This window comes from Miniopterus schreibersii (genome assembly GCF_964146895.1).
Source record: "Miniopterus schreibersii genome assembly, chromosome: 11".
NCBI classification, from domain to species: domain Eukaryota; kingdom Metazoa; phylum Chordata; class Mammalia; order Chiroptera; family Miniopteridae; genus Miniopterus; species Miniopterus schreibersii.
This window is the reverse complement of record NC_138111.1, coordinates 20,320,058-20,608,415: the sequence shown is the minus strand read 5'-3', so window position 1 is coordinate 20,608,415 and position 288,358 is coordinate 20,320,058. Positions and strand designations below refer to the sequence as shown.

At 42.6% G+C, this 288,358-nt stretch overlaps 1 protein-coding gene across 3 annotated transcripts; it reads left to right on the top strand.

Annotated features, from left to right (window-relative positions):
• The first annotated feature begins 138,629 nt into the window (after nucleotides 1-138,629).
• SLC44A1 (solute carrier family 44 member 1) lies at nucleotides 138,630-284,036 on the top strand. 3 transcript variants are annotated; one of them, XM_081150682.1, is made up of 16 exons: nucleotides 138,630-138,926; nucleotides 173,910-173,999; nucleotides 183,888-184,030; nucleotides 205,511-205,647; nucleotides 217,156-217,246; nucleotides 224,630-224,799; nucleotides 226,709-226,798; nucleotides 230,977-231,116; nucleotides 232,298-232,484; nucleotides 233,443-233,608; nucleotides 234,373-234,529; nucleotides 235,243-235,326; nucleotides 240,421-240,558; nucleotides 243,886-244,122; nucleotides 246,225-246,305; nucleotides 282,205-284,036. In XM_081150682.1, the coding sequence occupies exons 1-16, from the start codon at nucleotides 138,891-138,893 to the stop codon at nucleotides 282,217-282,219; spliced, it is 1,962 nt and encodes a 653-aa protein (XP_081006808.1). In that variant the 5' UTR covers nucleotides 138,630-138,890; the 3' UTR covers nucleotides 282,220-284,036. The 3 variants fall into 3 exon arrangements, with proteins under 3 accessions (XP_081006808.1, XP_081006807.1, XP_081006806.1); XM_081150681.1 differs by lacking the exon at nucleotides 282,205-284,036 and adding an exon at nucleotides 249,265-251,639; XM_081150680.1 differs by lacking the exon at nucleotides 282,205-284,036 and having other exon boundaries at nucleotides 246,225-246,582.
• Nucleotides 284,037-288,358: the final 4,322 nt, after the last annotated feature.

Genomic DNA, 288,358 nt, shown 5'->3' with positions numbered 1-288,358 from the left:
GAGATCCAAGCTCTATGAGATGAGAGGCCTAGGCCATGAAGAAAACAAAAAGAAGTTCTCATCTTGGGGTTTCCTTTGATTGCAGGTTTCCCTTACAGGGCTATACAGTGACCACCCCTCCTAGGAGATGGGTTGTTAGCTCATTGACAGCACAGACAGAGTGCACTGCTCATGGGTTGTTGAACTTGGTGCTTACTGGGTGAGATTATAACCGAATGAACACTATCAACCCCAGACTGCCCCAGAGGGAAGCTGCAATTGTGTATGGCAGTGGGTGAAATGACAGCTTGTGTGTGTGTGTGTGACTTTTCCTGGATTAGGGCTTTTGCATTCATTCAGCAAACATAATTAGCATCAACTGTGCTGTGCACACAGCTGGAGAACAGAGGGGGAGCTGGAAGGGCAGGAATTCCCTGCTTCTCCTGACTCTGGGAGTTTGCCCTTCTCCATGCATGTGGAAGTCATAGATTTTTCCTAAGAGGCAAGAAGTGCATCACCCAAGGAGGTGCATAGGACCAAATCCCACCCCTGCCACCTCCGAGTGTCCCTCAGTGCCCCTGCTATTTCTCAGAATCACAAAAACAAAAGCAGCTCTGCTCCTCTCCTGAGGAGGCCTTGGAAACAGGGAAGCAAAAAAAGCTGCAGAGTAACTGGTCAGCCCCTCTCACTCTCATCTCTTAAAAAAAAAGCCCCTCCCTTGAGTGTCCAGTCAGGGGAATTGGAATTTCATTGCCTTGTGACCTAAAACGGTGTTCTGCTCAGGCTGAAAAAGACAAAGGCTCCAATTGGACTGTTTTTGCCCTAATGTAACCTTGCCTTGCAGCCTCTCTGATGTGACTAGAGGAGATCATGTGCTGGCCAACGCTCTCAAGATGCCACTGTGAGCTGCTTGCCTGGTGGAATTGGCAGAAAGAAAGCTGCTTGGAGACTTACATCATCACCCTACTGAGAGTCTTGTGTACTGAGAACTTTGGTCACACTGGGCCCTTTGCTAGACACTTACACTTGAATTCCCATCCCTCCTTCACAGCTCTATGCAGTAAGTGGGTGATCCCCATGTTGCAAAGGATAAAACTGAGGCTCTGAGGGGATAAGTGATTTCCCCACATCACACAGCCAGTAAGAGGCATGGCTGAAACTCACTCTTTTCACTGCCCTATACATTTGGATCTAACTCCCACAAAGGGGCAGGTACTTGAGCTGGTTGGGAAATGTCGTTGGTTGCTCTCTTTCTACCCTGATTATCCTAGAGTTATTTCAATAAAAATGTAGAGCAAGTGAAATTCTATGCCTTACACACAGTTAAACCATGAGTGACTTCATAGAGGAATGAATGAATGGATGGATGAATGAAGGCAGAGAAGATGGGATGAAGTGCCTAGAATTGTGCCTGGCATGTGCTAGACAATACATTAATAAAGGGGGAAGAGAGAGTCCAAGTGTAAAGTGTGGAAGAATTCCAATGGGAGGTGCCAATATTAAGGGAAACAATTTCCCAGACTTAAGCTCTCAAATGAAGTTTATAGTCCTGCTGGAATTTGAAATTCTTTTTTTTTGAATCATTGGTGAAAGGTTTACTGGTGCCAGGAGGTTATCAGTAGAGATACAGAAAGTAAATATGGTCAAGCCCTGGTCCACACTCCCCTTCCTATTGAATTGCCTTTCATGGTGCTTCTTGGGGATGACTTGTGAAAGGCCTCTCATTCCATTCAGCAAGAGGTAGTACTCTTTATGAAGCACTGCATAGTTTATAAAGTGCATAAGGTGTGGTCCTTGCTCCCAAGTGGGGAGAGCATCAGATTTGGAGTCAAATGCCTCAGGTTTGAGTCCCTGCTCTTGGGCACACTATTTAACCTCAGCAACCCTTGATTTTCCCATATGTAAAATGGGTACAAAAGTACCTCACAGGGTACTTTTAATAATTTAATAACATAAAAGTTTAATAATATAAATATGTAAAAAAGGGAGCAGTTGATAAGTGATAAATGCTATTAATTTTATTCAGGGCAAATATGGGGAGTGTTGCCCCAGGCCCCAAGCCTAGCCACTCTCCAGGGAAGGGGAATGGATAGCTGTACACTTGAGACCTAAGGATTCTGGGCTGGAGGGTTTCCAGGCAGCATGGAGCATGGAGGAGCAGAGTTGGACTGCCCGGGAATAGTGTAGGAGCTAAGCAAGTACCTCTGGGGCCTGTGTCTGAGCCTTGGGCTGTGTACCTCTTCCCTACTGAGATATGGATGTGTCACTTGAATCCAGAGGCTGGAAGAGGAAAGAGCACCCGGGAGCAGCTGAATCCGTGAGAACTCTGCTGTCTCAATGAGGCCACCCTGCCACTGCCCTGCTCGGTTCATCTTGAATTCACAGCAGCCGGCATTTACTGAGCCTTTCCTGGATGCCAGACCCTGAACTCCCAGGGCAAGTCTGATGCAAATACAGACTGTCTGTAAACATAGAATTACCTGAAGGTTTAAGAGGGGAGAAACTGAGCCCAGAGGGGAATGAGAAATTACCACGGAGGTGGCCTTTGGCTGAGATGTGAAATGGAGCGTATTTTCCCTGAGATAGAAAGCAAAATGGGTTTACATCTTTTGGCAAAAATACAAACAAACAAATAACAAGTCGAATTCCAGTTTGGCCATCCCAAATTCTTTCTTTGATTCACCCAAAGATTTTAGAGGGTTGGAAAGAAAGCAAACACTACCAATACATCTTGGTCATCTTGGAATGAAAGTGAGCAGCGAAGGCTTTACAACCAAGGTTTGACTTCTTCCCCAGCTCCGTGGCCTTGGCCTGTCACCTTCCCTCCCTATCGCCAGTCTCCTTGTCTATAAGATGAGGGCTCTCATTCCTAACTGGCGGTGTTGCTGGGGCGGGGGGGGGACTGGATGAGATGATGAAGGTGAATATCTGCCACAGTATCGGGGGGGGGGGTGGCGATAAATTCTGAATAAATGGCAGCTTCTTTCTCCTTCCCCACCAGACGGAAGGTCAGAGCTCAACAGCGCTGAGCTCATTCGTTTGCATTACCTCGCAGCCTCTTTTTAAATGATAGGCCCAAGGAAGGTATTAGAAGATCCTCCCTCCTAGACTCAGAAATGTCTGCTTTCTTCCTTCTCAGCTGTAGAAAACCGGGTACAAGTGTGGACCCCTTGGGAAAGGAGCGACTCTGTTAATTAAGCATAACCCTTTTCTGTCTGAAGGCTGTAATTACCTTCTCTGTAGGTGTCTTGCCTTGAGACTTCCCTGCTCCCCAGGGTAACTTTCAGAGCACAGCCTCCTGAGGGTGAAGATGCAGAAGGGCTGGGATCTTCCAATCCCTCCGCAGAGCACGACCTCTGATCCCTACGGGAAACCATTGTAAATAATTTCTTTGCCTGGCCTCACTGCAATTCCAAGGACAACACAGAAGAAAGCCAACTCTCTGAGGCATTTCCTGAAGAATCCAAAATGCTCAAGTGTCAAGGAATTTCCCCACACAGCATCCAAGTCCAGCTCATCCTGCTCTCTGTCCCATCTCATACTGGAATACACTGTAATGAGTACAGAAAATTTTAATTCCCATCGGTGTTTTTCCCCAGAATTAATTGTCACTGGGAAAAACTGTCAAGGCTGTAAAACAGAAACAAGAAGCTTGAATTCATGCTAACTCCATCTCAATGTTCCTTTGGGGAATCCAGCAGGTGGGCATTTTGAAAAACCAGAAGGGAAACCAGATGAGTGAGGTCCTACCTCGGTTTCTATCTCTAACACAACATACAGCCTAAATAAATCATTTCCCTTTTCTGAGCCTCAGTTTCCACACTTGTAAACTCAGAGATTTGGATAAGTAGATCCTTAGGTTTCTTCCTAATTACCAATCACCTCTGGCGTGTATTTGGGGTTTTGCTACCTGCCCCTAATGCAAGGAGAGTTTTGAAACTAGAAGCCAATATTTCAGAAACCTCAGGACAGAAAGGCCTGTAAAATGCTGACATTTACAGGAAAAAAAGACCTATAAAACACTGACATTTATTGAAATCCAAGCAAAAGCACCAATCATAACCCAGTAACAAAGTCCAATTCAGGAAAGTATGTACTTGAGAACAATGAAACTCTGATTCAGTTCTTTGCCAAAAGTTAAACTAAATTTAACTTTTTTTTCTGCTAAATTTATTTCTTTTACTATGTATTGAGTATATTTTTCAAGGAAGCAAGCACATTTTATTAAAAGATAATACTGTGTTAACTCTTATTAGGGGAAACACTGAATTCATTTGCTTACCTTTCCTGCACATATTTGTATGTCAGATAAGCAACGAGGACCTTTAGGGTCAATGGTTAGGAACAATGAGTATGTTTATGAATTGAGTTTTCTTAACGAATAAAACTAGGAAACGGCTGAGTTGGCATAGTGGACACCGTGGGCACCCTCTGGTACCTGTCTATCCATCAGTTGCTCTGAGCGCTCACTGCTGCTGGCTCATGGAAACTGCCCTCCAAAGAATGGGAGCTCACTCTCCCAGGAGGTTATCCTCTCCTCAATAATTGAATGATATGGGATTAAAATATCTGGCCCCTCACCTCAGGGTGGGACCTCCTCTGTGGTGTGATTTATGCTACAGAGCTCCCCTTGGCTTAGGCCAAGCTCGACTTTACCTAAAGCGACATCTTTACCTGACTCCTTGCCCTCCCCATCCTGCTTCCTCACGCCCTTGCACATTTCTGTGGTGAGCGCTCTCTCAGTCAATCACATGCCCAAATCCCTGCCTCAGGCCCTGCTTCTAAGACACTTGACTTAAGATAATGTGCTGGTTATTATGAGTGGCCGGTAATGAAAACTGCATTTGAATTTCTCATCCATTTATTCTACCCATACTTAATGAATTACCTGGTGTGAGTCAGACACTGTTTCAGATACTGGTGATAAATATAATGGGCAAGATAGACATTGCCTCTGCCATAACCAACAATAAATGCTGTTTGATAGTGGGGAGACACATCATGATAAATAAAACAGACAAAATAATCAGATTAAACAAAAAGTGAACAAGATATTTAGGATTAATATATTTAGGGGTTTTTTTTAAACTGTGTTTCTGAATTGTGTGCGATGATCTTTAAATAAATGTTTAACATTCGAGTATGTATTTTTTCTGTTGTATAAGTCTTGGACTCAATGACTGTATACATGGAATTCACTGTACAGATATACCTGTGCCTGTTCTCAAAGACATGTATACAAGGCAGTCAGTGTAGACGCTCTGCAGCAGGGCCTTGCTGACTTCATCCTGCAGTGTGACCACTTCTCATCACTGCCTTCATCCGTCATCACATTACTGGGCAGCAGTGGTCATTGGCACCCGTCATCATAACTGAATTTCTGCACATCAGGCAAGCTGATGGTTTGCTTTGTCTTAATAATGATGCAGTATCCTAATAGAGTATCGAGTTTATTTCTGTGGCAGTTCTATTTTAAAAGCCTTATCAGTTACATTAGTCTAATATTTATAGACTTTGTTAGGGGTCTTAGGAGGTTACTTCAGTTTCTCAGTTCTTCTTTAATGAAGGAAGTTATGTGCTTCAGTAATATTTGACAATTTAGAATCTCTGAATTCTGGAGATGACAAGGGGCTTCTCCAAATGAAATGGAATTTTAATACTTGATTGCTTTCAGTGTCTACAGAACCCCCCACAGTAGAGCTTCTAATGGCCTCACCCTGGTTCTGCTTCACAGCACATGACCTGGGCGCATCTGTGACCTTTATGAACAAGGTTCCACTTAGCCTGATGAATGCACAGTCCTACAGTCTGGAAGTTCCAGGCTCTGGTGCTGGTTCTGGCCACAAGCAGCTGAGGGTCCTTAGGCAACTCACTTCTCTGGGTTTCAAGCTCCTCATTGTAAAGAGAGAAACTTATTCTCAAATAGCAATTCCCAGCCTGGTTCTTAGACCCTTATTTGAAGTCTTGAAAGGTAGTAGTGAGTATGCACAAGTTAAGTATTTCTAATATTTTATGAGAAACCTAATATTGTATAGAAACCTGTTAGGTTTGACAGGATAACAAAGGGGGCCCTTTTCTTTATTGGGTTGTGATACTGCAGGAATCCTCACAACTCTATGAGGTATGTACTATCGTTGCCATTAACCTACAGATGGGAAAAGGGAGACACAGAGGGCTAAGGAGTTTGCTCCAGGTTGCATGGCTAGTTGGTAGTGGAGGGAAGAGTAGAATCCAGGTCATTTGATTCCAGAGTCAGTGGCCACGCTGCCTCCTGCTACTTCTAATTACCTCATACTAGTTGGAAGTTCTGATTGGCAGTAATATGTCTTTAATGGAAATGAGAAAATGAAATATTAGGAATTAATAATTAAATACAGCTTGGTATGCAAAAATTTTCCAGAACCTCAGGTCTTCAGAAAAGAAGGTGCTTTCAAATGTTATGAAAAAAATGGAAATGTTTGACCAGCATTAAGCTAGATGAGACCCAAATCCTCTTCTAGGTCTAGTGTTCTGGGAGATTGAGGAGGAAATATGGATATTAAAGAAAAACACAATAGCGTATACAGGTATCAAATTATAATGTTACACACCTGGAATTTACATCATGTTATTGACCAGTGTTACCTCGATAAAAAGAAAAAAGAAAAACAACTCCATGAAACATTATTCAGAGTCGTGCATTTATATTCCAAGAGTAATCAAAACACCATTTCTTTGTTAAGTGGTGCAAACAAATTTAATTTTAAATATTGATCATCAAATGAGAGTCAGTGAACTTGACTATGAAAAAATCTTAAAGTCTGCCCGGCCAGGGTGGCTCAGTGGTTGAGCATCAACCTATGATCCAGGAGATCGAGGTCCAATTTCTAGTCAGGGCACATGGTCGAGTTGCGGGCTTGATCCTCAACAGGAGGCGTGCAGGGGGCATGCGGGAGGCAACCGATCAATGACTCTCTCTCATCATTGATGTTTCTCTCTCTCTCCCTCTCCCTTCCTCTCTCTGAAATCAATAAAGACATATTTTAAAAATAAAAATAAATTTAAAATGTTAAAGTCAGATGCAAAAGGGCCTTAGAAATGCAATTTCATGTTTGATTTTTAACACATTAATATTGTGCTGGAGAATAGTCACATAGAGAGCCCTCACACAGTGCCTATCACAATATCCGAGCTGCTTTATGAACATTCTCTTTATTTCCCGTAGCAATGCTGCAAGTTTGGTGACCAGGAGAAACATAGTCAACTTGCATTATTTAATAGCAAGAAAGAAAAAAAAATGAGAGCAAGGACAGGGTTTATCTTATTTACCTACCAGTCATTGCTAGCATAGAGCTGGTGCATGATAAAAGCTCAGTAAACATTTGTTCAATGGATGAAAAATTCACCAACATGCTGCTGGACCCTGGCAAAATCTCTCTTCAGCTGCCCTATATCCATAATGTAAGTTAAATATAACGTAATGCTGACCAATGCAATTAACTCTACATAATTAATATGTAGAAGCACAAAGTAATTGCTGCTCTGGTCAGACAACTTTTCTGAACAGCTGTGACCACAGGAGCTGTAACCCCGTCATTGCACGTCTGTTTTACTTTACCTTCTCATGGGTTCTAACGATCCTTGTCCCACTCGGAGCTTTCATTAGAGTTTGCACCATATGTAATGATTCAGATTTTTATCCTGATGTTCTAGATTAAATAGAGAAGCCTGGACTTGAAGTCAAGTCGTGAACTCATGTTTTATTCAGAGGTAGGTCAATGACTCCTGGTAACCCTGACTGATTTTAACATTGGGAGCAGCCACACCCGCCCATTCATTGTGAAACGGGGAAGTGGTTTGCTGAGCAGGCCTGCAAAAAAAAAGGCAAAAACTGTATTGTATATGAAATGTGTGAGTCATATCCCTGTCTCCTTGCTCAGGAAGAATTGGATCTTAAACAAATGATGGAATGCACGGGCCAGACGCTGCTGGGCTTTCAGAGGGCAGTGAGGCGCAGTTCCAGCCATCATATGACTGGGGCATTGCCAGGGGAGTGGGAGGGTCCATTAAAAAACACACGCACGCAAATCACTGTGATTCAACATAATGTGACCAGAGCACTCAATTCCCACCAGGGGGGAAAATATTTCTAGTTAGAGTATCAAAAGGTTTTATGAGAGAACTGTTGTTACATTTAGAACTCCCCACTTTCAATAATCACTTACTGAGCTCTGCTGTTTGCCAGACTCTGTGCCAGGCACCGGGGATTCGGAGATAAAGGTGGTACATTTGTGCTCACGGAAAAACTCTCAGCCTAGCCAGGGAAGAGAAACATTAAAATATATACATATATATATATCTCTCACCCATCCTGGAAAATGTTAAGAAAAAGAAGAAAAGGCCTCCGGAGCACAGAGGAATTAGCAGCTTGTTTTGTGCCTGTGTGGAGTGTCACACAAAAAGTGGTAAATGAGAGTTTGTAAGAGAACCAACGTTTGACCTTTGAGGCACTTGCTGTTTTCCCCACTTTACAGATGGAAAAACAATAGCTTAGAGTTTCAGTGACTAGAAAGTTGCCCTAAAGCTGTACAGCTGGTAAGCAAAGCGGCAGTGAGGATTGGAATCGGGGTCCTGCTGGCTATCTCTAATTGCCCGAAAGGAAAGGGGAGAAAGCTGGAAGAAAAAAAGAAATTTGTTCTAACAGCTTGATCGCAAGCTAAAAAACAGGGAGCCAAGCTCTTCTAGGGAATTAGCACGCATACAGATTTTCCAGAGCATAGACCACCTAGCGGTTGAGAATATAGCAGTATCATAGTATATCTGATCACTCCCTGAGATTGGATGTCTGATTGTTTCCATTCAAGTTGTGCCATTAAAAGGAGCTAACATCACTAACACAGAAAAAGGGGATAGGAAAGAAGAGGGTGGCTATTTCGATGTAGTGATAAACAAGACCTCCTTCTAGAGAAGTCGATGGGTGTTTCAAGTCATTGGGTTTTATTCTGAGCATGGTAGCAGGCCAGAATGTTTTGAAAATATAAATAAGAAAATATATAATAAACCCTAACACTTACATGGGGGCATAACCTCTGATCATATTTTGTTGTATTTCCTTCCAGCTTTCTCCTGTGTATATGGGTCAGGTAAATAAATATATTTTTAATGTTTTACTCTTTCAAATTTATTATCATACTGTACAGGGATTTGTAACCAATTTTTATAACTTTTTATTTTCATATAATTTCAAATGTTTCCTACAGAAAAGTTGCAAGACTAGTACAAGAACTCACAGCTTTACCCAGATTCACCAATACATTTTGCCTCCTCTATTTTATCATTCTGTGTATATATATTTATATTTATGCACATTATTTGGTATGGACCATTTAAGAGTAAGTCAAAGACATCAATGTGTATTTTCTAAGAATAAGGACATTTATTCTCTTAGAGAACCATAGGGCAATTATCAAAATCAGGAAATTTAACATTGATGCAATTCACAGTCTACAGTCTATATTCAAATGTCCCATAAATGTCCTTTATATATTGTCTTTTCTTGATCTAAGATAAAATCTTAGGTGCATTTAATTCTCACAGGTTTTAATCTCCTTTAATTCGGAACAGTTCCTCATCTTTCATGTGGTGTGTTTTTTACCTTGACATTTTTAAAGAGCACAAGCTAGTTATTTTGTACAATGTGTTTTGAATTGTCTGATCACATTCAGGTTCTGCCTTTTTGCAGTAATAGCACCAAGGTAATGCTGTATCCTTCTCAGTGCATCTCACCACGAGAGGGATGATGTTGGTTTGTTAACTTTGATTGCTGTTAAAGTGGAGTCTGCCAGTTTTCTCCACTCTCACATCACCATTTTCCCCCTTAAAAAAAGAAGTGATTTAGGAGGTAATACTTTGAGACTATGTAAATATTCCATTCCTCATTAAACCTTCGCCCACTATTTTTAGCATCCATTAATGATCTTTCTACTTCCATCATTCCTTCTATATTTGTCAGGCATCCTACTTAAGGAAGAACTCTCTTCCTTTCTCATTTTTTATTTACTCATTTATTGATATAAATATGACCTCATAGATTTTAATTTTATTTAATGGTTTATAACCCATTACGGTCATTACTATTTATTTTGATGCATACATTGTGCCATATTTGGCCAGTGGGAGCTCTTCAAGTTGGTTTCTCTGTTCTTTTATGTGCCCACTGTTGCTTAAGAAATTTCTTACTCTCTGGTACAAGATGATTCATCTTGTGTGTCCCTGATTCAATCATAGAATCTACTATTTCTCCAAGGAGCCTTAGTTCCCTTTTTTGAGTACACTCTCAGCTTCTACAGTTATGTTTTTAGCTCCCCTCTCAATGCTGAGGAAAACTGGCTTCCATTATCCTCAGATACCTACTCACTTGCTTAAGCCTAGAATAGATAGAAAATCATTTCAGAATTACTAACTCGCACCACTACAAAAGGGAAATCACTGACTGGAGTTTAATATTTGTCTATACTGTAGTACAATTTTTATACACTAAAGCATTACAGTGGATATTATTGGGTGAGTGGAATTGTATGTTTTGTTCTTCTTTGTAGCTTCTTATTTTCTGTTAATCATCATTGTTTCGAGAGAAAAATAATAAAAGAACATTTTTTAAAAATAAAAAGAAGAAAAAAATGTCCCTTTAGACTCTGTAAGTCCAATAATTCATTCAAAGCATTTAGAGTTTCCTTCCCCTTTTGCCACCTACTTTTTTGTAATTTGAAATAATGGACCATTATCAGTCTTTGCCTCAGAAAGTCACCCCTTTCCGTCACTGTGAGCCACAAGCAGCAGGAAGTCACATTCCCTGAGCTGTGCATTTGCAAAACGCATGAAGTCAGGAGGCAGTGTGAGCAATGCCCCTGGCCTGCAGAAATGTTTTACCAGTGCACCATAAATGTGGGTGTTGTAACTGAGGACAAAGACATTTTCAAGTCTCTTAAAAAAGCAGAGTATTCAACTTTCAGGAGCCAACATAGAAGACTTAAAGGTTTCCAGAAATAAGAATCTTCCATAAGATTCCTCCCATTCCCAGCCAATGAGTTTCTGTGACACAGGAAAGGGCGGACGCTGGGGTGGCACAATCCTGCCATTTACACCACTAAGAAACAGATAGACATTCGTCCTTCCTGCCCCTCAGGACGGCCACCTTAGCCTGAGCCCTGGGGGTCTTGCACCTGGGTCATTGCCATGTCCTCCTAACTTGTCTCAACACTTCCACTGTTTCCTCTCTCCAACCTCTTTCTTACAGAAAAGCCAAAGTGATTATTTAAAAACATGAACAAGAGCATTTCACCTCCAGCTTAATTAAGCCTTTGATGACTGCTCTATTCTATGGCAGATAAAATGCATATTCCGTGCATGGTCTAGGGAACCTGCAGGGTCAGAGCTGCCCCCTTTCTGTCCCCGTGCCGGGCTCCCCGACCTTGCAGCCACACCGGAGGCCTTCCATGCCTCAAGCATGCCAAGCTTCTCCCCACTCCAGAGCCTTCAAGCCAGCTGTGGCCTCTGCTGGAAGGACTCTCCCTTCTCTTTGCACGGTTTCAACTAAATCTGAGCTCCTCTGAAAGGCCCTTCTGATCATCCAGTGGAAGCAGCAGCCCTCCTCCTGCCCTGACAGGCTACGCCCTGAGAAGCGCGCTGTTCGGCACTCCGTCGTGCAAGCCTCGCAGAGCGCACGCCAACGCGCCCCGGCCGGGCGGCGTGGCCACTGCCCTCCGGCTGCGAGCCTGTGCAGCGCGTCGCTGCCCAAAGCAGCGCGGGAGCCAGTCGGGCACAGAGAGAACGACGCGACGGAAGACGCAGCAAACGGGACGCGTGAGGCTGCCGCCGGCACGACGCGCGCGCTGGTCCGCAGTCCGCCTTTTTTATGATCAGAAAGAGCTCATTCTAAGGTAACAGTAAAGCGCAGTTCAGCGCGGGCGTAAACCGGGAGCACGGTGGTTGATTTTCATTACCAAGCGTTACTTGCTGTGCACGATTGTACGTGCTGCGCTCTTATGTGACCGGCGGCGCAGTGGGTTTGTTTGCACCAGCAGCGCCACAAACACGTGAGTAATGCATTGTGCGAGGACCTTACGATGACAGCCGTGTCACTGGGTGAGAGGAATTCTTCAGCTCCATTAGAATTTTATGGGACCACCGTCACGTATGTGGTCCACTGTTGACCAAAACCTGGTTTTGCAGCACGTGACTGTGCATTTCTGCCTTTGCTTACTTGCTTACTGTCTGCCACCCGGAGTGAGAGCCCCAAACCTGGTCTACTTACCACTGGATTGCTTCCCAGTGTGACGCTAGAAGAATGCCTGGCGCTCAGGAGCTTCACCTGGAAAACAAACAGACAAACAAAACCTTGGGGAAGAAAGTAGCTCAGCTGCATTGCTGATTCATTATCTGTCCTTGCTCAGTTTGCTTAGTCTCTCTGGGACTCAGTTTCTTCATCTGTGCAATGAGAACTCTAGTTAACTCGGGGTAAATGCTTGTAAAATGTCTGACACGGCAGCTGAGCAGAGCAGGCTCTCCTGAAATCAGAGCTCCATGATGAAGGTTATGAGGGGCTGGGCAGCTTATAGAGAGAAAGCCGTTTTCATCTTGGGAACTGACAGGCAGAGTTTGTTCCTCTAATTGGCGATGTCATAAAAAAAAAAAAATTAAAAAATAAAAAGCACAGTGCCAGGCACAGAGTGGATGCTTGATAAACGTCTGATCAATAAATTGATTGCAAGCTGAAAACTTTAAAATTCTAACCTTTAAAAAGTTCACTGTATGCATTGTTTACCATTTTAAAAATTGAATACAATTTAAATGTCAATCAATAGGAGAGTAGGTAAGTAAGTCTGGTATATCCATACTGTGTAATTGTGTCCCTACATACATTGGGGTACAAAAACCATTACTTTTTGACATCTACCGATGAAATCACCAAGGCATAAGGAAAAGAAGAACCTTGATGATAAACATGTTAATTTACTTAAGAAAACAACAGGTGCACTTTTATACTGATATGTCCAGAATGGCTGTGAACTACCTACCTTCAGATTTACGAAGGGATCTCAGGTAAAAGAAACATTATTCTAAGAATCAAGGGCTGGCTTCTCTCATGCTGGCTCTGGCATAAAGTAGCTACTTGACCTTGGGTGGGTCCCTGCCTAATTTTGTAAAATGAAAGGCTTGGACTAGACAATCACTAAGGTTCTGCTGATTCTAGCACCTGAGAGGCTGACATTTCCTTTGCTGTTCACAGGCCTTATTGTCAACCATCATTTCCTAATTATAATCCTCCCATTTACCTTTCATGGTTTCAGTTACCTGCAGTCAACAGCAGTCCAAAAATATTAAGTGTAAAACTGCAGAAATAAACAATTCATAAGTTTTAAATTGCATGATTCTGAGTAGCGTGATGAAATCTCACCATGTCCCACTCAGTCCCACCCAGGACATGGTCCCTTTGTCCAGCACATCCATGTGTATATACCCCCAACCGTTAGTCATTTAGGAGCCTCAATCGTTAAGTCAACTGTCTCCATATCACAGTGCTTGTGTTCAAGTCACCTTTATTTTACTTAATAGCGGCCCCAAAGCACAAGATTCGTGACGCTAGCAATTCTGATGTGCCAAAGAGAAGCTGTAAAGTGCTTCCTTCAAGTGCAAAGGTGAGCACAGTTTAATAAAATATTCTGAGAGGGAGAGAAAGAGACCACATTCACATAACTTTAATTACAGTATATTATTATAGCTGTTCTATTTTATTATTGTTGTTGTTAATCTCTTAGTGTGCCTAATGTATAAGTTAAACTTTATCATAAGTATGTAGATATAGGAAAAACATAGTATCTATAGGGTTCGGTACTATCCATGGTTTCAGACAGCCACTGGGGTCTTGGAATGTATCCTCAGTGGGTAAGGGGGGACTGCTGTAATAATAATGGCCTACCTATATTGCTTAACTTCATGAAATAATCACCGATACTCTATCTGAGGGTGGAAGAGCCCAATTGGGGCCTATAAATGTGGCAAAGAGGCATTACTCCACCCCCTCAATTCTCTATCATCCAAAATTTATGTTTGCAATCAGAGCATGAGCTGGAATAACTGTCTGTGTAATTCAGAAATCTTAAGTCTTCCAGGTGCATACTCTGCAGATAGTAATTCACCAAATAACTACCAGTTCTTACCAGTGACATTACATGATGATTTTATTACCCCTAATGTAGTAGCAATTACCAAGGACTCAACCCATGACCTGTAGGTTGTAGCGGAACAGGATGGTGCAAAGAATGCGGTTCCAGTGTCCACCAGGCTTGGGTTCAAAACCCAGCTCAACCCATAGCTGCTGTAAGATCTTGGGAAAGCCCCTTAATTTCATGAACTTCTGTTTCTTATTGAACCCAAAGGGCTGTTGGGATTATTTATACTAACTGACGTTTATAAGGCACCAGCTTTATTGCCTGGTATGTGGTTTCCTTTTCCTATTGAAAATTGGGTTCTGCTATAGTTTCCATTTGTGGGAGAAGAGAGAGAAGTTCAGAGTAATGGTGGCCCCACCCCTGCCACAGGCCAACTCCTGAGGAGTCAGCATTTTCTGGTTCTAAATCTTAGTGTAGAACCACAGTTGGCTCACACCCAGGCTTCATGAAGAGCCATTCATTTTCTCTAACATTTCTGAGCACTTACTCTGTTCCAATCACTAATCTGGTTTCTGGGGATTAAAACAGGACTAAGATACATTCTTTTAATGAAGTTATAAGCCAGTGAGGAAACACTAAGAAGCAACAACAAGAAATAAAAAAATATATATATAAAAAAATAGCACGACCCCCACCCCAAATGCAGCAGGATAGGTAGTATAAATGGGGTATTAAGAGTACTCTGAAAGCATTAAATCCCGCCTGAGTATTTGACAAAGGCCTCAAAAAGGAAGGGACATTAAACTGCCTCTTGAAGGATAAATAGGAGATCACTACATAGAGAAGGAAATTCTAGGGAGAGAAATAGTATTGCCAAGGCCACAGAAGCTCTAGTGACTAAAATTGGGTGTGGCGTAGTATAGAGAGTGACATGTGCAATTCTGGGAGGTAAAACTGGAAAGCATGTGTGTTGAGGCAGATTGTCTTTAAAATAATTACTCTGGGATTAGGGTATTTCCACAACAGAAGCAGAAAGAAGGAACTACACACATCAACGATTGCAGTAATCCAGGCTAATTAAAAGGTCTGAATTTAAGCCTTGGCAATGGGAATGGAGAGGGGGAAATGGATTCAAGAACCATTTAAGGAACAAAACAAGAAGGATTTGTGTCTGACTAAACTGTGGTTGCTTTTTTTTTTTTTTTTTTTTAATGTTTTTTTAAATTGATTTCAGAGAGAGGAAGGGAGAGGGAGGGAGAGAGAAACATCAATGATGAGAGTCCTTGATTGGCTGCCTCCTGCACACCCCCTGCTGGGGATCGAGCCACAAACCGGGCATGTGCCCTGACAGGGAATCGAACCAGAATCTCCTGGATCCTAGGTCAATGCTCAACTGCTGAACCACATCAGCCAGGCTGTGTTTGCTTTTTTTGTTGAACTAAACTCATTATAGTTAGGGCCATGTCTTGATCATCTTAGTCTCTCCTGTTACTGTACAGTGTCTCGCAGTGGGGCACAGTAAAGGGTGAGTAAATGTCTTCTGAATAAATGATGCAGGGTGAAGGAGAAGGAACTGCTGAGGATGGCTGCAGATATTTTAGCTTGCATATGTGGATGACTGTTCGAACGAAGAGAGTAAAATACAAGAGGAAGAACAGCTTGGGGTAGCGGAAGGACTTGAGTCCAGTTAGAAATGTGCATGAGGTAACTATGGGGCAACCCACAGTTGAATATCTATGGTTGGGGCTCTTGAAAGAGCTATGAGCTAGAAAATGGGTCTGAGAAGTATGACAGAGGGAGATGCTCAGAGGAATGGGGCAGAGAGATCAGACCTCCCATGCATGGATGGAAATTTGAGTCTGTCTTAATACACTTTCTAAGCTCTCCTCTTTTTTTACTACCTACCTGTGCTTTCCCACCTCCTCTCATCTGGGTAACAGCTCAGTCCTCCTTGGATGTCAGCAGATTAAAATTCCTCATGTGATCTTAGGGAAAACATCCAAGTTAGTTCTGCAAGGCTTCTATAACTCCCTCTTCTTGCTCATGATGCAGTCATTATAAAGTTTAGATTATTAGAAGACTTACACCCACCCCCTCCACAGTCTCTCCATCCTTAGCACTCCCAGAGTTTTCCAGCTTGATTAAGAAACTCACAAGGGGCCCTGGCCGCGTGGCTCAGTTGGTTGGGCCTCGTCCTGTGCACCGAAAGATTGCCGGCTCCATTCTCAGTCAAGGCACATGCCCAGGTTGTGGGCTCAATCCCCAGTGAGGGTCTTGCAGGAGGCAGGTGATCGATGTTTCTCTCTCTCTAAAATCAATAAAAGCATATTTGAAAAAATAGAAACTCGCAACGAGTAACATAATAAAGAGACCTGGGAAGCCCAATTTCATGGGAGTAGAAATCACAAATTGTCCAGAAAAGCAAAATATAACTCTAAAAATTCCTATACAGAGGCAGGAAAACTGATGTTTAATGGCAACAACAATAAAAGGACTAGTACTCCACTATCCTGGATAAATAAAAAATTAGCGTCCCACTTCAAGCTCTCTCAGAGATGGCAACTTGGAAATGAAAAGTAAGACAATTTTTTCCTGCCAATTACAGGTTCCCATATAATTCTCTAGCTCATAAAAATAATATAACCTTACATTTAGCAAAAGCCATTTTATTTCAGCAAAAATCAAGTTGCTTTAATAAATCTATTTCACTGCACCTCAGACCACCCCTCGCTGGCAAAGAGAAGGCACCGGTGGTCATCTCTAATTTTGTTGGAAAAACCTAGCCGCAGAGTTATCAAACAGTGGTCTAAGGTCACATATCATTAGCATAAAATTAATATCTCAAAACTTTAATGAGAGGCTGAGCACCTGGTTCAGCACTTTGCTCAGTAGGCCAGGCCACCTTTCATTCTTCCAGGGTTCCTAAGCAACTGTCACCCCATAAAAATCATCTTAAAACTGTCTTTTGATTAGAATAAAGAGAGAGAGAGAGAGAGAGAGAGAGAGAGAGAGAGGGAGGGAGGGAGGGAGGGAGGGAGGGAGGGAGGGAGAGAGAGAGAGAGAGAGAGAGAGAGAGAGAAAGAAAGAAAGAAAGAAAGAAAGAAAGAAAGAAAGAAAGAAAGAAAGAAAGAAAGAAAGAAAGAAAGAAAGAAGAAAGAAAGAAAAAGAGAGAAAGGCTCTTAAAGAAAGGGCATCTAAACACATCTGTGATTAAGAAATGAAGGTCCACACAGGCTGTGATTTGCACAAAAGTGATTCTGATGTTAAGAAGCGGAGCTATGAATATGCCCAGAAATCTAATTCATTTTGCAAAACTGTGACTTAATATTTTTATAAAACTCATAATACCTAACACTTACTAAGGATATATGAAATGGCCAAACATTTATTCCAAGCATTTCCATGCATTAATTTATTTAACCCTATGATTATACTCATTTTACTGATGAAGATAACTGAGTGTTAGAATAGGTTAAATAATTTGCTTAAAACTACAGAGCTAGTTAAGAAAAGGAGCCAAAATTTGATTCCAGATCTGTGTGATTAAGCCCAAGCTCTTTGCCACAGTGCAGTGCTGCCTACAATGTCACAGAATTTCAGCATCTGAAGGAACCTTATTGACTATCCTTCTCGGTCCCCTACTGCGGCCATGGACGACCCTCTACGTCTCTGATACCTGATGACCCAACCTTTGCTTGAACATCCAGTGGTAAAAAACTTACTGTCTAAGAGGGTACCTCGTTATTTTAGGGCAAGTGAGACTCACTTCCCTGAGCCTTCCTCTACTCACTGGTGCCCAAAGGACTTTAGAACGAACACGGGAAGGAAAAAGACGGCAGCTCCAAGGACAGCAAGTTTCATTTAGGTGGTCAACATGCAAACGGATGCAACCTCTCCACTGGTTTTATTTCTCCCTGATCTCATGAAGATAGGATTCCAGCAACAATTCAAAGAAGGCGCCCAGTGCGTAAGGATATCTGGAATGCTCAGGACCACACAGCAAAAGGCCGGTTCCCGGGCCACGAACAATTCACAAAGCCTGAAGGGACGCCCAGGGGCGGTGGGGCTCTTCTCAGTGGGTGCCCGAAACAGCTTCCCCATCGCTTCCTGGGAGAATCGGAGGCCACGGCCTCCAGAAGCTCCCAAATTCACCAGTAGGTACTGACTATTTTTTGAAAGCCATCTGGTCTAATTTGAAAGTTAACTAAAACCTGCTGGTGGGAATATGAAGACTCTCTGATAGCTCGTAATGATAAGATCCAACTAAAACCCCACATTTCATTTACCCCTTTGGCTCTGACTTTCTTTAGAGCCATTAAGACGCCCACAGTGGGGCTCAGAACAATGCGCAGAGTGTGTATAAACGTGTAATAGCACATAACAGACCTAATAACCCTGGGGTTGGGAATTAAAATCAGTCCTTTTACAGTCCTGGTTTGAGGGTCTTTGAAGAGTTTTATCTAAAATAGAATAACCCCTAATATGTTAAAGCTAAATAATTTGCTTGATGGTTACAGAGTTTCTGTTTGGGGATAATAAAAAATTTGGGGGAATAGTTGTGATGGTTGCACAGCACGGTCGATGTGCTACAGCATTCTAAAAGCTGGGAAAATTCCAGGACACGCGGAGTAGGGAAGCTGAGACACATAGTTCAACAGCAGCGTGCAGCCACCTAGTAAATCCTACCTTCCCTGCACCAAGGTCACTGAAGAGTAAGCGGTTTGCATGTCTCCTCCCCAGCCAGAAAGTAGATAGCCTAAATCACCTACTCAGGGAGGCAGATAAGAGAAATCCAATTAGTGCCATTTGCCAGCCACACCCAAGGACAGATGAAGTTTAGAGAATAAACCGCATTTTGGTACATCAGCATAAAGCTGATGAATATTCTATATTGATCCACCCCTAAGACCTCCCCTAAACACCTAGCCTTTAAAACCCCTGAAAATGAAGATCCCAGAGTGCCCCCCCCATCCCCAGGGGAGCATGCCAGTGCCATTTCCCTCTCCCCTCTGAGGGGACCCCACAAGACTGGCAACCAGGGGAGCAATGGGCAGCGGCAGCTCGTCCCGGGCTTACCCCCGACCCTGTCTCCAAGGCCCCTTCTCTCTCTGACTCCCCAGTGAGCCAGAGCAGCCGGCCTAGGCTCTCCTGTTACATTTTTTATGCCCTTTTTAGTTTCATTGTCCTAAGTATATTTTTGCTGCGGCCAATAAATTCTTGCTTGCTTTTCTACACTTTGTCTCTTGATTGAAATCTTTCCCTCAAGAAGATAAGACCGAGGTCTCCTCATCTCCCTGGTAACAAATGAAATTAATGTCACTGAATTTTATGCTTAAATGGTTAAAAATGATAAAATTACAAATTTTGTTATATATATACATATATATACCACAACTAAAAAAATTAACAATGTAATATACAAAAACAAGTGAATACTCTTTAAGGGGTGATAACATGTGAATTCTTCATTTTCTACAGAGAGATTCACAGAAATCCACTACTCCTTAATAAATCTTAGTGAATGAAATTGTAAAATATGACTGACTTATTAAAATTGTCTTGATCCCCAGACTGCTGGAAGATGTCTTAAAAGGAAAATCTCAGAATAATTTCTCTTTAATAATAAGCAGTAAAACCACTTGAATTTCAGAACAAAAGAGAGAAATCACAGTTCCCGGAGAGAGGACAACATGCCCACTTCCATGGTAAACGATACTCTCCTTCTGGGGCTTTCACAAAAGAATTCTGAGGTCTTTGGTCTTCAAGCCTTTGTCAGATGAGTGTCACTGGTCCCTAAATGGTGTTGACCAAAAAGAGGCCAGTCACACCCCACGAACAACATACACATCAATGTGTTAGTCAGAAAATAAAGAGCTTATGAGCCAAGTGAAGAGCTGAAGAAACTTCCTCAATAATTTAAGATGAAAAAAGGAATAGTCACATAGGAAAATAAAATGGAAAGTTTGGCAAAACTCCTTGAGCTGTTTGATTAGCCCAATAAATAATTCTCAACAGCACAGTGTCGCAGTATACTTAGGTGTAGAGGTTTTTAGAGATGCCTCATTGTTATTAAAAATTTAAATACCAATGTTTGAAAACCATTTCTTTTTTAAAAAATAATTATATGTAACCTTCATAAAGCTAAGTCACCTCATGGCCCTAATAAAGTTGCATCCAGTGATCTAGTATAAACATGACAGGATAAAGACAGTGGGAAAGTTAAGGATGAATTTTGGAAAACAAAAAGTAAATAGAGATGCTTTTTGCTGGGTGACTTAGCAAATCAGAAGTTGCAAACAAAGTTGCTGAAGAGGAGGATATTGATAATATGTGGATTGATTTTTCTAATACCTCCCCCCCACGCCCCACCCTGCACCCAGAAAAACCTCAGGGGGTTGGAAACACCAGACATTGCAGTCAGGATGGGCTCTAACTCAGTATGCAACTTCTACTTCCTCTTAAAATGTAGAAAGCTGCTAAAAACGACTTTCCCACCCCCTTTTTTTAAAAGCCAGATAATCTTCAAAAAAAGATAAGATTTTTTTCTTAGTACATCAAAGAACTCAGTTTACAAAGCAACTGAGTAACATGAAAGGCAAACAAATTCCTCCAAGAAGAAATGAGACACAAACCATTTGCTTTGGGCAAAGAATGGAAAAAAGTGGTGGTGGCCACGTAATCAGGTAAAAAGAAATAAACTAAAATGTCAATTAATTGTGAAAGGACAAGCAGGGGGTAACATGTCAGGTTGGAATAGCTGGAGGTCCCAGACACAAAGGGAGTGAGGACTCACTCGCAGTCTCTTCATGGGCCTCTATCAGGTTGTGTTGTCAATGGGCTCTTGAGATCTGGAAAGTCTTGTTCTTTACTTCTGGACACGTTTCTTCTATTACATCTTTTACATTTTCCTTCCATCCATTTTTTTTTTTTTTTTCTGTTTGTTCTGGATATCAGACTTCCTGGACTGATTTCCTAATTTTATCATTTTTCGATTTTCCATTTCTTTACCTTCTTTTCCATACTATAGTCAAAAGATTTTTTTTTTTTTAATTTTGTCTTTCATATTTTCCATTTATTGAATTTTTTTATTTCATTCTGCAGGAAAGAGTTCTAAGATAGCAGACCAGATGTTGCTATCCCTAAGAGGTCTTGAAGACAGTTCCTGGGATTTGGCCTCTGGTGTGTACCCAGTGCTACTAAATGATAAGGTGGCTGTGTGTGCCTGGGGCACTGAATCCTGTTCTAACAGCCTGCCTAGATTGTTTGTGTGAATAATATAATTTAGGATGAGCACTTGCTTTCCTTCTGAGAGTCTAGAATTTCAGTAATTGTAGCTGGTTGCACAGTCAGGCAGTGGTTGAGTGACCAGCAATAAAAACACTGAACTCTGAGTCTTAAAAGGGCTTCTCTGGGCAAAAACACTACACATGTTCCTGCATTTCACTCCTGAAGGCCAAAGCATGTTCTGTGCAACAACCCCAGGCTGCCAGAAGGAAAACTGGAGGCCTGCACGGGGCTCCCCCAGACTGCCCCACGTGCCTTTCCGTTGCTGACCCTGCCGTGCATGCTTTTGCTGTAATAAGCAACAGCTATGATTACAACTCCCTCTGAGCCTAAGTCCTTCTAGAGAATCACCGAATCTGTGGGTAGTCATGGGAACCACCAAAACTTTTAGCTACCATATATTTTTTATTTCTCTGTGTTCTATTTTATTTTCTTTTTGAAAACATAGCACTCTGCTCTTGTTTAAGGAATATAGTATCTTCTCTTCCCTCTTGGAGAATTTTAATCCCAAATTTTGTAGTTATTGCTCCATATGTTGTCCTTTCTCCCCTCTACTTGCTTTGAGTTCCCTTTTTGTTGTTGTTTTAATCTTTACCCGAAGATAGGTTTTCGCTGATTCTAAAGAGAGAGGAAAGGACAGGGAGAATGACAAACATCAATGTGAGAGAAGCATCGATCAGTTGCCTCCCATACACACCCTGACTGGGAATCGAACCCGCAACCTAGGCATGTGCCCTGACCAGGAATCAAACCCTGGACCCTTCCGTGCACAGGAGAACGATGCTCCAACCAACTGAGCCACGCCGCCGGTACTGATTTCTCTTTTTATTGTTGGAGGCTTTCCTTAAATAGTTCACGACACTTCACTGTCCATTCCTAGCTAACGATGGGAACTCAAACACCGAGGGAAGCTGCTTGCATGGCAAAGCCTTGTTCATGGTGGGCTTGCCTGGTGGCGAGCTGGCAGCTGGCTTCCCCACAGGGCGCGGGTGTCAGTGTGTACAGGCCTTGCACCAGGAAACGGTTTCTCCAGAGAGGAGTCCTTTCATTTTCCCCTTGCCAAGTGCATGCAGGGCTGCTGGCTTTTTGTGAATAGATTAACTGTGGTTTTCAAACTTCAGTGCACATCTGGAGCTATGCATATGGGTGCCAGGCTCTGGGCCAGCAAGTGTTTGGGGTGGGCCTAGCCCAAAGGTATCTGCCCTCACACCCCAGCTTCAATGGGCAGGCCTCTCCTGCTTCCTCCAGGGAGGCCATTCTACCCCAGTGTGGCACAGACCCTCATCTCCTTCCATGGCCCCCGGGGCTGCCTGCTTTAGACTCTTTAAAGGCTGTATGTCCCCCGCGCTAGGGCTGCCTCCCATCGCCCCATCAGACAGGTCATGGAACAGGACGCCATCTCCTTTGCTCCCCCCATTTCCTTCTTCCCAAAGTAAGCATTATTTTTCATAAGCAGACTGCTAATCAAGTCAGGGAAACAGAAGAATGGCAAATGTGAGACCAGGTCAGAGGTCTCTGAGCTCTTACAAAGTTCTAGAAATTGTTGCCTCTCATTTTTGGTTCCTAATTTACTGGCCCACCCCCACCTTGCCACCTCCTCCACCTCATACAAACTGTACTGTAAAAATAAGTAAATAAAAATAAGAACAACTATTTTTCTTATTACACAAGTAACACAATGTTGTAGTAGAAACATTACAGATAACAGTCCCCATTCCCCACCACACATCCACACTCAGATGGAAATTTAAGTCATGCATAATCTTTCCACCACTACTGTCAACAGGTTCATGTAGTTCTTTCCATGTTTTCTCCTATTCCAGAATATTGACTTACAGCTGGAATTGTACTGTGCATATTTTTTGTAACTGCCTTTTTTATTGAGTATATAATTGGCATCTGCCTAGGCAAATAAATATGATTCACAAGTCCATCTTAATTAATTAATTATATGGACATACCATCATTTATCTAACTATTACCATATTGATGGACATTTAGGTTGTTTTCAGTTGTATGCTGTTATAAATATTGCAGGGGTTGGCATGCTTCCATAAATGTCTGCACATCTGTCTGACAGTAATCTTAAGCATGGAAATGTAGGGATGTCTAAGACAAGGTTTACTAGTTTATACCCATTAACAGTGGCCTCTTTGGCTACATCATTGCTAACACTAAATATGAGCATCCTTTTAAATGTTTGATGACCCGATCGGCAAAAATTACATTTTATTTGTCTTTGCATTTCTTTGATATTGAACATGTGTCCACATATTTGTCGCTTGTTTTTCTTTTGTGATTGCTTATCCCAGTCCATTTTTCTATTGGTCTGGTCAGTTTGTTTTGCTCCTTTGTAACAGTGCTTAATATATTAACTTTCAGTCTGATACATATATTGCTAATTTTCCCCAGTTTGTCATTTGCCTTTTTTATATACTTATGGTACAGCTAGACATTTAGAAGATATAATCTCCCTAGTCCTAGCTTTCTGTCTTTCCCTTTATGGTTTCTGCCTGTGGTGTGCATTTTTTTAAAAGACCTTCACTTCCTCCTAGGCCTGCGAGAATATTTAGCAATATTTCCTTCTAGTACTTTTATTCTTTTGTTTACATTTAAATCTTTAATCCATCTGAATTTATTCTAGTATATGATATGTGTATTCGTGTTCTTCAGAGAAACAGAATCAATAGGGTGTGTTTGTGTGTGTATGTGAGAGAGAGAGAGAGAGAGAGAGAGAGGTTGATTGGAGGGTTGGTAAATCCAAAATCTGCAGAACAGGCTGGCACTTGGAAACCCAGAAAAAAGTTGAAGTTGCAGCTTGTGCCCCAAGGCTGCCTGCTGGCCCAATTCCCTGTTCCTCAGGGGCCCTCAGTCTTTTTTTTCTTTTAAGCCAGCCAACTGATTGGATGATGGCTACCCAAATTATGGAGGGTAATCTGCTTTACTCCAATTCTACCGATTTAAATGTTAATCTCATCTAAAAAATTCCTTCATGGAGACATCTAAACTGGTGGTTAACCAACTTGACCCAGCCACGCTGACACATAAAATTAGAACCATCATAGTGAGTTAGAAATCTAACTTTATCTTAGCTCTATTCTTTCTGAAAGTGGGTCCCATGAAGCCCTGATTCCTTCATATTCTCTTTTGTTATTCTGAACAGTCGTAAAGCAGGTGTTCAACAAATTTTCTTTCTTCTGAGCCCAGCCTTTCCATTTCTAGATCCTACAGATGTCTCTCAGGCCCCCTAGACCTCAAAACACAATTAGAGAAGAGGAGTGGGTATGATCCACTGTCACCTTGTCTCCAAAAGTGGGGAGCTTGGCCCATGCAGATAAAAAGCATGGCCCATCCTAATATCTGTGGGGGTCTTTGCCCGTGACACTTCCCCTTTAGAAATAGCCTGTTAAGTTTCTACTTATCACACTCTAGCAAGCCCTCAACCCAAGACCTCTAGAGTTTCTAACCAGGGCATTTTGAGGACATGGAGGCCGGAGTGAAAAGTTCTGCCTAAACATTTAACATTATTATTATTAATAAGCACTAGCCATTTAAGTACCTTGAAAACTTCAGATGAAAGTTTCACAAAAGGGCCACTTAATAAGGATTATAAGCTTATAAGTGGTCACACTTGCTTTGTGATCAAAACAGAAATGTCTTGATATATGTATACACTATTAATAAATTCAGATGCCCTTTTAAAGGTGATTAATCAGGTCTGAGTGTCCTTTCTAATGGCTTTGTGATCCCATTGAAGATTATGCTCTGTAGGTTCCAGAACCCCAGGCTTTCGACCCCTTGGCTTGGCAGGAATTTGCATGTGAGGTCGGTCCTGGCTCTGAGTGTGAAGGATCACCACTGGAGCATCATCTCTTAAACTTTGGAGGGTCCCAAACACCAAATCCCATTACATGGGGACCAGAAGGGACTCAGAGACATCACTAGCATGCCAGGCTGCCTGTGTTCCAGCCAGGCAAGTTGGTCAACCTGCAATGACTGCTGCCCAATCTAGCTATTTAGAACTGAAGCACTGGCACACATAAATGCCTGCTGACTTGCACTTGGGGCCCCCATTTGAAGTGGAATTCTTTCATTGCACCACAGAGCATCTTTCTGAGAGGCCCCTCCTCGTTAGACTCCCCCTAAAGCACCAGGAAGACCGCCTCGTTCCTCGTGCCTCCCTGATCTGGCTGTGTCTAAATAAGGTGACCTTAGGTGTTCTAAGCCAATTAGGAGAAAAGAGCTAAGTGAGGCTCAACTCCCTTCTCAAAAGCGCAAACAACAGTTCTAAAAATGCCCCCTGCCGTCTAGGTGGCAGGGCCACGGCTTCTCGGTACCACAGGCGGGGAGCCTTGGAACACTGGGCTCTGGGCGTGCTGCCCAGCGATTCGAGGCACTGCGGCCCGGGGAGGCTCCGTGTCTGTTTGCACCGTGATAAAGCGTCCTGCTGCTGCTCCAACGCAGTTAGAAGTCCTCATTGAGATGGCAGGTGTCTACAGGGGAAAGGAATCCTGTTCGGTGTATTTTTTAAAAAGTCATGGGAAAGCTGGATCTAAGGAGCCAGGCTACACAAATGTAATTGTGATTCTCAGCAGGCTGAGACTCGGTAACAGAGAGAACGGAGAGCCAGAATAATGGGTTTGATATAAGCCATTTATTCATTCATTTTTTTTATTCATTAATTCCTTTTCTGAGTGTCTCGGTGACGCACCAGGCTGTGGGTAGGAGCCAGTCCCTGTTCTCAGTGAGTTGAAAGTGCTGGTGTGGGGAGCGGCTGGTGGGGGGAGAGAACTGTGGGCAGGAAAAACAGACAAGTAAGTAGGTTATCAATACAGTGTGATAATTACTGAAACAGTGGTGGGTACAACTACCAAAAGCCAGGTGGGGGAGAATTCATGAGCAGTGGTGCCAGAGGAGGGTGGGAAGGCAAGGAAAGGCTTCCAGAGGACGGGAAGATATAGCCGAGTCTTGAGCATGAGTAGGAACGTGTCGGGCAGACAAACAGCAGGCAGAAGAAAAAAGAGGGGCGCTCAAGTCAGATATGGAAAAGGTACAAAATAAAGGGGGTGTAGAACCGCATGGTGTAACAGGGCGCTACAGATCGGTGTGGCTAAAGATTCCGAGCATGGGGAATGGGGCAGCAAAAATAAGGCTAGAGAGGTGTTCAGGGGCTAGATCTGTAAGGACCTCCGACACCATGGAATATGCATCCCTGAGGCAATGTGTCCAATAAGCTGTACCCTAGAATGTGGGGTCACTTGGCATAAACTATGGGTGCCTACATCTATCCTTTCTTCAAGGCCTACAGGGCAAGTAGACCCCAAAAGAGCCAAGCCTATGACACAGTCATTGCTCGGCCTGGTTAATATGCTAATAAGGTGTGGACAGGCACAGACCTGGGGCCAAAGCCCTCGGCAGCCACTGGGGATCTGCCTCCTTATCAGTATCCGCACACCGGACACAGTTATGCAGCCTCCGCATGATCTCTGTGTCCCGCCCACATTTCTACATCTTGCCTTCAACGGAGTCACAAGAAATATGCCTGCTGTCACCTGGATAATCTGTGTTCACTCTGTTTCTGCTCAGCCATTCTAACCGTCTTGATGAAAAAAAAAAGAAAATTAGATTGCTCTGGCATGACCTGTTTTGCTGAAATGCTACTGGCTTACTGGGACGTCTGCTTTATCTGTAAGCACTCAAAAGCCTCTAGTAGAATAACTTTTTATGGGATTTTGCCTAAGACTGGTGCCAAACTCATGAATTCATAGTTGGTAGAGGTGGGGGAGAGGGAAATATTAATTGTATTTCCTAAAAGTCAGGACATTTGCCCATCCTTAGTCCTGTAGTATGATTCCTTTTTCTGTGAGTCCCTCAGATTATCACAACTGGTACTGTGGTCTCACCAGCAAATATCCCAGTAGCTTATTCTGTGATTTGTTTAGACCATGAGACATGCACTCCTTTAGGACAGTTCCTGCCCCATGTCGCCCCTCTCTGGGGCATTAGTCCTTCTTATCAGTTAGTCTCAGTCTTTTTAGTAGGAATAGTCTTGTCCTTGACAGACAAGAGACAGTAAGATTGGAGTCAGCTATTAATCTTTCTGGTTCTTGAACAGCTGTTTTATGCTCTCAGTGAGTGTAAAAATTTTCTTTTAACTTTGGCTGGCTCCGAGCATATTCCATACATTTGGTTTCAATGTTGAACATTCCCCAACATAAAAGGTGCACAGAACAAGTGCTTCCAAAGAGATAACTGATGGTCCCTAAAACCAAACATTTGAACTCAGTCTGAGTCGCACGAGGGATTTAGTGCTTCAGGAATTCTCTCAGAGGTAATAGACACGAGGGAGCCTACAGGAGCAAGAGTCCTGCAAATCAGCCTTGAGGGGAAAGGCCCTTTGAACTCACCCACTTCTGTACAATTCCACTTCAGTATGTCTCCTTTGTATTTCTTGAGTACAAAGATAGGTTTACGGCTGAGAAAACAGAGCATCTCTATGAACCTCAGTCTCTTAATTGATAAAATGAAGAATTCTGGTGAGATGACGTCTAAGGTCCCTTCCAATTGGAAAGTTTTACAGCCCCAGGAAAATTAAGGAAAAAGGGGACAAGAATTAAAATTCATGGAAGGCCTGTTATAGACTGGGCACTGTGCTAGACTCGTAACATGTGTGACTTCATTTAATGCAGACAACAATCTTATGAGCTGGCCCTGTTGGGCAGGTAAGGAAGCTGAAGTTTACAGATACTATGTACCTTGCTCAGGGTAACACAACTATCAATCCTAAGTTACGGACAGAGTAAGGATTCAAATATTAACCCATCTACATCACTGATTCTCAGCTGGGGTGATTTTGCCCCTCCAGGGGACATTTGGCAACATCTGGAGACATTCTGGGGGGCCACACCTAGGAAATTGTTACTGGCACTTGGTAGTAGAGATGCTTCTAAATTTCCTGCAATGCACAGACAGCCCCCACAATAAGGAATTATCTGGCCCAAAATGTCAATGTGCTGAGGGTGAGAAACTCTAATCTCTATAGCAGACCCAAGTGCTATGCAAATAAACTAAGTCATTTTTATTAATTCAGGAAATATCAGTCATAGCTACACACGCAGTTTTCTTTCTAAAGACCCCAGCCACTGAGAAGAACATATTCCCCAATAGGATGTGGCTATTGTCCAAGTCTGAGAATTCTGTACCATAATCTATAATATGCTCACATGTATGTAACTTAAAACAAAAATTTCAAAGACTTTTCTCCCAAATCTTTGGTTAAAATCCTGGAAGATATACCATGCTTATCCTATGGCTTCACATATCCACTTACTCACCACTTACGTGCCAGAAACATGGGAGTCCCACCTTGAAAAGGGAATCGATTGTCTATTGACAAAACAAGGCATCTCCTTAAGGCCTCTGACAGAAATAACTACAGCTCTGTAAAAGTGCTATAAAAGAAAAAAGAGATAAGTGACTGAAATATGAGAAAAGACCTCAAAATTATAGACTTCGGCCATTTCATTTTAGAGACAAGGAAGCCAACCTGCAGAGAGAAGTCAAAAACACACAGCAGGTTCAAAGGTCACACAGAAGTCAACATTAATTAAGAAAATATTTCTTGAACAAATAAACAAATCAGCCCAGACCAGAAGCCCAGTCTCCTGATACACAGTCCACGGTGGCAGACCCTGTCCGTCGCCTACCTGGGAACCACTGCCACACACGCCTCCCTTGACACATAACCCAGATTTTGTTCAGGTATTAGGCAGGTAGCAAAGTGCTCGGGGGAAGGACGCACTCCCCCAGGTGACGAATCATCTAAGCTAGTCACGGTCATCTCACTCCTATTTGTTGGTGACTGGTTTAGGGGAGGACTCATATCATAACTATGGCCAGCGATGGATGGAAACTAGACTTTCGGTGGTGAGCACGGTATAATGTGTCCACATATCCAATTACAGGGTCGTACACCTAAAACTTTATATAATGGTAGTACCATTGTTACCTCAATTTAAAAAAATTATTTTTGAAAGTGAGTGATTTTATGCCAAGCAGGCCCATTTTTGCTGTCACACTCAACTTCCCACTTTGAAAGCAGTCTGAGAGGGCAGGATGCCTGCATCCTTTTTGTCAGCCTGAGGCCAAAAATCCTATACACTGTGGATGCAGAACAGAAAGATACGAACCCTGGCGCTGGGATAGCGAGCGTCTACTTAACCAGCCTGGGAACTGCCTACCTCCTGTCTTCTTGATGAATGACAACAAGTGCCTGTAAGATTTCAGAAACTACTAATTGGGGTTTCTTTTGTTTGCCGCCAAAACCATTCTAACCAGTACAGCCTGGTACCTGGTTTCTGGTACCTGCCGTCTGGTACTGGAGTAATTTCAAGGATGTCTTCTTTCTTCATTTAATCTTTAAATTTTCAGGTTGGAAGTTAATCCCACTTCCCCTAATGAGAGTAAATCATCCTCACTCATTGGGGGTGCAACAGAGAAAATCGAGGATGGGATACAGTTTGGGCTGGATGAACTATAAGGCTGTACACACAGTGAGTTTCTCTAATGGCAAGATAGTTCAAGGTAGTTATTAAGTGTTAGATTTGGAGTCAGACCCTCAGGGTTCAAACAGCTGCTCTAACACTGAGTTATCTTGGGGTATTTCAGCGTCCATTTCCTCACCGGTAAAATTGGGATAATTTATACAAGAAATAAATGAAGTATCTGTGTAAAGCACTTGGGAGCGTGCCTAGCACACAGTCAGGCTTACTATATATTTGCAGTAACAGCTGTGCTGCTGTTATGTAACCTTTACTTTGCAGGGAGAAGTGGTATATCAGCCAGGGGTTTCAGTTGCACAAAAAACTATTTGACCTAATTTAAGCAGAAAAGAGATTTAGTAAAGGCTGTTAGGAAACTCACAGGATGCCTGGGAGGGCTAAATGTTACACCTTCAGAAATAACCCACAGATCATGCCCCAGAGCTGCTCCAGAGAGACATAACTGCTGCACCACTGGGCAGAGACACCAGCTCACCTCATCACACAGGCCGGCCTGAAGGTAATCTCCAACACCTCTGCCTCTGACCCCTGCAGAAACTGCACCCGCCTGCACCACCATCCCCAAAGTGGATTTCGTGGCACCCTTTCTTCATGGCATCAACCTCCAAAAAAATTCTAGTATCTCTGATCAGTAAAGTTGGATTACTGTGTCTGCTGGATCCTGGCTGCAAAGGAGACTGGGAAGACAAGTTTCTGGCCTTTTCCTTGGGTTGGCATGGTCCTAAAAGGTGAAGAATTCTCCAAACCGGGTAAGTGTGGAAATTAAGGATGTCTAGACTTTTAAAGAATAAAATTAGTTTAACCATCATCCTGATGTTGTCAAGAAGAAGTAAGGGAGGGGGTGTATAATCTGGGAGCTTCACTCTTTATCCAGTTACCCAAATGAAAAAATTCATTGCCACCTGGTCTCCTTCTACCTCCCACATTAAGTCTTGCCAGTTTTACTCTTGAACTCTCTCTACTGTTTGATCTTTCTCTCCATCCCTTCTGGCCTGGTTTAGGCCCTTATCAGCTCTCACCTGGGCTGCTGAAGCAGCCACCTAACTGGTCTCCCCACCTCTCGTCTGATTCCTCACACTGCTCCAAGAAAGTCTGTAAAACATGTCTGATAGTGTCAGTCCTCGCTTAAAGCCCTTGCTTAACGGGAACCACTTAAAGGGTTTAGTAGTTCCTGCTGCTCACAGCACAGTATGGAAAGGCCTTCACTACCAGACCCATTCGAGGTGGATGACTGGCAGATCAAGAGATAGGTAAAATGATACTGCTCAGAAGAGCACAGTTTTAAGATAGAAGCTTTTAAAATTTGACTTCTCAAACTACTCCTTTCATGCAAGCACAAAATCCACAACCTTCACATTTTAGAAAAACTACTGTGTTGACTGACACTGCTTATCGTGTCAGCAGCTAAATATGTGCCCGTGACTGGGAAGCAACCTACCTGAGAAGCCCTGTAAAGTGCTTCGAGTTCTGGGAGGAAGAACTGCTGGTGTGCAGGGTTAGGGCGATGAGAACGGAGACCGTGTCTGCTTTCATGCTCAGCACTCACGGGGGCAGTGATTTCAGCCTGTTTTGTTCACATGTGTATCCCAAGTGCTTAGAATAGTGTCCGATTATAGTAGGTGCTCACTAAGTATTCGTTGAAGGAGTGGATGAATAAAGGCCTGGCATTCAAGATCGAGACTTTCTCCGAATACCCTGAACTTAACATACCTCTACATTCACTGAAATTCAGGGATAGAATTTTCAGGATTAGGAGGGACTAAAAACGGTTGCTTTAGTAATTCTGAGGGCCAGGGAAGCCCTCTCTGAGGAGGACGGTGAAAGGGAGGGAGCCACGAGTGTCTGGAAGGAGCCCAGCTCCCAACCCTGCCTCCCACCCCAACCGCTACCCTAGTGGTTAAATTATTAAGACATAAAAGTGTATCTTACTCTCACTCCACTGCTCCCCTTGGAGATTTACTCTGATTTCTAATATAATCCACATATCAGGGGGAGGTTGGTGCTCCTCCAATTAAGTTGATTTCAAAATCCCAACTCAGTGCCCTGTGGCAGTTCCAAGGCCTCCCTGAGATCCCACAGCTCCCCCAGTTGGCTCCCGACAGCCCAAGGGTCTCTGTCTCCCAGATCTTATTTCCACGCCTGTGATCCCCAGTTTGACGTAGGTGTTTACCAAAGTCCTTCCCACAGTGCCGCCCTCCCCACAGGCGCACACACGAACCCACTCCTACAATGACTCCTGACTATTGATCAACTGTACTGAAGACTGAAGGGTTGGAGGAAAGGAGCCTAAAGTGGTTTTCCTCACTTAAAAGCAAACAAACTTGACATTAAACATGTAGCCTCTCTCTTTAAAATGACTTTGGGGCACCCCGTTGTTGGGGTCTATCGGCCCGTCACCCACAAGTCCCTTATACCAGCTTCCCAGCTTCTCTCAGCTTCTCTGTCCCCCCAAGACCCCAGCCCACTTCCTACTTTCTCTGCCTCACCTTGTCATCCCCCTGCGTCTTTGCTCTTAGGAGCAAAAGGACACACTCTTCTCCTTGTCTCAGGCAGAGCAGCTTGGCCAGCATCTTTTCCTGTCTGGGTTCCTGCTCCCTGGACTTCACATTCCACCCAGGCAGATTCTGAAGGCATTTCTAGAAAAGTGTCACCCAGAAGCAAACTCATAGGACCAGCTATTTGATGCATCTTTTGACTTTGTGACACCAGGTAAACACAGCGTCAGTTCCACTGTGGGGTAAGCACGGAGGAGCCCTGAGGAGGGGCGCCCAAGCCAGTCTTGAAGGAGGTGCTGAGAGAATGGCTTTGCAGAGGCGGTGACAACTGGAGCAGGAATGGGGGTGAGAAGGCACATCCTACAGAGCTTGGCAGGTTTAGCATTTACAGAGCAGCACATGCACGTGGGGAGGTGAGCCTAGACAGGTAAGCAGGGCCAGCCCAAGATGTCTAATGCCTCAGCTACAGGGTTTTAATCGCATCCAGAAAGCAACGTGAAGCCATGAAGGATTTTGAAGGATAACACAAATAGATTAGAACTTTTTTTCTCTCTAAAAATCACTGCAAGGACCCCACTGAGGGTGGAGAGAAGGGAAAGACCCTGAAGGCAGAGTCTCCGGGCTCAGGGACTGAGGAAGGGACACACAGTGCCAGAGTGCTGGCCATAGAAGGGGTGATTGGAGAGCTAGGCAAGAGGTGTTCTGGACACAACCTGGTGACTGATGGGCAGTGGGTCAAGAGGACGCGAGGTTCATAGTGAGGACTTGAGGATCAGGGTGACAGCAGGTTTCCAGGTGGGCAGCTGGTGGAGGGTGCGGCCATCCTCTGGCGGGGCACAGAAAGAGCCACAGACAAGTCTGGGGGCAGCTGATGGGTCATGTCCCTCCAGTCCTGCTGTGCTGCCCAGGGTGGCTTGATAGGCTCCCAGCCTGCTAGACATTTGCTCTGTGCCAGCTCCAGCTGGGCGTCTTTGGAGCATTTCCTCTGCTGGCTGGTGGCCTCCCACAGAAAGGGGAGGCTGGAGCAGCCAAGCAGAGGGAAGAGGCACAGGGGCGCTGTGATGAGCTCTGAGCTGTTTATTGGCTGTGACCCCCAGGCGACTCGGCTACCCTCTCTGAGTCTTAAATTCTCTACTTGTAACTCGGAGGCTGGGAGAACACTTACGGCCAACACATGTTTTACGGATATCACGTAATGCACGTGAAGTGACTCTGTGAAGTATGATATCCTCTAAGAGGAGCAAAGGGAACTAGAATTTGTCGCTATACGAACTGAGATTCTCCACCGCCTCCGATCCCTCTCAGGGAAGATCTGGGGGTCATGGAGGTGGTTTGTGTGGAAGTTTCCATCCATCTTCACTGACTCAGAGTCCATTTGTAGTGAAAATAAGCCCTGAGAGGAGCAGAATGTACCATTGGCACGACAATGTCAAGGTTACTATTTCCCAACATTTATTTAGTTGCAAGTCACTTTAATTGGAGGAATTTCATGTCATGCCAAACTGTATGATCTTCATAAGAAAATATTTCTTGTACAGACATTGGCCTTAGATCAATCAGGCGGAAAGTGGGCTCAGTCGTTACCGTCAGAGAGAAACCAAACTGAAGCCGAGTCCTCCCCCTCGCCCCAGTCCAGCCCCAGGAAGCCTAGCCCTTCGCCCATCCCTGCGACTCCCTTCAGCAGCAGCAGAAGCCTGGGCAGAGGAAACCTGCGTTCACACTCAGCTGCACCCTGCAGTGCAGAGTCCCCAGGACTGGGGCTGTCGCGTGGAGAGGAATGGAGTGTCTGGAAGGAGGAGAGTGTGGGTGTCACACAGGGGGTGTCTTAAAAAGGAGGTTGAGGGAGGAGGTCAAGTGAAGGTTGGGGATACAAAGCTGGGGGAACAAGGGAGCGCCCAAGTGAGCCGTCCTTCAAATGCCCAAGCAGTGAAGCGCGCCCCCACTCCCTGGTACAGTCCAAGGGATGACTTCGTCAGGGCCCCAGACCTCTGTCTCCCATCCTGATGCTCTTTCCAGGGGTTTGTGTGGCCTTCAGTAGAGAGCAGCTCAAGCCTCAAGCAGAATGCAGGTGCGGTGAGGACTCTTGTAGAAAGCTGGGCCTCCCCTGTGCCCAAGCGCCTGGCAGAAGCTCCCCTGCTACCCTTGAGGATTCCAGGCTCAGCGGATTAAGGAGCAGCAAGTGCCAGTCCCAGCCAGATGCTGGACCAGGCTCTCACTCCCCTGCCTCCTTGCCCCCTGGTCCGGTGAAAGACACTCACAGTAGGACAGACAGCAAGGCCCTTGCCCTTTCTACCCAGGACAGTGGGCACACTGAGGAGACCTGCCCTCTCTCTGGAGGTGGAGAGGTTCCGAGGAAGAGTCTGCGTGGGCTCTGTCCCTCTCAGACAGTAGGAGAGGGGGCAGGAAGGCATCAGCACGTCCCTCTGTGTGCGAAGCCAAGCGCTTCCCACCACACCAGCCGTGCACATGTTTGCTGAGCAGCAGAGCCAGCCCTGGCACGCTCGCCTGTTTCCAGACTGAGTTCCCTTTCCCCTAAAACTCCCTCCCCAACCCCAAACACATACCCACCCCCACCCCCATAACACCAAGTTCCAGCCCAATAACTGGAAGTGGCCTTCCCTTAGGAAACATGACCAGGCCAGACACCCCTGGCCCTGGCTCGGTGCCGGCTCGCGGAGGGAGAGACCCTGAGCCGCAGCCCACAGGAGCTCTCGATGTGGTGAGGAGACAGTCCTAGATGCAAGTGACAGGGACCTGCTCTCAAAGAGCATCTCAGTCTGGGGGCTCTGGAACCCCTCTACAAAGGCCCGACAGTCCTCCCACTGCATCCTGGGAAGAGGGGGCCTGGGAGGAGGGAATACGCCCAGGTGGCAGAGGGGCAAATGGGGAGCGTAAGGGGGAAGACGGTGCAAAGAGTCCCCTTGCTGCCCTGATTATCTCTGCTCCACTCGGAGCCTCAAGCCCTCCTCCCCCTGCTTCGCTGCCGCAATGGAGACAGTGAGTGTGGCTGGAGGAAGCCCACAGGGTGACCGCTAGTAACCCAGCCGCATGTGATAGTGGCCTGCTGCCAGCTGGCTTCCTCCCCGAGGCCTCCAGCTGGGTAGCAGCTCTGAAGTCAGACAGGCAGTGGCTCCTGGGCTGTCTTAAAGGGATGGTAAGTGCAGGGCCTGTACACCAAACTGCCTTCCAACACGCACCCAGGCAACAGGCTAAGTCCAAGCCGGATTTCCTAAAGGGCCCGGGGCTCAGGCCAGCTGGTGGGTCCAGACTAGGGAAGACAGAGCATGTGCAGCTCACCCACCCCTGGCAGAAGCAGACAAAACAACAGGGCACACAGCAGGTTCCACTCCATTATGGCATTTTACCTGCCTAACAACCGGAGGAGGCTTCTGCCGGCTCTGACCCTGGCATGGAGCTCAGCCTCCTCACGCCTCAGCTACCATGTTTGCCGAGAGGCTAAAAACACCTATGTCCCTTCCTAACTATGTGTCCTTGGCAATGAATTTAACTGAATTGTGCTTCAATTTTTCTCATTTGTCAAATGGGGTTGAAAACAGAACCAACCTCATGGGAGAGTTGGGAAAATTAAGTAAGCTAATTTAGGCAATAAGTTAAATAAGTTCAAACAATGGCTGACAACATAGATAGTGCTCAGGAAATACTAGCAACTATTATTATTTTTGTTCTTATTAAATACAGGATTGTTATGAGGATTGATAAAATCATAGCAGCAGTCATTTGCTGCATATTAAGCATGTTTCTGGCACTGGGCTGAGTCATTTATAGAAAATATCTTCAGATACTGTTGAGTACAATACCTAACATATAGAAAGCCCTCAGTAAATGGCAGCCACTATCATAATTCACTCCCCACCCCATTCTCCAGAGAAGGACACTGCTCAGAGGTGTAATGACTCGCCCACGCTCCCAAGCCAATAGATAGAAGCACTATTCATAACTTGAATCCAGGTCCTCTGGGAACTAGATCTCACACTCCTACATTCCGCACCTCCTTCCCCTGCCTGCTCCTCAACACTTGCTCTGTAGCTAAAACTGGCTTCCCTTGGGCGCTCTCCCCCGCAGGAGCTTTTCCAACCCCCCTTCCCTTCCCCCCAGGAGCGTTACCTTTACCCTGCTCTCTCCTAAGCTCCAAGGGCCCCTTCTTTTGCCTCTTAACCTGTTTCCTGAGCCCATTTCTTCTACAGCTCACTTAAAAAAATAAACAAACTGCCTTCTCTTCAAAAAAGCTGCCAGAGGACACACCTGCTGCTCAGGTGGAAGGGACTGGGCTTCTCCTCACACAGCGGCCATCAGCACCTGCACCGGGAAGGGCGGAGCTTGCCTCTTGGTGGCTTTTTTCCTTTCGGGACCCAGGGTCCAGCGGCACAGACAGGGCCTAGGGAATGAGATGGAGTCACGGACATTCCCAGGAAGCAGACCTGACCCCAACTCCTGCTCTGCGCTTTTACCCAAATGTCCCTCTGTTTGAATCTGTGGCACAGCCCACCAGAAGAGGGCTCTGAGTCCTCCCTGAATTGAGCTAAACCAGTCCACAAGCAGCAGCAGGCAGCTGGGTGGAGACAGGCGTTTGCCTCCATGTTACACCTCAATGGTAATGTCTCACTACTGACATGACTTCTGAACTGCGGAGAGTCACTTCCCCTCTCTAAGCCGCAGTTTCCTCATCTGTAATATTGAAATGCTAAGACCCATCTTAGTGCTCAGTTTCTCTAAGGACTAAATTAGAGAATGGGTGTAAGAGCACAGAGCCTGGCACCAGTAACACAAGCAGGAGAAGAATTAACACACTGGACAAGTGCCCACTGAACAACTGAGATCTGACAGCCCCGAGCGCCGAGGGGGCACACAGTAAGGGGAGCATGAACACCGTGGGGTGGGGCATATGGGGACGTGCGACCACATGCTCCACTGAAGACTAAACGCATGTGCCTGATGCAGGCGGCACTTTCCTGAGACTTTACAAAACCCCATTTACCACCAAAGGTAGAGAAGCTATGTGGCAGAAGGCGCAAAATGGCAGCCATGGGGAGATGTGAGCAGTGAAGTGACAAGGAAACGATGAAGCTCTCTCTACATGTGACACCCAAGTCTTTGTGGCATGAGCTAGTCTTGTCAACAGGCAGCACTGAGAAGGATCCAGGAGCAGTGGTACGCTGGGGCTGCCATGTGTCTGTTTACCACAGCCAACTGTTACATTTTCAGAGCTTCTGCAAACTGGTTGTTAACCATGGTTGTTTGACATTATTAAAAATTATATAAACTTACAGTTAAGTAAAATATAGTAAAAGCAATGATAATAAATATTCAAAAATCATCACTCCCTAATTATTTTACTATATTTTCCTACCATCTATGCTCTTGAGGTTATTAACATCAATGGTGCCTGTATAAAGGACATACTATATCTTAGTGCGCTACTGCACATCTGTCTTCCCCAGTCCATGTTCAGTGATATTACATTTTAACTTGAAATCAGGCATAGAGTGTTTACACCACAGAAATGGGCAAACCTACAAATCATGATTCCCAGAGAGCTGGTTGTTAGTATTTACCAGCACATCACTGACAAAGAGCCTCCCCACTGTTCTAATGCTTCCAAGGGAATGGGATTTTATGAGATTTTGAGTTATGCTGTGCTTAATGCTTAGGTTATATTTTCTGTTAATTAAATCTCTTTCCATAACTTTGTATTAAGAGTATTTACAAAGCATTTCATGAGGCTTGTTTAATTTTTAAAAATATATTTTTATTGATTTCAGAGAGAGGAAGAGAGAGGGAGAGAGATAAAAACATCAGTGATGGGAGTTGATTGGCTGCCTCCTGCACGCCCCCTGCTGGGCATCGAGCCTAAAACCAGGGCATGTGTCCCGACCAGGAATGGAACAGCCATCTCCTGGATCGCTCAACCGCTGAGCCACAACAGCCGGGAGACCTCCATATTTTAAATTACAGCTCCCCATTGGCACTCCTAATCCCCCTTACCCCCCACCTCCATAACACTTGTCACCTTCTAACATACTATATCATTTCCTTATTTTTTCATGATTGGATTGACTGTCTTTCTTCCCCCTTCTGAATGTATGCCCACAAGGGCAGATTTTGGTTTGGTTTAATCTAGTGCCTCACACATGGGAAGCCATCAAGAAATATATATATTTTAAAATATTTATACCTAATATACCAGAAAACACACAGAGTCAAATTCTACTTTATGTCCCACCATTTACTATGTGACTCTGGGCAAGTCACTGTGTGTCCCTGAGTTTCAGATCCTTATATGTAAACCACAGGATCTGTACAAGGCTGTCTCTAAACTGGACTATGAAAACCTCAAGATTCAATGAGTCTCGCCCGGCTGGGCGTGGCTCAGTGGTTGAGCGTCAACTTAGGATCCAGGCGATCAGGGTCGACCTAGGATCCAGGCGATCAGGGTTCGATTCCCGGTCAGGGCACATGCCCAGGTTGCGGGCTGCAGCTGATCAATGACTCTCTCATCATTGATGTTTCTATCTCTCTCTCTCCCTCGCCCTTCCTCTCTCTGAAATCAATAAAAAGATACATTAAAAAAAAAAAGTTTCAATGAGTCTCTCTTAGACAGGCCAGTCAAAGCACATCTGCCACATCCACAGCCACTTCTACAAGAAAGTAGGCTTTTTTGTGGCCCCAGCTCCAGGCAGCCATGTGCTGAATTCCACCATGCAAACCCTCAGCTCCTTCCTCCTGCCATAACAGCATGAGTACCTGACCCCAAGGCAGACAGGGCCTTATTATGTGGCCCAGGAGAGGGATCTTCCCAGATAGGGAAAACCCAATCCTACTCTTAAGAATTTAAATTGGGAAATATAGATAGAATCAGGCAGGATACTTAAAGAAGCTTAAATAAAGGTCACAAGTTTGAGGGAAGCTGGAGAGGCCACAATAAGCCATAAATGAGCCAAGTTAGAAGTCAGCCAAAACCATGAGGTAGAGAAAAGGGCAAGTATACAAGGTGGAAGTCAGTTTTTAGCAAGAAGAAAAGTGGGCAGACACAGAGAAGGAAACCCAAGGGACAATGTGTGTGGCATTTCTTGGGGAGGACTTGAAGAAAGATCCCTAAAGTCTGCTGCTGAGATCCTTAGAGGTGCGAGTCCACCCTCCACGTCCAACACCATGCCCGTTGGCCCTATTTGGTTTGCTGTCCTTGGATTTCTATTAGATTGTCTCCTCATTGTGCTACAGACCTTTCTTGGGTCAGCCTGAGTCTCTGTGTGTCACAACCAAAAGAACCCAGTTCAGAGGCTGAGGGCAAGCCCCACAGGTAGAGTCTGCCTGATGGAGCGGCATGTCCTAGAAACTTGTGACAATGGCTTGTGTGATTCTGTACTTGTTGACCTCTCATTGGGATGTTGCTCAAAAATGAGGTGGTTATATTTAATACAGTTTCCTTATAAGATCTGAACAAAAACAAGATAGTTTGGGAATGTAATTGGAGGAAAGAGAATGAATGTTTATTTAACCCCCACTGCCTGCCAGGCACTATACTAAGTGTACGGCACTTAATCTTTGTTGCAACCCTATAAGGTAGATAGCATGCCCATTATAAAGTGACAAAATGGAGCTTTCAAGAAAGTAATTTTGGTAATGTTTCTTCTTTCCCTGGGGGGAAACCTTGAAATTCCACTGTGATTCTCTTTGAATTCCAGTTTTGATCCCAAGGTCCAAAATGGAACAAAAATATGGGGAACTCCTCAATGATATTCTTTCTTCTTCTAGTTTCTAGGAGTCCAGAGCAGATTAAAAGCTGTCAATGAATTTGGCTTGATGAATCTGAGCCGAGCTGAGAAGTTCCCCAGAGACTTTGGAGAGTACAGAGACCTCTCACCTAGGGTACACTTGAAGCCTAGGCATGGGAGAAATGATTAGATGCTGAGGCCACAAGACATACAGACAAGGAGACTCAATCCAACAGAATTTTCAGCGAGCTGTCACTCTTTTCTGCATCAGGTGAATAATTCTTTGACATTAAAATGCCTGTGACATCCTGATGCCTTGCCTGCCCATATACCACCAATATAAGCTAGGATAGAAGTTTGAGAAAAAAATCAAATGAATGTTCATTGTCATTCTGGAGATGAGATGACTTGATTTCCAGTGGTAATACTACCAGCTCTCAGCCCCCTCTCAGTTTTCTTCTCTTTGCCTTACTCAGTGACCTAACAGTGAATCTACTGATGTCTCTGCCTGGGGGTCAGCTTCTCAAATCAATTCCTACTTCTCACAGGAGCAGGAGGGATTACCAGTATGTGTTCTCTCCCTCAAACCTATGAGTTTAGAAATTAGTTATATTCCAAGATCTAGTGTCCTAGCCTCAAAACCATTAGGCTCTCAAGATCCCACCAACTGGAGATCTGCATGATTTAGGAATAATAATGCAGGCTTTGAAGTTAGAGAGACTTAGAGTCAAATTCCAACTCTCCCACTGTACCGTGTACAGGGCAGTGTATTAATCAGGATAGAATGGGCAACAATGGCAAGGACTCAGCAATTTAAAATTTTATTTCTCATCACAGTAGATGTTTAACAAAGGTTAGAGGATAGCAGCACATCATCTAGGCATTCAAGGACCCAGGAGGAAGGAGGTTCTACCTTGTAATGTCACCATCACAACACATGGTCTTCAGGATACTAAGATGGTGGAAAGAAGGCTCACGAGTCCAATTTCTCACTGTCTCCTTCCCATCATGGTCCACTGGCTAGAACTAACCACATGGCCCCGAGTACCTGAAGGGACGAGAAAGCATGCCCTTCCATACATACCCAGTAAGTGAAGAGGAGTGCGTATGGCTGAATAATTCTACAACAGCCAGTATCACAATATGTGGCACTACTGGGAGATCACTTTCTTCCTTCAAGGTTCCTGCAGGTCCAAAAGACCAAGTTTCCATTAAGCTAAAGGAAGACCCTGCAGCTTGTACAACAACTCATCAGAGGGCTCCCGGCTTCTCCCTCACCTTCAATGCCATCAATGAACTGGCTCAGTTCACCAGGCTGGGCTTATGTCCAGGGCCCTCCTTCCTGCTCGGTCCTGTCCTACTGTCCTGCCTGATTTTCTGGCCTCCACCTTCAAGCTTGAGCCCTGCTCTGAGAAGAAACCTGTAGGACTGGAGGCTTCATGTCTCGTAGAGTCTTGCCAGGTCTCCTTAAGACAAGTCAATCAATGTTTTTAGCAGTAGAGTCATCTTGGAACCTTCAGCTTCTTGGACAACAAAGAGTCAAACAGTCCAGTCACAATAAATTTACCGCTGAAAATAAAGTCACTCAGCTGCCCTGAGGACGTGATCAGATATGCAGAAAAGGATTGTGTACAAAGATGCTTATTGAAGCATTGTTTTATAATAGCAAAACATTGGGAATAACCTAAATGTCCAGCAAAAGGTTGTTTATAAATATGAATCATCCACTGATGGATGACATAGTCATGCTGCCTGCTGAGTTCATCAGGGTAAAAAAGAAAAGACAAACTCAGATTATTTACTGTGATAGAGTTAACTGGAAGTTTCCCTGTCACTGTGGGTCACAGTGTGACCTGCTCTCAATTTCTTTGCCCTGCAATTATACTTTTCCAAATGAAATTTATTGGCTAATTTTGAGTCCATTCTATAGGGGACACGTCTATTGGGCGGCCTATACATGGTTGGATAGCGTCTGCCAGTACATCGGTCCCTGACCCAATCAGCTGTATTTAGGGAAGCAGCCAGCTCTCCTCCCAAGTAGACTAGGGTGTTCTGGTCTTTAATTACCCCTGTGCAGTCTGTCTAACTCAGTGAAATCTTATGCAGTCTTTAAAAATGGTATTTATCAAAGGTTTTTAAAGATATGGAGAAAATATGCAGAAAATATTATGAAGTTTTAAAATATTATAAATTTGAATCTGTAGCCTGACACATGCTACAACATAGATGAATCTTGAAGACATGCTAAATGAAATAAACCAGTCACAAAAGGACAGATAATGTATGATTCTATTCATATGAGGTACCTAGACTGGTCAAAATCATAGACAAAAAGTAGAATGGTGTTTGCCAGGGGCTGGGGCAGTAGATAATGAGGAGTTATTGTTTAATGGGTCCTGGGTTTCAATTTCAAGAGATGCTAAAAGCTCAGAATGGATGGTGGTGATGCCTGCACAACAATGTAAATGTACTTAATACCCCTGAACAGCACACTTAAAAATGGTTAAAATTGTATTACATATGTTTTACCACAATTTTAAACATTGAACATATAGTATCTCAAATGTGTGACTCTGTGTGTGTGTGTGTGTGTGTGTGTGTGTGTGTGTGCCTAGTGCTTTGTCTTTGGTAATGGGGAAAGTTGCTATAGTTTCTTCCCAAATGTTCTTCCTTTATGGCCCTCCAATTAAATCCAGCCTCCCACATGTTTTTGTCAATAAAGTTTTATCACAACACAGTCCTGACCATCATTTACATATTATCCATGGCTGATTTTATACTACAATAGCAGGGCTGAATAGCTCCAACAAAGACAGTATTGTCCAGAAAGCCTGAAATACTTACTATGGGGCTCTTTACAGAAAGTCTGCTGGCTCCTGCTTTGGCGCATTGAGAGCATAAGGGGAGACCAGAAGAACCGTCAAAACTTTCGTGTGGGTTCCACAGCCTAGATTTCGAACCAAACAGAGTCCACAGGCCTGGAGTCTCCAGAATTGGCACCTCTTCTCTATTTAATGGTTTTCCACCTTCTCAACAGGCTTAGGGCCTTCATTCTAGACTCTCCGGTTGCCTCAGGAGGCTACCCCAGGCTCTGCAGGTGAAGGACACAGGAGAAGAGGCTCCCAAGGTGGACCTGATTCATTCTCTTCCCAGAGTTGTACTGCCCGAGACCATCCTGACCCCCGAAACTTGGAATACACTAGGAAGTGGGGGAAAGACATCGTCACATTTGCAAACACAGATAGAGTTTAAAAGTCTGGAAGGATATGTACCAAGAAATTCACTGTAATATCTCTGAGTCATGAGATTATGGATAATTTTTTTTTTTTTGCTATAAATTTTGATGTTTTATGATTTGTTACAATGAGCAGGCATTGCTTTCATAATCAGGAAAAATAAGTTATTGCATAAATTTTAAAAATTATTAAAAGATAGCATGAAGAGCATGGCAGGTTGAAACCCAGGAGGGATCACATGGAAGACATTATAGCAGGGTCAGAAATCTGGGTAACAATTAGCCAATCTCAGTTTGTTTTCTTGACCTAAGCTCTTCTGAGAAAGATGAAATCTGGCAAGCTAAATATCTTCAGGGCATGTTCAGCCACATGGCCCATAAATTTCATTTGTCCTGGCACTGTCTGGTCTTCTGAGGACTCCTGTGCCCTCTAGTCCTTTAAAAGCAGGCTCTAAGCTGCCACATACTTTTTTTCTCCAGTTGGCCAGAGGTTCTCTTTTCAAAGGCCACAGACACTGGTTCTGCAGTCAGACAGATCTGGGTTGGACATGGGCTCTGCTACTTAGCTGAGTTTGGACCGGTTACTAAACCTCTCATGTATAAAAGGGAGGTAACCCTACCTCTGAAGAAGAAATTACCCACCCTTCTACCCACTTACCTCCCTCCCTCCCCTCCCAAGAGGGCCAAACACCAATCTGAATTGTAGATAGTGACTGCTGGCTCTCCTCTCCTGCCCTTTCTGGGGGTAAGAACGGTCAGAGGAGCAGGGCCCTCTCCCATGTGGAGGAGGAACAGCCACCTTGCACTCATTCCTTTGATTTCCTGGGAAGGTTAGCTGGGCAGAGTGGCAACATCCTAAGATTCGGGTTTAAATTCAGAGAGAGGAAAAAAGACTTCAAAGACCCCACCTTACCTGTAGCACAGGGATTTACGCTAGGTTTTTGACACAAGCCTAGATATTTCCTTCATATTAAAGAATCAAGATGCACTTTTTACAAAATTTGAGACCATGTCGCTTTAATCCATGAAACCCACTCACCCCTACCACCCCTCTCAATACCTCCCAGGGGCACAGAGAGGGACAGAGCAGCTCGTGCAGAGCCAGGTGCGCAGCAGGCGCTTAACATTAAGGAGCATTTTCTCTCCTCTGCCCCCATTCTCCTCCTGCTGCCAATCTCGGGCCCTTCCTCTGGTCACACAGCGTCTGTCACACTGAATCATAAACACCGAGTTCACTGGGCTTCGACTGCCTAAGAAGAATGAGTTAAGGTTTTTTGAGTCACTAATTCATCCCCAGAGCCAAGCACAATGCCTGGTGTAGAGTAGTTATTCGTTTAATATTTGACAAATTGAAAGAGGGAATAAATGAAAATAAATAACAACAGGTCACACTGATTCTCTAAGCCTGTTCCTCCCAAAGTATTTCCTACCCCAATTAATAGCAACTCAATCTTCTCTGTTGCCCAGGCCAGACGCATAGCTATCCTCGTGCCGCTCTCTAATAATTCCTGTCCAATCCCTCAGCAAACGCAGTTGACTCAGGTTATATCCAGAAAGCAAGCACTCCTCACCACCCCCACGGCTATCATCACTGCCAGGGCCAGCATCTTCCCTGGCATCCATTCTCAACACAACAGCTAGAGCGAGCCTTTAAAGACACCGGTCAGGTCCGGGAACTCGCCTGCTCAGAATGTTTCAAGGGTTCCTCATTTCACGCAGAAGGTAAAACGAAGTCAGGTTCCAGGGCCCCAGCCTGAGAGCCAGCTTTCTAGGGCCGCTCCTGGCACCAGCCGCCTTAGCCCGGGCCCCTGTCCCCACCCGAAAGCAGAGCCTGAGACAAGAGCTGTGAGGGAGCGGGAGTGAGGAACCGCAGGGAAAGAAACAGGGAAAGGAAAAGCCAACGTGTTATTGAGCTCATCACCACTTTGAGCAATCAGAGCTTAATCCTACCAGAACCTTCTGAGGCGGCATAGAGAATGTAACACAAGAGAAAATTTTCCCAAGGGAGGAATGGGGCAGTATTTGTCCATCAGCTCCCACTCCCGCTGTCAAAAGTGTTAGGACTTTACACCTCCAGGGTGCTGCTGGGTGAGTGGCCAGGCAGATTCGTGTGGGTACCAGGGAGGCCGAAAGGAAGGGACACTCAGTAGAGGCCAGAGGCTGGAAGGTTACAGCTGTGCGAAGCTGGTTGCTGCAGCAATGAGGTAAAAAGTGGGCCAAGTCTGCAAATTTTTTCTCGGTAAAGGGCCAGGTAGTAAATATTTTAAGCTTTTCAGGTTCATAATGGTATCTGTCACATATTCTTCTTTTTTATTTTACAATCCTTTAAAAATGTAAAAAAACATACCAAACCTGCCATTCTTAGTTTGTGTGCCTCACGAAGACAGGCCATTGGCAGACTTGCCCAGGAGGCTGCATTTTGCCAGCCCCGGCCACAAGGAGGTGAGGCTCGTCCTGGGTGAGAGGCCTTCCCCGACCACCTGACTCATGAGCGTGCCTGCTCACTATCCCTCTCAATCGCCCTTCTTGCTTGGTTTTTCTCTTTAGGATTTATTGCTCTCTAAAATGTTATATAATTTACATATTTATTTAGTTTATTGTCTGGATGCTTCAATAGCATGTAACCTCCATGCCAGCCGGGTGCTTAATCTGGTCTGCTCCCTGCAGTATTCCAGCATGAGTGCCTGACCCACAGTAAATTCCCAGTACCTGTTTGTTAACTAAATTAAAATGACACAATAACATGCTTGTGTTTATCACTTTACAAAGAAGGGGAGTCTTTAACACACATGTTAATATCTATTTTTGTTTCATTTTCACAATCACCCTTTCAGGTAGGTGAAGCAGATACTGTTATCCTAATTTTGCAAATAAAGAAGAGAGGTTAAGCAATGAAGACAGCATTTGAATAGAGAAAAAAGTCAGGGACTTTGGGTCATAGAGAACTGGCTTTGAATTCTGGCCCTAACCCTGGGTGGCCTTGCGTAGGTTGTATAACCTCCCTACAATTGGTTCCTTATCAGTGAAGTGGAGATAATAATACTTGCCTTAGAAGGCCGTATGAAAATTAAATTAAGTAACATATTTGGCAAAATAGTCATAGAATTTAGTACAGAAGTCATAAATTCACCGTTCTTGGGCAGGATTGCGGGGAAGGGATTTGAGCCGAGTATTTACATCTTTATGTGCCATTCCACAGAAAGGTGATGAAAACCCAATCCGAGAATTCTAGCTCCATCCATGGAAAGAAAGGGCACAAATGCCCTCAACTGCGTACAGGTATCATTTACACCACCTACACTACCGCCCTTGGGCTGAGTTCTGTTGACTGGCTAATTTGTTTTTGTCTACAAGTATGTTAAAAGGCAATGTGTTTAGGCAGGTGTCCAGCTTGGTTGCGATCTGAGCTGCTTCTTGCCAGTTGTCTTGCCCTAGCTTTGATGCATTTATTGAACCTGCCTGGCCCCTGCAGACACTTTGAGTTCTACACACTCCCAGCTTAGTGTTAAAGAGTTCCTGGCAGTAGCCAGGCCAAGATGTGAATCTTGACACCACCACTTATCTAATCTCTCTGAGCTTCAATTTCTTCATTTATCTGAAACGGGTGCATTTTTGCCTCCATGACACCATGTGTCCTAATGTAGAACACTTAAACCCCGAGCCTGCAATACTCCCAGTCTAGTCCCTTTCCTGATTTTCCAAAGGGCCTCACCCTGTGATGTATGAAAGGAATGAAGGGCCAGTTCTGTTTGTCCTCAAGACTGTAGTCTTGTCTGCAACAGAAACCTCAGCATTCCAAATAATTGCCTCCAGTCCTTGCTGCTGCCACCACTGGTACCAGAATAACCACCCTGCAGCCCTAACCACAGTAGTTAGTCCCCAAAGAAGGCCACCCAGGGATCCCTCACTCTGGACAGTCACTCTCTTCCCCTAAATCTAAGCAAGCCTGGAACTAACTTTGGACCAATAGATGTGGCCAAAGTGATGCTGCATGTCTTCTAAGGCTAAGTTATAAAAAATGATGTGGTTTCTATCTGGCTCCTTAGGAAACACGTTCTAGAGGAGGAAACGTTCCAATTGCTCTGAGATAGCCATAGTGTGAGGAGGTCCAATCTACCCATGTGAATATGCCCTGTGGAGGAAAATCCAGCCCCTGGTAGACAGCTCCTGATTTGCTCCGGTTCAACAGTCAGCACCAACTTGCCAGACAGAGAACGAGAAGCCATTTGGATGTGCAACTCACTCAAGCCTTCCGATGGCTTAGCTGTGACCACCAGCTGACTGCTACTGCATGACAGAGCACAAATGAGAACTTTCCTACTGAGCCCAGGACAATGAGAGGTAATAAAATGGCTAATTTTTTTAAGCTACTCTGTTTTGAGGAGATCTGATATGCAGCAATAGATAATAAATATAGGATTATACATACTTTGTTGCCTGGAACATCTGAAGCCACATGGCTGGGGCCAAACTTCTGCTTCCCGTTGCTTCTTTCATTGCTGGTGGAAATTCCTGGCCAGAAAATACTGTTCCTCAGTGGGCAAGGGAGGATGACTTTTCTTTCTTATTATATTTGGACAAGGTTGCCCCATGACAAAATGGCCTTGGGGTTCCAAGGTTATAAATCCTTCAAACCATTCCTCCAGCCATTTCCCTAGGACATAAGCCTGCCACCAGGATGGCTGACTTGGAACAAGTTCTATAATCCACTGCCAAACTGTATCAAGCAGGGTCACAATAGAAAATATATGGTGCTTTTAAATTAGAAGAATTTGGAGTCTTATAATAAAGAACTTTTTGCAAGGAGTGTATGTAGAAGACTCATAAGGAATAGTTGATAACTCCAGACTAGTAACCCCAGAGGAATGTTACTACCTCTATGCCCATACAGATGAAAAGAAGGAGCAGTTAGTGCAATGTGAATAGAGTTACGCAGAGAAGGCCACCTCGAGAGGAACTGTGCCCTCCAGCCTAGAGGTGTAGCCAACCCTAGGTAACACTTCAGGGAATGAGCCAGAGAAATAAATATCATGACCTCTTTCCCCTCCCTTCCCTTTCATTTCCTGCTGGAGCTTTCACTGGCCAAAATCAAGCAGAAGCTAGAAGGCAGCGAAGTCCATTGATGTGGTTTTTTTTAAATTTATCTTTATTGTTGAAAGTATTACAGATGTCCCCCCTTTTCCCCATTGATCCCCTCCACCTGGCTTCCTCACCCCATTAGGCCTTCTCCACACTATTGTCTGTGTCCATGGGTTATGCATATATGCATACAAGTTCTTTGATTAATCTCCCACATGAGTGAGATCATGTGACACTTATCTTTCTCTGGCTGGTTTATTTCACATAGCATAACACTCTCCAGTTCCATGATGTATTTTATTCATCCACACAAGTCAGTGACCTGGGGGCTGATATAAGGGTGGGAAAGACAAATGGAAGATATCTGGCATGTAGACCTGGAACTATCATTAACTACCACCCTCAGGCCGAAAGGCCAACTCTTCTCCTGATGAAGATTTTATCCTAGGAGCCTCAAAGCCTCTCCCTGCTAATCAGGTGCAACACAACAGCTTTCATTAATTTTGGCTCTTAGATAAGAAGGGTTCTGAATCCTTTCTCTCACCGAAGTTCCCTGGGTTTATTATACAGTTTGTCCACCACCCTCTCCAGCAACTTGAAAGCTTCTATCATTTCTCTCTCCCTGATACCCTCTCCAAAAATCTTTAAGCACAGAACATTTCTGGAAGGCTATCCAAGAAACTAATTATTGTGATTACAATAGGTTTGGGGCAGAAAGGGACTTATAATTGTCATATCTGTTCTGTTTATAAAAATGTTTTTGCCATGACCATGAATTACTGATAATTCAAGTAAAATGAGAATAATACTACCTATCTCATAAAAGAGAATTAAATGGGATAATAAATAATTCACTGCTGGGCACATAGCAAGTGCCCAATAAAGAACATTTTTCTTCTACTCCTTCTCATTGTTGAGTGACTTGCCCCAAATCACAGTAAGTGCTCAGATTGACTGCAGGACTCTGGATTCAAGTTCAATGTGCTTGCCACTATATCACATTCTCTTTAATCATGAGAACAAATTAATTTCTTCCAGCACATACAGGAATGTGACAGCCAAAAACCTGCTACTAACCTCTGTGTACCTGTAGACAGCAAGTTCCCCAAGCCAGACAAAAAATAAATTCACTGAAATCACACTGCTTCTACAATTTACAAAATCACAAAACCTCTCTTGTAGCATTTCAAAGTCTTAGGCCTGTCACTTTATCCCTGTGAGTCTCAGTTCACCCTTCACTTCACAGGGCTACGGTGGGATCTAAAGACAGGATGTTCAGGAATGTACACTGATATAGCCACTATGGGAAACTACTATACCATCCAGCAATTCCTCTTCTTGTATAAGAAAAAGAAAAATATCTTTAAAATAAAATGAAAAAGAAAGTATGTCCAGTACTCTGGCCATTCTGAAGTCCCTTCCCCCTGGCATGCTCTTCAGGCAGATGAGGTCAGGTGCTTGAAGCATTTTGAGAAGAAGACAGGACTGGAGGGTGGGCTAGAGCTCAGAGATGCCTGAGAACTTCATAGGGTCAACTGGGTGGACACTGAATGATGTCCAGTGGGGAAGGCAGGAACAGCATCCATGTGTATGTTCACGGAGCAGCAAGGCCACAGGTATTATACTAGGGAGCAGCAGTCTAATGGGGGTGGCCAAATAACCAGGACAGAAGAAACCAAAGCTACAGGGCCATGGCTCCAGGAGTACCGTGGGAACCCAGGAAACATCATGGAAGCTTTCAGATCTAAAAGGGGTGGAACCAAGCTACTCGCCTCTTGTTCAGACTGGTCTGGACAGTCTGAGATCTTAAACACCGTGATGACTGAGCCAGCTGTCAGGAGCTGAGGCTAAAACAGAAGCACACATGCTAGGCCTCTATGCATGCTCCCCTGGAAGCCGGCCCATATGTTTCCCATGTTTACCGCCCACCTCCTATCACTTCCTAACAGAAATCCAACAGAACATGATTTACTTCTCCTCTGAACCTTTAATCATCCTGCCCTGTACCTCTTAAAGAACATATCACATTTTGCTGTTCATTTATAAACATGATTTTCCCTCTGTCTACATGATATGCATCTTAGGGACAGTGATTACTTTTTTATGGGTTCTAATCCCACCTTCGCATTGAGTTTCATAAAGTTGAACAATTCCTCTAGCCTCCCTGAGCCTGGCTCCTCATCTCAGTAAAATAATCACAACAAAACCTGCCCTGCCTGTACCTTCTGCGGTTGTTGGAAAGTGCCATCAAAGTCAAGCTTATTAATGTACTTTATAAGTGGTGATTTAGGCAAATGTGACTACAGATGGGTGCATTGAGGTTCTAAATATTTAAGAAACTTATTTAGTAGGTCCCTGAGCAAATAATGGCAGAGTTAAAATGAGGCTGCCCATCCCACTCCCATTTCCACTCCCAACAGCAAAGTTAAGAGCATGAGCTCTGGAGACAGACAGCCTGGGTTTTATGCTGACTCTAATGCTTATGAGCTTTGGGCAAGTTATTGAACCTTTCTGCAGGCACTATTTATTATTCACGTTCATATCTCCCAGGTACATAACTGACATCCAGTGTCAAGGACCAGAGCAGAGTCTAAGGAAGGATCACATGGTAGGTGCTTAATATATTTTTTATTGTTTGAATAAACTGACCATGTCATAGGCATGTCACATCATCTCTCTGGATGACAAGCTCTTGATCTATATTTTAAGGCCTTGAATTAGATGAGCTCTTTTTAAATTCTCTTATATAATACTTTCAAGTTCATCTAATAAATATTCTTTTCTTTTTTTAAATATATCTTTATTGATGTCAGAGAGAGGAAGGGAGAGGGAGAGAGAGATAGAAACATCAATGATGAGAGAGTTGTCATTGATCAGCTGCCCGCAGCCAGGGCATGTGCCCTGACCGGGAATCAAACCTCGATCTCCTGGATCCTAGGTCGATGCTCACCTGCTGAACCATGCCCAGCTGGCCATAATAAATATTCTTTTCTTTTTTTTAATATATCTTTATTGATTTCAGAGAGAGGAAGGGTGAGGGAGAGAGAGAGAAACATCAATGATGAGAGAGTTATTGATCGAGCCCACAATCCGGGCATGTGCCCTGACCAGGAATCAAACCTCGATCTCCTGGATCCTAGGTCGATGCTCAACCGCTGAGCCACACCTGGCCGGCCATAATAAATATTCTTAAAGGTAGTGGAGACAATTATTTTGGTTAAAAAGTAAAACTTTAGTGAGTACAAGTACATTTGAAGAGTAAAAATCTTTCTAGGCCTCTTGCTAGCTTAGTGGCCGTGGCAAAGCATTTAAGCTCCCTGGGGCTCAATTTCTTTCCCAGTAGCTACATCATAGAATTGCTGTGAGGATTAAATATTTAAAGCACCGAACACAATGAAGCACAACGGCAGCCACCAACGCCAAACAATAATTACAACTTAGCTTTAAAAATTAATTTTTTTGGAAAGGATTTTGAAAGCTTGAAATCAGTCTTCGTGGATCAATATGTTGAAATACCAGTCATTCACGTTTACATGATCAGCCACCAAGGTTTTCCCACCCAAAGGGAACCCACTCCTCCAGGTCGCTCTCTCTTCTGGAAAACCTCCCCTCCTTCTCCGCCTAATGAGCTCATCACCTTTTAATGGCCATATCCAATGGCACTTCCTCCAGTGTCTTCTCTGCCTCCTCTCAGCAAACAGAAGCTTCCCAGTGCCACAAACCTGGGTGACAACAGTCATTGCGTGTCACTTCAAATACCTAGTGTCTTTATGAGCGTGTCTCCCTTACCAGGTCATGAATGCCTTTTCCAGGACAGGATGAGCACAGGTCCTGGCACAGGGTAGGGCGCTCAATACCTTTTTTATTGTTTGAATAAATGAATGAAAACAAAAAATAATTCTTCTGATTTTAGCAGCTACATAGTAAATTCACTTATTATTTATGAGAAGAAGAAAGGGCAAGTTAGAGGCCTTGTGTAATTCTACAGGCTCAAGTGCAAGCTAAAAAAAAATCTAATCAAAGTTTTTTTAGAAATTCGATCTCAGATAGAAATAGGAAAGAGTTTAGTGATAGTTACTCATTGCCTTGTGACCAGAAAAAAAATCCTGAAATAGAAGAGTTCCAGATCTACATGTTGTTTTATTGAAAACATAAGAGAAGCTTCCAACCTCTTAGGAATCACATGGCTCATCTTTCCAAGTCAAGGCACACAAAAATAAGAACGAACCGAGAGCTTGAAGCACCCCCCACCCCCCAAACAGGCTTCAAGTTTCAAACAGTTCTGATAGAAAACCATGATGTAGCCTATATTTTTAAGAAAATTATAACTCTGCTGCTCAACTGTGGATGCTTGAAAACTTAAGCTGAATCACGCACGTTTATATTCTGGGATCCAGTTTCCCAAAACGTGTGAAGTTCAAATGTTTAAACAGAGCAGGTTTACAGCCATCACTGATTACCATGGGGACCCTGGGTGAGCTATTTTATCTTCCTGGATGTTAATTTTGTTCATTGCAAAATGAGAGCATTGGAACTGATGATTTTCAAAGTCCCTTGTGACTCTCAGCAAAGTCACAGAAAAGGAAAAGCACAGGGTATCATTTGGTATAAGCAGAACTGACATCCGCCAACATGATATGTTTTCAGAGTCAGGACGGAAGAGCCTCCATCCAAAAATATCTCTGTTCCAGCAGGACCAAAACCCACAAGTTAAGTGGTAGGAAAGCAGTGGAAGGCACAGAGGCACTGGAAACAGCCAGACCCGGGCTCCTGTCCCAACTCTGACACCAGCCTTCTGTCAGTGAGCATGTTACAGCCTCTCAGAGCCTCTGTTTTCCTGTCTATGAAATGGTAATATTATTACACTCTGTCGTCCAGGGTGGGTCCATGGTGGTCAGAGTGCAGCTGAGCTCTGAGAGCGGCAGGCCTCCCCAGCCTGCAGGGTTAGTAACTAGGAAGAAATAATGAGTTCAGATTATCAGCCTCGACTCCGACAAGAAGCAGGAGGAGGGGACCAGCTGCTTTCTGAGCTTCCCTAGGAGAGTGGACTTCCTCTGACGAGCCCAGCCCCACCGGAAAGAACCCCTCCCAGTCCAGCCAACAACATAATTACAGTCAATCATGTCCAGATAATGGAGAGTTCACTATAATTTTGTTTTTCTGAACCTGCCAATAACCCCACTGCATTGAGAGTTGACTATAATGATACGTTAAAAGGTGTTTTTACGGGTACTTTTCCTTTTGATCAGTGGGTGCCACAGAAACCCCCTTTAACAACTGTTCGAGCGTAAGGAACTAGGGCTCGACCAGCGCTTTTAGAGTTGAAAGCACCCGAGGGCCGAGGCGCTCACATAACTGGAGCACCCAGCCTGCCCCCGGCGTCTTGGGAAATGTGCTGGGTGGAGACAAGGAGATGCAGCCGTGTCAGCCTCCCACAGACGGCTCCGCACCGGATAAAATGAGGTGGTTTCTGCAGCACATCTAACATCATGCCTAGATCTGTGGCCAACTTACTAAAGGGTAGTTACTATTATTAATCACAGCTGACCTGTGCGGTACCAATGTCTACAAGTGTTTTGCTACACCACAACGCCTCCCTACCAACACAACAGTATCTGGACTTTTGGGACATCTCACTATGAATTTTTTTTAAAGGCTTAGCATACAGACTCCAATATATGTGCATTTCTTTTTTTATATAATCTACACTTGCTACTTTACACGTTAAAACATATACAAGATAAACATTTAAAAATCCAGAAAAGTATTTTTAACACCTTTGAATCATCTTCATGTTGTTAATTTCTAGAACAACAACAACAAAAAAACAACTATAAGCAATGTGTCTGATTGTGCTTTGTTATTTTTAGAACCTTGGTTTAATGTTTTGTGTCACAGCAGTTTGCAGGTGTGCATCTAAGTTCAGTTTATAGCAACGCTCATTGTAATGGTTGTCATAGCTGGAAAAAGAATTTCACCTGGACGTTCCAAATGGAACCAAATAGAAGTCTTTCACTGACAGCACTTACTAAATCATAATACTCATTTTTAATCCTAGCCCCCAGTTATGCAGAGGTTTTTGTTTATGTTTGGCTAACAAATTGCTATCATTCTTCATGCCAAAAAATTATTCCTGCAAACAAATTAGAAGGGATTGCATATTTATGCTCTTTACAAATAAATTCAAAACCCACTAAAACTCTTTGGGAAATATTAAACATATGAGAAAATTCTTTTTCCAAGTTCATTAAGTATGCAGGTAACAAGCATATAATTTCTACAACCAAACAATATAACAATAGAAATATTCCCTAAGAGCTGTTTTTTAAAAGTTCCCTCTGGGCTTCTTTTAAAAAGTAGTTTGTTTCTTATTATTAAATGTCATCCTAACTGTAAAGGGACAAGCCATTTATCTGGGCTTATTTTTCTTTTAATTTATCTGCTAAGTTGCACCTTAGCGACAACCCCTTGTCATCACATAAAAGGCAGACAAATTAGAGATTTGTCTAACTTCAACAACATTTTTAAGTGCTTTGACACAAGATAAACAGTGAATCTATGTTCATGGGTATTTCTCGATCATTATAAAGCAGGGGCCAGCGAACTACAGCCCTTGGATCAGATCCAGCCCACCCCTGTTCTTAAAAATAAAGTTTTATTGGAACACAGTCGCACTCATTCATTTACATATTGTCTACGGCTGCTTTCACCCCACCATGGTAGAAATGAATGGTTGTGACAGAGACCACATGGCCTGTAAAGCCTAAAACACGGGCCATCTTCCTCTTTACAGAAACGACTTGCCAAGTCCTGCTAGAGATCATTATAAAATTTTCAACATTAAAGGTTTTGTTTCACAAGGTTCACCACACCTATATTTTTGGAAGTTTCAACACTATGGCTTTGAATTCTTTGCTGTAAGAGCTGCCTATGAGCAATGCAGCGATTAACTCTTGTGGCTCTTTCCCTCTGCCTTACCTCTTCATTTATTAAAGAAGTCATTACGATATTTATAATTAATATATTCCTTCCAGAATATATTCTTCTTAGTGAAGAGAGAGAAAGAGAATAATTTTTCATCTATTTCATTATCGAAACAGAATGTGGCAAATATCATAAACTGAGACACATTAGAAACATCTGTGCTCTAAATCTAACCATGTCAGAAACCTCCCACACTGTCCGATCTATCCTAACGCTGTTTCTTCAGACCTGTAGCAGTGCTTTTTGTGCATGTTCCAATGATATCTGCTGACAAAGGAGCAGATTTTTGCTTATTGTTTCAGACAATTTTTACCACAGCAGAAGAAAAAGTGTTCCCTTAACAGTATGCAGCTTTTTACACTTCTTAAGCAAAAACCGTAGTTAGTGAAATGATGTTAAGTGAATCTGAGCACTGCCTGACTAAAACATCACTGTAAAAATCTGACCTCATGCTCTGGATACTTTGTTTCTAAATGCCACGATAATCATGACAACTTTATGGATAAAACTCAAGCACACTGTGCACTTTGGGTCAATGCCTATTGTTAACAATATTAGATTTAAACCCACAGTTCAAAGAGGATTCGTTAAAATTTCTAATTTTTTGGACTACTTTTTGTCCAGTTTGACTAGATCATCATTTTATCTCTTAACGTGGCTGACAAACGACAGGAGCAGAATTGTTTACTTGGCCATTTTTTCATTTGTTTCCTTATGTGTCCATTATAGATATTATCTTCAATTCACAGTTTCTCTACTGATATTTTTTAAGGCTTTTATTCATTTTATGAAGGTTACTTTAGGTAAAACTACAAAACATACTATTTTAGGAATCTGCGTAGGCCCATGTAAACTACATTATATCACAGTGTGCTGAAGGCCACCACCCACAAGAAAACAACTTGGTCAGGCCTCTTCCCACGAGTGCAGGCCTCACTGTTCCCTCATAGCACTTTGTAAACTATACTTGACGCCTGACCTATGTAAAACACCGATGTCAATATATGCATTATATATTAGCAACACTTAATTTTTCTTATTTTTTAGATAGGCACATACAGAGGCCATATATATTTTTTCATACCCAAGTGGATTGTCTTCAGCTCTCCACTTTGGAGACCACTGTGTTATACACTGATTCTGCCATTTAAAAAAGTACAATTCTCAGATCAAGGGAAGTGAGAGCCAGCCATTCTGTTAATACTTACTGAGCACCTACAATGTACAAACACAACAAAACAGTATATCAGGTGCTATATGAGTATCCAAAGACAAATTGAGATAAATCAGACATGGATCCCGCCTTCAACTCCAGTCATTCATTCATTTATCCATCCACTCAGCAAACACTTACTGATGTCTTCCAGGCCCAGGGATGGTGCTAGGCACTAGGGTTTGGTGGCATGGTGACTTGCACTTCAGACATGGAAAACTATTCTGCCAACTTGGATTAGCTTGAATAGATTGGTCGTTATCATGGAAATGTTTCATGTTTTGGCTGCCCAGAGTTCCTTCTTCCTTCCTAGCAGCACCCCAGTTTCCTTTTGGGTAACTATCTCTCCCCCATGGTGAGACATTGAACAAACTGAAACTATAGGATCATGGATGACACCATGGATGAGCAGTGCAAGCTCTGCAGAGAGAAGACCAGAGTAGACAGAAGCAGAAAAGAGGGACCAAAGGATCTCAGGAAAAGAACAGCCTTATTTCCTTACTCTCTATTTCCCTTTTCCAGACCCTCGAAGGCCCAGCTGTACTTCATTTCTTCTCCATAAACATCTATAACATTGCCTCACTGTCCAAGACACGGGGTGTTGCAATCATATAATAGACATACCAGTTTACATGAGCTAATTGGAGTGTTTCTCCTCTTTGTAACCAAACAGTCCCTAACTGAGAATAATTTGGTTCCAAGAAAGGAGCTGCCAAGAACAAACACTAAGAGGAAATGAAGAATGATTATTGTAGAAAAACAATGAAGCTCTCCTCCCTTCCCATCACCACTCTCTACCCTAGATAAGGGGCTAACGGTCCGAGAGACATCGTGGAGAATCAGCTCGTTAAACTTTTAACTTGAGTCTCTTGGGCCAAGTATCATCAGAAAGAGAAAGAAAAAATTCAGTTCCAGGTTGCCTGACTCAAAACAGACAGGGGAAAAGATCCATTTCTTTCTATCCCAGCTTGGGGGCTCTGGTGTGGAAACTCCTCCCCATCATTTCTCAGAGGGCCTAGGGGTCCCCTTTAGTCTAATGATTTTAGTAGAAACACTATAAGGGGTAGTTAGCCAGTGGCAGAAATAGACTTACAATGTTAGCTGGTAAGCTGGGCATTGCTTCTGCTGCAAGGGGAGCTTTTGTGGACGTGTGATGTTAAATGATCAAGGTTTCAGGACGAGCGAACCCTTGATCTTCAGAAGTCCTGAATAGGTAAAGTAAGGTTTTCAATCCTATGAAAACTTCAGTCAGCTGGCGAGGTTTCTGATCTGATAGGACTCCAGGACACAAAGACAAGGCCCATCACAAGAGTTCTCTCGACTCACTTATCCTGATTTTTCAGGTGGTGGCCTCACTCTTGAACCACATTGCTTACTCAGGATCATGTAGAAGCCAAATATTCTCACTTCTTCACCACACCCCTTTCACCCTTTCACACCTCTTCCCCCCACGTCCTTAATGACTGGATTCAGGCTCATCAGAAAGGACTTTTATGGCCAATGAAAAAACCAAAGCAGGGTGAGAAAGATAAGAAACCATAACAAATAGCACCCCATCTTCCTCAAAAACATGAAAGCACTTTTATTTCTTTAATTGATTTTAGAGAGAGAAAGAGAGAGAGAGAAACATCTCTGTGAGAGAGGAACATCGATCAGTTGCCTCCCACACACATTCCAACTGGGGATCAAACCTGCAACCAGGGTATTGCCCTGACCAGGGATCAAACCTGCCACCTTCTGGTGTAGGGGATGGTGCTCCAACCAACTGAGCCACACTGAGCTGAAAGCACTTTTAAAACAATAGTCTTCAGAATACTATTGCTTAGCCCGACCGGGCTTGGCTCAGCGGTTGAGTGTCGACCTAGAATCCAGGAGATCGGGGTTCGATTCCCCGTCAGGGCACATGCCCAAGTTGCGGGCTGCAGCCAATCAATGACTCTCTCATCATTGATGTTTCTGTCTCTCTCTCCCCCTCCTTTCCTCTCTCTGAAATCAATAAAGATATATTTTAAAAAAAAAAAAAAAGACTACTATTGCCTAAATCTCTATTTCCTGAAGAGGAAGGGATATAGATCATTTTTCCCCCCTACAATGGGGAGGGTGTCCACTGCTCAAAAATGATTGAATGATTTCTTCCAATTCAAAATAGTAAAGACAAGAAAGTCTGAGTTTCCATTTTAATACAAATTAAACATCAAACAAATAAATATATGTAACCTTATTGCAAAGCCCTTTCTACCTGAAGACAGTGCTTTAAGTTCCACTAACACAAATTCTTTTATCATAAAAGACTGGAGTTCCAGGTATTGGAATGGGGGTGTCTGAGAGGAACCAGAGGGACTGAAAAAGCTTGAGCTCTGGACCTTGCCTAAGTACTTCCCTTGGGTAAGACTTCTTCTAGGATGGAGAACCTAAAGCTGCCGTATTGTGTGTCTAAGAAACTCATTCCTTTGCCGAGGAGGTGAATCTTTGCTATCCTGTTCAGTAGGAGGTAGCATTTATCATAGAAAAATGACCACCGCATATTGTGTTCCCCTTTTGCCTTTGTTCTAACTTGGCATTTTTCGTTGTGGGTAATGTATTCCTCAGTTAGACGTGGGCTGCTGAACCAAGAGTAGCTGTGTTCAGAGCTGCCTGGGGAGGGGGAGGATTCCCCAGAGACTTGGACTTGGAGCTAAACCAGCTGGTAGACCGCACGTCGTTTTTGCTCCGGGGACGGAGAGAGCATATTTTAGGGATCTGTATGATAGCTGTGTTATTTTGGCCTGGAATACACTTGGAACACTGTTGACGGGAGGACAGTTTCTATTAGACCGGGCAGGCAGGAGCAGGTCGTAGTAGACTGTGCTGCCTCGTTTTTCCTCCCAGGAAGCTTTCACGTGTTCCTTCTGCTAAGAGATCCCACTACCCCGGCCGTGCACTGGGCAAGCGGCCCGGACCTGGCCGGTTCTCCTGGCCATTGCAGTGGCTCAAAGTGCAGCATGTGACACAAGCAAAGCTGCCGAGAATCCTTCATCGGGACTGAAACAGACTCTGGGAGAAAGGGTTTTTGGTTTTTTTCTTTTTTCTGGGGCTCCTAAGTTAAGACCATCAGCAGTGGTGTCCATGTGGAAACGCAGGAGAGACTGACACCAACATCCAGAGAGGAGCAAAGGCAAGTGGAGACCATAATAAGAGCGGGAGAAAGAGCTCCTGGCTGCCGGGGGCCTTCGTTCTATCTCCGAGGCCCCGATTCTCGCTGTTCTTCCTTCAGTTCTGGGAACTACCTCAGCCTGGCCTGTGATCCAGGAACACCCCCCCACCCCCCTTTGGCCGTGGACGCCACTTTAAACGTGGTCTCCATTGCTTTAAAGAGCCTTCGCTAATAACTGCCCAGAACTATTTGGGACTCAGAGAAATAATTAAACAAAAGTTCAGTTTTGTTGTTGTTGTTTTTAACTAAAATTGTAGTTCATGCCTAGGGTAAAAATTCAAACAGTACACAAAGGTATGTTATGGAATTACGAAATAAGTCTTCCCCCTACTATCCCCCAGAGCCCCTGTGCAGAGGCAAAACCTGTTAACAATTTCTTGTGTACATGTCTAGGAATTTTCTAGAATTAACTTTGTAGCCCTGGAAAGGGGCAAGGAGGAATGAAGGGAGTGAGATGTATGGTTCCCAGATCTAGCTCAACAAAGCAGAGATGTACCAACGTTAGGCCTGTTTTTTCCCTTTTCTGATTATAATGGGTTTAAATTTGCAGTTGTAAGGTTGCCTTACCATGAACTTCTACATTTTATATTTTTAAGTAAAATCCCAACAGGGGAATAATAGCTAATGAGGTTTGTTTGTCATCATGTAGGGTTTTTACAACATACTTTAAAACACCCAACATCTTGAAACAATTAACAAAACCACTCAACTTCATAGAAAGTCGGTTTGATTGTTTTTTAAGGCCTATAAACATAGAGGGGTTTATTTTTAACTGCATAGCTATGCTGCCTGGTTTAAGATCCTCCCCCACATTCCCCTCTACAAAATAGTCAAAAGGTCAGAAATCCTTGCTGCCACTGTGGTTTTTCATTTTTTGTCTTTAAATCTGAGAGGGTAAAAGAAATCACTGGAAGACCGTATTTAAATGGCAGTGCTGATTCAAATACATTTTGGAAGTAGCTACGCAATACGTAGGAGTAGGACCACAAATGGATGCTGCACAACATTGTTAATGTACTAAATGCCATGAACTATTCACCTTAAAATGGTTAATTTTCTATGATGTAAATCTCCCCTTAATAAATTTTTTAAAAGATGGTGTTTAAGAAAGTTCTACATTTTGCAAAGCAAACCAAACTTAAAGATTTTTAAAAACCACCCTCTCTGACAGAAATAAGAATTGACCTTCGTTGAGAACCTACTCTTGGCAAGCCCCTGTGCTTACAGCTTTCCAATAAACAGTAGGAGACATAAAAAGTAAATTATTACAGTGTGTTAGGTGATGGGCGTTATGAAGAAAGAAGTAGAGTAGGGTAAGAAGGATTAGAATAGAGAGAGGCACAGGGAACAGTGTTAAAAAGGGTGGTCCTGGTAGGCTCATTGAGGACGGTAACATTTAAGAAAAGACTCAAAGGATGAAAGGGAGTTGGTCAAGCTGATACCAGATTTCTGGGGGGAAGAACACGTCAGGAAGATGCAACAGCCAGTGCAAAGACCCTGAGGCAGAGACATGCCCGACGTGCTCAAGAAACAGCAAGGGCAGCATGGCCAGAAGGGGAGAGCCACAGGCGGTGAGATCAAGGGGACACCTGAGGGTCTGAAGCTCGTGGAGGCCACGATGAGGGCTGTGACCTTCACTCTGTTCACTGGGGAGCCATAGCCAACTTGAGGAGCCATGGACGACACAAAGACTGTGTTGAGAACCAACCGGAGGGAGGGAGGAAGGGGCAATGTCAGCATCCGGGAGATCTCGCAGGAGGCTGCTTCTGAACCCACGGGAGATACGAGGATAGTTATGGCCGGGGAAGTGACGATGAATGTGGTGGGAAACGGCCATGTTCTCCATTTAATTTTGAAATGGAGCTCGTAGAGTTTCTGACAGAGTGGATGTGAAGTGTGAGAGAGGGGTCAAGGATGAGTTGAGGGCTTGGGACTTGAACAGCTGAAAGGAGAGGGGCCACGCACTAAAAGGAAACTGGCTTTGGGTGAAGCAGGTCAGCCGGATGGGACAGGGGAGGGGAGGGGGCGGGAGTGACAATCGGCTCCGTTTCGGACACGTGGATTTGAAATGTCTACCAGAAAACCAAGGGGAGACATCTCACAGAAGCGAGGTGGCTTGTACAAGTCTTGAGCTATCCAGTCCGCCAGCCTTTTTATAAAGCAATAAATCGAATTATGGTGATATTGGTCAAACCCAATGCTTTTTTTTCCCCTAAAGAGTGAGGTCCCGACCCTGATCTATTGTCAAACTGAAACATGGTTCTTCCATACTTCCCTTCACGTTGCATCTCCTTGCCTGTATTTCTAGATGGGAACATTCATTTCTTTAAGCCAATCCGTATCACTTTCTAAAAAGATGCTACTGCAACTTACAGCTATTTTAAGAAAGTGATGACTAAATCTTCTACAACAATTATGTTAAAAGCATCCCTAGTGATTGCCAAGGTATACTTTCCCTGTGCAGACCTAGCCCAGTGAAGTGTGACACCTCCCAAGAGGAACCTGACCCTTGGGACTGGGATACATCTGACATTAGTTAGACCAATTATATTAGTTTCCTAGGAGGCAATATTTGGAATCTGGCTGAATGTGGGTAGGGAAATTAGTAATAATAGAGATTGGATAAATCAATAAAAATCACCCCCATCACTAATCCTTAGTTTACCCAATTAGTTTCAAACTCTCTCCCACACTATACCTCTTCAAGAGCACAATAAGATAAAACCTAATGGATTTCCAGCTTGGGTATGCACATGAGTGGAGCACAATCGAAAAGAACCCAAACAGCCTGTCTGCCCTCCCCACTCAGGCAGACAGACAGAGGGGAGGTTATTTGTAGACAAATTGTCCATGGGCAGCAGGAGTCTGGTACACAGACTCAGGTTCCTGTCCCAGGGAGAAGAGTTAGCAAGGACCATATAGGATGTCAGGGCCCAGTCCCAGGCTGAGTTCATGGCCAATGTCCAGCCCTTAAGGAAACAGTGCTTTTGAACAGGAGAACTAGACATCAGGAACAAGCCAGATCTGTAGCTTGGGCCCACAATGGATGGGGAAGAACACAGATGCACTTGGGAAAACATATCACTAGCCCATCAAACCCCAAGTTCAGGTGTAGGACTAGCCACCAAGTCCTACCAATGGCACTGAGGTGGTTGATCTACTTCCCATCTGAACTGGTTGGGACTCAGATGTGGGGGAGGGGAGAGAGGGAGGCAACTAGAAGTGAAACTCATGAATGGACCCAAAAGGGAGCAGCTGACCAACATAAAGACATGAAAATCGAGGCAGAAGACCAATAGGTTTAAGTTACTGTGCTTGACCATGCACCACGCCCACCCTCTGACGGAGGTCCCCACTTGGAAGACTAAGGGGGTGACGTTAAGACATCATCAGTCATTCCACCAACATTTATCGAGCACCTACTATATTTATAGCTCTTACTTTGAAACATGCAAAGATGCCAAAGACATGGTGTCTGCCCTCAAGTATGCTATAGTAGAACAGGCATGATAAGAGACCCACAAAAATAACTACTATCTGGTAAGTCCTAGCCAGCTGCTGCGGAGAAGATGAAAAGTGAGGGCCAGCCAACATACCAGAAAAGTCTCATAAGCTTGAGAGGAGACCACGGCCGTTTGGCCTGGACAGCACAATTCTAGCCACTGTTCTGTCGGAGATTTCAGCCGCCTCTGGGTGGTGCCAGCTGCATCTAACACCAGGTCTGAAGCCACAGCCATTTTCACTTTATCTACAGCCCCCTCAGCTGTCTAAGTCTTGCGCACTGTTGTCCTGTAACAGAGGGAACCTAGGATTCTGTGTCACAGGACCGCATTCCCGACTGTCGCTAAGTAAGTAGCCTTAGCCGCATCTCCTGACCTGCCTGAACTTCACTTTTACTCCCCATAAAGTATGAAGAGAGACGACACAACTTCAAAGGGCTCTTTCAAGGATTAAGTAAAATAATGTATGTGAGAGGGCTTTGCAAACGGAGAAGAACTTGGAAAAACATTTGTCATTTTAATGGGGACCCAGCTTGAGCCTAAACTGGGTTTCAGCCCTGCCGGGGTGTGTTTGCTGAACTGGTCCGTGGAGCATCTGGGAGTGGCTCCAAGCGAGGACAAGGAAGCGGTTGGGCTCACGTGCCAGGAAAAGCGACAAAGATGAGTGGGTCGCATGCGGGAAGCTTCAGAGCCCTCTGCGGGGCCCGCAGCCGGGAGCGGGGGCTCGGCGGAGAGAGGGGCCCCTGCAGCAGCTGAGGGGGCTGCTTTCAGAAGGGACCGCATTCCTGCCACTTTAGGGCCTGATGCCGAAATGGGGTAGGAGTAAGGGGGGTGGGAGGGAAGGTGGGGAGGCACGGGGGGGGGGGTGCTCTTGAGAGCACCCAGAGCATCTGATGCGCTTAGTCCCTGAAGAGTTTCCGCGCGTGGGAAAGCGTTCTCGGTGTGGACACGGGCACGCACGGCGCACACTGCAACGCACCCCAGGCTGCCAGGCGATCCCAGATATTGCCCGTGGAGTCCGAGGGAAAGAATGAGACGACGGCATGTGAGTGGCCATGAAATGCTCCTGGGGAATAAAGTCTCAGGAGCCAAAGTCAGCAAAACATAGGTCATTGCCGCTCATACGACCCTAACAGAGGCCTGGAGGAGCTCGAGCCGCATTGCTGTTAAGTCAGGCTGAGCGTTTGATGCCATGCGAGTTCAGGCACTATTAGCTGCTCTTTCCAGTTGCTTCTATTACCTCATTGTTTCAGGCAGCCCGGGAAAGGAGGTGTGTTACCCAGCCAGGCTAGAAGCGCCTTCTCTTGATGAAGACCACCCAGGAGCAAGCCAAGGCGCTGGGAAGAACCCAACTCCTGCTTTCAACAAGCGAGGCTCAGATCAGCGGCAGCATCCAGCGAGCCATCTCTCCTGGCTCTCCTCTCAGTACTCCCAAGTCTGGACAAGGAGGGGTCGGTTGGTGCAAGGATGTGTGAGATTATGACCTGGAAGCTGCACGGTGGGGTGGCAAAGGGGAGGAGACAAGCAACAACTGTACACCAGCAAGAAAACACAAAATTTCCGTCTTCAGTGGAGATGGGCTGGGAGGGCAGTGAAGAGAGCTTGGGGCAGAGGTGAGCCAAAGAGAACAGGATGCACCCCCTCTAAAGATAAGGCAAGGGGTCTGGCCAAGTGTGAGTGTGCTCGGCTTTTCCTCTCTCCCTGCGGCCCACCGCCATTAAGTCTAGAATTCTGGCCCAGGCGTCCTGAGAGGCACCTCGTGCCCAGCGTTGGACACAGACGCCTGCATTCACTCAGCAAGGAGAGGGTCAATAATTCATCCAAGACCTACCGATACAGCTCTCAGCATAATGCTCTCTGAGGTTGAAGGTTGGCTCTTGCCAGACAGGGAGGAGCCCAGCAAACAACAGGGGGTTCTTCCTGGCAATTTGGGATTTCTGTCCAAATGTCAGCGCACAGACCACCTGATCAACTGGCAGTACCTGGGCCCCTGCACGAGGCCTTGTCTCAGCTTCAGCCAGCACCGGTGGCCTCTGACAGGGCTGATGCCCATTTCCCAGCCCACCCGGGATGCCAATCATGGTTCTAAGTGAAGGAGACATGGTTCCTGACTGCCTCGGAAGAGCTTGCTCTTAGGATAGGTTGGGGTGGGAGGCAGCAGACCCATGGGTCCCACAATGGGTAGTGAGTGGATAATTGATGAGTAGACAAGTGTGGTTTTGGGGAGAGAACAGGGTTTCAGCAGAGTTTTAAATAGTAAACAGGAGCTGACCAGGCAGAAAAGGAAGTGAAAAGGAAATAACTTCTTAGGCCTTCCTAATGCCAGCCAATGTGTAGAGAGCCTTTTAGGCAGAGAGAGGAGCAGGTACAAAGTCTTAGAAATGTGAAAGTGCATAATATATCGACAGAAGGTGACCTCTGTGTAGAAAATGTTTAGTTCATCGTAGAAACTCTCAAAAGATAAGCTTAGAAAGGCAAATTGGGGCAGAAAAAAGCCTCACATTTTAAAATACACATATATTTACACATAGATCTGAAAAGATATTGCCAATATATTAACATTGGTTATGGTGGTGAAGATTCTGGTGAGTTTCATTTTTACTTTTTTAAGTATCTATATTTTCTTTTCTTTTCCTTTCTTATCTTTTTCACCAACAAGAAGAAAGGAGGCTGTGGAGGTGGGTGAGTCTGAATACCATCCTAGAAAGTATGCACTTGGTTCTGCAGGCCCTGGGAGCCACTGAAAAGTCTTAAGGGGAAGACTGAAGTAGGCAGGTGCGAGCCATCAAGGGCTGCTTAGGTGGCCACCCCCCGGTGTCTCACTTCGTTCCTCTTTCCCTGGGACCTTCTCCCCTGTGCCACCTGCAGACCCAGAAGTCAAGGCTGTAGAGTAAACCCCTCAGTCCCCGTGAGAGGGGAGGCAGCCAGCAATGAGCAGAGGCACAGTCAACGCGCGTGCATTTCTCTGCCCATACAGAGCTCCCCCAGACCTGACAGCGGGCACAAAACCACCTGGCTCTGCCCCAAGCACAAACACAAGGGGGGGAACAAGGACAGGTGGTAAAGCATTCACAAAAGCTAGACAAAAAGGCAGATTTTCTTTTTTCTACAATGTAGAAGCTTTTATTACTAGAAAATAAAATCCTGTCTGAGCAAATGCCAGGAAAACGATTAAGGGCTCAATTTAGACTAGAAGGCTTGGCTGGGCACCGCTGAGCAGAGAGCTAAACAATGTCAGCCCCACTCTCTGTGCACATCACGTTTGGGGTGAGCAGCCCAAGCCCCAGCCAGGCCTTTCTCGCCACCAGATTTGCAGAATCACAGTGAAGCTTTGGCCACTTGGTTTCAGTTAAAAGGATTGTGTGGAAGGAACAATAAAAGAAAGGCTCTGTGTGCAGACCAGTTCCCGTGTCTAAGGACTGAGAGGACACGCCGCCACGGTGGTGCCAGGCCCAGCAGAAACACCTCTTCCCTGGGGTTCTCAGGCTCCCCAGCCTGACCCAACAAGGGCATGAGACAGTGAGGAGTGTGGGCTGGGCTGGGAGTCAGACAGGCCTGGGTTCGAACCTCATTCCCATGGGGCCTTTAGGCAAGATTTTAATTTCTCCAAGCCCCAATGTCTTCATCTATAAGATGGAAATAATACTTTATAGAATCATTGTGGGGATAAAAGGACATGATATATATAAAAATGCCAATAAAGTAGGCGCTTGGTTGTTAGTAGATTCTTTCTTTCCTTTTTTTCTTTTTCTCTCCAGGGCCTCCTAAACCAAAGAATCCTGGTACAGTTGGAAAGGCGTGAGATTAGAGGTTGGAAAACTAGTTTTCTAGTTCCTGTTCAACTGCTAATGGGTTGTGTGACTTGGGCAGGTCACCTGGTCTCTCTGGGCCTCACTTTCTCCTGCTGAAGAATGTGGGTTTTGGTTTAAATCACCTCTAAGGGCCATTTCTTTTTTTTCTTTTTTAAAATTTATCTTTATTGTTGAAAGTATTATAGATGCCCCCTTTTCCTCCCCATTGATCCCCTCCACCCTGCATCCACCTCACCCCCAGGCCATCTAAGGGCCATTTCTATGTCTGACTTTATTTTATTTTATTTTTGAGGAACATATTTTATTTTATTTCGATTTTTTAAAATTTCCAATCATAGTTTATATTTAATATTATTTTGTATTAGTTTCAGATGTACAGCATAGTGGTTAGGCAATCATATACTCTACAAAGTGTTCCTCCTGTTATTTCCAGTACCCAGCTGGCACTATACATAGTTATTACAATATTGACTATATTCCCTGTGTTGTACTTTACATCCCTGTGACTGTATCTCTGACTTTAATATTAACTGTAGTAACTACTTCTATTAAGCAGTTGCCATGTGCCAGGCATGTTGCTCAGTAATGCATATCCATTTTCTCATCAAGTACTATTACCCCGATTTTACAAGAAAAGAAAGTGTGGTTTACAGGAGCTTAGGAACTTGTCCCAGATTACAGTTAGTATGGACAGGCCAGGAAATGCTTGCCTTGGCTTACTTTTCTAAAAAACTAATTAACATATCTCCAGGTTCCAAGTCCTTTTACTGAACAGGTAATAAAATCCAACCACTCTGCAGGTTCTAGGTCAGGTTTAAACAGCTGCGAGTTCTTGCAGCGATAGCTGGGGTTCAGGCCTGGGGAACACTGATCCTTGTAGCAGTATGAAACACGCCCCACAGAGAGAGAATCTCATCTCAGAAAGTGGGAAGGAGGCCATTCCTGGGGCCTTCAATCAGACCAGAGAGAGGGCATTGTGGTGGAGACCCAGGGAGCCAGGCAATTATCAGCCAAAGTGAGCAAGCAGTCGGCACCAGGGTCAGCACAGGGAGGCTGGCGGAGGCCTTTCAGCCCCCAAATGCGAGTTGAAGCAGAGATGCAGGCTATTTGGACTGTGTTGAAAGTGTACCAAAGGGAACGCTGTGACTCGGCAGCCAGCTGCTATCCCTGGGGACACAAGGCCTGAGTCTGACTGTGAGGAGACTCAGGAAAAAATATCGAAGCCCAGCACTGATGGCCAGGCAGTGGAGCCCAGGGCTGAATAAGTGAACTGTTGCTCTGTATCTGTTGTCTACTGCTCTACGACAAACTGCCTCAAAACTTAGATTTAAGGTAACAAAGATATATTATTTCTCACAATTTTGTGCGTTGGCTGGGCTCAGATGGGCAGTTCTTCAGCTCCACGCAGTGTCAGCTGGGTTCACTCATGTGGCTACATTCAGCTGCGAACTCAGCTGGGTCTAGAACACTGAAGGTGGCTTCCCTCATATATCCGGCAGTGGGTACCGGCTTTCTGCTGGGACACCTCAGTCCTTTGTTAAAAATTTGAAAGTGAAATTTTATAAAAAGAGTACCACTGATAATTCCAAAACACAAAATACTTAAGTATAAGCTAAAAAGTAGAAAACACTGATGAAAGAAATTTTAAAGGTGTTAAATACATGGAAGGCTATACCATGTTGATAGATTGGAAGACAATATTGTTAATGTCAGTTCTCCCCAAATTGATCTCTAGATTAATGGAAACGCCAACATTATCCCAGTCAAGACAGAGAGCAAGTTTCATAAACGGATATTTATAAGGAAGATATTTATAAGCTGATTCTTTAAAAAGGCAAAGGAACTAGAATAGCCAAACCAACTTTGAAAAAGAAAAGCAAGCGAATGGTTGAATAATCTCCAGTATATCCATACAGTGAAATACAACTGAACAATAAAAATGAATGAAAGATTGAAGTACACAACAACTTGGGTGAATTTCAAAGGCCTTCAGTGTTCTACGTGAACAAGATAGACTCAGATTTTATATACTGTATGGTTCCAGTTATATGTCATTCTAGAAGAGGTAAAAATATAGGAACTTGATATAATCAAGGCCATGTGGTACCGGGAGAGGACAGATAGATCAATGGAACAAAATAGAGAGCCCAGAAAAGAAAACACGTATGGTCAACTGATTTTTGACAGAGGTGCAAAGGCAATTAAATAGCAAAAGGGTAGGCTTTTTAACAAATGGATCTGAAACAATTGGACACTAATATACAGAAACATGAGTCTTGACTAACAGCTCACACCTTCATAAAATTTAATGAGATGAATTATAGATATAAATGTAAAATTAGAGAACTTTTAGAAGAAAACATAGGAGAAAATATTTGTGACCTAGGGCTAGGCAAAGAGTTCTTAGTAGGACAACAAAGCACAATATATAAAATAAAAATATTGATAAATTGGACTTAAAATGTAAAATTTTTGCTCTAATAAGACATTGTTATATCATTCTGGAAAAGGCTTGGGGAATTTGGGGGAGGAAACTGTTTACACTCTGATTATGTTAGTAGTTACATGACTTTGTATACTTGTCAAAATCATAAAAGTATATTTTACTGTGTGGGTATTTAAATAACATAAATAAAATTCAGCCAAAAAAATATCAAATCAATACTCCTCCAGACCCAACCTACAGAAGATACCAAGTATTAGCCACATAGAAAACAAACACTTTTAAATGTTCAAACTTCCTGTTAATAAAAATGGATATTTAACCAAAGACATGCCATTTACCTCTCCATTATATATATTTAAAACTTCTAATAATACCCACTACTGGCAAAGGCATGATAAAATGGACATGATCAAGGGCAATGAATGAGAATGTGGTGAATCACTACACTCTTTTTTATTAAGTTATAACTGACATATAACATTAATTTCAAGCGTACCACATAATCATTCAGTATGATCATATATTGCAAAATGATCACCATATAATGTTTAGTTAATATCCATCACTATACATAGTCACACAAAAAGTATTTTTTTCTTGTGATGGGAACTTTTAAGATCTCCTCTCTTAGCAACTTTCCAACACGCAGCACAGTATTGTTCACCGTAGTCACCATGCTATAACTGGCGCTTCCTTTTCGGAAGGCAACACAGCAATAGGCGTCAAGAGCCTTAAAAGCGTTCTCACCCCTTGAAAAAGTAAAGCTACTTATAGGAATCAATCCTCAGGAAATAATCAGAGATTCTGATGAGGATCATTATCTTTTCTGCCTTGAAATGCGGCCTCCCTCATCACAGGGACGGACGTGCAGCGGGTCCTAAACAAATGTTGCCCAACTATCTGATGACAACTGACTCCCACAGACATCTGCTGCCAGCCAGGAGCCTCGGAGGAGGAGAAGCCTCTACTGCCTGGGCCTGTTTGGTTTAGATGCTGCTTCTGTGTAACAGCATTTTTCAGTGACTGTCTACACTCACTGTGGATGACTACCGTGGTGGTTACATTCCTAAGGAGTTAGCAAGTGACATCCCTGGTTGTGCCCGGAGAGAAAGCAGGGGCCCTCATCCAGGCTGAGTGCTTCAGGAGAGACAAACCTAGGAGAGCAGGCAGGACACTGTCAAAGAGGCAAGAGAGTCAGCTCAGCAGACACTGGGGACTGCTGGGAAAGCCAGGGAACTGGGGCAGAGAGGATGCTTTAAGACCCTGGCATAGGACTCAGGGTCTAGGCCTTGCCTCCAGACCCCACCAGGGATGCCCATGCCCTAATAACAACTATTCTCCTTAATCTCAGCTAATGTTCCACTAAGCCCCTTGCTCTGTGTTATGTAACACGGCAACTCCACTTCCCAGCTCTGGCTGAGTGCCTGCAAGTTTATACAGGGACCCTTCAGGCCTCGTGCCAGGGCTCTTTCCTCTGCCCCCAGGCTCCTCCAGCCCCCACCCTACCCACCATTTACCCCATGCACGCCTCTCACACTTCCTTAGTGGATTTAACAGGCACCATGCAGGCTTGCTGGATGGGTCCAAGTTATTAAGGAGCAAGGAATCTTTCCAGAATAGTGTCTCTTAGTTGGCGAACATTAACTCTGTATGCTGACTCTAACAGCAGCAGTGACTATTCTTAACATTTACTGAGGAAGCAGCCGCTGTGTGCTAGGCGCTGTGCCAAGTGTTCTACATGCCTTATAAATTATTACAATTTAATTCATACAGCAACACTATGAGGTGAGTGCTGGTATCATCATTACTAACATCCCCACTTTACACATGAGGAATCGAGAGCTCAGAAAGGAATTTTCTCTGGACAACAGGGCTAAAAAGCAAACCAGACTAAACTTTAAATTCATTCATTTTAAAAGCATTAATAGAGTATTTACCATGTGCAGATATTACCATGCTAGGCATGGGGGCTACAGGGGGAACAAGACAGATCTGGGCCCTGACCTCAAGAAACCCATTGTCTAGGGGATTAGGTAAACCCTGTAGCTGCCCTCCCTGGCCACAGAGAAAGGATTCAAAGCCGTGTTTTCTACACCAAAGCCCAACCTTATAATCACAGCACTCTCTGCCTCTCTCTTGCTGGAAACAGTCCCTCTGTGAGAAACATGTAGTCCTGGAAGTTCTCAAGCTGAAGTCGGCGACATACCTGTACGACCAGATGTTGACGTTGAATATGCATTGTGTGTCAGGGTGCAGGAACCCTTGTCTAAGGCTTTGCTCAAATGTCGCTTTCTCAATGAGGCCACTGGCCACCTGCTTCCTATTAGCCATGTGAACCATCCTTCCCTATTCCCTTTTCCCATTATACCTATTACCTTCTTTTACCATATTTTACTTATGTATTATGCCTATTTGGTTGGTATGTGTCCCCTTACACTTTAAGCTCCCCAAGGGCAGAGAACCCTTACCTGTCTTGTTCACTGAGGTATCCCCAGAGCCTACACAGCCCGGCACGCAGAAAGCACCCAGGGAGGATTTTTTGTGTGAATCAAAGATTATTGTCAGGTTTAGCAGATAGATGGTGCCAATTAGACAGGAGCCGGGACAGGGAAAGAAGAACTGAGCTGGGAAAGAAGTCCCCAGTCGGTAGGGTGAGAGTTAACCTCCTGGCAGCCAAGAGAGGTGTGTTGCAAGAACTGGAAAGGAGTGGCCAAAGCAGATCACAGCCTGGGAACCAGAAGACCCTGCAGGAGGTAGCGAGGCTATGCTTCTCTGTACTCAGCAGCACATCAGATATCTGACAGCCAGGAAGCCAGGGTGGGTCAGGAAGCGCACGGCCATCTGTGTTCTACAAGACCCCAGGGAGTGAGGGGTCAGATGAGCAGTCAGGGGCTGGGGATCAAAGCAGAAAAAGGCTGCGATCCGGGAAGTCTGGGAGAGCCAGATACCCATCCAGCAAAACACAGAGAAGGTCCTGATCCGGGGGCATGGATGGTGGGAGCTAGGCTTCCTTTCAAGTTTTCTCCCAGGGGGTGTGTGGCCATTAGGGCTGCAGGAGTGAGCAGGGAAGACAGTGTGGTTTGAGGGAATGCCACAGCTAGAAGGAGCTGATTGTACACATCTCTTCCCAACTTCAAGTTTAGTGGCCTGCAGCATGAAATTGGCCGTGGTTGGAGTAGTCACACCACAGAAATTGACAAACGCTGTAAATTAGGCATCATTTGCCTATTTGTTGGGTGCCTGGTTGTTGAACATTTACCAGCGCACCCCTGGCATAGTTTATTATGAAACTGGGGCTGCAGGGAGGCTCTATTCTTGGCTGGAGGAAAGGGGTAGAATTGCACATAGGAACTTAGGTTAAGGCACACTCCTTGAGCCCTCGGATAACTGCAGATAGGCAAAAGGCCAACTTAATAACACCCTCCCCTGGGGTTTTCCTATTCACTGCAGAATTCACACTGAGATTCTTTCTCTTAAATTTGGAAGCCAGAGACTCATTGGAACCCATTTATTCCATTATTTGTTCATTCAACAAGTATGAACAGAGGACTACTATGTGCCAGGCTAGCACTAGACCACAGAGGCCACAAGACAGGTTGTTCCTGCCCTCGTGGAACTTACTGCCTAGCACAGGAGTGCACAGATTATGGCCTGAGGACCAAATGTGGCTTGGGACCTCTTTTCATACAACAATCCCTAATTCAAGTTAAGCTTGGATTTTACATTTTTACAGAACTGTGAAGGATGACGGTGAAGAGGCAGAGGACAGATGGACAGAGACCATGTGTGGCCAGCAAAGCCTAAAATATTTCCTCCCCGGCCCTTTACCAAAAAAAAAAGTTTGCCAGCCCTGGGTCTAGCAGCTGAGATACACCTTGTTCCTTCCCAGCTCCCCTAATCGACCATTTAAAGGGCTCAGCCTGAGGAGAAACCGAGAGCAGAGGAGGTGATGTCGACAGCTACAAGGACTGAGGCTGAGTGTCTCCTGGGCTACGGTGCAGTGTCAGCCAGTTAGAAATGTGTATTTGCAGATGTCTGGCTGGGTGGGCTGGTGGCTGGGAATGAGGCATAAAAGCTGAGAGGGCAAGGAGAGGGTAAGTTGGGGGTTAGCCCAAGAGTGCAGGAGGGGACAAGGTCAGAGACCCTTACTGGAGCGAACGGTGAGGGCAGAGGACAGTAACAGCAGCTGACGCTTCTGGAAGGCCTGCTTTCTAGCACGTGCTGTTCCAAGCACGCCACTCATATTAGCACTTTGAATCCTCTCAGCAGCCCTAGAAGGCTGATCCTGTTATTACTCCCATTGGACAGATGGAGAAACTGAGGCGCAGAAGGGTGAAGTAACTTGACAACGGTCCCACGGTTAATCAGCAAGAAAGCCAGGATTTAAAGCCAGATCATCTCATTTTAGGGTCCAAGTTCTTAGTCACTACACTACTACACTGTCTCGCAGTCAGGCTGGTGGGGGAGGGAAGGGAGGCAGGTGGAACAGAAGGTGGGAAAGAGTGTGGTGTTAAGCTGCACCCAATCCCAAAAGGTGAGCAAGGAAAAGGCGGCCCAGGCCACAGGCAGGGACGCCCGTGGGCATTTCCCTAATCCCTTGACATTCATGGCTAAGCTTTCTCTGTGCCAGGCTCTGTACCACAGGCAGAGGGCACAGAGGTGAGCCCGACTTGGCCTAGAGGGGAGGCAGTCACCAGTGAGCAGGCTGGATTAAGTCCTACGTGGCACTGTCGGGACCCAGAAGCTCCACCCCAGAGGGAGCTGCACCAGTGAGCGTGGAGCCAGGTGCCAGAGAGGGGTGTGAGCTTGAGCTGCCCATCGCCACCTGGACGAACCACCTCCAGAACAGGGCATTTAAAAAGGGGCTCAAAGGACAGGTCAAGGGACCACTGGAGAGCCCAACAAACATTGATGTGCCAGAAGAGAGGAATGAAGGCATAAATCCTGAAGAAAATGGTGGGTTGAAAGCCCAGTGGCTGATAGAAATGGGAGGGGAGGAGGGAGGCAGCTGGGAGCCCAGATCAACCAGAAGTCAGAATGGAGCAAGCAAAGATGGAACAAGGGTACTTAGGCATGTCTGGGTCTTTTTAAATTTTTTATTGAATTTATTGGGGTGACATTGGTTAATAAAATCATACAGGTTTCAAGCACCTTCATATCACGCTGCCTTTCCTACTTCACAGCTCTATCCCTAATATTATTTTCTAATGGCAGACTCTCCACCAGCCTTATGAACCGGAATTTACTGACTTGCGTGCCCCTAGTGCTGGGGAAGACGGGTCTAGAGTTAGGCATTTTATGCCAATGCTCCTCCTCCTCCCTTTTTACCATCAAGCTGACCTTCCCAGGATGAGCTAACGGCCTTCCTCTAAAAGGAATAGCGTCAGGCTCCTTTTCTCACACAGGTTTCTCTCCAGAAACATTCCATCCAGAGCTTAAGGCTGCTGGTGGCCGGCAGTGTTGGTGACCTCACCATTCTCCCCCTGGGAAATGATGTGACTCAGCAGTCATTAGGACCAAGATAACAGTCCAAGCTGTCAACAGTTCTTTGCAGGGCAGAGAAATGTCAGGACTGTTGGGTGTCTGAATGGAGCTAGAGGTCCTGGGGTTAATGTAGCAGGAAAAAAGGACAGCGTAAACAGTTGCAGGCTGGTCCAACAATTATCAAGTCACCAGGGAGCAACTGTCCATAAAGACTTGTTGACTTTGCTCTAACAATAGGAAAGGTGGTAGCTAGCCCACAGTCCTTCCTTCCTGGCTCCCAGGGTACTGAGCAACATGCCTGTATTTTGAGCATTACTGTGGACACAGTTGCTGCCATGATATTGTACTGGGCACCTGTGGGACTATGTGCCCAGAACCCTTCCTCCTGGAACCACTAACCTACTCCCTGTCTACATGGCATCTTCTTATGTGGCCTTGTCTTTCCCCAGGTTTTGTGAGTGAGGCCTGGGCACTTAACCCAAGGTGGCACTCTCCCTACTGGAATCAGAGAATCAGTCTCTCTTTGGTGGTGGAAATTACAAAATGTAAACTTTCGGAGCTTTTAGTAGCTACATGTATAACCATGTGGAGGAAGGCTGTCTGCGGGAGAGAAGATTAAAATGCAGAGATGCAGAGGTAAGCAAGATAAAAAAGAGTCTTGGCAGCACCCAAGTCTAGGCACCCAGTTTTTCCCGAAGCCAAGTTGCAACCATGCTTCCGGCAGCTTAGTTATTAAAATGATTACTGGATTCCATGAGCAAGTAAATTTGCAACTTTGCCTAAGCTACTTCCAGCCTGAGTTTCTTCTCTGAATCACCTGGACTTCTAGTGGCACCGAGAAAGCAGCGTTCTCCAAAAAGCCTGCTGAGAATGCCTTGCTTTGCTCTCTTAAAGACAGTGGGAGTGTGTGGTGGCAATCAGTCCCAGCCCAGGCAGGCCACACCAAGTCCACCGTGAGAGGACCAAGACAGCCACGACCCTCTCTACGGGTATCCACACCTCACTGCCCCTCCTCTCGTCCTGGCATCTCTCTGGCTGCTCATTTACTCAGCCAGTCCAACCAATGTCTACCCAGCCTGTTTCCTCTGGATCCCAACTCACTGCTTCATTGCTGGCTATTTCTTTGCTTTTAGCACGTCTTCCCAGTATCCAAACCCTCCAGCCAGCAACCTAAATTTACCTTTGCCACTCAGCATCAATGGCCAAGCCTAGGTAAGCACAGTCCATCAGTAAATCTTAAATTGTACATTATAGGCTAGAACTGCCAAAGGGCGGTCAGAAAATGAAAGAAAAAAATCTGTGTGGTCTTGTAAAACAAATAACTTTGAATTTGGAGAGATAGAAAGAATATTACAATCTGGGGGGAAAAATTAACAAAGATACTTGAGCCCGGCCGGGCATGGCTCAGTGGTTGAGCATCGACCTAGGATCCAGGAGATCGCGGTTTGATTCCCGGTCAGGGCACATGCCTGGGCTGCGGGCTCGATCCCCAGTTGGGGGCGTGCAGGAGGCAGCCGATCAATGACGACTTTCTCATCACTGATGTTTCTATCTCTTCTTCTCCCTCTCCTTCTTCTCTCTGAAATCAATAAAGATATATTAAAAATAAAAATTTTGAAAAAGCAACAACAAAGATACTTGAGCACAAAAGAGATACTTGAGCAGAAAAGAGACAAGAAATGAGCCTCACTAAAATAAGTGTTAACAAAAAGGGACCAGCATTAGGTAAATCTGAAAGATAAAACGGGGCCAGATTATATAGGGTCTTAACAAGAAGGCAGAGGAGGTTAGCCTTGATATGTAGACAGGTGTCATGGTAGGTTTTTTATCAGAGAAAGGAGAAAAAAGATATTTCTCCCAGAGGATGACAGAAAATCTCCCTGGTTTACAAAGAAAATGAAACGGGGGATAATGTTTATTCTCTCTACCAAAAGCATTCTTCATTTTCCTAAAGGACTCATCACTGGTCATTTTGAGACTTTTTGTTGTTAGGGTACTGTTTAATATAGAAATTTAGAAAATACAGACAAGCAAAATAAAAAAGTAAAGTTCTCCCAAAACTTCACATGTGCAAAATAAGCACTGTTAAGGTATTTATATACATCTTCCCAGAATAATTTATAGCATATATACTAATAAAAATTGATCTGTGTTATATAAATATGGCTCTTCTCACTTAGCAATATATTCTTCATTGGTTGCTTTGAGTAGTAAATTCCTCTATTATATTTTAAGTGCCATTTAATTTACAAAAGAATAAATTTACATGTACCTTTTAAAGAATTTTATTCCATAGCTCCGATCATCATTTTCCTAAACTTGTTCTACACCACAAAGATACAAGATATTCTGCCTCAAATAAGGGGGTTATGTTTAGGAGAGGCCGCATCCCTTGCAGAATTTAACAATCCTTAAGTATCCCACAATGAAATGTTCAAAGCTAAATGAAGGCTGCTCCAGGAAATACCTTCTCAATGAAAATTCATCAATAGGCGTGATTCTAATTGAAATTGATGTATTCAGAAAGAGAGTTCAAAACACAATCCTGGTCAAAATATTGTACACCCAAGGAAATCATCGACTAAAGCTCCACTTTCTGGGACAGTGGTGATCGCCCCCGTCACCAGATGAGGCCAGCAGTAGCCAGCAGTGGTCATACGGCCACTCCCAAGGACATAGAGACCAGAATTCAAGCATCTGCTTTAATGTGGATATAGAATTGCTAAGACTCCATGAACTTTAATTGAGAGCATTAAAAAACCTTCTTTCAGGTCCAATCACTCATTTGTGGGCCTCAAGCAAGCCATTTCTCCTCTCCAAGCCTCAGTTTCTTCATCCGTGATATGAAGGGTCTTTAGGACTCTGGGCCACAATCTCTGAATACCCTTGGGGTCCCTTCCAACAGAGACATACTCACATCCTCCAGGTCTCTTGGTCTCCTAACTTCCACAGCATTACTGAGGCGCCCTATGCTTTCTCTTTGTTGAGGAAGAAATTGTATAAACAAACAAAATCATCAAGAGTCGCCCATGTGTGCACACAAGGAAGGAACCAAACAGCAGGAAAACACAGAAAGTAGGTGAAAGGTGAAGTTGTTTTGCTGAATTGGTGTCAGAGGTTGGAGAACAAACCCACAGGGAAGACTAGGCTAACACTTGCTCTGGAAAATCTGTTCACAGACCTCCATCCCAGCAGCCCAGCCTCCAAGCTCCCAGCTGGTTTCTTCTGAAAGGCCTAGAGGCAAGGAAACTTGCTTTTATGCCTTTTTTCCAGGAAAACAAATAAAAGGTTTTTTAAAAATAATTTTTTTTTCTAAACTGAGGCTCATCAGAAAGAGATCCCCCTTCCTCCTTGGAAAAAAACCTTCAGCAGTTCCAAAGTAGCACCAGAGCCCCTACATGATGTGGCTTCTCTGAAGTCCAGGAGGGGGTCTCGTTGTTTTGTGTCCTTGGACTAAAGAAATTAATTCTGCCTGACTGGTGTGGCTCAGCGGTTGAACATCGACCTAGGATCCAGGGGATCGAGGTCCGAGTCCCAGTCAGGGCACATGCCCGGGTTGCAGGCTGGATCCACAGCAGGGGGCGTGCAGGAGGCAGCCGATCAATGACCCTCTTTCATCACTGATGTTTCTATCTCTCTCTCTCCCTCTCCCTTCCTCTCTCTGAAATCAATAAAGATATATTAAGAAAGAAAAAAAGAAATTAATTCTGTGCCCTTTTCTTCCTGGTGTTGAAGAGCAGGGGACGCTACAGGGGACTGTATCTGGGAAACTCTGCAATGTGGAATAAGGTATCTTTGAGTGGTGATCACTCCTTGAGGTGACCTCCCATGCATCCTCTAGGCAAAATATCACAAAGACCAATAAAAACCCGGTTAAGTCTGAGGAAGGCACAGAGCTGAGTTCCTGGCTGAACCTGAGGCCAGGTCCTCTGCTCTGAAACCCTTATGACTCCTCAGCAGCTGGCTGTAGAACCATGACCCAACCCCACTAGCACTGGGGTGAAGTAGACAAATTCAACAGCAATCTAGTACTTTTGGTGCAGCGCCTGAGGCCTAGCGTTTCCCTGGTCCTGTGTCTCTCTCCACAGAGGCTGTCACTTGAACCTACTGCAAGGTTAGCTGGTTCAGTCTCCATAGTACCCTTATGTCTACTTTAGAGAGAACCCATCACTCTAATGCCACCCGTAGTGCCCAAGGCAGAGAACGGGTCTTCCCGAAAGCCTGAAGAAGCAGTTGAAGGACTGTTCTTGTATCTGTTAGTCAACATTTGTAGCTTGAACAGAAGGTTGTCTACGACCTCACCTCACCTGGGAGGGGGCTTGTAAAGAAGAAGATAGATAGCCCCCACCCAGGTGTGACCACCAGCGGTAGGGAGACCAGCTCAGCCTGGCATGCCCAGGACTTTTCCAGTTTTAGCACTAAAAGTTCCATGTCCTAGGAAACCCCAAAGTGCCAGGCAAACCAGGACACAGGTCACCCCACATATCTATCCAAAGAATTTACCAATTGCTGAATACCAAATTAGCTTGAGAGGGTATAAAACATCGTTTCCCTTAAAACAGCTTCTACAGGCTTCAGTTTCCAGAAGGGCTAGAGGGAAAATGAGATCTAGAGCCTTATTACTCAAAGTGTGGTTCATAGATCAGCAGCACCTACGTCCTCAGGAACTTGTTATAAATGCAGAGTCTCGGGCCCTACCTCAGACATTAGAATCTGCAATTAAAATTGAATTAATTAAATTGAATTAATAAAATTGAATTAAAATCTGCAATTTAGCATGGCCTCTGAGTGAGAACTTGCACAGGGCACCATGCACCTTAAAGTCTGGGGTGCCCTAGCCTAGAGAAACATATCTCAGGGGTGACTTCTAGCTGGGTCTTAAAGTCACTAGGAGTGAGCCGGCAGTCAGGGAGCAGAGGGCACCAAGGCACAGCAGATGGTACCGTGTTCATTCGCAGGAGTCACTTGTTGTTTCTGGGTGTGAGGAAGGGAAAAAACCTGGGAGGACGGGTTGGGGAAAGACTGTGGAAGCCCTTGACCATCAGAGGGCAACACTAGCCCTGCATCTTCCCTGCTCTCTCTCTTCTCAAGGCTCAGTCGGCTACTAAACTCTATTTTCTGAAAGCTAGAGCCCTACCTTCCCTCTGCCTAGTCTGGCAACAGGTGGACTCGCACAGTGCTAGCCTACAGGGGTGCAGCAGGCCCAGGAAAACCCTCCCCCAAGGATGCCTTCAGGTTCAAGCTCTTCTCCCCAGGGACCTTTGAAGGGTCAGAGCCCTGGGTCACTGGCTTAGGGAACTGTCTCTGATGGGAAAGGCACAGTTCAAGGGGATACATTTCAAAATGAAAAGTTAGCAAAATGAAGAAAAATGAGAAGTCTGGAGCAATATCTCTTTCATTCTGAGACATAACATGGGGTACTAGTTACTTACCCATTTTGTGCCTAGGTTTCCTAAACCACACAATAGAGACAACCCTTGGACCAGCCTTACAGTTGTAAGGATTCAGTGAATGAAGGCGTGCAAAGCTCTTAGAACTGCCTAGATCCCACCAGGAGCACCTAGAAGGCACCGCCTTGAATTAAACAATTGCCTTTGTCTCAGTGCAGGAACTGGAGACATGACTTGCTGAATGGGGAGCTGGGGTGTGGCAGCCCGTCTCCAAATGGACCCAGAGGGCTGTCTTCATAGATGTTGGCATTTGTAAATACATTATTCTTTGCTACTGAACATCGTCAACACAGGTTGAACTGAGCTTACTGTGAGCATTGGTCAGGGAACAATCAGGAAAGCAGAATCATGGTGAGCAATAAAGGATTTATTATGGTGGTTAGACCTTAGGCTAAACTGGCACAGTACAAAGCCACCACACTGTGTATTTCTAGAATGGCTGGTCGGTTTTGAGAACCTTACCAAGAAAACTCTTATTGCATATGCCAAAGCCCAGGCGTCCTCTCTGGGAAGCCTTTCCTTGAGCCCTCCCTCCCGGGGTGTATCACATGCCACCCTTTGCACACACCTGTATTAGAACCCGTATAACTTGTGTTCCACCTCTTTGTGTCTGCCTCCTCCTTGGACTCTGGAAGCCTCTTGGAGCCAGAAGCTATGTTTCATCACTTTGCATCTCCAGCTCCTGGTATGGCTCCTATCATACGTTAGGTCAGATCACGTGAAATCGCTGCTATGTTAACATCTTTGATCCACACAAAAACCGTAATTTCATAAATTTCAGAGTATTAGGAGGCACTGGTCAAATGTTTGCCACAAATTCGGGTTAAGCATCAAAGGAAAGAAAATACGTGGGTTTTTGTGAGGCCTTGGGCTCCTTATCACATACCTCAATTATCCTGGCACTCTTGAAGGTGGAGGTGCCACCGAGTGATCTTCAACAGGTCACACACCCAGATTTCATCCCATTTTCCTGTGTCTGGACCCTAGCAGGGTCTCCACAGAGATGAGAGATTCTCCAAGGGGCCAAATGCAGTTTTCTGTAATGGTTTAGTGTTTGTTTTCAGAGGCTGGCGGTATCACCAAACAGCTGATAAGTGGCCGACTGTGAGATGGATGAGATGAGCTCCTTAGATGGCAAGTGTCCAGCATGGCTCAGGAAGCAGCTGCCAAGCTCCATCTGACTTTCAGTCCCGGCATCATGGGATGGCAAGGAGCCTCAGAGGTCACAGATCTCCACCATAGATCACTTGGAACTGAAAAGGAGCAGATGCAAAATAACTTTTTTTTTAAACAGTCAAGACATGTGCTTGTAAAAGGGAATTTAAAAAATAAATAAATAGAAGGACAGCAAGAGGAAGCTGGGAACTCTTTAGCACTAGGCAGGGCACCTGCCAAGCACAGCCTTTGGCTTCACTCCATGCAGCTGTAAGAGGTCTAAAGCTGAGAGGCTTGTCAGGCTCCACCACCCAAATGAACCCCAGTGGCCACCGCTTGAAGTTGAGGAGAGGCCTGAGTTGGTGAGTCAGGGAGAGGTTGTTCTGAACCTTCAAAAAGGGCAAAGCTCCAGAGAAATGCTATCCGGGCAAATGCACCCCCGCCTGGGCCCAGCCTGGGGATTCCAGGGGCGCGGGCCTTCCTTCACTTTCTTTTCCTTTCCTTTCCCCTCCCTTCTCCTTGCCCCTCAGAGTGTCTCACAGGAGGCTGAAATGGCTCAGCCTTTATGCCTCCGCTCTCTCAGTCACTGGATGCGGGTCACCCTGGGAAGGGTGTGACCTGGGGCAGGGTGGCAGCCCGCAGCTGCAGCAGACTCTGGAAGGAGCTCACAGCCGGACTCCCTGGAGCTGGGCAACAGGTTCTCCTTAGAAGGGGGTCTGGATGTAAGCGACTGGGGGTCTGTCCCATAGGGGAGGAGTGTGACAGGTGCTGCAGAAAGGAAAGAAGGGCTGACAGGAGGAGAAGGAGCCAGTGAAACAGCGAGCGAATGGCAGGTTGCCCTGCAGCCCGCAAGGGGTCCCGCTTGTAACCGCTCGCGTCTTCCCTAAGGGAGGCGCCAAGTGCAGACCCTTAACGTCCCGTCAAATGAGGGATTCGGTTCCAACCCTCTCCCATTTTTGCCCTTAGGCTCTCACTTCTCCCAGAGCCTCAGCATTTATTTAACTAAATTTTTTAAAAAGTTTTGTAGGAGAAAGGAGTATCTCTTTTTCTTTCTTTTCACAGGCTTGTTCAAAGACATTAACGTGGAGCTATAATTTATGAATTAGGGTCAACACGAAGCCTAAAATCTGTGAACAGTGCTGAGCAAAAGGAATGGCGAAAGAAAAAAAATGAGAGGAAGGCTACCACCAAACCAAGTTGGACCTGGTATCCAGTGTTCGGTCGACTAGCTTTTCATAGAAAGCACATCTCAAAAAGCTGTAGGAAAGACTGCATTTCACGCACTGTTTCTGGTTAAGAGGAGGGCAATGGAAAATGAGCGGGGACAAACATCGACCCAGACATCTCATCATAAAAACAGGCTTTTGCTAAGATGCTTTCCATGTATCATCTCCTTTAGCCCCTTCAAAAACTCCCTAAAGTAGGGAGATCAATCATCATTTCATAGCTGAGTCAACTAATGTTCAGAGCTTACGCAATTAGCTCAAGTCCACATAGCAACCAAGCAACGGTAGTAAGACTCGCACCCAGAGCCAGTGACTCCAAATGCAATGCTCTTTCCGTGACTGCGCCACACTGTAGCACAACTGTCACCGCTTCCCTACCCTGTGGCCTGAGAGGTAACCTCGAGTGATCAAAGAGAAACCTGCTTAGCAGCTCAATGCATTTCCCATGAGGGAACAGCCATTTGAGAATTAACCTCTTAGAGGAAGTTTTTCATTAATTAGCATGGCTTTCAGCCAACAGAACTACCTTCTAATATACCCCAGAGATACAAGAACTCATCTGTGTATAGTCTTGAAAAGTTAATCAGTAAAACTCCAGACAGGCAACCAGTGACCATTTTTTACTCCAGCTGTGTCAGCAAGAGGAATTTTAGGTAGAAAGATAGTGAAGAAATGAATGAATAAAGGGCTTCCATAGAAGACAGTAGCATTCAGCCCAGGAGTTTTCCTTCCCAAGAAAAGTCACTGTAACGACCCTGGGAAATCAAAGGCACTCTGGGCAGTGATGGTGAACATATTTACATAACTGGGCAAGGGGATACAGCCAGCATTGATAAGGGTTGTGCAACTAACAATAAAGAGGAGACAAGATTCCTTGGACAAAATATGTTTGAGAAACTATGTCTCAACCTGGTTAAATGGATTTCTTCACTACAAGATTTCCCAAAGGGTGACTGGCTTATCAGCAATTTAAGAAATGGTGAATTGGCGACATAAAATACAGTTGGTGTCATTTATAACAACTGCAGAGAGAATGATCATTCTGGACGACTAGTTCAGGTGTGGCGAGCACATGGCTCTTTTGCTCTCATTGCTCACTCCTGCCCCCATGGCAGGCATGAATGGTCCTGGCACTCTTTGCCACTGGTTCCAGATATAGCATCATAATCTTTTTTTCCTAAATATATCTTTATTGATTTCAGAGAGAGGAAAGGAGAGGGAGAGAGAGAGAAACATCAATGATGAGAGAGTCATTGATCGGCCGCCTCCTGCACGACCCTGACTTGAGATTGAGCCCACAACCCGGGCATGTGCCTTGACCAGGAATTGAACCCCAGTCACCTGGATCCTAGTTCGATGCTCAACCGCTGAGCCACGCCCGGCCAGGCTTATCGTAATCTTTAAAATCACACTCCAAGAAGCTGCTACGAGTTAGTGGTAAATGCATTATCAGCTTTGAAATGAAAAAGTTGAGACTAAAGCAGCACGGGATGAAGAATGGACTAGATATTCCTCAGGGTTCAACAGATGAAAAAGGTCCAGGCCAGGAAGGCCTGCTAGCAAATTCTCACAGGAGGAGTCAAGGGCTGGTGACCAGATCCCACTTGTCACTGTACCCTCAGCACCTTGCACAGTGCCTGACATGGTAGACTCTGGATATGTTTGGCGAATTAATGAGTTAACACCAAAATCACATAGCAGTGATGATTTTACACAGTCCGTATTTACTACACATATGTATGTTAGCCATTAAGAAAAATACATGTGCCCAACCGGGCGTGGCTCAGCGGTTGAGCATCGACCTAGGACCAGGAGACCACGGTTCGATTCCCGGTCAGGGCACATGCCCGGGTTGCGGGCTCGATCCCCAGTCGGGGGCGTGCAGGAGGCAGCCGATCAAGGACTCTCTCATCATTGATGTTTCTTTTTCTACCTCTCCCTTCCTTTCTCTGGAATCAGTGAAAACATTTTTTAAAGTTACCTATAATGAATAAATAAATCTAAAAGAGGTGAAATTTTCAGAACAAAGGGGAAACAAGCATAATAAAAATAGAGTAAACAAGGAGTTAGCTACAGCATCTTGCACACAGTAGTCATAAAATAGAATGGTGATGGTGCCACGTGGTGATAATAGTTTATACTCATAACATCAGTGTCATTGCTGCTGCCTCTCTGCCTAAGGAAGTCCATTCATCCTTCAGATCCCCATCCAGGGACTAGCTGTACCAGACAGCAAACACAATGTAAAACCACAAAAATTAGGACACTGTGGTAATGGTGCATGAATAGGATGTCCGTAAGAGATTTTAGTATATGATAAAGTTGCACACACATGTGCATAAAGTTTATGATAAAGTTTAGCATATGACAAAGTGGCAAGATTTTGAAAACCTCAGATACAGATGTAGAAACTAAAGCAATGAGAAGTTAAATACCTTTCCAAGCTCACACAGGTAGTAAATTCTACAACTGGGATTTTGAATGCAGACATTCCAATTCCAGAGTCCATTTTATTAAACACTAAGTGATAATATTGAGTTTAAAAAGCAAGTGCAGACCAATACGTAAAATATGCTACCTTTGGGGTAAAAAAACGGGGGGGGGGAACCCTATTTATGCTTGCTCGTGTACGCATACAGAAATTCTGGAAGGACACACAAGAAACTAATAATAGGTAACTACCTTTGGAAAACATGGGGAAGGGCAGAAGAGTAATGGGACTGGGGGAGGTATATAGTATATTTATAAAATTATTTTAAAATATATGCATATATATTTGAACTATATGAATGTATAACCTGATCCGAAATAAATACAAAAACAGAAAGAAAATTCTCTCCTTGGGCAAGCCTTTTCTGACTCTCCTCTCAAGCACAGGAAGCCCACCCCTCTCCTATGGTCCTTTATCCCCTGCGCCTACATTTTGTCTGGTACATATCACGTTTCACTGCCCTCATTTCTGTTCCCTTCCCCTGCTCATCTCTCCCCCAGCCAAGCTGTGAGCTCTTCGAAGGCAGGGTTCTGTTTCTTTCTTTCATTCTGTGACCCCAGCACATAGTGCAGTCCCTGATGCGTGGTGACAGCCAGTATGGGGAAGTGGAACTGGGAAAAGAGAGAAGTGAAGCAGGTCAGCCAAGTGCGTGGTCTGAGCACTGCGGAAAGGGGAATCAGCCGGGGCCTCCGTGTAACAGTGGGAATTTGAAGAGGAAGTGAGGAGAGAGGAAAATACAGCAATCCTTGCAGAAAAGGTGTGCCCAACGCGGCTAAGGCAAAGGGGCAAGAGGGGTCCTGGGGGCCAGTGCCGATCGGGGGAAACGAGGAACGAGAAGCCCTCGCTGGAGAAGGGGTGAGAGCCGAGACTAACCCTGGGAGATCTGGAAATGGAACACAAGACCGAGAGCACAGTAGCAAGACTGAGACTCCAGCAGGGAGGACTCCCAGCCACCAGGGATCCAGCCTAAACTCCCTGCCCCTCTGGCGACTGACAATGGGGCAGAGGTCATGGGAAAGGTTGGCACCGGAGAATCCTGACTTGTACATGTCAACCACACCTTCCGACTATTGCTTTCTGTTCATTTAAACTCTGCACACACTCATCTGAGAGCTAAAGGGAGATCCACACTGGGTCAGGGATGCATTTTCTCCAGCAGAATTAATCCCAGATTCCCCAGGCAGGGAAACTGGCCCGCCCTAGCGAGACCATGCACACCACCACCTCCCCCCTGCAAAACCGGGCTCTGTGGATGTCCATGTCCTGTGCGTGTCCTTATACTACGATCCACAGGAATATAAATTCTTTATTGGATTAATCATCAAAACTGCACAAATTCAAGAGTCCTTGTTTTAGAGATACACACACCGGAATAGGTGTAAGTGAAGTGAAACGGTATTTGGGATTTGCTTCAAAAGAGTAATGAAGTAACAGGTGAAAATAAGAAGCTTGGATTGCCCAAACAGCAGCCCTTAAGAAGAGAATGTGCTCTGTGTTAAGGGTGCTTCCCTCCACGAGGCAAGCCAGTTAAAGGAAAGCGGCAGAATCCTGGCTAAGAATAGAAAGTATTTGCAGAAGGAAATTTTATTTCATTGCCTCAGCCCTAAGTGACATTAGCAAATACTGCGAGGTAATGAAAGAGGTCATTAGGAAGGAACTAGAAACAGCTTCCCATGTTATGGAAAAAAACTCTGACATCTTAATTATATTCTGCCACCTAGTGACAAAGGAAATTTAACATACTTGCCTAGGCAGGCTCCAGGAGCGGAGAGGGCTGTCCCCACCCCTGGACACCCGAGCAGGGCCTGGCCACTCGGGGACAAGCCTGACCCCACAGCTTTGGTGCACGGTGTCATCTCTGCTTCTGTTCACAGCTCTAGGAGACACTGCAAATGGGGTCGATCCGCAGCTTCACCTGGAGCCAGAAGGCCCACCGTCTGGCACTCAGCACAGTCCACTGGCGCCTTTGAATCTCTTGGTCTTTGCTGAGGGCGTCAAGGGGGAGCAGACAGCAAGGCTGGAAGGGGGGCTGAAGCGGGGCCTTTTATCCTGAAGTTCCACCGTAAGAAGAGCCAAGGCTGCTCCTTCCTTCAGTGAGACGGGATAACATTTACTCACAAACCTCTGTGCTCACACGAGGGGGTGGACACAAAAATTCCTATTGATTCCCAAATACTGATTGAAGGAGTGGATGTTTTAAAAAGTGCTTTCAGGTGCAATCACGTGCAACCTCCGAGGCATTTCTTGCCCAGGGAGCTTCTTGGTCAGGCTGAAGGGGGGCCCATAAAGCATTGAGAGGCAGGCAGGTGGGGGGCGGAGGCAGGGCCCGAAGTGGAACTGTGGCCGCTCAGGTGCTCAGATCGCAGTGAGTCCCAGGGGTCTTCAGGGTCCGCTGGTCATTCGACAGCCTCTCAGTTCATCTGTGGAAGACCATTGGTGTTGCACCAGTGGCGTGTAAGGAGAAACTTGATCCTATGCAGAAACTCTTTACGGACAAGATTAGAGAATTTTAAACAACTGGCATCCTGAGGACCTTTTAATATTGGCCCAGCGGATCAGCAAGAGCTGGAGAAGGAGATTTTTAAGGTTGAACAGATGTACCTTAAGCCAGTCAGAAATACATTCCCTAACTTCAAATTTGAGGATCCCAAATTTGAAAGCATTGAAAAACCCATCCTAAAGAAATAACATAAAATCAACCTGGTTATTTGTTACATCTGGATTGGTTGTACAACTCGTTAGTATCAGACTAAACTTGTATTTCACAATTGTAAAAAGCACCCACACACACAAACACGTGCAAAGTTATTCCTCTTAGATTTATTTCTATCTCCCTTCTCACCACCTCCAAAGGATTTAAGAGACTTAAAATAAGAACATACATAATGAAATTTGAAATTGTAAATTAAAGCAGAAGCCAAAACCATGAAAAAGCAGAACACAAACATAACAGCTATAAGGAAAAACAGCTGAGATACAGTTCAGTGATAAGAATCATTTTGGGAGAATTTACCAAATATTGATATTTTAGGACCTTGCTACTCAAACTGCAGTTCAAAGACCAACAGTATCAACAACACCTGGGAGCTTTTCAGAAATGCAGAATTTTAGGCCCTACCCCAGACCTACTGGATCAGAATCTACCTTTTAACAAGATTCCCACATGACCTGTATACACATAAAGTTTGAGAAGCATTCATATAGCTCTCCCCACCTCCAGCCCAATGAAGACAGAGATTCAGGAGCTCTGGGGTAGAGTTAGGAGCCTGTAATTTTTAAGCACCCACAGCTGATTCTGGGGTTTTTGGTGTGTTTTTCTTTTTCTCTTTAATTTCAGAGAGAGGAAGGGAGAGGGAGAGCTAAAAATATCAATGATGAGAGAATCATTGATCAGCTGCATCCTGCACACCCCCTACTGGGGATAGAGCCCAAAACCTGGCATGTGCCCTGACCAAGATTCAAATCATGACCTCCAGGTTCATGGGTCAAAGCTCAACAACTGAGCCACACCAGCCAGGCCCACAGCTGATTCTTATTAGGCAAGTTAGGAACTACTACTACAGGTGAATATCAATTATAGTTTTGTGCCTCCTAGTATACAAAGTAAAATCAGAGAAAAGCAAGCATAATTAGTTCCTCAGTGGGAAGCCAAGCATTTTAAGAATTTTTTCCTGTGGGGCCTTACAAATGAAGCGCATAATGACCCAGTGGGAAATGTTCTGACTCTTTTATATACCGAATGTTGCAGGAAGCATAATTTGGTAAATTTCTTATATCTTTAATAAAAGCTAAAAGTTTAACATCAGAATAAAGCCTCAGAGAAGGCTGTTGTGAGATGGGGCTAAGATAACAGTCTAAGTCGGAGGTCAGCAAATTACCACCCTGCTTTGTAAATAAAGTTTTATTAGAACACAGCCATGCTCATTCATTTCCATATTGTTTATGGATGCTTTCATACTATAATGGCAGACATAAGTAGTTGCAACAGATACCATATGGTCTGCAAAGCCTAAAATATTTATATCTGTCCTTTAGAGAAAAAGTTTGCCAACCCATGCTCTATATGAGTTACCCAGGGAACAGCATGGCTGTCAGTCTTCCACATCACTCCTCCCAGTGGGCTTTTGATAGGAATTAGATTGTATGGTGATAGAGGTGTAATAATTCATTTGGGGGGGGGGGGATAGTGGTTGGTAAACTGGCACTGAAAAAAAAAAAAAGTCCTCACTTGTTTTGTTTGCCAAATCACATAGTATAAATCAGGGTTTCTCATCCTCAGCTGGTTTGGGCTGGAAAATTATTATTATTATTTTTTTAAACATATCTTTATTGATTTCAGAGAGAGGAAAGGAGGGGGAGAGAAAGAGATAGAAACATCAATGATGAGAGAGTCATTGATTGGCTGCCTAGCCTGCAACCCGGGCATGTGCCCTGACCAGGAATCGAACCCCGATCTCCTGGATCCTAGGTCGATGCTCAACTGCTGAGCCACACCCAGCCGGGCGGGAAAATTTTTTTTAATAGTTTATTATTAGAGAGAGAAAAAGAGAAAAACAAACCTAAACAACCCCAAATAACATCAATGGGCTGCCTCCTTCATGCCCCTTCCTGGGGATGGAGCCTGCAACAAGGGCATGTGCCCCAGGCGGGAATCGAACCAACAACTGAAGACCCTTCGGTGCACGGAATGATGCCCAACCAACTGAGCCACACCAGCCAGGGCTCTTTTTTTGTTTTAAACCCTCACCCAAGGATATGTTTATTGATTTAGAAAGAGAGGAAGGGAGAGAGAGAGAAACACTGATGTGAGAGAGAAACATCGATAGGCTGGCTCTCATATGCACACTATCTGGGGATCCAACCTGCAACCTAGGTGTGTGCCCCGACCGGTAATCGAACCCACAACCTTTTGGTGTATGGGGCAATGCTCCAACCAACTGAGCCACCTGGCTGTGGCTGGATAATTCTTTGTTATGGGGCGCTGGCCCTTGCTCTGTAGGATACTGAGCAGCATCTCTGGTTTCTACCCACTAGATGTCAGTAGCAAACACCCATTTGTGACAAAGTACGTCTAGAGATTGCCAAATGTCTGCTAGGGGGCAAAATCCTACGGATTTGGGTTCTGTTTTATTGTGATTGATGTTTTTATTTTGTTTTGTTATTGATTAAATCAACTGACTTTGGGGAAATTCTGCTAGTGATAGTGACATTAGTTTTGAAATTCTTTGCAACGAAAGCACTGACAATGATTAATTACTCAGCCAATTATTGAGGTCACTCTTAGGCCGTGACATTAAAACCATATTATCAGCGCCCAAGAGGACATTTACCCTCAAGATCTGGAAGGGCAGGCATCCATTTTATCAACAGTTTCAGATCATTAGGAATAAGACAATTTCTATCAATCCTGAGTTCTTGAGGAATATTAAAATGCAGATTTTATAGAATCTTCAATAACGTAATGTCTGTGTTGAGCTTGTGGTACTTAGAGCGGCAGACCAATGCAAGGTCAATAAAGGCTACAGTTCCAATAGTCTTTCCAGATTTCTGTACAAGTATCATTCTACATAATGATCGATGTTACCACTTCTGGGATTTCCTTTCCCCTTCCTAGCTGTGGCCTCCCCGGCTCCACTGGATAACCAAAGAGACCAACAGCAGTTTGGTTCACAGAATCGTAAGCATTTTATTAACTTTGCCATAGCCCCAACCTATCTCTAAATTCAAGATGCAGGCACATGCCCACATGTGCAACACACACACACACACGCACGCACACACACGCACGCACACGCGCACACACGCTGAATCATCTACAAATTTGAATTTCAGCTCCAAGATGGAGTTACTGCTTTTTAAGGGTCTCATCTGGTTATTTCTCTTTTTGTGGGATCTTGGCATCTTGTGACATATTGTTAACACCTGCTCACAAGCACTGAAAAGTATTTAGGTGGATCTAGGTGCTCCCAACATCTTGGCATCAAGGTATTACTTAAATATACTTGTCTTCTCCTATAGCAATCAATGATAAATAAGATATACAGCAAAATCTATATATCAAATCTGGGAAAACTAAGAACCCCAACTTGAATTAGATAGTAGAACTGCAAGAGAGAGAGAGAAATTCTAATTATCATAAGGTGACCTTCTACAGTGGTTTTACATGCACACAGAGGTTATAAGAGTTATAAATGCATTGTAGATTAGGATATGATTGCAACCCCTGCCCCTTAAGCTGGGTGAGTGCAACTCACCCCAAATCCATTAGAAATCACCTTTGTATAGCTTACCTCCAAGAAATAATGTAATAAATATGCCTAAAACCCATTCACTCTACATGTAAAATTCTTTCCTGGAAACCCAAACAAGCAGTTGCTTAAGAATGAGGCTGGTGCCAAGAATGAAGGAAAATACAGCAAAGCATCATAAATAAAAATATAACTTTAGGGGCTAGAAGGTTTCCCTTTATAAAAGTCAAGTGGCTTCAGTTTTGAGTGTACTCAAGTTGAATTGTACTTGGGGAGCTAATAATGAAAAATGTTTGATAAAGATCAGAAATCACCAACAATAACAGACTGAAAAAATACAGCAAAATAAAATCTTTATCTAGGGCTTTAATATGGATTTGAGAGGCGTAATTAGCAGATCCTACTAAAAAAGTAAGGTAAGGTCTACAAAATCTGAAGGAGTTGGGAGAAATGGTTCTTCTAAACATCAGATGACATCTTTACTTCCATTGTTTCCATAAGTGTTTTCATTATAGATACTCAAGCCCAAATTCAACCTCTTCTAGATTTTATAATACTCGGGGATTTTTTTAATGGTTGTATCAGTCAGGATAGGATAGGTTGTAAGGTGGTAACAAACAACCCCAAAATTTCAGCGACTTGACAAACATTTCTCACCCACGTGACTAAAGTGGGGACTAGGGGTGGGGGCTGGGGGCCAGCCATCATAATCACTCGACGATGGAAGTTCCATTTCAACAAGTGCTTTCACGGCCTCCAGAGGGGGACCATGCAAACTGCACACAACCTTTTGGAGGTTCTGTCCAGAAGTCTCCCGTGTCACTCCCACTTGCATTTTATTTGTCAAAGCAAACCACATGGTTGCATTCAATGTCCAGGAGAGTGACCCCAGGAAGGGAGCTGGACTAATGGGGAGCAGCCCTGCCAACTACCACAGTCACGGGATGTACCTCGAGGTGTAACTGTAATGGCTCACCTCCCACTCCTTCTTTGTACATATAAGACAGCCGTAGAGACTTTAGATGCCATAAATCCTTGTAAGCCTCGCCAGAAGGACAATTCAAAGGTGCTGCCAGCAGACAAAATCCGAGTCCCAGCTAAATGTTCTAAGGAAGCCAACACTGAGGGGGAGTTTATCACACAAGATTCTTCAGGCCCCAAGAGACAGGACTCCAACTCTAACCAACTAGCAGAGGCAAAAATGCTGCAACTAAACTCAGAAAGAGCTCTGACTGCCAGGCCTCAGAGTGAGACTGGGTTTCGGGGCTTGCAGACTGCTAGCCCTCCTTTCTCTCTGGTTTTCATCTCTTTCTCGATTTGGCTTCTCCAAGCAGGGGGTGGGAGAGGGGTATGACCCCGGGAACCCCTAGGCGTAGAACCAGAAAGGAACCGAGAGCTTTCCCACTGGCTGTACTTAGAAAGATCCTGGGAAAAGCACTGAAGCTGCGACACAAGCAGACTTGTGCTTTACAAAGGTTGCTCTGACTGCCGTTTGTTTGCAGAATAAATTGGGTGGAAGCAAAAACGGGAGCACAACTTGACCCTGTTGGTCAGCTCCTTAATGAAATTCTCTCTCCTTGTTCCCTGTGACACAGGAACATTATGGGTCTCTCTGATAGTGGTTAAGAGGCCCTTTAAGTTCATTTCTGTTGTTAGCACAAATCGTCTCTTGGGTTCTTCATTAACTACAAACACAGGGGACAATAACCCAAAGTGTTACTCCTCTGATCCTGAGGCTGGAACTCAGGTGGACAATTTTTGCGACTCATCCTGGGATATCTCTCCTCTCCATACTTAAATCCAAACCTTATAATTTCAACTTACTTCTCCCCTGAGCCTGCTGCTACTGCTCTGCTCAAAAATATCCACAGGTCCTTGCCCTGGCCAGGTGGAGTATTGTCCGGTGTACTGAGGGGTCTTGGGTTCGATTCCCAGTCAGGGCACATACCCAGGTTGCAGGTTCAATCCAGTCGGGGCAATTATGGGAGGTAGCCGAAACTCTCTCACATCGATGTTTCTTTCTCTCTTGCCCTTCCTCTCTCTCTAAAGTCAATAAATACATGTCCTCAGGTGAGGATTTAAAAAAAAAAGACATCCACAGCTTTTTAGATTCACTGATTTTAAACACAAACTTAGAGCCTCCACTATACTGCCTCAATATACTTTCCAAGCAGTTTTTTCATTTTTATTATCCAAATATAGGTAAGAGACTAAAACTATTCAGGAGTGTACAGAGAAACATTCAGTAGCCCCCCCTTTGTTTAGCCTTCCCACTCTCCTCTCCAGGGGTGACCATCCCACCAGCTTGGCAGGTGTCTTTCCTGTCCCCTCTCAATGCATTTATCATGCATATGTATGAAAGTGTGGAACTCTGCCTGTATAATGTAGCAGGAATCATATAATATGCATTGTTTGACCAGTCGCCAAGTACTGTAACACCTATGGTATTATTACTTAACAATATGCCTTAACTATCCATTTCCATCTGCACCGCTCTGCCTCATTCCTTTCAAGGCCAAACCAATGTTCATAAGGTGAATGCGTGATAGTACAGGTCCCTAATCCTTTACGTGCAATTCCAGATTCCAAAACATTCTGAAAATTCAAGTTTTTGGAAAGTTTGTAGTAAACTCATTTAGATGTATGACTTGATCTGAACTGAATCTAAACTGGTTTGGCCCCAGAACCTGTGCACTGAATCCACTGTGCTGTTCTACCTTAAAGCCCTCGGAGAACAATGTAGCAGATACCTAATCAGACCTTTACATTCTGTCCCATTTGCTTGACATCATTTAAAAAACACACAAAAACCTTACAAATATAATTGAAACCACTGAGTACTCCTATCCGGTCCCATTCCCTTCCTTCCCAGAGGTAAACCACTGTCTTCAACTGGGTGTTCATCAGAGTCTGCATGTTTTTTATACTTTTACGTAACAATGTGTAGGGGTGTTTTTCATGTTTTAAACTTTACATGTAGCAGGGAAGGTGACACAACTGAGCAAAAGGCTCGCAGGACTGCAACGTTTTATAAAACATTCCCATATACACTATCTCATGCAGCGTCCACAACAACCAGTGTTATGAGTGAGGAAAACGAGCCTTCGAGGGGGGACATAACTTGCTCAAAGTCACACAGCTAACGAGAACCAGAGTTGAGACACAAACCCATGTGCCCTGTCTCAGATCAAGGTCTGTCTCTGTCGTCACACCCTGGCTGCCTCGCTATTGCTATTTATTTGTTAAGCATTTTACCTCCTTGCAGAAAAGAAGGATGTTGCACATGAAGTCTGGGGCAGCAGCTGCACACCCGGCTGTCTGCCTGCCTCCACCAGGTTTGGCAACAGCTGTCTCCGCGTGACATCTCACTGGGCTCCTGTCAGAGCCCCCACCTTGGGGAATGGCAAGTTTAATGAAGAAAAATCCAACCTTCCACCTGAACTCCTAGCTCTGCAAATGCAACTGACATCTGACAGGCTTGGAGGCCCTCGCTGCAGGGAGTGAGGTGACCCCAGGCTCCCAGCTCATAGATTAGATGTTTGGCAGCTTTCTCTGACATTGGCTGGCAACATGTGTGCCCTCTCCAGATCTCACTTCCTGGTCCCAATGCTAATTTAGATGCAGTTCAAACAAACACTTTCTGAATATTTCCTATATGCCAGGCACTGGGGATATATAAAAAGATGAGTAACGCAGCATTCCTGCCTTGGGGCCACTCAGAGTCCTACAGAAGACTCAGAATCTTGACACTGCCAGCATTTCTATGGAGACAATACCCACTGCAAAAGCAAACGGGCCCCTTTTGAAAAGAAGAGCTCTAATGAGACTGCTCAAAAAATTAAATACCATGTTTATTTCCTTTGGCAGGAACAACAAATTTAAATGCCAGCAAGAAACTCAAAAGGGCAAAGGGGGTTGATTCCAGAGCTGTGGAAGGAGCTCTTTGAAGTTCGTGTTTGAGAGCCAGAACCTCATTTTCTTTCATCTTAAAAAAAATAACAGGGATCAGCCTGAGCAAAGGCCACAGGAAAGCATGTGGTGTCCTAGGGGGAAAACAAGCCGAGCCATGTATTTGGAGGACAGGGTACAGGAAGCGAGATTAGAAGGAAAGGTGGTGAGGCGGCTTCAATGTCACACCAATCATGTTTGGAATATGTGTGTATATATATATATTGTTTAAAATATGTCTTTATTGAAAGGGAGAGAGAGAGAGAGAGAGAAACATCAGTGATGAGAGAGTCATTGATCGGCTGCCTCCTGCACGCCCCCTACTGGGGATCGAGCCCGCAACCCGGGCATTGCCCTGACCTGGAATCGAACCGCTATCTCCTGGATCACAGGTCGATGCTCAACCGCTGAGCCATGCCAGCCGGACTACAATATATTTTGAATGGAGCCATAGAAGATTTGGAAGCTGATCTGTTTGGCAAGATTAGGCATATGATTTAGAAAAATGATGCCAGCACTTAGGAGAGGAACAGCCCTGGGGGACTAGTCAGAGGGGACAGAGAATGTCCCAAGAGAGAGATGATGAGAGCCTGAGCCTAGGAGGTGGACATGGAAACGGGAGCACTGAGAAGGCCATTCGGAAGTGGAATAGTCAGGTCTGGGTCAAAGAGAGGCAGAAGATACCTAGGTGTGGGACTGGGCTCAGGTCTGACCTGAGCTAAGAAACCCAGAAGACGTGGAGAAGGGGAAGCTTCAAGGAGAAGTGGCTGGGTTTGGGTTTGGGTTTGGCCAGATGTGCTCAATGTGAAGTCCATGCAACATCCAAGTGAAGACGCCCAGTGGGCAGACAGGGAGCATAGCCCAGGAGCGCGGGGCAGGCTCACAGGGGAAGCCAGGGGAGTGGGTGAGACTACCCCGGGAAGGAGAGGGAGACCAGAAGGACAAGGCCCTCGGGAACACTAAGAGCCAGGTCAGACATCGGAAACGGGAAACAGAGAGCAGTCGAGATACAAGGAGGCCCGGGGGGCGCAAGGGCAGAAGCAAAGGGTGAGCAATGCTAGCAAATGCTGCAGGGAGATCGCAGAAGGTGAGAGCTAAGATGGGACCTCTGGAGTGCCTCTGGCATTGAAAAGTCATTAAATTTACAAGACAAAACAAACAAACCAGAAAAGGAATAGAGGAAATAAGATTGGCAAATGTTGATCACTGTTAAAGCTGAGCCACGGATACGGTGGTGTTTATGATAATATCTCTACTTGTGTCTATGTTTGAAAATTTTTTCCAAATAAAAAGTTGAAAAATTAAAAACAAATTGACACATAAAAAGAATAAAATCAGATGTCATTATTGGCTTCTAAGACCAGGGTTTCGGTTGAATATGTTGTAGAAAATGGGAAAAGAAGAGGGGCAGCTGGTATTGAATGTCATACTTGGAGCTTTGCTGGCAATGGGATATAGTGTTGGGGAGGAACCGGGCCCTGTGCCTGTATCATCCATTCAGTGTCACCACAGGAAACAGATGACACTCACGTTGGGATGATTCCCCAAGGACTTAATGAAGGGAATATTTATGGTGTGAGAGCTGAGTGTAAGGAGAGCACAGGAACACTGCAGTGACCCTGGTGCCCCACCCTTTGTCCCACAGTCTTGGTGGAATGCAGCAGCGAGCATGTATTTCTCATGGGCATGTGGGCTGACGAGAGCTCATCTGGCTCCGCTTGGGGCTCTGCTTCAAGCTGGTGTCCAGCTGGGCTTGGCTCCTCGCCACAGATCGAGCTCCGGTCTACTCCAGATGGGTTCGTCCTGGGGCCTGTACGGAAGAGGCAGCAATGCCCAAGGAACGCTCTTCTCATGGAGATGGCAGATGCACCAGAAGGCGCAGCGAAACACAGGATGCTTCCAAAGGCCTGGGTTGGCAACTGGCACAAACAATTGGTTTCGCCCACATTCCACTGACCAAAGCAAGTCACAGAGCCAAGCCCAGGAGCAGGGGAAATACACCCCTCCTCTTATGGGAGCAACTACAAAGTCACATCCAGGCAAAGAGCATGGATACCGGGAGGGGCAAGAAACGGAAGCCAATAATCCAAATCCAATCAGTCACACACTCAAGGGTCAAGGGAGGGCGTGCTTAGCACTGGGAAAGAGGCCTGAGAAAAGGCCCCCGTGAGAGGAGCCCTGGCGTGCCATCAGAGAACCTGAGGAGAGCCACAGCGAGGGTGCCAGGGGACTAAATGTCCTGACCTCCCCAGGTCTCCTGCCCAGGCCTCTCACCTGCTGGACCCAGCTGGAAGCCAGAAAGCAAAGGAGCCCTCTGTGATGGGCTCCAAACAAGTCCACCTCCCAGGGCAGGTGGCCGTGTGGGGAAGAGTGACAGTGAGTCCGGAGGGACAAAAAGAGGATATGAGCACAGCGACAAAGTGGAGTTGGGCAGCGGGCAGGCTAGGAGAGGCTCAGCACGCGAACAAACTCTCATCTTCCTCCAGTGCGGCCCAGGAAAACGGGGAAGCTGGGGCTCAGCTTCTCTAAGGGGCCTGCACTGTTGTCACCCAGGGCATCTGATGCAGGGGGATGGGCAGGCACCAAGCCCTAAGAGAGGATTTTTCCCTCCCGCAAGGAACGGACGCAGCTGGAGGTGGAAACGGGCAATTAAAACTGATTGTCTGACTCAGCAATAAAATTAGGCTGCGAGAGCTAATGATTGTCAAGGGGAGGCACGTTGCTGGTGGGAGCCCAGAGCTGGCAATCAGTGTGAGAATGATGCTTGAGAGGACCAGAGAGAAGGTTCTGAGTCCACAGGCTCAGGGAGTCACCTCCCAAAAGGGCACCTTTTACTCAGACCGACCAACACTAGGCTGGAAAGAAGCTTTTAATGTTTGTGCTGGTTATGTTTCTGGAGACAAATTAATGTAGAAGGGAGCCAATGCAAAAATAACAACTGACAGCATTTTCTAAATACAATAAATGTGTTATAAGCAAAGCCTTACTCTTGGCTAATACGAGCTCCTCAAACTAAGTTCTAGGTTTTATATGTTCATAGCCCCAAATCGGGGCTCACTTGCTTTATTAGGTCACAAAAAAATTGAAGTCGTGCCCCGAGCAGGCATTAGAAAGGCAGGTGTTAGATTAAAGTCTAATCAAGAGCATGGACTCTGGAGCAAACTGCCTGATTCAAATCCCAGCTCGGTGGTTTATTCAAACCCCGAACTCCGGCAAGTCAGTTTCTCCATCTGTAAAATGGACATGACAATAATACAGCCTGGAGTTGCGACTATAATGAGTTAATAGACGTGAACACTTACTAGAGTAAGATCCAGACAGCATCCCTACCTTCTGCCACGTCACCTGGTGTCACCGGTGGGAGCCTGGGGACCGAGCGTCCCAGCCTCTCTCTGGAGCCCAGCTTTCACCCTGACTTCAGCCCAGCACGGAGCGCCTCTGAGCCAGGATTCCTCTAGCACCTGGGGCCGGAAATGGATTTTTCTCAGGAGGGCTGTCAACATCCCACCCAGCACTGACACCAGCATTTTCACGAAAACAAAACAGACTTCCTGGGATGACCTTAGTCCAAGGAAAAGGAAGGCTTTGACAGACAGAGGCAGCTAGCGCCCTGTGGCCCAGCCCTTCATCAGCTGTTCGGTCTCCCTGTCTCCCTGAAGCTTTCTCTCGCTGGGCTTTCATGGAGTGGGGACCGTCTCCTCTGTGTCTCTCTTTTTCTCACTCCTTTCTCCTTCACCTTTCCCTCTTTCCCTTCTGCCTCAGCTCCCACTCCCTCTCTCTCTCTTTTTAAAACCTGCTTCCCTAATGCAACAGGACTGGGTCCTTATGAGAAGAGAAGAGACACCTGGAGTGTGTGCGCACAGAGGAGCCGCCAAGGAGAGAGGTCTCACCAGAAACCAACCCTGACCTTGGACTTCCAGCCTCCAGAACTGTGAGCAAATCAATATCTGTTGTTTAACCCCAAACAGAAACAAAACCTGCTTTGCATTGGTTTTTACATGTGCTTTGGTCCTTGATTGTCTGTGGCTCCATAGTTCTCACCACCCACAATTTCTTTTTCCTTTCGATTACAACACCTGGGATCTATCTCTGTCACCAACACACTGTGTGATGCTCAGCAGTGATATTAATAGAAAACATGCATGCTGAACGTGTGTCACTCACTCTTCTGAGTGCATTGTGTATAAAATTAACTCATCTAGTTGTCAGGGCAACCTATGCGGTAGGGACTTTTATTACCATTATCTGTCTGTGTTAAATGAGATTACTATTCACCAAATATTTTGGTTTCCCTCCCTGCAGTGCTCCTGCCTGCAGCAGATTTAAACATCCCCCCCCTGTTGGACTAAGGAGTGACCATACGATTTTATTTAGCTGATATCATAAGGGCAGATGTGTCACGTGTCATTTCCTGGAAGCAGCTTTAAAGGCGAGTGCGTGTTCTGCCATGTCCCCTTTTCACTGCCCGGATGACCGGCAGCGGCTGCTGTCAGCCTGGGTCTGAGGGTGACGACAACTCGGAGCAGAGCCACAGCAGGCCCGTGAAGGACATGCAGGGTGAACAAGAGAGAAACATTTGTCCTTGTCTGTCACTGAGATTTTCGGAGCTGTTTGTTACTGCAGCACAACTTAGTCTCTCTTGACTGACAACATTCATTCCCGGGGAAACGGGGCACATGCAGAGCGTGTCAGGGAGTCTGGCTCCGTCTGAGCTCAACAAGCCTCAGGGCCTGGTTCGCGAGGTAGGGTGAGAGCAGTGAATGCTGTGTTTCGTTCAGGCCCATCCATCTGCCTTTCACTCACTCCATCACCTGCCTTCTTTTTAGCTTTAAACACGTTAGGCTTATTTATTTTACAGCTGATGCTGGTTAAGCTCAAGGAAACCGAGGCGTTCACAGCTGCCTGCGAATGTTTCCATCATGTTTGTAACTAGAGATCCTTATTTCCCATGTCCCCAGCTCAGGACACCCTGAAGGAAAGAATTCCCAAACCTCCACTTCTCCCCCCAAACTTCCCACCCCTGGTGTTTGGGGAAGGATGACAATAATTGCTATTCTTTATTAAGTACCTGCATGCTCCAACAACCATACAAATATGGTTTCTAATTTTTAAAGCCACGCTATAAAGCAGGAATTATTCCCATTCTTCTTGACAAGGAAATTGAGGTCCAGTAATGCTAAATAAGGTATCTAGGGTCACACACTTAGCATGTTTCGGGCTCCTGATTCTACTTCAGAGCTGCCTGGCACTAAGGCCTGTGTTCTTTGCACCGGGCTGACTGCTGTAGCAAGCACTGCTCCAACTGGTCGTCTAGTGCATTCTCTCATCATTTGTGGCCTTAGAGGCATCTGAGTCTCATTATATTCTATGCTAAATAATAGTTAAAATGCTTCTGAAGGAAGTAAAGAGGCGGTGAGCTGGATCTAGGCAAATTCCTAGGCAAGCCTTCATGTCACAGAAAAACAGAGAAGTTGAAGAGCAAGTGAAACAGCCTGAGCAGTTTGAGGTTTTGTATTTTAATAATAAGGCCGAGCACAGTGCTGAGGGGTCTTTGATTAAACCTCTCCGAGCTCTCAACTAAACCATAATGAAGCAAACCTCCAAGGGAGGCATCCTAATTAGCCCTATTTTCCAGATGATCTGACCAGGACTCCAAAGTCCGATTTCCTGTCCCTGATGTTCATCTTGGAACAAAATTACCCCTATTGAGAAGCTGTGCACCAAGTACCACATGTACAAACGACTGTCTGATTTTTACAACAGGCTTATATTGAACCACAGATCATTGCTGTGTTTCAATAAATATTTTTTCCTGATAATGAGCCAATTTATAATCTAAAGCCAGACATTGTCAGGCCTGGGCTTTTTTTAAAAAAAAGTATTATCATAATTATTATTTGGTATTGCCATCTGGGACACATTTTAAAAAATAAAAGGCTTTCTTCTTCTGAAAGCTACTACTTCTGGAATGGTGTGTCCTCAAGACACCTTCACGGCGTGGCCTCATAAGCAGCAAGTGTTACTGTGGCCTCAGAACACTTTCTCCTGCATGGCCCCATTTTTCAACAAAACCCCCAAATCATAATACATGCTCATTCACTCAGCTGCCATTTATACAGAGTGCCTGCAATGTGCCAGGCCTGACGCCAGGTGCCCTGAAGAATGCAGAGCTATACAAACCACAGTCCTGCCCTCGCCACTCAGTCTAAAGGACATTGAATAAAAATCAGGACTATTGTGTGATGTTAACCATTGAAAACCATGTAGGATCTTCTGCTTTCTAGGGAGAAATCAAGGTTCCACTCACTCTGCCAAGCCTTGTTCTATCCCTACCGTCAAGGAAATAGTGCTGATATGTATTGATCAGGTTTAATATTTCTCGGACCACAGTGCCAGGCAGTGGTATTTTTAATGTGAGAAGGAAAGAAAATAAAGTGCTCAGGCCCCCTGGGGCTCTTTCTGGCCCCTCTGCAATCTTCCCTCTCCCTAGGTAAGGAGTAAGAGAGGCCTAGGGCTGCCTCCCCCAAGGAAGGACCTTCTGTTTCTGGGAGTGGAACCACAGTGGACCCCAGGAGGAGGCCACTAGGCCCTAGCTAGGCTGGCAAAATGCTTTCTTGCAGTTCCACAGGAGATGACATTAGGGCATGAGTTGTTAAGAGAAATTATTCAAAATGTGATCAATTCATTTCAATGCCATACTGTACCATTGTTCAACAGGCCTATCCAAGGAGTCTTTGATTTCTCATGAGAAGGTACCATTCTGTGCTATTTATTTTTAATTCAGGCTCAGACTCGGTAACATTGCACGTTAACTTGTAGATTTATGAGTAGTGGAAATGCAAGTGATTTCTGGCTAGTAGATGAGATGATCCCCAGAGGTTGTGGTTTTATTGCCCTGTAGGACATCAAACCAGTGATGTTATTCTTTGTTTAATTTCCTACAAGAACCCTGTTCCTCGAATACTCTGAACCAGCTTTCCCATCTCTCTGGTTCCCTCATTAATTAATGACTTAAATACAATATTTGCCTCATGTATATTCTATATTTTTAAGAAAGTCATGTTTGCAACTTTTTAAACTTATACTTTGGCAGAAGCCAGATATCAGTATAGTGATATCGAGAATTCCTTTGCCTAGCCTTGTCCCCTGGCATCTATGTCCTTTGGGAACCTCAAAGGGGAGTGGCTGTGGCAGGAAAGGGTTCCAGTGTGTGGGATTCTAGGCTCTGGTCAAATACCACCTCCGTGTCATGGAACCAAGACTACAAGCAAAATGTTGTAAAAAGCAGAAGCTTAAAATCAAATTATGTGCAACAAAATAAAGTAGTATTGGATAATAACCCAAAATATAGAATAAATATCATGAGTATACATTGATATAAATAAATGATTGAATAAATAAATGGGGAGAAGAGGAAAATCTCCTGTGCAGAAAAATTCCCAAAAAATGTATGTAGACCCTCTGCTCTTAAGGAGGGGGAATTATCCTTCTTACATCTCTTAATTGGGACAATATACTAAACTAATGTATAATATTAAGGATAGGAAAAACTGAGTGTGGGGTATATGGAGACTCTGTATTATTTTCACATTTCTGTAAATCTAAAGTTGTAAATCTAAAATTTAAAGTTTAATTAAAATAAATCATAATACCACATACAGATTTTTTGAAAAACCAAACTGAATCCCAATTCCACAGTTTATTGTCACCTTAGATAAGTCATTTAACCTTTCTAAGTCTCATCCATAAAATGATAATAATTTTACCTACCTCAAAAGATTGTTATGAGGCTGACATGCAAAGTACCCGGTTCCCTCCACCTGGACATTCGGGCTATTAAAATGCACTTGAATGACCCTGGGGGTGTGGGGTGCTAATGTACTCTAACTTGCCTGGAAACATATCTCCATCTCTGCATCTTCTGCAAATATGCGTTAGCAGTGCCAGGCAACGGACCCACCCAGAACAAAGCTAATAAATGTAACCTCAGCAATTCCCCAAATTCAGCGTTAGCGCCCTCCCTGTCTCTGAGGTTCTTGGGCTACTAAGAGGAAAGGACGGTGTGCGAAATGTGGTTGAACTTGCCTGGGCTTACGAAGAACAAAGCCTGGGTGGGGTATGCGTGTGAGGGGGGTGTGCACTTAGGGTGCACCTGAGGTTAGACGCAGACAGCAGAACGGTGGTCACCAGAGGGAAGGGGTGAAGTACACGATAAAGGGGGTCAAATACATGGTGACGAAAGGATTCAGGACGGGGCCCCAAGGCGCTTTCTCAGAAAGGGCGTTGCACTTGCACACGCCTGTTTTATCAGAGCGCTGCACCAGAGGGCAGTGTGGCTGTTCCGATCGTTACACACCCTTTTTCCTGGGGTGTGCAGCTGAGGAATGGGTCTTCCCTGGGGCTTTCCTGAGTAAAGGGGAAGTAGGTGTATTCCTTTTCTATTGCTGTGCAACAGATGACCACAAACTTAGAAGCTGGAAACAACACCCATGTGTAAGCTGGCAGTTCTGTGGGTCAGAAGTTGATTGCTTTCGAAATCAGAGCTAGGTGGCACCAGTGGGTGTGGCTGGCTAGGAGGAGTGACCCAGGGAAGGAAGACTTTTTACATTGGAGCCCTCATCTTGGCTGATGAAAGCTCCTGCTACAGCCAGGGCGAGAAACGGCTGGGATTCGGAGTGTTTGCAAAGAGCTCCAGGGAGCAGCTGAATGGGGCTTTGGCTAGGCCTGCGCACTTTCCCGGGTGTTCCTGAAACCTGACCTTAGATCAAAGTTTCATTTCCTGTGACAGGATAGTTGGGACTGGGTTCCACTCATCAACACACTGAAATTTTTCTAAGTCTCAAAACACGTAACAGCAAACCTCCTAACCAGAACTTTTCTTCTGTGGTGAAGGTCCCCTTGAGGCTGCTCTTTAACTGTTCTCTTTTCCAAGTTTCCCTTGAAGAAAATGAACTTTTCAGGGCTTCGGAATGAAAGCCCAGCCAGCACTGGCCCCTGTGGCCCAGATGGTTGGAGCGTTGAGCTGTACACCTAAAGGCTGCAGGATCGATTCCTGGTCAGGCACATGCCTAGGTTGCAGGCTCCATCCCCAGTTCTGGTCAGGGGTGTGCAGGAGGCAGCCACTTGGTGCTTCGCTCTCACATCGATCTCTCTCTCAGCCTCCCCCTCTCTCTAAAATTCAATGAGGATTATAAAAAAGGAAGAAGCAGTCAGTCATCATCAATAAACCCACAAATGACAAGTGCCGGTGACAAGTGCCGGTGAGGGTGTGGGAAAAGGGAACCCTCGTGCGCTGTTGGCGGGAATGCAGACTGGTGCAGCCGCTGGGAAACGGTGTGGAGTTTCCACGCAAAATTAAAAATGAAACTGACTTATGACTCAGCAATTCCACTTCTGGGCATATATCCAAAGAAACTCAAAACACTAATTTGAAAGAATATATGCACCCCTACGTTCATTGCAGCATTACTTACAATAGCCAAGAAGCAACCCAGGTGCCCATCAATAGATGAGAGGGTAAAAACGCTGTGGGACATTACACAATGGAATATTGCTTGGCCATAGCACAGAATAAAATCTTACCATTTTCAACAGCATGGATGGACCTAGAGGGTACTATGCTAAGTGAAATAAGTCAGAAGAAGACAAATACCATATGGTTTCACTTATATGTGGAATCTAAGGACCAAAAATGAACAAACAAAATAGAAACAGACTCATAGACAGGACAGACTGATGGCTGCCAGAGGGGAAGGGGGTTGGGGTCTGGGTGAAAAAGATGAAGAGATTAAGAAGTACAAACTGGTGGTTTAAAAAGTCATGGGGATGTAAATGTAGCATAAGGAATATAGTCGATAATATTATAATAACTATGTATGGTGCCAGGTGGGTTCTGGAAATATCAGGTGAACACTTGTAAGTTATATACATGTCTAATCACTATGCTGTAGGCCTGAGACAATGGAATATTGTATGTCAACTGTAAGTGAAAAATTTTTTAAAAGAAAGAAAAGAAAAAGTAGCCAAAATTCTCCCTCCACTTTTGTTGCCTTTGCAATAGACCTATAGATTTTACTTAGGCTGGAAGGAGGACGGCCAAGCAGAACTGGGCTTATTTAGTTGTACGCTCCCAGCCCAGTCTCTGTCTTATAGACAGAGAACTTGAAGCCCGCCTTTACTTCCTCACATGAGCTGCATTTTCCATCTTAAAGACCCAAAGCAGCTGAAGGAGGTCTGCGTTCTGTCTGGGCTGGAAACTTTTTTTTTTTTTTACAAAACTTTGTTAACCAGTTAGGAAGCTTTACTTCTCTCTTGTTATTTAAGATTTGTGGGGGTTTGCTGTTCAAATTTGGTGACAAATCGTGTGTATTTAGGTAGTATCTTTGGTTCCAACATGTCACGAGAGCCCAAATCCCTCTCCTGACTCCTTGGGATCTAAGTTACCAACCAGTCACAGGAGAAAGAGCATGTGGATGGGCTCTTCACAGAGAAACAGCAAACGCTCCCCTTTCTGCCTCTCTCAGTAATAGTCCCACTTATAGGACACGGTTGTTAATCTACCATGAGGAGGGGATACTAAATCTGGTGGAGAGTGGAGAAGATATTGCAATGAGGGAAAAGGAATTAACCTATAAAAACTTTGTGGGAAAAGGCTTATTACTTTGAGTTGACTTTGAGACATTTCATTGCCTACTTGGGTGCCGCCAGCTGGCTTTACATGGACCATAAAGTCTCCAAAAATACTTTGTGTAGGATTGTTGTTTGTCTTCATTAATTTACCCTGGTGACTCCAGGTGGGACATCACTCCATAAGGAGAAGCAGAGTCCCAGCACAGCCATCTAGCCACTCACTGAATTGCCAACGCCCAAATTGTCACACATATCCATTTACCCACTGCTTCCTTCTTGGCAGTCTTCCCTGGGTTTGAGGCTGCACCCTACTTCCCTATCAAAACTAATTCTTTATTTCTCACTTTTATCAGTGCATTTCCATTCAGAAGCCAAGCTGTCCCGGACCAATGGCACTGTCTAGTCAATGTGCCTAGCACATAGCAGGCACTTAACATTCATTAACTGAATCCAACATTTCCTCCTGTACTTCCAAATGAACATTTTCTCTCAGCTGGATGGGACTTATTCCTTCTTTAATCTAGATGCATTTTTCTCTGACTTTATATCAGGACTTTCCATATGAGTAAAGAAGGCAAACTATCCCCACTGAGGTGTCACATACTTGCAAAGATCCCAGGGAATTGTATTTCTAAACCCACTTTGAGAATAGTTATACATTAAGCTGTTGCTCCTCTGCTCCAAATGGACAGTGGGCTTACTTAGGGCCTTGCTGACAAGTAAATTGTCAAAGTACATAACTGTTTTCCTCATTGAACCACAGCCTCTCTTCTTCAGGTGGACACCAGAGAAAACACTTTAAAAACTCTGGACACATGAGGGCCCTGAGGAGGAGAGAGAGGGGTGGAGAAGAAAAGGCCAAGGGGAGGTAGAGTATACTAGAAAAAATGAAACTATGCTGAGAAATAATCCCAAAGCAGAAAAATGCCAGGAACAAAAAAAAAACATTCTTGGCATTCTTGCTTTTCAACTAAGCTACATGTCTACTATTAGAGGAATGATTAGGTAAATTATAATCTATTCATGCAGTGGACTGTTGTGCAGCCATTAAATGTTTGTTTTGAAAAGTGTGTCATAGTAGAGGAAAAATGTTTATGTAATGAAATCACACACCAGGAAATCACATTGTGCTGAAATCTACTTATCAATTTTGAGTCTGAGGAAAGTGGAAGGGGGAGTGGGGGCGGGGGTCAGGTCAAGTACAGAACCCAGAAGAGCAATGACATCTATGGGATGCTCAAGGAAGGGGTGCTTTCAAAGAGACAGAAGAGATACAGCAAGAAACCAAGAAAAGGCGTGAACCAAGAGAGCATGAAGTCATAGAAGCTGGGAAAAGAGGGCATGTTCAAGGCATCAGCCCCTTTTTATATACATGACTATATTTAGTCTTCACCAAAAGTGGGAGGTCCTATTATAGCCATTGGCAATGAGCAGATTTTGAGCCAAGTTTCAAGAGGAAATGAGCAAATTGGACAACATCGTGGGGTAAGGGAGAGAGGGAATTTGAGCTGAAGTCTGCTTTACCCCAGGCTGTTCCCGTGCCATGTTAGAAATACCTTCCGAATGTACATGTTTTTTAAGAGGGATCAGTCAGTTGTGTTTTCTCTCTTTCTTTTGTTTATTTGTTTAATTTTTTATTGAATTTATTGGGATGACATTGGTTAATAAAATTATATAGGTTTTAGGTACTCGATTCTACAACACATCATCTATATATTGTATTGTGTGTTCACCACCCCAAGTCAAGTCTCCTTCCATTACCATCCATCTGTATTTTCTATTCAATAAGTTCACCTCTGATACAAGTGTGAGAGAATGGACCCCAGGGCGATGGATTAGTATAGAGATTGCAAACTCCATTGCTTAAAGGGCAGGAAGGGTAGAAGCGGGAACAGTGTGGCACATTAGAGCCTGCACGCAATCTAAAGAGGGCAGGAATGCAGGAATCTTACCCAATGTTGTCAGATATTCTAATTTCTTTAGAGACACCAGAAACCTGGATTTAATCTTTCTCTGTGAAATTTTCCACTTTTAAATGTTGAGGTCTAAATAAAAACATTTTAAAACAATATACAGACAAAATACATCTGTAGGGTAGATTGGGCCCAGGTTTCGACCACTGTCTTGGTATCTCTCTGAAGGTGGTTTGTCTTCAGGAACTACCCCTTCAGTTGTGCTGATTCTATGCAGAGCCAATCCTCAGACTAAGAGGAAATCCCTGAGCAGGCCTGGCTGGGCAGGGGGGGCTTCTCTTTCCATCTTCCTTTCCCAGCTGGTCTCATTGGGCCCATCACTCAATTTTCCATGATGAATGCTTTGTTGGGTTCTGTTCCATGGAGTTAAAGGAGCATGGAGTGTCTCTCATCACAGCCCTTCTTTTCTGGGAAAATAAATGGCTAGCTCCCTGGAGTTGGGGATTTTTTATGCAATGACTTTCCTCTACGAGATTTATTGCAGCAGCTTTGTGAGAGATTTGTAGTAAGTAGTGTTCCTGCTGTAGGTCTTAAATCCTCAATGCCACAGTCATAACTCTCCGGGAAGGAAATGACAGAAGATCACAGTGGCTAATATTGCATTATGGTGATATGGTCGTGGCTGAAATGATTGCCATTTTGTTGCTGCTGTCTTACTTAGGAAACGTGAGCTCTTCAAACGTGCTTGAGATATCTACAGGGTGGGGCAACAGTAGGTTTACAGTTGTGAGTTCACAAAACACAGAGTTTATGCATATTATTTATTAATTATTGCATTATTTTCCATACAAACAACTGGAAACCTGTTGCCCCACCCTGTATCCTGGGGGTGCTTTGTGAAATCCAGAAAAATCTACAGATGAGGCAAAGAGAGCAAACATTTATCGAGTGTCTTCCACTCCCCTTTTCACTGAGGCTCAAAGAAATTAAATAATGTTCCCAAGGTCTCCAGCTGCAAAGCCTCTCTGATTCCCAGGCAGATCTTGTCTACCATGACAAATGGAACATATTTTTATATATAAGAGAATGCGTAATGAATCAAAGTTGATAGGAGTGAGTGGTGAAATATTTTTATCATTTGAGGTTTAACTGAATCTATTTCACATTTAGACTTAGCGTAGAGTGTATGTCAAGCCCAGGAGATAAAGTCTAAATGACACTGTGAGGAAACAATCGGACAAACCCAGACTGTGGACTAAAGATAAGCCTCCTGGTCACTTGAAGGAGTCGTTGTAAAGGTGAAAGATGTCAGGGTCTCCTTCTAGATTAAGAGAGACTGAAAAGGCAAATTAACGAATGTAATATATAAACCTTGAATCCTGGTTCCAAATGGAACTGTGTAAGATCTTTTGGGAGCAATTGAGAGAGTGCGAATACGGACTAGATGTTAGATAATATTAGAGATTGTTATCCATTGTCTTAATTGTGATACTGGTATTGTGCTTATGCAGGAAAACCGCCTTATTCTTAGGAGATGTGTGCGGAAGCATTTAGGAGTAAAGCACCATCCCATCTGCCCTTTAATGTCAACTGATTGAGAAAAAAATTGTGTAGGTGTAAAATATTATCAATTGCTGAATCTAGATGGTGAGTGTGTAGTTATTCATGGCACTATTCTTTTACATTTTCTGTGCATTTAAATTATTTCATAGTATAAAGTGAAAATACACAAATAAAAAACTTGATTGGATTAAGCTGCCTCAGAATGATGGAGAGGGTGCTGCCCTGAGTAAGATAAAAGCAATTTGAAATTCCTTTAAAAGATCAAAACTCTGGACGAACTTACATAGCTCAGAATATGTGTTCATTATAGCAAATACAAAAAATATTTTTAAAGAATAGATGTACATAACCACAGCCACATAAAAATACATTTGCAGGTGGGCAAGAACTAGAAATGTGTCTTTTAGGTTAGTGGAACTAGAGGTGACTTTTTTTTCCAAAATTACCCTTGCTGGCCCTAGCTGGTTTGGCTCGGTGGTTAGAACATCGGCCCTTGGACTGAAGGGTCTCAGGTTCAATTCTGGTCAAGGGCCCGTACCTCAGTTGCAGGCCTCATCCCCAGCGCCAGCTGGGGCGACTGAGGGAGGCAACCAATCCCCCCCCCCCCGCCCTTCCACTCTCTCTGAAAAGCAAGGGAAAAAATATCCTCGGATGAGAATTTTTTAAAACTTACCCTTGCTGTATTATTTTTTTCATTAACATGATCTCAAAAAGTAAGCTCATAAACCAAGACTGAAAATATTCTGTATTTTTATAATCAGTAAATTTATTGAATTTATTGTATTACTAGTAACAAATCATCATGGGAACTTCAATGGGTTTCAAGGATGGCTCTTGAAAGAAAAATATTTATCTGTAACCCCAGACCAGAGCATGATTTACTTGGATAATTAGGAAAAAAATTTAAAGTAAGAATTTGTTAAAGTAACTTTTTAAAGGAAAATAGTATTATGTTTAGAGAGAGAAACATCAGTTATTGGTCGACTGCCTTCCACAGGAATCCAACCAGCAACCTTTCGGTGCGCAGGACGATGCTTAACTAGCTGGCATTTCAGTTTGCTAAACCTACAGAGCGATCACCAACTCTCCAGATCCCCTTCCAGACCCGTATACGGGAACATTTTACAGAGGATAGAAATAAAAGAGAATTCTTAGAAAAAGACAAAGGGAAGAAGCACCAGGTGAAGGGCCAGCAGCTAATCTAGGGCAGAACTGCATTTTTAAGGGACCATTTTAAGGGAGGAGACGGGGCCTCAGCCTGACTTTGATTCTGCAGATCCAGGCTGGGCTAAGGGGTGGGCTGGGCAGCGGAGAAGCAGAAGCCGCCTGCTCCTGGGACCCGGGCCTTCGGTGCTCAGATCCCGTGTTGCCATGGGCTTGACGTTTTACAGATGGCTATCTTGGGTTTCAATATTCTGCCCCTGCCCCCGCCCCACAAGTCAATTAAGGCTTCTTTGGAGAAGAGTGGGCCTGCCCTGCCCCCTAGGCTGGAAACAAAGGGCTCAGCTCCTTGAGGGGAACGTGGTCTGTCTGCTTCCTCAGTGCTCACTAAGCAACCTGTTGACAAGCTTATAATTACCAGGACTATGCGCTCCAGGATGAATGTTCTTGGGAATTTTAATGATCGAAGTGAATGAGTATGCTTCAACATTTGGAAACGTGCTTGAGAAGAATAATTGCTTTAAAGTGTTTCATAAATTGTTGCTAGGAGACCACATCAAGATAGGCCTTTTTACTTACAACTTGAAGTTCAACTGGCAGGAAATTCTTCCCATTCAAAATATAGATAAGCAAACAGGACAATTCAGAAACCTATACTGCCTGTGAGAGAGAATCTTTCACTTGAAAGAAGATGGATAACAAGAGGCAAGACAATGTTGATGGCCGTTAGGACTTGCATCTCAGTTCTTCAGTTATATGAGCTTGAGCCATTCTTCTAATACTATCTTTTACCCTCAGTTTTAGCATCTGAAAAATGGGGCTATCAACTCATAGGATTAGAGATAATGAACATATGAATGTACTCAGCACTTAAATATTTAATTTTTTAATTATTTACACTCACTTGTTCCAAAAGATTGTTCCATAGCTTACAAAATCATTTCCTCTCTTGCCCAGCTGCTGTGGCTGAGTGGTTGAGCGTCAACCCATGAACCTGGAGGTCACGGTTTGATTCCCAGGCAGGGCGCACGCCCAGGTTTCGGGCTTGATCCCCAGTAGGGGGCCTGTAGGGGGCAGCCAATTAATGATTCTATCTTATCACTGACATTTCTCTCTCCTTCTCCCTTCCTCTCAATCAAAAATCAATAAAAACTTATTTAAAAAATCATTTCCTCTCTTAGTTTCTGTTCCCTCCCCACCACCACCAAAAGCAACCCACACACAAGGAATTGGGTACAGGCGCCTTATTTGGCAGGTAATGCCAGGAAGTTCAAGCAAGACAGTGGAGGAAGTAAGACTGGGAAGGGAGAAAAGTCAATAAAAGGCGCATCAATGAGCTGGGAAGTCCGCTATGAATCAATCCTGCTAAGAACTCTCTGGAGGACCACATAGAACACATCTCAGATTCTCCCTCTGAGGGGTGGGGAAGCTCAGGTATTTATCCATTGACTCTCATCTCTCAGGATTGAGGTTGCCCCTGGGAGCCTTAAATAACCAGCATCTTCACAATGAGCTAAGCAGTCTGGTAAATTCTTGTAGAACAGGAGAAAACCCTCAGGAAGAGAAGAGGGAATTACGGGCATGTGAGGTAGGAACCTGCCAGTGTGCCCAAGGACTGTCCCGCTCTAGCTGCATGTGAACTCAGAGGGGGCCACAGAGATATGGGTGAGCCATCAACATAATCTGCTACACTTAGGATCCAACAAGGTAAAATTCGTTGATAAAGAAACGCTAGCTCATAACACCTGTGTCTGATTCCAGAATCCACACTTATTACCAATAGGCTAAATTGCCCACCACTAAAGGGATACTGGCCCGAGTAAAACCACAGGTCCGTTCTACAGCTTTATATGTTGCTGATTTCCATTGTCTAATTATCCTCCGACTCATGGCCGCCCAAGCCCTGGGCACCATGCCCATTTCTCCAAGCCCATGGGTACCCTCAGCCTGTAGTGTCACAGTGTGATAGGGTAATTCTCCTTTTCCCTGCCTCCACCCAGTGTTCCTTCTCCATCACAATGTGTGTGTGTGTGTGTGTGTGTGTGTGAGAGAGAGAGAGAGAGAGACTAGGCTGCCTTAAACCAAGAAAGAAAGGGAGGTAGTGTTTAGCTTCAGTCCAGATACCAAACCCAAACTCTTCATCAATCTCCACAAGATAATCATGCAAACTAGATGTTTCATTCACTTGGTATATTTTTCCAAAGATTTGTGCATCACCGCGAAGAGTTGCATGGCGCAGGGGACATCCGTCCGGGGTTGCCCTGTGGTCCTACTCTCTGCCCTCCCGCTTTGTACCCTCTCTTTGTCTACTCCTCTCCTCGCCTCATGCAAAGCAGTGTAGCAGACACTGTTTCTTGATGGAGAAGGCCCTTGGGACTTCACCTTCCCCTCCAAATGTCATTTCGAAGTATTTCTTCTAATCAAATAGAGAGCTCTCCCTAAGAGAGTTCTGGTGGCCAACATTTTCTCTATTTCATTGCCTGTCGGTCGTCGCAGGTCTGCCATTTGGCTGTGCAGAAAGCTGGAGTTCAGGCCTAAACCAGAAGAGTGGATGACTAATGGAGCACAGGGCTAAGGAGCCTGTCACTTCATCCCACTGAGGCACCACGCTGCCCAGAACAGTGTCTGGACCCCTTAATGGCTGTCTGATCCTGTCTGTGCCACAGAGGAGCCTGAGTGATTAGGCAGCATCTCTTATGGGGCAGGGAAAAGGTCATGCATAACATTTGGAGAAAGGCAGAGCCTGGGAGGGCCTAGGAGACCCAGGCGCCAGGCAAGAGGGGGTGAAAGGAGTCATGTCCATTTCCTCCCTCGGTGGACGGTGGTTTCCTCTACCCAGAAAATGTGTCCATATCTCTGCATTTTGTGTCTTCTAAAACTACATGTTTCCTTTAGGTTCTTGTTTTATTATTTATAACTACATATATCCTTGTTTTTCATTTCATTTGTTTTGGAAATATAAGCCTGAGCTATTTGAAGAGAAATCAAGATGTTCTGAACTGACCCATGCTAATTTGGTCGCTCGACAGCTGCCAGGCTCTTTGAGTAGATATGAGTGGCCTTTGGTGCTTCCGTGTGGGTGGCGGCCTACATCTTCTACATTACAACCTCTACACCAAGTGAGGTCTGAGACCAAATTCTGCCAAAGCTACAAATGTTTACTAGCCAGCAGGTACAAGAACAATCCTACAATTGGTTCTTGAGGCTTTGGGGATCATTCTCTGTCTTAGGTACTACAAGTAACGTAAGCACAATAGTCCTAAGGTGGGCACAAGATGGTGACAGGGCCAGCCAGCCTTTTATAGGGTCAAGTCTCAGCTTTGGTGAAGGAGAGATGCATAGGACCAAGGGAACACTAGACCCCAATCACTGTACAAAAAACTTGACCGCTAAACTTGCTGAAGCCGTATACTCACCCATGCAAGAGCAGTGGGGCTTCTATCTCTTTAACCAACCATATGTCTTGGACCATCACTTATTTTTAAAAATACATTTTATTGATTTTTTTAGAGAGAGAGGAAGGGAGAGGGAGAGAGAGAAACATCAATGTGAGAGTGAAACATGGATTGGCTGTCTTCTGCACGCCCCTTATGGGGGATCAAGCCCACAACCTGACCCTGACCAGGAATCGAACCTGCAACCTTTCGGTGCATGGGACAATGCCCAACCAACTGAGCCACACCAGCCAGGACACCATTGCTTCTTTTACCTATTCAAAAATATTTCTAACATTCCTTGTATGAATTAAAAACCTTCAAGTGAGATTTTGATAAGAATATTTGAACTATTATGTGGCCATCTTTGGGGTGTTCATTCCTGATGAGAGAACTTTAAAACTAACCGCTCTAATATATAAGCCTGAGCTTATATGTACGCATATATATTACACCATGTATAAAAGGTATTTTTAAAGTAAATGATGATGCAGACAATGTAACACTAAAAAATAGTACTGCCCTAGCCAGTGGCCCAGTGCTTGGGGCATCGGCCTGCAGAGTGAAGGGTCCTGGATTTTATTCCGGCCACAGGCATGTACCTCTGTTGCAGGCTCGATCCCCGGCCCCTCTCGGGGCATGTGTGGGGGGCAACCAATCAATGTGTCTGTCTCACATCGATATTTCTCTGTCTCTCTCCCTTCCACTCTCTGAAAAGCAATGGAAAAAATATCCTCGGGTGAGAATTAAAAAAAAAAATAGTACCTATTCCATGACGGAACAGCAGTTGTAAAGTTGTAAGGAGAAAGTAAAAGGCCCCTTCGGTAGGGGCAGTGGCAGGAATCCAAGTGCGAGAACCTCAGGGAAAAGGGGAGACGCACAGGTGGGGCTGGGCTCTGTCTGAAGGTCAGCTGACAAGCAGAACTTTCCTCTGCTTCGATATTACATGACTTGTGTTTGTTTTCATGTCGGAGGCTGTTCCATCCCCTCTGGACTTGAAAGAACTAATTTCAGCCCTCCTTTTATAACTCCCCTTTTCAGAGGGGGTGGCTTATGCTCCTGCTGTCAGCAAATCTGATTGCACCTGTAGTTACCCACTTGCAGCCACAATTAGCCATAAGCGCTCTCCAAAAATGGCAAAAGCAGTTAAGCATGCCTGCAATTAAGTAATTGTGGGCATCATTAGTTGCATCGTTAGTCACATGAGTAGCTTTTATGGTCGCCATGGCTACCTTCTGATACCAAATTACCCATCCAACGAGGGAGCACTGGGGCTGAAAACTGACCCCTCCTCCAATGTTGTGAAAATTGTGTGCTTTTTTTTTTTCCTAATTATTTCACATAAGTGAATGGGGAATGTTTGCAAATACAAACTATTTATGTCAAACCAAAAAGAAATGGTCACCCTGAGTCCTGTGTATTATCTGTTCATCTTTTTTTTTTTTTCATTTAACATACAAATCAAAGCTAGTTCCCCGCCTCCCCACCCCTTCCCCCCCCCCCAGTAACTCATTATGGTATCTAGGCGACAATGTAATCTTTTATTTGTATATTCTGTCTACTAAAGGTTTATGTTATACCATAGTTATCATTTCCCAATTTGAATATCTGCTACAAATTTTTACTTCCTGTTTGAATTGAAATGATTGGATCTCTTTTCCCAGATAATTTTAATCTGAAAGGGAAACTTGCCCAGAGCGAGGAAGATAGCTCCTGCTCGGAGAATGATGATATGTGAAAACGTCATTAAGAAATGTATTCCTAATGAATCACCAGCCCGAGAATGAAACATCAGATTCTTCAAAATCCCAAGAAATCTATATTCGTATAGTAAAGAGAGTAGGGTAGAGAGATGCATGTTGTAATCGATATTTACTTATATAATAACTTCAGGATGCTTGATATAACAACACATTAATCACCCCTCACTAAGCAGCATGTTTCAGATTTACACATCCCAGAGATAAGTAGCTAGGACCTATCCCTCCCATTTCAGTGTTTAGAAAGTATGGGATAGACGATTGAATGGCTCCTCATCCATCTACTGGCCATTCATCTACTGGCCTCATTTGCCGTTTGAAAAAAGAAAAGATTCTATCAGGCTTTCTGACCCTAGTGACTCTGGACAAAGAAGGAAATCTGTCTCTAGAGCAGCGCTGTCCATCAGAACTTGTGGTGATAATGGAAATGTTCTACATCTGCACTGTCCAATACAGCAGTCACCACCCACATGTAGCTGGTGTGTCCTTGGAATGGGACTAGAATGACTAAGAACCGATTTTAAATCTGATTTAATTTCAATTAATTTAAATTTAAGTAGTTACATGAGACTAGCAGCTACCGTATACAGTGCAGCTCTAAAGTATATGGCTACAGCCAGAAAGGGGGGTCAACAGTGGCTCCAAATCTGATCATAAATGGATAGCAAAGTATTTGAATCCAAAATCCGAGGCCATGGTTTTAGCATTAACACCTCTTAGCTATATGATCTTGGATAAAAAAACACTTGTTTCTTAACCCAAGTTATGTTTTAAAAGTATCATGCTAATGATGGTAGGGTGGAGATCGGAGAGAAATCAAGGAATTGCACAGTAAACTAGCTTGTCTTCCTGTTGCCTGGGTGTCTACTGTCTGTAGAGTAGAAGACCGTTCAGGAGAGAAAACTGAAAGAGAAGAGATGAGAAATGTTCTTACACAAAATAGGACCCCCTTGACTGCAAGTGGCAGAAAAACCCAAGTTAACCTTGCCTTAAGCAAAAAGGGATGCTATGGGTTCATATCTTAACCTTTAGACCTACTGTTGGCTTCAGGCAAGTGGATTTGTTGGCGTCACAAACAGCACCAGGTGTTAAAACTGTGGAGTCACTCCGAACCTCAGTTCAGCAACCTCGGTACTTGAGTTCTGGCTAAGAAAGAATTCAGAGCCAAGACTCAAACTATAATAGAAAGTTTATTTAGAAAGTCATAGAGGTAGCAGAAGTGAGTCGTAGAAGAAATGGGCTCAGGAAACAAGTTACAAAGGCAAAAGAAGGGGCCCTTGGAGCTTAGGAGAGAGAAATATAAAGGTAACATGCCTGGGGGGAAGGTAGGGGGATGGGAAAGGCACCAGCAGACTCCGGAGAGGGAGAGTGAGGTTGGCCCTCTGTCCTAATGGCTTTTAAGGGTGGAGATTTTAGGGGCGGTCCCAGGGAAGGATCTCAGTAGAATATTCATCAGCTTTCCAGTTATGTCCTTTTACAATCATGGTTTCCACTGATTGGTCAGCACCAGGGCAGGGGTCATTAGTCAATGCAGCTGGTCCTGATGTCAGCCATGGCATCCTTTGTCTGGTTTTGCTGCTTTTCTGGGCCTCGAGCTGAAACACAACTGAGGCCTAGACATTATCCTTGGGGGTTAATGCTTAGGGGAGTGGTTGTGCAGGGGCCTGCATGGGAGTCGAATAAGGCCACTCTTCAGCCCCATGTTCCTCCTCCAAGGGAGTCTGCTACATGATGAGGGACATGCCAGGAGAGGAAAGGTCAGGGGAGGGTCCGAACCGCATGACTAGCAATATGCTAGGGGAGGAGAGGCTATTCTGGGGCCAAGGTCCTTGTTTTCCCAGTCTTGCCCGTTGCTAGGCACCCAGGGCTTTCCACCCTGGTGACCTTCTGTACCTGGCCCATCGTCCTTGCTCTGCTCATGTCGGCCTAACTGCCCGCCACAGATTCAGGCTTCAGCTGAAGTCATCTGGATCTAGTTTCCTCCAATCTCTTGGCTCCGCCTTCTGTTAGGCTGGTTTCAGCCTTGGGGTGTATGTGGCAGCAAAATGGCAGCAACAGGCCACGTCCTATAAACTCTCAAGTCTGCCTCAGGGTAAAGAGTGAAAATTTTTGTTGCCTGTGCCTTATAAAGATGCTTCATTATGGCTCGTTGACCCTGGAACCACTAACTAGGCGTGTGTGAAGTCCAGGTCTGTTCTGTTGGCTCAGCCGTGCCCGAGCCACAGAGGTGGAGGGTGGAGGAGGTAAAGCAAGGTACTTCCAAGAGGTAAAGCAAGGTACTTCCAAGAGGAGGGGGAATTTTTGCACTGCGGCAGAAAACAACAGGTATCCTCTAGAGTCCTGCTTCTAGGACTTTGAAAGAGTGAAGCTCTGACCCCTTGAGTAATCATAGCCGCAGTGAATCCAATTCAGTTATCAGCTTTCAACAAACACACCTTAACATGACCTGGGGGCCTTCTGTTTCCAAGCAGATACATGTAGTAGCCATAAAAAAGTTACCTTATTTTGAAAATGTATCTGATTTTGCACCTGCATAGGCGATATTGCTTATAAGACAAGTCAAACTTAGTCTTTTCTACCAGCTGGATTTTGTATCCTTCAGGGATTGTGCTAAGAATGGACAGTAGTTCTTCAGAGGTCCAATTTCCACTTGATTGACTGACATGAGAGGCAGAGATCCCAAAGGTCATTCATTCATGCTGATAATACTGCCTGAGAACCCAAAACATATTGTCTGTTTGCTTTCTTTACTCTCTACTATTCTAGGGGGGAGGGGGAAAGGAAGAATTGGGCAGCAGAGTAGCTGTTATTTGTATATCCACTCGACAACAATTGTACCACTACTAACTACGTGCCAGGAATGGTGGCCGGCGCTAGAAGAGCCACCAAGACAGCCAGATGCTCTATGGGAGTGCTGTGGGTAGGAAAAGCACTGGGCCTCAAAGATGTGAGTTAAAGTTCTGACTTTTGACAGTAATTATCACCGTGCTTTGGAGACAAAGGCCTTATTTGGAAGACTTCAGAAAAAAATCCCTTGAGCTGGAAAACTCTCTGATTCCATGAAAGGTTAGATCTCCATTAGCATGACGAAAGCTTGCTGCCTGACCTTTGAGAACGGAGAGAGAAAAAACACTCCCTCACCCTCAGAATTCAACACACAAACGTCCTCTGGGATTCAAGCTGAGAAGATCAAATTAAAGTAGGAGACACAAAAGAAGCTTTTCATTAACTCTTAGACATTGTTTTCTCCTTGGGACCAGCTCATTGCAAAAGAATCCCTAGGAGCTGAGACACACTTCTACTGCAGGGTGGGGCTCAGAGATGGAAGAGCCTTGCTCCGAGCAGAAATTCACCAGCTGGGTGGGTGTGGGAAGGATACGCCAGGCCTTTGATAGACTGGGGCAAGGCAGAACTGCAACTGGGAGGCTGACAGCAACAGTGAGGATCATTTGCACCTCTGGAACCCGTCCTGAGAGTGACGAAGGGGTGGTTCCCCAGAAGTAATGTAACTGCACAGAAACCTTATTTTCTTTAATCTGGCCTTTTATTTTAATTTTTTTCCCCCCTTTGACTCAAACTGGCCTCACCCAGAGCCCTGACTCACCTGCCTCTCTCCTTAGCTTAATCATTAAGCCCTCAGGACAATGAGGTTCTGCTAAGTCTTAGGAAAAAAGATCCTGGGTCTACTGACTACAGAGACAAGAGTTTTCAATCAAACTAAAGACAATATCTTGGCCTCAGTTGTGTTTCAGCTCCAGACCCAGGAAGGTGAAATAACCCCACCAAACAAAGCCTTGAGAAATCAGACAGGACTCCATGGCTGATATCAGGACCAGATGCAGTGATCAATTATGCCCTATCCTAGCACCAATCAGTCCGTAGAGAACACAATCCTAACTCCTTTAGTCGCCATGATTAATGATTTTCCCCCCTATATAATCCATCCCCTGAAAGCCATCGGGGAGCCAGGTCTTTGAGCATTAGCTCACCTGTGACTCTGAACTTGGCACCATCTCCTTATTTAATAAGTCCTCTTACTTGGCTGCGAACTCCTGTTCATGTCTCTTTGGGCTTTGATACATGCAGGCAAATGAACCCCTTCAGTCCGCCAACAGCAACCACACTTTCCCCAGGTTGGCTTTGCTTATCTGCACCCTCAAGTCAGAGAACTTTGAGTTCCAGAATCCTAGATCCTATGTTTATCTAAATCTCTTTGAAACCACCCTGTAAGCAAACTGGAGCAAGAGTTATCTGGTCCCCAGGGCTCTTGGCCTGCCATGCTTTGGAGAGCCTCCACCTGTATGTGGGACTGGGTGGAAGAATGGAGCCCCTGGCCTCTCAGCCACAGTCACTAGAGCTAGTTGGTGAGAAATGCTGTGTGGAGGTTCAGAATGAGCCCCCCACCAAGATGTGCCTCAGTGATTGCAGATTATTTTGAGCTAAAGACAAATTTAGCTTCAGGCTCAAAAGAAACTTCTGCCCCTCCATTTAACTACCTAGAACTTGAATTAGGGGCCTTGCCCACACTAATGACCCACTTATATGGCAGGGCAAACTTCTAGTTATTAAACCATCTGCTCTGCTTATCCCACAATGACCCTTTGAAGCCCCCAAGGTGCATTACCTCATTTCTAGCCCAGAATGTCTTATATACCTCACCTCCCTTTCTAACTCTGAACCTCCCATGTATGTGGGGTCTGACTCTCTGATGTATGTGGGGTTCCCATGCCCAAGATTAAATTTAATTTTCTCTTGTCAATCTTTTTCCTGTTTATTTGATTATTTGGCCAGCCAAAAAAACAAGAGGAGGGAAAGGGGAATTATTCCCCCTCACCACAGCTGTTCCTCTATATCCCTTGACTGGGCGCTGAGAGGAGGAACTCCATTTCCTTGGTCATATCTTCCCAGATCAGAGCTTCTGTCATCAAGCTGAGATGGGAGCAGTGAGGGAGTGGGTTGTGGCACAGATTCTTGCTATTCTTATCAAGATACAATAGATTTTCTTTTTTTCTTTTTTTTAACTGATTTCAGAGAGAAAGGAAGGGAGAGGGAAAGAGAGATAGAAACATCGATGATGAAAGTCATTGATCAGCTGCCTCTTGCATGCCCCCTGCTGGGGATCAAGCCCGAAACCCTGAGCATGTGGCCCTGACCAGGAATCGAACCACTGAGCCACACTGGCCAGGCTATAATAGATTTTCTTTAATTAAGATTTCTTCATTTGCCATATGCCCTTAGGACAATTTCCATAAATTTTAATGGTTGGGATTGTTGAAAAAAAGTCCCAAAGAGGTACAATAAGAGGAAAAACTTTATTTGAGTGAACAGTTTGCAAAAGAGGAAACTGCAAAACTGAAACTGAAAATTCGATCCAAAGGTAAAGGGCGGCTCCCTTTTATAGATAAAGTTGCGGACTAAGTTCCCAATTGGCACAATTTTATGCAAATGAGGTTTCCAAATTCATACAGTTCTGATTGGTCAGTATATATGCAAATGAGGGTATATTGTGCAGTTCTGATTGGTTGGGGCAGGTCTCAGTCCATCGGTTGAAAGATGAAACAGGGCTTCCCTGCAGACAGTGTAAACAAGGGGGACAGTGAAGGAAGCCGAGAGTTCAATGTGAGGCTCAGAGTGCAGAGTGCAGGAGGAGCCCTCAGCTAATGGCTGCTAGACTCTTATTTTAAAATTTGGGCCCTCCGTTGACCATGGCAAGTCCTTCTCAGCAGATAAATTCCTTCTCCAGGTTCACATCAAATGAATCTTTCTTCACAGGGCCCTCTCTGAGGAGTGGGTCCATAGAGCTCCTATCACTGTCCTAAAAGTGAAACTCCTGAGGCTTTTAAAGAGGAATTTTAAACGTGATCAAAAGATTCTTCTGGCTATTGGGTAAGGAATGGATCAAAGAGAGATCAGAGTGTAAGTAGGAGACAAATGGAGTTAGAAGATAAATGGAGCTGCCTCCGTGAGACATAATGGTGACTAAAGTGGCGTGGAGATGGCGCAATGGACAGGGACCATATATATCTTTTGTTCCTTAGTGCAATCTCAGCACCTAGCACATTAGAAGATACTCCATAAATACTTGCTGAATGAAAGAATGAATGACAGCTGCCAACTTTCAGCTTTGGAAATAAATTTACACATTTTTAAGCTTCCCATCATTGACTTTTCTTTTACTCTGATCCTGGAAAGATTTGTTTTGTAAAAAAAGGATGAGCCTCGAAGGATAATGCTAGTAATGCTATAGACAGAGGAAAGGTGGGGGGGGGGCATGCTAGACTCCACTGACTACTTTTTTTTCCCTTAGAGGAAAGAGACATTTTAATTAACAGAAAGCCTCTGGAATATTGGCTGCATTTATTATCCTAATAAATTTTTGTCCTTTCTTCAGTGTCCTTAAATGTTTAAGGAGGTGAGTGACATGATCATGCAGATCCAGCCAGCTCTAACATTGTAAGAGCCTGTGCACCCGTGAATGGAAGCCTGCAAGAATAAATTAGGAAAGAAACAAAATGCTCTTCCAACCAGGTGTTAAACTTGAACTAGGACCAATGCATTTATTTGGACTATAAGTTTTTTTTATCTCTTACTCTTGAACTTCACACATGTAGAAGTGTAGTTTAGAAGAAAACAGAAAAAATATGATATTATTGAGCAAATAATCATTATTTTGGTCGTTGGCAGAGATTTCAAAAATTCAGCAACATCTAAATGAATAAATGCTATCAAGATCTGCTGCACTTTTCCTGTACTTATTTGATTTCTAATAATAACTTCTATTTTCAATTGCATTTTAAACATATTTTGGAAGTCAATGGATCCTATGAAAATCTTATGAAATATATGGGACATAACATAGTGAAATACACATATCCCTCAAGTAATGCATGCAACCTGAGGAGGGTCCCTAAACCTTAAAGGCCCAGGGTTCCAGAGTAAGTTTATACTGTGGTTTACAATGTACAAAGGGCATTTTAAATCTTGTTTAACACAACTCTGAGCGAAACAATATTAGCCCCATGTTACATATGAAAAAATTGAACCTTGATTACTTTTTCCAGGAAGTTAAGAGAAAGCACTAAGGCTGCTCAACCCACTTCCCAAACCTCCCCAGTGTTGTTGGTCTCCCAAGGCAGAGAAGAGGGAAATCAAAGCCCAATCCTGCCCAAGACAGTTTCCCTAAGAAGAGACCCTTTCATCCCAAATAAGTTGGGGCACCAAAGGGTTATACCTCTCCCCCCACTTCAGGGGCTGCAAGAAAATTGCCTCGTTGCTGAGCCCTAGGTCCAGGAGGGAAAGACTAAAAGTTGCAACAAGTTACACTCAGATGTGCAGTCTATATTCACATCACTGAATTTAATTGGTCCAGAAAGTTGCATCTTCTGAATTTATTTTAAAATGGTCCCAAATTGGCAATGCCTTTGAGCACCTGGCAGAATCAAATGTACGTCCTCTCTAGAGAAAAACACCTCTGTCCTAGACCCCGAAGGATCCCATGTGTAATTTTTCAATTATACGAACAGCACACAGTCAAAAAATAATCAAGCGCACAGGCAAGGAACCATGAACAAGAACCTTTAAAAATAACAGAACAAATAGATAACACCAATAGGCTTTCAGATATTTCTGATGTCAGAATTATGAGACCCAGGCTATACAACAATCGTACCCACTATGTTGTTGTTTTAACAGCTGGCAAAAGGTTTTTTTTGTTTTTTTAAATTCCTGGAGAAAGTAACCTAACAGTTTTGAAAAAGAAAGAAAAAATAAGAATGTCTACAAATAAAAATTATAACCACCAAAATTAAACACTCAGTAACAAATTAAATATAATTGTATACAGAATAAATGAACTGAAAATAGGTCAGAATGCTCTTATTTCCATGAATGTCACATGAGAGATAACTACATGGAAATAAGAGCATTCAGATACTTGGAGATCAGAATGAGAAGGTCTGATGTGTTCTCCATTGGAGACCCAGGAGAAAGAGAGAGAATGGTTGTTTCGTCTCTTATATCTTTTTATTTTTTATTATAAAATTATTTAAACATACATGAAAGAAAAAGGTAGAGAGTAGAGTACTATAAACCCCGTACACCTGTCACCCGGATTCTACGATTATTAAGATTTTGCTGCATTTTTTTCATTTTCTCTCTTTCTCTTTGTGCTTTTGTTGTATTTTTTAAGCCACTCCCAGAACTTACACCACTTTGCCCAAGAAAATATTTCAATATTGAATGGCTGAGAATTTTCCAAAACCAATGAAAGATACCATCCATGTAGATTCAAAAATGTCAACCATTCCTAAGCAGGATAAACAAAAATATATCCACATCTGGATGCTTGGCACAGAAACCACAGAACACAAAGACAAAGAGAACATCTGCAAAGCAACCAGGAGCTTACCTGACTTGCTCAAGGCCATGTAGCTACTAAATTACAGTCGAGCTCCCTTTCGGGGTCATTTAGTTCTAAATTCAACATCTTTCCTCAATACCACATTAAGCCTCTACACTGTAAGCCCCTTGCTCAGGTACCATTCAGAGAGTCTACCTACACCCTCCAGCACTAGGATCGGAGAATGAATACTCAGTCCTTTACTGTTCTGTTTTTACCGGAGCATTAATTCTAGGTAGGGGCTTTAGAGCTCCCCGACTTTGTGTCTTTATTTATAGATGAGAAAAGTGAGTCCTACGTGATGAGACATGTTGAGGATCCCACAACTAACATATCATTGCCCAGATATTCAGGAAGCTTATGCTTGGTGAGAAAAATCGCTAACCATGTCCAAAAATTTCTGGAGAGCGCTGGTTACAGGAAGGACATTTTAAAAGATGGGGGGAAAATATTCCTTCTGATTGGAAAAAGTTGGGCTGTGTAAGTATTTCTTTCTTTAATTTCCTAATGAGAAAAAGGAACTGGATGGCCTCTTTAAAAAAGCAGTCAAAGTAAATGAATGCCTTCTCCCTGGGAAGGTTAGGTACAATCAAAGAATTGGTACAATTAAAGCCACTCACAGTTGAGGATTAAAGGAGACACGAGAGAAGACAATGAAGTGACATTTAATTGCAGCCTAGTACAGACATTGTTGGAAAGTGTTAGCTGTACAGAACATTTTGTTATTATTTTTTAAAGATTTTTTTATTGATCTTCAGAGAGAGGGGAAGGGAGAAGGAGAGGGAAACATCAACGCAAGCAAAACATTGATCTGCTGCCTCCTGCACGCCCCTTACAGGGGATCGAGCCCACAACCGGGGCACGTATCCTCACTGGGAATCGAACCAGCAACCTTTTGATGCACAGAATGATGCCCAACCAACTGAGCCACTCTGGCCAGGGCTATACAGAACATTTTAATCAAACTGTGTACAAAATATCAGGATTCAATGATTGATGAGTTGAGGATTCACTAGAATTTTTGGGGGGGTTGGGATTCTTCTTCATTCAAAAAATATTTATTGAGACATATTAATTATATCTCCATATTTTTTGTAGTTTTTAAAATTGAATTTATTGAGGCACAGGTTTCAAGTATACAACTCAATAAAACATCATCTGCACACTGCATTGTGTGCCCATCACCCCACTGTCCCCATTTCCCCCCCTTTGCCCACCTCCACCCACCCCCACTCCCCTTTCCCTCTGGCTCTCGCCACACTGTTGTCTGTGTCTACGTGTTATACATATAGTTTATTTTTGCTTAATCCCTTCATTTTCTTTCACCCAGCCCCCCAACCTCCCTCCCCTCTGACAGCTGTCAGTCTGTTCCAGGCATCCTTGCCTCTGTTTCTATTATGTACATCAGCTTATTTTGTTCATTAGATTCCACATATTAAGTGAGATCACATGGTATTTGTTTTTCTCTGACCGGCTTATTTTCACTTAGCATAATCATCTGTCAAGAAAAAGAAATATATTAAAAATGTTTAGTCCTGGCCGGTGTGGCTCAGTGGTGAAGAGTGTCGGCCTGCGCACCGAAGGGTCACAGGTTTGACTCCTGGTCAATGGCATGTACCTGGGCTGGAGGGTGGCTTCCCAGCCTGGGCTGGGCACGTGCAGGAGGCAACCAGTCCATGTCTCTCTCATCTCAATGTTTCTCTCCCCCCCCCCCACTCCCTTCTACTCTCTCTGAAAAAGCAATGGAAAAAATATCCTCAGGTGAGGATTAATTTAAAAAAAAAATTAGAAGATTTCACATAGAAATTTCACATTCTTATTATAGAAATTTCAGAAAATAATGAAAATGTACACAATATAATAAAAATCAATAATTCAGTAACAAAGTGAACCACTGTAATAAGTAATGTATTATTGTTCCCTCTTCATCTTTCTTCCATGTACATAAATATGTTTTTACAACTATCACTGTGATAAATATCCTCATTCATAAATTGCTGAAAACAATTCTGTTTATTCCTTTGAATATAGTCCTAGAAGTGAGGTTGTAAAGGAATAAAATAGTAGAGTTGTTAAAGGATTGGGCTTTTAGTCAAGCAGAGCTGTATTTGGATACCAGCTTCCCACTTATGAGCTCAGGCTTAGAAACATGGGCTACTTGCTCTCTATAAAAAAAAAAAAAGTAAAAAAATAAAAATAAAAAATGAACCTATTTCATAGGATCATAATAAAAATTAAAATAATAGAATGAATGTGCAGCTCCTGAGCTGCATACAGTAAGTGATCAATAAATTATTATTATCATTATCTGAGTAACATGATTACAGAGGCTTTTTCTTTTGCATACTTTTTAATAATTTTGTATATTTTTAAATTAAAAAGCATCTATTGCTATTATTACAGAAAAGCGTTACTCTTTTTAAAAGATAATGATACTTCTTTATTGGGAAGTTAAGTCATATTTCCATGTCTTTGTTTTTCTCTCTCTCTGCAACACAAAAGATCTTAGGAATCTCTGGTTTTAAAAGACTTGTAGAGAAATAATAACCTAAAACAGTACAACAGAAAGGTGTAATTGTTTAGTAAGTGTGTATTTTAGTTCAAACTGTGCAGGAGGAAAAATATCTTTACTCTTCTAGGTTCTTAGCTGAGACACCATGTAATACAAAGACAAATTAACAGAAAAACTAACGTGTTTAAAAACATGTATACCTCCTGTGTACATGGGAGATACCCAGGAAACATGCGCAACTCCGAGATGGCCAAAGCCACCACCTTAAATACCACCTGCAGCTAAAGCAAAAGAAAGATGTTGGGGGTTGGGAAGCCACTTTGGGGGCCTTACCAGGAAGGCACAGTAAACAAGGGTATGGTTTTTATGCTGTTTTGTCAGTACCTTCGTCATTGACAAGAGTTTCTAAAAATTTAATAATCTCCTCTTCACACCCTCACAAATGGAGATTTCCCTTAGACACGTGTCTCTTACATAAGGATAACTTCTACCTGGTTTTCAGAGCTTCTCCCATGCCTGCTGTTTCTTTAAAAATAACTAGATTAAAAAATAAATTTAGCCCGGCCGGGCGTGGCTCAGCGGTTGAGCATCGACCTAGGATCCAGGAGATCGGGTTCGATTCCCGGTCAGGGCACATGCCCGGGTTGCGGGCTCGATCCCCAGTCGGGGGCGTGCAGGAGGCAGCCGATCAATGACTCTCTCATCATTGATGTTTCTATCTCCCTTTCCCTCTCCTTTCCTCCCTCTGAAATCAATAAAGATATATTTTTAAAAAATAAAAATAAAAAATAAATTTAAAAAATGACTATTACTAAAAATAATTTTATCACCTAGAGGAGTTAGTTTAAAAATGACCTGTTCCAGGTGTCAAACATACCAGGTGCACCATTTGTCACCTTGCGAAGTGCTACCCCCCATTTAATAATCATGTGAGGTCACGGGTGTTCAGAGGCTTACGCGGCTTGCACGAGGTCCCACAGCTAGTAGTTCGCTAAGCTGATTATCAAACCCACGTTGGTCTAACGCCAGAGTCCAAGGCTGCAACCAGTGTGTCAGGATGTTCGCAGGCTAACAAGAAAGACAAAGTAAGAAACAAAAGTTGTGGAGCTTCAGGCTCCTTTGTAAAAGGAGCCTTGCCTCAGGGAAACTCATTACTTTTGCCACAAACCTTGACTCCTAAGATTGTAAATGATCTCTCCCAATACTCTCCTGAACAATTCCCCAGGGGCCTGCTGCTTCCCACAGGAAACCATTTATTGTCCTTTTCCAGGGAAATAAAAAAAGCCCATTAAATTTACAAATAAGACTTGTTTTCTTATTACCTGGTCTCTTTAATAGATGTTTAATTTTTTTCCTAAATAACATTACAATAATATAGAGGACCTATTTTCAGAGTTCAGAAGAGGCTGCAATGAGAAACCAAAGAGGCTTTCTCAATAGGTTGATCCCCGAAGGCACTGGCGCCCACTCCATGTCAGTGCCCAGCGGCATTTGCTTCCTATAGAGTTTCCAACATTGACAGTGTTTTTAAATGCAAAACAGCTCTTAAAGCCACAACTTTTAATTCCACGGTGACATTATCCTTTCCTTTTACCTGAAGTCATGAATGAGTTGTGCTAAGCGACACGTGAAGAAAATTGCTGATACCAGAAAAAGGACTGGCAACCGGATGGGAACCTGAATGCTAGGCGTGCTGGGGTCAGGTTGCTGAAGCCTTTCCTCTGGCCAGGTTTCAACACGGCCTGTGAGTAAAAGGTCTCACTATGGAAGGACGTGCATCCTAGGAAGGCGCTTGTGTCAAAGAAAGAGGGGAAGGGAGAAGAAATGCTCAGAATTCAGACTTAAACACTTGTTAGGGAGGTGCTGATGTCATGAAGGTTCTCAATGTTTGTTGTTTGTGTTTTTTTAAAAAATATATCTTTACTGATTTCAGAGAGGAAGGGAGAGGGAGAGAGAAACATCAATGATGAGAGAGTCATCATTCATTGGCTGCCTCCTGCACACCCCCGACTGGGGATCGAGCCCACCACCCGGGCATGTGCCCTGACCCGGAATCAAACCATGAATTCTCTTGAATCCTAGGTTGATGCTCAACGGCTGAGCCACACGGGTCAAGCTGTTGTTTGTTTTTTGCTAATCCTCACCTGAGGACTTTTTTTCCATTATTTTTTAGAGAGCGTAAGGGAGTAGGGAGAGAGAGAAACATCAGTGTGAGAGAGACACATTAATTGGCTGCCTCCCACATGCACCCTGACCCTGGGCTGGGGATTGAGCCTGCAACCGAGGTTCAAGCCCTTGACCAGAAGAGAACCCGAGACCTTTCAGTCCCCTGGCCGATGCTCTAACTGCTGAGCCAAAGAGGAGGCTCTCATATTTTCATCTTCATAATGATTTACATGAGTTTTATTCATCCCTACTTTAAAAGATGGTAAAACTGGCCTGGCAGGGTGTGGCTCAGTGGTTGAGCATTGACCTAGGATCCAGGAGATCACAGTTTGATTCCCAGTCAGGGCACATGCCTGGGTTGCAGGCTTGGTCCCCAGTCAGGGGCGTGTAGGAGGCAGCTGATCAATGACTCTCTCATCACTGATGTTTCTATCTCTCTCTCTCTCTCTCTCTTCCTCTCTCCTCTCTCTGAAATCAATAGAGATATATTAAAAAAAAAAAAAAAGATGGTAAAGCTGTTCTTAGCAGAGAGGCTAAGGGCCTTGCCCAAGGTCTTACAACTAGTAAGTGGCAAAATAGATATGCAAACCCATCTGCCTCAAGTCCAGGGATGTTCCTACCATGCTATAGCTGCTTCCCACACCATGGCCACTTCTGTCCCCAAAATGGCATGATGAAGTTATGACAAGAAAACGCAATGGTCAAGAGCATGGGCTCTAAGTCAGACAGCTTGGGTCTAGATGCCAATCTTGCCCCTTAACAGCTATGTGATGGTGGGCAAATGATGATTTTGTAAAGCAGTGATAGTAATGCTTACCATATATCCCATTTCTCCTACAGTTCCTCCCCTTATTGCTATGTGAGGACACATGACTGGTGCTAGCTAATGAAATGCAACTGAAAGAATGTGTGTTATTTCTGGGCTGAAGCAGAGTAAAATCATGGGTAATTATACACACACACATTTTTTCTCTCTTTCTGAGAAGTTGAAAGACCTCAAGTTACACAGGATGCAGCTAAAATATCTTTGAGCCTTCACAAGCCTGGATACCTGAGTGACTATATGGAGCAGATACTACCATCCCACCTCTCCCCAACCAGATCAACTTTTGTGTCATACATACTGTGAAGGAGAAATAAACCTTGTTCTATTAAACCACTTAGAGTTGAGGGTAAATTTGTTGTAGCAGCATAATCCAGGCTATCAAGGTGATTTTGTTACACCTCATTTCCTGAATCTCTAAAATAGTGATAAAAAATTTACTTAATAGAATTATTCTGAGGATAAAGTGAGACTTTTTATAGGTGACACCTGAATATATTGTCCAACTAGCAAAAAGAGGGAGGAAAGAGCTGAATATATGGCAATCTTGGTGAATCACTGACTTTGTTTTTTCCCAAAAGTAAAGAGAAATGGAGCACATGATCAAAGGTTCCTTGCCACCAACTACGATGTTCTGTTACTTGTCACCTCTAAATTTCCCTTTGACCTCTAACTTTGGTTATTCAGTAATTTGACCCAAATTTATGTTTGACCTCAAAGGCAAGTCATAAGAAGGGATTTCTCTAAATCCAAACTGAAAATAGGTTACATATTTTCTGGGAATGGAGAGAAGGTGGTCTGGAGAACCTTGGCACAGTCTCTCTCCTGCTTTTGAAGGAGCCATAAATGCAACTCTGTAGGAGGGAGTCCGGGGAGGCTGGTGATAGCCATGAGATGGCCCTTAGGGAGGGGAACAGCATGTCATTTTTACTTTAGCACTCTTTTTAAATGTCTTTCTACATCCCTGCAACTAGCTGAGGGGGAGTAAGAGAGCAAAGCTGTCAGGCCAGCAGCATCTTAATTACGGAGATTAGAAATATTTTATGCAATTGACACAGTCTCTACTAAATTACATAGTATTAGGGAAAATGACTCTGTCTAGTGCCAATGAGAAAGGAGCTCTGAGAAAAAGAGCAGGTGGATTTTAACAGTTTGACCACTAAAATAATAATAGTTGGGGGGAGGGGGTACTTTAAAAACCAGGCTAATGCTACAATTTTCATAGCCTGACACAAATCTCTTAACAGGACTTGAGGGAAGCTGGGAATGACTGCTAGCCCAGCCGAACCTCACAGCCTCCCCCTCCCCTTCCTTCATTTTGTTCTGCAGCATCACACACACTGGGGAACAGAGTATCGAGAAGTGAGTGAGTTGGCGTCCAAGTCAAGCTTGATTCCCAGGTAATCTATGTCCTTGGCTCACATGGAGAAATATCAATTAGTAACCCCGAAGTGGTACCTCAAAGTTCCATTACCTCCTATGGCCTAGCAATTTCTGCCAAGCATGGGAGCATTTGGTCCCCTAAGAATCTAGAACCATCAAGAGCATCCTGAAGACCGAATGCTTTGGGCACAGTATGGAGGACGCTGTCAATCATACTTAGGCATCATTTTTCTGAATTCAGCAGGAAAATTAATGAGTAGGGGCAACAGCTCTAGTACTCACTGTTTTTATTATTTAATTTCTCCTTCCTCTAGACGTCCCTGTAAGATAGCATCATGGTGACCTATTTGCTCCAAAGCCTCTGCTCTTCTCGTGTGTAGGACGTGCAGACTCCAAGGCCTACGGGTGCCAGGGGTAACGCAGATGGGAGAAGGTGGCTCCCGCCAGAAGAGACTTCAGAGAGTGCTGGGAACTGTGGCAAACTGGAGAGCTCACGACGAGATCTCCCATGCCACGTGCTCTCCTTATAATGCGACATGGACATTTCTTCCATCGGGGATGGGCGCAGGTGGCATCTATGGTCCCTTCCCTTGAATCTGAATGGGGCTGTGACTACAGCAAAAGTCATGCCATCTGCTTTCTGAGGCTGGGTTAGAAGATGATGCAGTGCCTGCCTGGTCCTCTTGGAGCTGGGCCGCCATGCTGCCAGGAAGCGCAAGTCACCACGGCATCGGCCACCAGGCATGGGGGTGAGGAGGCCGTGAGATGACTCCTGCCCCGCCCGCTGCCTGACTGCAGCCACACGAGAGCCCCCAGGCGAGCAGTGCCAGCCTGCCTGAGCCTATGCAGTCCCCAGAACTGTGAGAGATGATGAAATATAATCGCTGTTTAAAGTCACCAAGTTTTAGTTTGATTTATAATATATGACAGATCACTTAGACCTTATTGTTTTCTAAGATTACACCTTTGCTTAAGCCATTTTACGCCTGTACCTCTGCCCCCTCCCCCTCCATCCTGACGGATGGAAAACCTTCCTGTGGCCCAAGGACCAGCTCACCGCCGCTTCCTCCACGAAGCCTTTCCTAACTGTCACATTTCATGGCGGCCTGTTCTTTCTGTGTACTCTGGACACTTTGCATAATTTCACCATGATTAATAAGTCATTTGGGAGGACTCCCTTCCCCCTACCGTCATTTTATAAAAGTATTTTATTTAATGTAGTTTAAAAAATAGCACATGCTTTTGTCAAAACTACAAATACAGAAGTCTGTAATTCAGAAAGTGACTCCAGTCTGTCTCACTCTATCTCACCCCAATTTACTCCATCTCCTCTCCAAAGGTAACTGCTCTAACAGAGTGGTATGTATTCCTCACAATGTCTTCTACACACACACACATACACACACACACACTTCACGTAAACAGGATTCCACAACTGTTTTGTAAAGTGCTTTTTTCAGTCACAGGTGTACTGTAGTTATCTTTCTGTCAGTTAATACTTTTTAATAGCTGTATAGTATTTCGGATTATTTAACCAACATTCTGTTTATAGAAATTTAGGTTTTCCCAATTTTTCCTTATTGAAAACAAGATTGTATCACTGTTAAATACATTCCTAGGAGAATTGCAGAGGTTAAAAAAAAATGTACCTTTTAAATTTTGGCATAAATTCTTAAATTCCTCTTCAGAAAGAGGTAATGATATCCCCATCAACAGTCTATGAGAATTCTGTGACTTTCTCTGACACTGAATATTATTAAGCTTTTAAATCTTTGCCAACGTATTAGGTGAGGAATGAAAGCTCCTGATTTTTAACTTACAGTTTTGTTATTAGCGAGCTGAGCAGCATTTCACATTTTATGAGCTCCTGTATTTCTTCCACTGTGGGCTATGTCTGCTATGTTCTCTGCCCATTTTTCTGTGGAGTTTTTGGTTTCAGTTTAAAAAAAAAAAAAGTTTTTGTTTTTTTGTTTTTTTTAATATATCTTTATTGATTTCAGAGAGAGGAAAGGAGAGGGAGAGAGAGAGATAGAAACATCAATGATGAGAGAGTCATTGATCGAGCCCGCAACCCAGGCATGTGCCCTGACCGGGAATTGAACCCCGATCGCCTGGATCCCAGGTTGACGCTCAACCACTGAGCCATGCCCGGCCGGGCAAAAAAAAAAAAAAAAAAAAGAGCTTTTTGAATATTATGGGTCATAAATGTCTTAATCTGCTCAGGTTGCCATAGACTGGGTGGGTGGCTTATAAACAACATCAATGTATTTCCCATCATTCTGGAGGCTGCAAGTCCAAGACCAGGGGGCCAGCATGCTTGAGTTCTAGTAGGGCCCTCTTCTGGTTTGCAGACTGCTGACATTTTGCTGTGTCCTCACACAGTGAAAGAGGCTAGGGGGCTCTCTGGAACCTCTTTTATAAGGCACTAAGCCCATTCATGAGGTCTCCACCCTCATGACCCAAGCACTTCCCAAAGAACCACCTCCTAACACTATCACCTTTGGGGATTAGAATTTCAATATTTGAATTTTGGGGGATGCAAACATTGAGGCCATAGAAGCAAACCTTTCCTATATTGCTTTGCAAATAGTATTTATGTGTTTACGGATGCATTTATTTATGGTACCTTTTGTATCTAGGATTTTAAAAGGTTTATGTAGTCGATCCTACCTGTCTTTTGCTAAGGCATTAGGCCATAGTGTTTTCCAAAGAAAAGCCTTCTGTATTTCCAATATTATATAAGTAAATATGTTATTCCAGATGTTTTACAGAAAAAGTCAAACATTAAAGAAAGCAATCATTAAATATTTCAGATAATCTTTTCTTTGAGACATTCTTAGGTATTAACAAATCTAAATTCCTAGGAACTCATTGATAAAATTCATTTATTTCTTGAAGAAATATTTATGACACATTCCCGAATACTCTTTTCTAGGCTTTTCGTATACAGTGGGACTTGTCTAGCGGAGGTAAGAATAAGGGTTAACAGGAAAAAAAAAATTGCCATGTAACATTTTTATAAACAAAATGAATCAATCTCTGGACCTCCTCTGAGCTTATACAGTTTGTGGACTCATTTCTATCATTTCATTTAATCTTTGCTATAATTCTTGGTTTAAATGTCTTTCCACCTTACTGAAATGTAAATGACTTAAGGGCAACGAATGTGCCTCATTTATCTTTGAGTCCCAGGTATCCAGCTAAGTATTTGGCTCATTATAACTCCTCAAGAACTATATTGTTAAGTAAACGGATGCCCCTACTTTATAAATTGCTTCTTTCCTTCTCAAATGAAAATTCACAATCCTGCCTCCCTTCCCTCCTTCCTTATGGCACCACCCCAAAATAAAAACCAACACTACTTTAATGTTTAATGTTGAAAACAGCTCAGATCCCCAAAGGCTGATGTTTGCATACATGATCAAACACACTTAGTTCATAGGAAAGATTCAATAAAAAAATATTGAATCAGATAAAAAATGTCATTCAGAAAAGTAATAGGGGAATGCTATACCCCTGTGAACACAAGTCCACAGCCAGCATTTTTAAAGAACTTACCAGTCTTCTGATCTTGTAAGGAAAAATCTAAGTGAAACCAAAAATAAAAGCCAGAGTCATTCATTAACACTGGAGAAACATCAGCTTACAAGTGTGAGCAGAAACCAAGTTGCAGAGCTAAGGATTTATGATTCTCAGCAGAGTCTTGCTGGGAACACTGCTGCCTTGTTCTGTTAGATGCCTGAGTCCAGGGAAGCTCTTTTCAGGGGTTTCTAACTTCAGGGCTTAACTGGGAGGTTGAGATCTATTTCCACCTTCTGGAATAGAGACCTGCTCTTGCCTCTCTGGAAATGAATGAACAGGTACAGCCCTCGGTTACAATTAGTTTTCGCTTTTGGAGCATTTCCCAGGGGTGATATGTGAATGCGTCAAGGAGGTTGTGAGGCAGATCTGGAAGCCGGGGCTCTGCTGAGGCAAATGTGCTCTTGTGGGATGCGGCTGTGAACACAGTATGTGCTAAAGTGTAAATAACACAGCGGCGGCACCAAATGCTGCCCCTCCCCCCCGCCTTTGACACTACAGGACTATTCGGAGCAGTTACAGACGTACACACACATAGATGCATTTATATGGTATTTGTTATGCAAAAACCCGAAATCATGTGAACAATGAGTCAGGCTTTATTACTATCGTCAGAAAGACCATTAGTGCAGTGTTTTCCCTGGTGAGTGACCAGCACCAAGCCCTCCATCAGAAGCTGGGAATCCTGGAATTCACATGGCCAATTATGCAATACTAGACCACTGGGAAGCATTTCTGGCTGGCTCAGCTGGTGATCCGCTTTTTACCCGGCAGCACCAAGATTGATAGACCTTATAATTTTATCCTGGTTAGTGCAGATCCTGTTCTTACGTAAGTTTTTATTAAAAAAAAAAACCCAAACTATTTTTCTATAAAAACCAACCAACCAATCAACCAAACAAAAAAACCCCTAAGCCCTTCCCAAGTGGCTTGCCTTGATGGCACCTCTTGGTGGGATGATCAGTACCCTGATCACGGGTTAGGAAAAAAAAAATTCTCTTTCGAGATTTCTGAATTCGCAGTTTAATTTCACTGAATGCTGTGTGTGCTTGTTTATGAGAACGAATGAAAAGAAACAGTAATTTGGCCCCCTCTAAATCACTCCTTTTATGAGGCTTCTTTGGATGTGAGGGGGATGGGAAAGAGACTAGTTCTTAGAAGGTACAGAATACAAATTCAGGAGTGTTAGTTTCTCTCATGCTAACGATGAGGTATTTTAAAACATCACATTCATATGCGTATATGGTGCATACATACATAATTAGTATATTTACAAAGTACCTGGCAGAACCTTAGAACTGGGTAGTTCCATTAACCCTTAAAAGGGAAAAGCTGGAGTTCAGATCAGTTAAGCACCATCGAATGTGCTCCCTTTCAGCTACACTCACCCATCATCCCTGTATTGGAAACAGACCTCCAAAAAAGGGAAACCCCCCCCCCCCAAGAACTGCCACGGTCTGTTCCATATTCATCTACTTCTGCAGTTTTAATTACAAAATAAGCACTAGCTACTACAAGGAATAACTACAGTAGCCAAAAAGATTTTTATCATCTGAGAGAAATGCTCCCATATTGACTCCGCAAAGAGAAACAACTCCCCTTTCCTTGATTATAAAGAGGGAGGACAGATGGCTTCTAGTTGAAGACTGTAATTTTACTTCCAGCCTCCTCCCTCAGTTCAAGACAGGATGTACTTTGAGGCTTTGAGGGAAAATCTCAAGGGATCTTATTTTTATTTTTTATCCCTCCCTACATTGAACAATTCAGCAGACATTTGAGACGGCTCAGGGAGATAGATACAAAGGAGATGTTTTCCCCTTGTTCTCAGGGAGTTTGCAACCCAATTGTGGAGAACCAGGGCTGCGGCCATTAAAGTTGTATTTATTTATTTACTTTTACTTCTATTTAATGACCTATTGTTACCGGTAACACTTAGGACTCACCGCCCCAGCAGGACAATGGACATTCTGATTCAAGTCAAAGAACACAGGAAGAATGCAGAGGAAGGATTAATGACCTGGAGCAGGCCTTGCTGAGCGCTTACTGAGGTTCTCTCATTTTTTTTTTTTTTTTTTTTTAAATCTTTATTGATTTCACAGAGAGGAAGGGAGAGGGAGAGAGAGAAATATCAATGATGAGAGTCACTGGTCGGCTGCCTCCCGCGCGCCCCCTGCTGGGGATGAGCCCGCAGCCGGGCCTGCGCCCTGACCGGGAATCGAACCTGCATCTCCCCGATCCTAGGTCGACGCTCAACTGCTGAGCCCCGCCCCGCCGGGCAGACGTGCTTCAGTCTTGACCACCTTTGGAGATAGGTCATCCCTGCTACTTGCGTTTCACAGAGGAGCTGAGGGTTAGAAAGGGATTCCCCTCGTCACAGACCTAGGGAATGACACTGGAACACACCAACTAGGAATTCTTCGGCTGTCCCGTTGGCGTCTTTGTTTGCTTACATTGCTTTTCCAAAGCACATTTACGCCAACTTATTTCTGTGCTCTGCCCCACCCACCCCTGAGACTTTGGGTAATCCTTAAAACTTGCTGCCTTTTATTTGACCAGGCCTCTAGAGTCTCATTCCCTTGCATCTTTGCAAATAAACTTTTTTTTTTTAACTGATCCTGTCTTTGCGACATTCTTTGACAGGACAAAACATGTAAAAGGCTTATAATAGCGCCTGGTGCCTGTGATTCTCTTAATATTAACCACGATCTTTAGTTTTATTTCTGCCACCTAATAGCTGTTCTCATCTCACACTATTTCCCAAGGACTCTTTCGGGGCTGCAAGTTTCTTGACGGCAGGGACCACGCCTATTCTAACTTGTTGCCACTCCACAGTGACAACAGGTACTCGTAGGAGAAGAAAGTTTTCTCTCTTGCTCACCTCTTTATTCCTAGTATAAACTTTACTTGGTATGTCCTCAGTAAATTTTTAAAATATGAATAAATGCATACTCGATTGTTGTGGACTATTCTCCATATATGAAAGCTTAGTTCAGATCCAACATGGCTCCGAGCTGAGAGGCCTGGAGAACTTTCTGTCTTTATAACAATTTTGACCTTGGGTGTATTTCATTAGCTGTTGCTTCAAGGCTCAGTTTTTACATCGGCGAAATGGGGCCAGTGGCAACAGATGCTTGTTTCTCCTTGTCTTCCATCACTTACCCCTTCTCCAGGGAAGGTTTACTGTGCGCGCTTTCCTCTGGATAAAAAGCAGCCGTCGGAGCAGTAGGAAGCCATGGGGGACTTCGGGCTGCGCTCCCAGAGGGGACAGCAAGCAACTCCGCGTGCCTCGCCCACGCCTCCCGGGTCCGGAAGCAACCCGGCCCCATTTACGCTGCGCGCCAGCCCAGCCCCCGGGCGCCTCAACCCCCCGCGCCCTCTGGCCCCGAGGCAGCTCTGCCTCGGTGCCACCAGTAAATGGGCTCGACACCGCGCAGGCTCCGCCGCGTGCCAAAGGGCCCGGCCTCGTTTTGGCCGCCGCCGCTCCGCCGCCCGCGCGGCGCTGCACTGGGGGCGGGGAGTCTGATGGGAGACGCGCGCGGCGCTGAGGAGGCGGCGGCCCGGGAGAGGGAGCGGGAGAGGGACTGGGCGCGGGAGGCGGGAGGCGGGGGACAGGGGGAGGCGCCGCCGCCGCCGCCGCCCGCCCCTTTCCGCTGGGGAGCAGCTGCAGCAGCAGGAGCGGAGCAGGAGCCGCGCAGCCGCCGCCGCCGCCGTGGGATGTGGCCGGCGCCCGCCCCGAGCCGCGCCGCCTCTTGAGTACCCGCCGCCGTCCGAGCCGCCGCAGCCACCGCCGAGCCGTGCGGGGCCAGGCCGCGCCCTCCCCGGGCGCCCGCCCGCTCGCATGCCGAGGGGCTCCGGGGCGTAGCTGCGCGCCCGGCGCCGCCTCCGGGCTCCTCCGGCCCCGCCATGGGCTGCTGCAACTCCGCCTCCTCCGCCGCGCAGGTGAGGGGCTCCCGCCTCCCGGCCGCCCGCCGGGATGCCTCCCCCGCGCCGCGCCGCGCCGCGTCGCGCCGCGGGCGCCCGCCGCCCGCAGCCTCTCGCTGCCCTCGCCGCTCCCTTCCGCCCACCTGCGCCCCAGGGCCCCCCGTCCCCTCCCGCCCCCTCCCGCCCGCCTGTCCCGCAGATGCCCCCGCACTGCCTCCGCCGCAGCTGACCCGCGGGCGCCCGCGCGCGGCCCCCAGTGCGCCCGCAGCTCCTTTCCGCCCCTTCCCGACTTGGCCTCCGCCTCCCGGTCACACCTGAGCGGCCCGTCCCGCCCGCCCGCAGGTAGACGCGGCGCCGGCGCCCCCTCTCTGCCCCAGGCGGCGCCCCCTCCCTCGTCCTCCGGGCCTTGCCCCCTCTTCGCAGCTCGGCCGAGTCTCCCCGCCTCCCTACCCACCGACTATTTTCTGTGCTTCCAGGAGGGGTACCCCCAGCACGGGCTCCTCACCCCTCTTCCATCTATTCCAGTTTCTGCTCCATTAGATGTCCCCTTTCTCTCGCCTGCCGCCCCCCGAACGGGTCCAGATGTGTAAGCGGGTCCCGGAGCCCCCCACGGCCCGCTTCCCAGATCTCCCCCCCCCTCCCCCGGTGCCCCGACCCGGGCTCCGCGGCCTCCGCGCCGGCCGAGGCCCCCGCGCGGGCGCCGGGACGACCGGGCAGGAGCCCGGGCACCTGGCGGGTGACGGGAGCGTTACGGAAACTCCCTCTTTGTTGCCAGTGTCACCGGAGGAAGAGGTGCGGAATTTAGTTTTTCGGTGGGCACGGGCCGAGCGTCGGCGCCGAGGGCTGAGATGCAGAGATTCCTCCCAGCCGCCGCCCCGCCCCCACCCTGCCCCGCGCTCCCCTCCCCTGCGGATCCCGGGCTGGGAATGTTCAGACAACTGTGCCAGGATCAAATGTGATAGGACTTGACTGCTGGCCGCTAATAACTGAGAGGACCTGTTTGTAAATTACCCAATTTAGTGGGTTAGGGAGTGTATTTACAAATACGATAAAAAGCAATCAGGAATACTGCATCGAACTGTCTGGTGGTGGTGTGTGAAAAATAGGCTCTGACAACGCCTGCGATGGAAGCTCACAGTTTTCATTAGCGCCCAGTTTAACTGTGGTCTTTTTGTTTGTTTTGGGGGGAGACAAGGGCTCTTCTTTTTAGAAATAAAGACTGGTCTGTTCTTGGTGAAGAAAAATTCTAGTTTGGGGGGGGGGGAATTCCTCCAGAGAGCATCTGTGATAATGCCAGAAGTGTTTTGCTGCTGCTAAATGACTATATATAACTCAGTTTTAAATAACCCGCATACTTGTTCTGAAAATCTTAGATGTTAGCGAGAAAATGACTAGAATTGCAGATGAATGGAGGACATTTATGTTTTATCAAGTATCCTTCCTATTTGCCCAGTTTTGTGGGGTTTTTGTGTTTTTGTGTGTGTTTGCTTACCCATTTTTTTCTTTTCTTTTTGTTTTCCTTCCCCTACTAGGATGATAGGCTGCTTGGTTTAGTTGTTAAACCTTCCTATTTAGTTACAGAATAGCAAAGAACTGTCATGTGGTGGTGTTTATGAAGGAAGAGGTCGATAGGCCAGAGTTTTCATGTTAACAAATAAAGATGTAGAGCAACACAATGCCTTTCAACTGGCTGGGGATTTTGGGTTGAGGGGGGGCCAGGTTGGGTGTTATTCACCCCATAGTTCCTTAAACGTTATTTTCACCAAAAACACATCTTTTATATTGCCTTTCTTTAAAGAACTGGGCAACTTTACATCCTCTTGATGGTGAAATACCTTTTAAGATAGGAAAGTATTGATAATTTATGAGTGGCTTGGTTGGTGCCTGAACAATTAAATTTGGGAGGGATGGATGCTGCACCAAAATTTTGCTCCAATAACAGGTAGTGAGAGAGCCCCTGGCGTTCGTCTAGCTCCCTCTTATACTTTTCAGAATGCTGTCACACATTCTCTGCCTTTTTCCCCTCTTGGAGCCACTGTTTCCTTCATGCCATGTTCTACAGACAAGATGCATGTCATGCACCCCCAAGGGGTGCTTTTTTTCTTCTTCTGTGAATTCCTATAACCAATCAGCAGCTGTCACATGCCTTTAAGTTCAGCTTTAGGGACTTGTAGCATTCAGGGGAGCACTGAGGAGCAGGTTTTGTGCCAAAGGGCTCATCTTTTGTTTTTTCGTTTTCCTTATTTGAGATTTTGGCATCATTCTTCATTTGTGAAATGTTACCAGTCTGCTGACATTTTAACGCTCCTTTCAGGAGCATTCACCAGCTTTAGAATAATACTGTATCTGTACATGTTGCATTGAAACCAAATAGGGATGCAAGATGAAATCTTCCCCAGCTGAGAACCTCCACACCACTTTGAACCGCCCTTGGGAGCCTCGATTGTATTTTCAGGGAGAATATGTTTCTGTCATCCCTTTTGCTGGATTGTAAGCTTCTTGAGTATAGGAACTACTTTTGTTTTCCCCATCTTTGTATCCACTGCAGTGCCCTGTATCCCTTGTACAGTACATAATAGTTGCTGAGCAGTAGTCAGTGAACAGAATTATATACACAGATTTCAACATCTGGCTGCCAAGTAACATTGAGTGTGGATCCAGCCCTGATCCAAGTGTTTCACTGTTGGGCTAATTCCACCAACCATGATCTTCTAAGCTCAGATTTGAACTGTTAAGTTAAAATTCACCCGCCTTTCTCACATCCCTTCCTATTTTGTCAGTGGTCGTGTCAGTTTGCAGAATTGAGTAGGTTTTTCCTTTTCTCCTGGGTGCTTTGCTCAATGCTTATATTTCCGTTGTAGCAGTGGCCCTAACATCTTAAAAGAGCTTGTCTGCAAACTCTAATGATAACTTGCCAGGCACATCAGAATGCTGTGCTTTGAGGTAATCTGCATTTCAACTGAGCTTTTCTCAGTGGTTTTGTCAGTGACTAAACAGCCCTGGCAGCTTTTATCAATGTAAATATCATGTGTTTTCTTTTTCTAGTAGAGACTCAGTTTTTATTTTCCCTCATAGTCTCTTGCTTTGTTGTAGGCTCTCATAAATGATTATGGTCTTCCAAACTGTTTCATCTCTTGTAGTCTGTCCTGGTATTATTTTCATTTTCTTGGCAGTATCTATATGTCATAATTTGCCACCAAAATAATTATCCTGCTTTAGGATTTAGATCAAAGGAAAGTGTCACGTTCTCTACTTGTTTGTATTTCATTGCTGAAGGAGCAGTTACTGGCAAGATAATTTGTGCTGTATAGGGTGTGTACATCTAAGAATCTTAATTGTGTCTAATGAGTCAGGGCTCTTATAGGACTCTTAATTATGCTTTGTTGTTGTTTTTTAGTCACTACTACAAGTTGTTTGCTAATATTGGTACTTGCTCAAAACAAGCCAACATATGATAGCTTTTGCCTAAAAATCTCTTTGAAGGGAACATAAAAGTGAGATAGTGTTCTTGACTTTTTTTGTGGGTTTTTTTTTTTTTTTTTTTGCAGCACTAATCCTCCCTAAGACTCTTAAAATTTATTCCCAACTCTCCATAATTCGTTTGTTCTGTTATAACCTGACATAATTTCTACTCTTATAATGTTAAACTTCAAAGTTCACTTGTAAATCTTCAGATTTATGAAACGTTCTTTCCCATTGACAAACCAGTTTGAATGAAGGAGGCTTTTGAAAGATTACTTAGCAAATTGCCCTAAGTCTTTGGCGTTAATGGCTAGATCATTATTTCTCACAGCAGTGCTTTGGAGGCCAGGAGATTTTTGCAAGTGCTCTAAAGTTCTCTTCAGTACTAACCTTAGAAATTATGAGAGGGATGGAGGGCAATCTTACTGATTGAACAAACTGCCCCTGTCATCTGACTTTAGGAGAAATTGTACTTGTCTCCTGTCTTGCCCCATAGTCTTCAAATTGAGAGTGTACCTTTCACTGTCTTTTTGTAGCTTTCATATCTTGTCTTGGGAGTAACAGAAAACAAACAAGTAGTTCACAAATACTGGTTAACTTTTGAGTATGTTAACTGTTGCTTAACAGATTTTTATGAATAATGTAGCCTCCATTTGCTTTGTGGAATTTGAGGTCAGGTGATGAAAATGAAATTTGAAGATGTAGTGGGAATTACCGACAGAGACTAAGTTTTTCCATTAAAATATGTCCAGCAAAGTAGATTTGCTGTAACTGGAACAAGAAAGTCATGGAATGAAGACTGTTTTTTTTAATCCTTTAAAATGCTGTACTGGTAGCAGAGATCATCTCAAAATATGTAAGTGAAAGTTAGTGTTAAAATTGGCTGGAAATAGTATAAAAATGTATTGCTATTTTTCACAGCCGTTTTCATGTTTTAATTTCTACAGTAACTCTGAAGTTGATTTTACTTCCATTTTCCAGCTAAGGAAACTGAGACTTAGAGATTGGGAAACTTGGCTGAAGTCACAGAGCTTCTAAGTAATCCAAACTTCAACTCAGGTCTTAATCTGAATACTGCGCTGCTCTTCTGTGTTCACATGCATGCTTCCCAAATCACTTTATCTTTAGAAAGGTCCCACTCAATAAAATTTTGAATGGAAGACTTTCCAAGTTAAATTCATGTCACCATTTTGATCATCCTAAAGTTACTAGCTGGGGAGCAACATAGTATGCTAGAATGTTCATAGTCCCGTTAGAATGTTCATAGTCCCGTTAGAATGTTCCCAGGCTTAACAAATACTATCAGGTACTCCTTGATGTATTACTTCTATCACTAAAAATGTTACTGGCTGGCATTGGCCTCTGTGGCTCGGTTGGGCATTGTCCCCTGCACTGAACAGTTGTGGGTTCAATTCCCAGTCAAGGCACATGCTGGATTTGTGGGCTTGCTCCAGTGGGGGGCATGTAGGAAGTGGCCAGCTCTCACGTCAATGATTCTCTCTCCCTCTCCTTCTCTCTAGAAATCAATACAAATATCTTTTTAAATGTTATTGGCTGGGGAAGATGATTATTTATAAAAATATGTTCTATATTTTACTACTGGTAATGGTTAATAGCTGTTTTCTATTTTCCCCCCAGCCCCCAAGAAAAAAGAAATATTTTTATTTTATAACTTTGGCTTACATTTTTTGGGACTCTGGGGGATATTAGAGAAAAAATAGCCCTACTGTCTCACTTCTGTTGGGCTAAACTAGAATTTAAAGGTAAGAAGTAGTCTGAGGCACAGAGAGAGATACCTTAAAGCGGGGGTGGGGAACCTTTGTTCTTCCAAGGGCCTGAAAAATTGATTGAATTTATTGAATTTCAAATCCCGCCTGTGGTTGCTTTGGCAGGGCCAGACCAAATGATATCAGCCCTTAGGCCGGACGTTCCCCACCCCTGCCTTAAAGTGAGGTAGCTAGGACTAGAAACCTGTTTAATCTCTTATTGTCTTGATCTTTCTGTAATATGGGTAATTCTTAATGGTTTAAATCTTTTTAGCTTTGCAGTATTGACTGCACATTGGAAACACTTGAGAACTCTCAAAAACACTGATGTCGGGGTGCCACTCCCAGAGATTCTGATTTCATTTGTCCAAGGGGTGCTGCCTGGGTGTCAGAATATTTTGAAGTTCCCCTGGTGATTCTCATGGACTGCCAAGGTTGGAAACTGCTCTTCATATCCTTTCTTTAGGAAATTTCATCTCCCTCTATGGTTTCAGTTATAGTCCGTATGCCAACCATTCCAAACTGAATTACTGAATTACTAAATTGAAACAAACTGTCCTAGTCTCTGATCCTCATATCCAGCGGATTACTTAGCACTTTCCCTAGACTATCTTGTAGGCAACTCAAACTTGGCATTTCTAAAACTGAACTCAAAATATGTATTCCCCCCCCCCCCACACACACACACTTTTCAGTATCTCTGGTTCACTGAATAATACCAACGTCCTGGCCTGGAATCTGGAAACCTGAATCATGGGGGAACCTGCCTTTCATTAGTTCGTATCTAGTCATGACACCTTGCCTCTTTAACCTAAACACCACTGCCAGCACCCTAGTTCAAGCCTCTGTCACCTCTGGCCAGAGCCTTGCTTACACATCTCCTTCTGTTCTTTCATGCTCCCTTCTAATTTTTCTCCGTACTGCAGTCTTAGTGATCTTCAAAAAAATATAGAGCTGATTGCCTTTCTCCTAGTGAAAGCCTTTAGTGGTTTCTGATTGCTCTTAGGACAAAGGCCAGCATCCCAGACCCTAGCCAGCAAGCCCGTGTGGCTTGCTGCACATCTCTCCAGCGCCATGGCGTGCTTGGTATTCTTTGTGCTCCAACCTCACAGGTTTTCCCGTCAATTGTATTCCTTAGTTTCGGGCTTTTGTACATGCTGTTCATTTGTCTGGAAGGCTCTTTGCTTTTCTCCCTGCCTTTGGCTGGCTACTACTCAACCTTTAAGTTTCAGCCTAAAAGTCACTTCTTTGGAAAGATTTCCTTGATCATTCATACCAGGCCATATTTCCTCCTCAAACTCTCACAGCTTTATGTGTTTTCCCCTTGAGTACTTCAAGCATTAAACAAATCATTACACAGTTAATATGAATTTCTAAACCAGGAGTTGTCAAAACTATAGCCCATGTGCCAGATCTGGTCAGCCACCTGTTTTTGTATGGCTTGCAAGCTAAGAATGCTAAAAATGGTATCTGTATTTTGAAATGGCTGAAAAAAATCAAAAGAACATTCTTGCGTGAGAAATTTATTTCATAAAGATTATGTGAAATTTGAATTTCATTGTCTACAAATAAAGTTTTATTGGCACACAAACACTCATCCATTTATGTGTACTGCAATCTATAGCTGCTTTTATGTTACAAAGGCAGAGCCCAGCGGTTGGTTGTGAAAGAGACCTTACGACCTACAAGCGTAACTATTTACTTTACAAAAATGTTCGCTGACCTCTGGTCTAGACTCAGCTGGTAAAGACAGAGACCGCCCCTGCTTTGTTCATTGCTGTCATTCTCTGTGCTTAGGTGGCACCTGGTATGTGATAAGTGCTCGTGCAGTATTTGAACAAATTACCATCTACAGGTGGATGAACTCCTACCTTAGCAATTCTGATGTTTTAAAATTCAATACAAATTTTTTTTTTAAAGGACAAATGCTTTAGCAGACTGAACAGAATTTTCAGCAGCAGTCTTAAGCAGCTTGTGTGTTGCAGGGCTATGTCTAATGTATGAAGCAAGTGTACTATTGAGGTGTTAGTTACCAAGTCAAGGTGGATGGGAAAAGACTGGTCTACTCTGATAATGGGCCATTTGGATTTACGGTGCCGGTGTTTTTATAACAGGTGCACATGGGTGGGACTTCATGTGTAGAGTCATAAAGAAAACCTGTTTGAGCTGGGAAAGAGCGTCTGTCATTAAAGAGGCGTTATCTCTACTGTGGGAATTTCGCTCTGTGGAAATGGTCAAGTTTCTGGCACAAAGATATTTCTTCCCTTTTAGTACTTTTTGTTTTCTGGTTTATTTGGAATATAACATAGCATAATGTTCCAATTTTGAGTTTATGCATTGTATCAAACTTAGTACTTTTTTAAAGAGGTGATTTTTTTAAAAAAAGAGATTTGTATTTTTTAATATGTTTTAATATACTCAACGGGGGGGTGTTAGTCTCTTCCCCACCCCCCCACCCTGCCTTGGTGGACTTCTCTGTGATTTCATATCAGTTGTATAATAGAATTTACTTAACAGATATTTGATTGATAAAGTGCTATAATTTATTTGTGTGTATGAAAATAATATTATTACTCTCCTTAGCTGCTCTCCACAGCATCCCACAACCAAATATTTAGACATTTATTTAGTAAGGAAACTCTTAAAAGTTATTTTTATGCTAATTTTAAGGTTGCCAGACAGATAGTCTGAAAATTGTCAAACAGAAGTGTTTAATGTCTGGATACATTTTTTTTATAATGTAAAATAAGGAAAATAGCAAAAAGATGGAAAAATTGAAAATAGATAGTTGCTTCAAGATGTTCAGTAGCAATAGGGTGTTAAAGCTTGCTCTTTTTTTTGGTAGAATTATAATCTTGTAAGATTCTTTTCATTATGAACTACTTAGGATGAATTCAGCTATAGGAAAGTTAACAAAACAAAACAACCCCCCTCCCCCCCAAAACACCTTAAATTCATAAAACCTTAAGGAAAACTGATTACCTCATATATGTTGTGAGGTAGGATGGCTTCCAAGTTGGCTGGTTTGGTGGTTTGGTTAGTTCAGTGATTGGGTGATGTCAACAAGAACCTGAGTTCTCCTTCTGTCACTTTCTGGAAGGAGCCTTCCTTCCTTAGCTCCCTGCTCACGATCCCGAGATGGATGTGGTTGTTCCAGCCCACGTGTTGCTGAGCCCACAGACTCCAGTGGTTCTCCTTTCTTTGGAGTTCAGCAGGGCTGCATACTCATCCCTGAATGATCGCTAGCAAGGGGAAGGCAGAGGACCTCGTAACTGGCTTAGACTAACCAGGATTTCCTGTTGAGTCAAGTGGAGGGCAGAGCAACACAGAAACAAAAATAGGGCCCTGTCAGCCTTGGCTGGGTGGCTGGAGCATCGTCCTGTATACCAAAAGGTTGCGGGTTCGATTCCTGGTCAGAGCACATAGGGGAGGCAACAGGTTGATGTTTCTCTCACATTAATGTTTCTTTCTCTCAAATCAATGAAAAAAACCAAAACAAACAAAAACATATCCTCACATGAGGATTAAAAAGAATAGGACCCTGTCAACAAAGAATGTGTGTGGGGGGGTGGTCACGACTGGGTAGGCAGCCAGTAGTATCTGCTACATAATTTTGCCATTTTCTTCTGCCTGTAAATCCCACTTCTTTAGTGTTTCCTAACATTATGCTGATAGCTCCATTCTAAAACTTGTCACAGTTCATAGTTGAAAGTCGTACAATTTTCTTCCTGTTCCCCCAGGAATACTCTTTCAGCCACTGCTGAGCCCTTTCTCTGTTCTGCACCCCACTGCCCCTTCCATTCTGAGGCCAGGGTGGCTTCAGGCACGCAGTGGGCCCCGAGAGAATCTTGAGGGGGTCAGTATAACCTTTTCCCTGTAGCCCCCTCAGTTACCTCTTTACCTCTCCTGACTTTTCAGTTCTATGTGTATTTATCTTTGATTGGTACTCATTTTTTCCTCTTGTTTTTTCCCTAAATTTTTTTCCTTCCTTTTCTTCCTTATCTGATACACATAAGGAGCCATTAATTCCTGGGTGGAATGTACTAGAATTGAGAAGGAAAAAGAGTGTTTTTCTTTTTTTCTTCCTATTTAATTTTGTTGTTGTTGATGGAAGCAATAATAAAACAGAAGATTGACATTGTTGTTTAGAATATCTGTGATATAAAGAGCTCTCACAGTATAAAAATTGCATCTCTGCAGCAAACAGTTAATTTACAGACGGGGAAATAGTAAACTAATATTTAAATATGTTCAATCTTGCTGATAATCAAATTAACTCAATTTAAAGCACAGAGACACCCTTTTACATCTGTAAATTTGGTAAATGTTAACAGAATGATATTAATTGCTCGTGTGGTTTTGACTCAGATATACTTTATTGATTTGCTGAATAACTTGGAATGACCCTGTTGGGACACTGTTTGACAACATACATCAAAAGCCATAAAAAAATCTGACACCCTTTAGTCATCCCAAAGTGTCGTTATTCTATATGCAAGAATCCACGTGGCCTTATTTGTAATAGCGAAAGAGTTTAATTTTAAACATAATTGTTTATGGTGTAAAATTTCTTTTCTTAAAATAAAATTCAGTTGAATTTAGTCTATATTATATGTGTCTCTTTTCACCATCATGCCCAAGTAAATGATCCTCTAATGGGTGAGTGAGCTTCTGCTGTCCTCATAAAATTAGTCCATTCCTACTGCTGCTCCTGAATTCAGAGGACTGAACCCCATCTTATACCTACCGGCAGGAGTATTGGCTATATTACCAGACTGTAAGGTAATGAATCTTGGCTCTGTCACCAGCTGGGTTATTTGGGCCAAACCTTTGGTGCTTCAGCTATAAAATGGGAACAATAATAAAACCTATCTCATAGGCTTGTAGCAAACTGCACAACCCATGAAAATATCTCAGACAGTACCCTATTAATATAAACTAAATCTCTTGGATGCCCTCATTTATTAATCCTTCCTAAAATAAAATAAAATAAAAATCTTGTGTATGGGATTTGGAAAAAGGACCCTGACTTCCAAAATTGTTCGTTGTGTCAGGAGGATGAGTGCTGTGGGTGAAATAAATAGCAATAATCAGGACAGGCTAAATTAGGTGGTTAGGAGTTCAGGGAACGGGGAAACCAAGAAGGATGGACTAGTTGGAGAGTAGGCTTCTCGGAAACGACCCTTGATCTGGACTTGAGAGGTTGGGTTTAGAGAGAGTGGGAGCTAGAGAGGTGGTAGTAGGGAGCAGGGACGGTTTGAGCTGGGCAAGGAGGCCTTTGACTTCCTGCATGTCAGTTTCAAAAGTAGTCCTGGCGGGAGCAGGGAGAAGAGATGTCAGGCGTAGGGAAGGCATTCATATTTGAAGGGGGGAAAGAAACGGGCTGACCTGGAGAGGTTTTCAGGATGATTTAAGGGAGATTCACCCGATAGCATTGTCTGTGCCTCAGGTGGCAGAAGGGGAAGCAGAAGCCACTGGGCAATTGTTCACTAACTGGAACCAAAGAGTGTAAATGGGAAACAGGGAAGAAATGTTACAGGGTTGAAATACGACAGACTTTCCCGACTTAATCTGGATATGCGGGCTGCAGGGGAGGGATAAAACCGGTTTAGAATGCCATATAATCCAAGGAAAGTATTATGATTGATAGACATGGGAGTTGAGATGGAGGCTAGTATCTGGGGAGAAGATGAATTCAGTTTTAGATAGACTTGAGTTTGAAGTGATACTGACGTTAATACCTCCATGCAGCAATTTCCCACAGGCAGCTGAAGACCCAGTACTACATTTCAGAAAATGCTTTAGGTCATTTGCATAGAGGAGATGCTTTTAAGGATGGGTGGTCTCCGAGGGGAAGGAAAGGGCATGAAATATGAGCATGGACAACTGAGTGCAGGAAATTGTGGTGACTAGTCATCAACTGGGGGTTTTCCTGCGCTCTTTTCCCTACTTGTCTGCTCTCACATAACTTCATTTTATTCCGGCAACCCAGATGCGTGCTAGTGTTAGCCTCATTTTACAGGTTAGGAAACTGAGGCTCAGAAAGTTCAGCCAGCTTGCCCAAGGTCCCCCTAAGTAGTTGAAAGCCTTTCATTTCCTGCTGCATTGCAATTTCCTTCTCTTTGCTCTACTGAGAACTGCTACATTTAAGTAGCATGTTAAATTTATCTTAGATATCACTTCTCTGTCACCTGAATTCAGAGATTGTGTAAACTATTTACTCTCACTTTAAAGGGGTGGGGGGGGGGGGAAGAGAGAGAATTCAGGGGTTGTTGGTTTTAAATCAGTCCAGCTCAAACTAGAGGTCCAGGTATGAAAATCTGGTGCAGTGTCTCTGTAAGTGGTGGTTATAAACTTCAGACTTTGGGAACTCCTGACTGCTCTGCATTTCCTCCCGGGCCTTTCTGCATTTTCTTCTAAGAACTTAAGTCTAAACAAGTCTATCATGGCAGTTAGTTTACTCAGTGTGACTACTGTTGTGTTCTTTCCCCTTACTGAGATTCCTGAGAATACAGCTTTAAATAAAAGAATATATACATGTCTGTTTAGTCCGTCTTTGGAGATCTATGGTCTCAGAAAGGGTTAATGCAGTTGATGCTAACATTATTTAATAATGAATCCCAACAAGGCTCCTCAGAGCTGTTAGGAAAGGAAGGGGGGAAGAAAATGGCCACAGTGAGGTTGACTATAGCACAAATGATTAGCATGCACACTAGGATCAGATGCAAAGCAGAGATTTTTCACCTGTAGGGTAATAGCTAGATTTTTAAAATTTTTAAATTTTTTTACTTGTACTAAACTGCACTTTAAAAATTGAGCATATTTATGAGAGTTGCGTCCCTTGCTTGTTAGACCCTGAAGTTTTTTCACATCTCTTTTGCATGTGATTTTGTATTTTCATGACAATTTTAAACACATCAAGTGTTGTAAAAACAATTCTAAAGACATCAGGTTTTAAGTCTAGTATATTAAATATATTTTGAAACTAGCCATACATTTACATCAAGAAAAACATTTTGGATTTCAGTTATGAAGGTCTGGGAATAATACTTTAATAAGACACTTCATTTTAAAATTGAATGCAGTTCTAGTTTTGGTGATAGCTTTTAAAAGTTTATTGTTCAAGGCCAAGTGAAAACACTTGTGACCAGCAAACAGCAGGGAGCTTCCTGGGGGGAAGGAACACTTTCCCAGGGCCTGCTCCCTACCAGGCTCTGTCCTCAGTGGGTGGTGGTCTACTTGCCATCCCATTTGAGGATACAAATGTTCTTATGTAAGATACGTTAGTCAGTGTTTCCTGAAGGAGGTGCTCCCAAAGCATCAGGATGCTCCTCCAACATGGTCCTCCAAGAAAGGGTCTGAGGTCAAGAAAAAGTTGAGAAGTTCCCGCTCATTCCATACCACTTTCCTATCACCTCCCACTCACCTCCCCTTCCTCTCCCCATTTGAAGTGTCACCCTGCATATTAGCATTTTAGGGGCTCTTTGCTCCCTAATCTTACCCCCAGGAAACCAGTTTAACTTTGCCTAACTGGCCTTCATCGAACTTAATTTGTCCTTAATTTTTTTTATTTATTATGTCTCGAGCTGTGCAGAACACATTTTGAGAAATAGTGCTTGAAATAATCCTTCTCAATTACATGCTCTTAAGTGACAACAAAAGTGACTGCGGTAGCAACAAGAAGGTTGGCTCAGGCAACCCATAGGTGGGAAGCGCTCTGCAGACCTCAAACAGAACTTCAACATGCTCTTTAAAGTATTGGCAAAATAATGTAAATAGATTTTGAGTTACTCAAGTCTATTATGAATTTCTAATAACGGCCTGAAAAATGAATGAACTGTCTCAGAAAGCATGAGTTCTCTGCTGATGGGGTATTTAAGAAGAGCATAGACGAAATCTACTTGGTGAACTGCGATACCTTAGCGGTGGGGATGGCAGACCTCTTAAAGCCCTTTCCAGTTTGGGTCACACTCTGGTCTCATAATAGTTTTGTATTTCCAGTGTAAGAATAGTTTTGTTCGTTTTATATGTTGGCTTGTTGAAGCTGAGGGACTTTTCATTTTTCCCCCCTATCTTTAGCAGCATCCAAGATAGTAGCTTGCATGTAACAGGTGTGAAATGCTGAGTTGCATAAGAGGGTTTAATCTTCCCAAGAATCTAGGAAACCAGACTTTTTAAAATTGAATTAATCTTAGAAAGGATACATGTAAATTGCATATCTTATATGAGTTTGCATTGTGGATATTCACTTTTTGTCTTCTTTGTATCTCCCATGTCACTTTTCCCATTTATAATATGTTATTACCACAAAAAGCAGTGCTGGCGTCAAGGAGAGGGGCCTGGGAGACACTTAGCTACCTCAGTATCTCCACCAAATCCTCATTCTTTGATAGAAAAGTTAATATTTACATAATCTTCAGTGCAGTGCTGTGCAGAGGCATCTTCATGCACCCCCTTCCAATCAGAGAACTACCTCTGTGCCCCTCAAAGAAGAACATCTTGAGCCACCATTAAGAGCGCCCTTTTGTGCCTACTGGTGTCGCTCAGTGGTTGAGCTTCGACCCATATAACAAGAGGTCACCTGTTCGATTCCCAGTCCGAGCACATGCCCTGGTTTCGGGCTTGATCCCCAGTAGGGGGCGTGCAGGAGGCAGTTGATCGATGTTGATGTTTCTCTCTCATCAATGTTTCTCTCTCCTCCCTTCCTCTCTCTCTAAAATCAATAAAAACATTTAAAAAAACACAAAAAACCCAACCATTTGTGTTAGTTATAACTATCCTTTTTACAGACGAGAAAACCAATTCATGCAGGTTAAGGATCTCAGATTATTTAGCTGGTAAGCAAATCAGCTAGAACTGGAACAAAGGTCCAGTGTTACTTTCTTTTCTGTGTTTCTTAGGTATCCCAAATTCCACTTAAGGTTAATGAATGGACTACTGGCCAACTGGAAAAAATGCAATTTGTGCATCATTGCCTAGTGCATATGCATATACATCTTCTGCTAAAGGATGTAGGCATATTCAAAGCCTCTGGTCTTTCTTGTGACACATGCAGAAAAAAGATAATAAAAAGAAAAATAAATGTTTTATACCACAATTCAATATTATGTTAAAATGATTTCATTCAACATGTTTAATTTTTAACGTTCTTGTCTGTATTTTCAATAGTAATGTAATTCTGAAAGGGACTTTCTCCGTTTGGCATCAACTATTGCTATTGACTGATAATTTTAATTAGAATTAACCAAAATTTATTTCCGGGACGTATAGTGTTGATAAATTAAAGGTAGGGGTATTATTCCTTATTGTCAACATGGTTAATATGGACTGTGGAGATGAACCAACTGTTTTGTTTTCATTAATACTTGTCAGCTAGGTGTGTGTTTTTTATGTTTTTCAACTTCTGATTGAACAAGTGCCCATAGATTTGAAAAATCCATACGTAAACTCAGGATGCTGGACTCTCATACCATTATCATGGTGGATGATTTGTGTAAAATTGCAACTGAGTGAATTTCATTCCAGCATCCGGAGCCTAGAAGGTACGAGTCCATTGCCAGAAAGTGTTCTGTGTATTTTGTCTCATTCCTTAGCTGCAGTCACAGAGCAGTGACAGCTTATCCTGTTGTGCATATCAGTGTCGTAGTTCATTAACCAGTTTGGTCTTGCTCTAAAATTAATGTCTTTGTTTTTTCCTCAACAGGATGTGCCTAATTTTTTTTTTTTGGTCCTTGGTAGTATTAATAATAAATGACTTTTCCCAGCCCTGGTGGTTTTTAGGGATCAAACAGCATTTTTTAGTTGTAAGGAACCCTCAGCCCTGTTGTCTTCTGTGTTTTATACACACCCACATGTGAGTGACTGTGGTAGTTCTCTAAGTTGTTATTTCTTTATCCATACAAATAGGTTTCACAGGGTTAAAGGACAGGGTAGGGAAGGGATACCGGCATAGATGTGAGAGATAAAAATAGTGACCAAAGCTAATAAGAGACAAAGGATATGTCAGTAGGATTTTGCTTATGCTCATTTTAGAGAGCTCTTACTCATCTGTTCATTAGATAAACTACTAATTCTTACTTTACGGGATGTTTCCCCATAAGCAATACAGATCTGCTCCTTTCCCACTTTTATTCTGTTTAGCAGTGTACCTTTTATAGCAGCATTAGATTCAAAATTCCCTCTGGACTCTCCCCTCAGTTTATTCATTTGACCTTTGCCCACTGAGCAAGAATTGTACTAGAGACGTACTTTTGGAAGAAACATCTTCACCTGCCCTACTGCTTTTTCTTACGATCTTCCCCTTGTTTAAAATTTTCTCTTTCCTGTCCAAACACTGTCCTGACAAGCCAGCTCATATCCCTTCCTTTCAAGAAGACTTTCTTTTTAGTCCACACTGATCAGTCCCTTCTCTGAATACTCAGCATTTAATTTTATACTAGCCTGGGTATTGTTATCTAGGTGTGTCATGGTATCTACGTATAGAATAGGGGTGGGGAATGTATAGCCTGTGGGCCATATACGGCCCGCGAAGCCGTTTGGTCTGGCCCTGCCAAGGCAGCCACAGGCAGGACTTGAAATTCAATAAATCTAGGAGCTTTTTTCATAGCTAATTTTTAAGTTGATGCTTTTGTATGGCCTGCGAATGCTGTTATAAATACCCAAATGGTCCTCGGCAGAAAAAAAGTTCCCCATCCTTGCATAGAAATACTGACGTTTTGAAAGCACAGAGATGAGGCCCTGTCATTCTGGGCATGAAACAAGTCTTCATGGCCAGAATTTAATGACAGTAACACTTGACTATTTATCAAGTGTTCAGTTTGCTAAATGTGGTGCTATGTATTTTACACATATTATCGTTAGTCTCACAATGTTACAGATGAGGGATTAGGGAAACATGAGTTACATGAATTGCCCCAGGGTCAGTTACCTTCTTTGTAGTAGAGCCAAGATTTGTAAACAGGTTTGCCCAGCTTCAAAAGCTGTGTAGTTTGTACTGTGCAAAAATTTTTGTACCTCTGATTCAAACATTTGTCTGTGTGTGAACCACTGAAAGAAAGAAATAGAAGTCTTTGTTTCTCTGGACATGCCTTTCTTCTTTGACAGACACTTACTGAGTACTGCCAGCCCTATGGCACTATCAGTGGGTCCAGGTTGTGAAGGGTAATAATTTAGCTGTTTCTGTCCTCATAGCTCTTGAATCCAATGGGTACTATAGACATATGTAAAAAGAAATTAAATAATTGTGTGGGTCCGTGGAGGAGATTATCATTTCCAACTAGAGGAATTAGGGATGGTGCCAGAAGTTAGCATTTGTTTGGGTCTTGACGGAAAGATAGACGTTAGAAAGGTGATTGTATTCAGAGTTTGGACTTTGGAATGTGGAGATTGAGATTCATGTTCTTACTCCATCACTCACTAGCCAGGTGACCTTGGGAAAATTAGCTGACAGCTCTGACTTTTTCTCATTTAATAGCTCTTACTCCTGGGGGTTGGTGACAAGACTGTAGGAAAAAATGACATGTAAATTCTTGGCATTTATGCCTAGCACATAATAAGCACTTAGCCAGTGTTAGCCAAAGTAAGTAATTGTATTAATAAGAAGGGTATGAACAAAGGCTTAGAGGAAGCTCAGTGGTGAGTGTTGAGTTTGTAGAAGAGTGTAGTATCTTTGGGACTCGGTATGACGGGATGTAGTGGGAGCCTTGAGAGGTAGGTTGGAAATTTATGGCTTCAGTGAATCATTTCACCTTTGGAATATTATTTCCTCTTCTTTAGACAAGATGTAGAGCCATTAGGGTTTTTGTTTTGATGGAGAAGTGTGATGTGTTATAGCATGAATTTTAGAAAAATCACAAGAATAGGAAAAATAGACGAAAGATAAGTGGAGGGGTGAAAGGAGACTGGCTGATGACGTAGCAGACAAGAGGAGAATTGGTCAGTGCCGGTTGGTGGGGACAGAGAGGGGAGCAAGTGTGAGAGCTTGCAGGAGAGAAATAACCTCTTACTTTAGCTCAAGATCACATGCACTAATACCAAAATGTACTTATGCGTCTTGTTCAGATTATAAAATCTGTATGTGCTCATTGTAGAGAAAAGTTTAAAGAATACAATAGTCATTTATAATTCTGGCACATAGAAACAACCACTATATGCTTTTAAGTTCCTTCCAAATTTAGAATGTCCTTCATGCCCAGTATGTGTTGAAATAATGGTTTATTATAATCTTCACATCACTTCAGTTCTGTGTAAATGTGACTATTTATTATCTTGAGGTGGTTTTCCACCTTTGTACTTGGGCATTTATATTTTGTTGTAATAGATCAATGTAAGGTTTTGTTTTTGGTTCTGGGTATCTATTTTTTACAATGTCCATATTGAGAGGAGCTGAATTTCCAGATTTCTGTATCCCTTCTGCTGTATTAATAACTAAATAAAACCAACTTTTTGGGATTGGTTTCTTTATCGATCACCCTAAAATGGCTAAAATTTTTGTTGTGTTTCTAGAATTAGCACCCTCTTTTTAATTTTGATTCTGAAATAATTGTAGATTTACAGAAGAGTTGCAAAGAGTATAGACTGTTCCTGTATTGTCTAGTTCAGCTTCTTCTACTGTTAGCATCTTACATGACCATGGTACGTTTATAAAAACTAAGAAATTAACATTGGTACAATACCATTAACTAAACTACAGTCTTTATTCAAGTTTTTCCACTACCATCCTTTTTCTATAATCAGGATCTAGTCCAGGACCCCACATTGCCTTTGGCTATCATATCTCCTCCGTTAATTCCTCTATTCTGTAATAGTGTCTCAGGCATCCTTATAGTTCATCACCTTGTCCCTTCAATGGGGACAAGTAGGCATCTATGTTTTTAAAGTCATGAATTATATAATTGGAAATCCATACATGTGTGGGCCAATGTGAGATTTAAATTCTTAACAATACTGATATAAACAGATCTATAATATTAAATTTCAAAATTAATTTAAAAAATAAGTTTGACAATAATAAACTTGTTAACCCCCAAAGTGCAAAGTCACAGGCCTGGAGCTAGTCATCGCATTCTTGATGTAATGATAGGAAAGTGGCATTTACGAAAGAACCATACTCTGCAACAGTGGGTACATAGTCAGGATATTTTAGTTCGTCATGACACTTAGGTTTACGTCGTAGATGGTAGCTTCGGCGTTGACTTCAGCCCTTTCATGAAAAATAATGTTTTTACAGCATCGGGGATAGTAAACATGTTCCAGAGTTGAGTTCACGTCAGACTTTTAAGATTGCTTTAAGCTTTGTAAATTCATCTTCAGAATGCCATGCCTATTGACTTCTTGTTGGTCACATTTTGTTTTTAGCTCTTGTATTTTGTGAACGTGTGAACCGTGCCAGTGGGATCAGTCCTGGATAAAGTCAGGCTCGTCCCTGAAGAATGCACTTCAGAGGCAACCTCAAACACTGATAGTGTGCTTCTGTCTTTCAAAAATTTGTGAGTTTCTTTTGGAATTGATTTATAAGGGTCTCTCATTTTTAAATTCAGCGATCCCCGTGAGCGTGGGGGCTGGTCCGCTGTGGACAGTGAGTGCCGCCTCCAGTGTCTGCTTCCATGTCCAGTTCGAGTCGGAACCCTTGAATTCCCCTGGTTGGATCAGCAGTGCTCCTTGTCCCCTGCAGTGTCAGTGCAGTGTGTTCAGATGTCTTGTCACATCACGGAAGAACAATCTCAGGAGTCGCCAGGGGGCCTGACAAGTCGAGCCACTCAAAGCCGTTTAATTCCAAGTGTCCTTGATCTGCGGAAGCTGCTCAGTAAATCTCTTGAATAAGTTTTCACAACCTAGACACATAACTGCATTAAAATAAACTTCTGCGCGCGGCTTCACCTTCTCCCAAGCGTTCCTTGAATTTGTGCCGGTGAAGGCCGTAGCCCCGAGAGCCGTGATTCGTTACTCCCTTCGTCACATCCTGCGGGGAGCCTGGCTCATTCATTCAGTGAGTAGCGATCGAGCATTTCCACATGCCAGGAGCTATTGTAGGCATCGTAGGGACTGAGCACCAAGCTTTTCTCATGGACAAGGCAGGTACATAAATAAGTAAAATACACACTTCAGCAGATTAAGATACTTACTGCTATGGAGAAAAAAGTACGTTAGGAAAAATTGCAGGTGAGCCAATGTGACTTCTCCATTATCCTGGCATCGTTCGTCTCTGCCAGTTGTGTGCGAGGTAATGTGTTTCTAAGGAACATGTGTGGCCGAAGGGACCGCACTGCCAACTGGGACTCCCTATAGCCGACGCACACCTCGGTACCAAGCTCAGGGCTGCCTCCTTGGATAGTCTGCTGAAAATAGGGTATTCAGTGGAAACACTCTAACATTATCTCAATAGTATTTTCAAAAAACATTTGAAAACAGATCAACATCTATTCCTTTCAAAAGCTATTTAAAAGTAGAAACTGAAAACTGCATCTTTATTTAATAAGATCTTCTGCCTTGAACCAATAGCCATTATACTTGACAGTGACATGCCAGAAGATTTTCTGTTTATTTTGGGAACACATAAGCAAGCCTTGTATCCCCATTAACATTGTTCTAGAAGTTCTGACTAGTGCAATAAACCATAAACCAAAAAGTATAATGATAAAAAAGGAGATAAGATACAAAGGTCAAGAAAATCAACTAAAAATTATTCATAAGGGCTGAGTACAGTAAGTATACAAAAATCAATAGCTTTCTGAAGCATCAACAGTTAGAAACATATAATGGGGAAAAAATCCCATTCACTGTTGTAACAGCAAGTACAAAATACGTAGAATAATCCTAACAAGAAGTATATGTGATTGAAATGAAAAAAAAACACTAAAACTTTTCTCGGGATTCCTAAAATGAGACCTGAATGAACCAGAGGGACATAAACCTTGTTGCCGGATATAAAAATTGGAATATTGAGATACCCTTTGTTTCAATTAATTTGTAAATTTAACATGGTCTGAGTAAAAATTACATACTTTGTAGAGAGGCTTTACAAAATGGTGCTAAGCAATAAACATAAAGGAGAGGCTAATAACATGATGAAACAGCGCTGTGGCAGTCAGGAACATGTACGTTTCGTACAGTGGTTATAACTGTCGCTGTTGGAGGTCGAGTTCTTGGGTTCCAGGCTCCTCACTTAGCAGGAGAGTGACCAGGACCCAGGTACTTAATCCCTTCAAGCCTGAGCCTACTCACCAGTAAAACTCGAGATTAAATAAGATACTGTAAATAAAGACCCAGACAAATTGATGGAACATGGGAAATACTCAAAAAGTGGTAGCTGCTGCTGTTTTGTTGTAGACACGAGAGTAAAGTACGTCAGTGGGAGAGAATAGCCTAAACATAGACCATAGTATAAGTAAGAATTTATTATATTTTAAAGGGGACATTTTGAATCTACAATTGATTAGGTATTTAGTTAAAATTTTTTGGATAACTCATACTATATATCAAAATAAATTCCGTGAAACCATAAGCAAGTAGAAGGAAAAAAAAAGTTTCTAAAAGCAGCGAAAAAGGGTCCAAAGGCAAACTCATTTGGCTGTACAAAAATTTATTTCTGTGTGAAAGAAAACTCACAAGTTGAACGACAAACTGAGGCACAAGTAGTGGTGTATTGGTTTAACAATCAGCTCTGCAAGGGAAGAAAGAAAACACCCAGATTTGTCACATTTGCAGATTTCCGTGGTAGAGCTACTTCAGGCTTCCAAGGTGAAGTCGTGAGCAAGGACTTGGGAAGAGATGTGCATCGTTGTCTCTCATGAGCTGGTGCCAGCTGGCCGCAGCCCACTACTTGTACAGACATGGCAGAGCATGCTGAAAAACAACGCCCGGCGAGCCCAGGGCAGACCACATTCCTGCTTGAAACTGCCTTTCCCCGGGGAAGCATAAAGATAGAGATAATTGAGAATAAAAGCCCACTGTGTTTTATTGGGGAGGGTACCCTGAGCTGGGCCTGTACCAGCACAAGGATGCTGGACCTATCCCGGGTCCCTGGGTGGAAAGGCCCTGCAAGGGAGATGGAGCCCACCCTGGGAGAAGCCTCTTTGGGGCCAAATCCTTCAATGACGGAACTAAGGGGAGAGGCGTTGCTAGGCCGATGCTTAGCAAAAGACCAGTTAGACCAGAACAGAGGGTGTTTCTCCCTTGGTTTCTTCTTCTGAAGCCCATGATACTCTTGGCCATGGTGTGTGTATTTTGCTGTCTTCCTGTCTCTGCATATTTATATTCTCATACCTGGTTTTTATTTTCCTTCTGATACTGTTAAATTGCTGTCTGTAATAGTTTTCATAAGTATGGTCACCAGAAAGATCGCTCGTGGAGGGAGGGGTCATGTGCAAAAATATGAATGCTTGTGTCTAGACAGTGCTAAGGTGACCCAAGTGATATTTTGTAATTGACCAGGAGGCCAAAGATGTGTCTCATCATGGCCAGGGATGAGATATTTCATGGTATTATCAGGAAGGGAAACTTCAAGGTGTGGAGTCTTGGGGTCCTGTATCGTGTCGGTTGGACGTGGGGGTTCCATTAGGGGGCACGCACTTTTATTCCACAGTGGACTTCTAGCTTGTCGTTTGGTAAGCCAGTCTTATGTGTTCCCTCTTAGAATGGGGTGTTTTCTCGTGATCATGTCTGTGGTTCTAATAGAAGATTGGTTTATTGTAAGGTTTACTTTGTGCAAAGAAGAGGTGTTTAATTGGATTGCAGAGAAGTGGAGACTTTCTGAATATGGGAGCAATATCGTTAGAAGTTGTATAGTTGTTTGAAGCCTGTGATTTTGAGAATCATAACGTAGGGAAGCACGGAAAGAACCAGTTGGTATGGGGAAGGAGAGGGGTGTAATGTTACCATGTGAGAAAAGTAGCTTTAACAGGTACATCGAGGACAGCCTGGTGGGGAAGATAGGTTGGCAGAATTGGATACAGACCAGTCAAGAAATAAACAAGGTCTGCACGAGCTTGAGACTTGGCTTTGGGGGACAAAAATGATTTCTTAGGAGTGGGATGTTTTAGTGACTCACTGGGCGTGGAGAATTACAGATGCTCATGTTTTTAGAGCATTTATTCAAGGTTGGTCCGTTAGCAATCATTTTTCTTGGTTGATTTTTTTAAAGAGCAAATTTAGTATCTGTCATTTATAGGGCTATTAATTCGATGACTCACTGTTCCTTCTCACTTATTTGGGTGTTTCTTGGCTTTTTTGTGGGAGTTTTCACTAATCATTTTAGACCTTTAGCCGCTTTCATGAATTTAGCTTCCCCTGAAAACCTTTGACGTTTGTGGAACCATTGTACCTCAGGGCTGGAAGGGACAGTAATAGTCTTCTAATCCAGCTATCGATTTGATGCTTGAATCTCCTGTATTATTTTTTTCTATTTTATACTTAAACACTTGAGGTCTTGATTTTTAGTAGTTGGATTTACCAAGAAGTAGAACTTGAGGGCTTTGTGATAATATAGCAGCCTCAGACCCAGCAGTCATTTGGAGATAACCAATTGGTCATACTTTGGGGTGGCCGAGGGCCAGCTGGTTAACTGATGCAGAACTTTTTGGCATCATTCAGTGGCCCCTAGTACAGGGTACTCCGACCTCTACCTTTAACCCTTGGGCTGGGAATGAGAGTGTAATTTGACTTAGGACGGGGATTCTAGACCCAGGCTAAACCCAGGATTCTCATGTTCCCAGGGCTTCCTCAGTGTTTCTGATCTGTTCGTGGGCAGGAAGGGAGTGTTGATTGGTGGTGGTGTAGAACCAACCTCTTTGCTCTCAAAGCTAGCTGGCTAAGGCCAGTCTGTAGGTCCAGGAGCTGCCTGTTTGTAAATTATGCTGAAATGCTGGGAGAAGTTCTCTGGAAAGGTTCTAAATTATACCTCTTTCATATTTTCTGCTTATAGATTCCAGTGCAGAATACTTGGTGTGGTTCAGGTTTTACCAAGGAAGCCCAGCTGATGATGGCTGTCAGGAGGCTTTACCTAGTATCATATATCTTAGACGTCACCGAACCCCAGGGCTTTGTAGACTCGGAAACTTAATTTTGCCAGTACATCCTTGTGTTAATAGTAGACTCACGCAAGCCAAAGTCGTAAGATGTGTCAACTCAGGAGGCTAATTTATTAAACTGACACAGACCAGAAAATTTTTGTCAGATTAGCTAGTATTAAGGTAAAGTCAAATTATTATTTAAGATTTATCATAAAAGTCCAATCCAAATATGGAAATGTGTAAGTAGAAAGTCCATTCTGAGCTCACCTTGTGGGATGACAGTTTCCAGCCCCTTAGTAAGTATTCACCCAGACTTTGCACATGCATGAACCTCTTTTGCTCTGTTGTTTTACTTTTGTGTCGCTCTCTAGTCATCAGCTTGTGGGAAGCCAGAGGAAAGTCAGGAGGTTGCCTAAGGACCTGGAATCAGACGGAGGGGAGTAGGCTGGATTGGGTGACCCACGGGAGCAGCGGCATCCCGACTTGTCTGCTCAGCAGTCTGGAGGCTGCTGCCCTGGCCACCCCTTCCCGAGGCAGTTTCCAAGGGCGGGATCAGTGCGTATCTCTCAGACTGGTATCCTTTAGTGTAACTGGCCAAGTACAGATTCTGGCACCTAATAGGTGCTAAATAAATAGTAGCCGTGCATACGCTGCCCTGGCCAGTCCCTTCTTTCTGATGAGTATATTCTTTCTGTAGCTGTGTTTATACCACAGTCTAGTTTTGCCTCCACACATGTGTCCTCTGGTCTCTTTAAGGTGACTTTTCTATTTCTACTTTAATCTATTTTATCTTCTTTTTTTTTTTTAGTTATCTGCAAGCTGGTTTCTCTTATCCCAGCACTGCCTACATAGGGATTGAACTATTCTGGGAAAATCAGCACTTTCCCTAATAATTCTTATAACTTCTGATTTCTCAGAAAAATGCCTTCTTCTATCGCACTTCTTTAATACTCAACTCTTTGCCTTAGGTTAAACTATTCTGCTTTTATTCTGTTGTATACATGGCCTAGCTATGTTAAAAGGGTTCATACTGCCTTAGGTTAAACTATTCTGCTTTTGTTCTGTTGTATACATGGCCTTGCTATGTTAAAAGGGTTCATACGGAGTCAGCCATGAAATCAGTAGAAGTCCGTGTGTGAAGTGGGCCATGTGGATCCCTTTTAAGTGTTTTGTGTGAATTCTCTTACGTGTCGGCTTTATTGAAATGTAATTCACATACCATACCGTTCACAGATATAAAGTGTGTACTATTCAGTGGCTTTTAGTATAGTCACACAGTTGTGTGACCATCATCACAGTCAATTCTAGAACATTTTCACCATCCCCAGAAGAAATCTTATCTATTAGCAGTCATTCCCTGTTTCCCCTCAACTCTCATCTGGCCTGAGGCAAGCTCTAATCTATCTCTATAGATGGGTCGATTCTGGATATTTTATATAAATGGAATTCTATGTGGTCTTTTGTGTCTGGCTTCTTTGACTCACAGTGTTTTCAAGGTTCCTCCTAGTTGTAGTATGTATCATTACTTCATTCCTTTTAGTTCTAAAATTGTACTATCCCTTTCCAGTGCTTGTACATTTGCTTATACTGTTTTACATAGTTGTGTAACCAGAGCATATATATAATTTCATACCCTGTTTTTAAACACAACTTTGTATCATAGTCATTTTTATATGTTACTAGGCAAAGTCTTTATAATTATTTTTATGTTACTTTTTCATTTTCATATTTAACTACTCTCCATTATTGGGTAGTTAATTTCTAATTTTTTCTCCTAATAGCAGTGTATTGAACATCTCAACAGCAGCTATTGGAATGTTTTAGATTATTTCCTTGGGTTTTTGAAATGCATCACCAAATTACTTTCCTAAAGTGCCTAACCAATTTACATTGCTTTCAGTTACAGTGTAGTCTTAACTGGTGTTACCCGCCTTTACTTCTGAAAGTGGGAACATCACCCTAACCATGAACCCCCTCCGCTCTGGTCTCCAGAAATGTACCATGAGAGAAGTCGACACTGCCTGTGTTCATGTCTCCCACTGGCTCTCTGACCAAATGAATTTTGGAGAGTTTCACAATAGGTCTCGGAGAAGTCCTCCTCGAAAGACTGTTAATCAGCATTTCCAAAACTTATTTGCATCTGAAATTTATTTTTATTGTAGAACCTATTAACAAACATCTGTGGGAAATGCCATACCATATAATATCTGTGGAAAAAGAAGCTAGCCTTTGATTCAATAGAATGCTTTTTAGGGAAGTGATCTCACGCAGGAGAGGCAGGAAAGATGTTTGCTCCAATGATGAGAGACCAGGCCTTGTTCATTCACTCATTAAATAAATTTACTGAGAGCCTACTATGTGTCAGACACTGTTCATCTATTGGGGATACAGCAGTGAAAAAATCAACAAGGCTCTGTCCCCACGTAGGGAGTAAAGTGGGAAGAATGGACATTATATGTTTAACCACTTAGGGGAAGATTCTGTACACATAGTTTTGCATGGAATAGGCTTCCACTTGAAGAATTTTAAATGCCCCCTGTGAACAATGCTGATCCCTGATTTAAACGAGAAAACAGACACATTATTGTTACTCTCAAGAAGTTCATAATCTACTGGGGAAGCAAATAGTTATAATGTGAAATGAGGGTTGTGTATGTGTAGTGTGCTGTAGGAACACAAAGGAAGGGAATCTAATCCATAGTTGGAGGAGTTCCCAAATTATTTTTTAACTATAATGAGGATTTGGTCACTTAAGATTTCTTAGGCACTGTCGCAGAACTGAACATATATTTGTTTCTGTGCAGGACTACTACGGACTAAAACATCTTCGTTGACAAAGACATCTGACTTTGATTTAAAACATAAACTTATTGAATTCCTCACCTATTAGCTCTGTTACGATCGGTGTAATCTTCACGTTCTCCATAAGTCAGTGCCGTCTTCATAAACCAGTTTTTACCTGTTTCATCACGAAAGGGAAGCAAGATTGGAATAAGAATCCTATATTGAGTACCTATGAATTCCTGCTTTTAAAAAATGGTTACCCTATAGCAAGAGAAGTCAGGAAATCCATTCGTTATCTCCCTGAAAATGACTGTCCTGTGGCAGTAGGAGGTTCATCAGTCTGGTCCCATCAGCCTGTCTTGGTATCTCCAGATGCTTGAAGAAGTTCTGACGCTTGTAGGATGTGATGGGGATGCCCATAGAAACTGTATCATGTTTTAAAAATTAAATAGTAATTTAAAATTAAAAACATTGCTCACCACTGATTCAGAAGAAAGACAAGTTAGAAATATTGTTGAGCATTGCAGACAAGTCTTGGCTGATAGAATTCTGATTGTGTTTCGTGGGTGATGGAGGTAAAAGATGCTATTAGCTGTGTTGCACAACAGGAGGAACTTGGCCTCTGCCCAGTAATTATCATGTGCTCATGTGCAAGAAAGACAGTCACCGGGAAGTCTGATGTAAAGATATCTTTCCAACAGGCCCACAGTGATTATTTTGGGGGCATTTAGAGGAAGAGTGAAGACACTGGCAAGAATCTCCCCGTGATCTTTCTATTGCTGTATAAATACATAACTCACAACGCAGCTCTAGGTGGCATTTCCCCTTTTCCCTTAAACGACGAATGGCCGTGAGTTAGCATAAAGTTCACGAACTAAGAAAAGCAGTTGGACACAGATGCCTGTCTTTTTCCACTCAGTATATCTTATTACCTTTAACTTCCTGCTGAAATCATGCTTTTATTTTTCCCTTTCAAATACGAGTTGCCATCGCCAGGCTTAGCAAATGAAACGGATTACGTATAGTAACGAAGTCGTTCTGCACGCCAAATCCTTGAGAGAGCTTTCCCAAAGGACAGCCAGTGTCTTTCAAAATCCTATTACAAGATTTTATTTGCAGGCGCTTACGAACAGAGAGCCGAAAGCCTCCATGTTTTATTGCTTCCCAACTTCATCAGGTCTGCGCACTCTATTGGAAATTGTGGCAAAAATGATACACATCAGCTCTTTTATTCTTTTGTTACTACTCCACACAAATAAAAGCATATTGGGGAATTTAATGAAGCAGTATGTCCTTGGAGGGAGCTTGGAGGATTCGGAGTATATGACTATTTTCTTTAATGCTGGAGGTTTTTGTGTAAAACAGATGGGCGTGAACAGAATAACGTCCTCGCAGATAGGCCAGCGTTTGCCACGTATGTACTTAAATCACACAAATGCCTGTGGGAGCTGCGACTGTGGAGATGCGCTCAGTGGCTACTTCCGAGGCTTTCTGTGTGGCCCAGCAGTCGTCGGGACTATACAGACTGCAGCAGAGCTTCTGGAACTGCGAGACTGTTTCTGGAGTTTGTCTGTCTGTTTCCCCAGGAGGTAGAGACTGTGGCAGTCAAGAAGACAGCTAGGGAGAAGGGAATTTAATTATTCAACAAATTAACGCACACTTTCCAAGGCTGCCCTCCGGGACCCTGTGCTGGGTGAGAGGCCGCATCTCCGCTTGCTTTGGCCCTCGCTCGCGGAGCTCGGCTTTTCGTGGGAATCGGGAAAGCGCGGCAGAGATCGAGGCGCACACGAGGGGTGGCATTTGTGTGCTTGTCATTCGGTGTAGGCCTCAGGTGGTTGTAATTCCCAGCCAATCAGTTTAACTCTCCTTTGTTCCCGGCCTGTAGGAGCATAAGCATGTATCGAGGATAACCTGGATTCTGCTTAAATTTCATTCTTAATAGTAATGAATACATGCAAACTGGTAAAAACACAGAAGTGTGAGCAGGGCCGTAGTTGTGAAATTTTGGCCCAGATGTTACTGGAATCGAGTCGGGTGTGTCCTTTCCTTTTTTTTTTTCTGTTAGCACTGCCTGCACATCAGTTCTCTTCCTCTGGACCAGCCTCCCAGGTTGCCATTTATTGTTGCCTTAAATGTAGCCTTACTCTGGGGGAAGGACAAGGGAGCCTGGAAGTCCTTGAGCCCATCAGCGGTTCCAAGTTGCAGCAGCTCTAGATGTATGTGACCAGATAGTACTTAACTCAGCCTTAGTAGGAGTCTCACCAATGACATCAACGTGAAAATACTATTCTAGTATCTTAGTGAATAATAGCCCTGCGCTAAATGTGTCATAAAACAAAGGAAGCTATATTTCCTGTTTTCCAAGACCGAAAGGCCCCTTCCTAATGAGCAGCCATAACGTCTTTAGTATAAAGAAATCTTAATGGATACAACATGAGAAGCGGCTGCTTTTTTTGTTTGTTTGTTTGTTTTTTAACCCAACCGAATATTCTTTTTGTTTACGACTAAGCATTTCTGAGTGGGATAATTCTTATTTGGCAGTCAGGATTTCCCCATCATAGCTAGTAGGAATTTTTAGTGTGTTCTGGGCACAAAACACATGCTATTTTATTTATTTATTATCCTCACCCGAGGATATGTTTTTATTGATTTATTATTATTATTTTAGAGAGAGAGGAAGGGGGGGGAGAGAGAAACATTGATGTGAGAGGAACAGTGCTTGGCTGCCTCCTGCACACGTCCTGACTGGGGACTGTGCCCACAACCTAGGTTATGTGCCCTGACTGGGAATCGAACCCTCGACCTTTTGGTGCACGGGGCGATGCTCCAGTCAACTCAGCCACCTGGGCAAGGCAAAACACATTCTATTTTAGACACCAAAGGATTGTTTTTCAGTGTTTGCTTCAGAAGTTTATGAAGTCGTTTCAACAGATCTCACAAGTATTTGCTTAATGGTTCCCCATCTCTGTTCCTGCAGTGCTTTGACACATCCCTGTTTTGGCATCACTTGTGATATCACAACATTTAGTTTGGCTGCCTTGCTAAACAGGCAAGTTCAATGAGGCAGGGGGTCCCCTTACCTGGCTTTGAATCCCAGGTACCTTGTGTGGTGCTCAGTATCTGAAGAACCAACAGGTCTTATTTGAAGAGCATTGCCTGAAAATCAAGTAACTTCTTAATTTAATGGGCTGTCACTGTTCTGTAGTACATTCTCCATTATTTTCAAACCATGGCTACAAAAATCTGGTGTATCAAGGAAAGATTCATAGCATTAGGTAATACTGTTATTAGATTACTATAAGGATCTTTTGGGAAGCTTTGTACCTCTGTCTTAATTAGGAGAAAGTCCTACAGACAGTAAGCTATAAAAAGAGGGCAAGGAACATTGTCTTTGTCTTTCAGTATCACCTGGGTGTCTTCTCACTAACTGGAGTTTGGACCTTACTTACTTCCATATTTGAGACCTAGTTGACTCTTTTGGTTTTAAATCAGGACTGTTGCTATTGCCTCTCTGATCTTTTTCTATCTTCCTAATCCTTTCTGTGAACTAGATTTATACCTGATAGACCTTTTCCTACCAGATTGGTCTCCTGCCTTGGGCCACCTGCCTACCCTGTTATTTGATGTCCTCCGGTGATACCCGATCCGACCTGACTGGTTATATCACTTGCCAGAACCTTTGTGTTACTATTATACAAACACATTTATTTGGCAGCTGTATCTTCATGAGAAATGACATGGAAATATAGGATAAAACTTTTTATAGGTTTGTTTCCTAACAGATACATACCCCTGGCAGAGCATATCAAATTCCCTGGAAGGGCTTAGGTTTAGGTATTGGGGCTCATAGTGAGTGTGGAGTCTATGGCATAGTTGCCTGTACCATGTGTACTTTGACTTCTATAAAGAGATATTATGGAAGTTTTTTATCTATGATGTGCAAATGGAGGAAGATGTTACATTTTTCAGAATGTAGTGATGTTAAGTAAACATACGACAAATGAGTACATTGTCAGCTGTGGTCTAATTCAGAATTTTTTTTGTTTTATAATCTATTGCTATATTAAAAATTATAATTCTGCCTTCAACATTATTAACCTTGCATAAGTGTGCAAAAATACTACATGATGTGGCTGTTGTTATAAACATATATTCACATCCTTATTTTTAAGTTAAAAGACCTTTATTGTGGAAAATTTTAAACCTTCATGTCACCTGTTTTTGGAAATTTATTTTCCTTTGTGTATATCCAGGTTTGTCTGGTGTCATATTCTTTCTGCCTGAAGAACTTTCTTTAACATTTTTTGTAATTTTGGTTTGCTGCTTGTAAATCCTCTTAGGTTTTGTTTGGAAAAGTCTTCACTTCTGAGAGAGATTTTTCTCTGGGTATGAGATTCTAGGTAAATAGCGTGCTGCTTTTTAAATTCTTTCAGTAATTTTAAAGATGTCATTCCATGGTTTTTTTTGCTTTGTATAGTTTCTGACAAGAAGTTTGCTTAATTTGGGTTTCTTTGTATGTAATGTGTCTTTTTCCCCTTTTGCTGCCATCAAGAGGATCTTTTTATCTTTGGTGTTCAACGGTTTGAATATAATACATGTAGGGTGTGTGTGTGCGCACATGTGTGTGCACGTGTGCACTCTTCCATGCATGTCTGTTATTCTGGTTTGTATTAATCCTGCTTGGGATTCTGTCTGAGCTTCTTGGGTCTGTGCTTTGATTTCTTTCATTACTTTGGAAAATTCTCAGCCATTATTTCATCTACTATTCCCTCTGCCCGATTCTATCTCCTTCTGGAATTCCAATTACACAAATATTAGATGATTTGGTATTGTCCTATAATTCTGGATGCTCTGTCCTGGTTTTCAAATTTTCACTTTTTTTTCTTTGTGTTTCACTTTGGATAATTTCTATTGACCTATGCTCGAGTATATTGATCCTTTCCTTGGCTGTGTTTAGTCTCCTGATGAGCCTGACCGTGCATTCTTCATTTCTGTTACCGTATTTTTTATTTTCAGCATTTCCTTAACTCTTTCTTACATTTTCCATCTTTCTGCCAGCCTTTGAGAACTCAGGCTTCAGAAATAGTTTTTCCACTTATTTTCTCTGAACCTGGGTTTTCTTTTTTACAAAGTAAAAAAAGGGGGGATATATAATAATAACTAACAGTTGTTTTGAGGATCAAATGAGGTTCCTTGGGCAAGGCTCTTCTTTCCCTTCCCCAAGTCTCTGTGACTCTCATTGGAAAGGCTTGGGCTGTGTCATTACTTTGGTTCTATTTAGTTCCTAAATTGTATGATTCTGTGAAGCGAAAGGAACCTAACACTTATTGACAGCTTGTATTAATCTCATGTAGAATTTGAGAAAGTGATAAAAATCACATTTAAAAAGTGCTTTTGCAAAACATTTCACTTTTGCCAGGTCTGTGTGGATTTTAATAGGAAGAAATAGGCAGCATTAAATCCAGTTGCCACTTGGTTAAATCTGTTAAAGAATCATTAAAATTTTTCAACTGTTGGGTTTCCTGACTCGTTTGAGACATTTTATGGTTCATAAAACATCTCACTTTCTTTTCCTGTGCCTTTAGGATTTTAAATTGTTGGATTGGTTCCCAAATTTTGCAGTGTGAGAAAAAACACACTAATGGAGGTTTTTGCTCTTTACTGACAAGTGCAAATGAATGATATTCTCATCGGATTTGGCTTTGCAGTCACAGACGTGGGTTCAAATTCTGATTGCACAGCTGTGAAACCTTGGGCAGATTATTTAACTTCAGAGCCGGAGTGTCCGTATCTGTGAAATAGAGATGGGATGATACCTACTTCAGAGAGCAGTTTTGAAGGTGGATACATAATGTATGTAAAGCTTTGGGTAAAGTGCCTCGTTAGTAGTAATCAATAACAGGTGGTGTGAAAACAGTGGCTAAAATGAAATTTGCCACCATTAAGTCAAATTTTTAGTTAATATAAGCGGAAAGGCATCTTTTTCTGTTTTTCCCATTTCTCTTCCTGGAAAGGTCCATCTAGTAAAAGGATGGTTTAACAATAGGGAGAGGGTTAGCTGAAAAGCGAGTGTTGATGAATAAGACTAATAGCTGAGAATTAGAGCTTAGTATGTGACGGGCTCACATCTAATCCTCAGCACAGCCGGGGGAAGGAAGCTGCCTCTGCTCCGAGGAGCTTTTCTTTATCTGGGTGAGGGGGGCCACCCCCTCCTTTGTGTTTCTCCACTCTACTTTGTACCCTGTCACAGTTTTTTCTGTGTAACCCCTATCCCCTCTCCATTTCTCATCCCCACTGAAAGGTTTTTCTCTTCCCCAGAAGTGGCCCACAGTAAGTTGAATTGAATTGCTGAGATGTTGAATCTTTGTGCGTTTTTTTTTCTGGCCAAGGCTGAAATCCCACTTTCTTTATGTTATAGATGAAAATTAAAGCATTGAAAAACCAAAGGTTGGTCTGAGGCAAAATATACTAAGAAAATCGTCATGGATAAAGAAATCAACCTGAGCCTCCCCCCGCCTACCCCCCTCCCCCAGGTCATACAGTTTGTTAAGATAAACAAATATAGTGTTTTAAAGTAGCTGTTGCTCTAGAAATTACCTTTGAGTAAATATTATGCATTTCAAAGCCGTGTCCAAATTCTGTGTTTCTAAGTAATTTTACTATAATGGCTATTATTCAAGATTGAAGTTATTTAATACAAAGAAACATTCTTTATTCATACTGTGAGCAACTGTCATCCAAAACACAGCCCATAATATAGGCATTCTTATTTGAATAACACAGGAATAATGTCAAATTATTTTTGCAGGGTTTTTTTTTTTCTTGTCATAACAAAGATTTTCACAAAACTGCATTCCTGATCATAGATTTTTAGAGTCGGAAGGAACCTACAAGATCCAATCTAATTCCTTCCTGCCACCCAGAGGTCTAAAGCAATTTGTCTGAAATCATGCAGCTAAGTAATGACAGGGCCAGGGAGAGAGCAGAGTCCCTTCTCCATTTGCCATCGCGCTACACTCTCTGGAAAAAACTGCCTACTCACTCTTGGCTTTTAACGCTGGAGTCTTGGGGTGAGGTTTTTTTCCATGACTAACTAGCGTTCTTTTGTTTTCTTGTGTGGGTGTCTGGGAGCCAGCTATCAGAGGTGGTGGTTGTTTTTCTGTTGTTATTGTTGAGCAACTGAACCCTGTAAGGCAATAAACAAGATAAAGGCATTTGCCTGGTTAGCACTTAAGGGGTCAGGACGAAGTGGTTGGAGCTCCAACTCTCTGCCCTCAATGTTGACAGGCAGGTATTTTAAGGTTGAGTTTCTTAACCTGGAATCTAAATTCGCTAAGTGTGTATGAAAATTATGCAAATATATGCTTACCTCTCAAAAAATGCATCTGCAGCTTTCATCAAGTTATCAAAGGGTACATAATTAAAAACTACTGTTTTTAAAAGGAGGGAAAGCTAAGCAAACCTGACTGAGGACTGGCTCCCACTCTCGCACTCTAAATTCTAATTATACCAGAGGGCTTCCTTATCTCCAACCCCCTTCCTTTGGTGCCTCTTCCTACGGACAGTCCTTCCCCAGATGGCTTCCTGCATCTTGTCGTGGAAGCCACTGGAGGCCCCAACTTTCTTTTTGCAGGAACTTTTCCATAGGTTTTCCAAGGCTCCCTTCTCTCTCCCTTCTCTGCTTATTGTTTCCAGGAGAGGAGATGAGACTCAGGAATTTTTGTTCACTAGAAAGTTCTAGAGTGTTATTTCAGTTACATTCTGGATAAAAGGAATTTGTGAGCTGACTTGAGAACCAAGACAGTTGCTAAAGAAAAAAATGTAAGCCCTGGCCAGGTGGCTCCGTTGGCTGGAGTGTCGTCCTGTATTTCAAAAGGTTGTGGAGTTCAATTCCTGGTCAGGGCACATGTCTAGGTGGGGGGTTCGATCCCTGGTTGGCGCACGTGCGGGAGGCGGCCAGTCCATGTTCCTCTCTCTCTCTCTCTCTGTCTCTCTCTGCCCCCTCTAAACATATCTTCCAGTGAGGATTAAAAAGAAAAAATGTAATCAGAATTTCAATCTAATACTTTGCAAATTAACTTTTAGAATGCCTCTAGTTCTTTAGTTAGGCAAACTGTGTTTGAAATAGAAACTCTTGACATTTTCCAGAAACAGACTGAAAATTTATGGATTGTGATTTCAGAGTTGCCCAGATCTGTCTGTAAAATTGTCTTAATTTAGTTTTTCCCCCCCTTGAATTTTGTAAGACTTAGAAGAACCTACCTCTGAATAGGAATTCATTTTAATGGGCTTCCTTCCTAGGAAAGAACATAGAGAAAGCACATTCTAAATGTTTAAATCCGGGTTCTGGACACACTAAGAAAAAGCCACCACTCAGATGGAAGTTGGAAGAATTTGTCCATTTGTTTATTCATATTACAGACCCCATACCGAGTCCCTGCCATGAACCTGTGGGCATCCTGTTAGGTGCTGCGAAATGAGAAGTGGTAGCTTCCCTTGCGAAGCTCGCGATCTGCTGGGGACACAGCTCAGCACATAACAGTGGGCGCGCTGAGTGCGCTCCTGGGGTTCCCAGGGAAGCCTCGCCGTCGGTGCTCTGCCCGGCGGGGAGAGGGGTGGTGGGGAGGGTGCCCTTCCCTGAGCGCTGACCAACACTGAAGCTGCGCCTTAAACGTTCGCTAGAAACTGGTCGGGCCAAGATGGGATCTAGGGCCCTGGCCACTGTGGCTCGGTTGGTTGAGCAATGCCCCATGTACTGGAAGGTCACTGGTTTGCAGCCCACCTACCAGGCTGTGGATTCCCACCCCGGTCGGGGCACGTGCGCTCGATGTTTCTCTCTCCCTCTCCTTCCTCTCTCTCCCTAAAGTGAATAAAGACATTAAAAAGGGGGGGCGGACCTAGGTATAAATGGTAGATTTGTGCTTTCCTAATTTGAACTAAGTCTGACATTTGCCATTCCCGTGTCTTATGTTTTCAATTAGAGCTCCAAACGAGAATGGAAGCCCCTGGAGGACCGTAGCTGCACAGACATCCCGTGGCTGCTGCTCTTCACCCTGTTCTGCATTGGGATGGTAAGGAAGCTCGCGACCAGAGCCCGGACTCGTGGCCCAAGGGAAAGGCGGGGAGTTGGTTTAAAGAGGGAGCTTGTTATTTATTTATTTATTTATGTATTTATTTATTTTTTAATTCCTCCTGAATTGCTTATATAATTGGAGGTTATAGGATACCAATGAAGCATGTTATTTTTCTGCCATACTATTTACTGGTACCCCTTGATTTTTTTTTTTTTTTTTTTTTGGTATACATTAAAACAGATCAAGAGCCCTGGCTGAGTAGCTCAGGTGGCTGGAGCGTCATCCCAATACGCCAAGGTTGTAGGTTCAATCCCTGGTTAGGGCACATATAAGAAGCAACCGACGAATGTGTAAATAAGTGGAACAACAAATCGATGTTTTTCTCTCTCTCTCTTTCTCTTCCTCTCTCTCTCTAAAAATCAATTTAAAAAAAAAGACATCATCAAAATTTAAGGAGCAGTTGGAACTATATCTCTTTGACTAGTGATCATTTCAGAAAGCCAGATTTAAAAAATTTTTTTAATCCTTACCTGAGGATATGTTTTTATTTTTAGAGAGAGAAAGAGAGAGAGAGGGAGAGAGAAACATTGGTGTGAGAGAGAAACATTGATCGGTTGCCCCAACCAGGGATTGAGCCTGCAACCTTTTTGTGCACGGGATACACTCCAGCCAACTGAGCTACCCGGCCAGGGCAGAAAGCCAGATCATTTGACATAAGTTTCTGTGAACTCTGATCTTGATTGTGTGGAAAGCAGAACACTGGCCAGGGAATCAAGGGTCCTGAGTATTTATCCAATCTGATGATTATTTTTATGTCAGTCAGCTTTCCTCTCAGGGACTCGCTGCTCCTTTGTCTAGGTTTTGCTAGACAATATCTACAGTGCTTCCAGTCCTGACATTTTCAGCTCTTCCTAGATGCGGAGCTGGTTGCTCACAGCTCCTTCCTCCTGCCCACACTAGGCCCCTGCTCTCTGCTGTATCTCCTGTAATAAGTGGCATCTCTCAGTGGAGATCAAGGAATCTGGTGACTTTCCAGTGGGTGTAGAGGGCACAGGAGCAGAGTCCCTGGTGCGAAGTGTGGAGAATGTCCCTATCCAAATTGTAAATCTGCCCTGCAGTAGTTTCTGAGACAGGCTTCAGGGACTTTAAAGTCACTGCCTGTGTGCTGGGCTGGAAGAAAGATAGAAAACAGCTGTTTTAGAGCTAACTGATGTCTAGAGCTAGAAAAGACTTGGAAATCCTTATCTGGTCTGTCACCCTTGTTTTGCAGATTAAAAACAACATCAGATCCAGAGATGGATATGACCATCCCAGGGCCGCACTGCTAGTTAATGGCAGAGCTGGGAACAGAGCCCCAGTCTCATAACTTCTAGGCTGGTGCTCCTTCCAACACCTTGTTCCTTCCTCCCCAAGGGGACTGTGCAGACAGTATTGCTCTCTTTCATAGTCTTTACAGTTCAAAACACAATGCTGCTACCTCAGGCAGCCCTTTTCCCACGTATGTGTAGTATTTTTAACTGCCCCTTTTCCATACCTTTTATAGAGGTTTTTTAGGAAAATCTTATTCTGTGTCTCTCTGTAACCACCCACCTCAAAAATGCCATTTGAGAATCACAGAACAACCTTATTCTTGCCTACTAGGCCTAATTGTAGGTACCAGTTCTGCCCCTGAACCAAGGAAAAGAAAGCAGTAAATTTTAATGAGATATAATAAATCCAGCAAAATAAGGAATATTCATTTTAAAGATAGTAGACGGCTGAGTTTCAGCAAACCTAGCATAAGTAAAAAAGTCAAAATACTATTTTCTAGCTCAGGACTTCTAAGGTAGTGGTCAAGAGTCCACTTAGTTCAATGGAGTGGCAACTGACATGCAGCAGACATAAATATGCATGGGGACTGGGAAAGAGTCTTTGCTCACAGAATTAGCCTGCAGCCTGTCCCCACCCCCTGAATTTAACCCTTGGACAATTAGCAGCTGACCTCTCAAAATTATGTTTATAAAAACATGTATCTGCCACCCAAGGTGTTTTTGATTTTTCTGTGCCAAAATAGCTCAAGAAAGTGCAGTCATTAATGTTAATAGGCTGGCGTGAGAGTGTCTTGAGAGTAAGGAGCTGTTTGCTTCCTGAAATGGTTTAATGCAATGGTAATTAATATAATGTTGATCTTAGTGCAGTGATAATTAAAACCCCCTATATGTACTCTTAAATATAGGCATAGCATTATTTTTTTTTTGGAATGATTCTCTTAGTAGATTACCACCTTCATGGAGTTGAGCTAACATCAAATTTTGCCCTGTGAAACTAGAGGAATCTCAAAGTTCTGTTGCCCACTCTACTGGCAAAACAGTAGTCCAAAGTTTGTCTTCTAAGTATTTATTTTATAAGTTTTTTTAAAGTTTTTCTTTTTTCTGTTGGATTTCGTTCTATTATTACTTTGAAGAGAACAGTCAACAAACATTGAGAATTAACTTGTGCTTGAGGCTTTCATATATTTCATTAAATTCTCCCAATTATCCTGAGGTAGGGTTTATCCCCAGTTTACAGACAAGGTATAGCTAGATCAAATATTAGCTTGTCTAAGAATGTAATGATGGTAATAAGTCGCAAAGATAGAGTAGAAACGAACTTTCTGCTATATTCTTCTCACACTGTGGCCCAGCAGCTGCTTCTTTCAGAATCTTTTTTCTCAGTCATCTTGCAGCCTGATATCCAAACCATATCTGTATTTACTACCTTTACTTGCAGCTCTTTGCTCACACATTGAAATATTTTAAGATTTTGTCATCTTTCACTCATCCTCTCCATTAAATATTTCTATTTATACAAGTTCATTTTCCCCCCATAAATATTTGTACTTCTCTTTTATTTCCTCCCTTACTTTCAGGGTTTTTCCATGCTTGAGTTGTCTAGAACTTAGGTTATTTTTCAAAATAAATTGCTATCGGCCTTTTTGAGAGCTGATAACCTTCCACATGAACTTTCATCAGTATGTTGAGATTCTTAGACATAGGCTTACCTTGCTCTAAAAAAATTACATGTAACGATGTACTTCTAAATGTTTATTTTTCATGAAAGTCATATAGAATGGTTCTCACCCCTGCCTGCACATTAGAATCATCTGGGATCTTTTAAAAAGTACTTGTTCCTGGGCCCCACTTCAGTGATTCTGATTTAATTTCTGTGATTCTAATGTTCAGCTGGGGTTGAGACCCACTGATAAACCACTAAAGAGTTTTGAGCAAGAACTGATAAGATTGGATTTCGAGAGAGAGCCTTGATGGTCCATGTTAAAGAAGCTTGTAGAACCGTTGTAGAGGAGGAAGAGAACCAGGCAGAGCACGGTGGTGGCTGATGCAATAGTCCAGAGAAGTCCAGAGAAGAGGTGGAAAACCTGAAATAAGAAGAGGAGGAGAGAGATTTAAAAAGTAAGATTTGGAGTCATCAATGTTGCAGGCGAGCCAGAGACATATTAAGGGTGACTAAGAGGCTCTCGTTTTAGAAGTTCAGAGTAGGGCTTTTCTGTTCAAATTCTACATTATCTCCTCCTAGCTTCTAAACTATGGCTTCTGTACACACGAGGGGACAAGAATGGGTTGGATAAACAAAGTGTTACTTTATTAGTAGCTGAGCAGACACCTGATTATTATATCCAATAAAGTACTCCATTGTAAAAATGACATGTGGAATAAAGCTTGGGCTAAAGGTCCTTCCCATCTTGGATGGTCTAGCTTCATTCTGTCTCAAGGAGAATATATGAGGAGAGAAGAGGAGAGAAAAGAGGTCCCTCTGCACCAAATCTGCCAGATCAACTTACCATAAAAAAGCAGGAAAGAGGAGGGGAAACTTGGTAGGTGTTTACCATGGAAAATGGAAGCTACTGAGACCCCCTGAAAGTTACCCCTGATATTGCTGCTTACTGTGTTCTCTGCACTTGACACAGAAACATATTTAATTTTCAGAACTGCTCAGTGAAATGGACATTATCATCATCATTCCCATTTTACAGATAAGGCAACAGAGGCATGGAGCTATGTTACATAACTTGTCTAGGTTGCACAGTGGCGACCGTGGAACGCAGGAGAGAGGAGGAGGAAGGTGAGGCTTCAAGAGATGATCCCTTTTTTGTTGCCTGGAACTGGGAACAAAAGGGGAAGTTGTTCAGAACACGGACCTATAGGACACACCTCACCTTCCAGTAAAATGTGGTCTGATCAGACTCTGAGCAAACAGTTGAGCATCGCCACTCCCTCTAGTATCGTTAGGAAGCTGGGTGATGGCCAGAAGCGTGGAGAGGGGGGAACTGAGACATCTCACTCTGTAGCTGGCATGTGCAGTCTAATAAATAATGATGCTCCAAGAGGGGAGAGGGTATGTGCAGGAGAGGGAATGGTTTCGCGCGATCACAAAGGAGAAGATGACTTTGACGTAAAATGTATGGGTAAGGGTAAGCGATTGGTAATGCAGAGTTGGGGTTTGGGAGAACGACCTGGACTTGAGCTGGATTAGGAGACATCATTGCATAGTTTGTCCCTTCGGACAGCTCAAGGACCTTTTTTATTTTATAGCATGAGTCTAGCTCCCAGAGCACAGTGTTTCTACCTCATTAACTGTTGTTGATAGCAGCACAGAGTGAGAGACTCAGCCTCACTGCGGCGTTTGGTCACCTGTGTGATGGCCTGTGCGTGGCCAGGATCGTAGGAGAGGAAGGACAGTGTGCCAAGAACTACCTTAAGGTTACCTAGTCCCGATGGCTACCTACTTCCTGTTAAATCCTCTGGTGGTTTTGGGGTTTTTTTCTTTAAAAAAAAATTGTGGTAAAATATACATAACATAAAATTTACCATTTTTACTATTTTTAAGTGTACAGTTTAGTTAAATCCATTTTACTTTTAGTCTGCTCTTGGTCTCCCCCCCCCACCTCAGTGACTATAGTGGACCAAGTGGGTTTATACTTACTTCTCTCTGCAAGTATACCCTGAAAAAGTTTACTTTGTACCTACTTGCCCTTATAATCATAAAATTGTGGAAGCGGAAAAGGCTTTTGAGATTAATCTAGTCCAATCCTTGTTACAGGTGAGGAAACGGAGGCTCAGAGAATTTAGTTACTTGCCCAGGATCATAAGGAGTATTTGCAGCAGAGCTGAGTTCGGTTCCTAGTATTTCCTGTGTTTTTTTAATTTATGTTTTATTTTTTTATTATTGCTTAAAGCTGCTCACGAAACTGAGCCTTCCTGATTTTGCCCCCTCACACCCCATTATTTTCTTCTCTTCTGAGGCATTTCAGTTTTTCTAGGGTAACCTTTATGTATTATTATAGCCCTTTTGTACCTTGCATGACATCTCGCATTTGTATGTGCTTAATAAATGCTTATCGAGTGGATATTTCCTAACTTCCAATCATCATTGTCTTCCAGTCTCCTCTTGCGTAGAGTAATGCATTCTATTTATCTTTAAAGAAATCCAGAAGTCGAGCAGATTGGCAGGAATTTTAAATTAATTTTTTTAGAGTGTTTGCATAAACAGTAGCACTGCGTCAGGCGCTCTAATCCTGCCCTGCCTGCGGGCCTGTTAGTCTTCCTCGCCTCAGGGTCCTCGGGAGGAACAAACCAAACGTTACTCCAAGGTTGGACACTCTGCTCATTAGGAGATCGAAGCTAAACATTGATTGAGATAAGGGATGTATAGAGCTGAAGGAGGTAGTATTTGAGAAAACAATGAAGAATCGGGATACAATTTCTTTCATTCCTGGGAAAGGGCTGCCAGCATACGTCTTTTTTCCTCTCTCTTTATTTTGAAGCATTTTGCCACATTCATGCTCTGTCCTCCCCCTCCTGCTGTTGTTGACTTTCTTATTTCAAACCTAAACTAAGGCTTTCTACCTTGCTCAGCTGCACGGTAAAGGCTGCAGGTGTGAACTTCAACATGCCTGTGAAAGATGTCTCTTTTTTTGACTAACAGTGAATGAAACTAGGCAGAAGCTCTTAAGTTGAACTAAGCCTTGAGATACACAGGGAAAAGGTGCACAGTGCATTATTTAACGGTCTTTCTCCCAGGTAGCAATAGGTACTGACTAGTTGCCAGGCCTTGTCCGTGACCCACCATCACTGTACGCCTTCATCTGAGTCGAGTCACCTCCTGTTTGTGATTAGACGTGTCTGCTCCTCCTCACTCTTGAAATAGCCGTTCTGAAAGCATATCAGTAGCTCCATCGGTTGGAGATTTTAGCCTTGCTTTTGTCTTCCCCACTAATAGGCTTACTTTCTCCCTAGTGAGTGCTCCCTTTTATGGTAGTATAAAAGCTCCCCTCACCCCCCCTTATCTTTTGCTTTATGAATGTGATTTCTTTCTGTTGAGTGCCTGCCCCACCCCACCCCCATCCTTGGCAGAGCCGTTAAATTATTGAGTGTGCTCTGTAAAAAGTTTCTCACCCTATTTTAATTTCATGTACCACATTTTTTCTCTCTCATCAGAAACTATATTGCTTCCCACATTTGCATTTCAGGATTTTTAAAAAAGAAATTGTATTTATAATTGCATTTGGCCTAGTTCCCCATTATCAATGCTTGTACCATATGGGAAGTCCCAGGGATAACAGTCATGGTTCCTTTCTAGCTTCTTACCGTGCTCTTCTCCTTCCTTTCTCCCCTGAGCGTCTCACCCTCTCTACTCCAGTGCTTTTGGAACCACTAAGAAGTTTACATGGCCAAGGTGAAAATATGGCAGTGCCCCCCTTTTACCATATATCTGTGACATTTATCATTTATACTCTGTCTACATCCCAGAGAGATATGAGGTGCCTTAAGATGGGGGGGGAAAAACACCGCACATGTCCAATAATACGGTTAAAAATAGTCAGAAAGGAAAATCAGAAATCATTGAAAGGAATCTGCAACACCAGAGTACTTATCAATTATAAGAAGAAAATTCCTATGAAAAGTGAAAGAAGAACATAACCTTTTAATTATGCAAGGGCTTTGCTGTTTTAGACTAGCAGAGAAAGAAGATTGTAGCTGTGCTCTGAATATTTCTCTGTAGTAACACATTTACTGACAATAGTTCTCCCTTTCATCCCCCAAGAAATTTTTGTTCTAAAATAGAGAATTGAAGCGGTTTTTGGTTAGTCCCTGATTACCGTTGTCAACATCTTTAGTCTGACTCACACAAATTTACCACTAACAGCTACCACATATTGATTACCTGCCACGTACAGACCAGATAGAGGCTAGATATGCATTGCCACATTTAGTTATCATTAGGCTGTGAAATAGCTATTACAATAGTCACCCCTTATTTTCAGGGGATATCTACCAGGACCCCCAGTGGATACCAAAACCATGGATATTCCTGAGTCCTGCATATACTATATTTTTTCCTATTCATACATAGCATTTCAATTAAAGGAAGCACTTTAGGCTTCTCGTTGGCATATCCGAATTGTCAGCATCGCTATGCTTGCACTTTGGGGCCATTATTAAGCAAAATAAGGGTGATTTGAACACAAGCCCTGTGCTACCATGACAGTTGACCTGATAACGAGGAGAGCTACAGAGTGACTAACGGGCAGGTAGCTTATACATACAGCATGGGTACCCTGGACAAAGGGGTGACTCACGTCCCCAGCCGACCGAACAGGATGGTGCGGGATTTCATCATGCTCCTCAGAACAGCATGCGATTTAACACGTATGAATTGTTTATTTTTGGAATTTTCCATTTAATATTTTCAGACCATGGTTGTCTACGGGTAACGAGAAACCCCAGTCCTCTGTGTTAGGGGTGAGGCGGAGACACTCCAAGTAGGTAATTGGATCAAAGTCACACAGGTAGGAAGTGGCAGAGTGAGGGTTTGAATCCAAGTCTTTCTGGGTTCCCTTTCTATTACTCTCTGACGCTTCTTGTTAAAGAACCGTATTGGAAAGGTTAGCCATTAACCCTCCTAATGGTTACCTCTACTTACAGTTTTTGTTCAGTTGTAGGGTTTCCTATTTTGAGATTCAAGAATATGCTCAAAATGGCATGCTGATTTGCACATGTGTATGTATGTAGGGTACATAATTTTCTCATGTCTTAGTATTGGCTGGAAGTTCTGAGATGGGACTAACTGCCCTGCCGTCTCCTTGGAGAAGTCAGGAGAGGGGCCAGGGGCCGCAAGGTGGGGATGAATGCGTGAGTCTGACCAGTCTGCGCCTAATCCTAGTGCTCTGAGGCAGAAGGGTACTGTCATTTATTGAGAGAGACACCTTACATGTATTATCTCATGTAATTCTCACAGCAGCCTTTGTGGTAAGTGGTTTTAGCTCCAATTTATAGCTAAATTGAGGCACACAGAATTAAGCAACTTGGTCCAAGTTCATATAAGGAGAAAATTGATCAATGCAGGTTTATCTGACCCCAAAGCCCATGGTCTTTCCCTTATAGCATGTTCTCATTTCTAATAACAATAATAGCTAATATTTACTGAGCTCTTACTTTGGCAAAGCAGAAATCTTACCACTTTATGGATTATTGCATTTAATCCTTACAGCTACCATTATCTCCATTTTACAGGTCAGTAAACTGAGGCACAGAGCGTTAAAGTAACTTGGCAAGGATCAGAGAATGAGTAGCAGCAAATCAGGGATGGTATCTACCGAGTCTGCTTTCTTGCAGAGTGTAGTTTCAAGAAGTTTCCATTAGCTAGAGCTATACTCTGCTCTCCCCCCACCTCACATTCCTTACCTGAATGACAAAAAATAGAAGTTATTTAGAGAGAAGAAAAAGAGTTTGCCTTTTTAGGAAAGCACGTTTACTAGGGAAATCCTGTTCTCTGAGGAATTGCCTATAGGTATAGTTCTTACCACTGTAGCCTCGAGATCTGCCAGGGCTGCTTCAGTACTCATGATACTTGGGTAGGATAGGTCAGCGGTGATCACCTCTGCCTTCGTTAGCCACTTTAATAAAGATAACAAAAACTCAAGCTTGTGATCACCAAGGTGCAAGAATGTTCCCTAACCCACTCCTTCCCCCCAGTTCAGTTAATCCGTGGTGATTCCCCTTCCTGTTCTTATGCCCAGCAGCCTGCAGTGGAGTGTGGGCTTTTATTGCTTTGTTTTGGTCAGCACGTACTTGACTTAGCAGCATAATGCATCTACCATGTGCCTGTGGCACTGTGATGAAGCATGTTGCCATGAGATGAAGCGGCCTTTGTGGCACACGGACCCGGAGCCTCGCTCCCCTTGACTCTCCAGTGTTAAGAGCATGGCAGTGCTCCATGGTGTAATTCTTTGGCTCGTGTGCAGCTTTATTGCAGGAAGCAAACAGAAGTGTGTGCACTGAAGCGATAGTAATTCAAAAGCCACATACCTATTGTTCTTTGGATTTTTTTTTTCTTCCATCCATTGCTGCTGTTTATTTAATAGGACTCCTTTACAACCAAATAAAACTAAAAAAGGAAGAAGAAAGCTGGGTTTGATTTTATGCTCTGATCTTTTACTAGCTTCTGTGACCTTGGAGAACGTATTTAACCTCCCTGGGCCTCAGTTTCCTCATCACGAGGATTAGCTGTAATGCGTGGTAAGCACCCAGTGCAGAGCCTGGCATAGAGCAGATGTTCAGTATGGAGAACCTGCTATTATTATTATTATTATTATAAAATGCAAAGACCATCTTATGATGTAAAAGCTTAGAGATTTGTTTTGTCATGATAGTAAATAGTGTTTCCCTGGGGACTTCTTTGTGCTACTTCTGTGAAATCCACGGAAAACAGTGAAATAGTGTTTGCAACAAGGAAAGATAGCCCTTTGTTCCCATCAGCAGACAAAAGAAGCTCATTATGGTATCAAGTAGTGACTGTTGCTATTGAAATGGTTTATTTGTATGTTTTTTTTTCTGTTTTTTTCTCTAGGGATTTATTTGTGGCTTTTCAGTAGCAACAGGTGCAGCAGCGAGACTAGTGTCAGGATACGACAGCTATGGAAATATCTGTGGGCAGAAAAATGCAGAGTTGGAATCAATACCAAACAGTGGCATGGACCACACCCATCGCAAGTGAGTAGAACGTTGCTGAATGTTAAACACAGTGGAAACTTTGAAGTGAGGGGGTAGAGGGAGAAAATTCTGCTTTTCTTTCTTTTATAAAGGTATTTTACAGAATATTATTTTACAGACTCCTGTTGATGGGGTTTTGTGTGTGTGTTTTTTTAACTGTCCACTTGAATCATTTCCTGGCCTATAAATACTTTTTCCAAGAAACAAAACTATGTTATAATGGGGTACCTTAAAGTTTTATTAAAGAGTAAGGGCTTGATTTGAGCGAGTTGCTCTTGTACTTTTTTTCCCCATTAGCTTTTTGGTTGTACGTTAAGTTTTAACCCAAAAAATAACATGGTATTTTTCTTCCTACGATTATACTTGATGGGAGATAGAGGGATGATAATGGATTATGAAGCATTAAAGTTATAATGAAACATTTTATAATGCATAATTTATAGGTACCTATCAATCCAATTTTATAAAAGACACACTTGCTTTGTCAAACATTAAAATTTGTTTTGGGTTCTCAAGGTTCATCTTTTGGATTTCATGAACTTCCTGACTTAATTGTCTTCTTTTCTTCAAAAGAGCTATTATTTCATTTTTAATGTCTCTGGGGAAAATATATTTTATCAGTCATATTTTATGTATGATGTCAGTATATTTGTTGAAACTGCATATTTATACCCCCATCAGACTTTATTAGGTCTAATAAATAAAGACAGGACTTTAGAATTAACCAAACTAATTTTAAGGTAACAGGTTAACCAATTCAGTGAATGAACTTTATAGGAAAGGCTAAATAAATAAAAACACTTTTGAGGCTGTATTTCCAGATGTAATAACTATATTTATTATGAGATAAATCTGTTGGTTAAATCTGGGTTCCTACTGGAAATTACAAGATTAATTTAGTAAATTTACAGATGTGAAGAAATCCTAATAGTTAATTACATCTCAGAGATATCCCTCCATTTAATGAAGGAATCATAAAGTTCAAATAAATAAAATTTTAAATAATAATAATGAATATTTGTGTAGCACACCATAGTCAACGAGCACATGATACCACCCTGTGAGGTGGCTGTAACGAGAAGCTTAGACATAATGAAATGATTTTCCAAAAGTCTGGTGGGCCGTGGAGTATGCAACGCGGACCATGAGCTCTTCCCTTGTGAGCACCTGCATCGCGTGACGGGAGAAGTGAAAATCGGACTCTTAGAGGGTAATTTGGAGGATTGTTTCATTTATCCTTTCTGATTGCCTCATGGAATGAACACAACTTTAGACCTTGTGTTATTTCTTGTAGCAAGACTACCCCTATATTTTTTGCTTTTACTTTTTATTTCGAGATAATTTTAGATTCATATAGAAATTGCAAAAAAGTACAGAGTTCCACATATTTATTTATTTTTTTTGTAGTTAGTGTCCATGCTGTTAAGTATTGTTGAACTCTTTAATGCTGGTGACATGTACCAAATATAAAATACCACCATTTAGGTCATTAGGAGATAGGAGGTAAAGGGCTCTCCTCCCTCAGTCTACTGCTCGCATGGGGTTGTAAGGATTTTTATGGCTCCCTTTATAACTTGCTGATGACTCCAAGCATATTCTCCCCGTAAGGTTTGTGTAAATGTCACTCTTCGCACTTCACCTAATGGAGGTTCATTTGGTCAATTTTTAAATTTCAGAGCCTTGGATTATTCTATGTACATTTTGACCTCTTACAGGAGTCTGCTATTATTACAAAAACGTGGTTCCTTTTCCCTGAATGCTTAGCATAGTCAAGAGCCATTCGTGGACAGCTGTAGGGGACATAGTTTCTGAAGTACAGAGATGCCCTAACTCATGTGTGCATGTTTAAAATTTATTTTTAATCTCTACTTACCTCTTCTCTGCATATGAGCATTTTAGTACTGACCCATCTAAGTATTTCTATCTCTAAATGGTAATTTCAAAAAAAGAATGGTACATTTTGAACGTATGTTTCTCAGGTAAGTCTATTAGGATTTGAAAAGAGATTGAAAATCATATGTTTATTACCTTTACTCCACCATCTTCTTTTTTCTGCTAAGTGCATTGTTTTTCTCTGCATCTACTCATTTCCTCATACATCTTTGGCTTTATTATGAATACCAGGCCCTTCCATAGCTATGGAATACATATTTTTACACCTGTTTTGTGTACTGTAACCTCAAGTTGATCTTGATCTCTTTCTCCTGTCCCTATCGTCAGCCCTAGTACCTAGTACTTACTAGGACCTACACACATATTTTTTTTAATAAGTTAATGAATGAATCCTCTAAAATCTTGAATACAACTAACTCTTTCTTGCTGTTTTGAATTTTTCTCAGAAAGACAATTTTTTCCCATTCTTCGTATGGCTAAATTCTATTCATCTTTCAGTTCTCAGTATAAAGGTTACTTCCCAAAATGGTCTGTTTGATCTCACAATTTAAATCAAGTATTTAAAAGTACTCTCTCACTGTGCGCTGTTATATGTGTAATTATACACTTATTTTGTGACTATTTGTTAAATGTTTGTCTCTTCTAAGTTCCACGAGAACAGAGATGAGGTCTGTTTTGTTCACCGCTCTATCCTCAATACCTAGAACGTGGTAGGCACTCGATTAAATGTCCGTTGGATGGGTAAATACATTTATTTCCTTTATAGAATATGTTTTAAGAAGTGAGTTACTGAGTCTGAGGATCTGAATATCTTAGGATTATTATTGCATGTTGTTGAATGGCTTTCCATAAAGGCTGTTCCATTTACATTCCCACCAACACTGTCTGCGATTCCTTTATATTTGTTAGTATTACTAGTTTTTATTTTTTACTAATTTGATCAATCAGAATACGGTGTTTTATAGTTCTGTCTGTGTGTCTTTGATGATTCATGTGTGTGTTGGCCTCATGCAGGCTGTTGTGCTGGCACACTCTTGGTCTTACCTCTAGCCTTCTCCATCCTTTGTACTGTGATAGGATTAAGTCATTTAAGACACTTTATTGTCATTTCCCTGCTCAGGAGCTTTTCTTTTAGTGTTGTTGCCTGTAGTGTGAAAAACGAAGCCCCTCAGCTCCTGCCACCCCAGGCCTCCCGTAACTCGGACCCATTGTCCCCATGTCGCCTTCTCTCGCTGTTCCTCAGTGGAGCAGTATCGACCCCTGGTTGAGTCTACCGTGGTGTTGTTTCCTCTCCCTCTCTGCCAGTGAATTCTTGAAAGACTTAAGGTGGGTCTCATAACTAGCCTCTTTATGAAATATTTCAAAATTAACTTTATCCCATAATGATCTTTCCTTTATTCCCTGCACTTTCCTGTTTCACACTTGTTTTTCTGTTGCCTCTACATTGTTTTCTAATTATATTCTGTGTTTCCACCTGTATTAATTAACAGTAGCTAGGTAACAATATCACCACAAGCCGTGGCTTAAAACAAGAAGCAGACACCTTTACTGTGTCCCCGTTTCTGTGGTCAGGAGTCAGGACCTGGCTGAATGGGGCCTCCTGCTTCAGAGTCCCTCCCAGGCTGCAGTCAGGGTGTGAGTCAGGGCTGGGCTCTACTAGGAAAGCTCCCCTTCAAGGGTTGTTGTGTGGCTGTTGGCAGCACACAGTCCTGAGGACTGGCAGACGGAGAGCCTTAGCTCCTTGCTGGCAGTCAGCTGGAGCACACCCTCTGCGCATGCTGCGTGGGCCTCCCCACGTGGCAGGGACCTCTCCATACGGCGGCTCACTTCAAAGCAGCCAGGGAGAGCATCTATGGAGAGTCTGCTGGCGAGATGGAAGCGACAGACTTATATAATGTATTTATGGAAGTGATATCCCTTTGCCATCTTCAACTGTTTAGAAGCAAGTCACAGGCCCCACCCAAAGTCAAGCTGGGGGAATACACAAGGACGTCGGGTTAATTGGGGCAGTTAGAGTCTGTCTGCCACAGTGCCCCACTCTGCCTCCCTGGAGCACCACATGTTATATCACTCCCAGGTTTGAGCACCCAAAAGTTACTTCAAAAGGGCTTATTGAGTGGCAATAAAACAGGAGGGAGGACAGTCAGGAGAGAAATGGGAAAGGGAATGCCTTTGACCTGTTATAACCTGAAAATCTAAGATGCCAAGATGACTGTAAGAATCGTGTTAGTAGTAAAGAAAAGACAGTATTTTATTTTCTTATTTTAATTTTGATGTCCTCTTTTTCTCCAAATAATGTTTTTGACCTAATAATATATTTACTATAGTAAGGATATAGAGGAAAATGGCAGATAATATTTTATGGGAAACAGGAAGGCTCCGTCTGCATAGATTATGTTCCCAAAGGTGGTATTTAAGTTGGTTGCTTAAGATGTATAAAACCTTTCAGCATAGAAACAGTGCTTTAAATAAAGCTCTAAGAAGAGCTCAATTTAGAAAAGCTCATTTATGTTTGAACCATAAAGTGCCAGAGATGAAAAGGACCTTTAAGATTATCTAGCATGTAGTCTCCTTAAAACATCCCATCAAGTATCTGTGAGTGCCAGCTAAGGCCCGGAGAAGAAAATGACTTGTTTTGTAGCTCAGCTCTGGTGATTGGTGGTGGTAATGGTACCATAGGACATGAGTATGGCTTACGGCCAGGTTGTAGTTTTTTTGGTTCTAGGGAGTGGGGTGTAATAATATATTTTGAACTCAGGTTGACAGTTCCAAAAACATCTCTCCTGCCACATTCTAGATTGCCTACAGTTTTCCAAACCATAAAGCTAGCCTTAAAGTGTAGGTGTCAATTTTTAGACGTATGATGATGATGATGGTAATTATAGTAGTAGCTCCCAGAGAGGAAGCCCCTCCCACCTTCCACATCCATTTGGATAAAGTAAGAGTGCTGCTAGTTCTAAGATTCCTGAATTAGCAGATGTGGGACTATGGATGGGGCAAAGCATCCAGCTCTGTGGGTCCCTGGAGAGACGATGTTTGGAGGATACTCTCAAAAGTTTTCCCATTGTAGCTCCCTTATCAAGAATCAATATTGATTTTCTCCATAGAGGTTCTAAAGATATCTTTTTTTACACAAATCTTTCTTCTTTTTCTTTTCTCTAAGGAATCCAGTTGGAATTCCAGTCACTGATAAAGCTTCTGTGGTTCTAAAACGCCTCTCAGATTTCAGATAATCATTGCTAACAGGATGTACGGGAATTATAGGGCTGAGGAGGTTGATGGCATGCATGAGTATTATCTATAGGGTATATTTTACATGACACCTTTTTCAGTTTCCTTCATAACCTTTAGCAGAGTCTCCAGTGCAAATCAAAGTGTGAGTTTTACCTCTTTCCTGTAACTGTCTCATTCCACGGAAATCCACAGCTTAGAATACTTGTGCTGGAAGCACCCTTAAGATCACTGAGCCCCTTCCTAAAACTAAGGAAATTTAGAAAGGAACCAAAGCCCACAGATATATAATCTATGAAGGCTTTGAATAATTTGAAGGCAATCTCTGTTTCTTTTTCTGTTAGATAAAGAATATGAATTTTAATGATGAAATGCATTGTTTTCATTTCACATTTGAATATTTTTACTGTTTATGTATTTTAAACATTTATTGGAAAACATGTTGCTTAAACTGATAATGTTACTTTTTAGTAAGTTAATTGATTGCTTAATAGACAGTCTTATTTTAAAGAAACTTTTTTTAAGTGAACTTTAACAAATTTTTATTTTTCAATTACAGTTTATATTCAGTTTTATTTTGTATTAGTTTCAGGTGTACAGCATAGTGGTTAGGTAAGCATATATTTTACAAAGAGCTCCCTTCAATATTTCCAGTACCCACCTGGAATCATATGTAGTTATTACAATATTATTGACTGTATTCCCTATACTCTACTCTACATCTCCATGACTATTTTGTAGCTACCAATTTGTACTTCTTAATTCCTTTATCTTTTTTTACCAAGTCCCCCAACCCCCATCCCTTCTGGCGACCATCAGTCTGTTCTCTGTGTCTATGAGTCTGTTTCAGTTTTATTTGTTCTTTAGATTCCACATGTAAGTGAAATCATATGGTATTTGTCTTTCTCTGACTAACCTATTTCATTTAGCACAATACCCTCTAGGTCCATCCATGCTGTCGCAAGAGGTAAGATTTCCTTCTTTTTTATGGTGGGTAATATTCCGTTGTATATATGGACCAACGCTTTTTTATCCCCTTGTCTAACGATGGGCATTTGGGTTGCTTCCATATTTTAGGTAATGTAAATAACACTGCAATGAACATAGGGGTGCATATATTCTTTCTAATTAGTGTTTTGGGGAACTCTCTATTTTTACGATCTCTACATGAATACAGAAGAAGATGTGGTGGCCCTGATCACCTTCTCTAAAGCTCAGAGCTCTGTAGGTTTAGTGTCTGGTTCCGTCTGTGGCATGACTGCTAATTATATTAATTTCTATAAAGGCCTATTTAGGGGGTCGGTAGTGATATTGTACCAACATGGAGAATGCGCTCATTATTTAAACTACTGATGAGAAGATTGCCAGGATTTCTGGGCCTACACCATGCCATATAACCATCTATTTTAGGAAGAATGTTTTTCTTTAGTTAATGTGTAAAACACACGTCTTTGGAAGACCTCTTAAAGAGTTACAAATCTTGTTGACTGTGCATACCAGACCCTGTTTGAAAAAGAAAAAGCATTAGAAAAGTACAGATAGAATTTGCTAAAATATTTGCTTTGAGATCCTTCTAAGTTGTATAGTTTTTTATGTTTACGTGATTAGGATTTCTTTATTATTATTATTATTATTATTATTATTATTATTATTAATCTGTTTTTAAATTGAATTTATTGGGGTGACATTGGTTCACAAAACCATACAGTTTTCAAGTATACAACTCAACAGAATATTATCCGCCCATCACCCCAAGCAAAGTCTCTTTCTGTAGGACTTACTTTTTTCCCTCCCGATGACAAACCAAATTACTCGTTACTGAATGACTATCCTTCACCATTCCTGAATATTCTGTTTATTATTATTTTTAGTTCTCAGCAAACATTTATTGAAAATCTGTGTGCTAAAGACCTCTTAGGCATAATAAAATAGGAGACCACCTAAATGGCTGGAAAAAAGGTGATTAAAATCATTCACTCATTCGTGAATTGTATTTCTTGACCATCTCCTTTGGGTTAGGCACTGGAGATTATACACTTAAGCAAGATAGGCACACTTTTATTTTATGGAAATTACAATCTATAGAGAAAACAACTTAATACAATCATCATGCAATCACAATATTCTTAAAGTTGTCAGAAGTGTTATGAAGGGAGAGTTAAGGACCCAGTGAAAGGTACCATGGAGCAATACAAATGGTGGTATAGAATTATGTCCAGCATATATTGTGTGACTTTTTAATTTACACATATGTAAATATACATGTGCATAGAAATGTATAGAATGACAAGAAAATGTTAACAATGTGGTTAACTGGTGAGCTATGGATGGTTTTAATTCTTTTTTTTAAAAAAAATGTTGTTATTGATTTCAGAGAGAGAGAGACAAACATCAATGATGAGAGGTATTGATTGGCTGCCTCCTGCATGCCCCTGGCTGGGGATTGAGCCCACAACCTGTGTATGTGCCCTGACCAGGAACCAGACCCTGACCTCTTGGTTCATAGGGTGACACTCAACCACTGATCCACACCAGCCGGGCAATTTTAATTTTCTTTTATACTCATTTATTCTTTTAAGTTGTCTGCAATGAATATATGTTGAAAAAATTTAAAAAGAAAAAAGGCATTCACAGTCACTGTCCTTGAAGAGATTGTATTCTAGTGAGGAAGACAAAATACACAGATAAAACTGACAATCCAATGTGGGGCATCCTATGACAGTGGTGTATATTGAAAGCCGATCACTCTAGTTTCCTGGGTTCCTAACAACAGACTAGTGGGGAGAGGAACATAAGGCAATTTGATGTTAGCACTGGGACCACCATTGTATTAGTTCCTACTGCTGCTGTAACAAATTGCCACAAACTAAGTGGCTTAAAACAACAAAGTTCTATAAATCACAAGTCTGTGCACAGTCTGGCTCAGCGGGTTCCCTCCTCCAGATGTCACAGGGCTGAAATGGAAGTGTTGTTAGGGCTGCCTTCTTTACTAGAGGCTCCGGGGAATGAATCTTCTTCAGAGAAACTTATTCAGGCTGCTGGCAGAATTCATTTCCCATGTGGCTGTAGGACTGAGGTCCCATTTCCTTGCTGACTATCAGTTAGGGGTTGTTCTCAGCTTCTAGATGCAGCCTATATATTCTTTAGCTATATTCTGTATGTGTCATGGTCTTTTCTTCATTGACAGTGGGTCAAATCCTTTTCATGCTTCAGTCTCTCTGACCTCCCCTCTTCACGGTAGCATCTTGATTCTAAATTGTCTGCGTGGGTTGAAGAACCTGAGCCAGTGACTGGGGGTTCAGGGACAGAGTCATTTTAAGTAGGGCTTTAGAGCCCCATTTAGGTGGGTGGAGGTTCAGAGAAGAGCTTGCATTCTGGCAGGGGAAAATCAAATACAGGAAGTCTCTGGAAGGAGGGCATGTACAGTGATGATGGAGGGGAGCCTGGCGAATGAACGGTCCTGAGGGTGCTTGAGCAGTGGCTCCAAGAGCCCATCTCTAGTGGCGATGGGATTTGGATCAGAGTTCCAGGCTCGGTTCTTGTTGGTTGAAGAACAGCATGGGTTCAGTCTACTGGTTGGAGTTTTGCAGGCCAGGTTAAAGCCGAGTGAAAACTGGCAAAAACAGGAAGGCTCTCCCGATTCTGTGGAATTGTAGAGGCTTAGGAGAGGAGAAGTAATGCTGCTGCTTGAGTTCTTCGGAGCGCTTGGGGTATTCTTCAGAGCAGCCCAGTAGGTCACTCGCTCTTTCCCACACTCAGGGGTAAGTGTGAGCAAATGGAGATACTCTAAGATGTTCATGATTTTGGCTTTGCTTTGAGGGAAAGCACTCTCCCCTCTGCCTTCTGTCGAGTAACTCTGATTCCAACATTAACCTGCCACCTCTCCTCATTTGGCTCCACATGAAAAAGAGCAGCCTGGATAGATGCTTCACTTGAACTTGGGTTTGTGAACTCATTTCACCACAACTTTATAAGCATTTGGAAACAATAATATTTATAATGTTCTAAATGGAAACTTCTTGTATCATTTATGCAGTTTTTCTTAAATTTTCTCTCATGGCAAGTGCTCGAAGTTGTAAAAATGACAGCTAAATTTTCAGAAGGTGAATTTATGGAGGCATATTTGGAAAGTATTTTTTTCATTTCGTAACCACACCACTCTTTGGCCTAATTTTTTTAGGTCTTTACAGAGGTAATATCTGTATCACAAGTGTAATTCTACCTCTAGAATAATGCTTGCTATGGATGATACTGCTAGCAATTTGAAAGAAGAGATCCAACTGTGTAGCTTAGAAAATGCAGGAGTTGAAAGTCAAAATGTTTTGCAGATTCTAAATAGGGATATAAAAAGCTCCTTAACAGAATTAGATGACATGCATGCATGTACCAAGGCAAGGATTGGTTTTTCTTTTACCTACCCAGATGTGTATACTTGTCATATCTAAATTAAGCAGCTGGTTACACATGTTCAATCCAGAGTCTGACTATTTGGTTTGCTTCCGGGTTAACCAGGGAGCTGTAAAGATTCTAAAAAGCTTTCATCATTGTAAATAAGATAATAGATTTAGATAATTATTAACTACTTCAACTATGAATTTTTATAGTCACCAGTTTGCCACCTATTTATGTTTATCTGGATATGAGAGTTGAGGGCAGCTGAGAAGTTAGAGCGTACACAGTCCACACATAACCAGTCTCGCTTCTGACACCAATTGCCAGTTCAGGGTCCACAAGACAACCCACAGGTTTGATAATTTGCCAGAAAGTCTTTCAGAACTCACTGAAATATCTATACTCACAATTATGGCTTATTACTGGGAAAGACTACAGATTAAAATCAGTCAATGAAAGAAGTGCATAGAGCAGAGCTTCCGGTTTTTTTTTTCCCCAGAGAGTCAGGGTACGTTCCCTTCCTGGCACTGATGTGTGACAATACCCATGGTGTACTGCTCCCTGGTAAGCTCGCCCAAACCTCAGTGTTCTGAATTTTTGTTGGGGCTCCATTACTCAGGCACGGTTCATTACCCGTTGGCTGATTCAGTCTCCAGCTCCTCCTCTCAACCTGATGCGCATGATCCAAAACTCCCTGTCCCCATGACTTTGCTGATCTAAGATTGGTCAACCCACATCCCAAGCTCTCCCTGGTGTGGCCTGCCCCCACCCTAAATCGCATTGTTAGGCTCTCTGCCATGACCCAAGGAGCCAGGCAAATAAAGACTCCTGGGAGGCTGAGAGATTAACTCCCGGAAGCCAAGGCAAAGTCCAGGCCTCCTCCTGAGTAGGATTTAGGTAGGATTAAATTGGATTTTATAAAGTATATTTTTTAGATGAAACATAAATATTTGAGTTTAATAGTTTTATTAAGGTGTAATTTACATATAATAATTTACCGTTGTAAGTGTACAGTTTGAGTGTTGGTGACTGTATGCAGTACCCTCCGCCACAGTCCACATTCCTCATGCCCCTTTGTGGTCCATCCTTGCCCGGTTCTGTCCCCAAACAACCACTGACGTGCTTTCTGTCAGTATCGTTTTGCCTTTTCTAGAATTTCATTATGTGGAATGATGTAGTATATAGAGGTTTTACACCTCTCTGGCTTTTTAAGCATAGCATAGTAATGTTACTGAGATTCATTCCTGTTGTTAAATATGTCAGTAGTTTGTTCTTGTTTGATACCTGAGTAGTATTCCATTGTGGGTATAGCACATTTTGTTTACCTGTTCACCATTTTTTTGGATAGTTGGGTTACTTCCACATTAAGATTATTTTTTTCTTAGATACCTAGGATTGGGATTGCTGATTCATACGGTGAGGGCACGTTTAACTTTATAAGAAATTGCCAAACTGTTTTCCAAAGCTGTTGCACTATTTTGCATTGCCACTAGGAAAGGAGGAGGGTTATAGTTGCTCCGGCTCCTCACTAACGTTTTGTATTGTCGGTGTGTGTATAGTGGTATCTCATTGTTGTTTTAAATTGCATGTTTCAAGTGACCAGTGATGTGGAACATCTTTTAAGTGCCTGACCACCTGTGTATCTTCTTTTGTGAAGTATTTATTCAGACCTTTTTTACTTTTAAAAAAACAAATTAGTGTTTGTTTAAAAAAGTTAAAGGAGTACTTCATATATTCTGGATATAAGACCTTTGTCAAGTATATGTTTTGCAAACATTTCTCTAATCTGTGTTTGCCTTTTCATTTTCTTAATGGTATCTTTTGACATGCAAATGTTTTTATTTTTATTTTGATGAAGTATAATTTATCCACTAGATACATTTAAAACTGTGCATGCAAAAATATGTCTTTTTAATGGTTTATGCTTCTCATGTTCTAGCTAAGAAGTTACTGATGCGTTTCAAAGATAATTTTTTCTGTGTTTTCTTCTAAAAGTTTTTTTTATATAGCCCTTATATTTATGTCTATGATACATTTTGATTTCATGTTTGTATACAGTGTGAGAAGGTTGAGGTTTAGCTTTTCCTTCCATACAAAAATCCAGTTTTCCATCATCTTTTATTGAGTAGACTATCCTCTCCATTGAATTACCTTGGCACTTTTGTCAAAATAGATTTTAAGTCTAAGGGCATGAAAGAAAACTGATGGAATTTCTAGTTGTGGCAAAAACAGTCTAAAATTAAACAAAATAAGGATATTACATTTTTATAGCATTGTTTTAAATAGCTAGTTGCAACAAATCATAAAAAGAGGTAAACGGAATGTGTGTAGGTCAGGAGAGAGAAAAATAATACTGTTAGGCAATTGCAAAGGACCATAACCCGCAGGTTTAGGAGATTAAACAAAAACTTATCTTGAAATGAGATGCTTAAATCATGGGTTATGAAACATACGTCTAGCTGAGTTCAGTCATTTTATTAGTAGACAAAATATAATGAAAAAGAATGCTTGTTTTATTAAAAACTAAAATCTAACAAGATATGGGGTCAAGTCCAGAGAATTATAATATTTTAATAGAAAGAAAGGAAAACAAATAATAAGATATATATAATCTATTCCTTGCTGAGTAGTCTTAATAGAACAAAGATGATAATACTAACAAAGTTAATTTATGGATTTAATACAGTACCAGTTAAGATCCCAATAGGATGTTGAATTGAACTTGATTGATAGTATAAATCACAGAGTAAAGGAGCAGGCAAGAGCTTCAGGGAGGAAACCTTTTAAGAAATTATTCTCGTTCACAGAATAATTTGAGAGGATTAGAATTAGGTGCATATATTTTCAGACAATTAAACGGGGGTGAAAGATCAGGAGCCATGCCAGGAAGTAGAGAAGAGATTAGGCCAGAAATCTATGCTAAGTGTAGTTACTGAAGCAGAGCACCAAATTAACTGTGAACTTTCTGGCTTTGATGGTAGGAAGGGAAACTCTGGGTTTCACCAGAGGTTGCAGATCCAAAGGCCTCTAGGCAGACACTGTACATCATTTATGTGGGCTGGAAATAAGACAGATGTTGGGCACTTTGAGCTTTATATATGTGTGCCCCATGAAAGGAGAAAGCTGCTACTCGGCTCTAGCTGATTTTTGGCATGTGGGTTGATGGGCCCAGTGATGCTAATGTTTCAAGAGAAGCTGGGAGAAATCTATTGGCAGAGGGAGAATAGAGATGGGAACACAAAATTGGTGCACATGGTCTGGAAAACAGTCTAGCAGTTCCTTAAAATGCTAAATATAGAATTACCATGTGACCCAGCAGTTTTACTCCTACCCAAGAGAAATAAAAACATATGTCCATACAAAGACTTGTATGCAAATATTCAGGGCAGCATTATTCATAATCACCAAAAGGGGAAAACAACACAAATGTGTACCAACTGATGAATGGATAAACAAAATGTGGTCTATCCATACAACGGAATATTATTCAGCCATAAAAAGGAATGAAGTACTGATAAACGCTACAACGTAGAAGAACCTTGAAAACATTTTGCTAAGTAAAGGAAGCTTTTCACAAAAGACCACGTGTATGATTCCATTTATATGAACTGTCCAGAATAGGAAAATCTATAGAGACAGAAAATAGATCAGTGTTTGCTTATGGCTGGGAGTTAGGGGGGGGGGGGGGTGAGGGTGGTGACTGCATTTAATGGGTACGAACTTTTGGGGGGAGTAACTAAATGTTCTAAAATTAGATTATGGTAATGGATGAACAACTTGGTAAAAATATACTTAAAAACATTGAATTGTATAAAACACTGAATTACACAGTTTATAGGTGAATTTTATAGTATGTAAATTATACATCAATAAAATTGTTAAACTGAAAAGAAAAGTAAATCTCTGGCTATTGGCTCTTAGCAGATATTTCTCAGTATAAGTGCTGGAACATGTTGATTTTGAGGCTACTCTCTTTGACTATGTAGTGTTGACAGTGAACTTGGATTTAGGGGTGTTCTTTTGGTTAACTAGATTAAATAGAAAACTTTTTCTTTCTGTAGCTCTTGTGAAATATTTTTGAAAAGCATTTTAATTTGCTTTCATGTCTCAGTTTAGTATGAGGAAAACAATTTCACGTCTGACACTTGGTTATTCTGGCAATTATTTCTCTCTGTACATTACATATATAAGGAGCAGAGAGCTGCTGTAGTGAAAAAGAGAATCATTTTTGCCCCATGCATTTCCAGTTTCATGCCTTCGTTTTGCAGTGTTGGTATCTCTTTTGGCTCTTTGCTTGTTTCTTGGTTTTAATCTCTTTGGGGCCCTTGACAATCTGTTCAAAGTTATGAAGTATGCAAATCTCTCTCTAGAAAACTACATGTGAATTTGCACATGAAATTTTGCAGTTTCAGAAGGGTCACGGATTTCACCCAGGATAAGAATCTCAGTTTATACGCTCACTTTGGTGATCTCCTGCATTCCCAGGGGTGAGGTGGTTATCATTTATATGCTGATAATTCCAAAATCTGTCCCGTGCTAGAACCCTACAGCCAATTACCTAGTTCCACTTGGACACTCCCCAGATACCCCAGACTCAGATTGTCTGAAGTTGGAACATGACCTTTACCCCTTTGTACTCTGCTCTTCCTCCTGAGTCCTGTCTTATTGAGCACAACAGGAGTCCACACCAGAATGCCCTAGCCATCCTGGCCTAGATCAGATGCTAAGCATCATTCTTAATTTATTATTTTTCTTCCACATATAATTAGCCATCAGGTTTTTTAAATTGTGCCTAAATGCTTTTGAAATCTCCTTGTCATTCCCATTCCACTCTAGTCCCAGTTGTCATTTCCTGGTAGAGATTCTGTAGCCTCCTGAGCAATCTCCTTACTTTCTTGCTGGCCTTTAATTCAGTCTCCACATTGCATGCAGCTGACGAACTCTCTGTGGCTTCCCAGTGTCTTTAGGATGAACCCCAAACTTTCTAACATCTTTACTACCACTTACAAAGCCCCACATGACCTGGCTCCAGCTTGCCTGTCCAGCCAGCTGTGTCTGTCATCACAGTCCATCTCAACCATCCTGACAGTTTCCACTTTCTGCTACACTGCGCTCTCACTTTATGGGCCGTTGCATGCTCTGTTCCCTCCCCGCTTCCACCTCCACACCTTGGTAACTCTCATTTATTCTTCAGGTCCTGGCTTTAGATTTAATGTCTTCTGGACTCCTATCCTGACTCTCCGTTCATGGGGCCCTTTCGGTGCATCCTCTGCTCTCTTTTCTCTGCCGTTGCATTTATATACTGTTTTGTAATTGCCTCTCTGCTCTCCAGACTGTAAATGCTGGGAAGGGAGACACTTGTTTGTGTCGGTCGTGTTTATCACGGTATGGCTAGTGCTTATTTAGCCCTGCACCTGGCAGAGATGTTAATAAATTTCTGTCGGATGAATGAGGGTATTTAGTTCTACCTGATACATCTTCTTCCTTCCCTTCCCTTCTCTCCACCCCTACTGCACGTGGCAAAATCTTACACAGTTACCATCCATTTATTAATTCCACAGATAGGAAAGGGGCCTCTTTCTTATTCTGGGTACTATTTTAGGGTCGGGGATGTAGTGATGAATTAGACAGTCAGACACCTCTGCCTTCGGGGAGCTGGCATTCTGCCTGTGGAGACAGATACTAAACAGATAAATTAAGTGAGTTGTGCAGTGTGTTAGTGAGTGTAAGCGCCGAGGAGAAACAAATAAAGCAGGGCAGATGGATAAGGCACCTCTGCGTGGAGAGCTGGCTTTTAGATGGGCTGGCTGTGGAAGGCTTTGCCGAGAAGGCGACTTCTGAATGAAGACTTGAAGCGAGTGAGAAAGCTGCCGGTTGCTGTGCTGCTTCTCTGGAGAAGGGACATTCCAGACAGAGAGAAGAGCAAAGTCCCCAAGGGGAGGGTGTGCCAGAGACCCACGGGCGGCGAGGTCAGAGGGTAAACATTCTCTGTGTAGAGGTGTCTTAATCCGACCCCTGGGCTTCCTCCATAGTTTTAAGTTGCTTTCAGCTCTTGGTGCTATGAATTCACCAGAAAAGCCCATGAACGTGCCTCTTCTTAGCAGTTGCCTGTGAATCAAGGACTGTAGAAGTGCTAAAGGCAGCTGTGGTGCTTAGACTTCAGTTGCATGTTTGGGGGGAGGCACATGCTTAGACATTTCTCCAACTGCTGCGTCTTTCTCAGGATATCTTTGCATTTTCCTCATTAGGGCCGGGGAGGTGGTGGGAACGTGGGATGTCAGCGTCATCGACCTCATGGGTGGTTTCCCACAGCTCACCCCAGTCTTTCTGTCCTCTGTTAGTACAATCTTGGGGCATTATGAACATTGTACGAGACTTAGCCACTTTCTAGAGTTACAGTTTTAAAGACGAATTGCTGCTCTCAACTTACCTTCCCCTCTCCCCTCAGCTTTGCTCCAGGAAGTTGAGGCCCAGCAAAGTTTTAGTGGATTATGTGTGGCAGTTAGTTGGGTTGGGTCATCTTGGGTTTTACCAACGTCGGTGTCCCGGCCCCGTAGCTCTATCCCTGTAACAGCCCTTCCTGGGACAGTTGGGTCCCACCCTGGCGGGATGGTGGGGACTGCCTTGCTGGCACCCACGCAGGAAGTGAGAGGCCTTCTCCTGGCACAGTTCCACCGTGGGGGGGAGCAGGTCCCGCTCTCTGCAGCCTCTCCTTAGCAACAGCAGAAGCCTCTGTTAGGCCGCTGGTTTTTCCTTTTGGTATCATTCACTAGCTGCTCTGTGCTCTGCAGAAAAGGGCTATAAATTGTAAATTGATATGAGGTAATAATTGGAAAAATGATCTGACTCCACTCTTATTCCCCTCCGGGGAAAGCACGTGTCAGGAATCACTAAAGCAGAAGGCGACGGAGGGAGTTTTCAGCCAGCTTCCCACTTTAGTGCTTCTCTCCTGATTAGAGAGCAGAGCAGCCAAATTCGGCGGGAGGCGGCCAGCAGACCTGGGATCTGCTCGCCACCTTTTGCTCCAAAGAGCCCCGCCGCAGAGAGTTGCCATGGCAGCAGGAGGCAATTTAATGGTGAAGGCTCATCTCCGGAGCGCGGCTGGTGCCCTAGCCTTCCCCCCTGGCCTTCCACGCAAGGGTCTGGCCAACCCGGGCCATCCCTGTGCCCTGGCCATTTGAAAGCACAGTGCTTAGTGGAATAGAGCTGTAAGATCCCCCAGATTCCAAGGACGGCTCCCTGTTCTGTCCCCCGCTTCTCCTTGGCGAATGCCCCTTTGAAGTCCCGTCCCGTAGCCCACCTTATCAAGTTATTTGCAGTTCCTTAAATAATGCTCTCTCATGTTTCTGCACTTTTACACACGCAGTTTCCTCTGCCTACAGTGCCCCCTTCCCCATCTGTCTGGAAAATTCCTACTCACTTTCAAAACATGGCTTAGACACTGTCTCCTGCTCCACAGTGCTTCCTCCAACCCCTTACCCTCCGTGCAGAATCGCAGTTTCCTCTGCCGTCTCAGCCCTGCCGCGCAGCACAGGGTTTTGAAATGAACTCTGTATTTTTGTCTTTTCTTCTCTAGACTGTAAGTTACTTGCATTCCAGAGTTATTCATGTCCCCAGGGCCTCGCCCAGGAGTGGGCACATAATGTTTGTTGAATGAATGGTTTTCATAGCATCCTATTTGACCCCGATCCTGGGGGTGTTGCATACGACCTAGAGGACAGCACTGTCACATCCAGGAAGGGTTTCCTCTGCTCTGAGGGTTGACCCAGTTTAATTAGCTGACTGGATGGGTCTATAACTGAGTCTCCGGGACATTTGTTCTCACTTTCCAGTTTGAACTAGAATGGCCGTGGTGGGACAAGCAACACGTGGGAGTCAGTCTCCCCAGGGTTCAAGTTGGTTGTCCAGTTTGTAAGTCTCAGTTCCCCCTCATTGAATTGGGATGTGTGAGGACAGTGCCGAAGGTGCTCTGTGGCCCAAGGTAAATTCTTGGTGAATCTTCCTTTATCTTGCCCTATATTCCATGAAGAAAGTGAAAGCAAAATAGAAGTTTAAACTTGTTTATAGCTGTGAACCTCCTCCAGTGTCTTTATCTGCATCAGATCACTCAGTGTTGTCTTGTTGCTCTGAGCACAGCTTTAAAGGCCACCCTTTCTGCTCCCCTTGTCCCTTTCCCGGAGCTCCTGTGCTTTAGTGCCCTCCCGTTGCCTCGTCTCCCAGTTTTCATCTTTGGTGGATCTATCCCCTCAAGTGCTGGGCAGATAGACATTTTGAAAAAGTTGAATTTAGAGAGATGAAGGGACAGAGAGAGAGAGACATTGATGTGAGGAAGAAACATCAGTTGGTTGCCTTTTGCACCTGCCGGGACCGGGGATCAAACCCGCAACCTGGTGTCTGACCCTCTCAGTTGAAAAACACTCATCTGTAGATTTGTGAGTTAGAATAATCTGGTCTGCCAATGCCATGCTTATTTGAGTGTTGGGTATTTGTTTCATTTAAAAAAAAAATAAAATTGCCACATATAGTTCATTTTGTTTAAAGTGAAAACTGAACCTAAGGATTTATTTGCCTGGGTAAAGCCATTTTCAAATCCAAACTCAGGAAAGTGTGGTTTTAATGACTCATAAATTTGTTTGATGCAAGCACTTTTCCTACTCTGAAATATTTAGTTAAATACTAATTAGTTAAAATATAACTACTTATAAACATGTTGCCGTGGGTTAGATAACCTTCAGGATGCTGGAAACAATATGCAAAGTTAATATAGAACAGTTAAAATTACTAATTGTGTTTACAGGAAATACTTTGAGAACAGAAACAGAATGAAACTCAGAATCAGAAAGACTAGATTTGAATTCATTCTTTGGTACCTACTAGCTTTCTTGGGCTGACTAGTCCATCCCTCAGGGGGTCAGGCTTATCTTCCATGGAATGGTGGTGGCCTCCCTCTCATACAGTTTTTGTGAGGATCAAAATAAGTCATGGATGTGACAGTTCCCAGCACCCAAATCTCTAATCAGTGTTAATAGAGTCTGAAATCTAATGCCTATAAATGATCTAAAACATTGTGTGGGTGTGTGCACACATGTGGTGTATTTATGTGCCTTTGAATATGTGAAATGTGTAAGGAATTACGTTTACTATGTTCTTAGACTGTGGAGGTGACTGATGGTTTTGAGTGTAATGGTTTATGAATGTGAGTGTACTTCCTGAGGATACCATTAAAATTTTTTTTAGTTCTGTTGACGTCGATTCTTATAAACCATAAACAGGCTAAAAACCATGCAGTGTCAGTTTCACAGTGTTACAGTCATTGTAGAATTCTTTTCTTGCTCTGTATTGTTTTCATTGTGCTAGACCAGTTCTGGAGGCCTCCTTGGTCCTTACCAAGGCGAATGACCTGGCGGTCATAAATACTACACAGGTTTTGCTTCCAAATGGAAGCTGAATATTAGTAGTTAGTCCTGTTTTGTGTCCATATCAGAAAGTGCCTTGCTATCAAATGTACACTTTGTGAAAGTTTGTTTTCTTAATGATATGATCAGTGAACATATCACATATCACATACTGCACTTTAGATGCTTGTGTACATTACTAGTAACATTACAACAAACTATAAAACAGGTGGTGTGCTGTTTTACACATAAGGAAGCTGAGGCTCAGAAGGGTAAATACATTTCCCAAGGTCAGACAACTGTTAAAAAAGAGAACCAGAAAGCAAGCTCAGATGCGTCTGACCCCGGTGAGGTATGAGGTTGCTGCCCAATCACTATGACAAATCAAGGTCATGTGCTTTAAGGTGTGAAAGAAGTTGGAAATATAGTTGGGGCACTTTGGGCCTTGGTTTGAGCAGAGGCCTGCAGGACAGTCAGACAAGGCTTCTTTCCCAGGAGGCTGTGAGAGGCACTGCGATGGACCCAGCGGCCAGGCCCTGGGAGCCTCTGGCTTTCTCTGCTTTTTCTCAAGCACTGCAATTCTACTGTCACATGGTTTCTCCAGGTATTTCTCAAGGCCTTTGCTCATCACAACTATGCGCTTAACTCCTCTCCCCACCCCAGTTCCACTGCCCACCAGCCCCACCTTCCACAGCAGAAGCATAAAACAGGGTTGTTGTGAGGGCAGAGAAGTTAATATGTGTAAAGGGTTCATTTAATACAGTGCCTGGTACATAGTAAGGACTCAATAAATGTTGGTTACCATTATTTTTATTTTATTGTTAATAGTAGTAGTTTTAGTGGTGGGGGTGAATGATTCAGAGGTTTTATGACACCTTCCTCAAGGACCTGAGCGTTCCCTGGCCAGGGGCTGGCTTTGTGTGGTTCATGGCCCAGGGTCCCAGGCGTGGGGATGCTCAGTGAGATGCGCAGGCCAGATGGAGGGTTAGTGAGGGAGCGATGGGGTTTTCTCTGTGTGCTAGTTCCTTGTCATCAGCCTCAGAAGCAGCCCGTGAATCCCACTTCCAAACCACATCTTTCTGCCTTCCTTCCTTTCTTTCCTTGTATCTGTGGAGAACATTAATGGTACCGGAGTCACTAACAGGGTTACACAGAAATTATTGCTTTTAGTCTGGTGGTTTGTAGCTCACACCTGCGCTTCCCCCTGAGCGCCCGGGCCCCTGCTCCCCTGAAGTGTGTATACAGTGCTACTCCGCTGCAGAGGCCTCTCTAGTCCCACCTCCACCCCCTATGCACACGCACATCTTTTTTTTGGTCTCTATTTAATTTTTTTTCTGGTGTCCCTTTATATTGTTCATCCCCACACATGTATTGACTTTGTATTTTTTAAATTAAATTTATTGGGGTGATATTGGTTAATAAAATTCTATAGGTTTCAATTGACTATATTTTTGCTTTTCAGTTTTCTCACCTAACTATGTTTTGTTGTATTTTCTGATTTGAATCACAGTTTATATAGCAACAGAATTTACAGTGTGGGAAAGGCTATTAGCAGTTGCATGGGTAACTTTCCATGGACTCAGTAGACTTGAACCCAAGGCTGGGGGTTCATTAGCTATTATCTTGCATGAGAGCATTTCTACTTGTACTCCCTCCCTTGATCCAAATATTAGACTTTGGTTATTTCAGTTAAGAATGTTTGACTCTTACTTTCTCTTTGGGCAGATGATAATATCTGCAATGTTTGTCTTAAAAACAACTGTTTTAATGTAATTTCTAATTAATCTTCCCTTTTTTAAAATATAAATGTTCAGTATAGAAAAGGAATAATTTACAATTTGGGATTATTTTGTTTATATGAAATGGACCATTTTAATAAATAATATTTATTATATTTCTCAATTCAAAAGTAATTTTCACACTTTCTAGACAATGAGAATTATAAAAAGTAAAAGAAAAAAAATTAAAATTATTTTATTCTTACACCCAGAGATGACTATAGTCAAAATGTTGGTATATTTCCCTCTAGTCTTCATTCAACTTTATATATTTAATTTTATAATGTATTTTTGTAATTATATACTCATTAGCTAAAGTTCTATATATTCATTCATTTTATAATTAGACATTTTCTATCTAATTATTTATTTATTAACTAAAGTTTACATATAAATTACAGTTTGTGTTATATAGCAGTATTGGGATATTCCAGTAATTATTTTGGTACAAGTTTGACAAAAAATAAAACCAAAATCAATTATTTAAAAAAAAAACTAAAATAGATTATTTCTAACTATAAAATACATGTGACAAAAATTTAACTATTAAAAAAATAGATCATGAGAAATGAGTTCCACAATTACTTTTCATCCCTGCTTTTAACAGTATATTTATCAGCAGTTATTCTTATTTATCTGTGATTAGATTTGTGAAATGTTTACGCAGCTATGATTAAATTTGTGGAGGAGTATGGAATAGATGTTCTTTGCTTTTAGTCTGAGTCAGATATGCAGTGAACCAGAATGTGTTTTGTGAAAATAGTATCTCAATATTTTTCTCCATGCTTTAGGTATGTGTTCTTTTTGGATCCATGCAATCTGGACTTGATAAACCGGAAGATCAAGTCTGAAGCACTGTGCGTAGCAGCGTGTCCAAGACAAGAGCTGAAAACCCTGAGTGATGTTCAGAAGTTTGCAGAGATGAATGGTGAGACTTTAGGCCTCTGAGACATTCTCGCCCTGTTAAATTTTGTGTGTTTTCATTCCAATATAAATTTGCCCTGGTGTTTTTAAAAAATCATCAAAGAACCTTAAAAAGAAAGAGACCTGAAAGTACCGTTGGACTTCCTTGATAAAACTATGTTATAGTCACCTAGAGAGCTTGTTAAAAAACTCCAGGGAAATTCTGACTGAGTAGGTCTTTGGATGTTGGAAATTTGTATTGTTAACAAATGTGTCAGGTGATTTTTGTGAATTCTATTTGAGTATTTGGGAATTACTAGACCACTCCAGGTAAAATTGGGGTGGGTTGGGGTGCGGTGTTTCTTCCTAAGTATTCATTAATTAAAGTATTTCAATTAGTATATTTATTTTTACCTCTAGATAACAATGTAACATGTCTATTATAGGAAATTTGAAAAGTTCAGAAAAAAGATAATGAAGTAAAAATCAAAGTTTCAACATTTTTCAGTGTGTTGCTGTACATAATTATGTGTTTGCCTTTTTAACTTAACAGTATGTCTTTACCATTTTTCTAAGAATGAAGTTTTGGGAAACTTTGATATTAGACATATGGGATTTAGCTGAGAAAACAAGCAGAGTCAGCTTCCTGAACTCTGGCTCTGTTCTCTTGGGCTTCTCACCTCACCGAAGTTCTCTGCAGATAATTTTTGTTACCTCTTTTTGTGAAGGGCCACACGCTGACACCCCCAAAGCCTGTGTTTTTGGACTTCCATGAAGTTTCATGTGTGTGTTTGGTATGTGGGGGGCCTCCGAGCTGCCTCCGCCCTGCCTAAACGCAGGCTGGCTTCGGTTTCTTCGCAGCTTGACTCAGGCGTCCCTTCCAGGTGGGGGGGAAGCAGCCTCGGGACACAGCTGGACGCAGGCGCGGCCCCGCCGTCTGTCATCTGTCGGGTGGGTGCCGGCCTTCCGAGGCCAGAGGGCAGAGCACCACAGGTGGCAGTCCCCCTGTCCACCCCTAAGTGCCCTTCGCACTAGCTGGGGAAGAGCGTGGGATTGATTCGATCTGGATTCTGACTCTGCTTCTGTGGTGATGGGCAAGAAGGCGTTGCCTCTTTGAGCCCAGATCTCCTCATCTGATAAAATGTGGATTTCAAATGATGCCCCCTCCTGGGCTGTTGTGAGTGTTTAGTGAGATGATGTGTGAGGAATGCTGGACACTGAATAGAGAGGCATTGACTACCCTTTAAGGTCTCCTTTCCTGTTCCCACACGGTGTCCTGTCTCATACCAGAACTATCAGCCTTGTTATTTCCAGGTTTCTTAGGGAGGGATGAGTTATTCTTTTAAGGGTTTTTCTAAAATCTTAGACAGCGTGAGCATATACAGTGTACTCTGGGAGGTGGTGACACTGAGTGGTTAGGAGTATGGGCTCCGGGACTAGATTATCTGGGTTCACATATTGGTCCTTCCACTTAATAGCTCTGAGGCCCTTAGCAAGTTACTTGATCTCTCCATGCCTCGGTTTCCCCAGCTATGAAATAGGAGTAATATATGTACCTAAATTACTTCATAGCGCTGTTGTGAGGAGTTAATACATGAAAAGTGATTAGAACAGTGTCTGGCAAATAGTACGTTGCTAAAAGAAAAAGTGTTGGCTACTGCTGTTGCAATATTATTATTTTTCCGCCAGTGGAATGTAATAGTCTTCCTGCCTTCTGTCTCTCCTTCTAGTTCATGTTAATTCTTTGCTCAGAAATCAGTGGTAAAAATAATAAAATGAAAGTCTGTATGTCTTATTCTGGCATTTAAAGCTATGATCTAGTGTTGAACTATCTTCTAACATGTTCCCTTGAACCAGCTGATAGGAGTCTTGGCCCTTGAACCTGACATGTCACCTGTTAGAGTAAAAGAGAGCTAGTTCCTTGTTGGCTGTATTATCTGCTATATTGATCCATCGAGAGGAAATGCCCCATGCTGCCCTGCAGACAAGCTTTGTTTCTAGTCCAGTATCCTCCTAAGTGGCCTATTAAGGTACTGTTAAGATGACCCTTCCGGTGAGTTTTGAGACTTTGTATTTCCCCCAGTGTCTTGCATAAAGTAGATGTTCAAACATATTAATGAGTAAACATTATTCGGAAAACAGACTTCTTAAATTGGTACATAGCTACAAAGACACCTGAAAGCTTTTGAGGCAGCTATTTGCAAAATGAATCAACAGATTAGGCGTTTAAAAGGTAATAATAATGGCCCTGGCTGGTGTGGCTCAGTTGGTTGGAGGATCGTCCCGTACACCAAAAGGTTGTGGGTTCAATTGCCGGTCAGGGTACATACCTAGGTTGTGGGTTCAACCCTGGTTGGGCAGGCAATGGCTGGATGTTCAGTGTTTCTCTCTTTCTCTCTCACTCTCTCTCCACACCCCCTACCTCTCTAAAATCAATAAAAACATATCCTCAGGTGAGGATTAAAAAAAATAAGTAAAAGGAATACTCTCTTTTATCTGAACCAAAAGCACAGGCAACAAAAGAAAAAATAGATTGGACTACATCAAAATTTAAAACTTCTGTGCATCAAAGGATATAACAGAGTAAAAAGGGAATTCATGGAATGAGAGAAAATATTTGCAGATCTTATAAAGGGTAATATCCAGAATATATGAAGAACCCCTACAACTCAACAACAACAACAAAACAACCTAATTAAAAAATGAGCAAGAACTTGAACAGACATTTCTCCAAAGATTATATACAAATGGTTAATAATAAGGACATGAAAAAATGTTGAACATCACTGATCATAAGGAAAATGCAAATCAAAACCAGAGTAAGATACCACCTCACAGCTGATAGGTAACTACTATCAAAAACAAAACCAAAAAGCCCCAAAAAACAGAAACTAACAAATGTTGGTAAGGATATAAGTTTGAATACTGATACTGTGGGAATATATAATGGTGCATCCACTATGGAAAACAGTATGGGGTTCTGCAAAAAATTAAAAATAGAATTACCACGGAGGATTTTTAGGACAATGGAAATACTTTAATAATGGATAGATGTCATTATACATTTGGATCATGCCCATAAAATGTACAACACCAAGAGTGAACCATAATGTAAACTATGGACTTTCGGGTGCTTATGATGTGTTAATGTAGCCTCATCGGTTGTATCAAATGTATCACTCTGGTGGGGCATGTGGATAACGGGGGGCCATGCACGTGTGTGGGGGCAGGAGTTATATGGAAAAATCTCTGTACCTTCCTCTCAATTTTGCTATAAACCTAAAATTGCTCTAAAAAAAATAAAATTCTTTTTAAAAAATAGATTACTATATGATCAAAAAATCTCGCTTTTAGGAGTATAGCCAAAAGAATTGACAACAGGATTTCGAAGATATATTTGCAGACTTAGGTTTATTGCAGCGTTATTCTGTCAAGAGGTAGAAGCAACCTGAATGTCCATTGATGGACAGATGGACAAAGAAAATGTGGTGTATACTTACAATGGAGTATTAGTCAGTGTAAAGAAATAAGGAAGTCTTGTTGCGTGCTATAACATGGATGGACCTTAAGGACAAATATTGCATGATTTCATTTATATGAAGTATCTAAAGAAGTCTAACTCTTGGAAGGTAAAACGGCATTTTTGCCAGGGGCCAAGGGTATGGGGAAATTGGGAGATAGTGTCCATGGGTATAGAGTTTTAGTTTCACAAAATGAAAAAATCTCAGAGATCTGTTGCACAACTGTACTCTACTGCTAACACTACTGTACTGTACACTTAAAAAATGGTTAAGATGATACATTTTGGTGTATGTTTTTACCACAGTTTTTTGAAAAAAGAAAGGAAATCCTGACACATGCTACAATATGGATGAACCTTGAAGACATTATGTTAAGTGAAATATCCAGTTACGAAAGGACAAATATTCTGTATGGTTTTCCCTTATAAGAAGTACTTAGAATAGTCAAATTTATAGAGACAGAAAGCAGAATGGTGGTTGCTGGGGCTGTGGGGAGAGAGGAAGAAGAAATTATTGTGTTATGCATAGAGTTTTAATTCTGCAAGAAATGCAGAATTTTGGAGATGGATGGATAGTGATGATTGCACACAACATGAGTGTACTTAGTGCTGCTGAACTGGACACTTAAACATGGTTAAGATGGTAAATATTTGTCCTGTATTTTATCACAATTAAAATGTTCATGAAAGAGAAAGAACGATAGTAAATTTTAAATGATAATTTTCAACCTTATTTTAAAATGCAAGGTAAAATAACATTTTTCTTACCAGAATGAAAAGATAATATAAGTCCTTTTCAAAGACTTTTATGTTTCCATGACAACATTTGAAAGTACTTTTTAGCACTTACAACCATCCATTCCTGTGAATTTCTATTACCTTTACAAATTATTTAAAATTTTTGTAAAGGAAAGCTTGGCTCTTGTAGTAAGAAATGCATTCATTAAGCAAATAAAATATTTCTTCAATTTTTTTGTTTCTTTTAGACAAGGAAGAGTTGTTTTCTTGGACATTTAAGTTTGTGGACTACTCTGTTGAGTATGTCTCACTAGAATAGAAAGTTTGGGAGAAATAGCTGGAAAGTAGATTGGTCGTGTTAATATGCTCCCATATCACGAAGAGCTCGGGAAGGCAAGCAGAAGGATTTAGATGAATTTAAAAGTATAAGTTCTGATGTGTGAGCTGGATGGTAGGTATGTAAGTGTGCGTTTTATTATTATGGTGCGTAGTTTATATATGACACAAATATCATAAATATATGATGCTAGGGAATAAAACAACTTAAAAATTGCTTAAAAGATTAAAGTTGCCAAACACCACAAGGAGTCGGTGTTACGCGTCTTCGTTCATCATCTTTCTGCAGTAGCACGGGCTTCCTCGGGGCTGGGCCATGCTCTGCTCCCGGACTGTCCCAGCCCGACCCAGGACTCACGTCGTGAATGGCTCCTGAGGGCCGTGGACTGAACTGCCCCTTCGTCTCCGTTGCCACAATCATTTCTCACTCTCCCAGTGTGCTGTGGATCTTTTGCTCAGTTCTGTATCCCTGTGAGTTGCCACCAGCAGGTAAATTGTTTAGCTTCAGTCAAACCAGAATTGCTATGAAATCAGTTCTTTTTATTCATCTCTTAAATAACTCATCTTACTGACTCATCCGTCCCCCTTAGAGAAGACCCCGCAAGTGACCCTTCGTACCATCTCGCCCCTGAGCCCTCGGTTCCCCTTTCCCTGATCCCGGGCCCCACAGAGCCTGCGGTCGGCCCGGAGCTCCCGGCTGAGGCCCTGTTCTCAGCAGAGCATGAGCCCCATCAGCTTGCCTTCCCTCCGGCTTCTGTGGAACAGCTTCTCTCCTCTTCACTGTCATTATTTTGGAAAACTCAAATAAATGTATACATTGTAGGAGGGAAAATAATCCCTCTCCGTCTGCTGCTAACTTCATCTCAACCCAGCCAGACCATGACAGGTGGCGAAGGGAGGGTAAGACAGTGCCTGCTCAGAAACCCCCCCTCCCTTCTCTGATTCAGGAGGGTAAGACAGTGCCTGCTCAGGCAGCCCCCCCCCCTTCTCTGATTCAGGCCCGACCACCACCTCTGACCAACAGACCACCCCTCACTGTACTCCCCGGCCCCTTGTTCAGCATGGGCATCGAAGCCTGGGTGGGTAAATCGCACTGAAGCCCTGCGTTTGGCTTCAGCATACCATTTATTGGCACCTGCTTTGTGCCACGCACTGTGCCCGATGCTTTGCGTGTCATTTTATTCTTTCCACTTGCAACCAGAATTATAAACAACAGTTTAGCAATGAGAGTAACCTGTGATTTAAGTTAGGGGCTGACCTCATGTTCTCAGTGGGTGCTAATATTTTACATGGAATCCCTTATTACCTTGTGCATCGTTCCTACCCAACTATTTTATAATGTGTATTTTGTTTTCTGTAACATAGTAGTGAACTGGCAGAAATTTTATCTCCCTTTGGTTTGTGCGCCGTTTATAACTTGTGAAAAAAAGCACTCCCGCTTAAGAGTGCTTCTTCAATGTACTGTGGTTCGTATACGTTTTGAGAGCTGTGTGACCTGCCATTTGACCGTGTTCAGATTTTAAGCAGAGCCATGCAGCTTGGTGCTTCCTCGGTGGTCATTGTTTAGCCATGGAAAACCTTGAAAGGTTATGGGATCCATTTAGATAAAATCTGTGAATATTCACAAGACTTTCGATTATCATCATCTAGTCAGTGACAGTGTAACTGGAACCACAGAGTTTGTATGAATTCTTTTGGAGTGCAGTCAATCAAAGGATTGGACTTGCTGTCATTTATAATGAAGTGATCGCCCCTAGCAACTGATTTGATTGCCTCCAAGTCAGAGATCAGCAAGGGAAGTTTGATTGTTAAAAAGTGGGAAAAATTAAAAAGTTGAAGAGATGAAGTAAAAAAAAAAGAAAATTCAGACAGAGACAACAGCATGGTGATTACCAGATGGAAAGGGGGGTGAGGGGGTAGAAGAAGGTAAAGGGGGATAAATGGTGATGGGAGGAGACTTGACGTGGTGAACACGCAATACAATATACAGATGATGTATTAGAGAATTGTACATGTGAAACCTGTATAATTTTATTAACCAAGGTCACCCTAGAAGATTCAGTTCTTAAAAAGAGAGAAAAAATTCTTGCATTTGATAATGCAATTTAAACTAATTGCTCATTCTACAAATAATCATGTAGCACTTATTAAGTATGTGCCAAAGAGACAAAGACAAGGTGCAGTCCTCGTGTTTAAGGAGCCTGCATTATAGTAGACAAACTTTTCTTTGTCCCTCCACGATACCTAGTTGGTCTTACATGTAGATGTCCAAAATTAACTCTCTCAGCAAATATTTATTGTGTCCCTAGTATGTGCCATTTAGTGGTTGACATGATGTCCCACCACAAACTAGTTAATGGGTGCTTCTTGGGAATTGCAAAGATGTCCATACTTTTCACTGGTTACTAGAAATTGAAATTGGAAATTGTCTTGAATTCTTTCAGCATATAAATATATAACACTTTCTTAGAGAAGAAAGTTAAATTCATTGGTCTTTACATGGCAATGCAATTTGTTTTTCATGATGAAAACTGTTCTGCATGGAGAGGTTTTTATTATGTATTAACTGGAATTTTCTAAATCATGTATTTTAAGGAATCTTTGGCTCTTAGTTTTGGTATATCCTACAAATATTACTGTGATAGGAAATCAAGCAAAATTTTAAAGCAAGAAGAATTAGCATCTAACTTAACCAACTTTATCATTGTTTCAGATAATTTGGTGTTTTAGACCAGTGGTTCGCAACTAAGGGTGATTTGCCCTACCCACCCCAGGACATTTGACATTTGGCAGTGTTAGGAGACATTTTTGGTTGTCACAACTGGGTAAGGAATTAGGGGGTGGCTACTGGCATCGAGTGGGTAGAGACTAGGGATGCTGCTAACGTTCCTTCAATGCACAGTACATCCCCCTATAACAAAGAATTGCCAAAGTTGAGAAATCTTGTCTTAGAAAGTATTATTTTGTAGTGAACAGTGAAAAGCGGATGAACATTGTACGTAACACCAAAATAAAAAAGATTAAAAACAGGTATTCTTTCTTTTTATAAATCAGGATGTCTGTTTTATTCAACAGATGGCTTTTGAGTCCTTATGTGCCACAAGATATGGGTTCCAGATATTCTGAAGGCATAAGGCCCCAGTTCTCACAGAGCTCACATTCTAAAATTAGAGATGATATGTAAATCAGAAAGTTACAAAATAATATGCTAAGTTTCTCATAGAGCTGAGCAGTATATAGCTTTGTTTGGGTTCGTCAGAGGAGCTTTATAGAGGAGGTAAAGCTTGAGTGGTTCGTAGAAATTGTTGTCAAACTTGAACACTCACTCAGATACCAGCTCAAGCAGAGGGAACAGCATGTGAAAAAGCCTAGAAGCTTGTTGAACAGCAACAATTGAAAGAAGTTAATTATGTTAAGATGAGGCTGGAGTTTTAACTAGAGGCTTGATTTATTTAGGAGGGCGGAGGGCCATGAAGCCAAGGAGCTTGGAGTTTATCCTCAGAACGGGTGTGATACAACTAATGCCCGTTTCACAGAGACTTTTCTGAAGGTTGTGCATGCAGGAGGGAGATGAGAAACCCTTTGGGAGAGTAGTTTATCTGACTCAGTAAGAGGTTATGAAGGTCTGAGATAACACAGAAAGGTCTGATTGTCAGGACGTGGTATCTTGCATATCTTGAATGGCATGGGAAGATAGATGAAGAAGAGAAAGGAAGACCTCCATATTGCATTGTGGGGATTTCATGGATGATGGAGCCCTTAACCAGGATTGAAAATATGTGGGAGGAGCCAGAGCAGATTTGGAGAGTGGGTGATAGAAATGTTCTGGGTTTTGTTTTTTTAAAGAAGTTGTTTTGGAGATATCTATGAAACGTACATCTTTTGCCCAGGAGCTTATTGATTACTTGGCTGATAATTTGATTATTAGGAATGACACAGAAGAAGCATTGTGGCCTAGAAGTAAAGAATTCTATTTCTAAATATGCCAGTGTTTGCTCATAAGGCCTTGAAAGTATTATTTCTTTTTTTATCTGTAATGTTTAGTGTGGTGATGGAAACATAACCTCTTAGGGGAGTTATAAGTGATATTGAGTTAAAGAATAAATAATTGAATATTATAAGGCGTTTGAAAAATTGTAGTAGTTAAGCATTCTGGGGGCTATAGAAACCGTTTACTGAGATAAATGTTTATATACCAGCGTTAGATTCCTAAGATCATTCATTTTGATGGCATTTGAATAACATTGGCTGAGTTGCAAGGATTGCCTCTAGTATGGCTTAGGTAAGCTTTTTGTATTTTGTTTTAGACTTTTCATTACTCAAGTATGTTTTTCCCCTGCTCTTTGCATTAGGAAAAAACACTTTGTCTTACTGCTTATGACCAAACCTCTTATGCTAATATTGTTTATACTTTCATTCTTTAAAAAAAATAGGATGGTTACTCCCTTAAAAACGTTCACTGAAAATGCATTAGCTAATCAGGAAACAGCCACTGTAGAATGTTTGCCATTCCTGGGCTGTCTTAATGCTCTTCACCGAGGCTTCTCTGTCCATCAGCCCTTCGAGCAGGAAGCAGTATAAAGTTTCTTAGGATTGTTATGACTAACACATTGTAAAGCTCTTTTTCCTTTCATCTATTTAGTACAGGATCTATTTAGTACTGGCCTGTGTCCCAGAATACTGTCAGCGATAAGGCTATTCTCCTTTCATAGAGCATTATCCTAGGAAAGTATTTATAAAATTGAACTCTGTTGCACCTGCTGACCTCTTTTTTAAATGGAGAGGGTGGGGGTGGAGATGGTGTTCACGGAATTCAGATGGAGCAGCGTGTTTGACGGCTCCCACACAAAGTGCTTTAGTTAGGGCCTTTTATATTGTGCAAATCGATGCCATCTTGGACACTGAGAGGAATAAGTTGACAATTCAGATCAAGAAGTTGATCACATTGGGGCTCTGCAGTCATTGGCACAGTTGCTGTTTTTTTCCCCATGCATTTCCATAATAGGACTCCCGGCTATTCCAGGGAGTAATCTAAAAACGTTTGCTTGCCATTGCTGCAAGTGGAATCTAGTGGCATTATCTTCACACAGAAAAGACTAATTTCAGAAGAGTTAGGTTTTTAATATTCTGCTAACTAAAACAGTCATTACGATGGAAAAGAGTGCTTAAAAACAATTTCAAAAACTTAGTTTCCTGTTGAGACCATCTTAAGAAGATGGAAGAAACGTGCCATGTAGCTTTCAAGTATCTCTTTAAAAATATTTTGCATTGTTAAATTACAGAAATTATCTTTATATAAAATAGATGCTACATGTATTTATGTAAGCATGCTATTGCAACCCACACATTTAAACATTTGACAGATTGGTTGCTGGTTTGGGGGCAGTATAACTGAAGTAAATGCAGGTTTTCTGGCTTTCTAAAAATTTCTTTGATGGATAGGACAAGATGCAAATGAAATAAAATCACTCCCAATTGTGTTGTCCCAGCAAATCTTTTTTCTGTATTTCCTTCTAGTTCTCACATCCTCACATGACGTTTCTATAATTGTTTCAGTGTTAAAATCTTCCATTTTCACTTCACATTATATTTTACATTTTTCCTGTGGTGTGGTACATTATAAAAGTCCATTATTTCTGTAATACAAGTGGAAAGCTATCCTATTTGTATTTAATAATAAAGTGTTTGATCACATTAGTAATCTGGTAGGAACATCAATAAAATATGAACAGTTTACATGATATAAGGCTGTAGGTCCTCAGAAAAATTAGACTATAGTTTAGATCTCCTCAGTTAACGATATCTGTTGTACAGTGAACCATGCAATATTTTAGTTGCTATGTTACAAAATTAATGGGTCATTAAAATATTTATCAATGATTTGGTGGACTGTATTCCTCTGAACTTTATATATTGTTAAGATATATGTGTAGCTATATAGTCAGAGAAATAGATGGCTGCATAACCAACCTAGGATTGAATTTTAGCTGTTTCAAACTATCTGAAAATTGAGGATCCTTTTATCAGTTTTATCAATTTGTTCAGTTTATTTAGTTAGCATTTCTTTGCCTTTAAAAGAAGAAAAAAGTTGTGTTTTATTTGAATGCACATGTGCTCTATGCAGTAATTTTAAATAGTAATGGAAAGCGTAGAAAAGAGGCAGCGTATATAGTTGGGGATGGGTTTTATGGTCAAAGAGACCTAGAGGTTTATCCCACCTCTACCTTTCAGTAGCCATGTCATTTTGGGCAAGTTATTTACCTTATCTCTTAGCCCCTATTTCCTTCTCTGTAAAGTGGGTTCAATAACACATACCTGCCTTATAGAATCCTAGTAAATGATATAATTAATATTTATGGGGTGAGAGGCTTACCCCACCAGTAACTTCCTGAGAGTTCCCAGCATAACGGGAGGACAGAGATAGGTTCCCCTCCTCTTGGGATGAGAAACGTGGGCAGGGGACAGAACCAGTCTCGGGAACGGGCTGCTTGGCCTGATCCTCAGAAGCACCAGGGCTGGCAAAAACTCTTGGTTTCTTCAGCTGAATTTTATCGTGTTTCTTTGGTTCAGTTGTTTAGAGACACTCCTGGATGCGGTTTGGTCAGTTAGAATTAAAGTTGATTATTTAAATATATATATATATGGCCTGACATATGGCAGACAGCAATCACTCAATAAAGGTAGTCCTAGTACTTGTTATTACCCTTAATATTATTAATTAACTTTGTATGTAAGTTACTGCAGAAGAAACGTTTTAAATGACGGAGGACTGATACCATAGACCAGATCAGATTCTCATTAATTCTCTAATGTTCTATAATGTTCGAAAGTTGCATATGTGGAGTTAATATTCACATACAAAATAAAATTAAAGTGCCTTAATGAGAGCATGCATTCAGACTCTGTTTGCTAGCTAACGTGTAACTTTTCTTTCAACAGGCTCAGCGCTGTGTCACTACAGCCTAAAGCCTTCTGATTATACATCTTCAAAAGCTGCTTCTCGTTGCCCCAAACTACCAGTTCCAGAGAGGTAAATTTTACTGTATTTTCTTAACTTGTGACTTTCGTTTCCGTAGGTAGATTTTAAACTGCATGTGTTATTTTGAGAAAAGGGTCACTTGATGATACCAGTTGCCTAGGTCCAGTACTTTCACATCAAAATTTTAAAAGCAGTAGTAGAAATGATAACATGTAACTTATATTTAAAAAAAAAAACACAGGCAAACAACTTTTCTCATTATCAGGTATTTTACATTTCTTTGAGGGGGCTCACTTTTTTTTTCATGCCGTAATTTTTAAGTATACAAAACTGCCAAATCATTATAAAATCTGCAGTAAACTTAGAAGCCAAGTCTCAGTCTTCCAAGATTCTTTAAAATTGATCCTAGTAATACTAAGAAGAATTCTTTTTCAATTCACTTTGCAAATTTTAAAAAGGATGCCAGTGATCATTCTCCATAGTTTATTTCAGGCTATCTCCTTCAGGTACATTCTCTGTAATAGACTAAGTTTGCATATCTTATCCAAGGTCTTATTCAACAAACATTTATTATTAAGTACCTGCTGTGGTAATGGGTACAAGAATGAAGAAAATCTCACGGTTGTTATAAGTAAAGCAAATTTTAAAATTATAAATAGATTTTTAAGAAAGGAAATAAATTTTTAAGCGCTATAGAATATATCCTCAGAAGTTAGGTGCATAGGATTTGGAACATGTCTGATCTTAAGAACCTTAGCATGTATCACTAACCGTGTATGACATGAGGTCAGCTTCCCCAGGAATACTAAATTGAACCACTTTTATTACATCTCAGTATATTACAGCAAGCTGTTGGTTAAAATTTTGAGACTCGTGTCCATTTTCCTTTGGATCGCTTATGGGTGTAATTTGTGCTTTATTAACTTGAATTTGAAATTTTCTGTTGAAAAGTAGACAAAGGCTATGCCAGTTAAACTTATTTCAGCTTTTAGTCTTGTCAGGTTGCTGCTGATGTTAAAATGGAAAGCCTTTGGATGTAAAAATAAAGGGGGTATTTTAAAAGATACTCAATAAAAGGGATCTACAAATTATGGGCTTAGACTTATAGGGAAGGAGACGCCATTTGTGAAAATTGAGAATATTAGGGAGGCTGTGACATAAAGAAAAGGAGGTCCTTTGAATAGAGTCGCTGGAGAAAATGTATCAGTGCAAAAACAAGGAAAGCTATGTCCTACTGAACCGCTAAAGCCTGTTTTAAATGAATACTTTGAGTACAGTGTCACTTTTTTAAGGCATAAATGTATTAAAAAAGCATAACCAGAAAGCCTTGGTATGAGCATGAGGTCGCCCTGCAACCATTCTCCTCCTCTGATCTCTGATTCCACCATGTGGAGGGCTGCCTGTTTCTGGTTTTGGGGGTGTTTAGTCTTGGCTGTAGACATGCACATCGCACATACAGCATCCTAAGGACATTCGCTGGAAGACAAAGCGTAGTATTAGGGACTTGGATTTTACGGATGGACAGACTTGGCTTCTAATAGGGCCACCCACTAGTGTGTCAGTAATCCAAGATGCAATGACGAACCTATACTGTCTGAAAACTGACTATACGCTATGTTTATCCTTTATTTGAAGATCCTTACGATCTAATGTCTGATCACTTTTGTCTGAGCTCACAGTCTGTTGGAAAATAAAGGAGAAGAAATAGTTGATAGGAGGAAGGTAAATTAGGACTGTGTAAATATCATCATTTAGCATTTGGCAAGCAAAGTGAAAGTATCAGAAAACAGAATAAATTTCTTTTCATAAAACACTTGGGACACTACCGGGCTCCACACTAGTATGAGATACCAAATCTAAAACGATGACTAAGACCTAGTCTTTGTTCCAAAGAAACTATGTCCTTAAAAAAATTAGGGACTGTTTTTATATGTGACTTTTTTTAAAAAATATGTCCAAAAGACCAGCACTAAGCAAATTTGTGATGGGGGCAAATGGCCCTTGGCATCTTTCCTGTGTCTTTTCCTGTCCTAGGAGCACCTAGTGGGGCAGAGAGCTGCATTTTGAGCCCAGATAGGCCTGGAAGTGAATCCTGTGTCACAACTTTCTATTTGTTAGCTTGAGCAAGTCTCTCAATCTCCCTGTAAACCAAGTTTCCTCATATATAAAGTGGGAATTTAATACCTGTCGTGGAATTACAAGAATTAAATAAGATAATATGTGTTGCGCATCCATTGTTGTGCTTGGCTTTTGACTTGGTAGTATTATTTCTCTCAACCTCTAGAGCCGCCCCCTTACCCCCAACCTTCCTAGGCACCCAGGTACCTTCTGCAGCTGAAGGCAGTGCCTGTTTCAGAGAAAAGCAATTATAAACTAATTTTCGGTAAAACGCTAGTGCTATGTAATTGCCAAATGGTTACTGTTCCCAAGAGCTTTTGACTTTTAAAATAAATGCCTAGAGCCCAGCCAGCATGGCTCAGGGATTGAGCATCAACCTAGGATCCAGGAGATCAAGGTTTGATTCCCAGTCAGGGCACATGATGGGGTTGCGGGCTCGATCCCCAGCAGGGGGCGTGCAGGAGGCAGCCCATCAATGACTCTCATCATTGATGTTTCTGTCTCTCTCTCTCCCTCTCCTTTTCTCTCTCTGAAATCAATAAAGACATACTTAAAAAACAAAAACAAATAACAAATGCCTAGAAAGAGCCATATTTTACCCATGTTTGTAACTCCCCATTGGTGGCATGCTAAGCATGATAGCAATAGGGAGACTAGCTAGTCTGTCTACAATGCTTAATGGTGTAGGTATAGCTAAAGAAAATCACAATACTAGAAACAGATTATGTAAGTTCAATTTATTCATCAAAAATTGATTTGGGTACCTCTGAATGCCAGAAAGGATGCTGGGTGTTGGGGAATTAATAACATGATATGGAAATGAGAAACTAATAGCCAAGGAAAAAGTGTTATCTATATTTTCAAAATGAAGGACTCAGGATAAATTAACATTATAAATCATCTCCTGTGTGCCAGCTACCATATTAAGCTTCTCATATGTATTATCTCATTTAACCCTCAACAAAGCCTATATGGATATTGTCCCAATTTATAGATGAGGAAATAGAAGATAGGAGAGATGAAATGAGCTATTCAGGGGCACACAGCTAATTGATGGGAATGAGAACTTGAATCTAGTATCTCGTAAAGTCTATACTACAGCTAATTTATTTATCTTTATTTTAAGAGCGAGTAAAGGAATGAAAGAAGAGAAACAGTAAAATGAAATGTATGAAAACCATTGCAGACTGTCATTAGATCCTTGACTGACTTTTTCCCCTAGCTTTTCTGTGCTATGGAGATAGTGCTAGATCCCTCTATTGTTTTTCTTTCTTAAATAAGACTTTTCATTAGATATCAGGTATAATTGTCTATTTATAACCTGAGATGTTTTTTTAAATTGAGGTAACATTGGCTTATAACATAATATAAGTTTCAGGTGTGCAACATTATGATTCGACATCTGTGTATATAGTATATCATGCAATATATCATGCTCACCACCAAAAGTCTAGTTTCCATCTGTCACCACATAATAGACCCCTTTACTCATTTCACCCTCCCTCCACTCCCTCCTTCTGGGAACCACTAATCTGTTGTCTGCCTCTATGAGTTATTGTTTTTGCTTTTTGTTTTGTAACCTGAAGTTTAAAAATAATTGTGTGAGATGCCAACACCTGTCTTCTTTTATGAAGGCATATGGACGAGAGATATTAGGCATTGCGCGTCACAATTCTTTGAGGGAGCTCATTAATTAGGATGGTCTGGGCTTAAAGACAAATGGACAGTATGTTTGCTTAGGTAAGATGCAATTTTCCTATGAGTGGCTAATCTTCAAAAAAATCTTTAAAAGACTCATTATAAATTCATTTTCTTCTTATTGACTGTTTCAATAATGTAAAACAGCATTCAATATTAAAGATTCAATATTCTGTGGGCCTCAAAAAGTAGTAAAACTTATCGCTTCTCGGCCTTTTGGCTAAGACCAAGTGTAAAAAGTAGTAAAACTTACTATAAGTAGAATTTCAAATGCTTGTCCTCTTAATTAAGAAGCGCAGAATGTGTCATGTAGGGTTAGTCAGTAAAGCAGAAATGATCCCATATACTAGATTCTCAGAATTTCTATTTTTTGAGAGGTATATGAAATCAGCTGACTCATCTCATCTTACATTCATTATATCACATGGGATTTAAATGGTAAAATATAAGACAAACCATATCAATGCCATGATTACATAGATTTTTAATAAGAAAATAATTCAAGCGTTAACTCACAGATGGTTGAATTGTTTTGGGGGAAGGAACTGAGAAAAAGAACAACATATGAGGGGATCTAGTGCTTTTTACTTTAAAGCGAAGTGTTTAATTTTATTTCTTACTACTGGGTCCAAGTATTGTCTTCTCCTTTGCCTTCTGTTTCGTTATTCTGTACCAGTAAGAGCAGATTTTGACCATTTGGGCCGTCAGCTAAAAAATGTAGTTAATCAGCTTGTGCTAATTTTATAACTTTCAAATTTAGAGCTGTCAGGATTTTTTTTTTAAACTGACATAGATTGAATTATAAGGCAAGGGACTATTGTTTTGCCTCAATTCTTTGAGGGATACACGTGAATGTACTCTCGCCAATTGTCTATGTGTTTATCTACATTATAAAAAATGACTCAAAAGGATAAGGTCAGAGCAGATATTACTCAGTCTCTTTCCTCTTTTGAAAAAAATGAAGGATTCGAATTTTAACAGTGGAGCCCTTTCCTTCTCAAAGGATCTGTTCTCATTCTAAGTCTGAAAAGCAGAAACATACTAAAGGTACTGGGCTTGCTGCTCCTATTAATTTAGAATCATTGATTTCTGGGCGGGCATAATATTATTATTATTAATAATAATATCAGAAAAGACAGAGTCCTTATTCCTACCCTTTCACCTAACAGATGGAAAAACTGACAGAGATGAAGTGATGTGCACCTGTATAATGTGAGGAGAATCACCCAGGGCTTTTGAACCCAAGTCCAGGTTTCTTCCCTTTATCACAGGCTTTACTCTCTTTTAGAAATCATGTGTTTCTTTGAGGATAAAAATACATCAACGTCCTGTTAAGATATGGGAGCTATAGGTGGACTCCCTCTGGATGGAAGGTAAAGGTCACTATGGTCATCTGACAGGAAAAAGGAAACAGGAAAGCAGGGCCAAGAAAGTTGGTGGCTATTAAAAATAGGAAAAGACAATAGTACCCATAAGGTGGATATATTTTATGTTTACAGTTGGAGGCGAATGAATTAAACAGAGGCTACATCAGAGATGATAGGCTAATAAATAAAGCAAGTAAAGATGTACATAATGATGGACCAGAGAGGGCTTTAGTTCTGAAGGCTAGAGACCCAAGCCGTAGTTAAAAATATGGTTAGACTTCCTTAGACAGGGACATTAACCTGGTAGGAACAGTATCTAGACAGCATCAGGAAAACACACACACACAAAAACAGTTGTAGTTCCCAACAAAATTATCAGTTTAAAGGTTTCTTTCCTAAATCAGCCTCCATTGATTTAGGAACTTAGTTAATCCTACTTTCTTTTTTTTCTTGTCATATTTCTAACTAAACCCATTTCACTTACAAGTATTCTGTAATTTAATGTCTTTTTATATCATTAGTGGAACAACTTTTGGTGAAAAAACAATGGCTTGCATACCTGTAATTCAAGCGTTACCCAGAATGCTTCAGCGTTCTGCAATTTCTGCCAAAACAGCAAATCTTTGGCATCAACTTTCACTAAAGCTATTTCACCAACACCGTTTTAGAGGTGGACACAAATACACCCACAGGTCACAAGAGGCAACTTTTTACAAATAAATATTCATGTCATATTATCATATCATTTGGAATACATTTTATTGAAGTGTAACTAAGGTAAGGCTAGATCTTTAAAATTATGTTATTTTATTGTTCCATGAAGTTTACCAGTATGGAAGGTGTTTCTTATCTTATTTCCAGTGGTGCTCATGGACCAGCATTTGAGAAGGAAACTAGGATAGTATTTTGCTTGTGGTCGTACAAAGTTGCTTTGCTGAGATTAGAAACCTTGGAATCGGATGCTCAACCATATAATCTTATCTACTGATTTGACCAAAATACAGTACCAACCAAGAATAAAAATATACTTAAATCATTCCAGTCAAAATATTATGTTGGGTCCGTGACTAATAGTCCTACAAATAATTCTGAAGATGTGGGGTTTATGCTAGCAATGGCTGAAATTTAACTTAATGCACACATAAGTGTGTATTCACACATATGGGGCTGTCTTAGAATCCAAACAACTCATGACTGAGGTCACGTTCATAGCGCTTTGTTTAAAATCTCTAATTGATTAGGTGTATACCGTCCTCTCAGAAGCTAAAGTAGAACCATGTTCATAACAAACCTGATTAATGTCATGGTTCACACACAGCTATGTTTCTTCACAAGTAAAAGCTGTAGTCCATACAAGCCTGATGTAACAGATTACCTCTTTTTTTGGACACTAATGATCTCATAGTAACAACATATAAAAAGAAAGCAAATAGCCCCAAATCCCATGACCCTACCAAATGAGAGATTTTTCGTTGGTTTATATTTTTTTGTTCTGATTCTTATGTATATATCTTTTATACAGAGATACAGTCACCACATTAGATATAAATTTTTGGTTTTTTACTCCTTGTACTCTTACATCATACACATGTTAATACATTAGTATTCACGGTTATTGTTTTAAATAGCTGCATATAATGCTGCATTAAGTCATGCTAGTATCTCAGCATGATTTAGTTTATATGAGAATTACTAAGTTTGTGCCCAAACACCTTTTTAAGTCTAAGGTCTTGTAGGCCATTCTGATAGAGGAAACCATTCTATTAATGGCGGCACATTTCAAGCAAAAGCACATGTGCGTTTTTATTTTTAAATAGCTTATGGCAAAAATTCCTTTTCAGTTCAGTGAAGTAGATGCTTCTAAGTTTTGTCATCTGCTCCTTGATTGATAGGTGTGCAGGCTGAGGAGTTCAAGCATTTGGTTTTGCTTTTGGTAGCTGTATATGTGTGTGTGAGTGTGTGTGTGTGTGTGTGTGTGTGTGTGTGTGTTTCTTTTCAGAGGGGAGGGTAATGTCTTCTGTTGGAACGTGCACTCCACCCTCTTCGATAAGGTTTGTGGTAAGAGTTGCATCACTGCCCATAGCATTAAGTCATCTCCATAGCATTAAGCTCACAGCTCTTAGCTCCCGTATGACGTGCGGAGGGTGGAGTGTGTCGCAGTCACATTCACCTTTCATTTGTGTGTTTGATGTGGCATTTATATTAAGTAGGAGTAATTTTTTTTCTGATTTTTTTTTTCTTGTGTCACCAGTGCACCTATTCCATTCTTCCATCGCTGTGCTCCTGTGAACATTTCCTGCTATGCCAAGTTTGCAGAGGCCCTGATCACCTTTGTCAGTGACAATAGTGTCTTACACAGGCTGATTAGTGGAGTAATGACCAGCAAAGAAATTATATTGGGACTTTGCTTGTTATCACTAGGTAATTGTTTTTCTCATTATTAGATATATATAGTACTGCAGCAGAAGACTGTTTTGTCTTTTAACCAAAATATGAATACAACTGGGGATACTTGTAAAATGTTTCACTTCCCATAGCCAAAATAATTGTTTCAGATTATATATAGTTATAAATATATATATCTGAAACTCATTTCTTTTCTTTTTCTTTCATTGGAGAAAACTGGTGTTTTCTCCAAACTTTGGTTACTAAGTCTATAATAACCTTTAACATTATAGCAAGAGGCTTCTTTTAACAAATCAGTACCCCTTTGTTTTTAGTTATGAATCTGATCATTGGCTTATTTCCTTATAAAAAAGACGCCATATATTTATATATATATTTCCATCAAAAACACATAGATTTCTGATTGATTACTTTTGAAGTATTTAATTTTTTTTCCCTTGTAACAGTTCATAATATCACTGTATTGCTGGAAAAATTAGGAAATCTCCACTTGTGAGCCATTGAGTTTTTGTCAATAATTAAATAATATAATCAAATAAAACTTATTTTCAAGATGTAAACTCCCTGTATTATCGTAGCCATGTCAGTATTTATGGACCTTTTTAGTTGGGAGAAGGAAACTGGTAGGAACTAAACAACCATTTCATTATATAAATAAAATGAGTATATGTACCTGTTAACAACAAGTGTAGTCATTGAGAAAACTAGCTGTATTTCCAGCTTGTCATTAGACAGTATTTTCTTTTTGCTTAGGGAGTACTTGACTCAATGGAAATAATGCTGTCCATATGAAAAGCTTTTTTTATATTTGACATGCTCCCATCTGTTTTTGGTTCCTGTTCATTTATTGCAAAAGCGAGTGCCTTAATAATATTACAGTCACAGAGCTTAACCATTTATTTGGCTTTGCAAATGGTCCCCAGAAGCTTGACCATTAGCCTGGTTTTACGTAAAAATTATTTGGTTTCTGAAATAGTTGAATACTTTTACCAAGAAAAATAAATCTAAATCTTAAAAATAGTGATAATAATGTTAAGCCATTGGAATTCCAGCTTTTTATTGGAGTGGTTCTCTTTTAAGGCTTGAGATCTTTGTCCATTTGTTTGTGAAGTGGCCCTTTAGACAATTAAAGATGAACAAATTACGATTTCAAAAACAAATTTCCCCGTAAAAGGGATAAATCCTCCCACTCTTTTTTGAGATTTTTTACTCAAGATTTTAGCGTGTTGGAATCTAGCTGGGGATGGGTACAAGAAGGGTTGGCTAAATAACTCCATCGAAGCTTTGCTCCGTTTTGAAGAGCTTCCTAATCAGGACCCTGCCCCCAGTTGAGGAGTGAGGCCAGATGAATTTTGGCTTCGGTAGGCTTCAGGATACTATCCCACAGGGTCAGACCATCTCGTGGAATTTTAGGAGAGAGACAACCAGAAAAAGATAAAATACCACCTAGTTCATTGACCAACCATCAGAGAAATTGGCCCTGAAATGCATCAATTACTCAAGGAAGCGTAGCACCTAATTTAACTGATCTCTCTCTATGTGTGATAATTTTCCTGGTCACCAACATGACATGTCATTCTCTGCACTTTGTGTGTTGGCATGTGTGTTTGCATGTGAGTTCTGATGCCTTTCTGTGGTGAATCCACAACAGTTCCGTGCTGTTTTTGAGTCACCATGTGCATTTGCATGTACCCTTTTCTGTGTGTATAAAACCACAGTTAGGTGCCTTTGGCTTCAAGTGGCACAAGTACCAAAGTCAAGGTGCAAAAGCAACCTGTTTCCTTTTTTACCTAAATTGGGGTCATGACGTTGTCAGTAGCAACAAATTATTTCCCTAGGAGATAGTAGTTGAAAGAATTTCTCTTTATATTTTCTGGTGTTTTCAAATAATATTCTACATGTTCTCTCTTTATCTCCCCTGCAGTTCTATCCATGATTTTGATGGTGATAATCAGGTATATATCAAGAGTACTTGTGTGGATCGTAACAATTCTGGTCATACTGGGTTCACTTGGTAAGCTGCTTATTTCTTTGGTTTTCAGTAATTAGAATTGAGATTAAAGATTGCTTCTGACAGTCCCTCAATTTGGAACTACTTTGGTTATTTTAAAAAAAAATTCTGCTTGTGAATTAATTTAAACTGTAAAAAGACTGGTAAGTAGATTACATTGAATCAGGTCGCTGTGAGACCAATAAATCAAATAAAATGGTGAGATCATTAGCACATGCAGATTCTCTTAAGGGGCTAACTTTTTTTTTTTTGGTCAGTATTAATTTGGGGGGAAGAACCCAGTAGGAAAGACAGCAGCTGAGGCTCCGTTTTGTTTCCAGCTCTTTAATTTTCACTGATTCTTCCATTGTTCCTGGCCCAGCAAGTGAAGTAATCCTTTCCTTTTACCTGCCTCTTTTTAAAGGCCTGAAATAACTGTTCTAAGGTGTTGAACTTCTTTCTGGTTGAAGAGTGTCCCTGGCAGGATAATTGCTTGTGTGTGTTTAAAATTTTATTACTCATTTTTCTGTCTGTCGACATTCTATTTTGTTTCTTTGTTTTATTTTACTGTTTGTAATGAACCTTTCTGGGCTTTCTGTATTTATCGTCTCCTTTTTAAAAAAAATAATTTCCCCTTCCCGGCTATAAATGTGTATCTAGCTACCTTCATGGTAGAAAATAGAAATATAAAAAAGAAAATAAAACTTTTATTTTCACATGCTACATCTTCTCTTTAAAGAAGATTGTTTGCCTTTTAAAATTTTGTAATTATTTTTACCCCCTCCTCTCAGTTAACCACTGTTAGCGTTTGAAATCCAGACCTTTTTCCTCTGTGTGTGTGTGTGTGTGTGTGTGTGTGTGTGATATAGTTTAGTAGGGGAATTTGCCCCCATTACATTTATAATTGTAACTGGTATGTTTGGTTTTACTGATGTCATCTGTTCTTAAATTTATGCTTTCTTATTTTGTTTCCCCGTCTTTGCTGTATGACCTGTTTTCTTTGGTTATTTTCACCCTTGCTTTGGATGTTATATATTTTATTTTTACTTCAGCAGTTGGTAACTTAAACATTTTCAGAAAATATTCTTTAATCTAGAACTCTGTAATTATTAAAGGTTGCATTGAGATGGTATATGTAGAGTTTTTCCGTACCTCCTTTTAATTTAGCATAAACTTTTCTGCCTTTCCCCCACTACTTCCTTCTGCCCACTTCCACTTTTAGCCCTTATAAAATATGAGTTTTTGTATTCAAATTCTTATTAAAGTTAAAATAGTATTTGATATATCTTTTTAAAGAATTTTGCTTAGCTTTGCCTTGAAAAGTTTCATAATTATATTTAAGTTTTCCTGTCCTACTTTTAGGTCCTGTTTTCCTAAAGCTTCATTCCTGACTTCCTGTTTCCAGCTCGTCGTCGTTTTAGCTGGAAGCTGGAATCCAGTACCTTATGCATGACAGATTTGAGGGTTGTACATATTCTCAGTTCTTGATTATCTAAGATTGTCTTTGCCTTCACATATGAATATTGAATTTGTTGCATATAAAATTCTTGCGGTACCGTATGTTCCCTGTGTCTGTCTTTTATTTCAGAGAACTTGGAGAGCAATACAGATTTTGTTCCTTTGCGCATAACCTGTCTCCCTTACCTAGATGTTTATGTACTTTTTAACTTATCCTCATAATAGTTTATAATTTTTATCTAGTTCTGAATATTAACCAAGTTTGCCTATGATCTCTTTGGGGGGGTATCTTTTTCAACTCTGAAAATTTTTCTTTATTTCTCTATTTGAGTATTGTTTCTGTTCCAGTGGTTTTGTTCTTAAGATCATTGTTCATTCATCTGTGGTCATCTTCTAAATTATCATTTTAATCCTTTTGTTATTTTCTTCACATTCCAGAAGAACCCTTCTACTTTATCTCCCGTATACTGATTCAGCTTTCCCCACTGTCAGTTCTGTACCTGACTGCCTAACTTTGTTATTTCAGTTTAATCTTTTTGTAGTTCTCCCACTCTCAACCATCTTTCTTTTCAGTTTGTGACCTTCATGTCTAATAGTGTTTTTAGATGGTTTCGTAGTCAGTTCGGGCTGCTATACCAAAGTCTCATTGACTCCATGCCTGATAAACCACAAGCATTTAATTTCCACAGTTTGGGAGGCTGGGAGTCCAAGATCAAGGCACCAGTACTTCATTGTCTGATAAGGTCCTGCCTCCTGTTTCTGGCCACCTTCTTGCAATGTTGTCACATGGCAAAGGAGTGAAGGAGCTCTCCGGGGTCTCTTTTTAAAGGGCTCCACTCTTACAACCTAATCATTCCCCAGAGGCCCCACCTTCCATACCGTCACACTGGGGATGAGCTTTCAACATGTGAATTTGGGGGGGCACCCAAACCTTCAGTTCATAGCAGATGGATAGTTTCTATAATAAATCTAGATTTGATTCCCAGGTTTGCTACTTATTAGGTATGTGACATTTGGCATGCTGCTTACCTCTCCTAAATGTCAATCTTATCATTTGTAAAGTGGAGCTAATGCCCACTTAATAGTATTGTGGCAATTAGATTTGGTTGCGTCTATTGCACAATTCTAGGCACAAATGTAAATGTCTAATAAAGATATCTACTGTGGCCGCCGTAACATCCTTCTTGATGTCATCGTGGTTGTCTCATTCTGTGTCCTCTGAACTTCACCCTTTTTCTCATAACTTTATGTTCCTGTTTATAGAGAATGTGTTTTCTTCCATTTTTTGAGGCTATTAAACAGGTTTTTGAATAATTTTCTTGTACCTTCAAGATTTTAAAATAGAAGTATTTCCCTTGCTCTGAAATATTTTTCGTGGACTTATGGTTGCCTGGGTTTGTTTACTCATCTTCAGGAGAAGAAAATTCATGTTCATTATCTGCCAGTAGGTAAGGGTGCGGACTTTGCCTTGGACCCCATTTACTCTTTACTTGAGTGGAGGTAGAGGTTAGGATGATTTGCACAGATCTTAGTCAGTTTCTTATTTCCCGGGCATTTATCTTGTACACACACACACACACTCTTCTACTCTGCATCTTCCATGTCCTTGCCATGGCCTCCAAGGCCTTACCGTGTGATCTGGTTGGTCCCCGTCTACCTCGGTGCCCACTACCCACATCTCTTACCTCAACCCCCTTGCCCGTTGCATACCCACAGTGGCTTCCTCCTATCTCTTTTGCTAGGCATGGTCCTACCTCAGCATCTTAGAATTTACCTCTTGCCTGAAACACTCTTTTCTTAGCTTTGTAGACTTCGCTGCCCTGTTTTTTATTGTCTTTCTCAAATTCATCTCACCAGTGAGGCCTTGCTTACCCATCTTATATAAAATTGCAACGCTTTTCCAGCGCCAGCACTTTCTATCCCTCTTCCCAGGTGACTTTCTTCTTAGACTTTATTTGCTATGTTTTCATTTTTTTCCCTATTTTTGTTTTCCCATTGCTATGTAAGCTTCATGAGGGGTGAGGGTGGGAACTTGGTTTTGTTCACTGCTCTATCCCCAACACCTAGGACAGGAGATGCGGTTAGGCACTCAGAATATTTGCTGAATGAATTGAATGAAGGGTTTGCCTCTGTCTTCAGTCTAGTTCTCAGAATCTCTGAACCAGTAATAGAGAGAAAAATTTCCATCCCTAGCACCCACCGCTATCAAAGATTTTTCTGTCTTTGTTTTTACCTAGTGGGAACTACTCTTTTGATCTTCACTTTTTTCATTGTACAAATATTTCATCAGCTGCATGACTGTCGGTGCTTGCTGCTGGGGTGACTGTGATGAGTACAGCAGAGAAGATCTTTGCCTTCCTCGGCGTCATTGCTGATTTCTATGACCCCCACTTGCTCACTACAGGCCGCCCAGCTTAAACTGATGCTGAGGCCCTCTTTGTGACCAGTTCCTCTTGAGGGTATCTATCTTTATCAGCTTCAAAGTCAATAATAAATACAGTTGAAGGAAGTTTATTTGATATACCGAAAGACTTCATATATCAATGTGGAAGATGGTAGTGGAGTAATTGGAGATCACTTTATGCTGGCAAAAATGTTATAACCACGCACCTCCCAGCCAAGTGGATTGCTGCTGCATTAGTCCCTTGATGATGCATGGGAAGGGTCCAGGGTCCAGAGAATTGAGGGTTTATCACACATTTTCGTGTGCTAATTATTGCAAAAACAATTGTTTTTGTCTCCAGGTGGCACTGGTGTACTATGGTGGCTGTATGCAAAGCAAAGAAACTCTCCCAAAGAAACAGTGATTCCTGAACAGCTTCAGATAGCCGAAGACAATCTCCGGGCCCTCCTCATCTATGCCATTTCCGCTACAGTGTTCACAGTGAGTATAGGTCCAGGTGTCTGCATTTATTTACAGGAGATCGTTAATGGAGCGGAAACTCACCTCTAGCTATCGCGTGCCTAACCTTGACCCCCGTTAGGCGAAACCTGTGCCCCACAGAAGGCTTCTGCAATTGATGAGTGCTGTTGGTGCAACGTTTTGCTCCGCACAGCCTGCTTTTTGAGAAGATTTTACTTAGACTATTTACATTAGCATTTACTAGTAGAACATGTTTTTTATTGTCATAAGATAATGTAATTGCTTTTTAAAAAAGTTTTTTACTGTTAAAAAGTATGTTAAGAAATAAGTCTCCTCGTCATTTCATTTACTTGTTTACTAATTAGTTCCTATTTTCCTTTTAAACTTTTTTTAAACAACATTATTTCAGAAATATAGGTGAGCATTACTGCCTAACTACTATACAGTAAAGTTACTAATTAACATGTGGTTAAATAATCTAAACTCATATCTTTGGCTGCACTTCTCCTCTCTGAAAAAAAGAAAAAAGACATCTCCCTCTGCTTCTAGGTATAATCCCAAGCTTTTTATTGAGCATTAAAAACAAAATAAATAAATAAATAAATAAAGCCATCATAAAACCATGTTGCCAACATATGTGTTTGTTATTATTGTACAAATATTTATTAATCAACTTTTAAGAGCAATTTCTATACCAGGTGCCAGGGCGGGAGGGTGGGGGCTGGTGAACGAAGGGTGAATCTGGCATGGACCCTGTTCTTAAGGAGCTCTTGACACAGGTGGGAGATGAGGTTCAGATACCTCCAGTGCTCCTGTGGACATGGCATGTGGTCCTCTCCCCTATTTTTCAAAGTGACAAGCGTGGACCTATTCAAATAAAGTAAGTGTCTCATCTTACCTGGCAAACAACCCATTCTGATTTGTAATGAGTGGAGAAAGGAGAAATTAGAAGAATTCTAGGATTTAATAATAAATTGAGAAGTCCTTTCATTTAGCTTTAAAGGACATTTTCAGTATACCATTGAAAATGGTAAGTGCTGCAAGAGAGATACAGGCTGATAAAGGATTCCTGGGATTTGGAGAATGAAACTTCCGCGTTTTAGAATGGAGGTGTTATGGTGAAAATGTCCACCATTGTTCAGTGTCAGTTTTCACAGCCTAAAACAGTAACTGAAACCTTTCCCTCCATTCTCCGCACACAGGTTATCTTGTTCCTGATCATGCTGTTCATGCGCAAACGCGTTGCTCTCACTATCGCCTTGTTCCACGTGGCTGGCAAGGTCTTCATTCACTTGCCGCTGCTAGTCTTCCAACCCTTCTGGACTTTCTTTGCTCTTGTCCTGTTTTGGGTGTACTGGATCATGACACTTCTTTTTCTTGGCACTACTGGTAAGAAGACATGTTGCTTCTTTCTCTTAGCAACAAATCTGATTCGTATTAAAATATTTAAAACATCAAAGAGATATAGTTTTTCAGACATTTATTGACTGACGTCTAACACCCATTAGAACTGGCAGTGGTTATGGCTCTTCAGTCGCCTGCCTTCTAATCATGAATTTTAGATCATCCTAGCAACGTGAGTGTCAGCCAGGTAAGGCCTGAAAATTGCATCCTGGCTTTGAGATTGTCATGGCTTTGAAGTGAACTCCTGTACTGCCTCAGACATTTAGATCCACTCTAAGATGAACGAATTAACGCAGTGCCACTTTGGAGTTGCCTCAAACCCCAGTTCTAGCTAAAGATCAAATTGCTTCCTTGGGATTTTCTAGTTTGGAAATGAACTGAACCTAGCTAGAGCTCCTATTGATGATTCAGTTCATAGACTCCCAGATTTGCGTGTAGCCATACTTAACATCAAAGGTTCCGACTAAGTGGAATTAATTGTGAGGAGTAGTGTAAGGTTAGTAAACGTGTGTGTAATTTCTCTGGCCTTTTAACACGCACCCACCACTTTCATAGAATGTGAATTTCTGTACTTTGCTAATAATTTAGGTCTGTAGTTATTAGGCAAGTAATAGCTCTGAAAAAAATTCAAATACTTGAAAATCCATGCCTAAACTAAATAATTGATAATGTGGTAAGAACTATGTTCAAATAGAACGAATTTAAAAAGCTATCTATCATGGCTTTGGGGGTAAACAAATTGCTTATTAACTATATAATGTTTCCCTTCACAACTTCTCAAGTGATAATCATTTTTTGCCCTTTAATGAAGGAGCACTGTGATCATAAGTTTGTGGTTTGGGGGTAGGGACTTGTGGTTGGAAAGTCAATCTCTTAAATTTGATAGCCCTATTTTTGGTTTATACTTTACGTGATTCTTCGTCCCTTCCTTGGCTTTCCCTAGGCAGCGCTGTTAAGAACGAGCAAGGCTTTGTGGAGTTCAGAGTGTCCGGGCCTCTGCAGTACATGTGGTGGTACCATGCGGTGGGCCTGATCTGGATCAGTGAGTTCATTCTAGCGTGTCAGCAGATGACTGTGGCCGGAGCGGTGGTGACGTACTATTTTACTAGGTGAGGATTTATACTTGTCTGAAAACTTAAGATCATCCAAGTGATTGTGCCTGAAGGGAAAGGAGCTGAGGCTTGTGAGAATGTCATTTCCTTAAGAAGTAATTGGAAGGTAATATGACAAAATGTGATAGTCGATCATTCTGGGAGGTAGGAAAACGAGAGGGGGTGATTTTTTTCTTTATACTTTTCTAAAACTTTTCTCCAAAATTAATCAGAATGGCAGGCCCCGAGAGAACGTAAATTATGTCTATCAGAAGAATAAATCTTGTAGTAGGGCCTTATGCACTTTTGCTTTAAATGCAAGTCCATCAAAGGAAAACAAGCCTTTTTAATTTGTTCGGATCAGAACAACTGTGTGGCTCCCTTCCCTAACTTCAGCGCTGAGTGTCGCGGTAGGCCTTATCGTTTCCCATTGTAGTGAGGTGCCAGGTTCAGAGCAAACACCTTTTGAAGTTCCATGTTCCGACTGTACAATTAACTCCGTAAGTATTTACTCATCAGAGCTTTCCAAGCACAGTTTTATTTAACTTAAAATATTAGCGCATAAGAGTCCCATGGAACTACCATAGGGAAATGAAACATTAATTTTATACGGTCCGTGTGTAGCATTTATGTTAGTTTTGCATTACTTTGCCATTTTTGTCATAAAGCTAGAATATGGAAAATGAACCCATTTTTCATTGCATGGGACTCTAAACCATTCCTGTGTTTCGCCCCTGGGCTAGCCTTTGTTTTAATTCTCTTTTTGGTCATTTTTAAAATAGGGATAAAAGGAATTTGCCATTTACACCTATTTTGGCATCGGTGAATCGCCTTGTCCGTTACCACCTTGGCACTGTGGCCAAAGGATCTTTCATCATCACATTAGTGAAAATTCCACGAATGATCCTTATGTACATTCACAGTCAGCTGAAAGGAAAGGTAAGGGGAAAATACTTTTCTGTTGCTTTCTGTGGGCACATACTGGACCTCACTTCTGCACGTAGTAAAGCACCCAATGATGTCATGTCCAAAGCTGCGAATATTTTCTTCAGAGTCCTGGCCAAGTGAAACCCAGTCCTTCCTCCCTCGCCCCCCCACTCTCGCACACCTTATACTCTAGCAAAATCCGTGTCGTCACTGGTTTCCCCAAGTGTCCTGTGCTTCTCTTCCTCTGTGTCAACTCACACACTTTCCTCCTTAGAACCTCTTACCATCCTTGACTGGATATAACATGCATTTCAGCATAGCTCAGTTCAAATGCCACCTCTTCTGAGAAACCTTCCATGATTGCTCCCATCTCCCAAATGATATCTCTGTCTGTTCTCTACTTTCATAGCACTAGTATCTATGTCATATTCTGATTCTAACCTTTTTTATGTTTAGCATTTCCACCCCCCCTCCTGGATCGTAAGTTCTTTACTGGTCTTCTGTACCTCAGTATATCTTATATGCAATAGGTACTAAATAAATGTTGGATTGATTAAAAGTAAATCACTCACTACATTTTACGGAAAAAGGTATGTGGAGGCTTTGAAGCATAAGTAGTGATTTTTAAAATTTTTATTTTTCTAACAATTGGAGTATTCTTTATGATGGTGTAATTCTTTATTGTTATTATTGTTTTAATTATTTCAACTTTTTCTCCTTTCCAGGAAAATGCCTGTGCTCGATGCATGCTGAAATCTTGCATTTGTTGCCTTTGGTGTCTTGAAAAGTGCCTCAATTATTTAAATCAGGTAAAATATTTTAAAAATAAATCTAACATCCATTTTCAAAGTCAGGTTTGTCATTTCCTCTTTCAAGGTAAAAGGATTGAGCTTATTGAAAGGTGTTATGTTTTTCTCATGGTGTTTTACATTGCGCCTTGATCAAGTATCTCTATTTCACTCACATTCTTATTTTTAAAAGTAGCCTGTGTTCTTACCAAGGCTCATTATTAATTAATTGTGATACATGGGTAAAATATTAGGGTCCATATCTCAGGAAAGACATTTATCTCTTATGCCTTAAATTCCCATCCTCTCGTCTTTGATCGTCCCTAAGAACTTGTCTACTCTCGCCATAGTTCTTTCATTCTATAAAAATAACTAAATAAAACTCTGAGCGAGCCAGAGCAAATAGGTCTTTCGGCCACACAATACCGGTTGTCCACGGGCCACCGGTTTGTTGCTTCTGCTTTAAAGAATTTGGAGGGTAAGAGTAAAGAAGAGTGTTGATGTGAAGGTAGGGTAGGCCAGAGTCGTTTTGCAGCGCAGTAGGAGATTCCTGATCCCAAACTGTGCCCCAGTGCCACACTGCACGGGGGTACAGCTGCCTTCAAAAAAGAGCTTTAGATTTTTTAAATGAGCCATTCAGCATTTACAGCATAGGTGTTAGGGTTTTGCAAATAAACAGAGGGAACTGTGAGCCGCTCTTTGTTTCTGTAGGTGCTTATCTTAATGTGACTTGAAGGTGACTATGTATCTAACCTAACCGGGAGAATTCACTTCAGGTAGAGAGATTGTTACGGCCAGAATCTGTTTCTCTTCAGCATTGGATTACTCGTAAGGCCGTGGTTTACTTTGGCTCTGTTTGAAGATAGTACATTTAACACTGGAGGGTAGCTGCTGTCTGGCTGATAAGCTCTTAAGATTATATAAAGCCTTTCTCTATATAGTAAAAGTGGGAGTTGTAGAGGATATTTTTTTGAGTACCACCAGCTGATACTATACTAAGCACTTTATATATGTATAATCACTTCCTCTCCACAACTCTGTAAGGAAGGCTCATGTCCCTGTTTTATGGGTGAGAAAATTGAGACTGGCATCTCATGACAATCACAGAACCTAGAGGTGGAGGAAGTTTTCAAATCCAAGTTCACCCAGCTCTCACCTTAGTATTACACTGGCTCTTGTATAAATATATACACATGGGCTTTTTTGTTGTTTTGTTTTAAATACGTTTTTATTGGTTTCAGAGAGAGGAAGGGAGAGGGGGAGAGAGAAACATCAACGATGAGAGAATCTGTGATCGGCTCCCTCCTGCACGCCCCCTGCTGGGGATGGAGCCCCAAACCCCGGCATGTGCCCTCACCGGGAATCGAACCTCCGTCTCCTGGATCATATAGGTCGATGCTCAGCCGCTGAGCCACACCGGCCGGGCTATATACACATTTTGTGCAATATAAAGAACACTAAATTATGGTTTATTATAGAGAGTAAGTAAACATCTCAGATTCTCACGTATCATGCTGTAATCGAAGACAAGTGGTTTTAAAGCCAATCTCTTTAATATTTGCACCATCACTTTAATTCTGATGACCCCTAACAAATCTAAAAACTTACAGCCAAATGGAATGAAATCTGTGGTATAAGTTTGACTTTGTGCCCCCTCTATCTCTCACTCAGAATAAGAAAGGGGTCGTTTTAATTGCCTTTTCTCCTCAGTTAATTTATAATGATCCACACAGAGTTGCACCTAGCCTATTTACCTTTTCCTACCATTGCTGTCTAGCTTGCCCTTATTGAGTTATTATGTACGATTTTAAATTTTAAGAGAATTTCTAGGTCCTTAAGTGAGGAAAGGACAGAGGAATGAGACTGTGGAGGCTGTGCTCCGGGACAGATGGCCAAGCAGGTCTGAGTTACCTGCGCGGTGACCTCTGTCCTAACATACTTATTCCACTTGGTCACTACTTTCACTACATCCTGTCACACGGAAATGCTATCAGTGTCCAGTTGGGCTAATAGGCATCCTTTTAAAAGGATTCCTGGGTGGTGATCAATTTTTATCTTGCTCTGGGAGTTAATTAGTTCCAGGCCTATGTCCTGCCTGAGCAGACGTTGGGCACAAGAGAAATGTTAATCAGTGATGTATCTCTGGGTGCGGTTTAGCCCGAGACGAGATCAGGACGGCTGTCAGGGAAAGCTGCAAAGGACTCCGAATTTCTTGAGAGCCTTAGTGTGAACCCTTTTAGACTAGGAGGTACGGAGGCGGAGAGAAATGTTATTGACCTGCTGTGGTCCGTAGCACATTTTTCTTTCTGCAGAGATGACCTTGACCTTTGTGGATCACACACGGCTCATCTAACTGCCTTGGGAGTGGGAGGAAGCTTGTAAAATACACACTTACTGTTTTCCATGTGGTTGAATGCACAGATCTGTAGGAATATTGTCAAGGAGGCTAAATGTCTATGAGCCTCCCTGACCCTGGCACTGAGGAATGGAGAAAAGAAATCGTTCCTGCCTCCTTCCATGTCAACAGATGAATGTGCTTCTGCTCTAAAAGCAGATGGGGTGGGTGGGGCGTGGTCCGGAGAGAAGAAAGCAGCAGCAGAGGAGGAGTAATAATAGTTCTCAAATAAACTGACGCTTCTGAAAATTAATGAGGGCAACAAAAAAGCATCTGTAGTTCATTGGAAGTGTTGGGCCTGCTCCTGGAGTCAGCTGGTCTGATGAAAACAGGAGGGATTGGAGGTGTGTGGATCCTCTCTTGCACGCACACACGCACGCACGCACACTACCGTGGGGTCTTTTCCTGTGGAAAAACTGTTATTAAATACAGTTGACCCTCCATATCCATGTGTTTCATATCCAGAGGTTCCACATCTGTGTATTTAACCAACCGTGGATGGGAAACACTGGGGGAGGTGGGGGGTTACGTTGTTGCGGACGTGTACTGTGTAGTTAGGCCTGTGATGGTTGCATCTGAACTTGAACATGAACAGATTTTTTTCTTGTCATTATTTCCTAAACAATACAGTGTAACAACTAGCATTTACATTGCATTAGGTATTATAGTAACCTAGAGGTGATTTAAAATATGCAGGAGGATGCGCATAGGCTAGATGCAAATACTACACCATTTTATGTAAGGGACTTGGGTATCACGGGGTGTCCTGGAACCAAACCCCTGAAGATACCGAGGGACGACTGTAACTGGTTCATCAGTCTCTTGATCATGTCTTAGAATAGGGGCAGTGAATATTTTTGGCTCCGTGGGCCATCTAGTCTTTCACAGTTGCTCAGTTCTACCATTGTAGCGTGAAAACAGCCACATACAATCTATAAACAAATGACCATGGCTGTATTTCGATAAAACTTTATTTACAAAGTAGGCAGCAGGCAAGATTCTGCCCACGGGCAGTTAGAGGACCCCGGCTTTAGAATAAATTGCTAACTGAGGTTTTGTTTTTGTTTTTTGGGGTTTTTTTTAGTGAGGACATAGGGATCTGGTGAGAACTGGGAACCAGTTTGGGCTTTTTGAGAATAGTTCAGACGAGGGTAGCTCTGCGTCATTTTTCAGCAGAGTTACTATTGCACAAGATCAAATGTACGGTCATTTTGATGTCATTGAGGCACTTGGCGGAATGTTTCAAAAGGGGCTTTGTCAAAGGTGAAGAAAGTGGGCCACTGCAGTTAGGCAGTTAACTCTTTGGTGCCTGCTGTCTCTTAACTGGTAAGAAGCACTGAAATCACAATAGGAGAGAGCAAGCGGCAAATGAATGCTGAGAAAAACGTAACAGTATGATTTCTTTAAAATACTCTGTCTACTCACTTTTGAGATAAAGAGACCTGCAAATATAATATAGTCATATATTCTGAGAATAAATTGCCTTAATTTGTGCGACAGAATTTCCTGTATTAAAATCATACCGTGTTTCTCAAAGAGGGCCGTGATTTCCTTCTGCCCCATCACTGAAAAAAGTTTATGAACCTTAAGTAGCCATCTCCTCAGTCCGGCACTCTTTCCTTGGCCCTGAAATGCTCTGCATTTTTAATCAGTGAATTTAATCATATAAAGGCAAGTTAAATTTTTGATGAATCAAACCTCATCTCCATCCCAGGTTCCTAATAACTGACAAGCATTCAGGTGGAACATTCATCGATGTCCCTCGCTCGGTGTCTAAACCTTTACAGACCGCACAGTGTAACGTCAGCCCTTCGTGTCCAGCAGTTTCCCGGCAGCCTGAACGTTCGGGACCCACCAGTGATTCCTAAAGTCGGCACTAGGCCAAAACTTCCGAGGGACCAGAAGTTTCAGTCACAAAATCCATATACTTTGCTAAGACTCAGACGTATTTGATGTTAAGTACTCACATTTCCTGGAAAATGTTAATGCTATTCTAAAATGTCATGTAAAAAAGGGGGGGAGAAATATCAGTCTGTGACTAGTGTGTCAAAAGAGGGCAAGGGGCAGCAGAAGCAGGCATCATTGAATAAAAGTATGTCGCCTGGGATTCGGTACCGCAAGGGACAGAAAGCCAGCTCAGTCTGACCTAAAAAGAGAGAACCGGGGAAGGGCTGTTTTTCTCAAGTGAGAGTTCAGGTCCTGCACCAGAGTGGAGGGGTATGAAGCACTGAGCAGCTGACAGCGACGCTGCAAGAGCTGTGAGAGGTGACAGCAGGCAGAAGGCACCAAGGAGGGGAGGGTCCGTGTTCCAGGTGAGACAGCACAGCAGGCCGACGCCTTCACGTGTGTGCGTAGCTGTCAGAGCATCGCCGAAGTGGTGCCAGGGCACCGCGGGCATTCACGGGGACCAACCTGGCCCGTCTAGGAGACGTGCAGCTGTGTTTGAGTTCCTGCGACAGGGAGGGGTTCATGGATGTGGGAAAGAGTAGCGTCGGTTTTTAAAGAACTGGAACTAAGCCAGCTGAGAAGTTCTTTTTATCGTGTAGGTGTGGTTTCTTAATATCTCGTATTTTCTTGTGTTTCATCTTACCCGTTCTCACCAAAGCCATGGGTTTCGTTGTGAAATATTTCTACAAGCTGTGCTTAGTTACGCTTGGTTTCTGTCGTAACAAAGTAAGGTCACAGTTACTGATAAGAATATCGTGTTTGCTTCTGCCCAGAATGCATACACAGCCACGGCCATCAACAGCACCAACTTCTGCACCTCAGCAAAGGACGCCTTCGTCATTCTCGTGGAGAACGCCTTGCGAGTGGCTGCCATCAACACGGTGGGGGATTTCATGTTATTCCTGGGCAAGGTGAGACCAAGTGTGTTATCTGAGACATATGGTACCTTTTTGCATATACATATAAAATTAAAGACCAAATATATATATATGTATATATTTGGTCTTTAATTTTATAAAACACCTGGCCCACCAAAAAACTAAAAATAACTTAATATGTAACAAGTACTTACAAAGCCCTTAATATATGTTAGTCACCTTTCTAAGTATTTTACATACATTGTTTTCATTTAATCCTCACAACAAATTTGTAAAGGAAGGTCTATTGGGATTGTCATTTTACAGGTGGGGAAACTGAGGCACGGGGTGGTTAAGCGTAACTTGCCTATGTTTCTCCCTACGTATTTTGAAGTGTAAAGCATTAAGTAACAGTTGGTGTCGTGGTTGGGGGTACTGCATCTGGAGCTTGACTGCCTGGATTTAAATCCTGCCTCTTTCACTTATAAGCTGTGTGACCTGAGGCAGGGTGCATGACCACTCTGTGCCTCAGTTTGCTCATTTATAAATTTCGGTTGATAATAATAATGCCAGCTCCTTAGGGTTGCGAGGGTTAAACTGGTTAATACATGTAGTGTAAACTGGTTAATATATGTAAGACATTGCTTGATACGTTATAATTCTAGCTGTCGTCGTTACTATATATAAACCCCTTTAAAATAGAGCTATTGGGGAATGCGACATAACCATCCTTAAAAGTGTCTGAGAAGAGGTCATTTATTCTATACTATTAAAATCTGCAAAATAATAACATTATAATTGGATTTTATTGTATCTGTATTTCAAACCATAAAATACTCAGAAAATCTGAGTTAAGACACCACCACTATAACCTATCAGTTTTATATATTGCCTCCCGGTGTGTTTTCATAGGCTTATGTCTCTGTGGTATAACCGTCACAGCACACACACCTGTTTGTTCTGCCCTTTCCACGTCACATTATGTCACACACGTTTTTCATATGCTTTGATAATCTTCATAATTACTCGTCGTCATGATGGCCAGTATTCCATCAAATGCTGTTCTTAAGCACTCCCTTGCTGCCAAACACTTAGGTTTCTCCAGCCCCTGTGCGTTTAAAATGTTTCTGAAAGGAAAAAATATTTGGTGTGAAGAGGCATTGATAGCACTGTGTGGTTTCAAGTTCTTAAGCAACTGTCATCCAAGGGGAATTCTAAAACTCTGCAGTTATTTGGAAAATTTATAATTAAGCTTACATTATGACTGTTGGATTTGTTTTGCCATGTTTTTACAATCAGAGATTTTTTTTTTATAGTAAGGATTGAATGAGTTAATCCATGTTAAAGACTGAGTACAGTGCCTGACACTTATTAACTGTTAATGTTATTTATGTACTAATTTATGTGCTATCTGACTAATTCTGGGAGGCTTCTGATTTTTTTATATCTCACATATTTCTCACTTATCCCTACTGCTAAGAAAGATATGAAGCAACTTAAAATGAAAACATATATATACAGAGCAATTAAAATAAAAGGAAAATTAGAAGCCATATGGAGGAATAAATTATAGTAAGGGAGAAAATTATAGTAAGTGGCAACATTGGTCACAATGGTGATTTTAGTGAACTCTGAGATACTTGCTGCATATCAGGTACTCAGGAAAGTGGTTTATGGAAAGGATTATATTTGACCTCCCGTTTAAGGTGAGTTATTACTGTTATCTTCATTTTCTAACAGCGGAAACCAAAGTTTAGAGACCTAGTGAATAGGTTGCCCAAATTTAGAGAACGAGTGTGGCAGAGCTGGAGTTCAAACTCAGGTCTGTCTGACCTCCACGTTTTTAATCGCCATGTGCTGTAATCGCTCCAGCTGACATTAAATTTACCCATAGACCTTTTTAGAAAAACTTCTGATTGCCTAACCCTAATGATGGTAAACCACTGCTAAAAATAATTTTAAATACAGAAAAACATATCATTATTTATAAGTTACCAACTGTAAACAGTCTACTGCCTAACCTTAGAGAAATGATGGGAAGCGTCGTCAACACACTATTATTCACCTATAACATCATGTTTTTTATTAAGAGTTTATAATATTATAATGTATATAATACAATAAACAAAAACACAGAGTAAAACTGCTAGACTATCACAGTGCAGTTTTAAAATGTGCATAAGAAAAAGAATGAAAATATGAAACCCCTCCCCCTATTTTACCATAAGACAAGTATGCGCTCATTTTATAATGAAAACATATATATAGAAGATAAAGTGACCTTGGGCAGGGCGGCCGGCATGTTTCCCCGTCTGTGGATGTTTGCCGTGAACCATTCATGGGGCTGTGGGACAGCTGAAATAAAATGTGCTAAAAACAACACCGCCAAAAACATGTAAAGTGCTGCGGCATCAGAGTAGGTGGGTGGTTCATGACAATAATCATGTTAGTTCTTTCTTTTATTCTTATGGATGTTTTTTGTTTGTTTCGTTTACCCTCACCTGAGGATATTTTTTCCACTGATTACTTTTTAGAGAGAATGGGAGGGAGGGACGGAGGGAGGGAGAAATATCGATGTGAGAGAGACACATCAATTGGTTGCCTCCCAACCGGGGCAGGGGGAACAACGCTGCAACCCAGGTGCATGCCCTTGACCAGGACTTGAACCCGAGACCTTTCGGTCCTCAGGCCGACACTCTAACCACAGAGCCACGCCAGCCAGGGTTATTCTTACGGATGTTTTTGGCAAGTCCTTTTCTCACAGACAGTCCAAAGTCTACACTTCGCTACAAATTATATTGAATTTACCCCATATTCTATTTGAAATAAAGTATAAGTATCCAACTGTAGGAGAATGGTTAAATAAATTTTAAATCACCCATAAAATGAAATTATGTTGCTGAATAAGTATTTATGAAACATCTATAATGATACTATAAATATTAATGAAGAGCTTTTAATGATTTGTTTATACAGTACTATTTCATAAATGTAAAAATGCTTAGAAAAAAATCTGCAGCAGTACCCTGAAATGTCAGTAATTTTCTTCTGAGTGCTGAGACTGTGCGTCATTTTTTTCTAAAATATGCGTAGTACATTTATCTTAAGGATTGCCACAGGTGCTCACTAAGGGCCGCTTTGGGAAACAAGCATGACATTTGGAAAATCTGATTATTTTTAACATCAACAAGGATGATTTTTAAATTTATATCATATGATAGACATGCATTACTCTGGATCATGCTTTCCAGTCTGAGGCAGAATGGACTCTGCAGCCGTCGCGTGTAAGTGGTCACGAGAATTGTACATGTGCAAACGACGAAGGGCGGTTTTCTGCAGCAGGGCGTCACGCTCACGTGTGGTCTGCGCTCTCTGCCCCAGGTGCTGATCGTCTGCAGCACGGGCCTGGCGGGGATTATGCTGCTCAACTACCAGCAGGATTACACCGTGTGGGTGCTGCCCCTCATCATCGTCTGCCTCTTCGCTTTCCTCGTCGCTCACTGCTTCCTGTCCATTTATGAAATGGTCGTGGATGTGCTGTTCTTATGTTTTGCCATTGATACGAAATACAATGACGGGAGCCCTGGCAGAGAATTCTATATGGATAAAGTGCTGATGGTAAGTTCCTCAGATGCCCTCCGCTGCTTGAGGGGTCAGCATACTAATGAAATTCAACCTGTAACGCTCACGAACGAGGTCAGTCTTGGGGGAACGGGGAAGGAGGCCCTCTTGGCGTGGGTGAGACCGTTTCAGACCCACCCAGCTAGAGCGACACCCACTGATAGGCCTGAGTTCACGCTGTGCCACTCTGCTGCCCCCTCTCCCCGGGTACACGATTCGAACGGACTTTTTAAACCTGACTTTTAGCCCTTGAGTTAGAACGTTCGGCCACTGATGTTCTGAGTGCGCGTTCCTGAAGTGCGGCTCAAGGACGGAAAGCCTTATTTCCCAGGTTGTCGTTAAGCACCCACCTGCATTTCTCCACCTGCCGCCTTTCCAAGTGTCACTGCTGTCAACCCCATTAAAACTCACTATCCTAAATATCCCAGGCCAAATTAAACGCCTTTTGTAATGAACATAGGTGAGCGGACCCGGGACTGGTAGATTGTGTAGTTTTATATTATTCAAGATCTGAACCTTTACACAGGTATTACGTTCAGAGTCGTTATGTGGCTTCTGCAGTTTCCCTGTATTAGAACCTCATTTAAACCTTTTAAAAAATTTAGAAACTATATTAAATGGATTAAGTACTAGATGCTACAAAACTAAAGAGCCTTTTTATTTTTTGAACCCTCACCTGAGGATATGTTTACTGATTTTTAGAGAGAGGAAGGGAGAGAGAGAGAAACCCTGGTTGGTTGCTCCAACGGGGGATGCAACCTAGGTGTGTGTCCTGACTGGGAATCAAACCGGCAGCCTTTTGGTGCACAGGATGACACCCAACCAACTGAGCCACCCGGCCAGGGCTTGAAGATGCTTTTTAATAATAGTACCTGGCTATTAAGCTGTGAAATATTCCTATCTTAAGAATGGATAATATCACCCGGCCGGGCGTGGCTCAGTGGTTGAGCGTCGACCTAGGATCCAGGCGATCGGGTGTTCGATTCCCAGTCAGGGCACATGCCCGGGTTGTGGGCTTGATCAGTGACTCTCTCATCATTGATGTTTCTACCTCTCTCCCCCTCTCCTTTCCTCTCTGAAATCAATAAAGATATATTTTTTTAAAAAAAGAATGGATAATATTGAAGACTAAACATTAGCTACTGAAAATAACAAGTCATCTTCCAGGAGCATGGTTTTAAATTTAATTTGTTTAAAATAAATAACTAGATTTTTTTTTTTTTTTTAATTGCAAAATTACCCAATGAGTTAGCCAACCTATTTGGTACTGATTATCTCTCTTACTGAACACCTCATCAGCTGAATTTTGGACATTTTTAAAGTGGAATCTGGCCCCTGATAATCGCGTCTCTTTTGTGATTAAGGCGTTTAGGAGAAGCGTTTATTTTTGTTTTGAAGCCACGGATCAAAAGCAGAGTAAAAAAGACACTTTCCCTCCTTTTAGTTTTCTCTGCAAGAATGGGGATATTTAAAAAAGAAGTGTTTTGACAGGATAGAAACGTTTCCTTAGGGGCAAATCCCATCTCAGGTGCTTCTGACCGCGGGTTCGGGTTGTGCCTCCCCAACTTCCAGCTTTATGGAGTAATTCCAAGTCCAGGTAGACTTTTCCTTAACAGGGCTTGTTTATGGTTTGGAAAAGCAGTATCCTGTGCTTGGTAGTATCGATGCTTTCTTTACCTTCTGGGTTATTTTAAAGACGAGGCTTATGGGCTAGAATGTTTTTACTGTTCCATTTAACCGATATATGGAAAAAGTAAATCAACAAATGAAACAATATTCTCCGTGTGGGAAAATAGTCTTTTTTTTTTTTTTTTAATATTAAGTATTTTCTTTTTGGACTAGAACTAACACTCTCTCGTAAGTGAGCTTGTCGCAATGAGTGAATGGGGGGAAAAAAATGTCATAGCAACAGGTCACAGTTCATTCCCACAAACTTAGCAGCTCTTATGTGTGGTAACTAAATATTACTTATCGCTAGGGTTTTAGGCCATCCGTTTACCAATATTGAATAAAAAATACGAATGTCCTTTAGCATTTACCTACCCCCCGAAACGTGAGAGGATCTAAGAAGGTAATGCCGTCGGGCCCCTGTTTTGCAGGAGTTCGTGGAGAACAGTAGGAAGGCCCTGAAGGAAGCTGGTAAGGGCGGTGCTGCTGATGCCAGGGAGCTGAAACCCATGGTAGGTGGCGAGGAGGCCTCCCTCCCGGAATTCCACTTTCACTTCCTCTCCCTGTCTGTCTTCACCGACTGCACCGCTTCTGGAGAAGCTCTCGCTGTGTGCGTCACGCAGGACGTGCTGCTCTTTCTGTTTGTGTGCCTGCCCATCACCTGGGTGGCAGAGTTCCTGTCCGGACTGAGGCCACCTTCTGTAGAAGTAAGCTGAAAGGAACGCAAGGCGGCCGCAGGAGGGCCGTCCCGGCAGGGTCGGGACAGTCTTGTCCCCGGGGTGAAATTGCTGTTTTCTATGTTTTTATTTTTTTTTCTCCTTTGTAACCGTCCGTGGTTAGTTTTCATTGGGCCGAACCTTTGGTTGCGCACCTGAGCTGACGGTTGGATTTTTTTTTGTCGTTTCGGAAGGTGATAAGAGCGGTTCCTTTCAACTTGCTCAAATCCATACTCTCCCACTTTTCAGCATTGGTTCATTTACGTTGCTGTCTTTCCCCCTTTGCTCGCGTTCTCTTCTGTTGCCTGGATTCTACTTGCTTTTTTTCTCAAGCTGTTTTTCAGTAGCAAGCAAGTCTGTTTTCATCACACACATTTTCCACTAAATAAGACAACCTGATCTTCTCCAGCCTCAGCTGAACTGTGAGGATAAGTGGCCTCTGGTCCGTGGTAGATATATTCTAACTTTCATTTGGGGAAGGAAAAAACAAAAAGCAACTTCAAGGTAATCGGTGTAGGAGACTCCTGGGCGGTTTTTTCTCGCCACAGGCGTTCTCACCGCTGCATAACAACAGACGTCTCTAGCATATCTCGGCCTAATTATTACTAGTTTTACAGATGTGTTGTTCTTAAATAGCATGTTTACTTCAAATATTATATAATTGCCTATATCCTTAAGCAGCAAATTTTAAATAATGGGCCTTCCAGTTGCATATAATGCCCAGCAGGATAAGGTAAAGATTCTTCTTTATACTTTAATAAATGTTTTGATTCAGAGCTTTCCAGCGCAGGAAATACGTAATATAAAGCAAGCCCATGTAAGTGTGTAAGAGTAAAGGAAATGAGCCCATTTAAGGGGAGTGGAGGAAGCTGTATATGTATATGGAAAATAATTGCATATTTAACCTGAAGTCTTAGAAGAGTGTTTAGATACAAACTCATTCCTCTGTATCCGCTTCCAGTACCCATTTTGGTGATGCTCCTAATAGCTTTGATGATTATAAAGCAAAATTTCAGTGTTTAGATGCCCAAGGCACCGATCACTCTAGTCATAAGTAAAAGTATGTAGGCGCCGGTTCTGTAGCTCTCAGTTTAAAGTGTGCATCAGCCAGAACTGGACTGAGTGGGCAAGGGACGCCAGCCAGCAGCCCCTCCAGTCGGGGGCCTGGCCTCCCTGCCCCGTCTTTTGTACCCCTCCGACCTCACGCAGGCCGAGGGGGGCGGCAGTGGAGGTTGTGTCAGCCCTGTGATGGCATGGGGAAGTGAGGAAGACTCCTTTCTTACCGCTGCTCGGTTGTCCTAATCATTGAGGAAATAAGGTTCCAAGCCTCAGACTTAAAAAAGATATAGAAAATCTTAACCGTTGCCCCCGTTTCTGTCTCTCCAGTGGTGGAAGCTGCCACTAAATTATGGCGCAGTCATAAGCAGTTAAAGAGAGGCAGAAATAATTGGAGGTTTAGGACTGGCTAGTTTGACCGTGTAATTGATTGGCGTGTCATTCTGCATTCTTGAGGAAAAGACGGATGGATTGTGGTAAGCCAGAGTGTAAGAGCACCTTCTCTTACCTAAGCCCCTAATTCATAATTCATAATTATGAATAATACCAGGAGAACTGCCCGGGTTGTGCGGCATTCTCCCAGAAGCCAAAAATGGAGAAAGATTTTCCCCCTCTAATACTGCCTTCAGTTTTAAATTAATGTCCCTTAACTCAAACAGCGCATCAAAATCTTCATTCCGTTTTTGCTTTAATTTTTTTTGGTCATTCATCAGTTCATTGCTTGCAGATTAATGGCAAGTCCCCAAATACATCTTTTATGTGCTTTGTTTTTACGGTGCTTTGGAAATTGTAGCATTTGGTCCCTAAAAATGATGTTTTAAGTGGTTAAAAATTTCAGGAGAGAAGTGTGAAATGGCGCTCACAGGGTAGTTAAATTTCTTAAGCCCCTCAGTACCTCTGACTCTTATCTCTTTTCCGCAGTGTTGACGGCATGGGCCGACCCCCTGCTGCCACCACCAGCTTGCACGTGTCCCTAAAGAACTAGCCGAGAAATTCCCCCTGAGCTTTGGGGACTGGTGGAATCTAGTATTGCTTCTTTGTATTTGCTCAGTTTAATTCACCTTATTGCCTTAGATGGAAGTTCTTGAGAGCGTGTCACACCTAGTTTGCCGTATTTGTAGAAACACTGCTGTTTGAGTTGACTGTCTACCTTTTTCCTTATGGGATATTTTAATTTAGGGTTTATTTTTAGCCTATAAAATAACATTCATGCAAAGGAGGTTTTAAATTTTCCTTTTCACAAGGGGATCATTGAACTGAATATAAGTACTCCCCGTTTTCCTCTTGGACTTTTTTTTTTTTTTTGAGAGATCCTACTAGGGAAGGAAACTTTGAAGGTTTGTGAGGTCTCTCTCTAAATCTCTGAAAATGAGTTTAGAAAAAATCACCAAATGGGATGTAGAGGTTTAAGAAAGAGATGCCTGGCCACCTGCTTGTACAGGAAAAAATCTACAGAGGAAAGAGATTTAAAAACCTGAGCAGTCTAGCAGCATGGGCCGGAGAAGTATTCTCTGCATGGCTCAGAGATTTTCCAGAAGAGCCGTGTGGTTTCCAACATGCATGTTTCCCTGGGAATATAGGTTCAGGGGAGACAGGATTCTCTGTTGCTGTTTGTGACCATCTGTGCATTTGTAACATCGTTGTGATCTCCTGCTAATGGTAATTTTCTAAGATGATACTGTATGACTTTGTTTTCTAGGCTTCGGGAGCAAGTTCTGCTTGAACCTAGCCGACCGTGGCGGGACCCATTGACATTCCAAAACAATAGTACACATAACTGTGTGTGTGTGTGTGGGTGTGTGTATATATGTATATGTATGTGTGTATATATAGGTATATGTATATACACACACACACATAATCAGCCAAAATCAGAGAAAAGGAACAGGGATTTAATACCTTTTTTATGCTTATTTTTGTCAAAACATGTAACTCCTTTCATACGGGTGGCTTTTACAAGGCAACTGCCGTCATTTAATGTTTTCAATTGTAATTGTCTTAATGGAAATGTTAAGATTCATATCTGATTAACATTTTTAATAACTTAGAGGAGATTTTAACTTTAGTTATTTAAATTAGGTGAAATTATTGTACCGAATTCTCTGTCTAAAAGTTTATTCAGGGGTGATTTCCCTGACGTGTGCATAAAAATCAAGATCTTATTTTACTGATGCATAAGTCCTAGTGGGACCAGACTAGGCATGTGCTTTCAGAGAAATAAGGAGTTGCTCCAATCAGTTTTCCCCAGTCAAAGAAGCCATGTCATTTTACTTTGAGAAACACACACGTGGGCCCGCTATGGGACGTTCCATAACCGCTCATGCATTTGTCAGCCGACATTAAGAAGTAACCAACTCCTCAGGTATTTGTAGTTTACCCTAATGCTTCTTTAAGAGAGTAGGTTAGGAAAGAAAAGGGTAGATAATCTTTCTTATGCAAACTTTTTTCTTATGGGTTGTCTTTCTTTCATTTTTGACTGTAGTAGCATCTTTCACACATTTTGTGCCTGATTTGAAAGGAAGCTGGAGCACCCGAAGAATTTAGCCTCTAAGTTTCTGTGTATCGATCGATGAGCAGATTAAGCCGTGGTGGGAGGGATAAAGAAGGGAGAGAAACACAGAACACAAAGCATTGAAAATTCCAGCGGTTTAGGGCTAAATAGCCATTTTATACAAATGCTTGCTATAAAATTGGAAAACAAACTGGCAGGTGCTCCTCTCCTTGGCAGTTCATGAAGTATCCAGAATGCGACAGTGTTTAACTGAAGAATTCGTTCATGTTCTGATCCTCACGTGTTGAACATTTTCGTTTGTTTGTTAGGGGCTGGGCTCTGGGTTTTTTGGGGGGTTTTTTGTTGTTGTTGTTGTTTTATTCCTGAAGCTGACCAGATATGAATGGCTAATATTCCATCGTTCTGCTTATTGTAATGGTGAATGCTTTAAGAAAAAAAAAGTGTAATTTGCTAAGGATAATTCATGATCTGTTTATGCGATAACTCCTTTTTGTTACAATTTTTTTAAGAAAAGCTATTTTTGTTAATGTAAAGTAAATATTTCAGAGCAAATTTTTTAAACTTATTGCACTAAATACCGGCTCTGTACAAAAAAAAAAAGAGAAAATTTAAAAAAAAAAGCCTCAGCATTTTATCATTCCATGGAAGGAGAATCTTTTGAAGGAAAGCATTGTCTCCTACCAGAATCAGACAGTGACTTAGACGGCGTCATGGACATGCGTACAATCAGTGTCAGGAGGGCTTTATAAGCAGCTGTGTGCTAATGTGCTTCCTTCCAAAGGGTTGGACCTTTAAATTGCTGCAAAAGGTAAATTGCATTTTTTTTAAGTATCCGTGTTCTTTAGCTAGGCTAAAATTTGCTAAATGCCTTGGTTTCTTCTCAAAGCTCATGTAATATTTCTGATTTTTCAGAATATTTGCAATAAGAATCTGAAATTTTTTAAAAAAGAAAACACACAGTTAGGAGCTCGTGTCTTGGCAAGATCTGGGAAACCAACGTTGTGAGAGTAGCTATTTTGGAACAGTAATTCTCCAGAAGTTAACATCTAACATTGACAAACTGTATCATTGTACTCTTTTATATCAGTCAAAAAGGGATAAATATAATTATGTAACTAACAATTATCCAAATAGGTGAGAGAGCAAATCATCTAAGAGAATTCAGAATACCTTCTGTTTCATAGCCACACAGATTTTGGACATTAAGAAACATTGGGGACTAAATTTGGGATTGGCAAAAAATCTGGAAGATGGGTATTCAAACAGAAGACGTTCGAGGAGCTAGCTATTTTCGGAGGTGTCCCTCCAAAGTGACCTGAGGAAGTCTTGAATTTGGAAATTAGGTTCCACTCACTCGGACATCCCAACATCATGGACTCTTGCTGCTCCCTGTTCCGTATGCTCGCAATCTCAACTATTTGGAAGCCACCAGGAATGCTTTCTAATTATCATTTGCAACTAGAACTGTAATCAGAAAGAAATTTTGTATTTTTGTATAACTTGATTGTGTGCCATTTTATATAACAGGTCCTGTTTTACAAATAAATTTTGTTTTACTAACATTGTGTTTAGAAACTATGATCTATGTGTAACCATGTCATTTGAGTTCCAAATTAATTTGCCAGACTGCTTCCCCTGAGTAAATTTGTGTGCCGTATAGGTAGATATATGCAGATATGCATACTTACTCCACAGGCACGCATCGAGAGAGAAATTTGATATGTAGAATATCACTCTCAGATGAGCTTCATTCTTTGATTCATTTCATAAAGCCTTTCAGAGGCTTTTTTTTTCTTCCTAGCAATACTGAAATGTTTTGAGGTTACGTCTGGATGTTCCGGCTGCCTTATTGCTCAGCTCACTCCCTGCCTCCACCTTCTGCCCAAGTGAGAACAGATGAAAAACAAAAATTATCTGTGAAATGGGCTTACCTGAACCATTTTATAAACCATTGACTCTGTGTTCTGGTTTTCCATCTTTTTCTGTGGTGAGTCTTCAAAATTGTGCCCCGGACTCATACCTTAAGGTCCTCTGCTGTCCGTGAGGGTCATGGTGACCGGAGCACCATTTGGTTTCTGCCATCAGATGATGAAGGCTCTGGTGCAGGGCTTGGAGCTTCTAGACTCCTGCCTCAAAAGTGAACTCTGCTGTAACAATATAGGAGGGAAAAGGTTACATTTCTGTATAAATTTAAGAGATCCATCTTCAATGGGAAGCTTACCAATGCTTTCGGTAAACATTAGGAATTCAGGGCATTAGGAGCGTATAATCCTTGCATGGATGAGCAAAGATCAAAGCGGGTTGTTGCTTTAAACCACTTAATGCAATGTTTAATGTTTAGGATTAAAGCTTTTATCCTATCCTATAGCATAATTAAGTCCTAAGTTACTGCGATTTAAGTAGCTTGGTTGTGTGTTGGTCCCTAAATTTTTCCATGATGTTTGAGGAGGAGGCACTCAATGAGTCAATTTAAAAATTATGCTGGAAATAAGTTTTCCTTTGTAAAGGTGTTCCTTCCTTCCCTCCCTCCCCCCCCCTTCCTTCCTTCCTTCCTTCCTCTCTCTTTCTCTCTCTTTCTTTTTTCAGTGAAGGGCATTAAGCTGCCAGTTCTCACTACCACTGACCTTGTATCTGCCAATCTGCCAGGGGTTCCCTTGTCTTCCTAGGGCAGTTACAGGAATACTGGGGAGATGGCCCCTTCCTTTAGGCTGGTCCTGAGCTGCTTTTAACCAGAGTAACGCTTCCCTCAAAACAGCCAAGGGAACTGCAGGCACCAAATGCTTGTGAGGCCGTATCGCTGCCCCTGAGGCTTCAACCATTAGCTAATAAAGGCCATTTCGGTAGATGCCCACCCCCTCCACCCATCTACAAAGTAGAATTCTGGGATCGGTTCCAGAACCATAGCTGCCAGTTATGATGACCTGAACATTATTTTCTTTTTGGTCAGTAACCTTCTCATTTGAATTTTGGGAGTTTCCAGTAGCCTTAACATAGAGCCTCTGAGAAGTTACCTTCAGAAAGGCCTTTAAGCTTCCAGCTTTCAGTAAGTTCTCTACTGCTTTCGTTACTGCAACTTAAAAAAAAAAAAAATCCTGAGTCTGGAGGCTTATCAGTGTACCTGCCGCAGTTCATTTGTCTTGTTTTCGTAGAGTCCGTCTGACAGGTAAGAGTGCACTAGAGTAAGATGTGGTCTGTGGATACATATTGGAAAATTGTGGGCTTGTGAACAGACGCATAAAGCCGAGATTTGCGTATTATGTATTCACAGCATAGAATGCCTTTTGCTTCAAGTACATATTCATGTATCTTTGTGTCCTAAGGATGCATCTCAGCCCTTCTGAAAAGTAGGTGCTCTTCAGATACAGTGGCAGCTTTTGTATCTGTTTCGTGGCACAGAGCCCAAATTTTGAAAAAGCAGCCTTGAGTGTGCCAAGAGGAGATCTACCGCTAAGAAACTTAAAAACAAAACAAAAAGCTAAGCACCTTGTATCCCCGTGTAAATGTAAAATAGCATCCCTCCCCCTTCAGACTTCATAGATTTGAGCCAAATTCTTATTCTCTAAGAGCGAAATTTTAATCCAAGATTTAAATCTTTGAAAATATTTTTCTTATAAAAATGAACCTGAATGCAAAGTTTTTAAACTCGAGAATTTCTGTGGGAAGCCTTTCTTTTCTGTCGAAATACGACAGTCCTCTCCCTCCTCGCCTCCTGGATTTTTCTGTGCGTAAAAACAGACAAAAGATGTTCCTGTTTGAATATTGCGTGAACAGTGATCACTTTTGCAAATCACACGGACAGGATTTAAGTTTGATAGTTTACAAAGGAATCCATTTGTGGGGGGAAAATAAGAAATTGTTAGGAATTCAAATATTAGGCTAATTTATTCAGCTTTGATATGCTGTTTCACAACTGAAATGATTTTCTGGGGAATAAACATTCCAGACTAGGGAGATTAGAACAGTCCAGTTTTCAGGTTACTCATAGTCTAGTCAAGATCCAGCTGAACGCGAAGACATTGTAATCCCCAGATGTTTCAGAAAGTTTTCACTTTTATTTCCTAAAGCCCGAAGTTAATATTTGATATTCAAAAGCAGGTTCTTAATCTTTTGAAGGGACATGGGCCCCTTTGAGAAGCTTATGAAAGCAATAGACTCTCAAATGCCCGTAGGCCATCTATGAACATGTAAAATGCTAATAAGAATTTCAGGGCCCTGGCACTGCCAGCCCCACCCCTCCACCCCCTCAGGGCCTAATGAGCGCAAGTCAGAGGTTTCTCAGAAGTTGGTTTGATGACATGTTCTGAAACGAGGTGGTGCCTGAGCCGCCCCCGACGCCGTCTTTAAGGTGGTGTCAGCAGCGTCTCAGCTGGAACCTTTCCGACCATTTGAGGCTGGTTTAGGACTAGCTTTGGAGATAGAAACCACACTAGTCCGAGTAGCAGGACGGCCAACACTGAACCTTCGAGACAGTGAGATTTCTTTCCTTGGAGGTGCGAGGGTGTATGTGTCCGGTGGGGAGGGCGGATTTGGGGCATGGTCCCCAATTATGTGCGGTGGCCGAGAAAATCCAGCAAGAGCTGAATAGAAAATCCTTGTGATTTTCCATCTACCAAAACACTTGATTTTTTTTTCTCATTGTAGCTCAGATATGAAATGCTGCGCAGTGTTATCAGTAGATTACTGTCTAAAAATACGTCAGTCAGCGTGACCGAGGACAGTTGAAGTGGATGATAAATGAGCAAACTCTGTAGTCGAGCAGTTGACAAAAAAAGTTGTAGTGGCAACTTGGAGGAGCTGGTGCTGGGGGTAGAAACTCAGAAGTTTTTTTCGCCCTACGTAAATCACGGAGGTGGTCCCTGTTTTGGCTGGTTTTCAGCCACCCCTAGGGCAGCCGTGGACCACTTGCCCGTGGGACAGTGCCTCCCCTCCCCACATCCCCCCCTCTTTCTGTGGGGAGCACGTGGAGGTCTTCCCATCTGTGCCTGACTATTAGGAAAGGGCGCTGCACCTACAGGGAGGACCCGTGGGGCCCCTGAAAAAGCCGGCAGAAATCTGTAAAGGGGTCGGAAGTTCTTTTAAGATTTGGGTCATCACTGATGGTCAGACATCAAACCATTACCGACCTTTTCAAGCTGAAGGAAGCAGAGGAAATCCCATCACTGGCTGGTGAGGAAAGGAAAGCCAGCTCCCTACCCCTCGCCCGGCCCCAGGAGCTTTAATAAACTGTCCTCAGTAGCCAACAGAGGGACCACAGGTGGAAATTCCCCTATTGTTTGGAGAAGGGCCTAAGTCCAGTGCAAGTATCTACATTTGACATGTCCCTTTTTAAAAAAAGATGCTTTTATTGATTTCAGAGAGAGGAAGGGAGAGGGGGAGAGAGAGAGAGAAACAGTGATGAGAGAAAATCATCAGTTGGCCGCCTCCTGCACGCCCCCTACTGGAGATCGAGCCCGCAGTTCGGGCATGTGCCCTGACAGGGAGTCGAACTGTGACCTCCTGGTTCCTGGGTTGACACTCAACCACTGAGCCACACCAGCTGGGCTAGAAGCGTATGATTTAAAACAGAATGTCCTGACCTTCCCATGTGAATCTGATCCACCCACAGAATGTCCTGACCTTCCCATGTGGATCTGATCCACCCAGCCCATCAGTTAGGAAGTTCGTTTGAGAGAGTTGTCTTTTGAGGAATATGCGTTAAGACGTTCCATGTCAGCAAAAGGAGGCCTTGACCAGAAGAGGGATACATGGGCACAGGTCTGGGGTTAAGCCACCCCCAGCATCCCGCAGACCCTTCTACCTGCCCCAGGAATGAGACAGTCATAGGTCAGCTTTGGGGCTGATGATCGCAACAGAGACTATTGAGTCCATTTCCCCCATCCTCTGGGCTCCAGGAGTCTGTGCTCAGAACTTCTTTTGGGCCCCGCTTGTTTGTGCTAGTTTTGATTTTTGGAGACATCACGTGGGGAAAGTTACCCTTCTTCTACTCTATTGCCTCCACTGAGGTTTTCTGATGTCTTCTCTCCTATAAAAGGGTACTGGGAGCTCTGTAATGAAAAGAAATTTCCATTATACTATCTCAAAATATTCTTGACCCCTGACTGCCTTTCGAATAGGTCCTGTACCCAATGAAATAAGTCCGGTGGGTTGTTAGCTGATCTGATTATAGGAACTAAAAAAACTTGGCAACCAACAAGCAAAAAGGTGGGATGAAAAGTGTGGAAGGCACCTAACAAAATAAATGATAGGCGCTCTGGAGAAAACAACCAAAGACAAAAGCATATCTTCTGAAGACCAAAGGTCCAACTCTCAGTATTTGCTGGTGCAGTCTCTCGGAGCTCCTGGAGTTTAGAATACGGCTCCTAGAATAAGGCAGCCACACTTTAAAGGTCAGTCAATGCAACAGTGACCTCTCAGGCTCTGAGCCTTCACATCCAGCGTCAGGCCCAGCCCAGCGTAGGGGACGACACATCGGTGTGTCTCCATTTCTCACCGCTGGGAATCCAGCATGAGAAGCCTGTTGTGGTGCCACATATTTCTCAATCTGATGCCTTTTTTGGTCTCCCCACCCCCATATGCATCCTATTTCATAGTGTCAAAATGAATTTTGTATCATGTCCTGTCTTTGTCCGTTACGAACTGTAGGATCACAGTTAAGCCTTCCATGAATTCTATAGCTCGGGATCTTTCACCTTAGCATTATCTTGGGTTTTTCCTTATTGCAGTGTCACTCCACTGTTTCCACGTGGGGAAACAAACATGTAGGTGCTTGAACATCCCCCACAGACACGGCCGTAGCCCTAGTATTTGTGACATGTCGTCATTGACGTAGTGCAGACTTTACGGACAGAGCATTATGCTCTCAGAGGACTTGACAAATCTGTACATTGAGCAGTTCACTTTCTGGAGTTATCAAATCTTGCTGGGAAATCAGCTTCCAAGCGCTCTGAGTTGGATGGAGTTCCATCTGGCTTCAGAGTGCAATGAGCCTCTATGACATGGCGCTTTGAAATGTTTTTTGTGCAGAAATATGAACTAGAAAAAAAAAGTGCTGATCTAATGCTAAGTTTTCTCTGTGTACCGACTCAGTTGCCAGAATTATAACGAAAACTGTATTTTAGTCTAACAAATGTATAGAATTTTTTATGTAATAAATAAAATTTTATAGGAAAGAATGTCATTGTCTACTGTGTTGTAACGCTTTCCCATGCCCAGGGCAGAGATTAATAGTGTAGGGGAGGAAAATAATTTTCCACCTACCCTTCTGGGTTCTTAGCTGAGACCTCTGTGATCGAAGACAGATTAATGAGAGAAAAACACACAGACATGTATTAACATGTATATCATGGGTACATGGGAGATACCGAGGGGAAATGAGTAACTCCCGGAGGTGGCTTAGAATTCAAGTTTAAATACCATCTTTGTAGGGAAAGGGGAGAGTAAATGATCTTTAGGAAAGATGAATGGGCCCTTAGACTAGATGGGAGGTGTGATCGTCTGTGAGAAAGTTTGTCCCCATGTGGTGTCAACTTCTAGTCTCCTCTCCTGTGATAAGAGTCAATCCTCTCTGGTAGATAAAACGCCAAAGAAGGGGATTGATGACAATTGAATTCCTTTGGGAGGATCTATCTTTAAGCAGATGAGAGTTCAGAGAAAGACTCTCCCTGCATTTGCTGTCTTTCAAGTGCCTACAGCTCAAAATAATAATATACCAAAGCAGCATTTTTTGAGGTGGCATGTCCTTGAACTCCTACAGTCCCATCTTGGAGGTGGCATATTCTGCTCCTCTTCAATGGAAAGTAATCGCAAATAACATCTTGGTTTCAAATTTGGTCGGTATGTTGCAAGGGTACCCTGGAATTCCCAAGCTATTCCTTTCTAGCATCTCTCGGCATGGCCTAGGGTCCTTCAAGTATGAAATATAAATGTACCAAGAACTAATTTCTGAAATAACAGAGTTCATCCACTGCGCGGCCAGGCTTCCTAGCTGGAGTCTGAGTTGCCCTGTGGATGCTAAGGTTGCAACTGAATTCAATCATCAGGCAGAGTAGAAAAGCCTGTTGGATAAGGTTTACCATGGAGAACACTTGCGCCTGGTGCAGTGCCCTGCACATAAGTGGAAGCTTGGATATGTGCTAAATTGGTGAGTTTGTGAAACTTCGGTAGGCATAATTTAGGCAGTAGCTGTGCCCCATTAAAGTCTGGGAAAATCAAGCTTGTTTTACCTACTTTCAATGATCTTGGGGACTAAGGAAAGGGTATTGTGAAGTGGGAAACATTTGGCAATACCAATAAGCCTCTCCCATGCCCAGATCATAGCCCTGGGTGTTAATCGACACCATCTTGCCAAAAGAAGTTGTTGTAGAACATTTGTGAGGTGTCCTCAAAAGTAGAGGTGTTTGAGATACCGAAGAATATTAACTAATCTGGACTGTTCATTCTTTTGGGGGATCATTCTGATGCAGATAACACAATTTCTAGTTATATAGACCATTGAGGGATGAAAGAGCCTGTTGAAAAGCTTCACATCTCCTGAAGGCACCCAGAATTTTTTTCTGTTCTTTGGCTATGGAAAGTATACTCTATTCAATCTCAAATTTTAGAAGATAAAGAGAAATCTAGAGGATTTCTTTTACAAAGTATACTGCTTGTGCACACTAGGTTTATATGTTATTACGATTGATACTGGAGCTTCTTCAATTTGCTGGATAGCTCAGACCTCTTACAGGTGTTGAAAGGTTCAGGAAGAGGCCAGTATCCTATGCCTGACATCTGATCAAGTTTGCTGTGGGCCTCACCCACTAGACCATGGCTCTTCACATTATTTTTTTAGTTGTGGCAAGTAGCAGTGGAAGTAAAAAGTGCTTCGTGCCTTTAATGACACTATGCATTTACTGTCCGAATTCTGAGAAAAAGAACTTGCAAGGTGCACTTCGCTTAAATTCAGGATTCCAGAAAACGCAAAGCGAAGCTGTTAGACCATGTCATGGGCTTATCAGCAGTTTCGGCAGAAGTCTTAAAGCTCCCAGCTAGGTATGTCCGACCAGAGAGGTGACAGTAAGGTTTGCCTTCAAGGCAAACAGAAGGGCTTTCAGCCCTCCAGACTCATCCTGTTACTTTACACTTGGACACAGGGTATTAGAGGTTTGTGTTTGGTCTCCTCTCTCCATCTGCTGGAAAGGATTCTCACAACTTACCACAAAATAAAACGGTTTTAACACAAAAATAAAAATTGAATAAAAAAAAAAGAGACAAGTGAAAATTGAGAAAAGGCGATTAGCTGTATAAGAAACCCTAGGCTGACGTAAGACTGAATTCTAACTTTTTTTACATGTCTAATAAAAAGAAGCATTGAGTAGAACTTCAACAGGAGGGACTGGGGAGGCATTAAAAATTGTGCAGGTAATATATAATGATTTGGAATAATGTCTGTAATATAGTTAATGGAAAGGGGGTAAAGCAGTTTTTATAGCATGATCTCATTTATGTAAGATCAATATTTGTAGACATGTTTAAATGACAAAAGGTGTAATAGGCACTCTCTTAACCAATTCCGTAGGCACTGGTAGTTGAGTTAATTGAAAAATATGGTGAAGGAAGAAAATCATTATACATAAAACGTTTTAAAGAACTACAAGTAAGTATTCACGGGCCAGCCTTAGCCGCAGGTGTAGTGCTTTTGTTTTGTAGTTCAGAGGCTCTTTGACTCTTGTGAAGTTGTCTGTTGTCTTTTTTGCATTAACCACACCAATAATGCAATCGCCCCAAAATGTAGTAGTGCGAAGTATTTATTTCTTTAAAATGGATTGAGAATCTGGAAATCCTTACAAAGCCAGCTGAGTAGAGATTCCCAGATTTTTATAATTTCCAGTGTGTGTGATTCTCACGCATACATAACTGGATAATAATATATTTAGCATCTGTAGAGTCCAAAGCGTTCAACTTAGTTTTCATAGAAATTACTCTCTTCCTACTCATTTTTTTATTGACATGCATAATATTGAAGTCACTATACCATTAGAGTTCAACAGCTTCACCTGACGTTATGTGTTGAAATAAACACACCTGACTCCTGCCGAGCACAGTCCACGCCCCGGGAACACTGCGCCCGCCGTGGGCACCAGCCAGCGCATTCCGCCGAGGCCTGGGGATGCCAGCCCGCCTGGCACGACAGTTAGGTGCAGGTCAGCTGAGGAAGCCACCCTTTTACATCAAAATAAGACTTACAGCTATCTCTGTGTGATGGGATTATGAATAGTTTAATTTTTTTGCTTATCTGTATGTTTAAAATATTCCTGTATAGTTTTTTAATACAAAAAAATATAGTTACATTAAGGAGAAATAGCCAGGTAAGTGTAATAAAATGACAGGAACCAAACCCATGATAATAGGACAATGGAGTGGAAGCGAGTGTTCCCCAAAGAAATTCTGTTATTTATAAGGATGTAATAAAAGCGAAGGCTACACCTCAAATGAATAAGAAAGGGAAGAATCCGTTTAATAAAGGGTGTTTGGGACGATTAGCTTTCAGCATGAAAACAAGTCTAAATCCAATCAAAATGGATTAAGGATTTTTTTTTTAATTAGACCAGGGAAAGGTCAGGGGAAGGAGTGAGGAGGCCTTTGGACCCTTAGAGGGATTAGAAACACGATAGAAACAATAGACTGGTGGGAGCGGGGAGTGTGAGGAGTGAGGCCCCTTTGGGGTGCAGGCCCCGCGTCGCCTCCGCTTCCACTCAGCGCCATCTCCCGAGACTCCTCTGGTCCCCCAGCTTTGTGTTCTGGGAGCTGGGGGTAGGAACCCTCACTCCCCGACCTGAGGTGGCTCACAGCCTAAGGAGGGGACAGCGTGGGGGTTATAGGCGCAGAGGGGCAGCACACGGGGAGGTGCTGGGCCTTTGGGAGGGACAAAGCCCTGACGGATGAGCAGGGATTAGCCAGGTGTGAGGGGGGAGGCGGGGGGGTACCCAGAGGAGCAGCCTGGGCACTCGGGGCCAGGAGGAAACACCAGTGGTGTAGGATGCGCACCGAGGGGCGACCCCCAAGGATGCGGGGCCTGGCACGTGCGTTCAGATCTAAGCTGGGAGGTGCTGGGAGCCTGTGGTGCGATTGGAGGGGGCGCCTCCAAGAGGGGGACTTGTGAGAGAGGACAGGGGAAGAGGGAGACTCCGGCGGGAGATCTAAGGGGCTGGTGACTGGTTGGATTGGGGGGAGGAAAGAACTCACGGAGGCCTCCCGGCAGGTGCCTGCCGCTGCTTCGTTTCCAGGTCGGGGCCTGCTCCGGATGCGCTCGTTCCTGCAGGTTCTGATTCTCTGACGCACTGAAGGTTGGCAGCGGGTACCTTTCTTCTCTGTGTCGTCTGATGCAAAATCTGTCCCGATAAGAAGGAGCCGGTTGGAGAAGAGTTTGAGGGTCTGAAAATATTTCTCTGTGCCAACAAAACTTTTTTCCAATCCCTGATGAATCAAATCTACCTAATTTTTCATTTAAGAGACTCCGATCTAACCATGGCTTGGACAGCTTAGGTAACCACAAAGTTTTTCTCAGTGGCTCTAATCTGCTTTTCTAAAACATTGTCACCTTAACAATCCGTGTGCTTTTATGCTAACAATAAACATGCAATGTGTTTTTAGTGTGTGTATATTTATATACTTATGTTCTCAGCTTTTCCAAACAGGCTTATATACAATGAGATTATTAAAATAAAAATAGAAAAGCAAAGACATAAATAGGAAGGAACACACGCTAGACACCGAACAATGAGGCATTAAATATTTTTATGCTTCCTAGCAACCTGAAAAGAAAGGAAAACACCAAGGTTATAGAATTGTATTATTTGATGGAAGAAGGTATATGCATCCTTCAAGTTACTGTGAAAGTAAAAATAATCTGCATATGGCTTTGAATTGGGGTTTGGAGGTGCTGAGCTGGTGGAGGCCAAGCATGTAACTTCCTGATTTTTTTTTTTTTTACTTCCTGATTTGGCTTTAACTGAATTTATTACCTTCTTACCTCTTCTTCATTCAGATCTGACGCTCTTAGGCCTCATAAGTCACATTCTTAAGTATAAATAAAACAGAAAGGCAGTCTTCCTTTATTCCAAAGACATTTACCAATCCTGTATTGACTAAGGATACAGAAGTGAGGGACCCAGTCTTTGCCTTCAAAACCTCCCAGTCTGTGTAGGAGGTGGAGGGGTGAGCAGATGACCGTAACGTTATGTACCAGCTGCTCTGCCAAAGTTAACTCAGGAGCAGCATGGACACCGCCCGCAGGCGGGAGGGCCGGGGCCAGGCACGTGGGCAGGTAGAGAAATCTCTGTGTAAGGCAGGATGCGTCTGAATCTGTCCTGCGGGAGACGTGAAATTGGAGAAGTCAACAGGGATCAGATCTTGAGGGTCTTGCAGGCCATCCTAAGGGACTTGATTCTATGCTAAAGAAAATGGGGACTCGCTGAAGAATTTTAAGCAAGGAAGTGTTTGATGATATTTACATTTTAGGAGAGAAAAAATCACTGAGACAGCAGTGGGGCAGCCTTCTCAACCTGATGGAGGATGTTTATGAAAAACCCCACAGCCTGCATCACACTCAACAGAAAGCTTTCCCCCCAAGACAAGCAAGCCTACTCTTGTTATTCCTGTTTTACATTGTGCTGAAGGCTCTGGCCAGGGCGATTGGGTACGAAAAAGAAATGAGGCACCCACATTAGAAAGGAAGAAGTGAAATGAGCTCTCTTCTCAGATGACATCATCTTTTTTATAAAACGATCATGAAGAAGTCACACACGTGATTAGACTTAAAGGAGGGAAGCGTTGATACAAGGTCAACACAGGAAAATCAGTTTTATTTCTATGCAATAGCATCTCTCATGATTCTTCTCTGGAACAACTACTACTGTGGATTTTGCCTAACAGTAGTTTTCCAATACCAGCATTCCTTCTACATTTAGTAGTTGGCATTCTACCTTAAGGAGGAGTTTCCCCCTCTCTCCCACTTATTTATTCAATGAATTATGGATTCTTATTTTTTTTTCTTTTATCTTCATTATTTTTATGCCCAAGTTGTCTCAGGTTTGGCCCATCAGAGCCCATTCATGCCGGCTCCTGTGTACTTTCGACCTGTCTCCATCACGCTTCGAGCACTTGCCTGTTTATTGACACAACCCAGATGTACCAGGCTCATCTCCGGCTTCTCCGGCTTCTCCGGCTCAGCTCTGTAATCAGTCAAGTCTTCAGGGAACCCTGGTTCTTTGTCATGGAAATTGGCATTTAGAAACCAAGATCTGGGCACTAAATGTACTCCTTGTGGTAGCTATTATTGAAAATATAGAAAACTGGCTTTCTACCTACTGCCACTTTGGATTACTATTTTTGTTGTTTTATTGAAAAGACAGTATAAAAATATTTTTTAAAAATCACACCCCTTGCCCACATCTTTGTGGCAAATCTGTCTTTATTTGAACATCCCTTCAGTTCTGCATAGGGATGAAATTATATATATATATGTGTGTGTGTATATATATATATGCAACCATATGTCAGTTACGTATGTCTTCCTTTTTTAACTTATATTAAATCCTAAATATTTCTCTGTGCTGCTACAAAGGCTCAATCCCTCTCCTCTTAAATGGCCACCCGTAGTTCCATTGCGCAGCTGTGCCCAGCACCCCGTCTTCTTTTCCCCAATGTGGGCACGCAGTGGCTTTTAGGTTTTAGCTGTCGAGAGATAATAGCCCTGAAAATCTAGCTTCTATGTTTTTGCTTCAGTTGATTTGTTCCTTTGGATAAATCCCCAGGAGTCAGCAAAGATTTTTAAAAAGAATAACAGTTTATTTTCCTCCCTTTTTCATCTTTAATCTCTCACATTTCTTTCTCCTTCACGGATGCCTGAAGCTCTCCCAGTGGGTTGGCTTTTCCCACCGGCCACCATCCGAGGAATAAAGCCAGGGGCGCCCACCAGGTGCCAGACGCCGTGCGACATGGTTTACAGGTTTGCACTTGTGTGTCTCACCCCTCACAGGCAATGCGCAGAGTAGGTGTGATCGGAGGAAGCTGAGAGACCAAGAGGTTAAGACTGTGTCCGGTGGCAAATGGCAGGTCCAGAATTGGACCGAATTCTTTCTTGCTCCAGAGCCCTGGAACTTGGTAGCAGCACAGCCCTCGGCTCTGCGTGGTTTGCGGGGCTCAATGCGCTCCCCCCGCCCCCCAGGCCGTACCTCCCAGTGTTCCTCAGCGGGCCTGGTGCTGGGATCTGATTCCATTTATCCAAATTACAAAGGGCAAGGCTCTTAGGAGCTAAGCAGACCTGAGAAGAAATAGGAGTGGGATGGTCATTAATTGAAGGACTAAGCCTAGGGCTTGCTAACTAATTTCAACCCGAGGAAAGACCCCCTTAGAAGAGGCAGACTCCAGATGTGAGTAACAAAAACACCCCGAAACAACAGTTGCCAAAATAAGACAGAAGCTGCTCTCTCTCACACACTATCCAAAGGCAATGCATTGTAGTGATTAGTTAGGAACATGAGGTCCAAGTCCAGCACAGCTGTATCCCTTCTGAGCTGTATATGACCTGGGGCTCTAGCCTCTCCAGGCCTCTGTTTCCCCACACATGCCATAGAGCAATAGTGGCCAACTCAAGATTAATGATGATTAATTAATGTGATGATTAATTACATTATTACATGTAAAGCACATAAGGCAGTGCCTGGCACACAGTAAGCGTTCAGTAAACATTAACTCTTGTTGTTGGTCTTTTGCCTTAGCTTTGGATGGTTGAATATTTTTACCACTGATACGGATTTTAAAAAATGAAATTTGTGGCCAAGACTAAAGTTGTCTCTCAATACCCTTTTTCTCAATCTTTGATCACCAGTCACCTGATTTTTAAATGAACATCTAGTCATCCTGAACAAAGACTACATTTCCCAGCCCCCTTGCAGCTAAGTTGTAACCATGTGACTCCGTTGTGGCCAGTGGGATGTAAGTGGGAGTGACGTGTGTCTACCAGAAATGTGCCTTTACAGGGAAGGCCCATTGTCCCTCCCATTCTTGATTTCCTCTCTCCTGCTGGCTGGAATTCAGACATGATGGGTAGAGGTCCCGTAGCCATCCTGGACAGGAAGGTGACCTTGAGCCTGGAAGACACGCATGACAGAGCAGCAAGACAGAGGTGCCTGAATCCCAGACGCCTCAGCACCGCTGGGTGGAGACTCCCCAGAATTCTGGAATCCAAACCTCTGTCTTATGTTAGCAACTGTTATTTTTTATTATCATTACAACTGAACACAATCCTAATCGCTACCAAAGATATATTTTAAGATGACTTAGAGCTAAAAACACTAGCTATATAGTTCATTGGGTAACAAGGAAAGCTGGGGAGCAGTGGACTAAATCTGACAGCATGGCACTTAGTAATGATAAGGTGAAGTGCTTCCCTGGGGCTATCACACCAGCCTTCAGTGGCCAAATGAGCTTTATATGGCCTGGGGGTCTTCTGACGGGATGTCTTATAAAGGAGATGACAGGGTGGGGTCTGTCACAGGGTATGCGGTCAGTGATGTGTGTCCCCTTTGCCCCACCCTTTCCCCACAAGCATCTGAGTTCAAGGTGTGCCCTGTATGAATTGACAGTGGGGTGTTTTAGTTCGGGGGGTTTTAGGCTCTGTTAATAGTGTGGTGTACAGCAGAGGAAGGAGGTGACTGCATTACTTTTTATAGCTCAGTAGGACCTAGAATATAAACAAATGGGAGTGTTTTCTGAGACAAGCCTGGAAAAGACATCTACTTGGGAATCAAATCTCTTGAGATGGGGGACAGGAAAAGAAATGACCACTGTATTCAAATATCTGAAGCTCCCTAGCTGGGTTTGCTCAGTGGTTAGAGCATTGGCCTGAGGACTGAAAGGTCCTGGGTTCGATTCCTGCCAAGGGCACGTACTTCGGTTGCAGGCTCTATCCCCAGCCTGGTCCGGGCACGTGCAGGAGGGAACCAATTGATGTCTCTCTCACATCGATGTTTCTCTCTCCCTTTCATTCTCTCTGAAAAGCAATAGAAAAAATATCCTCGGATGAGTATAAAAATATATATATCTCTGAAGGGATGTTACATGAAAAAAAAGTTTCTATAATCTTGTCCTAAGCCCCTAGAGAGTCCAATGTTTGGAAAGACAGATTTCATCAGTCAGCTAACATGTGTAATCACCTGTTGCTCTCAGGCCGAGGCGGTGACTGATAATTGCCTTATCCCATGTCTGTTCTGCCCTGGCTCCCACGACTATAACTTAGATGTTGTTCTGCTCAGCCGAGTACCCAGCTAAAATCCCCCCCTCCCTGTACTTCCTGGAGGGCTGAGGTGGCCCTTTGACTTAGCTCTGGCCAACCAGATGTAAGCCGACGTGTAATGGGGAGCTCCAAAAAGGTTCTGCCTTCTAGATGGAGGTGCTGCCCCTCCTCCTGGCTTTCCCCTTCTCCAGCCCGTGTGGAATACAGATGTGATGCCCGGAGGGGCAGCAGTCATCTTATCAGCAGGAAACCCACGCAAAAGACAGAACAGAAAGAAGGAAGGAGCCTGGTTCCTGGGAGCCCTCTTTGCTCGGCTTCTCTCGGTTGAGCCTGCTGTCTTCTGGGTTCTTCTTGCATAAGGCCCTGCAACAGGCTTCTTGTCAGTGGCCGAGATGCGGTCCTCACCCAGGCACCAGGCTAAGTTCTAGAGGCGGAAAGGCTTTCTTGTGGAGCCACTGCTGGTTCCTGCTTAGCAGACGGGAGGCGAGGAAGAGCTTCTGAAAAACTGGCCCAGCCCCAAGATGCCCGAGCTCCGGGGCAAGAAGGAACCCCTGACCCCAGAGGAATGCACACGGAGGCCCAGGGGCACTTTCGCAGCTGGGATGTAAAGCGGTATTGTGTGGAGTCAAAGGTCGGAGCCAATGACCTTTAAACTCTGTTCTAGAACAAAAACCTTCCTAATGGTCAGACAGTTGAAAAAAAATAGATGGGCTAAGTTCTGGCCACTGACAGATAGTGTTTTTCAGCTGCAGTCTGCAGTGGGATGTGCAGCTTTCATTGCAGTTCCTAAGAAGTGCTCCCCGTCATCGCCCTCACCATATCATGGCAATACTGAGTTCCCCACGGAATTTTAGTTTATGTTCTATTTGTAGTAATGTAATTTATCTCACTTTTTTTTTTTTTTTTACCAGTAGGATTTTTATTTATCTTGAATTTATCAAATTAACACGGCAGTGAAACTTAATACTCAAAGCCTAATGGATTTATTTATTTTTGTCTGTGTTTTAAAGGTGTGGATTTATTATTTTTTGTCTGTGTTTTAAAAAAATGAATCTTGGGAACACAGTTGCTTTCCAACTATATGAGGGGAATGTTTATATCCTATAAGCTACATGGCCTATAAACCAACCATTAGGGAGCAGTTTATTGGCAGAGTTTCTGTAAACATGTGAGTGTTCTTCATGGGGAAGGGGGCTCTTTGCCTCTCATGGTGGAAGCCAGGTTCTCCGACAGGGTGAACATAAGAAAGGGGAGGTTGAGTGTTTACCTCTGTGTTGATCCCTTGATGGTGACCTCATGCCTGAGACTGAGGCGGGTGGATGAGCTGCACAACTTTGCAAAGGTACCCCACGGACTGGCAAGCTGTAAAGGCTCAACAGATGTTTGGAGAATGAATGAACAAACGAGTCCCTTTCCAGCCTGATTGCTTCTGAGTTGATACTGTACAGTCCACGTGGGTGCAGATCAGTGTTTCTCAAAGTGCATCACAATGGGGGGATAAGAAGGTGGTGCCTAAAATGGAAATTACTCAGGGCCCCATCCAGACCTACTGAATCATAATATCTCAGGAATCTGGATTTTAACATCCCTGATCCCCCCCAAAAAGGTGATTCTCCTGTATAACAAACTTGGGTAGCTACAGCAGGAGTGCTGGCTGTTCCAGCCGAAGCTTCCGCAGGGGGCCCGGACCTTCGGAGGCAGCCCAGTGGCAGCTGGAGCAGGGCTGGTGGTGGCCGTCCTGGAGATGTCAGCCACGGCAAACTTGCTTATCTCTGACGACACCTACTGGTGGAGCGAAACAATTAGCAAACACTCAGCCCCTCGACCTACAAATGTGTTTTTTCTTAAGGAGACTATGATAGTGAGGGTGTTGCATTTTGGTGTGAATTCTAACCGCGATGATTTCTATACCCAAAGCCCCAGGGATCTGGGGGACAGCTGCTTTTATAGCTGTATGTTCTTTTGCTGCAAGTGGAATCAATATGTCATGATAATTGAAGAATACTGTCCTTCAATTATCATGCATGGTCCTTAGAACACGTGTTCCCATTTTATACTCAGTTTGCAACATTACCAACGTTTAGATTTCCTCTGAAGGGATTTACTGAAACCTTCAACTAGGGAACTTATACTTTGTGGTTGTTTTAGGGAAGTAATGAGAAGCTAACTTTAGACTCTCATTGAGGACTCCAGGGAAGATAAAGAAGAATGCTTCGTATCTTACAGCAATTGGTTCCTTTCCTTGAGTTAACACCTATTATACACCAGCTCCCCTCTCAGGTAGCTCACAATCCTGGGAGGGAGAGGGGCAGGTGTGTATAATATGCAGAAGTGGGGGAAAGGGGTGGGGTTAATGTCTTCCAAACCCTACACAGACATTACCAGGTCAGAAGTTGCCAGAGGGAGACTGGTATGTGCTAAGATACAGAGGTGCAAAATGGCATTTGGGGTGTTTGTGCTTAGAAAGAGGGTAACATCTAAGTAATTTGCTCTTGCTAAGTGTGAGGCTGGAAGTGATAGGAGGTGCGGCCAAGCAGTCAGGCCAGGCCTCACCTACATGCCAAGGCTGGATTTCATCCTGTCCGTCGTGAGTAACATCTAAAGAATTTATGTAGACTTAAGACTTGCTTTTTATCAGATGGCTCATTCTATTGAAATATCAACGCACAAAGTATAGCACCTCCTTTTTTAACCTGAAGGTGGTCAAACCTGGGTCCAAACTCCTGATTAAGATTATATCTAGTAGCTGAGAATTTCATGCAGATTCAACACAAAAAGTCCCAGCTGATTTGCAGTCTCTCATATCCTGGTAGTTAGGTTTGGCCTGTGCACTGTAACAGGAAGTTCTTTTTATGTAGATACTTGGCAGAGCTGGATCTCTGTGCCTTTTATTTCTGAGATTTTTTTTGGGGGGGTGGTGGTTAATACTGGGTCACTGACACCTTTAATTTGAAAGTTGGAATGTCAGATATGTTGATAGTGCACTCTTGCAGCTAATCAATAGCAGCATTTGTTTTGTTTATAAAACTTTAAGAAATATTCGGGCAAGAGGGGGAAAAGTCACAATAAAAAATAAAGCAGATCTAGATGTATTCTTTCTTAATCACCCAAGACAAACACTTGCATGAGTTAACTTATATGAACACTTACATATATTAGTTTCTGCACCGTCTCCATTTCTGTCCTAACAGGGCCCCACACAGCATTGCCCATCAGACCCCAGGAAAATCCCACAGGTGTCCTTATGAGGGCCCAGAGCTGAGCACTGGTTCATATTCAGTTCCTGAGGCATGAAATACATCAATTCACTATTTTGTGCCCAGTTTTTCACCTTTTAAAAATAATAAGTGATTATGGATATATTTCTATGTTGCTGTTCACAATGGGGAGAAATGCTCACCTTATGGTGATATTACACAATCAAGACCGTCCCTCATGAAAGACGGACAAACAGAATCTGTCTGTCTCTCCCCACTCCCTTCTGCTTGGTCTTCAGGCCACACTACGCGTATCCTTACACGCTTGGCACTGTCTGAAGAAAAAAGCGTGGGATTTGGAGTCTGATGGGCTTGTATTTGAATCTTGTCTCCCACCCTCCCTTACTATGTTGGAAATCTCTTAACTTTTCCTCTTTCTTTACCTGGCAAAAGTAGCTAATAATACCACCAATTGAGGATTAAGTGAGAAAAATATGTTAAAAATGCCTGAGATCGGTGCCCAATACAGAGCAGGCCTTTCCTAAGTGGTAGCCCCTTTCCTTCTTTTCTCTCCTTCCCTTGATACAAGGGTGAGCCACCAAGACTCTAGGAAGCATGGCCTTCAGACGGAGCAGCCGAAGTGGCCATTCGTTCGTGCTGTTCTGTGCTGCTCTGTGAGGTTTACCTCTTAAACAGGTTAATTCAATGAGATACCTTTTCTGAGCTTACAGATTTTCTGTCCCAATCACTCTGTAAAGAGTTGAGCTCTTTCAAGTATGGAGTCTGACGGTCATTAACCAGCCCCCACCCTCGCTCCGCACTTGCTGTTCTGAGAGGAATCCAGGTCCGTCAATATTTGCCCGTCACTGGACACGGCCCACAACCCTGATGTGATCCCCAAAGCCAGGTGCCCCTGACCTGTGGTGGGGCTGCCCCATCTGCACAGAGAAGCAGCTTGTGCCTGACTGGCCTGGCCCCAAGTCAGGAGAGGGTCTCCTAGCTGACTTTCTCAGTGGCCGATAGTCACTAACAGGCCGTGGCGTCTTGCTCCCCAGTCAAGTCAACAGCCTAAAGGGCGTCACTCTCAAAGACTTGGTTCAAAGTTAACCTTTGACTTAAAGGGACCGCAGAATATGTGCAATGGGACAGTCCCCACTCGGCTCCTCCTAGTATCCTGGAAATGCAGAGATGTGGGCCAATTGTGACTGCACGAAGTTTGGCAGTGAGTGAGACCATCAAAATAGAGCCAAGTGACGAAAGGTTGAAAAGCCACCAAAGAAAACGCTGCAGAACTGTAGCGCTGGCGCAGAGACGCGGGCGGGAAGCACACTGGTTCGCACAGCGTCAGTCCTTCCGAACAGCACTAACGTCAATGCCGGCCCAAGGCTGGCTGCCAGACAAAGCTGGTGGCTGGTGCGGGGGGATTGTGATGATGCCGAAACATTACCCTGCTTTGTTTGTACTTTTAATTTTAAAGGATCAAAATCATTTTTATTTTCGTGTTTGATAAGCTCAAAGGGCAGGAAAGAAATTGTACGTTCATTGTAATTTTGCAGAGGGAGTATTTTTCAGGAAACACGCAAATCAGGAGAAAAAGCCTTGCGACAGACCATGTCCCAGTCTGGGGTTCAGAAGGTTTGAACGTCCTATACTCCAGGGAGCTGCTTGTTTGCTCCGGATCTCCTAACTTGCAGGCACAGCCAACTGCTAATTAGTAGAAATTAATTTAGTAATTCCTACCTTCCAGCCAGTTCAGAAGGGCTCTTAGAAGGCAGCGTGTTCCCGGGCTGTCGGCTCTGATGGTTTGGAGAGCAGGGTCCTCTAGAGAGCAGGGTCTGCCGAGCCCACAGTGCTCTTTGCTCTGTCTCCTGGAACAGTGGGTGTCTGTGCCGTTGGACAGCCCTTCAGTCATTTCATCACAGGTCTCTTTCATCTGCCATTATTCAGGACAAATGCCACCATCTCCAGAGCCCTTCCCATCCAGGATCCCCTGATCGGGTGGAATGCACCTCATTGCCCACAGCACCCCGATGTTCTGGCAAGAAGAGAGGGGAGAGACTAAATGCCCGATTTTACTTGTTAGATTCCTAGGAATAGAGAGGAAGTTAAAGCACTTTGTTAAATAAAAGTCACGGTCATCTGTAACTTTTATTATTTACGAAATGCTGGCCTCCTACTGAGAATCAAAAATTAAAATTATTACATTTTTAATTTCCGCTGGAGGGAGACCTGCGCATGGTGGGGTATGGGGGTGGGAGTCAGAAAGACTCTTTCCTTTCACTGGGAAAAACATATCCCTTTTTGTACATCTCTCTCTTTTCTTCCAAAGTAAGGATGTCTGCAGAGTGCCAGGAGGTTGCGCTGATTGGAGTCAGCACAGTGCTTGTTTGCCTGGGGTGGCCCAGATCGATCAGCCGCTGTGTTGCTTCAATATCCTGCTGAGCCCAGGAACTGCAGGAGCCCATTCGGAAAGACACAGATACACAGCCTAATTGTGGTACATGAAAAGTGGTCAGCAAATGTTGAAGAAACTGACACATATCTAAAGTTCCAAAGGTTTAGCCACATCGTATATTTTTAAAGGGCAGATGGTAAGCCTTTTAGAAATCATTTTACTTTCACTTACTTTTCATCCCAAAACAATACCTGGAAATGGTTCCTCTCTGGTTTTCAAATAGGTGGTCTGATAAGTAAAATGCGTTAATATTTTATGGACCAGGTAGGCGAGGGTGGTATACGCCGCTCCGTTTACTGAGCACTTACTGAGGGAAAGCTACTGAACTGTGTATGGGCTTTATATGATTTATCTCTTTCAATCCTTTTAAGAATCATGAGACGTAGAATCGTTGTTCCCATTTTAAAGATGAGAACGGGAAGACTCAGAGACCTAAGAAACTTATTAAAGAGCAGAGGGCCTCTAGCAAGTAACTTAAGTGTTAGGGCCACAGTCATGAACAGAGCTCTGGAGTCCAGTGGTTTATAGACCAGCTGATGTTCAGAGAAGGGAGCAGCAATACTCGCAACCAAGTCTTGTGTTAGGTCCACAATACTCCAGGAATCTCCTTTTATTTCCTTCGGCACGTGGGTGCATTGTCTCTATTTTCCAACCTCGGGTAGGGCCTGAGTCTTCGATAACTAGCTGTAAATGGTGGTGTGCGCACCTAAGTCTTTCACTAAGTGCCAACTGAAAGGAGAAAAGATGTTGTTGGGCTGGACTCTCCTATCTGAGTTACAACAATAAGGAAGCCCACCCGTACCTGGTTTAACTCAAGGTCAGAGTCAAATCTAGCAACTTAGGTGCTCACACTCAGCAGTATGGCGTCAAGAGGGTGGGGGCTGGCCCTCCTGTGCATAAAGGGGCCTCATGCTGGGATCTCCTCCCCTGTCCTGGGGTCTCCTGCTGCATCTTTCTCTAGCAGCTGCCGTGAGACAGGCCCCTGGCCAGGGCAGTCCTGCCTCATGGCCTGGAGACGTAATGCAGCCACTGTTTAAGAGGGTAAAATTGGCATAATATTTTAGAAGCTCATTGTAAAATCATACCCTCTAAATTATAGTTCCTTGGGGGCAAAGCCTGGTCTCAGTATCCCATGTGTGGTCCGCACAAAGGTAAATGTTTTTTCCTTCCAAATTTTCAGAGTGGCATCGCAAACCTAAACAAAGAAGGAATTTTAACATATTTGGCCTGATATAAAGAAAAAATGTGTGGGTAGGATTTCCAAGTCATCCAATTCAGAACTCGGGAGTCTTTCCCAACTCTTCCTCCCCCCCAGTCCCTTCCCCGTCCCAACAAGGAACAGAGCTGGATTTATCTCGGGCCCTGTGTAGGACATAGCAGATACCCAACGGAAGTTTAGTTCCCGAGTGGACAAAGGAAAAGTAGGAGGGAGGAGAGAGGAGGTAGACTTAGAAATTCGGTCTTCAGAATCCACCCGTGTTGTGAGGAAACAGTGAGCTCTTTTAAAGGTTATTTGGCAATGTGTGTTAGAAATCTAAAGAATGTGCACATCCGTTAAACCAGAAATTCTGTATTTAGAAATTAAGGAAAAGCTTTTGCTGTATTGTTCTGATTATAAAATGAAGTATGTCCAACACTTAAGAAATAAGGTCAGTGAACTATGGTACATCAGTACCCATTCTTTCCCTGGGCTTTCCCGTGTCGAAAATCTCACCACCCTTAAACCAGTTGCTCAAGCTGGAAACTTAGAACCCTTTAAAAATGTCCCTCCCTCTCTTTCAACCTGTCATCCCAAGGCCTGTAGTTTTCCAAAATGTACAGGGAGTCATCTTACGGATGTATTAACGTAAGCAGGCAATAGATGGCATCAAGCCTAACAGCCAAGGTATAAATATGAATATTTTCAAGAGATTGCTCACCATGGATACAGAGGCAATACATTGTTTAAGTAGCCAGGTAAGTGAGTGCTGATGACTCCACCAACATCATGGGAGGTGAAATTAATTTAACTGTGAGCCATAGAGAACCATGGACAAGGGAGTGTTAGACAACGACAATATAGGGTTGTATACATAAAACATATATATGGTGCTATACGGATGGTTTAAGAGATTTTTCAGTTAATTTTGACTAGATGTCGCCAGTACCGCCTTAATAACCTGAGCATCGGGGCCCTCACTCTTGCCCTCCTTGCTCTGGACCCTTTACAAAGGGCAAGGAGTCCAGGACTCAGAGGCTGTGCCCAGCCAGAGTCGGCCTCCTCCCTCCAAGACCACGCTGGAGAAACCCAGGGCCTTGGAGCCCCCTCCTCCAACAAGGCCAGGGCTTCCTCCTAAGGGCGGGCCTCGCTGGGGCAGGTGGTGTGGACGCGGCTTGGACGGTGGGCTCAGGCGTCCACCGGTGAGCGTAGAGAGACTCCAGCGCATCACGCGGGCGGGAGCAAAAGCTGGTTGGGGGCGGGGTGAAAGCAGGGCCTTCCACGCATCCTCTGGCTGCAGTCCACAAAGGTTAGCAGCCACCCTGGATGTGGCGTTTACTGCGACTCTGGACTAACCAACTCCCCCGTCCCTCACGTCTCATACCCAGCTGTAACTACCACTACACGCCCCAAACCCCGTCATCTCGCATTTGCATTATTGCTGCACTCCCCCAACTAGTCTCCCACGTTACACTCCCTCCCCACCCATGCCCCTGCACGGAGCTGCCAGAGTGTGCTTTCTAAAATATGAATCAGGCCGTGTTACTGCCGCAGGCTGCAAATGCTGCATGGAAGCCTCCAGCTTCACCTGCCGCAGGCTGCAAATGCAGCATGGAAGCCTCCAGCTTCACCTGCCGCAGGCTGCAAATGCAGCATGGAAGCCTCCAGCTTCACCTGCCGCAGGCTGCAAATGCTGCATGGAAGCCTCCAGCTTCACCTGCCGCAGGCTGCAAATGCAGCATGGAAGCCTCCAGCTTCACCTGCCGCAGGCTGCAAATGCAGCATGGAAGCCTCCAGCTTCACCTGCCGCAGGCTGCAAATGCTGCATGGAAGCCTCCAGCTTCACCTGCCGCAGGCTGCAAATGCAGCATGGAAGCCTCCAGCTTCACCTGCCGCAGGCTGCAAATGCTGCATGGAAGCCTCCAGCTTCACCTGCCGCAGGCTGCAAATGCAGCATGGAAGCCTCCAGCTTCACCTGCCCCGGCCTACGTGTGGGCCTCACTGACCGTCTTTCAGTTTCTAGTGCTCACTAAGAATGTGGGCACCTCGGGGCCTCCACATGGGCTGCTCCTTCTTCCTAGAAGGTTCTCTGGTGCCCCCGTGCGACAGTCCTCCCCTTCAATCCAGACTGTCTCTGTTCCTTCAGGCAGACCTCCTGCAACCAGCTTGTGTACCACATCACCTTCTGTCCTAGTAGCCGGTTCTTTTCCTTAATGGCATTTCATTACAAATCAGGCTGCTTCTGTAGTTACTTGTCCTGTTTACTTCTTTAATGCCCCATCAAATTGTAAGCACTATGCTTAATAATGGATATACTAGAACTTAGTACTTTATAGTGTGTGTGTGCCATTAATATATCTATACAACTAAGAATACAACTAAGTGGAATACCACTTAGTAATAAAAATATTTTTTTCTATGAGCATTACTGGCATAGAAAAATTGCACATGGCATAATTTTAAATGAAAAAAAGGTTGTATAGTAATATAATCCCACTTTTGTTTTTAAAAATGGGAACACATACTACATATATATATATATTACCCATATATGTGTGTGTTTAAAAAATCTGCAGAGTGTTACAGTGCTTATCTGGGCTGGGAAATTGTGAGTGTAGTTTATTTTCTCAATTTTGCTTTTCTTTGAAAATACTAACCTTGTCTTATCTTTGTAATAAGAACATACTTTAACTTTTATAACTAAATAAATAAACTATTACAGTGAGTGACTTTTTACTGGGCAGCCATCTAGATGTCCTGCAGTATGGGCATGTTGAACCAGGTATGGCACATCCCCTCAATAAGATGTTGGACACCCATTGAAAATCACTGTGAAGAACGTCACTGTGTGGAAAAACGCTAATTGTATAATATTAACTTAGCAATTAAAAGAAAATTGGATAAAATAATGAAAATAATTTTTAAATGATGTGATTGCTTTGCACGGATGGAATTATGGTGGTTTTTTGTTAGTTTGCCAAACTTCCTATCATGTTACTTTCTACGTTAAAACTTTTCATTTTAAAATTAAGTATGTGCTTGAACAGTTTGTGTATGGTCTCACCTTGTTAACTGTTAATTTTTTTTTGGTAAGAATATTTGTGTGATTTAACCTGTCTATATAAATTACTTCAAAATAAAATCTCAAATTCCCTGGGATATGTAATGCATCACTAATTCCACAAGGGGGCAATATAGTTATTAAGCAGCATTGGAAAATTCTCTGGAGTGCATCGTATTGTCTGACGTTATTTTTGCTTAACTATATTTCAGTCTTAGTTATATTTTGATGTTGATTTACGATTAAATTCCTTTTGAGTCCAGGGAGTGTAAAATGTTTTGTGGTGTGTGTGTGTGTGTGTGTGTCTGTGTTTTAAGTATAAATTAAATAATTCCCCTGACTGGGAGAATGTGAAGGTTTGCACCCACATACTTGTAGTTCCCCACTACTGTTTGCTTCCTGAATCTTTTCCATTTTAAAAAATAATAGTAAAATAGTATTAATTGTTATTTCTCGAGTACCTTTTATGAGCAGGTCATTGTGCTGGGTCTTTCTATACATTACCTCATTTACTCTTGCCGAGTAGATGTTCTTCCCATTTTACAGATGAGAAAACAGAGGCTAAGGGAAGAGTAGTAATTCACCCAAACTCAGTTATTTTTGCCAGAGTCTGAATTCAAGCCCAGTCTTTGTAAAGAAATTGTTAAATGGATAAATAAAAAAATAAGCAAATAAGTGACTATACAGAAATAAATGAGTGTGAGTATGTGTGTGAGTGTGTGTGTGTGAGTGTGTGTGTGTGTATTCTATCTACCTACTATCTATCTAATTCAGGTCATATGAAAAAGAAAAAGCTATAGTAAATAAGATACATGTCAAATAATTTCTCTTCTTTTTCCTCTTAACATAATACATGAGAATGTGCCCCATATTACTAAAAATTCCTTGGAAACAGAACTAATAGATTTATAATATTCTTTCATTTGAATGTACTGTATTTTATTCAGTCCTCTATTTTTGAATATAGCAATTTCCTCTCAAAATTAGATTATTAATAATGCTAAAATGACCACCTTTGTATAGAAATCTTTGTCTTTATCTCTGTCCATTACTAAGGACATATATGCCTAGAGCTTAGATGACTTATGAGACCGAAAAACAGAACTATTAAAAGGCTCTTTTTAAAGTTATAATTTTAACCTGATTATTCAAGTAATGCATTTTCATTTTAAAATATGTAGAAAATTTTTCCAGAAAAGAGAAGAAAACTATCCTGCATCTCTCTAACTTGAATAACTAATTTATGATTTTTGCACCTTTCCCACTAGATTTATACATTTATAGATCTGTTTTCACAGAGTGGATAATAAAATATACACACACAGAAACTTTCTTATCCTGTCCTTGTCAATTAACACTATATAACATTACAGATATTGTGTATATGTAGTAGGCATGTTTTGTATCATTAAATAAAATATTTCACTTTTAAAACACGATTTTAATAGTGGACTTATATTCCCTTATATTAATTAAATTTTTAGATTATTTATCATCTTGTATTATTGTAGACGGATATTTGTCACACTGCTATTTCCTTAAGATAGATTTTTGGAAATGGTATTATTAGAGCAAAAAGGTAAAGACATGAAGGTTGATACATATTGCCAAATTGATCTCTAGAAATGTTCTACCAATTTACATTTGTGCTAAAGTCTATGAATATCAACATTTCCCCACACCTGGCGGGTACTCATGACATCACTCTCATTCACCTTTGGTAGCCCTAAAGGCAAAAGATGACAGTCCCTTGTTTTCATTTGCATTTCTTTATTAGTGAATTAAACATTTTACATTGATTTATCAGCACTTTATATTTCCTCTTCTTTAAATTTTCTATTCATGTCCTTTGCCAATTTTGCTATTGAGATATCACTGCTTTTCTTACTGTTGGATAAAAGATTTTTATATATTAAAGAGATTAAAACTTCTTTCAGTCACAGTATATCAACTACTACTATAAAATTTGTCTTTTAATTCTGGATACTAGATTTTATCAGATATATGATCTGCAAATATTTCCTCCTACTTTGTGGGTCATCTTTTCACTTTTTTACAATGTCCTTTGAAGCATTAATTTTTAATGTTGAAAAAGTTCAATTATCTACCTTTGGGGGGGGGTGTTGCTTGCCCTTTTGCTGTCAGATCTAAGAAACCATTGCCTAATCCAAGGTTATAAAGATTTTTCTTCTGAGAGTTCTGTAGTTTTCTCTCATACATTTAGGTCTTTGATCTCCTTTTAGTTCATTTTGTGCATGGCTTGAGGTAGGTGTTCAACTTTCTTCTTTTGCATGTGGTATCCAGTTGTCCCTTCACCCTTTGTTGAAAGACTATTCTTACCCCATTAAACGGGCTTAGCACTCTTGGCAAGGTCAAAACCCATTGCCTGTGGGTGTATGGGTTTATTTCTGGACTTGCAAGTCATTCCTTTGGCCTATGTGTCTTAGCTGAGCATTTGGTAGATACAGGAGTGAAATGAGTGCATCTTGTTCTCTGACAAGTACCTGGAGTATAACTGAACGCTGGCGCATGCGTCTTACGGTCCCCTGGCATGGGTAGGAGACTGGCACCCTCTGAGGCATGAGGATCATAAGAGGGAAATGCATCTGAAAAGAGGGCGGGAATCTGGTCAGTTCCAAGAGTCTCCTTAGAGACAAATTGACAGATGAGGCCCAAATTCCAATCCACATAGTGTGGCATAAAGAATTTGAAGCCTAGTACATTTTAGGTAGATATAACCCCATATCCATTTTAGCGCCTTCTAATTAATCTGGTAAATATTTCCTGAGCCCCTACTCCATACCATGCACAATAAAGCAGCTTTGATTTGAGGACTTTTATTTCTGGCATCCTTCTGACATAAACTATTTGCAAAGTTATCAAAAACAGTAGGTTAATTATCATTTTTAAATTATCATTTTTTTTTAAAATATATCTTTATTGATTTCAGAGAGAGGAAAGGAGAGGGGAAGAGAGAGATAGAAACATCAATGATGAGAGAGTCATTGATCAAGCGCACAACCGGGCATGTGTCCTGACCAGGAATCGAACCCTGATCACCTGGATCCTAGGCCGATGCTCAGCTGCTGAGCCACGCCTGGCCGGGCTAAAATTATCATTTTTATAGGTCAAAAACAGTTGAATGGTGGCTCTTGTTTGTGAACAGTGGATTTGTAGCCCTTCTTTGTCAATAATTAGCTAGTAGGCCATGCAGGCCACTCCCAGTTAAAGGTAATAAAACTTTATCATATGTGCATAACAGAATGTTTGTCTTTCTGTTTCACTTTGTTGAGGGTGGGGCAGGAATCTGCAGGATTGCATGAAACCTATTCAGAATGATTTCAGATTATTAACAAGCAATGTGTAAAGAAATGGGTAAAGACAATGATTTTCTGGGCCTGGAGGCTTTAGGGATCAAAGCTGTGTTGCAATATATATGGTCTATCAGAACAACCAGAGATGGCTCCCTCTCTTGCTCTTTACTGGTCCCAGAGATCCTGGAGAGCGTGGCATCGTTTGTATCTGGTAATGTTTAACCTTGATGACAGCTGGAACAAGAATCATAACCTGAACCCTGTCAATCTGGATGGTGTTACATGGATAAATATAAGTATAAACAATTCGTTAGTATTCCTTAGCTAACGAAAATTCGTTCATGAGCCAAAAATTCATTAGCTTAAGATTTGGGCACTGTATTGTACTTTAGATATAATTAAAAATGTTAAAGGTATTTTTAAAAAATTAAGTTCTCCAGACACCACCATTTATTCTGAGAAGTCAGGTAAGGCCCTTTCTCATCCCCAGCAGACAACTAAAGGGGTATTCTCTGAAGAGGGTGTTAAAAAAACAAAATTTAACTGAGTACATTGGATACCTAATTGACCATGAATTGGACAGCATCCCATCTAGCAACTAGAAGGGGCTCCAAGGAGTTGTATAAAATGGAAGGTTTTTATGGGAAGAAAGGTGGGACAAGGGAGCTCTTAACAAAAGAAAATAAAGGGTTATTTGGGGCCTGGATATCTTTTGGGGGGGAGGGTTAGAGAACAGGGAGGGTTTTTGTTATGCAGATTGCTTCTTCTTTCTATTTGGGGGGAAGAAAATGCAGACTATACACTTTATTTACATTTGGCTTTTAAAATAATATTTTACAATTTAAAAGTAGGAGAGAAGCTAAATGTACTCTGGTCTCCTGGATGGAAGCCTGGAACAGAAAATGCCATTAGGGAAAATTAATGAAATCTGAATAAAGTGTGGAGTTTAGTGAATCACTGTGTGCCAATGTGGGTTCATTGGTTGTGACAATATACCACAGTGATGATCAGGCCTCATGACTGTAGCTAAACATCGGCCTCTATCAGAGGTCAGTCTAATCACAGGTCCTGTTATTTTCAGTGACAGGGAGAAAAGACGACAGTTGAAACTGTAAGTCAAAATATGTAAAATCACAAAACATTGAATGGATTAGACTGGAATGTTTAGATAAGCTGTAGTGGAAAATAGGAAGCCTTTATATAATTTCTTGAGTGAGAAACTGATGTAGTGAGAGCAATAATTTAGGGATTCATTCTATAAGCAGTTTGTAAAACGGATTGAAGTTGGGAAAAAGTTGAGACGGGGGAATCAGCAAAGAGGCAATAACCGACATGCGAACCAAAAGTCTCAATTCTAAAACCCTAAAATGAAATTTACGGCAAAGGTTTCAAGCCATGTTATTCTTAGTGCCACTTACAACCTGGTTTAGGCATCTGGGGACAAGCAAAGCTAATTGCAGAGATGGGCGTGCCAGGCGACCGTGGCAGATTCCGCTAGGTATTTGAGTCATAGAACTGCTGTGGGTCCCCTTGTTCCAAGTCCAGCTCTCCTGGCGTCTTGGCAGGACTGTGTCTTGTCACCTCTGCTTGTCCTGCAGTGGCCCCGTGCTTGTTTGATAGTCAGACTTGAGAAAAATGCTTCATTTTTTTTACTTTTAACCCATCCTAATGAGTTTTTTTTAAACTTCTTACTTGGAAATGATTTCAAACTTACAAAAAGAGCCTCAAGAATAAGAATATTATGCAGAACACCACAGACCCTTGCTCATCTGTTATTAAATGTTTCTTTCTCTTTCTCTGTGTGTGTATACATATGTGACTGTGTGTATATGACACATATATGACTACATATACATGTACGCACATCTAATATTTTGAACTATTTGAGAATAGTTTGTACACGGCATGGTCCTTTAGTACTAATGACTTCATTATGTATTTCCTAAGAGTTAAAATAACGTTTTATAAACTTTGGTGCATTTACTCAGTCACTGTTTCTTGAACTGAGCTCACCTAGGGAAATACCCATTATTCCGGTCTGACTTGTCCCACTGCTAACTCAGTCACAGGAGTGAGAAATCCAAAGCTGCATGTGAATTACAGGCTTGGGTCTTTGAGGGTACCATAGAATCAGGTACTTCAGATTCGTTTCCAATTTGATTCATCATGTGTTTGTTTGACTCAGTTGTTCAGCTACTCTGAAAAAACACCTTTGTCAAAGAATAATACTGATACCCAAAATGGCAAACGCAAATCTAGCATTCATAACTATGTCTCAGGCACTGTTCTAAGCACTTTACACTTATTAATGCATTTAATCCTCACAATAACCTTAAAGGAACATACCGCGATTACATTCATTTTATACATGGGGAAATGTAGGCACAGAAGGTAAATAACATGCCCACAAGTAAATAGCTAAGGGGGTAAAATCAGGATTTGAACCTAAGCTTTCAGATATCTTTCTCCTCTGTTAATGTGTGTGTGTGTGTATTTAGTCTTCTTACATTTCACAGTGTCTTCTCTAAAGAGGATCCCACGCTATTTTCTGTTGTTGATTGCTTCTCACTGTGTCGTGTTCCCCTAGGAGAGACGCATTCATTTTCTTGATGTGTTTATTTTCCAGCTGAAGAAAAGGTGACCAGTCCCAGGAGCCGAGAAGAATGAACTCAGAGGAGGCTGTTTATACAAGGTTCTCCCACTCACCAGCTGTTGAGAGTCTGTGGATGAAGACCAGGATCTTATTACTGCAGTGAAGCAATGGGAGCCTGCGACCATGCTCCCAAACCACAAACAGCCAAGCGGATTTGGCACAGGGGGAGCTGCCTCATAAATAATTAATCAGAGGCATTGGATACCAATCTGTCTTGCAGCAGCCTCTTCAAATTCAGTGTTGCCTTCTTATCTGGCCTTGGGTGTATCAAAGCGCTCCCTTCTGCGTCTCACTCCAGCGCCAGGACCCGCCTGAAGGCTGGATCCACAACGGAATTCTCTTCGGTCTGTGTCTGCCCTGTTTGAATGCTATTTATAGGGCCAATGTGGGTTAATAACTGTTTATTCAGTGCCTGTTCCATGCCAATTATTAGGCTGAGTGCTTTACAAATATCTGATCCTTCCAAAAATTCTGTAAAGTTGCCCCTATTGTCTGCCTTTTACCCCAGAGCAAATGGAGGCTCAGAGAGGTTGTGTGCTATGTCTAAGATCACACAGTAGGCAGAGTCAGGGCTCAAACTTAGGTCTAAAATCAAAGCCCTTGCACGTTAACACTCTGCTTTGCCTATCACTGTTCCAGAGATAATTAGCCCATTGTATTACTACTAGTCTTCCTCTCCTAAATGGAGGTGGGGATGGGGGGGTATGGCAAGTGTCTGAGAGGGCGGATCAAGGAGGCTTTACAGGCATCGAGGAATCGCAGAATTATTTCCTAAGAAAAATAACACAATGTTCTTTTAGATCACAGGTTGATTAACTATGACCTGTGAGTCAAATCCAGCCCCAAATCTATTTCTGTAGATAAAGTTTTATGGGGACACAGCCACACCCAATCCTGTATGTTCTGTCTATGACTGCTTTTTCTCTCCTCTGGTGGCAGTTGCATAGTGTGTCAGAGACCATATGGCCTGCAAAGCCTGAAATATTGACGATATGGGCCTTTCCAGAAAAAGGCTTGTTTTAGATGACTTAGGAAGGAAGCCAACAGTTTTCATTAAGGCCAATTTATTATTTTCCCATTTAACTGAAGAACTACTTAAAGATTTATAAAGCTAATATAATCACTGTATTCTAATGGTGGTGGGTGGTGGGTGGTGGAGTGGGGGGTGAGAGAAGGGGCTGTAGAGAATCTAACCAGGGAAGGTTAAGGGACAGGGAGTGGAAGGGAGAGGTCTGGGCTTCTGGGTCCCAGCCAACTCCTCACCCCAGGCTCATCCCACTCATTCTTTCTCTTCCTCCTGCCAAGTCAAGTTTCCTAAAATAACTCTTTGCTCCTAAACTTGTAAGTGGCTTCCCACTTACCACATGCTCAAATCCCAAGCCCAGCCTGGAATTTAGAGACCGTAACAATCTGACCCCTGCTAATCTCTCCCTTAACCCCCACTTTATCTTTTTTTTTAACTTATCATAAGAAAGTCATGCCAAATTTGAGCTTATATTTCAAAGCCAATGTACTTGTCTTTGATTCTTTTTTATGTAAGCAGAAAAGTAAACGTGTAACATTTGTAGGCGGTGTATTTGACAGTAGGAAACCAGGCCAAACTCTCATGGATGAGGCCACTTCGCCTAAGGTAAAAGCTATAAACAAAAGAGAAATGTATGAATGTATTACTTTTCTACCGTAGACATTATCCAATTGTATTTAGAAAAAAACAACAACATTCTAAGGTTTTATGTTTAAATTATAATACCATAAGCTTTCTCCCGCATTGCTATGTATTTTTCATAAAGATCATTTTTCCTGGATGCAGAGTATTCCATCTTTTACATGTCCCAAAGTTATCCTAATACTTCCCTGGTATCTGGGCTTTGAAGGCTGCTATTTCCATTAGTTTCTTCTCCATTCCCTGGAGTTGTTCTCATTGTTTCCTACCTTTGCTCAGTCCCTATGGCCCTTTATCTCCCTAGTCTCAACTGCCCAGTCTCAATCGGGCCCATCCCATTTTCAGAGGACATGCAGAGGGAGAGGGGCTGCTGAGTAACGTTCTCACTAGGAACACTGAGCCTGTTCCTCTGCGTTATGGAGGGGCCGGAGGAGAGTGTCAGGCAGATAAATTTGCTTTGTCCATGTCATTCTCTGACCAAGAGGCATTTCCAGAGCCAAGGCAGATGTGATAGAAAGACCTGCGTCTTCCAGAACTTGTTCATCTCAACGTCTCCAGTGCCAGCATAAAGCAGGCCATGGTATATGGAGAATGTATTGTAGCATAGTAACATTGCTATGGCTACAGTTTTTAGTTAACTGCCACTCTCATGCCCTCTTCCAGGAAGGAGTGGGGCCTCTTGCAATGGATTATATGCAGGTGGGGTTGGGGAGAAGAGATTCTGAGTGCATTCCAGAGTTGAGTACAATTGCAAAACTGAGTCAGAAATGGGATGAATAGTTATTGGCCTCTAGTTTGCAAAATGATAGAACTTCAGGGTTCAGAAAGATATTTAAGGTTATCGTTGCCAGCTACCCTCCAGTGCCTGATTCCCCTAGGACAGCTCTTCCAAGAAAATGCCCAGCTCTGCTTGGATACCTCCACTGATGGGGACCTTGCTACCAAACAAAATCCAGTACTGTATGGCTCTGTTAGAAAGCTGGACTTTTGTTGAGAGGAAATCTATCTTCCTGTAGCTTCCATCAGTTAGGTCTAATTCTACCTGTGGGATGCTAGAGAACAAGTCAGCTCCCTCCCACAACAGCCCTGGAGAGATTTAGAGTAAATGATCATGTCCTCCCTGATCATGTTCCTCTCCAGGCCAAATACTCACAGATACTTGAATTGTGTCTCTCATCACATGGTTTCCAGACCCTTTGCCAAGTTTGTATACACTGACTACTTCCTACTTTGCTTAGAGTTCTCCAAGTATGGAGCTAGACCACCTCACAGAAGGCCAGCTCACATCAGAGCAGAACCATCCTTCCTCTAATATGGAACTTAAATGTCTATTATAAGTTCCTAGGATCAGAAATTAGTATTCTGAGTTCCAAGAGGTTCCAGGGCTTTTTAGTGAGTTTGTTTTTAATTGGAAGGGGGCAGGAAAAAAATAGCTAGGTTTCTATGGTTGGGAAGAGAAAGCAGCTATCTATTTTTAAACCCTTATTATATGCCAGACACTGTGCTAAACATGTAACATGGATTATCTCATTTAATCCACTCAGCACCCCTTATAAATACTACTGTCACCTATTTCACAGCTGAAAAAACTGAGGCTTAGAGAAGCTCAGGGTTTTCCCAGGCTAGGGGGTGCATGCTGACTCAGGCCAGATATTAACAGGAAGCAACAGGTGTAGATTTGGGGCTTCAACAAAGAGTAGCATCAGGGCAGTGTTGTGCTTCAGCCAGGTATAACATTGCAAAGGGGGAGTTAGGGGTGAGAACGGGACTTCTAAGACCCCGAAGACAAAGAGGGAGAAAGCCACGCCAGAGTGGCATGGAAGGACTTGATGTGCAGGGGAGTAATTAATAGTAACAGCTGCCATTTGTTAAATGCCTAGGAAACCAGGCGTTTTGCATATGTAACCTCCTTTAATCCTCACAACAGCACTAACTGGGAATTACTATTATGATCGCTATGTTACAGATGAGGAAATTGAGGCTTATCGAGGATAAATGACTCACTGAAGGCCACACAGCTGGTAAGCAGCAGTGTCAACATTGACACTCAGATCGATGACTCCAGGCCCATGGTCCCTATGCTGACTCCCCAAGGGGAAGACTGTTGGCAACATTTAAGGGAAGGAACGTTCTCTCTCAAGAGATGTGGGGATCCCAGGGCAATGTTTGGCAGGCGAGGACAGGGAACCTGGTTCTGGGTGAGACGATTTTGCCAGACTCTACATCTTGCTGTGCCAACCCTGAGGCTATCCTAACTTACCTCAGACTCAGAAACCCAAGAGGCGAAATGTCATGTGTTTATGCCTCGTAGTTCCTTTTCTAAAAAATTTAAACAATGTGCTTTCTCTTAATTCAATGGTTCTCGAACTGGAGGACTTCTTAAAACAGATTACCCCACTCTCAGAGTTTCTGATTTAGTCGGTCTGGGGACGAAGCCTGAGAGTTTGCACTTCTACCAAGTTACCAGGTGGTGCTGATGCAGCTGGTTCTAGGATTACATCGGAGAACAAAGGTGTTAGTCTATTAGTAAAGCTACTTGTGAAATTTTCTAAACTGACTTGCCGGTGAAAAGGTTAAGTGCAGAAAAGGAAAAGGACTTGCCCATAAGCCAGAAGCAGCTAGAGTGGGTTGGGGGTGCAGACTTAGTGGCCAGCTATGCCCACGAGAGCCTGGATGGGCCGGGGAAGAGAAGTCACAGCCAGAAGGGAGGGACTAGCTATTCCTGGATGGAAATGAGGGGAAGCAGAAGGCCAGGCTGAGCTGGGCAGGGGAGCCAGACAGGCTACAGAGACAGAGAGCTGGCAAGGGCAGAAGTCAAATGGGGGTAGAGCTCTTGTCAAAAGCTGCAGGCTCCTGACTGGGCAGCAGGGAAAGATCAGGGGAGGGAAAACACAAGCAGCCAGTAGTGAGCTCCTGGGATTGTGGCCTGTGACAGAATCTGATGATCACATTTCAGCCCCGGCTCACTGTCTCCAAAGCTTCTCTCTGCCTCTTTCTGCCCATTAGTCATAAAGTGCTCAGGAGTTGCCCTCTGACAGTAGTGAGGTGAAGTTCTTGCAGCAAGAGAACTGAAGACAGCACTAAACGCTGCTTCTTCCCCTTAGTGGTGGTCAGACAGTGGCACGCAGGGCCAAAGCTGGGGTGGTTTGACCTCTGATGTTCTCCAATCCCTAGGCTGCATTTCTCCCTCACGGGAAGCTGACTCGGCTGCTGTGTTTGCGCGGTGCAGAGCGCGGCCTTGGGCCTTTGTGGCGACACCAGTGGGCTAGAGGCTGGGTGCCTGGCTGTTCTCCCTACTCCTGGAACTGGGACGGCTTGAATAGGAGTCTCCTTTCCTTTGATTATGCCTTTCAGCTATAGGAACAAAATTGTGTTCATAGGCTCTTCCTGGACCCCGGCCTTCAAGCACTGCCCACCTAGCCGGAGCCAGGTTCCTCTTTTCCCTTTTCTACCTTTTATCCCATTTCCTGTACATGTCTGTTCAGTTCAAAAAGGATTTGTTGAGTGCATACTAGATGTCAGGCCCTGTGTTGTGGATACAGTAAAAAAAAAAAAATTTAAAAATCTCCACTGCCTGTCCTAGCTTGGTTTGGCTCTGTGGTTAGAGTGTCAGCTTGCAGACTGAAGGGTTGCGGGTTCGATTCCAGCCAAGGGGCACCTACCTCGGGTGCAGGTGTGCAGGGAGGCAGCCAATCTATGTGTCTCTCTCACACGGATGTTTCTCTCTCTCCTGCCCACTCTCTCTGAAAAGCACTGGAAAAAATATCCTCCAGTGAGAATTAAAAAATAAATAAAAAATTCAATTGTCAAGGAAATCATATAGTCAGGGAGACCCCTGCATAGAGATAATTACAGCCCTGTAGGATGAATGCTGCTTCTTTCTTTTTAAAAATATGTTTGTATTGATTTTAGAGAGGAAGGGAGAGGGGGAGAGAGAGGGAGAGAGACATCAGTGTGATCCATTGGCTGCCTGCCTCCAGGGCACACCCCAAATGGGGATGGAGCCCGCAACCTGGGCACCGGCACTGACCAGGCATCGAACCAGAGACCTTCCAGGGCACAGGGTATGACGCTCAACCAACTGGGCCACGCCGGCCAGGGCTGAATGCTGTTCCTTAGACGTAAAGCTCATGCCCTCTTAGGGCCTTTGTATTTGCTGTCCTTCTGTCTAGAATGCTCTTCTCTAGATCTCTGTCTGGGTCATTCTCGAGCTTCACTCAGGTCACTCCCGAGAGAGGCCTTCCCTGATTTTCCCATGGAAAACGGAGCCCTCACAATTCTCTGGGTCCATTTCACCCCATATAATTTTTCCTACAGCACCTCTAGCCACCTCACATTATCTATTTAAATCAGGGGCGGCGGGGAAAGGCCAGCCTCCCACACTGGACTGTAAGCTCTAGAGGGGAGGCCTCAGGGCCTTGACACTGCCAAATTCTCAGTTCATAGCACTGGTACCTAAGAGGC

Coding starts and splice junctions, on each gene's coding strand:
- SLC44A1 (XM_081150680.1), top strand. CDS start 138,891: ATGGGCTGCTGCAACTCCGCCTCCTCCGCCGCGCAG. Junction 205,648..217,155: donor GAAGTTTGCAGAGATGAATG/GTGAGACTTTAG, acceptor TTCTTTCAACAG/GCTCAGCGCTGTGTCACTAC. Junction 217,247..224,629: donor AAACTACCAGTTCCAGAGAG/GTAAATTTTACT, acceptor TTGTGTCACCAG/TGCACCTATTCCATTCTTCC.